Below are 233027 nucleotides of genomic sequence, written 5' to 3' on the forward strand. Positions count from 1 at the left end.
TGGGGTGGGGAAGGAGTTAAAGTTTTTGGCTTAAAGTGAGGGATTGGGGATTAACTGTACACCTCAGTTTCTATGTTCCCCCTGGCTCCTCTGACCATGGATAATCTATAATGGGTAGTAAAGCAAGAAAAGCAGTTAGGACTTGGAGCTGCTGGTGGCAGGATGAGAAGGGATTGTACCTGGTATTGAAACCTACCTAAACTATGTCTGGGATTAGGTGACTGACTTGCTGGATCCACAGCAAAGTCCGTGGTGCTGCTGGAGACCTTTAATCAAAAGAGAGCAGTGGAGTACTTAGGGGTGGCTGTTTTACGTTCTGGATCTTAGTGCAGGCTTACGTGTTCCTCTATTTATACATGCACCCTCGATGGCTGGGATGATTGACATTCCATTGAGGGAAGGTAAAATAAAACCCTTCCTTGTAGCACCCCCACAGAACACACCACACATTCCTGGAAGCAAGATAGGAGGCAAAGTCTGACCTCTCTCCACTTAAGGAAAGGGAATTCTGTGAAGTAAACCACAGAACAGCCTACCAAACAACACAGAGAAATCCAATCTCAGAACACAGAAAGCCTAGGGAAGCTGGTCCTTTGAACTTGGGTTTAAGTTCTGGCCTTGATACATAATGGCTGTGTGGCCCTGGGCAAATGATTTAACTTTTCCATTCTCCAGGCAACCCCCTATGACTATAAATGATAGAAGAGTGCCTACCTGCTTTAGTAGAGCTTGTTCGTGACTGGAAGTTTTATATTGCAACGAAATCACATCAGGTAAAAATAATATTAGTAATAATAAAAGGTTAGTACTTCAGAATGATAGTTCTCTGTGTACACTAGGTGTTCAATTAATGTTGTTGACTATTTAGGGCTAAAAAGGACTGACTGTCAAGAAGAGACTTATTCTTCACCATAAAAGTAGGGGAACAATGAACAACCAACCTCAGTCATGTTATGTAGAGGCAGTTAGGGTCCTGAAGAAAATGTGGTTCGTTAGCAAGTATTAAAATGCCATGCAGATCCAACTGAAATAAGTTGTCAACACATAAGAAAAGAAGTCTAAACATGTCTTTCATTTCCAGTTCCACAACTAGCAGTTTCAGGGAATGGGGCAGGTCATTGAATTATAAATGTTCAAACAAGAAAGGATCTTAAGAGATCATCTGGTCCAGCTCCTAGCTTTCATGCAAATACATTTATTATTCCCATTTTAAAAATAAGATAGCCTAGGTCCACTCCTCTAACCTAAGGTTCATAGAATCATTAGTTTAGAGCTTGAAGGGACCTTAGAAGCCATGTAGTGCAACCCCATTATTTTACTGTTGAGGAAACTGAAGCCTAGAAATACTGTTATTTACCCAAGGTCACAGAAGTAAGAAGCAGCAAGTCAGTGATCTTCTTACTGTTAGCGCACTACCATACAATTCATGGGAGGATAGGCACCAGCACCATGTTCCTTGTCTCCTGGCATCGTGTTCTTTCTATTCCATTCCCATTTCTTTTCAGTCTATGGCATTTGTGTTCATGTGACCACTTCCAATGGAGTTTGCAGGGGAGCCCTAATCACTATCATTGTCTCCTGGTGAGTTCCATCTTATCTTCATAATGCAAGGTCTACTTTAATCTCCAAAAATGGGTTGTAGTCCCTCCAACCCAAAGCCAACTACCAGTAAGACAGAACTTTCCTAAGCACATGAACAAAAACTCCCTCCAGGGTCAGGAATAATTCCCTGTAGATTGGAGGGGAAACCCAGAATTGTCACAGGAAATAGCCCAGGTGTGGGGAGTGTGCTGCCCTGAGAAGAATCAATCAATTGCAGATCCCCAAACACTCCTATCTCCCCTAGGGCTGTCACCAGGATAGATAAGGGAGTCCATGAACTCCCAGAATTTCCCAGAATAGGTTTGGCTCCCTGGCAGTCAGGAAACTGCCATGGAAAGTGCCATGTCTCTCCAAGGAACTGTACCACCCTCTTAGGTCCCTGAAAAGGAGGAGGAAGCAGGACCCCACCACAACCCAAGCAGCTTCCAGGCATGGATGGGATGCTGTGTTTGTGAATGGTCCCAATCCACAAGCCGCCCTGACCCCAGATAAACAGAATTACTGATACAACAGGAAGAGCTAAACCCACTCTGGGGAAATCACTGACAAATGTTTTCACAGTTTGATTTGTGAGAACAGCAGCTCCTGATAAAGGCTCTGAAAAAAGCCAGAAACTATTAGCACTTCTCAGTCTGTCTGTGGGAGGGGGGTCAGAGGCAGAGGAGGAGGATGTGTCTGTGTATGTGTGTGAAAAGGCACAGTTTGCCAGTTCTTCAAACTGAATGTAGGTGCAAGAAGCAATTCTAGACAGTTATGCGCAGGGTACGGATAGAGTATTGACCTATGAATCTGGACATGAATTTTGCTGCCCAAAAAGAGGCCAAATTGTTTTGGTTGCCTCAATTGCCTTTTCTGTAAAACAGGAGTGATCTTTTATATGGTTCTTGCATTTGTAGCAAATGGTTGCTCCTCTGCTCCTTTAGTAGAGATACCTGGGCTGAGCACCCCTGCTCTTCCACCCTGAGCTCCTTCTCCCTCTTTTCTCCCAGTACTTTCTCACTGCATTTCTTGGCAAATTTGCAATGGCCCAGTGAACAATACCATGCATTACACTAAGCACTGAGATTGCAAAGAAAAAAAAATAATGATGCATTTATATGGTGTTTTTAAAAGGTTTAAGGGGCAGCTAGATGGATCAGTGGATAGAGCACCAGCCCTGGATTCAGGAGGACCTGAGTTCAAATGTGGCCTTGGACACTTGACACTAGCTGTGTGAACCTAGGCAAGTCACTTAACCTCAATTGCCTTACCAACATAATAATAATAATAATAATAATGATGATGATGATGATAAAAGGTTTATAATGTACTTTACTCACAACCCTCCTATTAGTATTATTGTCCCCACTTTATTTATGAATAAACTGAGGCTCATAGATATCAGGTGATTTGTCAATGAGTCACTTAGTTATAAAGCATGTCATGGGGTTAGGGTTCCAGGTTCTAAGTTCAGTCCTCTTTCATCTAGGCCCACCTCTGCCCTTGAAAACCCTACAGTCTAGTGAGGGTAAATAAGACATGTAAACAAGTAACAGTAATACCAGTTAGACTTTAATTAGGGAATTTTTCAAAAGGTCTAAATGGCATAGGAGTTTCAAGGTGGGAGAACACCTAGCCCAGTGCTTTGCCAACTAACTGTAAGTGCTCGATAATTCTGGAATTGAATTGTTGAGGGAAAATGCTGAAACCTCATTCTCTTGGGATTGTAGGACTCAAATCCTTTCACTCTAAGTGGATTTTTTTCTTTCAGGATGGGAAGGAAATTATATTGAGATAGAACTCCATTTCTCAAACTCCAGTTTTCTTAGAAAAGCTGGCATTAAGGGGCTTCGGGACAACTGAAAGCTGTTGGATGTGAGCATGACAAGCTTGGCTGGTATACTGACTGTGCAGCTGAAATGTTTATTCACAATTAATGGGCAAGCATTACACAATTGTCTCTTTCAAATACAGCATGGTGGTGTATAATACACAATCAGAGGGCATTGTATGTTGGAATATAACTCATTAGCCACTTCCAACTCTTTACCTCCTAGAAACAAGAAAGTCTGTGGACTATTAAAGCTTTAACTTCGGTCTCTTAAAATCCTAGCTCAAGACCAGGTGGGAAATTTCAGATTTAGAAAAATGGAAAAGGAAATGAGAATGGGCTTCTGCTGAAATTAATTACAGTAGGAGAAACCAAAGACTTGATAGGATAGGGGAAGATGGGAGTAGGGTAGAAGAAAGCTTGTAGGTTGACCTCCTATGCCTCAAGCCAAAAGTCTCATTCAGGGACCTTAGGCAAATCTGGCAACAGCTGACCCTGTTGAGGGACAGCCCAGAATGGACTTGTCCCTATGTGACTGCACAGTGAATACCAAATGTCTTGTGTCATGCTTCTCAGACCTAGAGGATTTGGCTACCAAGGCACATGCTCTGGGGATGAACTCATTCACTTTGGGCCCCAAACAGCTGCCAAAGTCTGAGTAGATTAGCAAGCAAGGGATAGGGAAGACCCCGGGCAGGAGATCTGAAAAATCAAAGGGAAAGGAATTGGATTACTGTCAAACCTGAGAGCATGGGAGGCGCTGAGACAGATTGATAGGCTATTCTAATGGGTTTGGCAGTCAGGAGAGACCTGTCGTTGTTCACTTCTTTAAGCCAGCTGCCTCACATACATGTAGAGTGAAAGTAAATGGCCAGGAAGAGATCTTATATTGTAAAACCCAGTAGTAGATCTGTCCACCACCCAAATACACCAGAAAACAAAGCTCTCCTCATGTAGCCTAATCCCTGCAAATACCTAAAAGATGAAACCATAATGTCATCTTGTACCTTGCTTCACAGTCAGCATCCTTCTAGTCGTTTAAAAAGACCCTCAAATCTTCCTCCTGACACTCTTAGGTTGACCAGAGAAGAGCTAACAATTTTCTCTCACCCAGTTCATTCTGAAGATGGAATTCCCAAGGCAATTCTATCTGAACTTCACCCAATGGTGAATTTATCCTTTCTTCAACTAAAATGTGCTTATCAATGTGCAACCAGTAAATGTTGCAAATATCTTCTCTCAATCAACAAGCTTTTATTAAACACCTGGTATGTGCCAGGCACAGTACTAAGTGCTGAGAATATAAATACAAGCAGAAAAAAAGATCCTGTCTTAAGGGAGCTTACATTCTAACAAGGGAAGACAGACACATAAAAGGAGCTGAAAAGGAGGCTGAGGAGACATGAAGGTGCATGGCATGAGGCGTGATAGAGAAAGACTACTGAGTTAGAAATATAGCCTGGAGACACAGCTGGCCTGCACTTCTTCCTTAAAATGGAGGTTCTGGGAGGAATCAGCCAATCAGAGGGAAAGGCCCCAGACGCCTTTCAGGAGTAGAGTGATCTTCCAAGGTAAAGAGTTTTCTGTGGCATAGTAGAGAAAGTCTGAAGTCAGGAGTAAAGTTTGGAGATCTAGGTGGAGACTACACATAGATTTATTTTTTTGGTTGTCTTATTGTCTATTTTGTTTCATTTGTTTGGATTAAAGCAAGATGCTTTTTTAAAAATGGAATGGGTCACAGATTCAATGAACAGACCTAACTGGCTTCCTGGAGGAGGTGGGGGGAGGGGAGATTTTTTTTTTTTAACCTTCTAAGGTTACAGGCTTTACCACCTAATCCCAGGGAAGGGAGAAAGGGAAAAAATATTTCTACAGCAACTACTATGTGCCAGGTGCTAAGTTAAGTGTTTTATAAATATTATCTCATTTAATCCTTATAACAATCCCAGGCACTTGTATAGCAAGAATCAAAAGAATCAATGCTCTGGGTCAGGGGAGAAAGGAATAAGTGGTGGTAGAGTGCTACCTTGTAATGGAGTTACACGAACATATACACGAATTCTTCCCTAATCCCCACAGACACTAATGTCTTTCCTCCCAAAAGTAACTTTGTACTTATTTTGTACATAGTAATACATGGACATTTGGTCTCTCCTAACAGAATGTAAGTCTCTGAGGGCAGGGACTATTTCATTTTTGTCTTTGTATCCTTAGCACTTAGCACAATGCTGGGCATGTAGTAGGCATTAAAAGAATAGTTCTTGGTTGATATAAATCTACCTCTACTACCAGCAGGAAAAAAGGCCAGAGACCTGGAGTCAGGACACCTGGATTCATATTTGATACTTCCTGCTTATGTGACCTTGGGCAAGTCCCCAAACCTCAGTCTCCCCTCCAAAATGATGCGAATAACTCCACTATCCTCTCATGGGCTTACTGTTAGGAAAGCACTTTATAAATCTTAAAATGCTATAGAAAAGTCACAAATTATTGTCATCACCAAGAAGAAAAACCAGCCTATTAGGGTCCTATTGGTGGTAGCAATCTTACAAATAAAAGGCAATTTTAAAGAGCTATCTTTGCCTTACATTTTGTAATCTTCAGAGCGGGGATTGATTATATTTGTCTAGTTCTCTTTGTTACCCACTGAGCCAAATGCAATTAGGCACTTTCTGATGATGCTGATGATGTTTTCTTGCTGCTACTCACAATGATGCCAACTATGACAATGATATTGATGCATGCTCCCCACTGGTTGCTCATTTTGTTGTACCCATCATTCTAGGTCCCATTTAATTAACAGTAGCTCTTCAGCTCGGAGAACAGCATCACAGGGAAGGCTCTTTGCTACAGGCTGAGAAGAAAGCTCATGACTAAGGTTCAGGACTGCTAGGGATCTGCCTAGCAATGAAGAATTTAAATTAGATCTGCCCCATGACTGTGCACTAGCCTTTCCCTTGACTCCAAAATGGAAAATCTCTCTCTGTCACTGCTTCTTCCATAAGCTCAAAGCCTCAGTCTTAGTCTCAGCTTTTCTGACTAGGGCAGGAAGTTACAGAAGATGACCATTCCATGAAGAAACAGCTCCCACTTCTAGGATCTATCCTCTATTGGGGGAACTGCCTCAAAGTCTCAAGTTTTGTTTTTCCCCCACTGGAAGCAAAAGCCTCTTTTACAGCCCCTTTGCCTGCATCTTGGATATCTCCCTTTGTCATTATCTGGATAACAGCTACAGACAGAAGACATTCTGACTTTGAATAGCATCCTACATTGCTAGTGAAACAAAGTTTCTGAAGCAGGAGATAAGTAGGGCACTGCTAACTGATAGACAGCTCTTTGCTTAGCATTCAAGGCCCTCTAGGACCAGGCGTCACCCCCTTTACAGCTTCATTTCATGTCATTCACTCCCCTCCCCTCTGTTCCCAGAACATACCACTATTTCCCACTTCCATACCTTTGCCTGACACATACTAAGTGCTTAATAAGTGCCAGTTGACTGACTGAATGATTGACACTATGCCTAGACTTTCCCACTCTTTTCCTGTTGAATACTTATCCATCCTTTAAAGCCCAACTCAATTACCACTTCTTCCAGGAAGCATTCCCTGCTTACCACCATGCCTGTGTTTGGTTCCAACTTTTGCCCTTGAATCCCATGTAATGCTTTGTTTTGTATTTCTAATGAACTCATCATGTAATGTGAATTATCATTACCAATGTTATTGTTCAGTCATTTTCAATCACATCCAACTCTTCATTACCCCATTTGGGATTTTCTTGGCAAAGATACTAGAATGGTTTGCCATTTCCTTCTCCAGCTTATTTTATGGATGAGGAAACTGAGGCAAACAAGGTTAAGTGACTTGCCTAGGGTCACAGAGCTAGTAAGTGTTTGAGGCCAGATTTGAACTCAGGAAGATGACTCTTCCTGACTCCTTTCCACTGTACCACCTACCCGCTCATAGTTACCAGTGATACTATCAGCACTTTACTGGACTTTACTGGACTGCAGACGCCAAGAAGACAGCAAAATGTCTCCACCAACACCTAGCAGACTGCTACGCAGTAGGCACTGTATTAAATGTTTACTAAATGAGAATAACTCAAATTTACCAAGTCCATAAAGTTCTTTCCTTAAAACAATGCTGTGACATAAATCATACAAATAGTATCCTTACTTTACAGATGAGAAAATTGAGGCACTAAGAAGTTGTGTAATTTCCCCATGGTCACATTGCTAGTAAATGTCTGAGGCAGAATTCAAAGCCAGTACTCTTGACTTCAGATTCCGTAGGCCACCCAGGACTTTGTATTATGATATGGGCATGAATGAATGAACGAACAAATGAATGAAACTGGTCTGGGAAACTGTTATACTTATGTAGCACATCTAACATTTAGGGCTTGCCTTGGGTAGCTTGTCTTCAGCCCCTACCATTTTCCCTTTCAGATGGCCCCTCCTTTTTTGCTAGCTAACCCCCAAGTACACAGTGTCTTCATATTGCCACTCTGATTACATAGGGCATCCTACAGTGATCCTCACCCTCAGCTAAGACTTAGGGAACAACAAAACAGACAATGGCCAGAACGCATAAAAAGCAGGCACAGTACATACTTAAAATACCTTTTATATTTGCACATAATTTTGAAAGCCAGAAAAATCCTCTCTCTGTGGCAAATAGCTATATCCTCCATGGTAAATCAAGTTCTATTTGTTACAGTGAAGGTGCAAAGCCTCTAATGAAGAGTAACAATCAGCAAGTACAATTTTCAATCCTTCGCTCTAGTGTACAAATGTCTTATCCCAATTCTGGTCACCCTAGCACCATGTCACTTAGCCATCTTCAGCAACAAGTATCTCATGTTCAGGACTTACCCTTTCCCTGTTCTCACTATGAGAAAGAATAATGACTCTTAATGGTCAGAATTTCATAGAGCTTAATCATGGAACATTAGAGCTGGAAGTAAACAGAGACATTCTCTTCTTTTTTTTAACTTTTTTTTTTTGGCTAGGCAATGGGGTTAAGTGACTTGCCCAGGGTCACACAGCTAGTAAGTGTTATGTGTCTGAAGCCAGATTTGAACTCAGGTCCTCCTGAATCCAGTGCAGGTGTTCTATCCACTGCGCCACCTAGCTGCCTCAAAACAGAGACATTCTCATGTTTACAACTGGTTCCACTTTGCTTTACAGAGAAGAAAACTTCCTCACAAGAGGAAGCAACTTGCTCATGGTGACACATCTATTTAATGGCAAAGCTGAGTACACTGACTGTCAGTCCAGGACTCTTCAACTGTAGATGGCCTTTGGCACTTCTGTGGGCCCATGGTGGGGTACTTTTGTTTGATGGGAGTAAGGCCTTCCAGCACCTTTCAAACCATAAGGCAAGTTTCAGGGCAGGAACTATTTTTTGTTATTTAGTTGTGTCCAATTCTTTGTGACTCCATTGGGGTTTTCTTGGCAAAGATACTGGAATAGTTTGCCATTTCCTTCTCCGGCTCATGTTACAAATGAGGTAACTGAGGTAAGCAGGGTTAAGCGACTTGCCCAGAGTCACAGAGCTAGTAAGTGTCTGAGGCCTGATTTGAACTCAGGTCTTCCTAAGATAGAGCTCAACGCTCTATTCACTGCACCATCTAGCAGCCACCATAATTAGGTTTTAACATTCCATCTCAGCTTGCATTAGCATTCATCTCCAGTGAGTTTTAGGAATGTTAGGCAGTAACAGGATCTGCCCAGGAAGGATGCCTATCGTCTTGGTCAGAGACACTGCCTGGATTTGTTAGACAGCAGAAATCCATACCTATGTCTTCATGTATATTTCTAAGCAAAGGCTCTGACATGGAATTATAACTAAGGCTCTGCCTAAAATGTAGACAGTGAGGTTCCCTGCACGGGAGGAGCAGCTGGTTTGTATCACAGAGAACAGCAACGTGAGCCATGAATTTTAAGTGGGAGACAAGGAGCCAGGCAGCAGACTTGCTGTTGGAAGTCTCTCTCCCAGCTTGGTGCCTCTTGCAACATATCCTCTGAAGCAGGCTCCACCCAAAGCCTGCCATGTACGAGCAATCACCCACATCCCAGGGTACAGTATTTAGAACTAGAAAAGAGCCTTAGAGAGAGAAAGCATCTAACCCAACCCCCTCATTTTACTCAAAAAGTAAATGAGGCCCAAACAGGCTAAATAACTCTCTTAAAGTCACATGGGGAGTCAACAGCAGAACCAGGCTTGGAACCTGGGTCCTCTGCCTTCTTATCCACTGCTCTTTCTACTGTACAGCGCTGCCCCCCTCCCCTCCTATCTTAGCTCATCAAAGACTGAGTTCCTCTAGAAACAGCCTTGGCCCTGTTTTAATCGCCCTCCTTAGGAATGAAAATCCCAATATCACCAGGGTCTTGCTTCCTACTTTAACTCCTATTTCCTTCCCAACCCTGAAAAAAGGTTGAGAATCCCTAGTGCACTACAATAGTCACGTCAACCTCTTGTTCAAAAACCTTCAATGGCTTCCCATTGCCTCAGTCTGGTACTCAAGGTCCTTTGCAGTCTGGCTCTACCCTACCTTTCTAGGCTTAATTCTCACTACTCTTAAAGACATGTTCCTACATTCCAACCACAACTACTTATGTTCTGAAAACATACTTTTTGGGGGTCTCCTTTGTTCAGACCACTACTACACTTGGATGTCCCCCCACTTTTGCCCTTCTCCTCTACTCAGTGCCACAAGGCCGGTGTCTTATGCACTAACCCCTTTTGTAAACTCCATGAATATTTAACTTGGCACTCCCCTCAGGCCTAGCACAGTTCCATTTTTGATAAATGGTTCCATTTTATAAATACTATTGAATTGACCCCTAAACAGCTATTAAGTATAGTCAGTGAATGATTTAGGATTGACTTGTTTTGAAGGTTAAAAACAGTCAAGCCTGTCTTTACTCTGAAAGGTAAATCAATCTCCCTTGAGCTTTTAGGGATTCTGCTGGTCACCTTTTCTGTCCCATCCTGAGAGATCTAAGAATTTGCTGATAGAAAAGAATGGAGTGAGGACCTAACAGAGTCAGGACTTCTAAGCACCAGCCCTAGTAACAGAAAAAAAGTCAGGAACTAAGAAAGATCAGGTATAACTACATTCATATGCCTAAGAAAAGCAAAGCTAATCATCTAGAAGCAAATTGACCTCATGGATAAAGTACAGGACCACAAAGTCCAAAGACCTGGGTTTGAATCCTGCATTAGATACTTAGTATTACCATGGATAAGTCATTTAACCTCTCACTGCATCAGTTTTCTCATCTGTAAAAGGGGAATAATGATAGTAATAATGATGATATTTGTACCATGTCCCTTATAGGACTGTTGTGTGGAAGAAATGTGAGTAATTATCATTTCATCTGGCGCATAACAAACTGGTCATTACCAGATAGTACTTGCCAAAAGTTAAAGATCTTTCAATTTTGAAGTTTAAATATGTCTTAGCAAGTTCAGGACAAAAGTAATAAGTCAGGAAGCTTAGGATTACCTATATTAAAACAATTTTACAAAGTAATAATTATCAGAAATGTCTGAAGATGAGACAGGCCTCTCATCTCAAATGAGAGAAGTAGTAGAACATAGATGCACAATGATGGTACACATCATCATACAAGGCCAATGTTTTGCTTAACTGTCCTGGGGTGTGTAGGAGTGAGCTAGGGGTTCTCAACCTTTTCTCAGGGTTGGGAAGGAAATAGGGGTTAAGGCAGGAAACAAGACCCAGACCCTGGTGATAGTGATATTTTTATTCCTAAAGAGGGCAATTAAAACAGCGCTAAGGTATTTATAGGGGAACTCAGTCTTTGATGAACTAAGATGGTGGGGTGGGGCAGCACTGTATAGGAGAAACTGAGCAGTGAATGAGAAGGTAGAAGCCCCAGGTTCCAAGCTGGTTCTGCTGAAGTGGGGGCAGGGCCACACTTACTCTGGGGTGGGGGAAGTGACAGCTATTTTTAAAATAATATCAATAAATATTTAAATAATATCAATAAAACATTGTTTATATAAATTGTTTGCTCCTAGATTTAAAAAAAAACACACAAAAGCATATCAGAGGAATCCAGCACTTCTTAAACTGTGGGTCATGACCCCATCATGACCCACAGTTTAAGAAGCCCTGGACTAGATAAGCAAGGACTAGAAATAAATAAATAAGCATAGTAGTCTGATGTTTGATAAATCTAAGAACACAAACTCCTGGAGAAGAGACTCGGGTGATAAGAATTGCTAAAGAAATTGGAAAGCAAATTGTCCAAAAATTCATTAGACCTACATCTTATACCACATATCACCAAAAAAACTCCAAACAAGTAAATAATGATCTAAATATAAAAAGTCACATCATTGAAAAAAAACTAGGAGAATATAAGGTTATATCTTTTACTACTGTAGACAAAGGAAAAAATCATAACTAGATAAAGATAGAAGAAATTACATAAAAGAATAGATGATTTCTATTGTGTAAAATTGAAAAGGTGCTGTACAAATAAAAATTCAGCCAGAAGGGGGGGGGCAGATATGAATGGGGGGGGGATCAGCATTAAGTATCTTAGCTGAAAGTCTGGCATCCAAAATATATAGGGGGGCAGCTAGGTGGCACAGTAGATAGAGTACCAGCCCTGGAGTCAGGAGTACCTGAGTTCAAATTCAGTCTCAGACACATAATATGTCCCAGCTGTGTGACTCTGAGCAAGTCACTTAACCCCAATTGCTTCACAAAAAAAAAATACATATATACATATATATATATAATATATGTATATATATATATATATATACACATATATATATGAAATTCACACAAATCTTACAAAATTAAAGGACATTCCCCCAAATGATTAATGAATATGAACAGTTTTCAAAAAAAAGAAATAGAAGCTATCAATAGCTAACTGAAAAAAATGTTCAAAATCACTAATAATCAGAGAAATGCAAATTAAAACAATATTCAGGTATTACCTCATACCAAAAGATGGGAAAAGCTGGCAAAGATGGGGGAAAAAATTAGACAATTAATTGTTAGATGGGATGTGGGAAAACAAGCATTCATTCCTGTTGAACCTATGAGTGAGTGGTTCAACTATTCTGGAAAGCAATTTGGAATTACGCAAGAAAAATTACTAAATTGCTCATACTCTTTGACACAGATATTCTACTACAGGGAATATACCCCAAGTAGGTTAAAACTACCAAAAAAAGATCAACTTGTAAAAATAATATCCATAACTACCACATTATTTATAATAACAGAAATGATGGGGAGCAGGGAGAAAGGAGAGAGAGAGATGACTAAACTGTGCATATTCTTTGAGTCCCAGGGGTGGAGAACCTGCGGCCTTGAGGCCCTCACTTCGTTTGGATTCAGTCAAAGAGCCTCACTTGAGGACCTAGAGGGCCACATGTGGCCCCAAGTCCACAGGTGCCCAGCCCTGGACACTTTAGTAAATTTGGAGGCATAGTTCCAAGTTGGCTAAGATTACTGTGCTATAAGACATCATGAAAGGGACAGTTTTAGAGAAACATAGGAAGACTTGTATGAACTGATACTGAGTGAAGTAAGCAAAACTAGGATGACAATTTACACAATACCACCAGTATAAAGACAAACAACTTTGAAAGACATAGGAATTCTGTTCAATGCAATGACCAACCATGATTCCAGAAGACTGATGAATAAACATGTTACCCACTTCCCAAAAGAGACATGATGGATTCAAGATGCAGAATGAGACGTATTTTGGAACATAGACAATTCAGGAATTTATTTTGCTTGACTATGCTTATTTGTTACAAAGATTTTCTTTTTTCTTTTCTGTTTCTTTTCTGTTACAAGGGGTGGAGTGACAAGGAGAAAAATAAATGCTTGGAAATTGAAAAAGATAAAATTATTTTTAAAAAAGAAAGAGAAGAAAAGGAAAATGTATACCAAAAACCTGGGAATAGCTGAATAATACGAATCAAAAAATGACATAATAAGGAACGACAAATATGAACAACTTGAAAAATTTAAGAAGACTTGTATGGAGTAATGCAGAGTGAGGAAAGCAGAATCAAAAGAACATACCCAATAATTACAACAAGGTAAGTAAAGTTCATATTGAGAGATACTGGGCCAATTAGGTGGCTCAATGGATAGAGGACTGGGCCTGGAGTGAGGAAGACTGAAGTTCAGATCCCTCATCTGAAACTATCAAAGCTGAAAGATAAGCCTTTTCTGTTACTGGTTTGGGGGAGAGGGATATACTTTCTGGAGTTGGGTTTATTTAGATATTTCCTAGGAAGGGCTCGTGTTTTTTAAATATATTTTAAGAAATTTTAACTAATAAAAAAGTTAAGTTCAGAATACTTTTTCTCCATTTGTCTTTTTATAAAATGAATCTCTCACCTCTCCCCCTGCCACTAATTCCTTTCAGTTGTGTCACAGTGAAAGTTTGAAGTTTAGGGAGATTCTATGGTGGCACAGTGGGCCTGGAGTCAGGAAGATATTTACTAGCTGTGTGACCCTGGGCAAGTCACTTAACCCTGTTTGCCTCCATTTCCTCATCTGTAAAATGATCTGGAGAAGGAAATGGCCCCTATGGGGAGAGGGGGTGCTGGTGGGGGAGTGGGAGGTAGTAGCTTCAGGTGCAATTGAGGGGCATTGAATAAAAATAAGGGAATGGTTGAAGGATAAGGAAAGAAGATAAGAAAATTTTGAAAAACTCTTCATACATGTTTCATCTGTTGTATAACACAATTAAAGTTGTAAAAATTACATTTTTTTCCAAATAAACACACAAAATGCAAGTTATAATTGATCACTGGTCAAGTCTTCCCACAGGTCTTAACAAGCAAGTATTGGCAAGCCAGTGTGTGCACATTGTCAGGAAGTTCAGCATGCATTGGAAGGAGTATATGCATTTAATGATTTGTTTACAATATGATGTTATGTGGATTATGATGCAATATCACATCATCAAAATTTCAATGCTGGAAAAAACCCACAAGTTTATAATAAATTATTAAATTTAAGATGTGTCATTTTAAAAAAATACTTTATACATTTTTGAAATAATGCAAGTTTCAAAAAAAAAAACCATTAAAGGGTTAAAGAAAGTAGATATCCAGAGGGCACTGAGTAATTTTTTTTTAAAAGGGGGCAATAGGCCTTGGGAACCTCTGTTCTAGTCCATGGCTTCTGACTTACTCCAGTTCCTTTCCAGTCCCCTATGGTTCTTCTCTAGTTGAGTATAAGGAGCAAGGTAAAGAACAAGATCACTGGGGGATATTGCAGCTGTTTTAGGTATAACAGGTAGAGGTATGAAATGGATTGGGGAGCCTCTTTGGATATTATTAGAGACTTGGAGAATTCTGGTACCACTGAGCCCAAGCTTCTCACTGATATACTCTTCTACCTGGCTATTTTGACTTTGTTCAAGACCCTGACAACAGGTGGAAATTATTCCCAATTAAATAACAAAAACAAGCCCCTTCCAGCTTCTAAGTACAGCTATCCCATGATGTCAGGGACAGCTACTGATATAATTTACTACCTGGACTCAACCTCATTTCATAACTTCATCGGTCTACTGTAATCCAGCAGCTTCAGGGATTTCTGAGTTCCTCAATAATAAAATGTTATTCTTTCCAACAAAGTTAATATAAAATGGGGCCAATCTCGTAGCAATTTCTAGGTGCTTTATAGTGGGAAGTTATTTCTTTCCTGTGATTCTCCATCAGTGGACAAATGTCACTATTTAGTGCACATGCTAAGTTCTACAAACCCTTGTCTCCAGTGCCAAGCCTAAGCCAAACTGCAAACTAGATGAAATTTGTCTTAAGTGCCCTTCATTTCTCTCTCTCAATGTTCATCTCTCACTTGCTTGTACCACACTACCCAGCTGCGGTTCAGTAACCTCATACTGACCGCCTAGCTGCCCAGAGCCCTTCACTATGGCACTAAAACCATTCTTTGCGATCTATCACCAACTCTTTACTTCATCCCATCAGAGCCTGCCCAAAGCTAACCACGGTTAGAAAAGACCAATAAAAGAGTTCACTATAAAACATTTATGTGTTACTTATCCCTACTGGAGGGCTTGCACTGACTCAAAAGAATGTTTCCAGTTCTAAATCCATAGTCCTGTGATTACCATAGAATTTCAGGCTTCAGAAGCGACCTGTGAAAGAAGCATTTTAGGGCAAGGCAGTCTTTCCTAATGCCCCACAAATCACACCACTCATGTGCCTACCTAAAAGTAATAATTTGTGCATACAGTACTTCATGGTTACGAAGTTTGTGACACATTTGATGCTCATGGCACTGTAAGCAGTCCAAAGCAGCTGCTTCCCCTAAAACTAAAAAAAGACAATACATAATTGTATTAATTTCTAAGAAGGGCATACGTTATCTGAGTTACTCACCAGCCGGTACTCAACTTGAGCCACCAGCCCAGTAGTAAGCAGTGTCATCAGAGAGTGTGGGATATATGTATGTGGTGGCATTCCGGAAAAAAAAAAAAAATATATATATATATATGTAATATCCCCACTGGCCACCAGAGGACACTCAGCCTAAAGATGCCTAGACTGCTCACCCAGCCACCATGTCTTATACTTACCATTATTTATTTAACATTATGCTAAGGAAGAAAATGGATTATTCAGAATGTAAAAATATGTAATCTGTGGTCAAGAGACAGTTCCAGAGACCTCAAAGTCTCTTCTCTCTGGTCATGATTGCCCTCACATCTACTGAACTCAGATACCAGGCTGATTGGCTGGTTATTGTCCTTTATTCTCCAAGAGGACCAAAAATGACATCACCGTGCTAGAGTCAAGTTTCAGTGTGTCCCCCTGTGGCTGATCGACCAATACAAGTTCAGAATGTTCTACCACAGGTTGGGCACAAATAGTCCATGTTCACATTTTGGATAGACTCTCTAAATTTGCACGTTTTGCATTTCTTTTGAGCTTCAATTCTGCTTTGCTCATACAGCACCTTCTCTGATGTGGGCACGCCATGCTGAGCAGTCCTATGCCAGTGTCTCCCATGTCACACAATCAATTTCAAAGTTCTTAAGAGAGTCCTTGAGAATGGCCTTGTATCCCTTCTTCTGACCACCAGGTGAATACTTGCCCTGTGTGAGTTCTCCATAAAATAGTCTTTTTGGCAAGCATACATTTTGCATTTGAACAACATGGCCATCCCATCAGAGTTGCACTCTCTGAAGTAAACTTTGAATGGTTGGCAGCTTAGTTCGAGAAAGGACCTCAGTGTCTGGTATCTTATCCTGCCAGGTGATCTTCAGAATCTTCATAAAACAATTCAAATAGAAACAATTCAGTTTCCTGGCATGGCTCTGGTATACTGTCCAGGTTTCACAGACATACAACGATGAGGTCAGCACAACAACTCTCATATAGCATATTGAGCATAACAAAAATAGAAAGAAAATAGGTTAAATGCTCCTATATGGAATCATCTTCCTATAACCATCTCATAAACCTCCTCCCACTTGCCCTCCTAGATCTCAGATGGCAGGATAAAATTCCCAAATCTTGTGCCCACAGTTTATGGAAAGGAATAAGAGAGAACTTTGTGCACATCCAGATCCCATGTCTAGATAACAGACAGTGGCAATGAAAATCAGGAGGGGAAGAGCATTGGAAATCAGTCTACTTAGAATCACAATAGCCAGCAGTCTTGGCAATTAGGATCCCCTCCCTGGCTTACACTTCCATACTAGCTCTAGGCTCAGAAGGAACTCCTCATTGGCCCTGGTCTCCATCAGTCACAATCACCACATGATAGGCTGCAACAGTCAGTCTCTGTTATCCATTCTTTGTCATGAAATATAGGAGTCCCAATCCAACCGCAGCTGCTGCTAGCCTACAGATACCCTCAGGGTTGTCAGAGAGTCCGACTAGCAGAAGAAAGGAAAGCAGCCAACCCTAAAGGCCAGGGCACAGATTTCATGCTCCCCCTTTACCCTGTCTTATGGCTCCTTGCCTGTCACAAGCTAGAAAGCAGATCCAAAAATAAGGGGGTGGTGGTGCAGGTTAGACTAACATCTCATACCATATATCACAATAAATTTCAAGTAATATTCTTATAAGAAAGTCACATCACAAAAAAAATATCAAGAAAATGGAAGGCTATATTAGCACTTCCTGATACTCCTGGTGACAGAAGAAGGGCGATCAGTTTCTTTTACATGACAAGATTATTAGAAATTGCTTTGTCAATCTCTCCCCAAATCACCATCTCCCCAGTTGCAGAGGAAAATAATAATTTAGGCAGATAAAGTGACAAGGTTTGAGCATAAGTTATAAGCACTTTTCATGTACATGTCCATCCAATGACACATTTAGTCAGTCAATAAACAGTAATTAAACACCTACTATGTACCAGGCACTGTGCTAAGCACTGGGGATACAAAGAATGGCAAAAAGATAGTCCCTGCCCTCAAGGAACTTAAAATCTAATTGGAGAAGACAACACATAAAAAGAAACTAAAAAAAAAAGAGGGAAAGGGAGGGTACCCGACAGGGGCATGATGAAGTCCTACAGGCTAATGGAAAGATGCCCATTTACCACCCTATCCAATCAGCAGGAGGGGGGGCACTAGGGGCAGAGGATACCAAGGTGTGAGTTTCAGAGTTGATGTGATCTTGCAGGATGGGTTTCTGGAGACCATGACAAGTCCAGAAGAGCATCCAGTTGTGAAATGATGAGACAACTGTCCTCAGTGCCCTTCTTAATTGGAGGATCTCATTTATTAAAAGGCATTGCCACCACTCCAGTACAGACCTTCATCACCTCATACCTTGATTCCTGCAATAGCCTGGCACACATACAGACCCACTAATAGTGGGTCTGCCCACCTCAAGTCTCCCCATGTTAATCCATCTTCCATTCTGCTGCCACAATGATTTTCCTAAAATGCAGGTCTGACCATGTCACCCCGCTATTCAATAATCTCCAGTGGCTTCCTATTGCCTCCAAGGGCAAATACAAAATGCCCTGTTTGGCATTCAAAGACCTTCATAAATAGCCTAGCCCCCTCCTATCTGTCCAGTCCTCTAACACCTTACTCCCCAACACATACTCCTCTACCCAGTGATACTAGCCTCCTGGCTACAAATAAGACATCCCATCTCTTTGCTCCTGGCATCCTTTCTGGCTTCCCCCCATATACCTGAAACACTCTTCCTGCTCCACTTGGACTACTGATCTCCTCGGCTTCTTTTAAGTCCTAAGCAAAATCCCACTTTCTACAGGAAGCCTTCTCTAACCCTTCTTAATGCCAGTGCTTTCCCCCCTTTTAATTATTTCTTATTTGTCCTGTACATTAGCTTGCTTTGTATATATTTGTTGGTATGCTACCTCCCCCATTGGATTGTAAGCTCCACAAGGGCAGTGACTGTCTTTTGCTTTTTTGTGTGTCTCCAAAACTTATCACAGTGCCTGGCACATAGTAGGCACTTAATAAATGTTTATTGAATTGAATTTTCAAATGAGGAAAGAAAGGTTAAGAGACTTGACCAAGATCACACAGATAGTGATATCAAATTCAGAGATCAAATTCAGATCTGACTCAAAGTCCATTGTTCTTTCTCAAGCATCATGCTCCTCTCTACCTACACATAAACTTAGCCCTGTTAGCTCCATGGACTTGTTGTGGTTCAACATGGCCACCATGAAAAGAATAGGCTTTCCTAATTGGTTTCATTTTATAGCAGAGAAATGAATTATTGTGTCTAGAGCTATTTTTCTCAGCTCTTTTTAGAAATTATTTCACCCTCTTCAACCCTTTATTTTTGCCTTTTATGAAGTATAATCTTGTATTTTTGTTTCAGGTATAGTGGAACATGTACTGTACTTGAAGCTAGAAGTTGCTGCTGTTCCATTGTTTCAGTCATGTCCAACTCTTAGTGACCCTTTTTAGGGTTTTCTTGGCAATGATATTATAATGGTTTGCCATTTTCTTCTCCAGTTCATTTGACAGATGAGAAAATTGAGGTAAACAGGGTCAAACAGGTGCCCACAGCTAGTAAGTGTCTGAGGCTGGATTTGAATTCAGGTCTTTCTGACTCCAGACCTGGTGCTGTATCTACTTTTCCATCTAGCTGCCCTTGAAGGTAGAAGACATGGCTATAAATTGAAACTTCTATTTATTTTGCAATCTTGGGAAAATCACTTGCCTTCTATGCCTTTGTTTCCTCAACTGTAAAATAAGAATGATAATACTTGTAGTACCTACTTTGAATAGCTGCTGTCAAGATCAAATAAGTTAATTGATTTTGTTTTATTATACTCATTTATTATAGGGAGGGCTTTTATTTGGGCAAGGAAGTAGTAATAACGTCATTTTTACAAAGGAGAAAAGTGTGAATTAAATATTTTTGAAATACAAAAAAAAAATTGAAAAGCAGTTCAGAAGGGGAAACAAACATGTAAGGCCATGTTACAACTATGTTATTGAACTGAATATATACTTTAAAAAAAAAAGCTGTCCACATTAGAGATTCATAATTTAATTTACAATCTACTGTGAGCAAGGCACATTGCTAGGAACCAAAGAGGCAAATGCAAGGAAGGACACGATCCCTATAAAACATTCTTCTTGGTTGTTGTTTGTTAAGTTCATAATTTAAAAAAAAAGGAAAAATTTTTAAAAGATCAAATAAAATTATATGTGTGAAAGTGCTTTAAATTATAACATGCAATATAAAGGTCAGCTTTTGTTAGCTATCTACTTATGTACATGTGTTATCTAACTGCTAGACTATAGGCACCTCAACGGCAGGACTGCATCTTGTTTACCCTGGTCATTCCTTCAGTGGCTCTCATGCTGCGTATATGTTTTGATATTTGGATGAATCCTCAATCTCACTGGCATGTATGCTCCCTTCAGCAATGCAGATCATAATCCTTCCACACTTTATCTTCCTGTACAGTCCTTGTTCATGTCTTTGTTCATGTCATGTTCATGTCACCCAATTCCCAATCAATGGTCAGGTTCAGCAAATTTCTTTTAAATGGCAGGTGCTTGAAAATTATTTGATGAATCAATAAATTAATGTTAATTATTGCCTAATGCTCATTGTCCTTCCTATTGCTAAACAAATTCATTAATCTGGTCTACTTTTACTCCTTATTTTTTCTTATTCTTGGATTAATGATTTCTTCTTACAATATAAAGTAGACTTTCCTCTCTTCTACCACTAATGACATGGATTCATTATTCTGGAAAGTTTGGCTCCATCTAGAGAGTCCCTAAGGTACTGGGTCAGATCATCTGAAGAAAAGGGAAAGTTAAGGGTCTAGTTGACTTATGGTATTCCCTCTCAGAACCTCGATAAAAGATGCTCAGTTGGCAATTTACTCCCACAACTAACCTCATATCCAGACTCTAGATCTTCTGATATCTTATTTGAAATGGATGTAAATATGGCTTCATTTCAGTAATCTAAATGAATAGAAATTCCTGGAAAGCAGGAACTGGTTTTCTGGGTTTTCGGTTTTGTTTTTTGGGGTTTTTTTTTTTGGTCTTTATAGCCTCAGTGCCCAGCACAGTGCTTACCACATAATAGGTGCTTAATAAATACTTGTTGCTTGCTTCATTAAATTAATTGATTCACGTTCTCAGATGATATGCATTTAAGGGCCTACTGTGAATAATGCATTATGCTGAGCACTAGAGGGTTTTCAAAAATGAGTAAATCACAGGTTATATATTCCCTCAAGGAACCTATAATCTAGTAGAAGTGGTAACATATACAATAAATATAATACTGCTTCTCATAATACAAAATAGAGTATGATAACTAAATGAGAGGTGTAAATAAACAATGCAAGAGGAAAAAAGGAATGATGGATGGAGTAAGTTTCTAGAAAAGAAAAATCAAACCAAGGGCGAAAGTGGAAAGCAGTGGACATCTTCCCCTATCATAGGAGGAAAGGAGGATAAGTGAAGGGATGAAGAGAGAGACATTTTGGGGTGAGGAAGAGGGAAACTGAGAGAGCTTACAGCTTCTCAGTAAAATTTCTGCCTTAATGTCTAGGCAAAAAAAATCTTGTTATTTCTTTCTAGATACACAAGTATCCTACTTCCTTTTTCAGGAAGTTTTCCTTGAACTAACCCAACTCAACAAATCTTTATTAATGGCACCTACCTCATAGGGTTGTTGTGAGGATCAAATGAAGTAATATCTATAGGGTGCTCAGCACAGTGCCTGGCACATTGTAGGCACTCTTTAAATGCTTATTCCCATCTCTTCCCTTCAAAGAACTTACATCTACTAAAGAAATACAGCATGTATACAGTAAGGATATATACTGTGAGTTGAGGAGGTCAGAAGCACTAAAAGAATCAGCAAAGGAGTCTCTTAGGCAGCTGTCCATAGGCAGAATATCAGAAATTGTCCTTGGAACTTTGTGTCACTGATTGTTAACAATCAGATCCTTCTTTTTCTCTTTTCTGCTGGGTATTAGCTGATAATGATGAATGGTCCAGCCAAATTGGACTAGTTAGGTCTACCTAAACTGGTCTTATTATTCCTCACATGTGACCCTCCTCTCCTACCTCTCTAGCTTCTCACAAGTTATCCCCAACCCTGGTATGCATTCCCTTTTCACCTCTACTTCTCAGAATACCTAGTTTCCTTCAAGATTCAGCTCAAAAAACACTTTCTTCAGGAAGACTTTAGATATTATCACAGTTGCTGTATCTTCCTCAAAAATTTTTTTTAAACCCCTTCTATCCATTTTATATACTTATATATGAACATGTTGTCTCACATATGAACATATTGGACACCAAAACAATACAAGGTTCTTGAAGGTAGGGTGGGTCATTTATGTCTTTGTATCCCCAATGCCTAGCCTACTGCCTGGCACACATAATGAACACTTGCTAATTGATTGACTGCAGGTCTCCTGCTTCCTAGGTGCATTTGTATTTCACTGGGGACTCATGCACTGGAAAAGCTTTCCAAAATTAAAGAATGAGTTTCTGATGGAGGAATTTCAGACAATGAATGAATGCTAATGAGTGGGGGAGATATATCAATGCAAGGTAAGTTTCTAGGCATTCCTCAGTAGCATAGTGGAAAGAGGACTGAATTTGGAATAAAAGAACCTGAGTTCAAATTCAGACTCTGTTATAGCCTTATTACCTGTGTAAGGCACTTAATAATAATTGATTGATATTATATGACTTGATTGAGTACAATTAATAATGATAATCATCAATAAACACTTATTAAGCACCCACTATGTGCCAAGCATTGTGCTGGGGATGCAAAAGGGGAGGGGAGAGAGGGAATCCAAAAAGAGTGAAGCCAGAGAAGCCAAGGAAGTCCAAAATGAATGCAGCCAGGTGAAAATGACATGTGGTCTTGCTCCCTTCCTTAAATGGAGGTACAGGAGTTTATAGCTCCACCTTCCAATCAGAGGGTCAGAGAGCACTGATAAGGACCTGCAAGATGATCAGATTTCCCACTGGGGAGCACCATTTGATTTCTTTGAATTTCAGTCTCCTTTGTCTATAAAATTCGGGAGTTAGACCAGATGAGTAGGGCAGCTAGGTGGCACAGTAGCTAGAGTACAGGGCCTGGAGTCAGGAAGACTCATCTTCCTGAGTTCAAATAGCTGTGTGATCTTGGGCAAGTCACTTAACTCTGTTTGCTTCAACTCCTCACCTATAAAAATGAGCTGGAGAAGGAAATGGCAAACCACTCCAGTATCTTTGCCAAGACATGACTGAAAAACAACGAAAAAAATAGGAGAAAGTATGCCAGACCTGAAAATTAAGCTAGACTTGAATGGAAATGTACCTCTGACACTAGCTGTGTGGCCCTGGGTAAGTCACACTTCTCTGATCCTCAGTTTCCTCATTTATAAAACAGGTATATTTCAACTACTCACACTTCACAAGGCTATTTCGAGGGAAGTACTAAAGAAATAGGAGCTTTACTATTAGTGTTGTCCCTAATCATAATGTGGGGTTTTTTTTCCTATAGCGCCTTGCCTTTTCTGCTTAAATTTTGTCTCCCAAACAATTTTATGTTGTTCCTGTTCTAACACTGAAACAAAACTTCCTGCCTACAATCTGAATTACCCTTGGAATCAGCCCCACTGAGTTAATAATTAAAGTTTCCATCATAAAGTCGCTATAGGAACATTTGCTTATTTTACCTATGTATTGGATTATAGTGACACAAAAGCGTTTGGTTAGAGATAGTTAAGTGCCTGGCAAAGAAAGGCATATGTATGGTAATGGCTCAAAGACAGGTCACAACAAGCCTGTGGAGTAAGAGTTGAGGCAGGAGAAATGAAAGAAACTTACTTACCCTGCCCCATGCCAAGTACAAACAAGACAAGCTCAAGGCTCACATTTTGTCGTTACATCCCCCGGGCTATGGTGCTTTGCACATATTATGGGCCCAACAAATATTGGTTGATTGCCTGACTAAGTTAGAAGTAGAGAATAGGAAGACAGAACTAAAGGGTAAGGGAGATAAATAGGAGATATGTACTTTAAAATTGCTATGGGAAGAAAAGAAAGAATGTAGTAAAAGGATAATTAAGAAAGAAAAGGCAGGGAAGGGAGGAAGAAAACTATTCATTTTACCTTTATTTTTATTCTGGATCACGGTTATCAGTCTTGAATTGTAAAATCTCTGGGGGTAAAGAAATTTTGTCTACATTTCAATTAGCACAGTGCAATGCACATAAATAATAAGTAGCATTTGTATAGTGCTTTACTGCATATTAAAAGTGAAGAAATCAAAGTGGAAAGAGGTTAAGTGACCTGCCAGGATTACACAACTAATAAGTGTCTTGGGAAGGATTTGAACTCATGTCTTCCTGACTTCAATACTATCACTCTACCCACTGCCACCTAGCTGCCCCTACAATTGATGGACGATTCAATTAAATTCACTTCGACAAATATTTACTGAGAGCATAATGATGAGGATGGGATCTAGACTCCAAACAGTTTTGAAAAACCCTGGACTTTCCCATGTGGTCAAATCTCTGGCTGTGAGCCTGAGGCTATAATCCCATCAACTGGCCTTTTGTTATTGCCTACATCCAACCTCCCAATTCTCCCTTACCCTTAACCTAGCCTAGCCCTCCATCATTTTACCTCCCTGTGGCCCCAGGCCACTTCCCACCCTTAATCCCACTGCTCAGATTCTTAAAATCTAGCTAATAGCTCACTAATGTTTAGACTCCTTAAGAGTCTGCCCAATATGACAGATGTTCTAATAGACCTTGTCTTTGGCTGAAAGAAGGCTTGGGTCAAATTCTTTAAGGCAAGATCCATGTGTTGTGATTTTGGGGTACCAGCACCCCTAAACCTCTAAAGCTCAACAATACCATGTACATTCTGCTAGACTGAAGCAGATTAAAAATGAACATATTAGTTACAAATTCTTGCCTTCAAGGAGTTGATAATCTTGACAGGGAAGATAGTGGAATAACTATTATATTTAGAGATAGAGATCTAAGGTGTGCCAAGCCTTTACATATGTTATCTCATTTGATCCTCACAACAACCTCCTGAGACAGGTTCTATTATTATCCACATTCTAAAACTGAGGAAAACAAGACACAAAGCAAGTGTCTGAGTCAGTATTTGAACTAAAGTTGTTCGTCCTAACTCCAAGATATGTGTTCTCTCTATTGTACCACCTAGTTGTCCCCAAAAGACTTCACTACTTCTAAGTATCCATGCACTTACCAATATAGATATTCCCACCATTGATATAGATTATAACTCATCCTATGCAAGTTTCATCCTAACTTTCCAGAGGGCCTCCTCTGGATTTCTTTATGTTTCATGGGTGGGAGTACAATATATAGGGTGCCCATCAGTTATCCCTCACTCTAGATAACATTAATGAGACATTTCCTCGATCCAACTAAATCCAACAAGGTATGGCCCTAAGTGCTGGGGTGCCAAAGCCAAAAAAGCTGTCCTCAACCTCCTGGAACTAAAGTTCTACTGGAGAGAAGTGGTCTGGATACAGTAAATATAGTCAGCAACTAGGAATCAGTGAAAGGGAGCTTCCTGCTTTCAAGTTATCCTTGGTAACAGGCAATAGGCTATTTACACTCATCAGGGTCTTACAAAGATGCAAATGACAGTTGCCTTCTGCAAGCAGCCTCTTAGGTGAGAAGACCTTAGGCCACTTGGGAGGGCTTTGTGTCTTCCATCTCTGGCTAGGTACAGTGATTCTGTGCCCTGAGGGAAGGCTTGCAAGAGGCCAGGTGGACTGTCTTCACTTCCTGTTGTTGCCTCAAAGCCAGTCTCTTCGGATGAGATGACCTCAGATGGCAGGGCAGGAGAGGGTCCTGTGCCTTTCACCTTCTACTGGACTCTCAGCGTGTCTCCTGAGAGAAGACTATAATCTCCTCTTTCATGACTTTCACAGAATGGAGGGAAATATACAGTTGAAGATCATAATTGTAAATGTGAATGGGATGAACTCACTCATAAAAATAAGAGGATAGCATAAGGGATTAGAAAGCAGAATTTCACAATATCATAAGAAACAAATTTGAAATATAAAGATTTACGTAGGGTTAAAAATGAAGGGCTAAAGAAGAATCCATTATGTTTCAAGTGAACTCAAAAAATCAGGGGCAGCAAATTATGATTTTAGGCAAGGCTACAGTAAAGGAAGTCATGATAAAAAACTGATAAGCGAGGGAAACTGTTGAGGTTCAGGGGTGCTGGGACCCTAAAATCACAACACGCAGGTCCTGTCCAAAAGAATTCGACCTAAGCCTTCTTTCAGCCAAAGACAAGGTCTTTCATTCTTAACATTAGTGAGCTATTGGTTAGATTTTAAGAATCTAAGCAGTGGCTAGATTATAAGAATCTGAGCATTTTAATGGAAACAAGATGGACCTTATGTACAGAAAGACTATGGGAGGGATCTAGAAGTGGCCAAGTAGTCTATGGGGTAATAGAACTCCAAGGGTGGCCAAGGGAGAATGGAGCCTAGACAGGATTAAGGGTAGAAAGTGGCTGGGGGACATAGGGAGGTCTAGGTAGGTTAGAGAATTGGGAGATTGGGTGTAGCCACAAGGAAAGGACAGTTGATGGGATTATAGCCTCAGGGAAACTCCAGAGATTTGGCCATGTGGGAAAGTCCAGGGTTTTTCCTTTTTGGGGTCTAGATCCCATCCTCATCAAAACCCCATTATGTTTCAAGGCATCATAGATCTGTGGTGTCAAACTCAAGTAGAAACTGAGGACACTAATCTGTGCTTGAAGATCCCTGTAGGCTACATATTGATTTAGTTTTTAAATGCAATTATTATCTACGTTTTAATGTATTTTCATTTTTATTTATTTTGTTAAATATTTCTCAATTACATTTTAATCTGGTTTGGGCTATACTTAGGAGTATTGTAGACCCCATGCAGCCTGAGGGCCATATGTTTGACATCTTTGCCATAGATAATAAGTCAACATCAATACTTTATATGTATGTACTAAAAAGCATAGCATCTAAATACTTAAAAGAAAAATTGATCAGATTTCAAGAAGAAATAGTCAGTTAAACTATAACAGTAGAAGACTTCTAGGCATATCTTTTAGACTTACACATATCTAACAACAAAGGAGGTAGTGAACCAAATAGAACTTTTTTTAAATTAGAGATGATAAATCTCTAGGGATCACCGAATAGAATGAAGTTTACATATTTCTCAGCCATGCATGACATCTTTGCAAAAACTCCCATTTATATATTTGTGAGGTAAACCTCACAATGCAGAAAAGTATAAATATTAAACATATCTTATACTGACCACAATGCAATAAAAAATATCCTTAATAATGGGCCTTTGAAAAATGAATTGAAATTTAATTAAGGAGTAAATAGCTTAATCCTAAAGAATTACTAAATCAAAGAATAAATTATAGGAACACTAAAAAATTTCATCAAAGAAAATGACTACAATGAGACAACATACCAACATAAAAATAGCAATACTACTTAAATTAATTTACTTATACAGTGTCATACCAATCAAACTAGCAAAGATCCATTTTACAGAGGAAGTAAAAATAATAATGAAATTCACTTGGAGGAACAAAAGGTAAAGAATATCAAGGGAAATAATAGGAAAAAAAAAGTGGGAAAGAAGACCTACTGGTACCAGATCTCAAATTATATTACAAAGCAGTAATCTTCGTAATTATTTTGTATTGGCTACAAAATAGAGCTTGATCAATGGAACAGCTTAGGCATACAACATACCAAAGCAAATAAAACTGGCAGCATAATATACAAAAAATCCAAAGGCCCCTGCTACTTAGGCTAGAATCCACGATTTGACAAAAATTGCTGAGAAAACTGGAAAACATTCTGGCGGAAAAGAGGTATAGACCATCATCTCACACAATGTAGCAAGATTAGCTCTAAATGGATATGTGACTTTGTCACAAAGGAACAATTAAAAAAAATTCAAGGAGTAAGGAAGAAATTATCTTTCAGACTGTTGGATATGGGAAGAATTTGTGACTAAATAAGGGGTAGAAAGAATCAAAAAGGACAAAATAGATAATTTTGGTCACACAAAATTTAAATTTTTTGCACAAACAAAACCAAAGTAGTCCAAATTAGAAGAAAAACAAGTAACTGGCAGAGCAAAAAATGTTTCTCGTTTCTGTGATTTATACAAAACTGATTCAAATTTATAAGAATAAAAGCCATCCCTCAATTGATAAATTAGCAAAAGAAATGGACAGGTAGTTTTCTAAGAAAAAAATCAAAGCTATCAGTAACCATATGAAAAAAATTTCCAAATCATTAAGAATTAGAAAAATAAAAATTAAAGCAGCTCTTTAGAATCTATCTCACAATTATCAGATTTGCAAAGTGGACAAAATAGAAAATGACAAATGTTGGAAGAGTGTTAAGGAAAACAGGCACATTAATACATTGTTGGAATTGTGAATTGGTCCAACCATTCTGCAAAGTAATTTGAAGCTATACCCCAAAATTTACTAAAATGTGCATACCCTTTGACCTAGCAATATAGTACTAGACCTATATCTCAAATAAGTCAAAGAAAGAGGAAAAAAAAACACCTATGTGCATAAAAAATATTTGTAGCAGTTCTTTTTATGGTTGTAAAGAACTAGAAATTAAGGAGGTAGCCATCAATTGGGGAATGACTGAAAATATCATAGTATGTAAATGTAATGGGATACTCCTATGCTGTAAAACATGATGAAAGGGATGATTTTAGATTTCAAACATGAGAAGACTTATATGAATTGACATAAAATGATGTGAACAGAACCAGGAGAACAATTTATAGAATAACAATATTGTACAGGCATACCTCAGAGATATTGCAGGTTAGGTTCTAGACCACCACAATAAAGCAAATACCTCAATAAAGCAAGTCTTATGAATTTTTTGGTTTCCCAGTGCATATGAAAGTTATATTTATACTACACAGTAGTCTATTGTGTGCAACAATAGTATTATATCTTTAAAAGTATATACTTTCATTAAAAAATACTTTATTCCTAATAAATGCTAATCATCATTTGAGCCTTCATCAAGTCATAAGCTTTTTGCTGGTGGAAGGTCTTGCCTCAATGGCTGCTGAGAAAAAAAAGAAAAGAAAGAAAGGAGAGTTATTCAGGTATCTCTTTTTAGAATGCAGAGAAGAGAACAGAAATAAGGTCAGAAAGAAGCACAGACAAGCAGGACAACTTTGAAAGCTACAGGGTGGATTTATTATATCTTATCAGGCTGAAATTAATGTGGAGACAATCCTTTAAAATAATAGAGTTTAGGGGAACTAGGTGGCACAGTGGATAAAATACCGGCCCTGCACTCAGGAGGACCTGAGTTCAAATCTCTCCTCAGACACAAAACACTTAACTACCTGTGAGACTAGGGGCAAGTCATTTAACCCCAATTACCTCACCAAAAATAATAATAATAAAATAAAATAATGGAGTTTATAGAAAAAGAAGAAAATAGGAACTTCCAGAATGCATATATACACATATAGGCAATCTGTTTAAGACTACAAAGGAGACACAGTATAACAGATTTTACATAGTCAGGACTATTCAGTTACCTTATACCATTCTAAAAATAAAGCTTGTAGAATCAGAGGAATTTATTGGCAATACCATTCATAACACATAGAATAATAAGAATTTGTCCATAATACCACCCAAAGCATGCAGAATAGTGGAAACTTGTACATCACCTGCAGAATAATAGGAATTTATATACAATGTCCTTCCAAAAATGTACTTCATTCCCCCAAAATGTTTTCAGTATGTCTCCAAAAGCATTATAAATATTGTTAACCTTTTATCATGTTTCTCTCACAACTTAAAATTTAAAGCAAATTGCACATAATAGAGATCTGCAGTTTCCTCTTTTTCTGTTCTACTATGTATATGGAAATACCCAGTTTATTTGGCATTTCTTTCCAATAAAAATAAAATTTTTAAAAATAAGCATCAATTAAGTGCTTACTATTGTGCTGTGGACTCAGAGGCAAAAATAGTTGAACAGAGTATGATGTCTTTAAGTACAAGGAATACATTTTGCATTTTGTTATTAATGAGCTCTCTCACAGCCTAATGTCTACAAAGTCAACCAATTTAAATTCAACATTTTACTAGGTATCCTTTTTATCATCTAATGTTCCTTTCCATCTACTTTATAATATGTGTCTGATTTGTACATATTTATTCACACACTGCCTCCTCAATTAAAATGTAAGCTTCTGGAGGGAGGGAAGGGACTGTTCTTTGCCTTTCTTTATATTCCAACACTTAGCACAGTACCTGGCACATATTAAATGCTTAATAAATACTTATAAATTGATATTCTTCTGGCAATGTGGTGCTGCGGATCATTGAAACTATACTTTTCAAAGAATCACATTGAGACTCAATTTGGAGGGGGTCTTAAGCAGTCAGTAACACATCACAAAACAGGAATTACTCAGATCAAAGAGCATAGAGAATGTGCTTAGAGAAATATATGATGGAGAAAAAAAGAAAGGTTGGTCACACAGCTCATCTTTTATTTTGTACATGCTGAGTCTCAGATACTGGCATGAAGATCTGATGCAAAGATTTAGGAGTCATCTGCCAATCTCTCTATTCACAGAGTTGGTCATTGAATTGATGAGATTACCAAGAGTAGAGTGATAAAAGAAAGCACTCAATATCACACAGTCACAAATCCTAGAGTTAAAAGGGACCTTGGTCTCCATCTAATCTAATCTAAATGAAAGGAATCCCCATTGTAACATACCCAACAAGGAGCAGTCTTACATCTTCTTGAAGACCTCCAAGAACACAAAATCCACCACCTTTTGGACAGCTCTAGACATCCATCTTTCACTGATCAGCTTTGCAATTCCACCCCAGTGCTCCTTGGTAAAGCCCCCTGAGACCAAACAGAATACATTTAATGCTTCCTTCACAGAGTAAGTTCTTCAAAAACAGGAAGTAACTATCCTGTGTACCCTAGATCTTCTCCAGGCTAAACATCCCTTTTCCTTATGTGATGTGAACTCAAGGCCCTTTACTACCCTGGTGCTCCCTCCTGTTTATTCACTTACGTCCTTATTTAATTGTGGCACCCAGGAACATAATACTCCAGATGAGGTCTGAAAAGGATAGAATACAGAGGAACTATCATCTCCTTATTCCCAGGAATTATGTTTCCCTTAATGCCACCCAAGATTATATTAACTATTTTGATTGCTGCACCACACTGGTGACTAGTACTTTGAGCTTCAATGCACTAAAACCCTTAGGTTTGTTTTTTTGGGGTGTTTTTTTTTTTTAGAATTTCTATCTTACCATCTTATACTTGTGAAGTTTTTTTTTTTCGTCCAAGTGCATGGCTTTATATTTGTGCCTACAGAATTTGATCTTATTAGATTCAGCCCAATGATATAGAATCAAGATCATTCTGGATCCTGACTGTCATTCCTTGTGTTAGCTATCTCTTCTAGCTTTGTGTCAGGCACTGGAGATACAAAAAGAGGCAAAAGGCATTTCCTGCCCTCAAGGAGTTTACAATTTAATAGTGTCATGTACAGATTTGAAGTGCATACCATCTAAGTCTTTTAGTTACTGACAAAAATATTAAACAGTACAGAGGTAAGCATAGATCCCCAGGATATTCCACTGGAGACCTCTGACCCAGGTGACTGAACTACTACTAACTACTCTTAGTCCTGGCCATCCAATACGTTCTGAATTCATAAGATTGTATATTTTTCTTCTTCTCCACAAGAACAGTATAAGATACTTCATGAAAAGTTTTCCTAAAATCTAGGTAAATTATATCACAGCACCTTCTACTTTAGTCATTCTGTGGGAAAAAGAAGTAAATATTAAGAACTGGTAAAAGTAGGCGGCATTGCTGAGGCATACTTCCTCTTCCAAAGGAGAAGGATTATTGAGAAGATAACAGATGGATAGGCTGAGTGATATTAAAAGAACCAGAGGAAGTATCTCAGGCTTCTGGGTATATATCTTCTTTGGAGAATTTATGGGAAAGAATTGCCCAGGATAATAGTGATGTGGTTTGGGGTTGCTGGGAACCCTGAAAATGTCAGGGTACAGGGCAGCATTCGCCTGGAATGCATACACACACTCAAACCTTCTTCCAGTCAAGGGGTAGTTTATTGTAAATACCAATAGAAGTAAATGCTTAGTGAACCTGTAACTTAAGGGATTAGACTGATGTTTATATACAAAAAGGACCATGAAAGGATCTGGATGGGATTCCGGAGTGGCAAGTAGTCTGGGGTGGGCCAGATGCTGCAACAGTGAAAGGACATCAAGTAGGCTAATTAAATGATCAAGATGGAAATAAGGAGTGGTCCATATTTGTTTGTAGTCTGGGGCAAGACAAGAACAACAATGAAAGAAATGTCGAGTAAGCTAATTAGGTGATGTAAGTGGGCTGGGGTGGGCCAGTTGCCTGGGAGGGAGGCACCAGTGATCTGGGTTGCTGAAATGTATAAGAAAATTCAGAGACTGGGTTGCTTTCAAAGACATGGTATTTTTCTTTTAGGGGTCCAGGTCCCATCACCCCATCAATAGAGGCTGGAAAGCTGCTTGCAGAGTGAAGAAATCAGGGATCCACCAGACTGCCCAGGTAAATTTGCAAAGTGCCTAGAGCAGTTAAGATCAGAAGACTTGTGAGAGAATCAACCCAAATATTTTCAAGATAAAGACACCAATTCATAGACACAAAGCCCTTTTGAGAAGCCAAATTCAGAGTAGGATGTAGATAGTACAGAAGAGCAGCTGGGCCTCTTCCTAAACAATAGCAGCCAAAGATTTGTAGTTTATGGAAGGAACACCAACCCCACCCCACTCTAAAATTAAGGTGTCCTTTCCAGTATCAGTTCAGGGGAAAGTTAAAACATGTTTAAAACAAATTTTTACTGTCATCTGATCTAACTCAGGGAAAACTGGTTATCTTCATTTCAAGGGAGCTATTAAAGTAACAATATTCAATTCAGTTTAAGAAGCATTTATTAACAACATTTATTGAGAGAGAAAAGAAAAGGAAGGTAGGAAGTCCCTACCCTCAATGAGCTTACAGAATAGTTTGTTTTTGTTTTTAATTCAAAGGCAGGCTCAGGAAATAAATTTATAGGAGAATTCATGTGACCCTGGGTCTGGAGGAGTGCAATTAACAGCTAATTAACAGCAATGTCAAGCAAGAAAAAACGAAAGCTATGTTCGAGGAACCCAGGGAGCCCAGCATCGTATACGTCTGCAGGACACCCCAGCAAAGTGCTAAGGGAAATTGTGGCTTCCGGGCGTACTCCAGTGCAACTACCCTACTTCGAGGCGCATTTGATATGTGAATAAGTGGGTAGGGTCTTCAGACCACCAGAATCGTCCAGGGGCGAGGAAGACTACCGCGCTTGGCAGCTCCGGAGACCGGTAAGAAATCTCTCTGCAGAAAATAGCTTCTTTTCGCTTGTAATGGAAAGTCAAGCTTGCATTTGGCCGCGGGAAATCCCTCCTTAGAACATCACAAAGTAAAAACTGGGTCTCCCTCCTGGTTGTGGGGCCAGGTTAGCGCATTCTGCGGGGTGCACATCAGTAAATACCTGAAAGCACACACACGTTCATCTACATAGAGCAATTTTAAGCGTGCTTCCCAGACGACTACGCTGCGAGGTTTATTTCACGTGTTTGTCCCTACTTTACGAGTGAGGAGGCAGAGTCACGGAGAAGTTAACAAGCTTGCACAAGGTCATGCTAAAGTTAGCAAGCGTCAGAACCAGGCACGTCTAGTCTAACTCCGGGCTCACGAGCCCAGTACTCGGCCGCAGAGAGAGGGCGGGTAGGTCCACACTCAAGCCCACTGTTGACCAGCTTTCAGTCCCGGAGAGCGAGCGGACCCAGGAGTACGCCTGCGCGCTCCCTCCGCTCCGCCCCCCCAGCAGGCTCCTCCCAACCCCTCCACTTCTACCACTCTTCCCCGGCCCAGTCTCCTGCGCAAGGCATTGTGGGACACAAACAAAGTGCCCCCCAAACAGGCTGGAGTGAGCGGAGCAGCGACAGCGGCGGCGGCGCCCGGGCCCCGCACGCGCCGCGACCGCCTCCCCCCTTCCCCAACCTCCCCCTTCCCCTTCCCTCGTTCCTCCCCCCTTCCCCCTCCCCACCCCGCCGGGAGAACGCGAGCTGCCTCCACGTTCCCCCAACGGCCAACCGCCCCCCAACGGCCGCCCGCGCGAGCGCGCCGCCGCGGCTCCCCCGCTCCCTCTCCCACCGCCCCCCGCTGCCGCCGCCGTCGTGAGGGGGTGGCTCGTTCGCCTCCTTTCCGCCCACCTCCGAGACAGCTCGGCCGTCGCCGCCATGCCCGAGCCGCAGGCTCTCCACGGGCCTAGGCGCGGCGGCCCGAGATAGGGTCCCCTCCGCCTCCGCCCGGGGGAGGAGAGAGGGAGAGCGAGCCAACCGTGCGCTCCGCCCCCTCCCCCTGGGGCTGTCGCTGCCGCCGACGCCGCCGCCTCCGTCGGGCGGGGAGGAGGAGGAGGAGGAGGAGGAGGAGGAGGACCAGGCCGCCGGGCCCCAGCACTGTCGTCGTCACCGTCCCCCACAGGTAACGGGGAGGGAGGGGGGAGGGTTGCCATGGCCCGAGCGGTGTAGGAGGGAGAGCGCGAGGACCCCACTACAGTCTCTCCGTCCCCCTCGAGGGACCAGACAGCACCCCACCCCCTCGCCGGGCGCAAGAGGAAAGGAAACCCCATGCCCTCCCATCCCCGTCTGCGGGGCAACGCGGGCAGTCGCTGGGATTCCCACCCCCACGACATCTAATCACGCATCGAGGTGAAGTCACGAGCCCCTTCCGTCCTGCAAAAATTCTCCCAATTTTTTTTTTTGGAGGTGGGGAGCATCCCATTGGTTTCCCTTTATAGCCAACATCTTTTTGGCGTTGAGAGAGAAGGCGTCCCGTCTTACCTGGATCTGGGAGGACATGGACTGAAGGAGCCCCCTCCCTTTCCCCTCTTCCTTCCTCTTTTTCTTGGTGGTTCCTCAGCAGAGCAGAGGAACAGGATGGCACTTGTTAAAAACAAAAACAAAATGCCGAAAAACCTTCTGCTCTCCCCTCTACTGAATGATCACAGGGTATCTGTTTTAATTTTGGTGCCGGGCCAGCTATCTAGAAGAAGCTACCTGAAAAAGTGAACAGCAGGTAGTTAGAACTGATGTAAGAAAATTGAATCTGTGTGGAGGTTCCTCATACTAGAGATAGATTTTAAGAAGTTGGATATTTTGTATTTCGTTGGTTGGTGTGGCAATTAAAACGAATAAACGATTTTATGCCCCTTTAGTCCTAAGTTGCTGTTAGAGTCAGGGAATAATTCTGTTCCACCTCCCCATCGTTTCTTTCAGTTTGTCATTCAGATGTTGGCTAACCATAGTCTAGCCACCCAACTTGATTTACACAGAAAGTAAGTCTTATTAGTTTCTTTGCAGACTTACTGCACTTATCCCAGAGTGTAGAATGTAAGAAAGAGGTGTTTTCCGGAGGATAGTTCTTGTTTATTAAAGGTGGTTGTAAACTTTACAAATGAGGAAGCCATTAAGAGCACCAGCCTGAAGTCCTTTAGAGTTGAGACGGAGTAGAGATATATATCTACCTTTTTTTTTAGATGAAATATTCTGTACCTTTACAGCTTTCTATGCCTTCATTCATTCCTGTGATATTTTTCACACATCTCAATTGCAGAAAGATTTTTTCAGTGAATGGGGATAGCTGCATTTATAGAGTAATAGGGAATTGACTTTAAAACTCTGCAATGGGCAGAGAGTGATCTCCCAAGGAGGTGAGGAAGAATATAGATTTTACTAACTTCTGAAAATCAGAGGAGTTTGTATTTTTTTAAACTTTATTAGGTACAGAAAACTAGACATGCAAATTTAACTTAAAAATCAGTCTTCCAAGAAGTATTTGTCACTAGTAGTAAAGATTTTGTGGATTTGTCTACTTATACCATAAAATATAAAACTGACAAATGTTTGTTCAGTACAAAAGAGTTGAGTTGCATGCTTGGTAAACACAGTACAGATGTTTTGATTGTTCAGAACTGAGAAGGAATTCATAAATATGTGGTTCCAAGTATTGCCTTGGATTTGGGTTTAAGAGGGAAATAAGCATTTGTTGAGCACCTACTATGTGCCAAGCAATTTGCAAATATTACCTCATTTGATCTTCTCAACCTTATGAGGTAGGTGCTTTAAGTCAAGGGAACAGAATTTGACCAAAGCGAGCAAAGCCAGCTTTGGCAGTTCATTGGCCTTTAATTAGCTAGGTGCCAAGAGGCTAAAGGTGTGCCTATATTCTCCCACCGCTGCTTTAGTTCCTTATATGATAGATGAGGTGCCACAACCTTTTTTGTTTCAAATCCAAAAGTTGCAGAGATAGGGTTGGAGAGAAGAAGCCTGTGAATTAAATACTTATAGTTAATGGTAGGAAAGCTATAGCAATGGTGGAGGTTATTGTCTACTAAGCTGTAGCTCAAACCCTATCATACCAGACTGTTGTGGTGCCTTTCTTATCTACTAGCCTGGAACTACATTTGTGATCATTATTAAGCAAAAGAACTACATTACCACTATCTGCCCATTATAGAATATTCTAATATGAAATATGAGGAGGTACATTTTGCAAACCATAATTCAGATTTATCTTTGACTTTCTTTGTCACCTAAGTTGTTTGGGAATTGAATGTTTATTTTAGAAGCTGAAGTTAGATACACAGGTATACCAGTGCTTACCAAGCCAGGGCAGCTAGATGGCACAGAGGATAGAGTACTGGGCCTAGAGTCAGGAAGACTCATCTTTCTGAGTTCAAATCTGGTCTCAGACACTGGCTGTGTAATTGGCACCACTGAACAACAAAAAACAACAAACCAAGGCTATAGAGTCAAGACTAAAACGTTATAAACATTCTTGTTACCAGCATTATTTGTTTTTTCCTTAAAAACATACATGTATTTTGAAAGGAAAAAAATTTGGAAATTTTGAAAATTCTGAACCATATTTTAAATTACCTTTGTTGTTGTTGAATCCTTTTTTAGTCATGTCCGACTCTTTGTAGACCCCATTTGGGGTTTTCTTGGCAAAGATACTGGAGTAGTTTGCCATTTCCTTCTCCAACTCATTTTAGAGATGAGGAAACTGAGGCAGACGTTGAGTGACTTGCCTGGGTCACATAGCTGATAGGTGTGTGAGGACAGATTTGAACTCAGGAAGATGAGTCTTCTTCCAGGCCCAGCACTCTATCAAGACACTGTTCTTTAAGTTACCTTGGCAACCAGCAGAGGGGGGAGTGGGAGGTGATGGCAGTGCTTCTTAGATAATTCTCAGTGGTTACCTAGAATGGGAAAATCAAACAAAATTTCAGACTTATGACCTGTTGTCACATCTGATTACTGAACTGGTTGAGAGCTAGCTGATTTGCATGGAAATGTAGTGGAAATTGGGGACATTTTGTAACAAGGTCACAGAAAGAAGAATGCACATTTGAATTTTTTTGAGATTTAATTTCTCTTATCTTTTATTTGGTTTCTGCCTTGTTATTAGGTAAAGGTGTTAACTGCCAAATGTGTGACATGGCAAGTTTACTTGTATTTCATTCTTATTGAAAGCTAAGTCATGGGGCAGCTAGGTGTCTAAGTAGACACAATACCAACCCTGGAGTCAGGAGGACGCAATTCAAATCCAGCCTCAAACATTTACTAACTGTGTAATCCTAGACAAGTCACTTAACCCTGATTACTTCCAAAAGAAAAGAAACTAAGTCTTACAGATTTATTTTACTAGTTGGAAAATAATAAAAATTATTTTTCCATCATTTAGCACAGGAGTGGGGAACCTTTCGGCCTTGAGCCCACATGTATCCCACTAGGTCCTAAAGTGTGACAGAATTATGAAGTTTGAATGCAATCAGAGGGCTGAACTTGAGGACCTAAGAGGACCACATATGGCTTCAAGGCCACAGGTTCCCCACCCCTGACTTAGCATATTAAAACTGAAAAGGCTCTTAGGTTAGTCTATTTTGCAGATGAAATTGAGGTCAAGAGAAGTTGAGTGATTTGCCCAAGGTCACACAGCAACAGTATAACTCTGAACTCACATCATCTAACTAAATGCTGGGTGGTCCCAAAAGTATCAGTTAATACTTGATTGTTAGATGTTCAGTGGTTAATGAGGTAGGAGTTTTAGGTGGAAGCTTGGTAAGATAGAGGGCCTGGGATCAGATAGATGTTAGCTCAGCTTCTTAATACTTGCCTAACCTTGGACATGTCACTTAACCTTTCTGGGTTTCATTTCTTTATGTGTAAAATAAGGGGAGTGGATTAGATGATCTTGAGTGTACCTTCCAACTCTCCTAAAATGTGATCCTGATCCTGAGTTGCAGAGTCAGATTTTGACTCAAGATAAGAAGAAACTTCCTAACAGAATTATGGAAATGAAATGGGCTGCCTCTGGAAGTATCCTGGGATCTGTCTCATTAGAGTTCTTCACACAAAGACTGGATGAGGAGTTGTCAGGGATTGTTTTTTAGAGAGAATTCTTGTTAAAGGTATGGGGATGAGGGTGGGAAAGGGAGTCAGATTCATTGTCCTCTGAGGTTCTTTCCCATTCAGATTCTGTGATTGTAGTTAAGGAAACTTGTGATTTGGAAACCTTATGTTCTTTTAAAAATTTCTCAAAGCTGTGGAAAAGTGGTGTAGATTGTTTTATGAAATACTGCCATAAAATTGGCTGTGATCAAGCAAAACATGAATGATAATAAATGTTAAATTGAATGCTTACCTGTCAGGAACATTGATAGAAGATACTCCTGTATTACGTGTGTAAAGCAATGCTCTTCCCAGATGAGGAATAGCTATTTTGTTTTGAAAGGTTTTATTAATGCTTTTTCTCTTTTTTACTTCATGTCACTTCCTACTTGCCCCTCTCATTCAATAGAACCTTCTTGTGTAACAATAATTGCAAATCATGCCCAAAAAAATCTATACATTGGTTCTATTAGTAACCTCATTGCCACACTTCTAATCTACCACCTTTCTGTTGAAGCATGAGACATATTTCACTGTGAATCCTCTAAAATCGTTGGATCCCAAACTTAAGATGGAAAGGTCCGTAGAGGTCATTCTAGTACAAAACTTTCACTTCATTGATGTGATTGATCCAAAGAGTTGCCTAGATCACACAGATATTAAGTAGCAGAGGTGGGATTTGAAATAGGTGTCCAAATCCAGTTATCTTTCTACTACGTGAAGCCACAAGCCACTGTGGTTTTTTGTTACTGTTTTGTTTTGTTTTTTGCTGTTTTGTTACTGTGTAAATTGTTTTCATGGTCTTGTTTACTTTGATCTGCATCAGTTTCTCTAAATTCTTCATATTTGTCATTTGTGGTGCAGTAATATTAAGGAACAACTTATGCTGCTCATCCTGAAAGCCCTTAACTCAGAAAAACTTTGTGAAAGACCCATCCAAAAGCCAAGTGAGCTGCTTTGAAAGATAATAGTATATTCTTTTTTAATGGTATCTTCAGACAAATTGGATGACCACTTGCCATTAGTAAATGGAATTTCATTTTTAGACATAAAATTGCATTAAATGACCTCATCACTCATAAGTTTTTTGTTTGTTTGCTTTTTGGTGAGATCTTTGGGGTTAAGTGACTTGCCCAGGGTCACACAGCTAAGTAAGTGTCATGTGTCTGAGGCCGGATTTGAACTCAGTTCCTCCTGACTCCAAGGTTGTAGCTCTATCTACTGTCCCACCTAGGTACCCCCTCTTTTTTTTTTTAAATTACCTCCCAAGAAGGACCCTTTTTCATGGGGTCAAGTGTAGCTTTATTTATCTTAGTTCATAGAACAGATTTTAGAACCTTTTCTTTCATCTTTGTCTCTGTGAAAGAATCTTTTGCTACCTTGGTTGAAAAAGTCTCTCACAGTTGAGTGTTTCATTACAGAAATGTCTGACCAATATATTCAAGTCTTAGTTCTCATTTATCTTTCCTCTTTTCTGTTTGGTTTTAGTCTCAAGGGCCAAGCATTCAATGCACTCATATGCATGAGTTTTGACAAATTTGCCTGTATCTATTGCTAACAGTTGATGGATACCCTGGTGGGGAAGGGAAGGAAGAGAGAAGCTGCTTATTAAAATACTGACAGATACAAAAATAAAAGAAATAAAGTTGCTACAACAAATAAAACATTGGGACTACCAATAGATCTTTCTTGTTGGGAATTATTAATAACATTTTATAGCTTAATAAGAGACTACATTCATTTGTGTGACGCTGAAACTTGGGGGAGCACTCCTTCCTTGTATGTGATTATGATTGAACTGTCATATGATCTACACTTTAACTACTTTATTTTTGCTAACCAAGTCCTATACATCAAATTAAGTGCCCTTTCCCTTATCCTCTCACCCCAGTGATTTTCTATTACTGTCAACCATTTTTAAAGTTCCCACTATGTGCCAAGCACTGTGCTGAGCTCAGGGGGCACAAAGACAAAAGTCAGTGTCCTTGCCTTTACAGAGTTTACATTCTATCAAGGAGAGATGTAAATCTATAAACATGTATAGAATATATGCAAAATTAACACAAGGTAGTTTTGGGAGGAAAGGGACGAGGAGTTTTGGGGATCTGGTAAGACTTCATGTGGAAGATGGTACTTGAACTCAGTTTTGACTGAGAAAGGACTGAGAAAGAGCAGTGAAACAGGAAGAGTATCAAAAGAGTATAGTGTTTTGAAAATGTAGAGATGGGAGAGTTTCTAGGGTGAGAAGATGTTCAAAAAGCTTCAAATGCTTCTGGAGGTTCAAGGATGAGGATTGAGAAAAGGCCTTTGGAGAGAACAGTTTCAGTTAAGTGATAACTTTGGAAGCCAATTTATAGAAGCAAGTAAGGGGGGGGACGACAAATTCAGAACTGAAAATTAAATTGAATTTTAAAAAGTCAGGCAGTCCTCCATTGAGCAGTTTCTATTCTGTGTTCCCCATTTAGAACTCAGAGAGAATCATAGTTCTCAAATATACTTCTAGTCAGCTTCTATCCCTTTGTGGCTTCTAGTTAGTCATGTCTGGAAAAATTGGCTTCTAATTCATCTGGTATTCTCTGACCAATCCAAAACTTGTCTCTTCTTTCTCTGTGGTAGTAGATTTTCTGGGGAATGTGTTTACTCTTTTTTTTTTATTCCACCTTACCATCTCCCTTCTTTTCCATTGTGTTTCTTTACTGGTTTACTAGGAACTTTCTCCACTGTGGACTTTTATCTAACATAAGTTTATTCCATTCCCCTACTCCTTTGCATGTTCCTTGCCCTTAACCCTGGGCCCTCCACTGGTTGAAGTGTTCTGTCTTATCACCTGGTTCAGGTCAGTGCTTTTTTTGTATTTTTGGCATCTGTAAAGGTTGCCTTGCTGGTCTCTCCATTCTCCATTCCTTCTATTTGCAGAAGATGCAACTGTCTTGTGAATCCCATTATCAATACTTTGACAGTTATACCTTTGACAGGTCCCCACCATTTAGGACCTCACAGATTTGCTACTATTTAATTAAATACTTGATGTTGGTTTGGTTTTTTTTTTAATACCTTCATTCCTTATTCTCCGTGCCTAATTGTCTGATTCTCTCTTGATATAACTGTGATTCCCACAAAACCTGGAGATAAATTTGACTATACTTTTACTCTTCAGAACTTCTCTTTGATGTGATCTTTCTCATGTCAAGCTTAGGACCTGTCATTCTTTTCTGGTTTAATACTTGACTATCCCTATTGTTTCCCCAAGTACTCCTTCTGTCCTCAGCATACTTCCAGGACAGTACGTTCAAATTATACCTTAGGGTTAAATTAGTCTTTGGTACCGAAACTTGGGGGCATCTAGGTGGTGCAGTGTATATAGAGAGCTGAGCCTAGAGCCAGGAAGACTTATCTTCCTTAATTGAAATGTGACCTCAAATACTTAGTAGCTGTATGACCCTGGGCAAATCACTTACACCTGTTTGCCTCATTTGTAAAATGGAGAAGGAAATGGCAATCCACTTCATTATCTCTGCCAAGAAAACTCTAAGTGGGGTCACAGAGTCAGACATGACTGAAAAAATGACTGAACAACCTAAATTTTGAGAATTCTTCCTATTTTTTTATTCGTAGGTTTGTGCTGCTGTCCAGTGGTTTTATGCACAGGAGAGTTGCCCCTTTTAGTTTTGTAGAATCTCAATACTTTAAACATACAGTAACAGTACAGAAGCATTTGATTGCAAGGTGGACAATTGAATTAGATAGATGCACTCTAAAGTCCATTTTGACTTGTTAGAAGTGTTGGGGTTTGTTTTTTCTGCTCATATCTTGGCATTCTGTAGACTTTTGAGTGTATGTTTTTCATAATTTGATAAGTTGTTATTCAGGACCAAGCATATTAAACGAGACTATTGCCAGCTCTATGAAATGCCACTTGACATTAAAAACAGCAGTGGCCTGCTCAGGTAACCTGCCATGATATGGACTACCATTAATCAGTAGTTCTGAATTTTGTAGACCTGACATGGACCTGAGAAAATGCATCAAAAGCCAGAGAACTCTATTTCCTTATCTGCCCTGTGGACTGCTTGTGTTTCCTCCATTTCTGTCACAGTACCTCCGCACCAAAAGAGCATCTCACTGAGAACTGTCCGACTTAACAGTTTTTAAGTGAACACGGTCACATTAAAATTTCCAGATTTTTAAATTGACTGTCATGATACATCACCAATTTTTTTTCCTTCATGTCAGGGTCTTTCCTTGAACTCTTTGCCTTTGGCCTTCTAATGAGTTTTGTTTGATCTAAGCTAGAGAACTTAGGATGCCTCAACTTTTACTAAATGTAGAGCCTGTATATCTAGTCAGAGTATTTTCTTGTCATCTTTGGTTTCTTTTTTTTGGTTTATTGATACTGTTTTTTAAACACCACTGTCATTTCCCATTGATTCTCGATTCTTTACCCTGCTATAGCCCTCTCCTATAACAAAGAAGTACAATCAAGTGAAACAAATTTGCACATTTAGCCACACTTAAAAATGTACACCTCCACATCTATTGCCCACCACTTTTTTTTTCTTTTTGGTGAGGCAGTTGGGGTTAAGTGTCTTTACTTAGGATCACACAGCTAGTATCAAGTGTCTGAGCCCACCACTTCTTTACCAGTAGGAATACTTCATGATCAAGTCTTTTTGAATTGATTTAAGCTCTGAAATTTTTCAATACTTTTTCCTTTACATTATTAATGTAAATTGCTCTTTGTTTCTGCTTATTTTTTTCTGCATAAGTTGATGTAAATCTTCCTAAGTTTCTCTGAATTCTTCCTATTCATCACTTCTTGGCTAGTTCTTGGCTATTATTAAAAAAGGCTATTAAATTTTATATCGGGTGTTTGAGCTCTCTGACCTCCCGAGATGATAACACCTAAGTATTGGTCTTTTGTCATTTTTGCCCTAGATATAGATATAGATATAGATATGTGTGTGTACATAGATATAGATATGTGTATGTATGTGTATATATCTATATCTATCTATCTATATCTATCTATCTATCTATATCTATCTATATCTATATCTATCTATCTATCTATCTATATATATATATATAAAATAAGGTAAAATTAATTTGTACTTCAGGTTTTTTAAGTGATTTGGAGCATTTCTTTATATGATTGTTGAGAACCTGAATTTCCTCTTTTGAAAACTGAGTGTTCATTAGTCTTTGACCAAACTTATCCACTAGGAATTGCTTCTGTTCTTATATATTTGTGTCAATTGATTTTTGGAGATTAGAGCTTTATTAAAGAAATTTGCTACAAAGATATTTTCCCAGTGAAACTGGTTTTCTATCTGCATTGATTTTGCTCATGCACAGACTTTAATTTTATGTAATTAAAAGTGTCTGTTTTATCTTTTATATTCATCTATAGTTGTTTAGTAAGTTATTTCCTTTGATTTTTTTTTTTGTTGGGTAATTTTAAAAATATTTTGCTCATACAGTGTATCTGTTTGGAGTTTATTGTGGTATGTGGAATATGATTGATATAAACCTAATTTTATCAAACTACTTTATAGTTTTTGTTGAATTAGGGAGTCATTTATTCAAGTTTCATAACTGCAAATAAATTTTTCTTTGTTATTTATTGTTATTCACTTGACTTCTTTTTCTTATCTTGATGATATAACTTTGTTTCATGAGTGACCATGTGGCAGAAATGAAGGATGACACTGCGACAGCCAGAGTGCCCTACTGTGATGCTTGTGATGTTAGGAGAAAACAAGGAAAGTCTCATGTTGGGTAGACCCCAGACCCCCTTTGTGAAACTTTTGGAAGAAACATGTACAAGAGGAAAGGGAATGAAGAAGGGTTAAATAAGCATTTATATAGTACCCATTATGTTCCAGATACTGTGCTGAATTTTAGCTTTATAAATATTATCCATTTGATCCTCACAACAGTCCTGGGAGATCTCCATTTTACAGTTGAGGAAACTGAGGCAAATAGAGGTCAAGTGACTTGTCCAAAGTCACATAGCTAGTGACTGAGTTCAAATTTTAACTCAGGTCTTCCTAACTCCAGGTCCAGTGCTGTCTTTACTGCACCACCTAGCTGCCTCTATATAACCCTATGCACAGCTTGCACAGGATGGACAGGTATGGGTGGGTTACAGATTGTACCATTGGAGAGAACTTCTAAATCAGTAATGCATCTGATGATGCATCTGAATATTGCTATAGAAGTTTTTCGGATAATCACAGTGACAGTGGACATCCTTGCTTTAACTCACATCTTTTTCATTACAAATAATTTTAGGTCTTGATTTAAGATAGACAATGATTGTCTTATTAAGGAAAGGTCCGTTTATTCATATGCTTTTCAGTGTTTTTTTAAAATGTGATTGGGTACTGTATTTTTATCAAAAGTTTTCTTGTTTCTGTTGATATAGTCATTTGACTTAGCATTTTTTGTTATTAATATGCTGTCAGGTTTATAATTTTTCTGATGTAGAGCCTGTCCTGCATTCCTGGTATAAATCCATCCTGGTCATAACTAATAATTCTCTCTTTCTCTCTCTCTCTTTTTTTTGGCTAGGCATTGGGGTTAAGTGACATGCCCAGGATCACACAGCTAATAAGTGTTATGTGTCTGAGGCCAGATTTGAGCTCAGGTCCTCCTGAATCCAGCGCTGGTGCTGTATCCACTGCCCCACCTAGCTGCCCCACTTAGTTTACTTTTAAGGTCCAGCTCCAAATCTTTCATTGTATAATCCTGTCATTTGAAAATTTCTCAAATTCACATTTTTCTTACTGACAGGAACATGTCAACTCATTGTAGATAGAATAAATGAAGAATGATGTATCTTTAAAGTTGCTTATTCTTTAGATCTACTAGAAAAGTAGATCTAAAGTGTCTTTTTTTATAGTCTTCAGTAGGAGATTAAACTTAATTGGGCTCTACCTTGAAAGGGCACTGTTGTTATTAAATCAGTTTTATTTAATCACAGATTTATAGTGCAGGAAAACAGCCCACAGGTGGTTGATAATAGTTTTTTAACTTCCAGGTGTGGTCAGGAGGCTAGCTCATCTTTATATAAAGTGACCCTTTAATAAAGTACTGAGTTGTGTTATGACAGAAGTGTCATGTTTCACATTGGCTAACCTTGTGTGGCTATAGTGGAAATTGACAGACACTGGGTTTCTATTTTCCTGTGAAAGCTGTATTGTATCTTCCTTGCACTGACATTAAAATCTTCAGTTTTGTCCTTTTTAATTGTTTTCTAACATAGCTGTACTTTTTTAACTTTTTTGGGGGGGAGGAGGGGCCAGGCAATGGGATTAAGTGACTTGCCCAGGGTCACACAGCTAGTAAGTGTTACGTATCTGAGGCCGGATTTGAACTTGGGTCCTCCTGAATCAGGGGCAGATGCTCTATCCACTGTTCCACCTAGCTGCCCCTTAAACTTTTCTTCAGTAACTTTTTGACCCTATTTCCATAAAATAGGACTGTGAATGCCAATTCTTCTGAAGTTTTAGGTATATATTTTATATATAGATTGATAGAAACAAGATTTTGTCTATAGCTATATGCTTTCCTTTCTGAAAGTATTTTTTGTTTTTAAGAAAAAGTACTCTAAAATTGGTTAGGGACATGTTATGAGATCATTTGAGATAACCATAGGATGTCATAAAAACCAGATTGCAGGTCACAAAATGTCAGAATTGGAATGGGCATCATTGGCCATAGAGTTCAACTCATCCTGAAGAAGATCCCTTCCATAACATACTGAACAAATATTCAGTATTTGCTTGAAGACTTCCAGTGAGAAAGCTCTTTATATTTTTGGATAGCTCTAATTGTCATTATGTCTTTTTTTTTAATATAAATTTATTTATTTTTAGTTTTCAGCATTCACTTCCACAAGTTTTTGAGTTACAAATTTCTCACCCCTCCCCCCACCCCAAGATAGCATGCATTCTGAATACCCTTTCCCCTAGTCTGACTTCTTTTCTATCTCTCCCCCCCTTCTCTTATCCCCTTCCCCTTCTATTTTCCTGTAGAGCAGGACAGACTTCTGTACCCCATTTCCTGTATTTCTTATTTCCCAGTTGCATGTGAAAACATTTTTTTAAAAACATATGTTTTTAAAACTTTGAGTTCCAAATTTTCTCCCTTCCTCCCTCCCCACCCACCTTCATTGAAAAGGCAAGCAACTCAATATAGGTTGTACATGTGCAGTTATGCAAAACACTTCCATAGTAGACATGTTGTGAAAAACTAACTCTATTTCCCTTAATCCTATCGTGCCCTCCCATTTATTCTGTTCTTTCTTTTGACCCTGTCCCTCCTCAGAAGTATTTACTTCTGATTACCCTCTTTCCCAATCTGCCCTCCTCTCTATGATCCCCCTGCTCTCTTGTCCCCTTCTCCCCCTATTTTCCTATAGGGTAAGACACATTTCCATACCCAATTGAATGTGTATGTTATTCTCTCCTTAAGCCAAATCCTATGAGAATAAGATTCCCTCATTCCCTCTCACCTTCCCCTGTTTCCCCTCCACTGTGAGAGACTTTTCTTTTTTCTGTTTTTTGTGAGATAATACCCCATTCTACCTCTCCCTTTCTTCTCTCTGAGTATAATCCTCTCTCATCCCTTAATTTTATTCTCCAGATATGACCCTTAATCTTCAACTTACCCTGTGCCCTATCTATCTATCTATCTATCTATCTATATACAATTTTTTTTTCCTTCAACTACCCTAATACTGACAAAGTTCTCATGAGTTACAAATATCATCTTTCCATGCAGGAATGTAAACAGTTCAATCTTAATAAGTCTCTTATGATTTCTCTTTCCTGTTTACCTCTTCATGTTCCACTGGAGTCCTGTATTTGAAAGTCAAATTTTCTATTCAGCTCTGGTCTTTTCATCAGGAATGCTTGAAAGTCCTCTATTTCACTGAATGACCATTTTTTCCCCTGAAGGATTATACTCAGTTTTGCTGGGTAGGTGATTCTTGGTTGTAATCCTATCTCCTTTGCCCTCCGGAATATTATATTCCATGCCCTGCAGTCCTTTAATGTAGAAGCTGCTAAATCTTGTGTTATCCTGATTGTGTTTCCACAGTACTTGAATTGTTTCCTTCTGGCAGCTTGTAATATTTTCTCCTTGACCTGGGAACTCTGGAATTTGGCTACAATATTCCTAGGAGTTTTCCTTTGGGGATCTCTTTCAGGAGGAGATCTGTGGATTCTTTCAATTTCTATTTTGCCCTCTGGTTCTACTATATCAGGGCAGTTTTCCTTGATAATTTCTTGAAAGATGATGTCTAGGCTCTTTTTTTGATCATGGCTTTCAGATAGTCCAATAATTTTTAAATTCTCTCTCCTGGATCTATTTTCCAGGTCAGTTGTTTTTCCAATGAGATATTTCACATTGTTTTCTAATTTTTCATTCTTTTGGATTTGTTTTACAGTGTCTTGATTTCTCATAAAGTCACTAGCTTCCAATTGCTCTATTCTAATTTTTAAGGAAGTATTTTCTTCAGTAATCTTTTGGACTTCCTTTTCCATTTGGCCAATTTTTCTTTTTAGGGCATTTTTCCTCATTGGCTTTTTGGACCTCTTTTGCCATTTGGGTTAGGCTATTTTTTAAGGTGTTATTTTCTTCAGTATTTTTTTGGGTGTCCTTTAGCAAGCTGTTGGCTTGTTTTTCATGATTTTCTTGCATCACTCTCATTTCTCTTCCCAGTTTTTCCTCTCCTTCCCTTACTTGCTTCTCAAAATCCCTTTTGAGCTCTTCCAAGGCCTGGGACTGATTTCATGTTTTTCTTGGAGGCTTTGGATGTAGGAGCTTTGACTTTGTTGTCTTCTTCTGGTTGTATATTTTGATCTTTTTCACCATAGTAAGATGATATAGTCTGACTCTTTTTGCGCTGCTTGCTCGTGATCCTGGCGAATTACTTGAGTTTTAAACTCTTTGTTAAGAGTCTGCTTCCAGTGTGGAGAGTGTACTGTCCCAAGCTTCAGGGGTTTGTATAGCTGTTTTCAGAGATACTTGTAGGGACCTGTAAATTTTCAGTTCTTCCAAGGTGGTATGATAAGGGGCGAGGTGTCTACTCCTTTCCTGGCCTGTGACCACAAGTATTCCTTTCTGTCCTGTAACTATGAGGAGGGGTTCCTCTGCACAGCCACTACAAGCTCCACCACGCCAGTATTCCTCCTCACCCCAGCACCGCTGCCCAGAACTGTGACCCAGATCCACAAAGCAAGAGATTCCTGCCTGCGCACTGGCAAAGAGATCCCTGCAATCCCTCTCTGATCAGCCACTGGATTCCCCCTCAGTCTGTGGGCTGGAAGCTCGGGAAGCAGCTACCCCCCCCCATGCTCTTGGGGAATGGAGCTGAAACCCCGCCTTCCTCTCTGAACCCCGACAGAAACAGACTTTTCCCACTGACCTTCTAAATTGTCTTTGGCATTCGTGGATTGAGGAGTCTGGAAACCTCCACAGCTGCCCATGATTGAGTCTTCTGAGGCCTGCTCCAGGTTTGCTGTGCTGCGCTCCCAGCCTGGCACAATACAACTTTCTGATCAATCATCCAGGTTGTCTTGGGCTGGAAATTTGTTTCACTCTGTCTTTTTGTGGGTTCTGCTGCTTCAGAATTTGTTTAGAGCCACTTTTTATGAGTATTTGGAGGAGAGCTCAAGCAAGTCATTGCTTTCACTCTGCCATCTTGACTCCACCCTCCCATTATGTCTTTTTAAAAATAAAATTTGTTTGCCTCCTGGCAACTCACACCCCTCGGTCCTAGTTTTACCTTCTGCCAAGAACAAATTTAATCCTTCCATTTGAAAGCCCTTTCAAGTACCTTGAAGACAGCTCTCTTGTCTCCTCTTATATTTCTCTTCTTTGGATAGGTCTCCAGTTCCTTTACAGAACCTCATTTGACCTAGAACTAGAAGCCCTTCACTATTCTGTTTACCTTCCTCTGGACACACTCCAGGTCTTCCTAAAATACGGTGCTGAGAGTGCCAGGTGTAGTCTGACTAGGACAGAATGTAAATCCGTATACATGTCTTACTCTTGAGCTTACAGTATATTGAAACCTCAGTTCCTTTTTACATAAACGATCATCCACCCATGTTTTTCATCTTGTACTTGTGATGTTGTTACTCAATTTTGCTCAGTGGTCTAGCCAATCCAGATTTTTTTTTAGTCCTTTTGTCCAAGATATTACCCAATTTGTGTCATCTATAAATTTTATAACTATGTCATCTATACATTTATCTAATCATTCATTTAAAATGTTAAAACAACACAACTTTGGGGCACTTCATTGGAGATTTCCTTCCAAGTCAACATCAAACCATTAATGACTATTATCTGAATCTCTCCTCCCCCACCATGAGGAGGAAAGAAGTGCTTTTCCTCATCCCATCTCCAAAATCAAGATTAGTCATTAGCGACTGTTATGATTACTCACCATGCTGCCTTTTTACATTGGGGGTGGAGGTGGGTCACTAGATGAAACCGTTCAGATCCATGTTGTTGACTCTCCCTGAGTGTGTGACCTTGGCTAAACCATTTAACCTCTCTGGACCTGTTTACTCACCTGAAAAAATGAGAGGTTGGACTAGATGGCTTCTGAGATCTCTTCCAGTTTTAAGTCTATGATATTATACTCCTATATTATGATTGTTTTTCTCATTCCCTTTCTAGCCCAACAGTCATGTTAACTTCAGGTAGTTCATTGGACTTCTTCTTCTTCTTCGTGAGGCAGATGGGGTTAAGTGACTTGCACACAGTCACACAGCTAGTAAGTGTAAATTGTCTGAGGCCACATTTCAACTTGTGTCCTCCTGACTCCAAGGCTAGAGTTCTATCCACTGCACCACCTATCTGCCCCCTGACTTGTTCTTAATGAACACTTATTCTTTTGATATGGAATTTTGTCAGGAACTGAAGTCAGACCCATTTACCTCTCCTGTGGCTTCTAAATAAGGTACTGAGCCATATTCCAATTATGAGTCTTATTTCCATGAAGCTTCATGAAGTCAAATTTGACTCTTTGAATTATACTGTAGTTCATCTTGATAGCATTTTTTTCCAGTTGGCCATATTTTGTTCATTTGTTTACTGAAAGCTGAAGCCATGGGTTTTTTGGCTGGCTCCTTCCTTGAATATTGACCTTTTATTACTCCTCCACCTGATTGTCAAAACTGCCCACAGCAGCTGTTTCAAAATTTTGTTCTCAAGCCTTCCATACTATTCCCTTATATTCTCCTCTTCCTGAGCTTCCTTTTCTTCATATCCTGCTTCTCAAAACCTGTTAACTTTTTTTTTCACCCCATTTTCACTTTTACTTCAGTGTCTGGTGAAGAGACACTCCTTCTCAAATCTAACCCTCCTACGTGTACCTTTGATCCCATCCCTTTTTCCCATGAATTTCCTCCACAATTGATCCCCTTTCTCTAATCCTTCCCTGTTGGTCCTTTTCCTGATGCCTACAGACATTCAAGTCTCCTGTATTCTTAAAAGTCCCTTATTAGATAGATCTACCATCCTTCAAGCTGTCATCCTATATCCTTTTTACAGTTAAACTCCTTTAAAAAAGCTGCTGGTATTTATTGCCATCACTTCTCTCAGTTACTTGATTCTTTCCTTGTTTGGCTTCCATTCATAATGCCAACCTGAAAATGTTATCTCCCAAGTTGCTAATAATTTCTTTTTTTTTTCCCAAAAATCCATTGATGGAGTGAGGTTGGGGGGGGGGGCGACAAATATGCATAGTCAAGCAAGACAGATTTCTGCTTTGGGCATTTCCTCTGTGTGTGTGTGTGTGTGTGTGTGTGAGAGAGAGAGAGAGAGAGAGAGAGAGAGAGAGAGAGAGAGACTGTCACAAGTACAAAATGGGGAATTAGTAGTTCATGAGAAAAAGAACTGAGGGTCTTAATACACTGCAAACTCAAGAGTAAGACATGAATAAGGAATTTCTCTTTCTTAGTCAGACTGCATTTGGAGCATTGTGTTTGATTATGAATGCACCCCAAAGTCCATCACCTCTCAAGATGTAGTTAACATGCTTCATCGTGGTTGGTCATTGTATTGACCAAAATTCTTAAGGCTTTCAAAGTTTTTTTTTTTAATCAGTGACTCCTTAAAGTGCATTGCTTTGTTGAGTAAATGCTCAATACTTGTTTACTGACCAGTGAACTTTTCTCAACTTCATCTTTCTTGACCTCTTATTTGTATTTAACACTGTTGACTACCCTCTCCTCCTAGGTTTGTATTTTCTTCTTGCTTGCAGTCTCCTTTGCTGAATCATCCATGTATCCTGTCCCCTTAACAATGGGTATGCTTCAAGGCTTTGCTTTGTTCTAGGACTTCTTTCTACACTGTCTTTCAAGACTTCTCATCTCCAGTAGTTTAATTGTTATCTGCGTAGGTGCAGATCTATACATTTAACCCTAGTCCTCCATTGATCTCCAGTCTCACATAGCCATTTGCCTGCTGAACATTTTCTGCTAGATTTCCTGTAGGAATTACAAACTCAATATCTCTGCCAAAAAAAAAACCCACCCCAATTCTTTTTTCCTTCCCCCAAAATTCATCCCTCTTCTCAATTTCTTTTAAATGTCCAGGATATGACTACCCTTCCATTCACTCAGGTGAATCAGGACACTCTCACTCCACCTATCCAGTCAGTTGCCAAGAAATATAATTTTACAAAACAGATGTACTTAGTATTTGCTAGGCACTGTGCTAAGCATGGGCATAAAGAAAACCAAAACCATGGTCTCTGCCCTCTAAGAGCTCACATTCTAGTAAGGGAGATAACTGTGGACAAACAACCATGTTCATACAAGATAAATACAGTGCAAATGGAAGATGATCTCAAAGAGAAGACACAGTATGTGTTTGGAGGGACCAGAACCAGAAAAGGGTACCTGCAGAAGGTAGAATTCAGTTTTGAAGGAAAGTCAGGAAGCAGAGCTGAGGTAAGAGAGCATCCAAGGTACATGGGACAGCTGCTGCTGTCAGTTCTAACTGCAACAACATATTTCACATCCAGCATCCAACAACTTCACTCACATAGCTGTCACTCTAGTTCAACCCTTCATGATCTCTCACCTAATATGAAAGCCTCCTGTTTGGTCTTCCAACCTCAAGTCTCTACTTTCTCTATTATCAAAAATGATATTCTATAGCATAAGTCTGAATATGTCAGTCTCTCACTCAGTAAACTCCGGTGGTTCCCCATGTCCTCTGGGATCAAATACAAATCCTCTGTTTGTTTTTTTAGAAGTTCATTTCATCTTTATTTTTCTAAAAATTAAATTTATTTATTTGTTTTTAGTTTTCAACATTCACTTTTATAAGATTTTTAGTTTTAAATTTTCCCCCTTCCTCTTCTCCCCCCTCCCCAAGACAGCATGCAATGTGATATAGGCTATATATGTAAAATCATGTTAAACATATTTCCATGTTGGTCATGTTGTGAAAGAAGAATCAGAACAAAATGGAAAAACCAAAAAATAGTATGCTTCAGTCTGCATTCAGACACTATAGTTCTTTCTCTGGATGTGGGTAGCATTTTCCACTATGAGTTGTCTTAGATCATTGCATTGCTGAGAAGAGTTAGTCTATCAGAGCTGTCGCTGTTACTGTGTACAGTGTTTCCTGGTTCTGCTCACTTCACTCACATCAGTTCATGCAGGTCTTTTCAAGTTTTTCTGAAATCTGCCTGCTCATCATTTCTTATGGAACAATAGTATTCTGTTACATTCATATACCACAACTTGTTCGGGCATTCCCTCAATTTCCAATTCTTTTCCACCACAAAAAGAGCTGCTATAAATATTTTTGGACATATGGGTCCTTTTCCCTTTTTGATGATCTTTGTAGGATACTGACCTAGTAATGGTATTTCTGGATCAAAAGGTATGCATGGTTTGATTGCCCTTTGGGCATAATTCCAAATTGCTCTCCCGGAATGGTTAGATCACTTCACAACTCCACCAGCAATACATTAGCATTCCAATTTTCCCACATCTTCTCCAGCATTTATCATTTTCCTGTTTTGTCATGTTAGCCAGTCTGATAGGTGTGAGGTGGTACCTCGGAGTTCTCTGTTTTACATATATACATAATACATACAGACAGACATTACTGTGTATGCTGCTAAGCTGTTAGCAGCATACTTGCCAACTAGTCAGTGGAACAACTGTTAATAGATTCTCATCTGTTACAATCCACAAAAGGCTCCAACAGCACAAAGATTACTCTGGACACATGCTTGCCAGCCCCTATCTCACTGAAGAAGGTTTTGAAGGAGTCATCGCCACTCCCCCAAGGTCCTGTTGCTGGACATGATACCATTCGGTTGGATCCTGTGCTCTAAGTAATATAATTCCCAGTAGGCATTGCGCATCTGCATTATAGCCTGGTGGACATGGATAGAGATAACATATACATATGTGTTGTGTACATATACATTCTGATGTGTAAAGATTGGAAGGGTGCTGTTGACTTCAGACAGGTTACAAGTCTGCCAACACAGCAAATCAAGTTTTCTTTTTATACATACTTATGTTCATATGCTTTATAACATATAAAAGCAAATTGCTTTACAGTCTGAATCCAACCTACCTCAGCTTTTTTTTCCCCTCATTTAATTTTAAAAATTCTTACAGTGAGATGATTGGTCCTGTCATAACATTTATATACAGAAATTTGTTTAGCTATTCCCTACTCCCCAATAGGTATTCTCCTCCTTAGTTTCCAGTTTGGGGCCACTACACAAAGCTACACAAATGTTTGTATACAGTGTATCTGGTTCAAAGGATAAGCACAAAGAACCAGGAGAACATTGTACACAGTAATAGCAACATTGTGCAATGACTTAGCTCTTTTCAGCAATACAGTGATCCAAGACAACTCCAAAAGACTCATGATGGAAAATGCTGTCCATATACAGAGAAAGAACTATGGAGTCTGCATGCAGATTGACGCATGCTGTTTTCACTTGAAATAGAGGTGAAAGTCTATACATATATCTTGATGAGCTTTCTGAAGAGAGGTACTTGATGAGGCAGTGAGTTGAAGATTAAGTCAGAAGGCATGTGATGTTATCTTCATTTTGTGAGTAGTTTAGAACGAACTGATGCTGGCAAAGAAAGCAAAGAACAAAAGCGGTGGTTTATTTTTCTTAGGTTTTTTGGGGTAAAGAGAAGAGTCAAAGAAGGACTAATGACTTAGAGTAGCGCAGTTCTTATTTTACTTGTCTTTTCTCCTCTTAGGAGAATAATCTTTGGATTGGAAAGGATAATTCAAAAAATGGCTTATGGGGAATTGACACCTAAGATAAATAAGGACATATAGTAAGAAAGCACCTATTTGCAATGAGCTCAAGTCAGTTAAAAAGAGTTAACTCTTCCAGGGTATGGTCACTGAGACTGGCAAGAAGATGTCTGCATTTTAAGGTAGTGAATTTTATGGATAGATTTACATATATTAGAAGTTTATGCTCAAAAACTTTTACTGAAAGGGGTTAGCTATGGGGGGAAAAATTTGGAGGCCATTGGTGTATGTAGTTTGAATTCTTGTGCATCAGTTGACTAGTCAACAATAGTATTTGTAGTATTAACTGGGTTATTGCAAGGCTTACATGAGATGGTATTCTTTTTTTAATTTAATTTTATTTATTTTGTTATATTTTAAGTTCTGAACTGTCTCCCTCCCTCACCACCCCACACTAGAGAAGACCACAGTGTTGTGTATGTGTATACATAACATACCTGTAAAACCATAATATGCATACTTTTTATCAGTTCTTTCTCTAGCGGTAGATAGCATCTTCCTTCATAGGTTCTTTGTAGTTGATTTGAATATTTATAATACTCAAAATAGCTTAGACCTTCACAGTTACTCTTCAGACAGTATTGCTGTTACTTTATACAACATTCTCTTGATTCTGCTTATTTCACTCTTCATTATTTTATGTAAGCTTTCCCATGTTTTTTTTCTAAAATCAACCTGCTATTATTCTTAATGTGACCAAGGCCAAGCCAGTGTCTTCTTGGGTTCTTTGATGATATGATCTAACTTTAAGAGCTGTAACTCCAAACTTTGCGTCATCTCCATGTTCAACCAGTGTTCCATCTTTGTCTTCATCCAACTAATTAATGAAAATGTCGACCAAGAGAGGACCATCCATATCACTTCATTTTAACCACAGATAACACCCTGAAACTGCTTTGCCAAAATCTCAGAAATGCTGATGATTTTAGTCTGGTATATAACCTATTTTTTTTATGAGTTCATGATTTAATGATCACTGCTGCTTTTTCTAAATGCTTACAAATCATGCCTTTAATGTGTTCTAGAATTTAGCCAGGAATTGAGGTGTGGCCACCAATGTAGGGTTAGCAGATCAGTCAATCAACAAGCATTTATTAAGGGCCTACTCAGTTATAAGACACTTTGTTGTGTTCTGTTACTTCTTTTGGGTAGAGCAGAGAGAAACAGGACCAAAGTTAGGGAGTGAAAATGTTTTGTTTGTTTTTGGTAAACAAGTAGATGAGACCTTTGAGATCATCTGGTCCAACCACTTCATTTTATAGTTGAGATTAAGTGATTTCAGCCCGTGATCACACACATCCAACATTCTAAACCACACTACTTCACTGAAAGCTGCCAAAGAAGAGGCAAGCCATCCTAGGTCAGAAATGGAGGTCAAAGCTCCTGTGCTTATCAGAGTTGGCCTGTGGGATCTGATCCATCAGTAGCCTCTATACGTCAGGCCTAGGCAGGAAAGGCCTTTTTCTTAATAGCTCCTTTCCTTTGAGATTATTTCCAGTATATCGTGTATACAGGGATGTGCTGGTAAATGTTTAACATCTCACTGGGGGATGGGGGGGATGAGAGTGTAATGATACACTTTTAAGTTTAATCTGCATTATTAACATTTTCTCCATCACTTTCTTAAATATAGCCAGTCAACAAAACCATAAATCTAGCCCTGAGTTGTAGTTTATTATTTCTGAGGTATAAAGACATAAAATGGGCTAAGAACTAAGTTAAGTAAGCTCCAGCATACCCTACCTGCATTTATTTTGTTCATACGTAGTTGTTTTCGTGTCATCATTCCCTTAGACTTGTGAGGTCCCAGAGAGCAGGGACTGGTGTTTTGTTTTGCCTTTCTTTGTAACCTCAACACAGTACAGTGCCTGGAACATAGTAGCCACTTAATAACTTAATAAATTGCTTATTGACTGAACTACCTAATCTTTAAAATAAAAAAATGAAATGTCTGGGAATGATGTGGAACTTACATTTCTGTTATTTATCAGTTTGGTCAAACAAATAAAGATCACATGTATTAATAGTAAGTTAGCACCAACATTATGCTTTGTGTTAGCCATTCATTTTCACTGCTTTTTGATGTTACCTTTCTTTGCATAGTTGTAAACGAAGTGCATGCAGATAGTTCTTACTTTACTTAGTCGGACTGATCTGCAGACTTCTACAAATCTCTACATAAAGAGGTTTTATGTAATTTGAATTTGCCCCTACCCACCCACTTCATGTAGCATATAACAAAGGCATATATAAAATAATACCTTTACACAAGTTGCAAGTCGTAAAATATACAAACACATAAAATATTTGTTGTTCTTCAGTCACCTCCAGCTCTTCTTAACACCATTTGGGGTTTTCTTGGAGTGGTTTGCTATTTTCTTCTCCAGCTCATTTTACAGATGAGGAACTGAGGCAGACAGGATTAAGTGACTTGCCCAGGACCTGTTTGAACTCAGGAATATGAGTCTTTCTGACTTCAGACCCGACATTCTATCCACTGTGCCACCTAGATGCTTACACATAAGATATATGCAATCTTGTTTAGTTTCTCCTCTTTGCCTTTTATATAAGTAGTTTCATTGTACTTAGTATAACAATGATATGAAAAATGTTTAGAGATATTTGATTAAAATTGAAATCTATAGTTCTAAAGCAAGAAGTGAAAAAGGAGAAAGGACATGCATATGTTTTAATGAGCTTTAAAATGTGGGCATATTAAATGCTATATCATGATAATAAACAGAATTATGAATGGTAAAGTTAATGTTAAAGTATACACAGTACTGTACAATAAAGTTAACGTAAGTGTGCAGTGTGTTTCCCCCTTCTCTACCCATTGCATCTAACCTTTATCATTGGTGGTTGGCTACATGACTTTTTATAAAGCTGTTGAAAGATGTGGGGCCTGGGGCTCTCATTCCTCATATACCTAACTATATATATAGTAAGCAATGTTATCCTCTACTAGTCTTTGAAATTTTAAAAATCTTGAAGTATTTGGAGCTATCTTTTCAATACAAGAAAAATCCACTCAAATGATGAAATGCTTCTACCAACTGTTTCATTGTGAACCTCTTTGGTTTGACCTCAGGTACCAAAGCTTTCCTTTTTTCTGCAATCTTTTCACCTAGCAGCTCAATCAAATCCTCTTTGACAATTCTTCACCATGAGACTCAATCAACTCTTTCATTCTCATCCACTTCAAGCTCCAGGTCTTGTGTTTATTTTACAGTTTTGTCCCTCACATCTTCAAATGTTTCATCTTTGTCATGGGGTATGAACTACGGACATTTTTTTTTTTTTGGCTAGGCAATGGGCTTAAGGGGCCAGGGCCACATAGCTAGTGTCAAGTGTATGAGACTGGATTTGAACTCAGGTCCTCCTTACTCCAAGGTGGCAGCTCTATCCACTGCGCCACCTAGCTTCCCCTAATAATTAGTTAATGTTAAAGGAGACCACTTTTACATTTTCATTAAAATCTTTATGGGGAAGGTGACGCTGTGGGGCATTATGCAAAATAAATAGAATTTTGAAAGGAGTGCAGTTATCATTACAAAACTTCTCAGGAACAAAGCCCAGTATAAACCATTGTTCAAAGATAAGAGGTTATCCATGCCTTAAGATTAGTGAAATAATACAAGGAGAGTGATGCCTTGCAGATTCCTTTCTGTGCTGTGGAATGACTGAGTGATGCACAGATTTTAATTTGCAAGTTCCAGATGCATCTACTCCAAGCGGAAGAGTAACTTTTTTTTTCAGGTTATACATGTGTAGTCATGCGAAATACTTCCATAGTAGTCATGTGAAAAACTAAGTATATTTCCCTTCAAGCTATCCCGCCCCCCATTTATTCTATTCTCTCTTTTGACCCTGTCCCTCCTCAGAAGTGTTTGCTTCTTATTACCCCCTCCCCCAATCTTCACTCCCCTCTATCATCCCCCTGCTCTCTTGTCCCCTTCCCCCCTATTTTCCTGTAGGATAAGATAGATTTCCATACCCAATTGAGTGTGTATGTTATTCCCTCCTTAAACCAAATCCAATGAGAATAAGATTCACTTATTCCCTCTCACCTTCCCCCCATTTCCCTTCTGCTGTAAAAGCCTTTTCTTGTCTGTTTTATGTGAGATAATTTACCCCATTCTACCTCTCCCTTTCTCCTTCTCCCAGTATAATCCTCTCTCACCCCTTAATTTTATTTTTCAGATGTCACCCCTTCATCTTCAACTCACTCTGTGCCCTCTATCTATCTACATACATATAATTTTTACCCTCCAACTACCCTAATACTGACAAAGGTCTCGCCTCATGAGTTACAAATATCATCTTTCCATGCAGGAATGTAAACAGTTCAACCTTAATAAGTCTCTTATGATTTCTCTTTCCTGTTTACCTCTTCCATGTTTCACTTGAGTCTTGTATTTGAAAGTCAGATTTTATATTCAGCTCTGGTCTTTTCTTCAGGAGTGCTTGAAAGTCCCCTATTTCACTGAATGATCATTTTTTTCCCCTGAAGGATTGTACTCAGTTTTGCTAGGTGATTCTTGGCTGTAATCCTATCTCCTTTGCCCTCTGGAATATTGTATTCCAAGTCCTGCTATCCCTTAATGTGGAAGCTGCTAAATCTTGTGTTATGCTGATTATGTTTCCACAATACTTGAATTGTTTCTTTCTGGCTGCTTGCAATGTTTTCTCCTTGACCTGGTAACTCTGGAATTTGGCTACAATATTTCTAGGAGTTTTCCTTTGGGAATCTCTTTCAGGAGGTGATCAATGGATTCTTTCAATTTCTATTTTGCCGTCTGGTTCTAAAATAACAGGGCAGTTTTCCTTAATAATTTCTTGAAAGATTATGTCTAGACTCTTTTTTTTGATCATGGCTTTCAGATAGTCCAGTACTTTTAAAATTCTCTCTCCTGGATCTATTTTCCAGGTCAGTTCTTCCAGTGAGATATTTCACATTGTTTTCTAATTTTTCATTCTTTTGGATTTGTTTTACAGTGTCTAGATTTCTTATAAAATCACTAGCTTCTAATTGCTCCGTTGTAATTTTTAAAGAAGTATTCTCTTCAGTAAGCTTTTGGACTTCCTTTTCCATTTGGCCAGTTTTGCTTTTTAGGGCATTCTTCCCCTCTTGGCCTTTTTGGACCTCTTTTGCCAGAGTAACTATTTTTTTAAGGTTTATGCCCCTGAATAGATTTTTCCTACACCAAGGTGTATGTTCAAAATGGCATTTTTTTGATAAAATAGGCTGGGTTTGTCTATGTTAAAGATTTGCTCCAGCAAGTAGGGACCTTCATCTGTGTTTTTGGTTTTTGTTTTGTTTTGTTTTGTTTTGTTTTGTTTTTTCCCCAGAAACTCTGGGAATTTCTTTGCTGCTTCAGATCTGCACTAGCAGTCCCTCCTGACACTTGGACATCATGAAATGCTGCACAATTTTTAAATTGTGCAAACTTACTATTGCTTGCTGTAAATACCTGTATTCCTTCAGGGTACTTTACATTTAAATCTTCAAAGAGGCATGAACATTGGCTTAAAATGTCAAGGAATATTCTGAGTCTGATCTGCTAGCCACAGAGTTAATAGTTTCTCCATCTGTAGAATAGTACCTTTTCTTTGTTTCAACAGTTAAGTCAACTTCATGCAAGACTGCCTTTTGCATGCTACTTTATCAAGGCAGCATCCTTCACTATCGTGTTCACAGGCGATACCACAAGACTAAGTTTTCATGTTATCAGTGACAATTTTTGTCATCTTTCATATTTTCTAATTATTTTCGTTTTCATTTACTCTTATGAGATGGTTCACTTTTCCCCTCAAGAGCACATTTGCCACCAGCCATGGTGAAAATGTAAGAATCACTATTAAACACAGGGAGAGGGGCAAAGTATCATTCACTATCTGCAGACACAAGGAAACTGACTTAGAGATGCTTCTCAGCTTCCCACTATTGATTTTTAATAATTTTTTTGGAATGCAGGTTTCTTTCAGAATTCTGTACATAAAGTTGAATTTCCATAAAACAAATTTATGTAAAGCAAGAATGTATAACTGTTTTGATATTTTCCCTCACTCTTTTCATGTAGTGGGTATTTCAGGAGTAGTTTGGTACAACTGAAAAAACATTTGTAGTTAGAGGACTTGGGATTGAATGCCACTTACTGGGAGTGTGATACTGGGCAAGTCACTTAACCTGTCTGGACTTGTTTTATCATCTCCAAAATGAGGGTATTAGACTAGATGACATTGGAAATTCATTCCAGCCTTAAATCTAGATTCCCAAGCTTACAGCCATATTTTTAAGAAGATTATATGCAGCGGTTTGCATAAAATGGTTTTGAGGGTAGGATACACAAGAGATAAGGAGACTTGAGACTTTTGTGATTGTCCAGGTATGAGGTGCTGAACTAGTGCAGTGACAGGGAATGAAATGGAAAGGGTATGAGAAACTTGGAAGAGGGAAAAGTAGAAGAAAGGTCTAGTATGAGAAATCTCTAGCTATAAAAACTTCCATTGTTGCCACTGAGAAGTTAAATGATTTGCTTATGGTCTTCTATTCAGTTCTGAGCTTCTCACAATGAAGATGTCTTCATTCTCTCGTATGGTTGGTTGTGTATGCTCGCATGGGATGTGCTTGTCAAAGGTGTTTGCCACTGTCACAGAGATGGTCCAATGCATGGTTCAAATTGGAGGTAGGGGCAGGAATTCCTAACAGATGATAGTTTTCTCCAGATATTCCTATTTGTGAATGACATTGTGTTGTTTTCATCAATTCCCAAAACACTGCTGAGCCTCCTGAGACGCATAGTCTGTCAAAAGAACTCGGCCTAACAGTGTATACAGAAAATAGATGAAGAATGCCTGTTCAAAAATATGAAGTTATATGCTCTCTCACTCTCTCTCTCTCTCTCTTTCTCTCATTATGAAGTCCTCTGGAGGTTTTTATCTTTTAAGAAATTTCTCCTTTTATTTGAATTTTGCATTGGATTATCTCTATGATTGAGTTTTGCTCCACCAACTCGGATGCTATTATAATCAATAAACAATGCACACAGTGGGATCTTGTAGTCTTTGCACCTTTTAGTCTGCACTGCTATAAAAATGTTTTCTTTCAGTGAAAAAACATTGTTAAAAGTCTACCTTTTTTCTCTCATGCCTTCATCAAAGTATGGTTTTTCATATTTGTGTAAATTATCTTAGGAAAGTTTTTTGAAGAGATTAGAAAATGAGCGTAACACTGTGAGGTTGGTCATTCAAGTATTATTTTGCTCATTTTATAGATTCATAAATTGTGGCCTGTACTTGCCTAAGCATAACTGGGGACAGGGAGGTGGGGCCTTGAATTCAGAATTCCTGACTCCAAACTAAATGTTCAAGCTACAAGTGTTGAGTTATGGAGGGTGTGGGCTTAATTCGTTACTGTTGACTTCTAGTTTTAAAGTGTGATTTTCTGTTTTTGTGATCATATGATACATGATTTTCTCCCCAAAAAATAAAAAAGGGGGGGAGAAACCATTTACTAAGCAGTAGAGCACTTTACTTGGTACTGCTATTAAGGAAGATAAAAAGTTTAGATGAGATGCCTTACCTACCCTCATAGAGATCTCTTTGGCAAATATTTATTAAACATGTGTTGCGTACTTGCCACACGAACAAATTAGAAGGTTTAGATGAGAAACTTACCGGTACTTCCTACTCTAGTACAGGTATAAGACATACACTAAGTACCCATGGTATCTAGAACTCTCTGCTAAATGCTGAAAGATAGACAAAGTCTAAATAGCCCCAGATTATTTTTTCAGGGAATCTTATAAACCTTATTGTCTAATATAAAGCAGATTCCTTTCTTGGTATAGACGTCCCTTTTTTGTTCTGTATGTGTGGTTTTTGTTTTTTAAGATGTGTTTTCTAAACATTAACAAGATTTCTGGGTTTTGTTTTCTTATCCACTCTTTCAAAAATTTTGCTGGATCATGTTTATAGTTATTGGTTATGATTGTTAGGACTCCATTTATTTCTTAGGCACTGATTTTTTAAAATTAAATTTTTATTGATATTTTTTGTTTTTATATCACTGTTATTTTCCAAATACATTCTACCTTACTTCTCTAAAAAACAGCAACAACTAACATTTATATAGTGTTTACTATGTGCCAAGCACTGTGCTAAGCTCTTTACAATCATTATCTCATTTGATCTTCACAACAACCCTGTGAACTATTATTGTCCTCATTTTACATATGAGGAAACTGAGGCAAATAGAAGTTAAATGACTTGCCCATAGTTATTTTGCCCAAGGTCAAATTTGAACTCAGGTCTTCTGACTCCAAGTCTTGATGCTGCATCCATTGGGCCACCTAGCTGTCAAGAAAAGCTCTACCCAGGAAGGTTTTACCCTTTAACAGTATTTTTAAAATGGAAAGAGAAAAACCTAGTTCAACAATGATATTAGTCTTCTGACAGCATATGAAATATTCCATATTTCTCTCCCCCTACCTCAATAGTTCCTCACTTACCCAAAGAACAGAAGGAAGAGCAAAATATGGGTAGCATTTAGAGGGGTTTTTTGGTGGTGGTTCTTTCCATTTCTGTTGTCATTGTGTGTATTATTTTTCTACTTTTTCATGCTCTACTCTGCATTATTAGTTCATATAAGTCTTCGTGTGCTTCTGAATTTTTCATGTTCATCATTACTTATGGCACAATAATACTTAAATACATTCATGCACCACAGTTTTGTTTTGTTTTTAGCCATTCATCAGTTGATTGGTATTTATTGTTTATACTTGTTTCCTACCACAAAAAATTGCTGCTATGACTATACGGGTACTTTAATGTCTGGTGTGTATATGCCTAGCTGCGTCTGTCTGTTTTTAAGGAGAAAATCAAGTATTTGCAGGTTGAAGCGGTTTCTAGACTCTTCCTTTTTGTTGTAGTAACAGTCAGTTAAACTTCTCTAAGAAACATAGTCAAAGATGTCTTTATTTTTGCTTATTTCACATTTTTGGAGAAAACAACTTGTATAAACAGATTTTGAACTTCTATAAATCACATTCAGTGTCTTCTCTTTATCATTCTTATTCCATATTGATTTTGGCCTTTGCTTCAGACTTGAGAAATCATAATCTGCTTGCTACACGAACAGGAATTCTTTCTGTAATATATGTGACAATTGGTCATCCAACCTCCATTCAAGGAGAACTAATTCCAGAGACAGCCCATTACTGCATGCACTAAGCTAGTTAATAGTTTGAAAACACAGAGAGAGATAGCTTATTTTACTGTTGTCAGACAATTTTCACTTTTTGTAATGTGTGGTGCTCCTCATATCTGGCACCTTCTGTCACCTTGAAGAAAATGTATATAGGCATGGTGTCTTTGAGTAGTTTACAGTCATATGTCATTTCATTTATCATTCTCAAATCATGTTTTTCAGCTTAACGTTCATTTTCCTTCTTGTTCTCCCCTTTGCGCTGAAGTCACCAAATAATAATGTACATGTCAACTTAGTTTGGAAGATCTTGTCAAGTTCTTAGAATTTCTCTACTTCTTCATCATCTGCAGCTAATGTTGGAGTATATGTTATGAGTATCCTCATAGTGATCCCTTTATTTACAATCATCATGAGCACTATAAAATGAAATGACCAAATGTTCTCTGAAATGTTTCTTGTTACTTTGGTTATATTATGAAACGAACTCTGCCAATTCCTTTATTTGCCTGTATCTCTAAGGACCTGTGATCTGACCTTCCATTCAGCTACAACTTACTTATGTTTTCTGGTTTCATTAAAGGCACAAATCTCTATGAATATGATTCAGTTTCACCTTCATTGTTTGGTTTTTAGACAAAGAATATATGTATATACATACATACATACATGCATACATATACTAGAATGTTTATAAAAAGTGCCAAGAATTGTTATTCTTAGTGTTTATTCCTGCTTTTCTGCCACCATCACTACAGAGAAGGCCTTTATAAAATTGAGAGCTTTTTAAAATATTTGTAGTTCTCTTTGATTAGTTGGTTTTAAAAAAAAAATGCATCATCTAGGAACCAGCTTTCTGATGCAGTTGAGCATCTTTGTATCAAGTAGATTGGTCCTCAGCAGGCTCTTACTGGAAGCCTTTCCATCTTGGAATATAATCTAATTCAGCAAGGCCATGGAAGTGTGATTTTTATGGATATTGTAAGCTTTTTGATAATATAGAAAATGCTACAACTTTACATTTATACATACTTATCTCATAGGTTTCTGTTATCTCAGACAGATGAGGAAACTGAGGCTTAGAGGTGAATAGACTTTCTCAGGGTCAAACAACTGGTAAGTGTCTAGAGGCACATTTCAACTCTGGTCTTTTCTGATTCCCAGTTCCAGCATGCTTTCCTCCTTTGCTACACTTCTTTTGGTAGTAGTGGGGTTTAATAAAAGGCTCTGGTAATGGTATTTTGTGTGTTTCATTTTTTTCCAAGACAGTAATATCAAATTATCCCTAGGTGTAACAAACAACAAAGCAGGGCTAAAAGCTAGCAGCATGTCCAAGATGTGGAAGTCTGGATCAGCACTGTCAATAAAGCAAAACAGGCAGGGGTAGGCTTAAGAATCTAATTCAAGTATCTAAGCAGTTTGGATGGCCAAACTCATCCTCTTTCCCCATTCCTTACCCTAACACACATATACATCACCTTTAATTTTCTCAATGTCCGTTGCTATGCAAAGCTTCCCATTGTTGTTAGAATTTTCCACATGCCTTTCCACAGTTGAACTCTCAAGGGCAGAAGCTACATAACAATGTGTCTGTAGCTAAGTTGAAACCATGATAATTAAGAATTGAAATAGAATTTAAATATAAGATGGTTCAATAGTAGGTACCATTAGAAGGGCCTGTAGTAGCAGATCTGTAAGGAACATTTAGATTAATAGGATTTTTAGGTATATTTCATATATTTTTTATTTACCAGAGTTTGAGAAGTTGTGGGGATATCACTTCACGTATGTCAGAATCATCAGGTTTTTAATAGATTGGTATTTTTCATTGTCGGACTAGTTGTGCAGTTAATACTACTAAGACTTGGCTTTTAAAAATCTTAAGTTTCACAGCTATTTTGACTATTTTACATCATTTTCTTGCAGGACTTGCCTGACTTTTCATCATTTTGACAACTTAGAATGGTATTTACTATAACAAGTCATAACTTTTTTTCATAGCAATCTGTTTCTTTACTTATATAAGAGGGGGTTGTCACTTGTAGTTTACTAATTTGAACAGATTGCATATGAAGGCTAGAAATATTGAAATTAGAAAAAATATTAGGAAAATTAGCATGACTGGAAATTTAATTATTTCTGCAGTATTATCAAATCTAGTTTTTAAAAATGCCAATTTGGGGATCAGAAAGATTAGGTCATGGTCCTGAACACCCAAATTCATCCGATTTTGTACATATCACATAGAGGCGTCATAGTATGGTGGAAAGAACAGTAAGTAGATTTAAGTAGGATCCTCGTCCAAGATCTGCAACAGCTAATTTGGGTACATCACTTATTAATCTTTAAAATGAGGTAGCTGAATTTAGTTAATTTCCTCCAGCTCAACAGTTTACTGTGCCTCAGTTTTTCAGTTAATGCTGAGGAGGTACTTCCCTAATTGGCAACAGCATACAAGATAACAAGTAAAAGACACCTTTGTCATTTCTGTTAATAATATGTAGAATAGTAGGATATCAGAGAGGGATGGGCCTTCAGAGGTTATTAACATAATTCATACCCTACCTGGAACCTCATACACAATTAGACATTTAAATCATCCACCCTCTTCTTGAATATCTTCATTCACAGAATTGGTGGCACTTTATATTTTTATGATTCTTTAAAGTTGAAAAAGTCCTTTCATTTTTATTTTATCACTTAATCTTCAGAATACTTCTGTAAGTATTGAGGAAAGGTATTATTTTCCCTATTTTACACAGGAAGAAACCAAGTTTCAGCAGATTAAGCCCAAAGACATTTTGTTATTCTGCAACCTCTGAGTACTTAGGTCCCATGCCTACCTTAGGGTGGGCCATGTTGGTATAATATTCTCAAGTATATAGTATCCATTGACTTTGGTTCCCTACTTCTTAAGAACAAAGGTTCATAGATTTCAAGCTAGTAGTGACCTTAAAAGATCATCCTCCTTCGTTTTATAGATGAAGTATTTGATATCAACAGGGGGAAAGCGCCTTAACCAAGGCAGAACTAAGATTTGGATCCTGTACTGAATCCAGATCCAGCGTTCTGTCCTCTGCATCACGTTGCCTTACCTTCACAGTCTGTCTTCCAGGAGTACATAAAAGAGAAGGTTGGTATCACAACTCTTCCTGATAATTCCTAAAGTGAGGGCATTCATAAAAGGTTCCCACCCTGGACCTCACTTTCTCTTATTACCCAACACAGCATAATATTCAGAATATCAACCCCCACCCCACAAATGCACTTATTCTGATCCCACTGTTTCCTTTAAATGTCCTACAAATTTAGTGGAAGCGCCCAGTACCCTTTGTGGAACAGTGGAGCCACTCAGAGAAGTAATTTGTGCAAACCTGACCTGTGCTCTTTTATCTCTAGTTCCATTATGTACCTCCCCCGCTTCCCCTCTCTCTTCTCCCCACTTTCACATAGGTTATAAAGTAATAAAACAAAAACTTGAACCCAGGACTTCTGACTTAAATTGAGTACCATGGTGCTGATTAAACTCATTATTAGCATATTTCATAAAATAACACGGTAGGAAAGCAGTTATACAATAAATGTCTGTATATATTTGGCAATCAAAAACAGATTGATACTTGGAAATTGATATTGCAAAAGTTTAAGCACTAATATCTTTTATTGCTAATCATATCAGACCTTCACATGGTATATTATTTTCCACATTTTACAGACACAGAAACTGAGACTCAGAGAGGTTAAATGACTAGCTCAAGGGTCACAGTTTACAAATGGTCAAGTTGGGACTTGAAGCCAGTTTTGTTTTGTTTTGTTTTGTTTACCCTAAGCCTAATATTCATTTTACTATTCTACACTTCCATAGTAAACAGTAATTAGTGCCTGTACTGGTTCCTGGGCTGCTCTACAAAGCTCAGTCCTTCACTGCCTTCAGTCCAGAGATCCTTAGAAAAACTCCTTACCCAAGTTAGCATCTAAGAAGCCTTCTAGACTAAACCTGATTCTCATAAGAGCTTCAAGTAAGATTAGATCTATCTCAGTTCAGATCTGGGTTTGAGTCCCAGGATTATCTTATACTTTGGAGTAGTTAAAGATTGAGCACATTTGGAAATCTAAAGTGTGGCTTATGGTATACTATATCTAATTATGGTCTGATGGTGAAGGTACCATGAAAATCCTTAGTATCATGTCTAATACGTAGTGTACAGTCTCAAGATTTTGAAGACTGTGTGATGGCTTCCCAATGCTTAGCACATGAAATGCTCATTCTCAGCTTAATGCCTTTCTTCATGTATCCCTTGCCCGGACTATATTCCTTTCTCTTTTAAGACCCTTCATAAGGTCTGCTGTCCCAAGACTTAACCATCAGGATCTCACTCTTGAACTGCTTATGGCACTGATTGTCTATACCTTATGGCCTTTGACCGTGGTATGTTATGTTTTCTAATAATTTCATTACTGTATGCTTCCTGATGATAACTATAAATTGCTGAGGGTACAGACAGTGTCTTATGATATTCCTTAAAGTCTAGTACATCAGCACAGTTTTTAGTTTGTATTAGGTGCTCAATTAATACTAGTTGAACTGAATTTAGTTGTGACTACCAAAACTTAAAACTTAAATCCTAATTTCTTACTATTTTATTGGCCACATGTTAATTAGAGGTATGCATTTGAAAGGGATTTATGCCCTATGCATTTTTAGGTAATTATTTTTCTTTGATTTGAATTGCAGTTTAGTTTTAATTCAATTATAGAATTTTATACTCATAAGCAAGATCTGTCTTTAAATTTTGTAATTTTAATCTTGCTGTGATCTTGTGAATTTTAGTAGGAATTATTGTGACTAGGTTTGACAGATGGAAATGTTGTACATGTGGTTTCATTGATATAGAGTATTCCCCTTGAAAAATAACTGTTAATGAAGATGTGTACCTACTCTGCACTTTAACGTCTTAGACAGTTGCCTAAGTCACTTAAAGTTAAGGTTAAGTTGCCTGAGGTCACACAACCAGTATGTGTCAGAAGGGAGACTTGAACACCAGGTCTTCCTGAATTCAAGGTCAACTAACTGTTTACTGTGCCAGAGATGAAACTATATATTTAATCATGAAAATTGACTCAATACAGTTTACATTTCATCTCTTCAGAAGTTTCAAGTTTGTATCCTGATACCCTTATCCTGGTTTACCAAGTTAAACAACAAAAAGATGTAAAAGGCAAATAAGAATAAAATATCATGGGCTAGGGACTAGATCTGTGATTTTATTGAAGTTCAGAGTACTCAGTGAGGAACTTTTCTACCAATAAAGAGTGGCACCTTTTCTGCACTTTTTATAAACTCAGTGCCTACAGCACTGAGAGGTTAAGTTATTTGCTCAAGGTCACGTAGTGAGTATGTCAGAGGTAGGGCTTGAATAAAGGTCTAAAGCCAGCTCTCTATTCACTGTGCCATGATGCCTCCAAAACAGCACCTTTCCCTTCTTAACAAGCCCTTTGATTGTTTTTTCATCTGTTTGTGAATCTATATACATCATCTTTATTGATAATAGAGCCCAGTGCAAAAGGTATATCTTGAAAGATCACTCTACAGTAAAAACTTCTTCATTTAGTAGAAGGGTTAGTTATAGTTAATTCTTGTGTCACAACTGACACACAAGTGCAAGGTTGTTGGGTTTTTAAAATGATTAAATCATTTTTTCTTTTTAAAATTATGAAAATTGCTAAATTGACAAGATTAATTGTGTATGTTAATATATGGAGCAACTAGGTGATACAGTGCATAAAGCACTAGGCTTGGAATCAGGAAGACTCATCTTCATGAGTTCAAATCCAGCTTAAGGCACTAAGCTATGACACCCTGGGCAAGTCACTTAACCTTGTTTGCCTCAGTTTACTCATCTGTAAAATGAGCTGGCAAAAGAAGTGGCAATTCACTCCAGTATTTTTGCTATGAAAACCCCAAATGAGATCACAAAGAAGTCAGACACAACTGAAACATCTGAACAGTCACAGCATGTTGGGATATATACTTGCAGTAGTGCATTGGTAATTTTGGAGGGAAAAAGACAGGAAGGAAGTATTTTTAATTAATAAAAACGTTGTTGAAATTGTATATTGCATGGTTATATTTCAAATGCTGCATTATTAAAATGTATACGAGTACTTTAAGGTGAGTTAACTAGGTAGGTTATTTATAAAAGATTTGCATTATATTATATATCACAGATAAAGGATGTAGAATAAGTATCACATGAATTACTACAGAGTATGAATTAGTAGGGCCATAGATTTTGAGTTGGAAAGGACCTTAGCATCTATTTTGTCCATCCTCTTGAATTTACAGATGAATTAAGCGAGGTTCAGAAACGTTAAATGACTCAAATTAATGAGTTGCTATTATATACACAAACGAATTTAACAGGATGATCCTTAGAAAGGTATGTAAGTTACAGCTTCTGGGCTCATTAAAGGCCCTTTCAACTCTAGAGCTGTGATCCTATGGGTTTTTGTTTGTTTTTTTTTTAATCCATAATTTTTGTACAGCTTTGTGTTTAACATGCTAATTAAGCATGTTAGAAAGCAGCTAGTTGGCTTAGTGGAAAGAATATTGTACCTGGATGACTTGAGTTAAATCCTGCCTCAAATATTTGTTGTGTTATTGCTGAGCAAGTCACTTAACCTTATTTTCCTCACCTGCAAAATGAGAATAGCACCCTGTCTCATTGTTGTGAAGATCAAATGAGGATAACATGTAAAATGCATTGCAAACCTTAAAGCACTATATAAATGTTAGATTTATTGTCTTGTGATTCCTCACTTTTGGCATATTGAAATATTTCAATGGACACACTTCTCAGTATAGATGGGCCACTTTTTCTTTCTCAAAAATCCTTCCATACTTTCTCATGCTATGTGAGTCTTTTCAGTGTTCTTCCATAGCATATATCCACCCAATGTGTCAGAAGCCTGATTCTTATAGGTCATTTTTACATTTTATGGGTCCATGGAGCTCTCTTGACTGTTATCTCTCATTCTATATGGCCTTATAATTTTAAAACTGTTTAAGTGAGTAATACTCTCATGAAATCTTATTTATTGCTTTTGACTTTAAGGAATTTTCAGTTTACTTTTTTATTTTTAAACCATGTTTAAAGTAGTAACTTGTGATTTCCTCCTACCATCACAGTTTCTCTAAAGTCTAAACGGTCATTTTTTTCCCCCTATTAGAAACCACTTGTAATATCAGTGGAGGGGGGCAGCTAGATGGTACTGTGGATAGAGTACCGGACCTGGAGTCAGGAGGACCTGAGTTCAAATCTGGCCTGGGACACATAACACTCACTAGCTGTGTGACTCTGGGCAAGTCACTTAACACCAATTGCCTCACCAGAAAAAAAGAGTGTGTGTGTGTGTGTGTGTGTGTGTGTGTGTGTGTGTGTGTGTGTGTCTGTGTAGAAAGTCAGACACAAGGTAAAAATCAGGATTAAAATAATACAGCTTAATTTTAATAGAAAAAATATGATTCTGGAAATCTCTATTGTAATTGTTTTCCTAACCTAGTATATTTTCATTATCAGGGTTAACATTAAGCATCATTAGTTTTCTATGTGACACTTTGCATTCTCTTTTCCCATCCAGCCTATATACTCCTGTCAGCATACTGGACTCTTATTTACCATGAAACTTCTGCTTAAAAGCCTACAGACTTTTGTTAATTTTGAAATGCTGGATACTTAATAGGCACTTAGTAAAACTTGATACTTGAGCAATCATTCTGTACAACCCTCTGCAATATAAGTTGATACTGGAGCTTGGTTCAAAAAAACTGAACAGCAGGCAGCACAGGTAAAAAAGTTGGCCACAAAAATTGCTGCTAAAAGAGCTAACAGAATTTAGGTCTGTTAGCATTCAGATTATAGAAAAATTATAGTACCAATCTGTGCTCCTAAAAAATCGTATGTAGTTAGAATACTGTGCCACAGTTTAAGAGGAACATTTACAGGCTATAGTGGTGACCAGAGAAAATGAGGGATCAGGAAAGTTGATTATGCATGAGATTGTAGCTAGAAAAGAAAAGATCACATTAGAAACTTTTGCGGATAGTGGAAGGACTATCATATGTCTGGCACATGGTAGGTACTTAATAAATATGAATCGATTGACAGTTGTTGCTCCAAAAGGCCTATGGACAAAAAATTATAGGGAATCAGATTTTGGCTTACTATTAGAACCTTCTAAAAGCCAGAATTGTATAGTAATGGAAGTGGTTGCTTCATGAACTAATGATTTCTGTATTCTTAGAAGTATTAAAGTAGAAAAGGAATGGCTATTTATATGGGAATGATATAGAAAGAATTTTTCTTTGTGTCCATGAGGAGCTCCCTTCTACAGAATTCTGCAGTTCCGTACAAGAAAATTTTTCTTTGCAGTTTCCATACAAGACCTGACCTTTCTAGAGACTGAGGCTGTTAAGAGAGCTAAACTTGAGCCTGAAGGATAAAAGTAAGGTGAACTAGTAAGAAATTATAGTGAAAACATGGAAAGAAACCTGGAAAAGACTGTTTATCTTTAAATTACTGTTAAGCGAGTTGAATAACTTAACCTGGAGATTTATTCATACTGTCATTATAATTTAGCTATACCACTTTGATTATATATTTTTATTTGACATAGTCTTACTGCCAGTTCCCAAATTCAGTGACTTCAGTACTGGATCAAAGTCTTTTCTCTCTACCCTAGTATCTGCCTGCATGCCATCATCCTCAGTCTTCATAATTTTAATCCCTTGAACATACTGTCCACATCATTCCCCAGCCTCTTCTGTTCTAACTTCTTCCCCTTTACCACTTCAACTACACAGCAACATGGTATCTTTTATTTTATATTGTAGGCCAGGCCTACAGGACAGCTAGGTGGTCCAGTGGATAGAGTGTTGAGCCTGGAGTCAGGAAGACTCATCTTCCTGAGTTCAAATTTGGGCTCAGACACTTACTAGGTCTGTGACCCTGGGCAAGTCACTCGACCCTGTTTGCCTCAGTTTCCTAAATGGCAAATCACTCCAGTATCATTGCTCACAAAATCCCAAATTTGATCTAATGGTTCTGGTTCAGAATTGTACTGAAATAAGTTACTCATAGCTCATCTTAACACTTAACAAAAGGAACTTTACTTAGCTGTAGCATAGGAAGGTAATTCAGCAGAGATACAGTATTGATTCAGTTGAGCGCAATTTCTCTGCCTTTGTATTTGTCCTTGTGGTATGCAGGAATCAAGGGAGGAGCTTCTGACTTCTCAAGTACTGCCTTTTGTACTTAGGCTACTAGGAAACTACACCAGTGGCTTAGTCCCCTAGGCCAATCAAGTCTCAGGGATGGTTCTTTTACATACCTTTTAAGGAAAATCTTACCTAGCCTGGGTGGAGTAGACCCTTCACAAAATAAAGCGCAGCCTCTGTAGCAGGATCCTTAGTAGGTATTGCTCCAACCATACTTATTTTATGAAATTTACTGAGATTATTTCCAGCATCTTTGAACTTTGAAATTCTCTGACCCCAAACTTCTCTTCCTTCACAGCCTCCTGCCCTTTTCCCTCCCTTTTCTCCCTTACAAAGTTGTTCCTTTGCCACATTCTGATAGCCATTCTTTTTATACCTCTCAATTTATATTAGTGGACAGAATTTTCTCACCTAGGAGCTCCCTATACCAATAATCTCTGTCCTTTTTATGCCCTACTGTGGCTTCACTCCTTTTTCTTCATAGGCCTGATCTTCTGGTTTGTCACTTTTAATAATTAAATGGCTTCTACTCAACAATGTGTCACACAGGAACTTTCACATCCCTGACTTTCTAATTCTTCATCCTGGATAGTCAGCCACTAGTAACCGGATTACTCTAGTACTGTGCCTAGGCTGCTGGGCATCAGCAGAATTAGTAATGTAAATGGAGCTGATTCCCCCTACTGTATATTTAGTTATAAACCTCAGCTAACTGCTGCTCAGCAGTTCTCTTAATATACCCCTATTGAATCCCCATGTTGAGGAACTGTTGTGAAAAGATCTATATAGATATTCTTTCCTTAGCCCATCAACGATACTCTTACTTTTCACTCCTTCCTACAGTATCCTGGAATACCCCAGTTATTTCTAAAATGCTATTCTACTTTCAAACAGATGTGTAATTATTAGGAATTCTTCCGTTATATCTAGCCCAAAACTGTAGCTCTTAGATCTGTCCTTTCAAGCCAAGGGCGCATTCTTCATGAGTTGCATGTCTTAGGGCTAAGTTTTGTATGCCCTGCCAACATCATACAGTAGGTACTATTTTTAATAACATTAGTGTTAGTAATCTAGTAATTTCGTTAATGTGAATTCTCCCAAAAATTAGGTCTAGACCATTTATGCATACCGTATACCACAGTAAACTCAAAATGGATATGAGACCAAAATATTAAGAATCATGCTATAAAAATGAGAGAATTCAGATTAGGTACTTTTCACAGTTATGGCTAGGGAGTGAATTCTTAGCCAAATAAGAGAGGACGGTTACGAAAATAAAATAATTTTCACTACATTGAATTTAAAATTTTTGCATTTACAAAATTAGTGCAACTTTGGCAAGAAGGGATATGATCAACTGGGGGAAATCTATCTAATGTTTCTGGAGGGTCTGATATTCAAGGCATGTAAACATTTAATCTGTATAGAACCAAAAGCCATTTCCTAAGTGATAAACGGTCAGAGGATATGAACAATTCTCAAAAGAAAAATTGCAAATCATTGGCAACCATATGAAAAAAATGCTCCAAAGCACTAATAAGAAGAGGAATATGAACCAAAACAACTTCTAAGGTTTCACCTCATTCTCAGCAAACTGGCAGTGAGAAGAGAGGTGAATAGTCAGTGTTGGAGAGGTTATAGAAAGGTGGGTGTGTTAATGCATTGTTAGTGGAACACTGAATTAGTTCTGCCATTCTGGAAAAGTTTGGAATTATGGGAAGAAAGCATCAAAAATGCTAACATGCATATACTCTAAGAAGGTCAGTGACAGAAAGAGAGACCTCATATATACCAAAATACCTGTAGCAGCACTTTTTGTAGTAGCAGGGTACTGGAAGCAAAGTAGATGACCATTGATGTTTGGGAATGGCTAAACAAGTTGTGGTATATGAATGACACATACAATAACATTGTAAGAAACAATGAAATTGGGAAAACTTATATGAACTAAAACAAAGTGAAGTAAATAGAATCAGAAAAACAATGACTATAAACAATGTAAGTGGAAAGAACAACAAAACAATTCAAACAATACTGAGAAGTTATAATGGCCAATCTTCTCTAAAACAAAGACATGAAGATAAACTCCCATGCTTTTCCTCTCTTTTTATTCTTCATCATAAGAGACAACCATCCAGGAAAAGAGAATGAAGGAAGTACACATTGGGCAATGTAGGAGATGTAAAAACAAAAGATTTTAAATAATTATTTTGGGTTCGTCAGTGCAGCCCTTAATTTGTTCTCAGTAAACGATTGATCCATTTTCTGAATAATGTAATATACTCGATCCCTTCAGTGAAAGTATTCATTGGTAATAAATTGTAGCCTTTTTTTTTTTGACCAGCATTGATCTCTCTATTGCCCTTGGAGTCACCACAATTTTGAGTCTTTAGAGATTATATTTAAATTCAACATCATCAGCTTGGCTAAAAAAATGTGTTGTAGGTTTAGTGTCTGGTGCCAAAAAAAATTGCGTAGTAGCAAACAAACAACTTGTTCATACTAGTGATCTTTTTTTTATCTTTAGAAAATAAAATTTTATTTCACACCTCTGTGTACTCATTTGAGTTAATATAGTGATTTATATAAATCATTAAAAAAAAAAACCTTATGCTAAATTGGGAAAATGTAATGTAGAAGCACAAGAATTTGAATTCTTTTTTTTTTAATTTTTTTAATTTTTAGGAAATAAAAGTTTTGTAGTTAACTTAATTAGCATGTGAAATTTCTTATCTAAAGTCAATTAAGTTAGCTACTACCTATCTGTATTGTCACATACTCCTTTCCAAATATCACTTATTTTGCTAATCTATATCCTGAGGATAGCCACTCAGTAAGAGTATTCTTGACCTTCTATGTAGCTGATTAAGAATGTATAGATTATGGAGCCATTTTTTGTGCCTCAGAAATTCCCAGAAGTTTCTTTCCTATCTGAATTGGTTCAAAAATAAAAAACACCCAGTCCTGTCTAGTCGGAATATCTTGAAAAAGCTCTGATAATGCTCATGTCATCTTTGCTAGTAGCATAGACATCACATGAAAATGATCCAAATCACTTTGAATCTCACTTTTATAAGTAACACAGTTTAAACTAGCAATTAATATTTTATTTGTATATCTTTTAGGACATTTCTGATTCATTTGCATCACTGAAGAGCATCTGTAGAAGAGGAAGGAAAAGATGGGTGTGAAAACATTTACTCATAGTTCCCCTTCCCACAGCCAGGAGATGCTTGGAAAGCTAAATATGCTTCGAAATGATGGACATTTCTGTGATATCACTATTCGTGTCCAGGACAAAATCTTTCGAGCACACAAGGTGGTACTGGCAGCTTGCAGTGATTTCTTTCGCACCAAACTTGTTGGCCAAGCAGAGGATGACAGCAAGAATGTATTGGATTTGCATCATGTGACAGTCACTGGATTTATACCCCTTTTGGAGTATGCTTATACAGCAACTCTGTCAATTAACACAGAAAATATTATTGATGTCCTGGCTGCAGCCAGCTATATGCAAATGTTTAGTGTTGCCAGCACCTGCTCAGAGTTCATGAAATCAAGCATTTTATGGAATACACCCAACAACCAACAAGAAAAGGGACTAGATGCTGGGCAAGAAAACAATTCTAACGGCAATTTTACCTCTCGAGATGGTAGTCTTTCTCCAGTGTCTTCAGAATGCAGTGTGGTAGAAAGGACCATTCCTGTCTGCCGAGAGTCCCGGAGAAAGCGTAAAAGCTACATAGTTATGTCTCCTGAAAGTCCACTTAAGTGTAGCACACAGACAAGTTCTCCCCAAGTGCTAAATTCTTCAGCTTCCTATTCAGAGCCTAGAAACCAGCCAGTTGACTCTTCCTTAGCTTTTCCTTGGACTTTTCCGTTTGGAATTGATCGAAGGCTTCAGTCAGAGAAGGTTAAACAGGTAGAAAATCCCAGGACTTTAGAACTACCGGGCCCATCTGAGGCAGCTAGAAGAATGACTGATTATGTGACATGTGAGAGTACAAAGGCTAATTTGCCTCTGGTTACTGAAGAGGATGTACGGGTCAAGGTGGAAAGGTTAAGTGATGAGGAAGTTCATGAGGAAGTGTCCCAGCCTGTCAGTGCATCTCAGAGTTCCCTGAGTGATCAGCAGACAGTGCCAGGAAGTGAGCAAGTTCAGGAGGATCTTCTAATTAGTCCCCAGTCTTCTTCTATAGGTATAATGTCTTTTGTATTTTTACATGTTGTAGTACTATAGTTGTTGATAATGGCCATTATTGTCATGTATTATTGGGAATATGTGGGATTTTTTCTTTTGTTGTTGACCAGGTTGCTACAAGTTGTATTTGTTACTAATTTGTTATTTTAGAAGACAGTGCAAATGAGTGGATTTTTATGGAACAGAAGCAGAGAATAGAAAGGAAATAACAGTAAGGTTTCAAGCATGACTGAATACCATAATCATAGAGTGAAAAAAAATCCACTAAGTCTTTAATGGGACATTCCTTCCTTCCTTCCTTCCTCCCTTCCTTCCTTCCTCCTCCTTCCTCCTCCCTTCCCTCCCTCCCTCCCTTGTTCAGTCACTTGCCCAGAGTCACACAGCTAGTAAGTGTTAAGTGTTTGGTCTGAGGCCGAATTTGAACTCAGGTCCTCCTGACGCCAGGGCGGGTGCTCTATCCACTGCGCCACCTAGCTGCCCCTGGGAACGTTTCTCTTAAAAAAAATATCCTTATGGATCATAGATTTAGACTTAATGCAGTACTTTTCTGCTTATTTTGACTAGTTACTTCATTTTTCGTATGAAGACGTGTCAAGTAAATTTGCCCAAGGTCGTAAAATTGGTAAATTACATAAACGAGAGTTTTAACACAAACCTGTGTGCCAGCATTCTGTTCACATTACCTTCGTCCCTGGTATTTCAAATCGGTAATTGTTGAGTGACTATGTGCCAAGCACTTATCTAGAAGTTGTAGAGAATACAAAGTAACATAAGAAGTAGTTCCTGCACTCAGGGAGTTTACAGTCTTTTGGAGGATGCAAGTCATAGATATGTGAAAGACTGAATTTAACAGTACCGGCATTAAATACAAAGTACAGGAAATGTCAGAAAACTATATGCTTACCAAGTAAATGAAATGTGGATAATGAGTGGAACAGATTGGCCAGAGTATAGTTTTTTGTGGGGAGTAGTATGAGATAAGGCTTAAAAGATAAGTTGGTGCTGTATTACAGAGGGCCTTATTACCAGACTCAGGAATTTGGTCTTTTTTCTAAAACAGTAGAGAGCCTAATTGTTTCTCTCCTCTCCCCCCCCTTTTTTTTGCCCTTTGAAGCAAAAGAATGACACGTGAAAATAATCTGACATCATAGTTTAGAAACAGGAAGACAACCGTCCAGCTGTAAGACGGTAAAAGACCTGAACTAGAGGGGGAACGATATAATTGAAGAGGAAAAGATGGATATATAACATTATAAAATAAGATTTCCTAGAACTTGTTGATTGGATATGCATAATAATGATAGTTCACTGAAGAAAGAGTAGAGGCAAAGAATTGAACTTTAGGGAGCATTCATATTTGAGGAGTGACAGAAAACTAAATCAGCAAAGGAAACGAAAAAAGGAGTGAACCAGAAAAATTGGAGAATAAAATAATGTAGTGTGATGGATGCCAAGGGTGATAAGTTCGAAAGAAAGTTGTTGGTCAACAGTCTTAAAAATTACAAGAGAGCCCAAGGAAAATGAGGACTAAGATGTCATCATTAATTTTAGTTTCTGGTATTTTCATTATCAGTCATCTTTTAACATCCTGCTTGGGAATTTGGCTCAAGATATCTGCTTAAGATGGCATAGTGGAAAGAGTGCTAGGCTTGGAGAAAGGAAGACCTGGCTTCAGATACCACCTCTCACATTCAGCAAGCTAGGTAACACCGGTTGGGCAAGTCATAAAACCTCTGTGGGCCTCAGGCAACTTCCAAAGATTAATCAGCTCTTTGTTAACTGGCTGAAGTGTTTATTTGGGGAGGGTGTTCCCAAAATTGGGAATTTCATATGCTGAAATCACAGCTTATTTATGTATTTACCCAAGAATTTCTGATCTTTTTTTTTTTTAACTCCTCTGCCCAGGGCCTCACTTTTTCATTACCGGTATTACTTTTGTCCCTACCACTACTAAAACATAACCAGAGACCTCTTTATGTCCACTTCAGTCTGACGACCTTTTCTTGTGCTCATTTGACCTCTCTACCTTTAAATTCTATTGACAATTATTGACAATCACATTGTCCATTGTGGTGTTCAAGATACACTTCTTACTTTTGTAATTATACTTCTTTCTTCTTTCCTAGTTCTTCTTCCTGGAGAACACAAGAAAGACTCCCAAAGTTCTGTTCTTGGCCCTCTATTCGCACTTTCCCATGACGTCTCCATTATTTCCATATATTCTGTTGTCATATAGTTAACTCAGTTTAATTCAGTACACATTAGTTGTCCACCCCCTTGGCAATACACTACATTAGATTCCTATAACTGTATCTCTAGTCCAGATATTTCCCTTGATATCCAGACCAAGTTTCCTTGACTTTTAGTGAACTAACCTTAGTCCTTTACTGGTCAGCATTTTTTTTTAAATTGGTGACTTGAATAAAGACAGAGGGCATTTTTGTCAGATTTGCTGATGATACAAAACTGCGGGGAATAGCTAGCATGGTGGTTGGCATTCAGGATTCACAAAGATCTCCAAAAACTAGCTTAAGAGACTGAATCTAATTAGATAAATGTAATATGTTCAATACTTGGTTTTCAAAAGTTCATTTCACTGGTATAGAAAATGCCACTGAACTTTGAAAAAGATCTAGGGATTTTAGTGGACTACAAGTTACAAATCACTGATATGAAATGATAGTTAAAAAAATCTAATGCTCTAGTATTAATAGAGATGTAGTATATAGAATGAAAGAGATGATAATTTCTTCATGTAGTCTACCCTGATTTTACCACATCAATAATAGTCTTTAGTTCTGGGTGCCAGTTTTAAGAACAACTAGACTATATCTGAAAAAGGAAACAGGATGATAGGAGGCCTAAATACAAAAATAGTACAGAAATCAGTTGAAAGAAATGGGGAAATTTTAACCTAAAGAAAAGAAAACCTGAGAATTGTCTTCAAATATTTGAAGGGCTAATATATGGAGGAGAAATTAAGCTTGCTTTTTGCCCCAGAGAGCAAAACTAGGAATAATGGGTCGAAGTTGCAAAGAGGCAAATTTAAGCAGGTATAAGTGAAAGATTCTGTATTCAAGCTATCCACAAGTGGAATGGGCTTTGATAGGAAGTTGTATTTCACCCTTCAAGCAAAGAGTAGGTAATTGCTTATTTGGCATGTTGCACCACATATTCTTGTTTAGTTGTTGTTTGGATAAAAGGACTTTGGGCCTCCTCATCTCTCCCCTTCCTGAAGGAAGTATGTCAGAGGTACCACTATTTTCATTGTTCCAGTTTTTTAATGTTTGGCTTTTTATACCATAGATATTTTACTATATATTACAAAGCACCAGCATTTCCCCTTTCTGTACCTCCCCCCCCCAACCCTGCTGCATGCATGCACACAAGCATACATACACACACATACACACCCCACACACACACACTTTTTAACTTCTCTTCCCCACAGACTCCCTCTTTGGCACAAATCTGTTCTCTGAAATCAGTATCGGTTGTTGCCTTTAATCAAAGTTCAGCTGCCTTTGGACTTGGAGTCAGGAAGACCTGAGTTCAAATCCTGTCTCAGACACTAACAGTGTGACTCCTGGCAAGTCATTTACGCTCTTTCAGCCTCTCAGTTTCCTTATCTCTAAAATCAGAATAAAGGGCAGCTAGGTGGTTCGTGAATAGAGCACTGGGGCTGGAGTTAGGAAGACTCATCTTCCTGAGTTCAAATGTGGCCTCAGATAACTCATTAGCTGTGTGACCCTGGGCAAGTCACTTAACCCTGTTTGCCTCAGTTTTTTCATCTGTCAAATGAACTGGAGAAGGAAATGGCAAACCACTCCAGAATCTTTGCCACTGGAGTCACAAGGAGTCAGACACAACTGAACAACAATTAGCATCTACTTTTCAGGGTTGTTGTGAGGATAAAATGAGGTATTTTTAAAAATGCTTTGCAGATTGTGAAAGTGCTATGTAAATGTTATCATCATCATCAATTTGAATTATTTTTGTCATTGTATATATTCTTCTAATTGTTCTTTCTTCACTCCAGACCACTTAAGCATAAAAGATTTCTCATGCTTCCCTGAATCCCTTATAATGATTATTTCTTGGTAGTATTCCATTCTCTTCATTTATATGCCACATTTTATTCAACCATTCCATAAATGATGGGTAACCACTTTCTTTCCAGTGTAGTAGCTTCTGATGCTCTTTCTGCAACCCCTTTGGAGTAGGTAGCGCTATCATTTTTTCCGTTGATTTTGTTCAAAATCTTGGTATTGTTTTTTACTCCTCTTTCTCCTTCACCTCCCAAGTCACACTGATTTGGTCTCACGTTTCTCCTGCATCTTTCATATCTTCTGTTCCCCCTACCACTACTCTAATATGAGCCCTCATTCTCATTCACCTAAATTGTAAGTTCCTTTAGGACAGGTACAGTTTGTTCATTTTTGTTGTTATCCTCAGGACCTAGCACATTACCTTGTAACACATAATTGAGACTTAATAAGTGTTTGTTGCATTTGTCCTTTTTTAAAATGCCTTTTATTTTGATACAGTAGACAAGCAACCTCCCTTACAAATTACATTCTCCCCAGTTAGTATGTGATTGTTAATACAAGGAAAAGATGTGTCCTCTAGCTGTAATGGTATGATACTAATATTGACCATTGTATTTGACCATGATATTTTTTTTGCTTGTCATTGTCGACTTGCTTACTTCATTATAAGTCTTCCTATATTTTCCAAAGTTCTTCATATTTCGTTATGCCTTAAAGTATAATAATTTTCTGTTGTATTCATAGTTCATTGAACAATTCAACCGTTCCGTGATTGTTGGACTCACTTTTGTCTCCAGCTTTTTGTTATAGATAATGCTACTGTGAATATTTTTGCATATATGAATTTTTCTTGCTGTCATTAATCTCCTCTGGGGTATTGTCCCAGTAGTGTGGAATCTCTGGGTCAAAGGGTATGAACAATTTAATGTCTGTTCTTATATAATTTCAAGTTACTTTCCAGAGTAGTTGAACCAAGCTACAGTTCCATGATCGGTGAACTCATGATTTTCTTCACATAAACCTTCTAATAATGGCTTTTCCTGTCTTTTTTACAGGAAGCTAGGTGGCACAGTGGATACAGTGCTGGGCCTGGAGTCAGGAAGACCTGAGTTCAAATCCAGGCTCAGACACTTAATAGTTTAAACCTGAACAAGGTTTGCCTTTAACTTCAGTTTGCCTCAGTTTCTTCACCTATAAAATGGGAGTGATAATAACAGCATCTACCTGGCTGGATGTTGAAATAATAATTATAAAAATGCTTAGCACAGTACCTGGCACATAGAAGGCACTGTATAAATGTTTATTGTCTCTTGTCCTCTTTGCTCTTTGCTCATTTGATTGTGAGGTGATTTGGGATTCTTAACTCAGTCATCTACTCTGTGCTTGTTCCAGTTTGTCCTCCACAATGCTGCTAGATTTTCCATATATAAGGACCTAATAATGTTACTCCCATTCAGAAGTCATTTAATGCTTTCCTGTTGCCTACCAAATAAAGTTCAAAATTCAGCCTGGTGTTCAGTGTACTTACCATTTGAATCATTTTTTTGCATTTCCCTTAGCACATGGTAGAGCAAGCTGCCATGTACACGCTTAATAAATGTTTTTTGAAGTGCAGTAGCCTCAAACACAAAGTATTTATTTACCTAGGATATTTAAGAGGTTAGAATCCTGTCGTTTTTGTTTGTTTGGTTGGTTGGTTTTTTGTTTTGTTTTGGTTTTTGGCTAGGCAGTGGGGTTAAGTGACTTGCCCAGGGTCACACAGCTAGTAAGTGTCAGATGTCTGAGGCCAGATTTGAACTCAGGTCCTCCTGACTCCAGGGCCCGGAACTCTATCCACTTCAACACCTAGCTGCCCTCTGTCTTTTTTTTTTTTGAAGAGTAGAAAGCAGGGAAAAGGAAAGGGTATGTTAAAAACTTTTAAATTCTTGAATGAAAAGATTCTTTTGACCTGAACATACCTTTGGGACCTCCAGAAGAAAGCTACATCATGCATAATTATTTCATTACTTTTAAGGATCTATAGTTTTGAAACCACTGAATGTTAGTATTCCTTCCATTGTGGATACAACTTAATAGATAATAAATTATCACCCTGTAGCCACCCTGTTGATGAATGTTTAAACCTAGATATGCTTGTCCTTATATGAGAGACATACAGTCCATAACAGAACCAGACCCAAAGCCTTTTCAGCTTATTTTTCAGAGTCTCCATTTTGGTGGTATAGCCGTCATAAAACCCTAGATAAGTCATGCCAATGAAAACTCATTAGACCATGACTAATATAAGAAATTCTGTTAATTAGGTTTGATCATTTTAGTACTGGTGTAAAAATTCTTAACAGCATATAGAAGTTGAATATCTTTCTAAATAATGGTGTGAAATGTCATTTTTTTCTAACATTTCACTAAAACTCAGAACAAATGTTTTAAGTTTTTGTTGAAATAATTAAGCAGAGTTGATATAACTAAATATAGGTGATACCCCTTTATAGTAAATACCATTAAAAGGCTGTATTCTAATTAAAATAATTTGCCCTACCCCATCTCATAGTTACATTATTGTTTTATGTTAATGAGACAAGGAAATCTTTAGAGCAAATAATAAAGTGTATAAGAAAAGCTTTTTCTGCTTCCATTTCCTCTTCTTACCCCATTCACACCACTTGCCAAACCACCATCAACAACAAAAAAAAACCCTGCCTTAACTACCTTAACAGTATACAGACCTAAATACCTTAACAGTATACAAAGATTTCCAGGAGCTTAGAAGAGGAAAGAAGTTGGAATCTTCTGTGTGTGTGTGACACTTTATTTTTATTTATGTTCAGAGTAATTCATTTCAACCAAATAGTGTTGTATGCCAGGCCCTAGGGATACAAAGACTAGGAAAACAGTATGTACATATATAAGCATATACTGAATAAATGAAAAATGATTTGGGAGCAGCAGGGGGGCACTAATAATTGGAGGGTCAGGAAGGAAGGCCTTCTTTAGGAAGTGGCACTTGAGCTATTATTTAAAGAAAACTACAAATTCTACAGGAAGAGAGCATTCCAACGTTAGTGACAACCAATGCAAAGACAAAGAGGCAGGAGATGGAATGTCATATATAGAGGAAATTTTGGGTTGTAGAGTGTGTTTAGGGAGTAATATGAGATCAGCATGGAAAAATAAGATTGTATCCAGATTTTGAAGGTTTTAGAAGCTATTGGGAGACGTTAAAGCTTCTTGAGCAGTCATATTTTAGAAATATCAGTTCCCATGGCTGTGTAGAGTATGGATTGGAAAAGTCAGGGAAGACATGAGACCAAGAACCTAATTGGAAAGTTTTTTTGGTGGTTCAGTTGAAAGGTGATAAGGTCCTGAACATAGGGTATGTCTGTGCGAGTGGACAAAACAGGGTACGTGTCTTGGATATAGAATCAACATGATTTACCAATTCATTGGATATGAAAGATAAAGGAGAAGATAGTGTGTAAGGTAATAAAATTAAGCAACCAATTGATGGTATCATTGGTAGAAATACAGAATTCAGAAGAGGATGGAGGTAGAGTTTTGGGGACGCAAAGGTAGTGAGCTCTTTTTTTTTGTTGAATTTGAGATGATGGGATAACCGTATAATGACACTACACAGGTAGGTGGTTGGTGATGTAGGGTTGCAGCTTTGAAGAGAGGTGGAAGCTGATGTGTAGATTTGGGAGTCATTTATGTAGAGATGACAGTTGAACACATGGGAGCTAATGAGTTCAAGAATGGAAAGACCAGAGAAAGAAGACCTAAGGCAGAGCCCTGGGAATACTTTGAAAAGGGGATAGACAAGGAAAAGGATCCAACAAAGTATACTGAAAAGCCATGTTTAAGTATAGAGGAAGAGAGCCAGAAAAATGTACTGTTAAGAAAACTCAGAGAGGAGGTTGTATCAAAAAAGGAGGACTGAGCAGAGATCATTACATTTAGCCTTAAAACTCCTTAGAGAAAATATTGCTGGGAATCATCTTTTGTATCCAGTTCCTTGGTGACTGAATACAAGGAGAATGCTGAATATGCAGAGAGAAGTCAAGGAGGGCTCTTAGAGATACTGAGCTCAAGGGATTAGAATTGTGGTACTGTAAAAGTAATTTCTAACAAAGTATTCATTATCTGAAATTCCACTATAATGCAACAGTTTGATTATCTGTGGAATTCATTATGATGATATCTTAACTTCTGTGTTAAACCATGATACTTTTTATTCCCCTTTGCCTCCTGTAAGGATGCCTTTAAAGCCAGACTATCTCCTGGCCTAGGATAGGAAAAGAAGAATTAAATTTGACATGTTTTGAACTCGCAGACCATTAGATTTAGCATGTACAGATATTCAGTCTGAAGATAAGTAGGAGAGGACATTGGAGTTAAGAAGACCTGTGTTCAGATCCCGCTTCTGACATTTAATAAATGTATATGACCGTGGGCAAATCCCTTCATGTCGTTAAGCCTTAGTTTCCTCAGTTGTAAAATACCTACAGTCCTTCACAGGCCTGTTGGGAGGGTTGAATAAGATAATATATGTAAAGCATTTGCAAATTATGAAATGCTAACTGCTATTATTGAGTATAAATCACTTTTGTATAATAAGTAGTGGTTAAGAAAAAAGGCAGAGGTAATAATGTGAAGATGGGATTAACCTACAGAAAACCATTTTACATTTCATTAGCATCAGCTATGAGTCAGATTGGTGAGGGTAAGTAACAAGGTTGTGGTAAAAAGCTGGAGCCTCCCTAGGGCACAATCTAGAGATATTTCTAGTACTACCTTCTGTCAAATTAAGAAAGGTATATGAGAAACCAAATCATAAAACCAGGAAGTGAAGATTAGCCTACCCAAATTACCTGACCACACACGTTTTTTGAGCTAGGAGATTCCAGCCTACTTCCCTTGTAAAGCAAGTTTTTCTCCTTGACCCAGCCTTCTTGTTTCACAAGAAGAAAGACAGACAATTGTCAAAATTCCACTCCCAGTTTCTAGCAGCAGACTCCTTTGAGTAATCAAGAAAATTTTTGTTTTGATATTTTATCAAAATGCTATTTCATTAAAGTATCTCCTGATCTAATAAAGTTCTGTTGAATTAAAATTGAGTTATAAGCCTGACTAATGTGGTCCTTTTTTTTTTTTAATCATCTGTTTGCTCTGTGATGAGAGTATGTATAACATCTGTTATGTGGTTAGGGTTTGACAGATGCCCTGATTTTATGTCAGGTTTTCTTGTTCTAAACTAAATTGGTTCAGAATGGTTTTTCTTTCTGGCTTCTGGTATATTTAATATAGATGTCCCTGTAAAAACAGAATGCATCTACTTTCTGACCACTCACAATCTCTTAGCTATATAGGAAATATATAAGGGCCAAAAATTGGACAAGAAAGAATATATAGTAAGGGGAATAGTTCAAAATGATGCAATATTTGACGTCTCTTTTCAGTAAAATCAGACATGCTGATTCTGATGGCTAATTCATTTCTAAAAACGTTGATAAGCTAATTCATATCTAAAAGAACTTGCTAAAATGTATTTGGTTCTTCTTTCTTACAAGCATCATAATAAGCCTATCCTGGTTCTCTGCCCAGTAACAGAAGCAGTTTTAGCAGTGCCTAAGAAATTTGTGATGGCCCTGTATTCAGGAGGGCCTGATTCAAATCCGGCCTCAGGCATGTAACAGTTACTAGCTGGGTGACCCCTGGGCAAGTCACTTAACCCCATTGCCTAGCCAAAATAAAAAAGAAAGAAATTTGTGAGCTAAAACTTTACATAGTTTTGCCTGTTTGCACTTCATTTATGCAGGGATTACTTAACTGATGATCCCAACTAATTGGAACACAGCCAAAAACCAGGAAGTATGGAACTATCTGAGAAACCAACTTAGATGTCATTTTCTACACTGAAGTTCACGAACTCTTTGTGTAGGAGAGCTTTTCAGGCCCTCAAGTCAAAGCCTGTTTGCACATGTTTTAAACACAGCTTTGGTAATCTTGGTTGTCTGTTTTCTCAGTCCATAGCAAATTAGAAGCCAAATGGGGAATTGCTATAGAGGAACACACTGGCAGCAGCAAGAAATGCTAGCTTAGTGAGGGAAAAGGTAAAACAACTTCTAAAAACAGACAACTCATGAACATAGCAGTCTGCCATTGTATTTTAACTGCAAGCATTTTACTTTTACTGAGTCCATCACTGTATGAAAGCATCATAAGAATGTCCATTGTTACTAACTCGCGCCTTGCACTTACTAGACATATTAATAAATGTTTTATTTCATTGATTTATGGCCACAGGTACCAGCCTATTACAGACCAAGAGAAATTGCTTACAAGTAACCCAGTGAATTTTTCTTACTTTAAATATCTGAGTGCATATCTGATGAGCATTATCTTTTCTTCTTTACAGGCTCAGTAGATGAAGGAGTCACTGAAGGACTACCTACACTTCAAAGCACCTCCAGCACTAATACTCATGCAGATGATGAAGATCGGTAAGGACAGAATTATTAGGATGCCATGGTCTCTTCCACTTCTACTCAATTGGAGTTGCTACTAATCTCTGCCCATCCATACTTTCTGATCCTGTGCAGTTCTTGTTCATATAACATCCTTTTAGGTACTTGGGTATACATGCATCCATAAATTATAAGTTCTGCTCCATAACAAAAAGTACTAACAAACGGTTTCACTGTATTTGTTTGCAAATTTAGTATTAGCCTGGTGTAGGGTATTAATTATACTTTCTAGTACAAAATGTAATGCTAATTGGAAATGGTGAGCATAAAATAGTGGGGTTGTAGAGAAAGGTGTCAAGTAGCAGTCTTCAGGGCAGGAAATGTAAGTACTCAAGTAGGAAGACTTGTTATAGGTACTCTTGAACAATTTTTCTGCTTGAGCCCAAGGATTTGTTTAAAGGGCACTATCTCTTTTCATAATGTTCTTTATCAAACACGGTTGTGGTTCCTGAAACTATATAATATTAAAAATTTTTTTGTTGGTGTTTATAAATTGGATCTTATTAGTTCACATAGAAATCAATAGTGTTCCATTTTATTGGAAAAACATAAACTAGATAAGAAAAGTGTTAATTTCTGTAAAATACTTAATCTTTTCAAAATTACACATTGAGTTATCTTTTTTGAAATTGTACTGTTTATGTGTCTGAGGGAAGAACAGAAACTGAGCAGATAAAATACTCATTCATCAATTTAGCAAGCATTTATTAAGTGCTACTCTTTGCCAGGCATTGTGTTAAGCAACAGGAATACAGAGGGAAAAAACAAATACTTCTTGCCCTCAAGAAACTTAGATCCTAATGAAGGAAACAAAATGTAAATCCATAAACATTGAGGAATTTAGCTGAATTATATATCATGGCATTTGGGAGTTAGCAGGTATAAAACTTTAGTAAGATAAATACTAATATTCATCTGAGAAACATCTGGTTCAAGGAGAAACTTATTAAAATTAAAGGAATGAAAGGGTCAAACCATTTATACATACATATATATATATATATATATATATATACACACACACACATATACATATACACACACATATATATATATATATGTCCCTGTTATTTCAGATCCAAGTTTAACCAATGATTCTGAACATTCTTTATTCTTAATTTAGAGGAGTTTTTTATGTTTTTCATAATGCTTCAGATACTGGCTTTCTAATCCATCAGTCATGAAAATAAGTTTGGAAAAGTCATTTAAAATTTATTTGGCTTGCCTAAAATACTTCAGTTATATATTTGCCCGGCCTTAAAATGAAAATATGGATGCCTTTTGTGGTTCTTGGTTTTTTTTGTTTGTTTTTTAGATTGGAAAATGTTCAGTATCCCTACCAACTCTACATTGCTCCTTCTACCAGCAGCACAGAACGACCAAGTCCAAATGGTCCAGATAGGCCTTTTCAGTGTCCAACTTGTGGGGTCCGATTCACCCGCATTCAGAACCTTAAGCAGCACATGCTTATCCACTCAGGTAATGTTAGCTTCTCTATAGTGGTTTAAATTATGATGATTCTTAAAATTTGGGTACAGATTTGATTATATGGAAGCTAGGTGTTTCTAGGCTTGACATAAAGCTTTCTAGGGAGACAAAATCCCAGAACTGGAAGGGATGCAGAGATAATCCAGACCAGTTCATACCTGAAGCATTATGCCATAGATAGCATCCCTAACAATTTCTACTTGAAGACCTCCATTTGATGGGAAATGCATTACTTCCTAAGGCAGCTCACTCCCTTTTTTTTTTTAGTGACTTTGATCATTTGGGTTTTTTCCTTATTTGTAGACAGAATTTTCCTTTTCTGAAGCTTCTCCCCAAAACTATTTGTAGCTTTCCCTTTGAGGGTCAAGCAAAATAGATAATAATCCCTCTTCTACAAGAGTCACTATTGCCACCAGACTACCATCTAACCCATGGACTTTCCAAAACTTTATTCTTCTCCAAGCTAAGCATTCACAGTTCTTTTGATCAGATCTTGTATAGCATATTTTAAAGTCTCATCATCACCCTGGGCCTTTCCCTTAGGATTTACATCAACTTTTCTTTCTAAAATGTAGCAGCAGAACTGAATGCAGTACAGGGACAAAAGTTTGACAGGATTATCACTTCCCTTGTTTTGTGGACACTATTTATGAAGGGGTTTGAGTTTTTTTGTTGTTGTTTTTTATTTTTGTAAAAAAAACAGTATAGGTGCAGCTAGGTGGCACAGTGGATAGAGCTCCAACCTTGAAGTCAGGAGGACCTGAATTCAAATATGGCCTCAGACACTTGACACTTACTAGCTGTGTGACCTTGGATAAGTCACTTAACCCCTATTGCTTCACCAAAAAAAAAAAGAAAAGAAAAAGAAAACAGTATAATCTTAGAGATCTTAAGTGTGAGTCATTTATTATTGTTGCTATTAACCGTCAGGTTTTTTTGTTTTACATGAACTATTATGTAGCTTCTCTGTTGCCCAGTGCTTGTGTAATTGAGACTTTTAAATCAAATTGGGAACTTTACATTTATCCTCGTTCATCTCATAGATTTGACTCAATAGTATGTTGGAAAGATGTTTTTGGATTTTGTTTCTATCATCCATCATTAGTTATCTCTACCAGCTCTGTATTATCTGCAAATTTAATAAGTTTGCCATATATCCCTTTAAGTCATTAATTAAAAATTTGAACATGACCATATGATTTACCATATCCCCTCATTGAAGCAATAATCATTTGGTTTTACCATGACCAGTAATAGTGGCACACATCACTATTCTGTCTCCTGTTTCTGAAGCATTCTAGAGAATGTTTTTTGCTAATAATTTTGGGTTTTAAAGTTGCATATGGCAACAAAATTGCATTTTAAAAATCTGTTTCAATAAAATTAAAATCTGTTTGATTTAGGCCTTCCAAATTGTCTCTTTCATAGAAACAATATTCTTTCTTCCCCACAGGCATTAAACCATTTCAGTGTGATCGCTGTGGGAAAAAGTTCACCCGGGCTTACTCGCTAAAGATGCATCGCCTAAAGCATGAAGGTAAACGCTGTTTCCGGTGCCAGATATGTAGTGCCACTTTCACTTCCTTCGGGGAATATAAACACCACATGCGGGTTTCCCGGCACATTATCCGCAAGCCTCGGATTTACGAGTGCAAAACTTGTGGCGCCATGTTCACCAACTCTGGAAATTTAATCGTTCACCTGAGGAGTCTGAATCATGAAGCGTCAGAGCTAGCAAACTACTTCCAGAGCAGGTGAGGTGCACAACAAAAATCTAACCAGGGAAACTGCTTTTCTAAACTCTCTCTTCCTACTTTCAGGGCAGCCTGCTGTGCTTTTTATCAGGTTTGCCAGCTAACTGCAGTCACATTCACTTTTAACTCCCACTCCACTATCCATAATCTGATCACTTCTTAGTTGTATACATTTTATATGCTCACTATTAAGATTTTTTACAGTAATCAGAGCACTTTTAAATGTTATTTTTAAAATAATAGTAAGCTAACAAAATCATTCTATAAAATTAATGTTATTTGCATAGTGGACTACAATTAGCCATATCAAATAATATTTGGCTCTAATGAATTATTTCAGACACTTTTGGGTAAGAATAGATGTTTGATCATTTCTTTTTTCTTTTAAGCCCTATGAGAATATTTTTATCAAATGGAATATTTTTATAGAGGAGCTTTGGAGTATACTATGATAGATAAATTGCATTTATTTCCTTTTTACCATTTTGAACAAGATCAGTAAAATAATCCCTTCTTTCTTTTGTCTTTCTCCTTAGGTAGACTGCTATCAATAATAATTTTCAGAAGAGTTACATTTCTATTTTCCCCCAATTTTTTTAGTACTTATTGAAAACTGCCTGTGTCCTGAGCTCATAAACACTATAACATTCTTAACTTTCAAGTTAACATTTATAAAAGGATTTTGGTTTTTGGCAGTGTTCTATTTGTTACCAACGTTCTTTTTTTCCTGAAAGCAAAACATTCTTATTTTAGGGGCAAAATTTGCTTAGTATATTTAGTTCCTGCTTCCCAAATATTGGTCTCCCTTTGGTTGCTTGGCACAGTGGCCAAGTTTTAACTATCCTTTCATTGGTAAACTGAATTTTTTATATCTTTATGATTCTCATACTATAGAACTTTAATTTTATGTGTACAGTTTTCTCTAAGTTGGAAGATTATAATTGATTATGTGAACCAAGTAAACTTATTTAGGCATTATACTTTGAACAGCAAATGAATGTGGTTCTTTTGTTTTATATGTCTAGTCTCCTTTCTAACATCATCTTAAGATTTTGTCAAAATTTGTACATTGGATAAATGTTTGGGCCCGTGCAAATTTTCATTGTACTTTCTTTGATTACTGCTAAATGGTCTGATGGTAAAATGTCCAGTCATGAAAAAAGTTATGCCCTAACAGTGAAATTTTCTTAACTCAGACATGATGAAAGACTTAGTTAATCAAAATTGATGAAATATTTAAAGCAATTAGAGATATTGAAGCAATAATTTTTTAGAGGTCAAAGTATATCCCTTGTGTAGTGAAATTTGCATACAAACAGCTACATGGTGCTTTGGATAGAGCATTGGACCTGAGTTCAAATTCTGCTTATATACTTAGTAACTGCAACTCTGGTCAAGTCTCTTAACTTTTGTTTGACTCAATTTCTTCTTCTGTAAAATAGCACCTTCCTCCCAAGGTTGGTTTTTGTGAGGAATAAAGTGGGGTAATAGTTGTAAAGTTAAAGTGCCTTTGTAAACCTTAAAGCACTGTTCAAATGCTAGCTGCTGTTAACTACTGTTATTACTGCCACTGCTAATTACTGCTTAAAATTGCTATTGGAATTTGAATGAAAATCTTTTTTGGAGAATTAATTCATAAGTATTTCTTCTATCTTCACCCCAGTGTCTGAGAATGACTTGATTTTTTATTTTTCTGCTAGGTAAAATATTCCTAAATCCAAGTATGCACAAGGATTTAGCTCCCTAAATTTATTGTCTAGTACGCAGGTGCAGAACCTGCAGCCTCAAGATTACATGTGGCCGTCTAGGTCCTCAAGTGCAGCCCTTTGACTGAATCTGAACTTCACAGAACAAATCCCCTCAATAAAAGGATTTGTTCAGTAAAACTTGGACTTAATCAAAAAGCTGCATCCGAGGACCTAGCGGGCAGTTCCCCACCCCTGGTCTAGTATCTTTTTGAGGTTGGATTTGTATATAGTTTACCCAGCAGGGTAAGAAACTGAGATAAATACTGACATTTCATTCAAAAGATATGCTTGTTTTAATGGATATAGTGATAAGATCAGTTTTGTATTTTCATAAAAGGTAGGATATAGACTGTCTCTCTTTTGGCAAAATATTTTTAAAATACTCCCATAAATGCAGTGTTTTTATGTTGCTAGATATATCTGTAAAATTGGAAAATAACACTTTCCTTTAAAATAATTTGCTGTTCATATTTAAAAGCACCATTGTTTTTGTTAGTGTGAGCATGTATTTTACTGACTCCTGTTAGTATTTAGAAGCAATTTTCATATTCTTAAGCATTAGGACAAGTGCCTTTTATGTTTCTGACACTTTTTAATAAAATCACTAAGATGTAGTATTCTTTTTTTACAGATTCCTTAATTCTCTGTTTGAGTATTACTAACAGAAGAAATGTTTTTTGTTTTTGTGTTTTTTAACATTCTTTGCTAGGTAAAAATGTCCAAAATCCCTGCTCGCCACAAATAGTTTTAAAAATCAACGTGTAGAGTAGTTGATACTTCTTCTTGTGTTTATGCAGTTAGGCATTCTTCCCTTAATTTGCCCATCAAGCAGATATTTTTCTGTCAATGGATTGTTGACAGTGTTTTTCAGATGCAGATATTGAGCTAAGGATGACAGGCCCATTCCATTCTTAAGCACTTTTAGATAGCATATTGGCATTTTCAGCTTTTTAGGTACTTTGATGATTAGATACACCCTGTTTACGTATACCCTCTAATAGCTGTGCAGATAGTTTTCTTTTTTCTTTAGAGAAGAATTTAAGTGTTTTGATATTTAATATATTAATGTAGTGTTCTTGGGTTTTACCAGTTAAACAGGGAGGCACATCTAAAATAAAAGGTTGTGGTAATTGCTCCAAATACCAGTTATGTAGACTTTATTTTTCCAGTATGTGGACATAGTTTTGAAAGCATTCTTCAGCCCCTTTACACACTTTAACATATTTATAAGCATAGTTATGTCCCTCATAGAACATCTCCTCTCCCTTCCCCCCCAAATTCAGTAATATTTTCACTATCTCTACACACTGTAGTCTTGAAATATATGTATGCCTACTAGCATTTCATTTTTATTTCTGATTAATGTAGGAATTCGTATTCCCAGTTTAACATTTTCATAACTTTTGAGTGTAGAAATACCCTAAAGATCATTTTCTTAGCCGAAAAGAAATATGATGTGATTATGGTAAGAAACTTTAGAGAGGACAATAAACTAGAATGTAAAGCTGTTGTAGAATTACAAGCAATACAAAATACCACAGGTTTGGTCTCCTTTAATTTTACTTAGGAGCAGTGCTATAAGAAATACCTATGTTGCAAATCAAATTTTCTTTTCCTTTAAGTTTTAGTAATAATTTGGTTGGGCAAGGACTTTACTGCAGTTAATGCTTCTTGGAAAAATAACTTTGTGTTTTGTCCTTTGCCCCTCATTTAGTGATTTCCTAGTACCGGACTACTTAAACCAGGAACAAGAAGAGACCCTTGTTCAGTACGAGCTTGGAGAACACAGTTTTGAAAGCAGTTCCTCTGTCCAAATGCCTGTCATTTCACAGGTCTCATCAACTCAGAATTGCGAAAGCACTTTTCCCTTGGGGTCTCTTGGTGGTCTGACAGAAAAGGAGGAAGAAATGCCAGAGCAGCCAAAGACCAGTGCCAGTACTGAGACAATTAGAGATGACCCCCCAAAATTGGAGCTATCTTCTATTACTATTGAATAATTTCATGGTTTGGCGTTGTTTTTGTTTTGTTATGTTTTGTTTTATTTTAGAAAGTGCCTGTGCTTGGTTCTGTACATTTTTAGTTTAATTTTTTAAAGAAGAAAGGGTGTAGTGGGGGGAAATCCTTTTTATTTTGTAGCTATGCTTTAAACAGAAAATTGCAACAGGTGTCATATTTTTCATGACAAAGAGATCACTCTAAGACTGAATGGAACAGTAAGATCATGTCAAATCAAAATAGAAGCTGTGATACACTTAAGGAAAACTGACTGACTCAAAACACTTAGTAATTTCTTCTTCCACCATTACTGTAGGTTGCCTCTTGTCTGCAAGCCATTGGGGAAAGAAGAAAGCAGAAGACTTTTAATCTGACTAAAATGCAAATATATGCCAGAAATATATTACCATACAGACCAATATACTAAGTAGATACTTATCCCTCTACTTAGACCTTGAACAATATTTTGTAGAGCCTACTGTTTTCTTAAACTGTTTACAGTAAAGTTTTTGTTCTCAAATTGTTATGGTAAATATTTCTGAAACTTAACGAAATTGCCTTTTTGAAGCTTTGTTATTCTTTTTTTATGGTACTCTATCCTTTAATGTTTCACACTTCTCCAAATGCATATTTCTTGCTTATGTGGAGATCTGCAAGAAACTATGATTTTTCTTTTAAGTCCAGCTGTGCATTTAGAAATTGAGAGATAAGGAGAATAATATACATTCTGTCCTAAAACAAACTAGTCTACACATCTTCATGCCATAATTTTTGGCTGAAAGCTTGGTTTACCTGACCTATGACTGTTGACGTTTGGTTTATTAAGTGGTTTATTGTCCAGTACATTTTCTTCTTGCCCCATCTTCAGTTGTATTTTATTTTTCAAATACTGGCCCAGCAGCAAATTTATTGAAGGAAAAATATTGGAGTCTTTTATGTTTATACATATGTATATATACTGTTGGTGATTTTTATTATTCTGTTTGGGATAAAACAAGGAGTTCTCGGTAGAGGCCAAGTTCTTAACCCAACAAGGGGCTGTTTACAAAAAGTCTGATAAATTATTCTTTTTCCAAAATATTTTAAACTATTGCCAGGTTTATTAAAGGCAGCAGTTACTAGAGCTTGTATAGACACTTAAAGCAATAAAGTAAGAAGTTTGTGGTTCCATTTTTTTTCTAGCTTTAAAAAAGACTCAATTGGAACTATTGGTCTTATATTCATGAAGGCATCTGCAAAGATCTGACAAGTACAGTTAGGGTAACAGTAACATTAGAGCATTGGATTAGTGGGTATTCCTCATGCTGCTGTGGTATTCAACTCCCTGAGTCAGAATTGAAGCTTCTGTGATGCTAGTGATTATGTTCTGTAGCACACCTAGTGCCATTAAAGCATCACTGATCTTGAGCCTCCAAAGAAAATATATGTTGATTCCACGGATTATAAAATTTGAAGTAATCCTTTGTTTCTGCATATAGTTACCCAAAGTAAATTATAAAAGCACTTGTGTAGAATATGAAAAGGAAATGGCAAAAACAATTCCCTGATTAAAACATAAACTATCTGCATTGTTGTCAGGTGCTGGGCAGTAATTGTAGAATTATTTTTAATAGAAATATGCTAATTTCATTGGACTAGTTTCCATTTCAAAAATTGACTAATTCATTGTCTAAATTTAATCAAATTTTGAGTTGTTTCTCTTTCATGGCTTTATGAAGGTAGAAATGCTGTAAGATTATAAATTATATTCCTTTATAACAGAATTTACATAATTTCTTCTGAAAGATTTTAACATTAAATATTTTCTAATTTTTACAGACACAAAGATAGGCAAAAGTTAACTCATGCAGATTTTTCTTAGAATAAAAAGGTACTTGCTCAACCTCCTTCAAAATGTACTTACCTCATCTTCCAATCTTGCTTCCATCTCCCTACCCTGCTTCCATGAAACTGTTGTTGCCAATTTTGTACCCAGTTATAGGGCTTACCTGTGAACTTTTTAGGAAGATAAGTTAAATAGTATACCACCAGTTACACTTTTTTGCTGACTGGGTTGAGTTACTTTTTGCAACAGTTCGTCATCTTTTTGAAACAGTGCTGCATCCATACTAAAGAATATAGGCTTTTAAATTAATTTTAATGTATTGTCCTATCTTTTTCTGTTACATAATAAATGAAACTTAGTTTCTTTTTAAATCAAAAGCAAGAAGTGAACCTCCTCCCCCTTCTTCCCCACCAAAAAATCAAGGAGTTAATAGTGTTCCCATTTTTTTTGAATGGGGAAAAGTGATAAAGTGTCCATAGTGAATATGAAGCATTCATTTCTCCCTTCTTTTTGACATTTTAGTATCTCTTCCCTTTTTATTTAATGTCGATGCACAGCTACAGAAGGAAAAGGCAGTGTTCAGGGTAGAAGGAAGAAGTAGGTAGAATTAAATAATTCCATCTGAGCTTCCTATCCTGTCCTGAGAACTGAGCAATAAGGTAAGAGAGCTCTATATACGGTAGTTGCTCTCAAGAAGCCTGGCTATATTCTCAATGTGAAATAAGCAACACTGGATACTCTCTACAAATGGAAATTTCAAATGTCCAGATTTCCAGGTTTGTGTAAATTTTAACAGCCTCTTAAACTTCACTAATTCCTTACTACTTCCATTTCCCTCTCTTCCCCACCTCCCCCCCCAAAAAAACAACTTATACTAGGTATTTAGCAGATATTTCCTATGAGAACATTTAAATGAAATCCTTGGTTTGTTTTTGAGGGGAAAGGTAGATAGTTTCACTAAAATACATTTGGTACAAGGATATTTGGCTTTTAGAAAATTATGCTATAGAATTATTGCAGATATTATGTTTATTTCTACTTTTCTTAATTTCTCTAAAAGGGCCTGAAAGCAATTTTTATTATTAATTTGTGGGAGAGTATACAAAGGGGTGAAAATACCAGTGCTTGTTTTATTTTCCCACAGAAATTACCACCACAGTACCTAAGCATCAGAATGTTTTCATTTAGATTATTTAATATAGCTATTTTTTTATGTCCCCCAAAACGTAGTGCTATGTTTTAATGGGCTTAAAGTTTTAGGATGTATCACAAACTGTCTTTTTTAAACTAAGGGTTTTATGTAAGAAAAGCTTTTATTTTTAATCTGCTAAATAAGTCTAGTGTACGTTAGAAATGAGCAAAGGTGCTCATAACTAACCCCTTGATGCCAGGTGTCACAGCTACATTAGCTCATTCTGTCTTAATTCTGTTCTTTCCATTAGCAATGGTGAAAGTTCACTGTATGCCATTATGCATAATAATATGTATTGGTCAGCCCTTTAGCCCTAGGCCACAGAAAGCATTACAGGCATTTTAGCATCACCAGTGTTGTTCTTCTCAGTATTTAAGTTGTAAATCTACTTAGGAAAGGGGGATGTATCCAGTCTTGGGGCTAGGAGGCAGGGAAGAATTGGTATTCTGTTATGTAGTATTAGGTTTAATTTTTCTGTAAGAGGTTATAAATGGGGAGTCTTGATGTTATTATTATGATGACACAGTTTCAAAAAAATTTAATGAGTTGTTGGACTACTCTTAATTTGAATTTTAAATAATACACATTTAATCAATCCAATTATTAAAGTTTTCAAGTGCAAAGTTGACTTAAGGGGGTAAAAATATTTGGGTAGTTAACCACAGTTTAGTCTTACACTTCATTATGCAAAATTATTTCAAATTCAGTTCTGGATCACAGTAAATATAGCTCCATATGTGTCCTTTAGTTCTTTAAAACAAACAAGAGTCTGCTATCTTGCTAAAATATTTTTCAGTAGGTTAAATCTGATAGAATGTTTAGCAAACTTAATTTACTGTTAATTGCTCAATTAAATTATGCCTCCTGAGCCAAATTCTTCTAGTACATACATTCTTGACTAAGAGGAACTCCTTAGAAACTGATTTAGCTTTTTCAGTCTGCTAGGGTTAAACTATTATTGATCTTATTGGTCCAAGAGTTAGTGCAGTAACCAAAGCTATATAGAAGGAACTTGTTTACTGGTTCTCATTGTGAAGATTGTTTTGTAATGCTTTGGTCTTTGTGATTTATTGTAACCAGCCCCTCCCCCAAAGTATTTACCATTTACAGCATAATTCAGTAGCCATTCTGCAGTTGTGGTAGTATATAAAGAAGTTTATCTTTAACTGAAGTGTTTTATGGTTTAACTGAGGGATTTGGATTGTGGTTACAAATCAGTTTATTGACATCTCTGTCTTGCTTTAAAAGACTGTCTCATGTGGGTGTAGTTAAATAATTTTTCAAATAATTACATGGATTTAAAAGTATTACCATTCTGAAGTAAATAACTGAAAGAAATTATCAAAATGACATCTCCTTTCCATTTATGATTGACTTAAAATACTCAAATACTAACCTAAGTTTCCTTTCCTTAAGCAATAAAACAAAATTACAAAGATGTGAAAAAAAATGATATTTTGGAATATATACTTTGAGGGGTTTATAAAGCTATGAATAGTCCCATAGGCTTCTTAAGTAAGTTATCAAATTTAAAACATTAAATTGGGCCTCTATTAGTCCATACCTGATTCCCCCTTTTGGTTTCAAAGTTGTTTGACAATGTGGCTATTTATTTGTATTTTCTTAGGAATCCCCCAGTTAGCCTCACCATGTTTAGTGGGCAATAGTGATTCAAGGTAAAACACATTATTCTGAATTAACTGTTCACTGGACCAGTGTCAGATTCAATGAAGAGAACCATCTCTGACAGTTGAAAGTATCGTTTTACATTCAATACAACTAAGGCCCTAAGTTATTTGAGGCTACAGCAGTTTGTGGGAGAATTGTTAATAGAAGTCTTATTTTCTTTTTCAGAAGAAAACTTTGTACCTTCAACCTTTCGATTACTTTTTACACTCAAACTAGTCACTGCATTTTTCTGTTTTGTAATAAACTGATGCTCTTAGACACATTTATTATGTCATAATGAATATAGTTTTTGGGGTAGAAAAAAAGTACAAAAGGATTGAGTTTGTGAAAGTGAGATTCTTAAAACAGAAAAACTTTTACCTAACTTGCACACTAAATTCTCCTGAGATAATATTTCCATGTTTATATAAGTAGTAATATATTCATAGCCTTCATCCATATAATGCTGCTGAGGTATATAATTTGAGATTGTCATAACAAAGTTCATTTCATGCCTCAGTAACTAAGCTCCTGTCTGTAGGTTCCAAGTGGGATCTACCTTATACCAAATTTCACTCTATAGCAAATACTATTATATTGAATTTCTAGTGTACATAATAACAGTTTGCAGAGAGCTTAGGAATGCAGCTAACTGTATTCATACTTTTGAAAAATAATTTTTTGGTCATTTAATTTTGAAGTGCCTGATTTAAAAATTCTTCAGTTGCCAGCTCTGTCTTTTCAATTGATTGCATTTATTGGTTAGGCTTCTAGTCTAGATTTTAACTATGATCTTTTGACATACTATCACTTTGTTCATTCAGATTTTAGTTTTGTGATTCTTAAAATTCCTGGTTTTACACACACACACACACACACACACACACACACACACAGAGTTTATAACCGTAGCTGAATTTCATGATGCAGTTTAAGGAAACCCTCTCCTTTCATGCTGGACAAGTTAAAAGTCTCATTGATGAATGCTCACATACCAAAGTACATCTGATGAGGGAGAAATGTTTCTTCCCTGCTTTGAGGGAACACTAATCATTTCCCTCTTGATGTACATTAAGTTACTGTTACCATTAGTAGAAACTGTTCATTTTAGGAGAAGTCTGTCTCTAGGCCCATAGGAGCAGATACTTAGAGCAAAAATCTTTGTTGTAAAATTATAAATATTGTTTCCTTAGGTGGCTTATTCTAATTATCAGTTTAATTCTCGTGTTGACATTAAAGTCTCTCATACTGAGAGAATAGCAAAGTTTTGAAAATTGCACTGCTTTTCAACTTTCAGGTGCCTGATATGAATGATTCGCATCAGGTATTTGGAAGGAATAAGACCATGAACTTTGTTCATTTTTTTTCCTAACAAGTAATGGCTTCCAATGCTTATTATTACAAGAGATTTTAAAACATTGTTTTAACTTAAAAAAAAAACCTGTGATCCCCCAAAACTTGGTTTTGGTCTAAGTTTCCAAGACCATATAATTTCTCTGGTTTCTGGTGCCTCGTGGTGCATCAGATATTGCCTGCCTCTTTTTGGGCATCTTTGTGGCACCTTATATCCAACTTGGAGGATAGTATATGTCTCAATTGTACATATACCATCTTTTCAAAAGCCATTTTATAAAAGTCCTAGTATTTTAATATTTAAATATATATATATTTGTGAAAGATACTTTTAGAATGGACCCCTTTTTTTTAAAATTTAAAATTCTCATTTTTTTAGAATAAAATGAATTTTCCAAGACTCTAATTGTCTTTCTCTATAGCAACATAAAAAGATAGTCAAATTGAGATCAAAGGCCATAATCTGACTATCATAGAAGAAATTGGTGGTGATTAATACAAAACATTATGAAAAGCAATGACCCCTAAAGAGACACATGAAAACAATTCATGATTTTAATGCAAGAGAACTAGATTTTTATATAAAAGTGTACTTTTTTTTTAATGGTTTCATATTAGCTGCCATAGTAGCTCAGTGTTTTACAGAGCTAACAGATCTGGCCCCACCAAAAAAAATAAAAACTAGATGAAAACTATATCCCACTGTCTTCCAGATGGGTGACTGTTTTGTTTAACTGATGCATGCTTTAATATTTTGCCTATATCCCTGGCAACAAGGAAATTTGGGGGTGGTTTTCTTAACCCTGCCATTTTATGACTTTCTGGGCACTGGCAGTTTGTGAAACCCTTGAGATAGGATATTGCTGGAGGAAAAATGTGAATTAAATTATGTAGGTGGGTGGTGGTGTGTATTCTCCCACTTCTTCCCTCCCCTCCCCCCCAGCTCCTAGCAACAGTAAAACTTTTAACTGTGCCAGTCCCCAATCACCAGCTCTATGTCCAGTTGTCATCTCATTCAAATATAGCTTCTTTTGGTGACAGTGGCCACAACTAAGTTACTTGGCATGTTTGACTTTCAACAATAGAAATGGTTTGGGTTTTTTTGCTTTTGTTTAATGTGTACAATGTTTAAAAATTCACATTTTATATACTAGTATCTGGCTATTAGTATTTTTCAGGAACCATAGTTCTTGGTGGCTATATATGTGTATATACATATATATATATATATATTTTTGTGACTTTTTTTGTAAACTAAGTGCCGTTTGAACGTTACAATCATTTTTAGAGTTGTTGTAATCAATGTGAATATCATGTTTTTTTAAATCTGTTCTGAGCCTGTAGTGTTTGCTTTGTGATCCTACATGTACTGTATATATTCTGTATAGTAACGTTGTACCGAAATACTAGCTTGTTTGATATAAGGAGAGTTATGTATTGAGTACTTTTTTTTGCTAGCCTGGTTGTTTAATCTTCAAAAAAAAAAGTTTTGAAATACAAAAAGAAAAAAATTTCTCCAAACTGGTCCTTATTGAGGTCCAAAATTGAGGTACAGTTGGGCAAAAAGGGCAGGGAAACTCTAGTTTTGAGTGTCTTTGGATAGAAACATGAGGCTAAGATTTTTTCATTAAAATATATTATTAATGTTTTATGCAGTAAACCTTTTCTATTTGTTGTTATTTAATCATATATTTCTCACCTCTAGCTAAAGTGGTGAATGGTATCTGAGGGCAGAGGAAATGATTGTTCCTAACTTGTCTCTCTGAAAAGGAAGAGGACTTTGCTTGAGGAGAATTTGTTGAGCACCTACTGCATAAAAGCACTGTGCTAGATGCTGTGCCTCAGTGTCTTGGATAAATGTGCAGAGAATTGAACAATTCTCTATAGTGTCTTACACACCCCCAGTAATAGAAAAGACCCTATGAGGGGGGGCTGACTCTGGAACTATCAAATTTTCCTTTGCCTGAAGTCAGTTCTTTAACTCTGATTATACTTGATTTAAGTACACGCCCATTTTACAGATAGTTCTTTCCCTTACAGCATGGATTCCTATCTGTATTGGGAGCGCCTGCTGTATAACTTTGGAAAAGTCACTTATCCTCTTGGCCTCATTTTCCTCATGGAAAATAAGGGGATTGAGCCTAAACACAATTTGAGAATCAGAGGATGAGCAAAGTGACTCCATTCAAAAGCTAGAACTGGCATTAAAAGTTTTTGGTTCCTGTTAGAGTAATACTTTGATATATGTATCTCTGAGTCACCCCTGACACCCTGCTGCTACTATTTAAATCTTATTTCCTGCTACTTAATTGAGTTAACATCTACAAACAGTTTAACATTAATGATTGTCTTTGGCTAGAGTTAAGTAACTTGCTTTAATTTCAAAAGGACCAAAAAAACAAGTTAGCCCCAGACAGGTTCAGATCCTAAATAAAAATGCCTCTTAAAGGGAAGGGTAAAGACCTCAGAAAAGCTACAGTGGGTTATCTTAGGACTTAAAGATCAAACCAAATAAAAATATTTTGAAGCCAAACTTGAGAGAAAAACAGATGTTAACTCTGAAAGGCCACTTTGATAGTTGGCTTGTAAGAAGCTACAAAAGATAGTTACATTTGGATGACAGAATCAGGATCTAATCAGTAAGCATTAAGCATCACTGTGTCCCAGGTACTGTGCTAAGCATACAATTCCCAGAGGTGAGAAATGGAACAGCTTGTTTGTGGAACACCCGAGAGGCTAGTGTCACTGGATCAAAGCATATGTGGTGGGGGTGGGGTACAAAAAGACCAGAAAGAGAAGGGGACTAGCTTATGAAGAGCTTTGAATGCTAAACAGAACATTTTGTATCAGTTCCCGAATGCAATAGGGAACTACTGGAGTTTATTTCAGACCATTGAGACATTGACCAAATTGAGTATGTTCAGATTAGGATAAATTCGACACCAGCTTTATAAGTATAAGATGAAGGAGAGAGATGTAACTGAAAGAGATTATGGGAGTTTGGGTGAGTATGAGTCAACACTGCCACATAATTAGGAAGGACACTGATGAGCTAGAGAGCATTCAGAAGGCAACCAGGACAGTGAAGGAATTCAAAAATCATAACATGAGGATTAGCTAAGGGAACTAGGAATCATTTAGCCTATTGGGGGGAGGAGGAAATGAAGGTTGAGAGAATGGGCATGATAGCTGGCTTTGAATATTTGACGGACTATCATGGAAGAGAAGAATTAAGATTAATTGTTCCCTTTGGGGCCAAGTATGAGAGCAATGGATAGAAGTTGTAAATTTAAGTTTGAAAAGTAAGAAAGAAAAAACTTACTGAGAGCTACACAAAAACAGGACAGGATATATTGGAATAGTGGGTTTCTTCTCCCTGGAGATCTTCATTGTTATGCTGTAGAGGTGATTATTGTTCAGCCTGTCTGAGATTTTCTACTTAGTTCATTTGCTTTGGAACAAAATTCACTCCCAGCCACAAGTTTCTGCTGATAAGATTGAATTGCTGTAAGGTGCACATAAATGGTGAGCTTCTTTTTCTTAAGGCAATTGGGGTTAAGTGACTTGTCCAGGTTCACACAGCTAGTAAGTGTCAAGTGTTTGGTCTAAGGTTGGATTTGAACTCAGGCCTCCTGACTTCAGGCCGGTGCTCTATCCACTGTGCTACCTAGCTGCTCCTGAACTTTTTCTACAGTGTAATTACCCAAATAGACAAAAAAAAAAAATGGGGCAGAAGAAGTAGAGGAAGAATATACTGATAAAACTCTAGTGATTTGTTTTGCCAGAGCTCTGGTGATATGAATCTTAATAATAAAGCAAAAAACCAGGAGATTTAGAATGAGCAACATTTGCTTAGCTGCTCCAACTCTGGTACAAAGACAGCATAGTTGGAGAGAAGGAATAGGCCTGCATCCATTATCTTATTTTCAGGACTCTCTTAGGAGAAACCATGTAAAAATCAGAGTTGAGCGGGCAGAGGGGTGTTTCAGATTTGGAATATTTTATTTCTAAAAGCTCTGCCTTTGAACTTCTTGAGCTGTATTGGGGAAGGTGGGGGATTAAGTTTTTAATTCTTTAGTCATATCTAGCCAGTAATATCATTATCAGTAGGTTTTCTTCTCCATCCCTATTTTATGTTTCACTCTGTTCATAGAAAATCCTACCTCTGAGACAATTCAGTATGACCAAGAAATGGGTCATAAATCTGCATATCAGAATTTTTGCAGCAACTCACTAGGGGAGGCAAGAGCAGAAGGATTTTCACCATCACCATAGTTTGCTCTCAACACATCACATTTCACATAATATATAACATATACAATGAGGAATTAGTAAAAAAGATGAGGCCTTCTGCAGTGTTGAAAAAATCAACCTATAAGCAAATAATAACTGAAAACCAATAAAGCAAATGCAACTGGGTTACCATCCAGAGAATATATCTCATTCCATTCTTCCACCACCCCCAGAAGTGTCTACCTAAGGCTGAGGTAGGGTCAGAGATTGGACTAAGTTCTAAAGAATTCTGGGAGCAGATCTAAAGGAACAAATTTGAAAGATGTCTGGTAAAGCAAGACTCTTAGAATCAGCCTGGAGTCTAGGAACACCAAGTCCCAAGAAAAGGAAATAAATTGGAAATTAATAAAATGTGAACAAGAAAACACACAAAAAAGTCAGTGTCAAGTTTTAAATGGAAGATTTTGTTTGCGTGTCCAGAATGGCAAAAAACAATTATATCCAAATTGCTGCAGTCAAAGATTAGAGGGCAGGAAGAGGATAGGATTCCTAGGCCTTTCTATTAAATGTCATCCTACAGAAAAAGTCCCATTTGCCTAAAATCTAATCTACAAATACTCGACTACAGAAAGGAAAATCTGATCAAGTCCTAACAGACAGTGCCCCATTATCATCTTTATGGGGGAAGACAGTGGTAGGTATGGAATCAAGGCCAGAAAGAGGAAACTGGAAACTGAAAGGACATTTCCCTCACTTTCCCTTGAAGACAAAGGATGCAGAAGAGAAAAATTGATTTGGGAAGTGAACAACTAAAAAGATAGTATCTGGAGGGAAAAAAAGGAGGGGTTTTAGACAACAACTTAAAATACAGGGATTACAAAACACTTGGCCAGGGATGGAATATATCTAACAAAGGTCAGTAAGAATGCATTTGCCCAGTGTCTTAAAAATCTAAACAAAAGAGCTTTAAAATGAAAAGCATGAGTGAAGAATGACTTTATCCACCAATAGAAGGTAGCTACAGTGAAAGGATCGTAGTCAAGATACTCTGAAGTACCCAGGAGACAGTGCAACAAAAAGAGCCAATGCTAAAATCCATGGCCTTATTTGTATACATAAATGCCAAAGGCTAAACCAACAAGGCAGAAGAATTAGAGCTCCTAATGCAAGGCAAGAAGGAGTGATGTGAAATTCCAGGATGAAGAGACAATATGGCTTGCTAGAGTCAGGAATTAATTGAGCCTGGAGAGGAAGCAGATTTGACTTTGCATAGGATAGATAAAAAGATTGACAACAGAAAATAGAATCAAGATAGGGGAAGAGATTGTAAGATAGCACCTAGTTGCCCTTGATGAATTCGAGTTGCCTGGCCTAGGTAGAATGTATACTGAAAGAACTATTAGATATTACTGCTCCACCACCAATGATATTTGAAAAATAGTGGAAAACAATTACCCTAGCACTAGAGAAGGCGAATGTCCCAGTTTTCAAAAGGAAAAAATTGAGCCCATGGAATTGTAGATAAGTGAGTTTGACTTTGATTCCTGTGAAAATTCTAAAATGCATCATTCGAGTGATGATTGGTGAACATATGAAAGGTAAGCGGTAATTTTTTAAAAAAGCATGGTCCACTAAGAAAAGGTCATGCCAGATCAGCCATATTTTTGACAGTGTTCCTAAACTGATCATTAGAATGCCATATAGTTTACCCAGTTCCCTAAAAAGCAAAGCGTTTGACAGTATCTGATGATAGGTGGAAAGATATGGGGTAGATATATGAAATCAGCTGGTTGAATGGCTAGATTAGCCATTAGTGATTTGATATCAGCTTGGCATGAGGTCTTCCCTCATGTAGTTTTCCAAAGAACCATGCTTAGCCCTATGCTGTTTAACAGTGTCATAGATGACATTAAATTTGTAGATGGCACAAAGTTGGTAAGAATAACTAGCACACTGGATCACAAGTTGGCATCCAAAAATAATTTAACAGATAACATTAGACCAAACATAACAAAATGAAATTAATTAGAACTGAAGAATAGCTTAAAATTTGCACAGTGCTTTAAGTATTCTCATCTGATAAATGTAAACTTTAGAAAGTGTAAAAGATCACTTTCACAAGTACAAGATGGTAGACATATTAGCAGTTTGAAAACGAAGTGAAGATTTTATTGGACTGCAATCTCAATGAAGCCAAAAGCATAATGTGACAGCTGAAAAATCCAATGTGACCTTCGGCTGCATTGAGAAGCACAGCTTCCAGGAATAAAAAGATAGTGGTCGTGTTCTGTACTCTGGTCAGACCGCATTTGAAATAACATTTCTGGGCCATTGGCCCAGAAGAGGGCAGCCACAATGGTGAAGGGCCTTCAATTAATATCATAAGTGTGAAATGAATGGATGTACTTAACCTGGAAAAGAGAAGACAGAGTGGGTGGGGAGAGGCATGATTCAAAGGGCTGTTGTGGGGAAAACTTTAAGTTTACCCTGTTTGGCCCCACACAGAAGCAGCTGAAAGTTGTTAAGGCAAAATTTATGCTTGAGGTCAGGAACAACTTAATAGAACTCTCCAAAAGTGGAATGAGCTACCTAGGTAGAGTAGTGACTTCTCTCTCATTGGAGGTCTTCAAGCAAAGGCTTATTGCGTATGCTATGGTGGATAGGTTGGATCAAGTAACCACTGAGGTCCCTTCCACTTCTAAAATTCTGTGAATCCGTCTCCCATCCCCCATCCCCTGCCCCCCACCTGCTCACCAAAAATATTCAGAACTGTTCTTCCACAGACTGGCTCTACCTGTTTTCAATTGTAAACTGTTTGACAAAACTGAAGATCTCACTTGGGTCTCTACTCTTGACAAGTTGACACTTGGGGTCTAGTTATCAGGGTACAGCTACAACAGAATGAGGTGAATGTGTTGCTGTAGATGATGTTAAAGGTTTGGTTTTGGAGATCTAGCCCAGAGGTCAGTGGAGTAGAGGCTAAGGTATAACAGACCTTGACCAAAAAAAAATTTTTTTTTAAATAAATACCTAACAATAAAGAAATCCAACACCAAAATGTTTCCAGGTCTAATAAGAGTTCACTGCTGGATAAGTATGTAGGAAGCATAATTCCCTGGCACAAGCCAAACAGCCTGACAAACCGTCTTCACTGAGGGCCTTTAGAAAGTCTCAGGCCAAATGCTGGCAGCAGCTATGGGTTTTTATTTTTAAAAAAGGGGAAAAAAAAGCTTGGCAAACATGGTTCATTCTCTGCAACCAAAGTTTTACCTTTTATAGACTTTGAGTAATTTAATCATTAAATTTGTTTCTTGTGCCTCTAATCCGTGAGCATAACCTATACACACACACACACACACACACACACACACACACACACACCCCTCATTCAGGGACTTCACATAGATTTCTGCTTTCTATAGTTATTAACACTACCCCAAAAAAGAATTTATCTGTACTTGTATACAATGCATGTACATATTCAATAAATATCTAAGGATCTACTGTTACTAGATGGTATTTTTCAGTGTACTGTGTATCACTGTCAGCATGCACTTAGCACCTACTCTATGCCAGGTACTGTATTAAGGGCTGCAGATACAAAAAAGTAAAAGACAATATGATGTATACAGGATAAATTGAAGATAATCAACAGCGGGAAGGCACTAGCAGTAAAAGGGGTCTAAAAAAGCTTTTTGCAGGCAAGACTGGCTGTAGATTGAAGGAAACCAGGGTAGCCAAGAGGAGTTGAGCAGAGAGAGAGTTCAAAGCATGTGGGAATGCTTGGTGAAAGTGAGAGATGGGAAGTCTTGTTTGAGGAACAAGGCGGCCAGTGTCACTGGATCACAGGCTATGTGAAAGGAAAGTCAAGTGTAAGAAGACTGGAGAAGTTAGAGGGGGGCCGGAGGTTTGAATACCAAACAGCAGGGGCACTGAAGTTGATTGAATAGGGAAGTCACATTTGACAGTTGAGTGGAGGATGAAGTGGAGTGGGGAGAGATTTAAGACAAGGGGAACCAAACAGGAGTTTCTTACAGTGGTCCAGGCATGAGATAATGAGAGCCTGAAACATATGGTGGCAGTATGACAGGGCATATGTAAAAGATTAAGAAGGTAGAGTCAATCCACAGACTTTGACAGTAGATTGGCTGTATAAGATGAATGAGAACTCAAGAATAATACCTTGCTTAGAGAAGTTCAAGACATAATCCCCGCCCTCAAAGAGCTTAACAAGCTATGTACACAGGTAGTGTACTAGAGATTCTATGTTAAGTGCTACGTAAGTGATGGATAAATGCTATCTCATTTGGGAGACTACCTCAGGCTGGTTTTGTCCAGGAAGGTCTTACTGAGATACAATTGAGCTGAATTTTAGAATTTCAATAAAATAAAAAGAGATGAATCACAGATTTTTAGAGCTAAAGAGATCTTAAGAAATCATCTTAATCTAATCCCCTCATATAAGGAAACAGACCAGGAAAGGAAAAATAATTTGCCTGAAGTCCTCTACAGAGACAATAACAATTAGAACTAGTTCAATAAATCCTTTACCCTTTCCACTACACCACACTGTCTCTTGTGACAGATGTTCCCATGCCGTATAAGCATACTAACCCAAATGCTTATAGACAATGTCTAGGCTTTATACTAGTCACATGTAGACATAGCCTGCATGGGTTATACAAACAGGTATGTTCCAAGTCACACCCCCACAGATATCTGCACAGGTACAGACCTTTAGCCAGCACAAGACAGGTTTCTTATACAAGGAAGATGAGCCAACATAGTTTGGTCACTTATTGAGGAATCTTAAAGAAGATCAACAAGATACCTGAGAAATTGTCAGCACTTACATGCTTATTGATTGGCGTGTAAGTATATTTTTATTCAAATACAAAAGTGTTGAAAAGTACTAAACCATCATTTGGATTTGGTCTTTGCTTCGTACTAACAAGGAAGAGTAACAATGAGACAGAAATAGGCTTTATACTAGATTAATCACCTCAAGACAACAAATAAGTTGAATTGGGGAATCCAATTTGCATTCCTGTTCTAGTAGTGACTAGGAGAAGAGGCTTCCCTGTTGGGGATGCTGTAGAGAGGATTCTTGGTAGGGTAAGAGTTGGATGGCCCCTGAGGGCCCTTTCAATGAGTTTCTCTGACTTCTCCCAAATGCCTACCCCTTGATACACCCATCTTTGGAATTAAGTGGACTTTAGTGAGTCCCACACCTTTTTATTTAATTTTTTTTTTTTTGGCTCAGGCAATGGGGCTAAGTGACTTGCCCAAGGTCACACAGCTAGTGTCAAGTGTCTGAGGTCGGGCTCGATCTCGGGTCCTCCTGACTGCAGCCTGTGCTCTATACGCTGTGCCATCTAGTTGCCCCAGTGCCACACTCTTCTAATGGGCTGTTGTTGTCATTCATGATCTCCAAGTCTTAGAACTGCTGTCAGACCACTGTAGGACTGAGGCTCCCACAGAGGCCCCAACTTTTCTCCTTGTTGTCCCTTCATCAAATCAAAGAACGTAATGTCCTCACCCTCCTCTTTTATCCCCTGGAAACTCAACAGGCACCCAGCTGGGGTGAATATACCCTCCTTACAGGCTTTCTTGCCCATGCCCCTTTTCCTCATTAGTCACTGAGCCTAAGTGTCCCCACTTCCACCCCTTCCCCCCAAAAAAGTATTATTTTCTTTGTGCTCCACTGGCTATTTGGAAAGTTGCTTCTGCTAGCCAAGGCCAGCACAGATCTAGGTCCAGAATTGGGAAGTGAGGAGATCCTGTTGCCACTTTCTCAGCTCTCTTTCCCTTTTCCACCTGGAGCCTTTCTCCCCACACACACTCTGGTTTATTCCAGCTCCTGTATGAGTCAGTGGATTTTCCAGTTCTCTCCCACTGTAAAGTGTATGTTGGGGGTGGGGGAGGTGGAGGGGCTGCAGCAGAGCCAAGAGCAGAGGAAAAAGTGACTCCTAGCTCGGTTCAGCCCGGCAACCCCCCAACTCCAATGGGAACCAGATGCCTCATCTGGGTCTTTGTTTCCTGGCCAGCACAGCACAATTCTGAGCACCAATGTGGCCAAAACCTTAGAGCAGGAGGTCCCCATTCCCATTCTCCAAGGTCACCCCTAGGTATATGGAAGATGGGTCACAGCCTATGCAATATGTTGTCATTTGAAGGTAACATTTTGTTCTTGCACCCCAATGGTTATCCTATCCTGTCTACAAATAATCTTAGAGATACAAAATTAGGAATGATTCACCAAGTCCAAGGGCAACTAAAAATAACTAGGGAGGGTCATAATGGACCACAAGTTAAACGTAAGTTCAAGTATAGTGCTACTGTTAAGGTGATACTAATTGTAGTAGCCAGAAACTTACTTTTGAGCTGTTCATCCTGTGGCAAAGCACTTATTAAAAAGCTACATTTAATTCTAATTTCCCTATTTTGGAAAGAATACAAGCAAAATCCCATTACAACAAATACTAGTATGATGGAAAATATAAAACGCCATATCCTGTAAGATGTGGAAAAGTATGTGGGTGTATACAGCTAAGTATATGTGTGATTTGTGGAGGGGAGAGTAAGCATTAACAGCTAAGGATATCAGAAGATTCCCTTCTATTTAGAGGTGACAACATGAGTTGAGATTTGAGGAGTGTGATGCAGGGCAGGCATGAAAGATGTGCCATGATAGCAGAAGATGAAGTACTGAGTTCAGAGAAGAGCAAGGAGGCTCATTTTCTGGGAATACAGAGTATGTGAAGGGGAAGAGAAAGCTGCTCAGGAGCTTGGAGGAAATGGGGTGAGGGGGAAAAGTGTGCCCATAATACCTGCCTCTCGCCCTCTTGTCAGTACATTTATATATTTCAAGTTCTCTGTGGAAAAAGAGGCTGGGCTTTTTTATCTCTAGCTTCTGCAGACTGAAAATGTAATTGCTACCAGGGTGCCACAATGAAATTTCCCTACAAAGAAAAAATTAGATGCCCCTTGAATCATTGAAATTTGTGCTAGTAGAATCTGATCAGCCCTTTGTAGAGAATGGAAGAGGCTCAAAGGAGGAAAATTAAAATTATGTGGACAGTGTCATTTAATTTAAATGAAATCTATAAATGAAACCAGTATGCTGTGAATGGAGGAAAAAATAGTTTGAAACTTTGAAAATTACTTATTTTAAACTACCTTAGGACGTGAGGAAGAAAGGATCAATTTATTCTCATGGTCCTTCCCTGTGAAATGGTTAACAAAATTTCAAATATGCCATGTAACATCACATTACTAAATGTATTCTCATGAATTGGCTAATTTGCAGTTACTCCTTGCTGAAAGTAAAAGTGTTAGTGGGCAGAGAACAGGTCAATAGAGACATTTTGTAATAAGGTCCAGGAAAGGAAAAATAAGATCTGAAACCCAAATGTGTATTCCTCTGATACTAAGTTTTAGCTTAATAACTCCTGGGGACTTCTTTGCCAATAGTCATACAGATTTTTTTAAAAGGCACTATATTTAAAGAAAAAAAGCTAAAAGAAGACATAAACTTTCTTAAAGTATCTGAGAGAGGATTTTCCTGGTAGCTCTCTTCAAGAATAGAAGAAAATGAGTAATTCCAGGGATGGATTGTGCCATTCAGAAGGGGGAGGGCTCTGAGCCCTGATTTTGCAGCCATAACCCTGAATCCTGTTAGACCTACTAAGAACTTGCCAAGGACTCAGGAAATTACCCTTCTCCCATAACACACCCTCTGGGCCCCATAAAGGTTCAGAGTTGAAGTTCCAAGGCCAGGAATTGAAGTTGGCCATCAAGTTCAGAAATAAAAGTAAATACTTCTTGAAATGAAAATGGCATCCAGTTTCTCCAAGCCGTGGTGAGTAGATCATTTCTGGACTGAGAACAGTTGCCTATTTGCCAGATAACATGGTGGGGGGCGGGTAGGGTTGGGAGGGAATATGCCCTTTGGAGAGTAATGGGCACAGCAGTGGCTCGAGCCCTCCTTTTTCATGGAGGTCATCCAAACTTACCTTTAACCCTGTAGCAAACACACTGGCCTTTTGCATTTGAACCACATCTGGAAAATTGTATTGTGTTCTCAGAACCTAGGTTTTTGTAGTGGCTTTTGCAGAAAGACATGAAATGTTGTGTGTGCTGCCACATGCTCATCATCATTGTGCCCCAGATCCCATGTATATGTGTTGGCAGGAAGAGGGCAAGGACAGTCTGTTTGAACTTTTCGCTTCCATATCCCCTCTTTTCTCTGGGAGGTGTTTAAAGATAGTGCATTAGCGCCCTCTACTGTTCTTACCAAATAAGAGGTCTTGGGGAGGGAAAAAAAGGGCAAACCTCAAGGAATCACATTTGTTTGCTAAGTCCCACACCAAAGACAAATCATTTTTAACAGATTCAAAGGACTTTCAAGGACACATGCACACAAATGCACACATTCACTCTCCTAAGCCAGTTCAAACTGGTACCCACACTTGTATGTTTTACAAAGTTTTTGAACAGCAAGAAAATCAAACTGATACGGTTCATTTAATTGAAAACCTAACTCACATCACTTTTGGCCCTAGCCCCCAGATTACCAGTAACTAGGTTCTTGTCTAAATGTATTTCACTTTCATCCCTGCAACATGTCTAGGTCGACCTATTCAGTATGAAGGATTGTGTTGGCATCATGGGTTCCAGTGGAAACTTGATTCCGTTCAAGTCCCTGGCAGAGGCCCTTGTATCCTAGCAGCTAAGACAAGAGTCTGGAAGACCCTTTCCTGCTTTGGGCTAGCAAACCACAGCCCAGGGGACTATTCTGAATTATTCCATGGCTCCAAACCAGAGCTTCCCCCGCAACTCCTCTCCTCCCACACATTGCTCCGGGTGGAGGTTTTCCCCATCGAATTTGGCCTCTGCACTCCCCTCTCTGGCTCCTTTCTCCAAGGCAAAGTAGCATGTGGAGAGGTGAGCCTTCTGGGAAGCAGGATGAAGGGGGCAGAGACTGGTCCTTCTGAATCAGTGGAGGGAACATGTTGTCCTGCTGGCCTAGACTGCAGCAGCAAGGAAACCTTTGTCTCCTTCCACTCAGCACTGGCCCAGGCAGAAAAATAAAAGGAAGCAGATGTCCTGGCCACCCTGTGAGGGAAACATGCAGAGGACTGCTAGGGGTGGTGGAGGAATTATCAAGTCCCAATGAGGGGAAGAGAATAACCCCAGGCCATTGGGAAAGAAGTGTCAGGAATAATTTCTTTTTAAAGAAAGCATTTCAGTGCCCAGCTGACCCCTTAAACCCAAGTCTGAATCAATGAGTAGCCTACCTGGCATGAGAGTTGCAGGTGGGAAGACCCTCACTCAGGGCCATGAGTGTGCTTGTATTCCTGAGACCTCTCCCAGCGCATTCTCCCCTTCCCTTCTCTTATATGTGCCCTCTTAAATGCTTTTCTTTTGAGCTCACAAGGGGGAGGAAAATCTCTGCACACATTTTTCAAAAGTCCAGGCCCAGAGCTAGCCCTTGGGTAAGTCACTAACCTTCTCTAGGCTTCTGTTTCCTCAAGAGATATGGGCCATATGAAAAGCAAGATTCTTTCTAACCAGTAGGAACATCCTCTGACGTTGTTCTGTATTCCGGTAAGTGACTCTGGTCAGATGGCCCCACCACCACTTGGGAATCAAGACACCTGAGTTCCATTCTCAAATGGCAATGGGCGTCCTTTATGACTCATTTTTAAAAAGCAAGTTCTTGCTTCTTGGCACTAATCCCACTTTTTAAAATATACTATATGCAAAACATTTTGTAACTACAAAGAGTTACTTAAATTTGAATTGTTATTTAAATTTGAGCAGCCCTCAAGTTTGGATCAGCTGGTCTTTTTTTTTCCCCCCTTTAGGCAATTGGGGTTAAGTGACTTGCCCAGGATCCCACAGCTAGTGAGTGTCAAGTGTTTGGTCTGAGGCCGGATTTGAACTGAGGTCCTCCTGACTTCAGGGCCAGTGCTCTATCCACTTCGTCACCTAGCTGCCTGTCAACTGGTCTTTTACCCCTTATCCCTAATCTCCCTGTTCCCTTTCCCCTCAACCAGACACTCATTGAAATGAGCACTTAGCACAGAGCAGATCACTTAATCTCCCCGTTTTCTGGGTGACTTGACTATAAATTGCAGATCAACACCCTCTACCACTGAAATCACAGATTCAATCCCTATCTGTGGTGCTCTGTCACAGTCTATCTCTTATCTATGATCTTCAATGCCTTGGGCCTTCCTTGATCCCTTCTCCCTTGGGTTATGAACTTTAAAGTAATGCCCAGTAAAGGGTCTGATGCAAGAGCTTATTCATTAAGCAGACTTTTGATGGTGAGCCAGCCTTGATTGGATACTTAGACTGTGCCTGTCCCCATAGTCTGTACTAGTTTGTAAAATTAGTGATAATGCCACATCCTACCTCCCCCTCAGGTGTTCTAAAAATGTCTGTAGAAGATCATCTATGACAACCCCCTCATCTTACAAATAAGAACACGGAGGCCCAGAGAAGTGACTTGCCCAAGGTCACACAGGTGGTAGAAACACAGGACTCAGAATCCAGCATCAGTTGCACAACACTGGATCAAGAAACCACCCTCTAGGTAGGGTCCAACTGACAGTTTCTTTAAGTATAGAGAAGAGCGTGGGTCTGGCCCACCAATGAGACAGTTTCAATCTCAGGGGTGTGAGCAAGGAAAAAGCTTCTAACTGGAGGCAAAAGAACCATAGTGGAAGAAAAGTTCAGCCAGCCAAGGGGAAAGGGAAAGTTAGGTTTGCATCCCAGGAAAACCCAAGCATAGATCACCCCTGCTGGAAGATTCTGAGACAATGGAATGGACAGACAATGGAATCATTTCCACTAGCCCCTGGAAAGAACTTGACAATGACTTTAAGGAACAAACTGGGGGAGGCATGATGGTTGGAGTTAGACCTATGGAATTCCATGCTTCTAGTCCAGGACTGAGGGAAGAGTGCTTTGACATTCAAAGATTGTGTTTCACATCCTTTGGGCTATGGCCAGGCCATCATCCCCAAGGTCTCCTACCCAAGCTCCCAAGGACCTGAGCTCTGAGACAAAGTAACTTCAAACTATTTCACCCATTAAGATAAATGCTTAATAAATGTGTGTTGCCTGTCTGTCCTACCATTCCCAACCCCTCACTTCCACTCCCAAACAAAGCTTTCCAATTTTTATGGTGCTGAAGTTGATGTCAGAGATCCTTGGGTTCAAATCTCAGATTTACCACTTGGTAGCCATTACACTGGGCAAGTCATTTCACCTCTCTGGACCTCAGTTTCTCCATCTGTAAAATGAAAGGCTTGGACTAGGTAACCTCCGAGGTCCCTGTTTGCTATGAGCCTATAATCCTGTCAGGTGGAATTCCTTGCTTCCTCTGCCTAGGCCCAAAGAAGTTGGAGAGAGGATAGAAACACAGTTTGCATCTCCAGAATCAAGTAAATTTAAGGACACAAGTGAGCAACTGGCTTGATGCAGGGAATCGTAACAAATATAGCCTAATATAACCATAGCTCCCTAGACTTACTGCTGTAATAAAACTCCTCTTCTCCCATTGAGGAGGAAAGTGACAAATTCTTAGAGAATTTATTCTCAGCATTTCCCTCTCCCCCTCCCCCACCTCAAAGCTTCATAAAAATGGAAATTAATTGTCCTAAGAAATAGTCACACTTATATAGCATTTTAAGGCTTACAAACTGTCTTCTGAATAACAGCCTAGTGAGGTGTATAGTTTATTATCATGTCCATTTTACAGATGAAGAAAACTGAGAGGTTAGGTTCCTTAAAATCTTTAGAAACTAATAATACTTATAATCACATGACTAACTTTGATGGACTTAGCTCTTCTCAACATTGCAGGGATCTAAGACATCTCCAAAAGTCTCATGATGGAAAATGCTATCCACATCCAGAGAAAGAACTATGGAGTTTGAACGCAGATCGAAGCATGCTATTTGCTCTTTTTTTTCCTTCTGTTTTATTTTGTTTCTTCTTTCTTGGGTTCCTCCTGTTGGCCTTAATTCTTCTTTACAACATGACTAATATAAAAATATGTATAACAGGAATATATACATAGAGCCTATATCAGATTGCACACCTTCTTGGGGAGGGAGGTGTGGAAGGAGGGGGAGAAAATTTAAAACTCAAAAGCTTATGGAAGTGAATGTTGAAAACTAAAAGTAAATTAATATTAAAAAATACTTATAATCACACAATCTAGGATCAATTTAGATTTGGAACACACTCTGTGACTGCTTTGTACCTATCTTATATTTACTTACATATGTGCATTTTGTTTTTGTCCAACTCCATAGAATGAATGTAAGCTTTCAGAGGGCAGATGCTATTTTCATTTCTGTCTGTACATCTAGCCCCATCTGGCATGAGGTAGACACTTAATAAATGTTTATTGAATTGACCTCAAGAGTCCAACCCACTCAACCTTAAGAATGTAAAGTGACTTGCTCAAGGTCACAGAGGTAGTAACAGAGCTAGGATATTAACTCAGGCTTTCTGGTGCCAAATCCCCCCACTCTTTTCCCTCCACCAGGTTGTGTCCTCTATTCAGTGTCTAATCCAAGATTCAAAGCCAGGTTTCCTGACCACTACACACTGACTCAAGAAGACTGGAGCTGTTTAGCTTACCTTCCAGCTAATAATGCCTATGAACCAAGGTGGAATAAGCCATGCATAGCTGTCCAAGTAAGCATTTTTTATAATAGAGGCCATAGATCCCAAGATTCTTTCTTCCCTGGGGAAATACAGAAATGGCAAGTGACCATAAAAGATCTGAAAAAATTCCTGCTGTTCTTAAGGGCTCAACTCTGCCTGCCAAGGGGTCAGCATTTAGTTGGAGAAATTCTTCATCTTTGAGTCTTCCTTACATTTGCACTTTTATCCCCTATGCTCACATGTCCAAATCCTCTGACGTTAGACAAGTGATATAATCTCCCTGGGCCTCAGTTTCCTCATTTGTAAAAAATAAGCTATAATTTCAGTTAGTTGGCCCCTGAGGTCACTTCCAGCTCTAGATCTGTAAACCCATGATAATGAGCATCTCTGTCTCTCCTAGAAAGAGAAGGGTGTCTGAATTGTGTAAGTTCGATTGGGTAGACTGTTGGCTATGAAAATAGTAAAACCTCTCACTTGGGGTTAGGGGCTAGAGGTGGAATAGAGAGAGGAACTCTGATGGTTAAACCTTTGGCTCAAATGAGAAACAACTCTGCTATAACTACTGCTTACTCCTAATCTCCTTCACACTAGGCAACTTTCAAACCCAGCTATCCTCTCCAAGAACAACCTTCCAGGGTCAACCTAGACTGAAGAAGAATTTTAAGGAAGGGGCAGGTGAACTGCCTGGGAAAGAAAGGGGCCATGACACTCCCTAAAAAGGAAAAGTGTTAGCCTGAAATGTTATTAGGGAGTCACAGAGCCAAGCCAGACATCTTAAAGCCTCCAGGGGGGGCCAGCTCCTGAAACCCCATTTAGTCCAGAAAGTCTATCCAGACTTATTAAACCTCCACCGAGCTACTTAACTCAGCTCACACATGTAAATGCCGTGTTCATTAGCACATTTTTCCTGTGTTCACTTTAGCCCAATTCAACAAATATTTATTTAAAGTCATATGCACAATGTACTGTGCTAGACTAACTGGTAAGCTCTTTATGGAAAAAGACCATGTCTTATATTGCTCTCCGTCCCCCATACTTGATATTGGTCCTTGACACATAGTAGGTATGCAATAGTTTATTTTCCAGATCAGTGTCTCTTAGTTTGCAAGGTTCCAGATTTTGCCTGTATGGACTGCATAGAATATTATTAAGTAGGCCCTTAAAGTTTCTAGGCTGGTTGGTAGACATTCCTGGGATCCACAGCAGGCCTGAAAGATCGGTCCCTTTGAAGATTCCAGGGCCATCAGAAGTAATCCAGACATCAGGGAAATATCTCTGCTTATATTTTCCAGTTTTTCTTCTGGGGGATGGGCCACCCATTGAACACCATCATCCATCTGTGGAATTCATGCATGATAGATTCTGGTAACTGACTGTACGGATGAGCCCCTTGCGAACAAGGGGCAATAACCCCCAAAAAGTCCCCTCCCAGGCCTCTGTCCACATCTTCCAAATTTACTTCTGCAATTGCCACCAGCAGGTATGCTCTTCTAGCCTACGCTTCTACTGCCTTTCCTTCCCAAACCCCTCTGCTCTTGGCTCAATCCTGCATGCTTATCCACAGTGCATTCCATCAATCCCACTTAATAGGGGATGGACCCATAGCGGGCTGGCCCTTGCCAGTAGGGAATTATGGAGTGACCAGATGGAGGGGTAGAGGCTGGCCATCCTATTGCCCGAGGGGAGGGCATGGTAGGGAGGAAAACCTCAAAGATTAATTAGATTTAAAATACATAATTCATTTCATGCCCTGAACACTGCATTTGGCTACAACTGAAGAAGACTGCAATAATTAAATTGTGTTTTACTTTATATGCTTGGGGTGAAGTTTCTGGATTCAAAATGCAAACTTATGCCAAACAGGCAAACATCAAATTGTATGTGTGTGTGAAACTGAAAATAAATTTTTTTTCTATCAGCCCTTCTTTGATATGAAGTAGAGAGCAAAGGAAAAGCAGGCAAACTGTAGCTTCTGAACCTATGCAGCCTCCCCCACCCATCTGTCCCTCTCTCTCCAGCACTGCCCCCCCCATATAATTAGTTCATGTGTCATAGGGAGAATAATTAGCAAATTTGTTAACTAGGGTGCAAGTGGAAATAATGTTTGCTCAAACCAGTGTGCAGGATTCTTTAGGAGCATTGGCATCTTAGAAAGCTACTGATAACATGCAATGATATTTTCTATTGTTCGCCTCAAGTCACAGGGAACTCTAGATTAGTCTTAAAACAGTGGGCACTAGGTTCTGATAGGTCTTACACTCATTTTTCTGAAACTAACCAAAACTTAGCTCTTATCTAAGAAACATCAACCAGATATATTGGTATACACGTGTGTATATTCCCATTCTTTTGAGTACGTATATACCAGTACATGTCTTCTTTCTTCTACACAACAGATTCCCAGGCAACTTAATACCCAAAAGTAGCTCATGTGATTGAGTCAAAGGGATAGCCTTCCTTGGCAAAAGTATAAAATAAGGGGGTTGGGTGGGGACGGGGTGAAATGCATGCATACACATGTACCCCTGACCACTTTCTGCCCCACCCACCCCTTACCTCCTCAAAAACCACCAACCTACTCACCCTTTAGCACTAGAAACATGGACCTGTTCTGTCCCTTACGACCTTTCCACCTGCCAAGTTGACCCAGGCCTTTTAACCTGGCTTATTCTTCTCTGGTGGCATAATACCCTGGCCACCCAGGAATTGCTTGGTACTATCCTCCCATGATCAGAGACTTCTCTCCTGAGTTTCATTCTTTCAAACCAGGCTTTGTCTTCTAATTTGGGAGAAAGCTGGGGAGCCCCCATGATCTTGGGAAATGCATGCATTGTAATAAATTTGTAAGCAAGGCCTGCTTTGTTCAATCTAGGGGAGTAATAATAGAAGGGAAACATAGGACCATGGCAAGCTAGTGAAGGAAGAAAGCTGTGGGCAGGCAGGTTCTGTGTCAATTCTTCCCCCTCTTCCCTCATCCTACTGTTGTGGAACTCTGCCTAGGAATGGAGTGCATTCACCCTGGCTGCTGAGTTTGCTGCTGAATACTTAGCAACTACACCAAGGACTGGAATCTTGTAAAACTTTCCCCTTTAATGTACATTTGGTCCCCGATATCTTCCCTGGGGCTCTGGCATCTTAAATACATTTGACTGAGAAAGCCCAGAATAGGGCCCTTAACAAGAACAGAGCAACAATTACAACAATAAAATGTACATATAAGTCACTTCTTTGGAAATCATTTTCTGATTCTTCCTATTATCACCCTTCTCTCCCCCCCCGCCCCCTCCCCCTCCACTGCAGATCACAGTTCCCTCCTTCACCCTGGGCCCCAGATGGGGGATCCATTCACACACTTGTCTATCAACCCCAGTGCTTTATGGGGTCCAGTGTGGACAGAACCATGGCCATCTTCCCTTTTCCCCAGACACAGCAGAACAAGTACAAGGGGTCAGACTGAAATGAGAAAATCAACAAGAGGCCATTTCCAGGCCCTCGGACAAGGAGCACCCAGTCTCTCCCAGACTTCTAAGCCTCAGGAGGTCAGAGATTGTTTTATTGAAACGCTGTACCTCTCCTAGTACCAAGCACCATGTGCTCCACACAAGATCCCCTTTAAAAGTGTCTGCTGATTTGAATTAAATTGAACTCTTCTCTAGCTCTGAGGAGTATCAGCCAACACTGACCCTCAGTGGGCCATCCCAAGCACAAAAACCAAGAAAGTTTAAAATTAAAAAAAAAAGTTAAATTTTCTTCTCCTGTGCCTGAGGCAAAGAGAACACAGAGTGTGGAACAAGGAGAGGTTCCAACAAGAAGATACTGTCCCTCCGTGGTTCAGGAACATCACTTAGACTAAGAATGGAACTAGCAGCCCATCTATGTGTAGGACACTAGCCAGCACACACGTGTACCAGGGGAGACTTTCCCTCCTAAAGCAAAAGCTTCAGGAGGCAAATAGCCTGGTGCTTCCTAGAGAAAACTCTGTGTGTGTGTGTGTGTGTGTGTGTGTGTGTGACCAAATTCTAGGCAGGTGCTGCCCCCTCCCCTCGAATCAACTCCTTTTACCTCTGAAGCCCCCAGAATTTCTGAGCCTCTAAGGTATCACAAGAGAGACCACAGGGCTTGCTTGTCTAGAGAATAAAGCAAGACTGCCATGGCACTTCATTACACAATCGGGCACTCCTGTGCACACCACCCCCCCAGCCCCAATCCCTGAGAGTACATAGATCTAATAAAGGCATTTCTGAACTGGAATGGAGGAGGGAAATCAACTGTGGTGTAAAATTATTAATTTAAAAAGTATTAAAAACTACACACACACACACACACACACACACACACACACAAACAACAACAACTGGAAGTCAGGAAAAACAGTTCAGCTGCCTGGTCCTCATTTTCTTCAGGGTCAGGCATGAGCTGAGCTCCAGAGGCTCTGGCCACAGGTACTGACCACATAGGATGCCCTAGTCTAAGCAAAGTGGGGGGACACATTTAGAGCTTCTCTTCAGGGAGAAAACACAGAAGGCTTAGCAAAGTCTCTCAGATCCAAACTCAGGGATGGGATTGGGGGAAAATCTGTGTCCCTACACTTCAGATACTAAGTTGAGACACAGGCTCTGCCCAGCGTTCCTCCATACCCATTTCCTAAGAGTTTGTTTGAGGCTGGGGCTGGGCCTGAGCTAAGTTTGAGGCTCCCAGGTAGATTCATGGTCCCCAGAGACAAAAGGATGTAGTTCATATCCTGGAGGGTCCTCAGAAGAGGGACGAGTCCATTGGCCCATCCTCAATCTTCATATGCATGTGTGTGAGGAGAGGACAGCACATGTAGGGCAACCCCTACACTCCCGTCTTCTCTTTAATCCAGTTCCGAAGCACAGAGACTCTGGTGTAGACACCTGGCTTGTTCCGTCGAGCACAGCCTTCACCCCAGCTCACCACCCCAGCCAGGAACATCCGCCCATCATCTTCCACACTGGAGAGAGGGCCCCCTGAATCACCCTAAGAGAAAAGAAATCCCACATCACACGAGAACCCTACATAAGTGCTCCATCTCCTAGACCCCCTCTATCACTGGCCTCTAACCCTACGCCAACTCTCACTTCCCAAACATCCTCAATGCCTCCTCACCTGTTCACCCCCCCCATCACACCATCTTACACACACACACATTCATTCTCTCTTTCTCTCTCTCTGCCTCTGTCTCTCCTCTGTCGGTCTCCCTCTCCTGTCTCTGTCTGTCTCTGTCTCTCTCTCTTCTCTCTTTGTCTCTCTCTCCTGTCTCTGTTTCTCTCTGTCTCTGTCTCTCCTCTGTCGGTCTCCCTCTCCTGTCTCTGTCTGTCTATTTCTCTGTCTCTGTCTCTGTCTCTCCTCTGTCTCTCTCTCCTGTCTCTGTCTCTCCTCTGTCGGTCTCCCTCTCCTGTCTGTCTCTGTCTCTCTCCCTCTCTCTGTGTGTGTGTGTGTGTGTGTGTGTGTGTGTGTGTGTGTGTGTGTCTCTCTCTCCTCTTCCCCCAGCCCCGTCACGACATCAGCCCCTCTTGTAGGAACCTTCCCTCTCCACTCCAAAATTGGCAGCAGCCTACCTGGCAGGCATCAATACCTCCATTGAGGAAGCCCACGCACATCATACGGGGGGTCAACTGGTTGGGTAGCAAAGACTCGCAAGTGGTCTGATTGATCACTCGGATCTCCCCCTTCTGTAGGATCAATGCCCCAGTGCCTGGCAGTTGGGAAGAAGGAGCAGAAGAACATCAGCTTGGCTCCTCTGTCGTCTCAGCTTCCCACAGCAGAATGACATCCCCTCTGCCCACATCCAGATAGCTCCCTCCCCCACTCCACCCAGCCCTGCCTTTTCCTAAGAAGGAAGCCATCAGAGTCAACATTCACCCTGGGGGCAGAGGAGTTACCTGTCCAAGGAAGTGAGCCCACAATGGGGAATGAAAGAAGGGGAATCAGGAGAGGGTGGTGAGGTAGAAAGGAAAGTCTTTCCAGGGACCCTCTGAGCCCATGAGCCAGGCTCTCACCTCCTTCCTTAGTGTGCCCCCAGCCTGTCACCCAGATGGCCTTGCCCGCAGGGAAGGTGTGGGATGAATCAGGAAGGCAGATGGGCCGAATTAAAGGGCTGAACTCGACAGGTTTGTCCAGCTCCATAACAGCAATATCGTAGTCAAAGGTGAAGTCGTTAAAGGCAGCGTGGGAGATGATCTGTTTGAATCCCCTCTCTTCCACCCCTTCGGCATTGGGCTTGCTCTGGTCATGCAGCCCCAGGTAGGCTTTCCATAAAGAGGGCTCAGAGTACCTGGGAAACAGGAGAGACAATGTCACGTTAGACAGCACGGTCCTTGTGGGAACAAGGAAAGAAGGCTGGGACGGAAAAAAGAGGGCTCTGGATGCAGGACTTAATTCTTTTATTGGTTTATTCAGTAACACTGGGCACACACCATGACCTCTCTGTGCTTCAAAACAGGAACACTGATATTCATTGTTTCAACGAATATCGATTAAGTTCCTGCTATGGAAGGGAAGTGTGGTGTTGTAGGAAGAATGCTGGGCTTGGAGGGAGGAGACCCCTGAGCATAAATACTGCCTCTGATGCTTAATAGCTGCCTAAGCATGAGCAAGTCAGAGGGAGTGGGACAACGTTTGTTATCTCACCCCCAATCCAGGTCCAAGGGCCCCTACACTGAACGAACATTCATGAGAAGCCTGAAGCCAGATTCCTCAACCCCCTGTCCCCCATTCCTCAAATCTTCTCAGCTTCACTATTTCCTCTCCCTTTCTCTCTCATCACAGAAAGGGAAATATCCGTCATGTTCACTAAAGTTAATCCCTCTAACTATCTTCGGCCCCACTGCCTCCGCCATACCCAGACCAGCAGTCATACATATCAATCTCTGCCTCTTCACTCCAGGGAAGAGAGAGAGACTGAGGCTGATGACTTTGCACAGCCCTGCCTCACTTAAATCTAATTCATTTGCAAGTCAAGACACCACCCTCCAGATGCCATTCTCTTCCAGAATAAAGAATCAACAGCAACTTTTCTCCACCAGCCTACAAATATCTTCATGTCTTCCCGATGATAAAAAGGCTTTCATTTGACCCAGCTAGCTGCTGTCTCATATTTCCCCCCTCTTTGCTTTTTTGGGGGGATTCATTTTATGTTACTTTGCTATCACATAAAGCATTCTCACAAGGCTTTTTTGGAACTACAATCAACAATTATCAACAAACAATGGTGGTTCAAACTTTCCAAGAAACAGTCATTGGACAAATGTGACACCCTCTCACGGGTAAACAAATCTGCAGTTTATTAAGAAATGACAGGAAGGGGCAGCTAGATGGCGCAGTGGATAAAGCTCCGGACTTGGAGTCAGGAGGACCTGAGTTCAAATCCAGCCTCAGACATTTGACACTTACTAGCTGTGTGACCTTGGGCAAATTACTTAACCCCAATTGCCTCACCAAAAAAAAAAAAAGACATGCACTTTAATTTGCCAAAAAGCAACATTTGTATCCTGGTAGTTACATGCTATTTCTATTATATAGCAAAGTGGATAACAGAACTACAAAGGCAGGATAAGGGCACTTTTATTGAAGGAGGGAAATTGTCCAATGAAACAGCAGCAACAGAAGAGTATGAAAACCTTTTGTAGTCACAGATAAACTATGGACTCCAGGACTTATTTTACAGTAGGCATATTTCTTTTACTTTTTGGAGGCAATGAGGATTAAGTGACTTGCCCAAGGTCATACAGCTAATAAGTGTCTGAGGCCAAATTTGAATTCAGGTCCTCCTGACTCCTGGGCTGTTGCCCTATCCACTGTGCCATCTGGCTGCCCCAAGCAAATGTGTTTCAGATCATGATCCCTAACCCTAAAATGCCAAACTTGCTTCCATTTGACCCAATGCTTCCAGATTCTTCCTTAAAAGAAATACGTAAGAAGAGCATGTGAAAGTTGTTTGCCGAAAGAAAAACCCTGAAAAATAAGGTAGGAATATGGGGGATAGGGGAAGCTACCTAAAACACTCGAGTTTCATTTAACTACATTTTCATATCTTCACTGTAATAGACAAAACACAGTCAATTGCAAAACTGGTTCAGATTTTTTTAAAAAAGAAAGTGAAAAATAGTATGCTTTAATCTGCATTCAGACTCCATCAGTTCTTTCTCTGGAGGTGGATAGCATTTTTCAGCATAAGTCCTTCAGAATTGTCTTGGATCACTGAACTGGTGAGAACAAACAGCTAAGTCATTCACAGCTGATCATCATACAATATTGCTGTTACTGTGTATAATGTTCTAGTTCTGCTCACTTCACTGTGCATCAGTTCATTTACGTCTTTCCGGAATTTGTTTTTGGTTCAGATTTTCAAATACTAGGCTTTTTTGTCCTCTATGTAAATGTTTGCAAGTTACTTATATTTAAATGAAATGAAGTTATTAATATTTTTTCTCCAACAGCAGCTGCACACCAGAAAGGCCAAGACAGACACAAAGCAGGGAATGAAGTGTTCCCAAAGCTGCAGTGTGAAAAGACTATAAATGATTGATTTCATACACATGGATGGTTCTCTGCTATAGGAAATCCAAGTGGAGCTATAAGGAATGAAGGCGTGTAAAAAGGTTTTCTGGGAGAAAGGAAGGTGACATGGGGTCATCTTCCTGCATGAATTTTAATTTTCTACATCTTCTGCAGCACCAACATTCTTCTTCTGCACTGTCTGATGTCCCTACTGTTAGGTTGTCTCTAAGCAACTGCATGTTCATTCAGTGTATCAAGCTCAGCAACAGCCTCATCAAAAGCCGTTTTAGCCAATGTGTATCTGGGTTATAAAGGAGCTCATCGTAAAATACAGTAAAGTTAGAGCCAGCCCCAGGAGAACTGGTCACATCTCCTCCTTGCTGCTGTCAAATGCTTCTTGGGAATTATCTACTGTTTGTCTTCAGTCATGACCACAGGCTACTTCATCAAAGTACAGAATAGATGTTATTTCAGTAATCCAGGCAAGACATGACAGAGGCTTAGGGCTGCAAAGGCCTTAAGAAATCATGACAGAAGACCCTGCTCTCTGAATTAGTCTCATTGGCTATTGAAAACGTATCCAACAATAATTCCAGGATGGTGGTGCAGATGGACTCCACTTTCTCCTCGTAGTCCCTGACCAACTGTACCTCCTTGTCAGTTTTCTGCTCTGTGCTGGAAACTGCCCTCCCAGCTGACCTGCATACGGCACCCCCGCAACCCAACTACATTCTTGTAGACCACCACAAGCAGACCACACTCCTCGTTGGACAGCTCGGGCCCCCTGCTCAGTCACAACCCTCATGGAGGTGGCCATCGTCATATCACTCAGCCAGCTTGACCTGGATCATCTCAGTCTTCTCCATAGTGGACAGGTGGGAGTGGGGCAGAGGCAATGGCATAGTAGCAGCCGGACTGGGGAGAGGAAGAAGCAGCACGAAGGGTGGTGGCAGGAAAGAATCAACCCATATCAGGAAGAGTCCTTGAAAGCCATCCCGTCGGCCTCAGCCACTCCTCCCCCTTCACTTTTAAACATAAACAGCAATCATTTCTGTTTTGGCCAGAACCTCTGAGGGGTCTTTCCCTCTCAGATTGATTTTTTTTTAAACTAGGTTAAGAGGCCATTCTCTGCCTCATTTCTTACCTAGCCTTAATCACTGAATGGATGTTGCCTCAGTCATACTGAGACCTGTTAAAGACCTTAGCTTAAAAGGGCCAAGGTCTCCCACTGCATCCAGGGCCATCTCCAGTTGTCCTGATCAGTATCTGGCCACTAGACCCAGATGGAGGAGAAGAGAGGCTGGTGACTTTGCACAGCCCTCCCTCACTTAAATCCAATTCACTTGTATGTCATGGCATCACCTCCCTGATGTCATGGTCCTCTTGGAGAACGAAGGACATAGAACAACAAACTTCCTAAAAAAGCTGTGACTATTCAATAGCTCTAGATTCTCATTACTCCCCTTTCCTCATGTTCTAAGGCTGTGAATGACCTCCCATTTACCAAATTCGGTGGCTTCCTACTGTCTACGGTCTTCTTCCTAAGTCTGAAAGATGTCATCCTCTCCTAGTTCACATAGCTGTCTACTTACTCCGCCACTGGGAATTCATCTTCTTTCCCTCTTCCCCACCCCATAATGTGGATTATTATTCAAGAGTCCCTTCTTGGTCCTCTTCTTTTTTCTCTCCATATCCTCTTTCTTGGTCATCTTCATCAACTCCCTTGTGTTCAATTATGACTTCTGCACAGATGACTTTCCAACCTATACCTCTACTTCCCCCCATACTCCTTCCTGAACTACAGTCCTACATCACCAGCTGCCTGCTATACATCTCCACCTTCATATCAATAGACATCACAAACTCAACAAGTCTAAAACAGAATTTATCATTTTCAACCTTCACCCCCCAACCCAAAAAAACTGCACTCCTGCTTTCCTATTGCTGTTGTAGGCACTACCAAGCCTCGTGACTCAGAATCATCTATAACTCTTCCCTCTCTCACCATGCCCTCCCCCATTGTTGTTGTTCAGTCATTTTCAGTCATGTCCGACTCTTCATGACCCCATTTGGGGTGTTCTTGGCAAAGATACTAGAGTGGTTTGACATTTCCTTCTCCAGTTCATTTTAAAGATGAGGAAACTGAGGCAGACACAGCTAAGTGACTTGCCCAGGGTTACACAACTTCTAAGTGTCTGAGGCCAGATTTGAACTCAGGAAGACAAGTCTCCCTGACTCCAAGCCCAACATTCTGTCCACTGTGCCACTAGCTGCCATTCCTTCCCCCCAGCCATATCTAAACGGTTGTCAGTTTAATCTCCACAATATCTCTTGCATCTATCTCCTTATCTCCATTCAAAATTCCACCAACCTTGGTTCAGTGTTCCAATTCTAGTTCTCCTACTTACTAACTATGCAACCTTAGACAAATAACTTGGCTCTCAGGTTCCCTGTCTCTAAAATGATTTCTTAAGGCCTTTGCAGCTAAGTCTATGATGCTGTGATAAAGCCGTTATCACTTCTTGCCTAGATAACTGAAATAACATCCTCCTTCCATCTATCCCTTTCCAATCCATCCCTGCCAAAATAATCTTCCTAAGTCACAGGTCTGACCTGACCACATAATTTCCTGACTCGGTGGGTGTTCAGTCCTAAATCATCATTGCTTGCAAGTGATCATGGACATTAAATCAGCAAGGTGACCTGTGGTCTCCATTATATTATAGTATCTGCCTACCCAGACTCTCCACTACGGCTCTTTCTAAAAAGCCCTGCCCTGCCCATGAGTTGGCATGACTCATGAAAAGACCAACATGCTCTGTAAAGTATTTCATAAAACACAAAGCAGGGATACCTGTTCAATACTGCAAGGAGATGAAGGAAGCCCACAGAAGATACAAAGAAGCTTCCCTTCTCCCTGTCCCCCCATCCCCACCCTATGTGTTCCAATCCCAGGTAGAGCCTCTAAGAATATAGCCACCTACCTGATTCCTAACTCATCCATGAAGCAATGGGCTGCAGAGACAAGCCAGGTGGAGGAGATTAGTGATGCCCCACAGAGGTGACCCTGGCCCTCTGCATGGAGGCTCACCTGCCATGGCCACTCTCCTTCATCTGAGTTCTGGCCTCCAACAATCCTTGACTTTTTACTGAATGACCGGAGTCCACAATCTATTGAGTGATGGGAGAGAATCCAGGTAGGGTGTGTGAGCTGGGAGGAGGAAGCCCCCCATTGCCCAAAGGCCCATTCTGCCGGCCCCAGAGAATTAAAATGGAGACTTTTCTCTAGGAGCCACCTCAGATATGGACTAATGTTATAATAAAGCTATAACCATCGAGGGCCCTGACATGCTCCTTTGAAGCACATTCTCAAATGCCTGGTCAGGTCAAATTTTCCCAAGGAATTTTAACTCCTACCCCCCCGAGTCTACCCCAGGAGATCCTTTGGAAGCTTAAGTTACCTGTTTTAGCTCCCTTTCCCCCTGGCTGGTGTGAATTTAGGAGAGTTCTGATTTTTAGTTACATTTTAGTTTCAAAGGTTTTAAACCATTCCTCCTTTGCATATATTTACATACAACATTTCAAGAGGCTCTAAAAGAAAGGTAAATTCACTTAACTGCTACAGCTGTATTCAAATTCAGGGCTTGAAACACCTGAAAGGCAGCCCAGATTCCCAACCACAGAGCTGATAAGAAGGAGTTGGGGAAATGGCCAAGGAAAGCCATGTTCTGGTTTTCTCCCTTCCTGATGGCTACAGAGGCTAACATAGTAGGAGGCTGGCTCCCCTCAGCTGCTTCCTACAAATCAGGGGCAAAGAGAAACCCAAAGTAAAGGGACCACATCTGGGCCTGCCCTGGATGTCCATACCACAGTTCTGCTCGTCCGAGCCATCACTACAGTCATTCTTCCCATCACACTCAGGGTTCCCTTTGCTCAGACACACTCCATTGAGGCACTTGTACGTGTAAGTGGTGCAGGGGACAGTCCGAACTGACAACAAAAGGGGAAAAAAGGTCAAAGCTGAGGATGGGGAATAAGACTCCATTCTCTCCTGTAGTGCACGTTGTCAGGCTCAGGAAGTCAGCACCAAGGTGAAACATCCTGGCCACACCAGACATAAATTACTCCAACCCACAAACTGTTTGTCTTGTTTTATTTTTTGAGACTGGGCCTCCCTCTCTCACCGAGGTTGGACTTGCAGCAGCCACTCAAAGGCCCAATCCCACTACTGATTAGCAGGGAAGTTTGGACATGTGGCTTTTCTGACCTAAGCCTGGTCGCCCTGGGCAATTTGGTGGCCCCTGCTCCTGAGGTTTACCATGTTAAAGCAGACACCCATTCTGCTTTAACTCCACTACAGCTGCGAACTCCCAAACCCAAGCTATCCATCAGATTCAACTTCTGCGACAGCAGGAATTATAGTAGGTACCTCCATGCCCAGCCCATTAACTTCTAATACAGTTTGCAGCTCACCCTGCCCTGGGACCACCAACCCATATCCCAACCATGCCTCAAAACACTTCTCAAGATTCACCACCTTCTAGAAGTTTTCCCTCACTTCCCATTCCTTTCCCACTCTGCTCCCACCAAATAGTATGCAGTGTTGTCTGCATTTATTGAATAATATTTGTAGATACATTGCTTTGTATGCATCCTAATACCTTTGAATGGGTGCTATATCCCACTTAGACTGCATGTCTCCCTGAAGGTCAGAGAGCCTGGTTTATTTCTCACTTGTGCACCAGTTACGAGGTGTATACTCAATTCAGCATCCTCAATGACTGAAGCAAGGGAAAAGCAGATGGAGTGAAACACTCCTAATACCCCAGAGGAAGTGGGTCTGTTCTAGAGGCAATCTCTGATATCTTGAACCCCAAATTCCCAAGAGAGGTCCCCAACCTCTGCAACAAGCCCAGAGCCAAGCCCTGTGCTAGGGCAGCTCTTTTTTCAGCCCTTACCACTATCACATTCAGCTTCATCACTCCCGTCTCCACAGTTATCCTGCTTATCACATTTCTGGCTCTCCGAGATGCATTTTCCATTGCCACACTTGAAGGTCTGAGCTGGGCAGCCTGAAAAAGCACACAGCCTCAACAAACAGCTAATTGTTTCTCTCTATCCCATGACATCCCACTATCCCAAGACAAGCCACCACTGTCCCTGAGAACAGTGGTGTCAAACTCAAATAGAAACGGCTCTCAGTGGGCCACATATTGACTTGGAAAACCACAAATTAACATCATCTAGTAATTTTATCAATTTAATTAAATATCTCTCAGTTACATTTTAATATGGTTTGGGCCACACAGAGTTTTGCCAATCACTTGTGGCCCAGCTGCAAGTTTGAAGCCTCCCCCATGAGATACTGAAAAAGGGTCAATGGGACAGGCATCAACTTTGCCTCTGAGGAAAGAACTCAGGCCCCTTCCCGAGGAGCCCAAAATGCCCAGGGAACCCTGAAAGGAATTACTCACTGCATTGCAGCTCATCACTGTTATCCCCACAGTCATTCAGGCCATCGCAGACCCAAAAGATGGGCTTACAAAATTTGTTCTTGCAGGTGAACTGGTAGGTTGAGTTACACACTGTTGGAAGGATGAGATCAGAAGAGGCGTGAGCAGCAGAGTGATGGAGGAATGAGGGCATTTTCACAAACAAGGGATTTAGGGGGCATGAATCTCAGGTAGCACATCTGGTGATTCTCTAGGAAAGCTTAGCCAAGTATCAATATTCCATAAGTAGAAGGGGAAAAAAAAAGCAATACCTAGAGTGTTCAGGGCTACAGGGCAAATGCTGCAGAAATGCTTCATCTCCAATTCAGGCAAAAGATTACAGAGATTCACAAACCAGACCGGGGCGGGGGGGGGGGAACTGAAGAGAACCTCTACTATACAGTTATCCCTTCCACATGGCAGGGGTTAGGTGCATGGCAACCCCACAACTTGAAATCTGAGTAATATTTTTTGACCTTCCTTTCACACCAATGAAGAAGTCTGAATAATTATGGTATTAAAAGATAAAATATGTTGCTATCACACAATACCATACATACATTTTGTGCATTTCTGAGTTTCTAAACTTTTTCTGTGTCATCTGCTGGCTTTAGCATGTCATCTCACAAAACTCCCCCAAAATTCCCATTTAATTTCTTGTGCCAACCTGTGATATATCGAAACCATGATGGGGAAAGTCACAACGTGGAAGGGATAACTGTATTTCCATGTGAGGAAGGGTCTCCCAGTGAGCTCCAGGTTCATCCTATGACAGGCACAGGACAGCCACTTTCTGGGGTGGGGGAAGGAATGGGGAGGGTCCAGCAGTATCCATAGGATTAAGGAGTCATGGGGTATTATGTTCCCACACGGGCAAGGCAAGAGGCTGGGTGAGTGGGCAGCTGAGCTAGGGAGGAGTCACAAGGCCAGGGCCACTATCTTGGAAACCAAGTCTATCCCATAGCAGACTCCCTGACTTACCACACTCAAGCTCATCACTGAAGTCTGCGCAGTCAGCCCAGCCATCGCAGCGCAGGTTCTTGTCGATACAGCGTCCCGTTTTGCAGGTGAACATGCCAGGGCAGGCTGTGGGGAAGGGGGTAGACGAAGAAAAGTGGGAGGGACAGGCTAGGCCTGCAGTTCTCATGCCAACTCTACTAACGCTCCACTAGCAGACTGTTACACCTCTCTATTACAATCAAGGCATCTTTCTAGTCACACAATGAATAAAGAATGGAAAACACCTTCCATTTCATTCTGAGGCCAGCAGGGCTGGAAGGGCTCAGGGCAAGGACCACCTGCTTCAAATATAAAACTCCTGGTCCCATCAATTGAGTGGATTTCTGAAAAACCCTTACTCAGCATCTAAGGGCAAGGACTATAACAAGAGATAGCCCTGGACACCAGTGGATGCAGATCAGAGAATTCTAGTGAAATCTCTTTGGAAGTTTTGGACTTCCAGAGAGACCATGATAAATTAGAAAGGGCACAAGACTGAGCATCAATAGATCCTAGTTCTAATCCTGATTATGTCACTTGCTACCTGTGCACTCTTAGGTAAATCACTTGACCTTTCTGGGCCTCAGTCTTTGTCATCTGTAAAATGGGGTTCAACATGCCTGCCTTCTTTGCCTCACCAGATCTTTGTGAGGATAAAATAAGATAATGGCTATAAAATGTTTTACAAATATGAAAAAAAAGTAGAAAGCTCATCTTGGTCCAATTTCCAAACAAGTTAACTTTCCAAAGCCAACCCTTTCTTTACTCACGGTCATCGGAGTCATAGGAGAGGTACTCGGCCAAGAAACCTGTTTCAGTATAGGACTCATCTGAGTGGAAACGGACAGTGACCTTGTTACTGTTGCTGGAAACAACAAACTGTGCCTTCTCTCCACAGAACCTGGAGGGGAGAGGAGAGGAACACTGCTGTGCACACTGCCGTGACCATTACTGAACCCCCAGCCAATGGGGGGAAGGGGTTACGGGACCAGGAAGTAGGGTGGGAAAGCATCCACAAAGCAGGTGGGAAAACCCCCACTGGAGAGCCAGAATTTAAAGAGACCCCTGAGGGGGGGACAAAGCTGGGACCTGAGGGGAGGTTGAGGATCTAGCCACACAGGTGACAGCAAGGCTTCCCCCTCTCCCCCACCACAGAGGATTCTAGGTAGACAGCCTCTCTGAGAATTCTCAGGAATTCCTATTTCCCCAGAACACTTACTTTTCCCCATTGATTTCCACATAGTCCTTGGTGCAGGTACCCAGGGTTTCGTGAGGTTCCACCAGATAGAAGAGTTTGAAACGAATTTTGACATTTTTGTCACTGGGGACCTGCAAAGGGAGGTAAAACTTAGCAACTGTTTCCCCTCATCTATCCCAACATCCTGTAAAGGAAAGTCCCTCTCTCATCACCCCTGCTCCTAAAAAAAGGATCTAAATTTTCTTATTTACTTCATCAAATTCTTCATTACCTATCATTTCCTTCCCCTGACGTGACCCCCAATATTGGCAGCACCAAAGACATTGAAAATATGGATAATAACAACTCATGTTCAGATCTGGTGGCCCAAAGATTTCATCGCAATCTAAGCTTTAATATCTTAAGCAGCTCAGAGCTGCACTAAGATTTGGGGCCATCCTATACAGTGCTTTCAAGTTCACAAAGTCCTTTCTTCACAATGACTCTGACAGGTAGTACAAGTATGATTATCCCCGTTTCACATACGGGGAACCTGAGGGTTAAAGAGATGACATGATTTGCCCATGGTTATAGACCTAGGAAGTGGCATTGACTTGCAAGTCCAGATCTTTTGATTCTGACCAAATCTAACATCATTTGGCTTAAATTGTGGCAGAAAGGTCATAGGTTAGATCAGGGGTGGGGAACCTGTGGCTTTGAGGTGACATGTGGCACTCTAGGTGCTCAAGTGCAGCCCTTTGACTGAATCCAAACTTCACAGAATAAATTCTGCCAAAAGGCCACACTTGAGGACCTACAGGGCCACCTGTGGCCTCGAGGCTGCAGGTTCCCCACCCACGAAGAGATGTTTGGCAGAATTTTCCAACTGCAAGGGTGAGACACCAGAAATTGTTGCTAAAGGAAGTTTGTATTTCCAGCACTGGAGGGTTGTTAGAGAAGAAAGAGACTGGAATGACCTGGAGATCAGTCCTGCCTAGAAGACTATCACTCTCTCCTGTAGCCCTCTTCAAGGTGCCTAAGAACATGTAGCCTTTTCCCACCCCTTCTTCCTTCTCTCCTTCCTTATTCTACTAACTCCATAATTAGACACACCCAGCTCCTACCTCAATGTCCCATGTGCAGTCCGTATTGGGGGGGTAGTGGCCTGGGTAGTAGGGGGTATTGAATGTCCCCTCAACTCCAGTTAGGCGACCTCCACATTCTGAAAGTCAAAACACGAGAAGTGTCAGGGATCCAGAGTCAAAGAGTTTGAGTGGGAGGCATAAGAAGAGATGTATCAAATGGATTCTTTTCAATGAGAGCTTCTAGGTGAAAAGCCAAAGACACTGTCCTTTTTTGTTTTTCCCCTAATTTCTGGTGTGGGAAGAACAGCAATGATGTGAGGACCTGAAAATTCTGTGTGGTGGCTGGACATACCAAAGTCTTCACTAGCTTCCTTTAAGGTGGTCCTTTAAATCCAAGCTGCTGATTCAACCTTATAGTCAGCAGATAAAGAACAATATCCGAAGGCTGGAGTTCTTAACCTGATTTGTGCTATGGACCCTCTGACAGTCTGGTAAAGCCCATGTCGGAATAATGTTCTTGGAATGCATGAAAGACATATGATTACAAATACAAGTATATTAAAATACAGTTATCAAAATATCTTCTTAAAAAAATTTGCAGACCCCAGGTTAAGGACCCTTGCCCTTGAGACTCCAGTATTACATATTTCAAATCATCCCTTAGCTGCCCCTTAGCTGGCCCTCCAGCCTCCACTTTCCCAAGCATCCTTGCTACCAAAGGTTTCAACTGAATTTGGTAAGCATTTTTTTTCAGTAAGCATTTATTAAGAGCCTACTATACGCTGGTCACTATGTTAGGAGTTGGGTTATAAAGACAAAAAATAGTCTCTGCCCTCTAGGGGCTTACATTCTACTGGGAGAAAAGAAGTGGGGAAGAGGGAAAAAAGAACATACATACAAATAAATCAAAATAAAATCTACAAAGTAAACTGAAAGTCATTTGGAGGGAGGGAAGCAAAAACAACTGGGAATATCAGGAAAGGCCTTACATGGGAGATGGAAACTGAGCTGAGCCTTGAGGAAGGGAGCTTGAGATTCTAAGAGGCAGCGGTGAGGAGGAAGTATGTTCTAGGCATGTGGGACAGCTCATGCAAAGGTACAGAGAAAAGGGCTAGGGGGCTGTCTGAGGAACAGGAAGCACTCTGATCTAAGCTGGACCAGAGAGTGCATGAGGGGAAGTCATGTGAAATTAGTCCAATCCCATAGTCAGGGATGATAATTTTTTGTCACAAACTGGGAAGCCAGATTGCAAAAGGCTTTAAATGCTACACAAAACAATTTGTGCTTTATCCAAGCTACAATAGGGAATCACTGCAGCTTCTTAAGCAGGGGAGGAATGTGGGGAGGAACTTTTTTTAAGAATATCAATCTGGCAGCCATATAGAAGCCATGTAGGATGAGAGAGTGGAGAGGCTCAAACAGAAATCATCTGTGCTCTGTTGTTAAGCATGCCCTATGTGGGTGACAGCGGCATCTTCTAGGGAAGGGGTTCTTAATCTGAGGCCCCTGAGCTTATTTTTTAATATTTTATATGAATACAAATATAATATATTTTAATATAGTTGGTTTCCTTTTTAATCCTATGTATTTTGTTTTATGAATTTAAAAACATTATTATGAGGAGGGGGCCAGAGACTTCACCAGTCAACAGGTTCCATGACACACAAAATGTTAGGAATCCCTGCTCTAGGGTTTCCATACAACCCCCACCTCAATTCTCTTGCTGTTGTTTAATTGTTTTCAGTTGTGTCTGACTCTTCATGGCCCCTTCTGGGATTTTCTTGGCAGAGATACTGGAGTGGTTTGCCATTTGCTTTTCCAGCTCATTTTACTGATGAGGAAATTGAGGCAAACAGGGTTAAATGACTCACCCAGAGTCACACAGTTAGTAAGTGTCTACAGTCGGATTAGAACTCAAGTCTTCCTGACTCCAGGCCTGGCACTCGATGCACTGTGCCACCCAGCTGCCTACCCCATTCCCCTCACACCACCAGTATCACCACTACCCCAAACCCTTTCCTTACCAGTCATCTTGGGCAACTGGAAAAACACAGCCTTAAAACCAGGGTGGCGCCGCACAGTATTGGTGATGAGTGTGACAAGCATGACATTCTGAGAGGAGAGGAAGGTCAGGTTGTAGGAGGGAGGGTAAGTGCCACATAGCCTGCAAGAGGGGAAGGAGGGAGAGCTTGAGGGAAGAAGATGCAGGTGAACCACCCCATGCATCCTTCCCCACCTCCAACTGGATCTTAACCTTGACTCCAATCGCCAACATTTCAGGAATCAGATTTAGTGACCACTGAGCCATGCCCCCTGTCCACAGTCAGTGTTCCACTCCTGGGTCTGACAACTGAGCTGGGATGATAGCTTGGTCTGGGGAGTCCACTGATGAAATCGCTTCTGAAATGTTCCATGTTTGAATCCTCAGAACATTATTCTGTAACTCACTCCACACACTGTGCCTGTTCCTTGCTTTAGACCAGGGGTTCTTAACTTTTTAAGGTATCTTAGACCCCTTTGGCATTAGAACCTTCTCAAAACAATGTTTTTAAACACAAAATACAGAGGATTGCAAAGGAAACCAATTATATTGAAAAAGAGTTATCAATACAATAAAAAGAAAAGTTCATGAACCCCAGGCTAAAAGACCCTGCTTAGGAGTAGCTAAGTGGCATAGTGGATAGAGCACCAGCCCTGGAGTCAGGAGGATCTGAGTTCAAATCTGCCTCAGACACTCACTAGCTGTGTGACCCTGGGAAAGTCACTTAACCTTGATTGCCTTAAAAAAAAAGCCCCTGCATTAGAAGTTATAGGATGGCCTTTAGCTAAAAGCAATACTATACTTCTACACTATAAGACCAATGCCTTAAGCTTACCCTGCAGATATTATCTCAAGGCAGCACATAAGGTGACATGCATAAAGTTCTTTGTAGCCCTTAAAGCGACAGAAACACTTGCTAGTATGATCATTACATCTCATCATCTCCCTATCTATTCTCCTTATGCTACCCTGGTCTCCTTGCAGAATCAACCTGTTTGTTACCTTTCCCTCAAAGTATGGCAAGAGGCTCCAGTCCTGGCATACTCACTGCACCACGGCTCGAGGTTCTACAGGGCTCAGGGAGTCATATACCATGACCACATCACTCCCAACATCATCACAGGCTGCGACATCAAAACTTTCAAAGGTAAGGCTCAGCACCAGGTCAGCATCTCCACGCAGGGCCCACTGGCAGCGGGCACGTGCTGGGTAGGGGCTGTCTGGGAATCCTGGGGTGGTGAAGCGGGTCACCTCGCCAGACCGGGCATGTAGGGAAAAACTGCAGCTGTCTGCACAGAAGAGAATTGAAAATAAGAGAATTTGAGGGAGGGAACAATAAAGAAACAGAGAGACATAGATATAAAGAAAATACATATAATATGTACAAAATAAATATAGGATAATGGAGAGAGGACACTAGCAATGGGCAGGTGTGATGCAAATCAGGAAAAGCTTAATGGGAAAGGAATACGATGTTGAAAGAAACAAGATTCTAAGAGGCAATGGTGAGGAGAAAGGGCATTGTGTGCTTGGGAGATGGGAGATAGAAGAGCTCACATGAGGAACAGCAAGAAGGTAAGTCTAGTAGGAAAGTGGGTAATGTATAATAAGATTGTTGGAAAGGTATATTGGCACAATAATGATGTGAGGGAAAACAACTTTAAAAGACTTCAGAACTCTGATCAAAGGAACAACCAAGTAATCGTAACTTCAAAAGATTGATGATGAACTATACCCCCCACCTCCTGGCCAAAAGCTTATAAATTAGAGTTACAAAAGGAGACTTACAGTCTTAGACACGGACAATGTGCTGGTAATCTTGCTTGACTATATAAATTTGTTATAAGAGAGGGCTTCTATTTGGGGAAGAGGGTGAATTAGCGGATGCTGACATATATGGGGAAAAAAAGAAAGAGCATCAATTAAACATTTTCAAATGTCCAAAGAAGACAAAAAGTGTAAAAGGGGACATAAACTGAACGATTTTGTTACTATCCTGTTAAATTTATATATTTTACAAAAAAGAGGTTTGATTTCCAAACATAATTCTCTTTCTTGTTCTTTATACAGTGAAATATTTGTGTTTTCTTTGAAAGACTTAAGAACTCTGATCAATGCAATGCGGTGACCAACCACCATTCCAAAGGACTAATGAGGCATCCTACCTACCTCCTGACAGAGAGATAAGCTCAAGATACAGAAAGAGATAGGTGTTTTCAGACTTGGCCAATGCAAAAATTTGCTTTACTTAATTCTTCATATCTGTTACAAGGAGTTTGCTTTTTTTTTTAATGGAGGGAAATGAAAGAGAAAATACATTTTTGTTTATTAAAAAAAAGGTTTAATTTTAGAAAAAGAATTCTAATCAGTGTAGTGACCAACCACCATTCCAGAGGACCAAGGATGAACCATGCTGTCCCTTACTCCTGACAGAGAGGAGATAGATTCAAGGCGCAGATGAGACATATGGTTTTGGACCTGGTCAATGTGGTAATTTGTTTTGCTTGACTATACATATTTGTTATAAGGTTTTTGTTTTTTGTTTTGTTTTACTTAGTGTGGAGGTGAGAGAGAAAATAAATCCTTGTTAACTGACTAATATAAAAGTTCAAGAAATGCTTGGGTTTTTTTATTTTCATAATAAAAAAATAAAATTTTAAAAAGTCATGAACAATGTATAAAACTATTTATAGCAGCTCTTTTTGTGGTGGCAAAGAACTGGAAATTGAGAAGATGCCCATAAATTTAGGAATGGGTAAACAGATTATGATATATGAACATGATGGAATACTATTGTGCTGTAAGAAGTAAAGAAGGGTTCAGAAAAACCTGGGAGACTTGTATGAACTGATACAAAATGAAATGAAAATAACCAGGAGAACAATGTACACAGTAACAGCAATATTGTAACAATAATCACCTATGAGGGCAGCTAGAGCACCGGCCCTGAAGTCAGGAGGACCCGAGTTCAAATCCGGCCTCAGACCAAACACTTGACACTTACTAGCTATGTGACCCTGGGCAAGTCACTTAACCCCAACTGCCTAAACAAAAAAAATCAACTGTGAAAGAATTAGCAACTCTGACTGATACAATGATCCATGACAATTTCAAAGGACTCAAGATGAAAAATGCTATCCACCTCCAAATAGGGAACTGATGAATTCTGGGTACAGACTGAAGCATGTTTTTCTCTTTATTTTTCTTGCTTTTTTCCCCCACAACATGGCTAGTGTGAAAATATGCTTTGTACAACTCCATATGTATAATGGGTATCATATTTCTTACCGAGAGAGAGACACAGACAGACAGAGACAGAGAGAGAGAAAATTTGGAAATGAAAACAATTTTTAAAACAACAATATAAAATACAAAACAAAAAAAGTCACAAAAGAAAAAAATTAAGGTAAACTAGAGTCAGATGGTGAAAGAATTTAAAAGCCAAAGAAAGTTTATCTTTGATTCTAGAAGTCAATAGAAAGCTATTGGTATTCACTGAGAAAGACACAGTAAGACCTGTGCTACATGAAAATCACCTTTAATAGCTTTGTGGAGAATGGATTAAAGCATGGAGACACTTGAGTCAGGGAAAGAAATTAAGAGCTCAATGTAATAGCTCAGGAGATATCTATTATGGGTAAGCCAGGATGCTGACTATATGAGTAGAGAAAAGGAGATAGAGGTAAAAACTGTTTGTAGGTAGAAATGACAAAATTTGGCAACTCCATTGAGAAACAAAGTATAGCAGTCTCAAAGAAATTAATGTGTATGCACAGGGAACTCAATGGCCAACTTAGTTAAAAAAAAAAACCCACGCACAGAGAACAGCATTCCAAATGCACCAAAATATTCATAGCAGTACTTTCTAAAGAAACAAGGAACCAAAAACAAAGTAGATGCACACTGACTGGGAAATGGTTAAACAAACTGTGGTACATGAATGTGAAGGAACACTACCACATTATAATAAATAATGAATATGAAGGATTCAGAGAAACATAGGAAGACATGCACTGAATGAAATAAGCAGAACCAGGAAAACATAAATAATGAACACAATAATGAACATGGAAAAAAACAGAAAACATACTGGCTGCTATATAAATTATAATAAACGAGTCTGGCCCCAGTTGGAAAAATGTCCCCACTATCCTTCCCTTGCAGAGGTGGGATACAATGGGTATGGAATATACAGCATAAATTGTCAGGCACAAGTGATATGTTGACTGGTTTTACTAATCTGCCTTTTTCCCTCTTTCCTTTTTTTCTTACAAAAGTTAACTCTCTGGGTGGGGAAAGGGATATATTAATTAAAAAAAAGGTAATTAAAATATTTAAAAATTAAATGTAAAAATTAATATTAAAATGAGAGAGAGGGAGAGGGAGTGTAGAGTGATACAATGAAAAGAATACTGGATTTGGAGTCAGAGTCCATGTGTTCAAATTGCTTAACTTCTCCAGGTCCCAAGTCTTCATCAGTAAAATGAGGCAGCTAGGCTAACTGAGCTTGAAGGTCCCTTCCAGCTTTAAATATGCAATCCTATGCTGCAATCATAATTAGCCATGGATGACTATATAAGAGGAACATGTGCTGTAAGAATAGAGCAAGGAGTATTAACACCCAGGATGAGTTAAAGTTGTCAATGAGTAAATTTTTTTTTTACTTTTTAGGCAATTGGGGTTAAGTGACTTGCCCAAGGTCACACAGGTCAATGAATAAATATTAAAAACCGTAAGAAGGGCTGCTTTTTAGAAAAGCTACACTGGGGATGCGAGAAAGACCAAACAAGCCACTAAGACTACATCTCTTTAGCTAGGTCGCTGATTATGGACTATGACGACAGCAGAATTACTTGACATTTACTTTGTTTCTAGTTTCTTCCCCCACTCCTCACCAAGGAATAGGATTAGGAAGGATAGGATAGAAACAGCTTAGAGGGCTGAAATCAAAGATGAGTGAGGAGATGCTAAGAGAGCAACTAACTATCTTAATGAGCTCATCACCAGGTGAGCTACATCTGAGGGCACTGAAAGAACCAGCAAACATAAATGCTGAGCCTCTATCAATGATCTCTGGGAAAACTGAAAAGAACAGTATTGCACGTCTGGAGAAAGTAAATTTCCCCTAACACCCCCAACACAATTTTCAAAACAAAAAACAAAAAAAGCATAAGAAAGTACTCTTTAAACTAGATGCTAGAGAGCTTGACTTTAATTACTTCCACAATTCTAGAAAATATTGTTAAAGGGATGGGGTATGAGCACTAAGAAAGAGACACAGTGACCACTAAGGACCAACATAACTACATCAAGAACAGACTGTGCCAAACTAAATTAATTTCCTTTCTTGATGAAGTTTCTAAATTAATCAATTCCTTTCTTGATGAAGTTTCTAAATTAATCAATCAGTAGAAAGCCTTAAACATAATACACTGATATTTTAGAACATCATTTAACAGAGTCTCTCTTGATGATCTTGTGGACAAGAAGGATAGATGTGTGGTAGTTGTTAGTACAGTTACATAAATTTGGAACTGGTTAAATGAATATGCCCACAGATTAGTGATTAATGGATCTATGCCATTGGGAAAGGAGAGGAGGGAATATGTCCTACAAAATCCTACAAGGAGCTGTCCTGCGAGTTGTCTTGTTTAAGATTTTTATCAGTACCTTGGATAAAAGCATAGTTAATACTTATCAAATAGACAGATGTCACAAAACTAGGAAGAACCATTACATGCTAAACAAGAGAACTGGGACCCAAATTGATATCTAAGAATAGCCAAATCCAATGTGATAAAATTTAATGATCACCAATGCGAAGGACTACACTTGAGTTCAATCAGCTGTACAAGTACAAGATGGGGAAGTACAACTGGACAACAGTTTACATAAAAAGTTTTAGTGAATTTCAAGCTCACCATGAATCACAAAGCAGCCCAAATAAAGCTGATGCAATCTTATGTTGCACGCATAGAAACGTGCTACCCAGAATGAGGGAAAATCCCAGCTATTCTCTGCACCCTGGTCAGACCACATCTAAAGGTTATGGGTCTGCTTCTTGGCACCGCATTTCAGGAAGTATATGGGCAACAAGAGCCAGTCTAGACAAGTGTGACCAGGGTGGAGCAAGAACTAAATGACTAGAAATTAGAAATGTTCAGTCTGGAAGAGAAGAGGTAAGGTGTATTCGGTAGCTATCTTCTTTTTTTCTTTCCTTTTTTTTTTATTTTAAAGGCAATTGGGGTTAAGTGACTTGCCCAGGGTCACACAGCTAATAAGTGTCAAGTGTTTGGTCTGAGGCCAGATTTGAACTCAGTTCCTCCTGGCTCCAGGGCCAGTGCTCTATCCACTGCACCACCTCGATGCCCCTGTGGCAGCTATCTCGAAGTATGAAAGAAGAATTTAACTAAGAACAACAGGTACAAGACACAGATAGGTAGATTTCAGTAAACCTGATAGAAGTAAAGATTTCCAAGCAGTAAAAGCGATCCAGAAGTTCAGTGGGTTTCCTTGAGAGGAAGATAGTTGACTTATCACTGGATGTCTTCAAGCAGACGCTGGGCAATCCCTTTGCGGGGGGAGAGGGATCATAAAGGGGATCCCTGTGCAGAGATAGCCTACATTACACGACATCTATGGTCCCTTCTGGAGATCCTGAGATCCTCTGATTCTGTGAGGACAAATGATTAAAGGACTAAGGAGAAATCCCTAAGTATTTATTGTCTGGGGGCTTGTGCCCCTGGAAGCTACTTTGTGCAGCATCATCACAAAGACTGTGCCTTGAGGACAGCACCATCCTAGACACAGGAACCTGAAATGAGCTTCCACCCCTGAGAACTGAAGAGGTGACAGGGAGCTGCTAACAGCCACCACTAGGCTTTGAACACATCTCTGCCATTTTCCCCAGCAAAAGAAGTCAACATCTAATCAACAAACATTCATTAAGCGCCTACTATGTGCTAGGCACTATACTAAATTCTGGGGATACAAAGAAAGGCAAAATCAATGCCTGCCCTCAAGGGGCTCACACTCTAACAAAGGAGACAACAAGAAAACAACTATGTACAAACAAGCTAAATACAGAATAAATTGGAGATAGTCAATATAGGGAAGGCACTAGCATTAAGGAGGATTGAGGAAAGACTTCCTGTAGAAGGTGATATTTTAGCTAAGACCTGAAGGTGCCAGCCAAGCCAGGAGGCAGGGAGGAAGAGGGAGAGCATTCCAGGCAGTATTACTTACTGTCCCGTGTTGTCTGTGCTGTTCTGGCATCAGTGGCTAAGAAAAGAAGAGAAAGAGTAGACTATTTATGGGGTCTGTGTATTTCCTTATCTCTTGCTTCCTTATTACCCTAAAGGGAGGAGCTCTGTCAATAAGCCAAGAAATCAGATCCCCCGTGCAAGACTGCTGGATCTGTCTATTCTATTAAAAAAAAAAGGGGTGGGGGGGGTTTCTATAGATTGACCCTTGAAGGACAGATCTGAACCTGCCAGGCTCTGACTCAGCCCTTGTCTTTTCCCCATCCCTCTTCCTTCTTTATTCCTTGTTCCTATTCCCTCCGGTTTATCCATTCACCTCTAAGCCCAGAACTCACGGAAAGCCACAATTGAAGCCATGTTGAAGGACTGCAAGGACCGGGACCTGGGAGGTAGTGACACGACATATTCTTTTGATATGGCTCGCTCAGCCTCCTCTACCATATATTGGGGGACACTGAATTCCGACCAGTAGTAGGCAATGACACTGCCCTCACTGAAAAGAGAGAAGGATGTGAAATAGTTAGGTTTGTCAATCAGTCGATTAAGCACTCACTGTGTGCTAGGCACTGGGCTAAGCATTGGGGATACAAAGAAACACAAAAGATAGTTCCTGCTCTCAAGGAGCTCAGTCTAATGGGGGAGATATTGCACAAACAATGTGTATACAGGATAAATTGGGAGTAATCAATGGAGAGAAAACACTAGAACTAAGGTCTGTGTCTGCAGGGAGTAGAGGAAGGGTCCTGACTCACATAGATGGGCTCTGGAACCACCCAAACTAGGATCATAAATACACCCTCAGTTCATGCCCTGATTTAGAACCTCCAGTCTTTTCTCCCCAGCTCTCTAGACAAGAAAGGTGTCTATCTCCCCAAAAAGTGTGGCAATGGACAGAGCCTCGGACATGGACTCAGGAAGTCCTGGGTTTGAATTGTGCCTCAAACATTTACTAGCTGGATGACCATGGGCATGTTACTTAACCTTTCTCAATAAATTGGGGATAATAACAGTAATGCCTACTTCATAGGATTGTTGGGAAGATCAATTAAGACAATTAAAGCACTTTGCAACCCTTATGGGGCTCGGTAAATGTCAGCTCTTATTATTACTGTTGATATTCTAGCTTCTCTTTAATTAGACTTTATTAAGTAATAACAGCCACTTGCATTTATATAGACCTTTAAAGTTTACAAAGTGCTTTCTTTTCCACAATCTTCACAACGGACTCTCATAAAGGGGAGGTGACTTTGCCCACAGTGACATGGCTGAAAAAGGTCAGAGATCAAATTTGAACTCAGGTCTTCTGAATCCAAGTCTAGGACTCTTTCCACTACACCTTCTGTTCCCATGTAAAAGATTGTTTCCTTGTTCCTCTAGGGCTCTAGCCATCTGGTATTGACTCATTTTGCCTTACCAGAACCCAACCAAGGGCTAATTCAGGTTCCGAATGACCCACTTGTTTCTCCAAATGAGAATAACGGTAAGGGCTCCCCTACAGCTCATATAACCCATACTGCCAATATTCCTCAGGTCACCTAAATGGAAATTCCGGATGACTCCCACCACCCTAATACATTTGCAAAAGGGGCAGGTCACTCCCAAGTAAAGATGCTTTGCTTTTTCCTTTTTGATCCTCTTGCCCCATCTCCCATCTACCCTCTACTCCCAGGACCTTACCTGAAGGCTGTTATTCCAGATTCCTTGTAGAAGGGCCCAAGGGCTGAGATTCCATTGTATAAAACCTTTAGCTGCCAAGGAGCACAAGGTGGACACAGAAAATAGAAGAAGAAGAAGAAGGAAAGGTCACAGCAGACCCCACTGACTGGCTTGCACATGCCCTGCATTTCCTACCTACCACACCCAGGAACCCTATGTCTATTCTCAGACACTTTCCCACCCAGTGCTCTTGACAGACCAATACTCAACCCCGGGGTCATTAATGGGAGTGGAAAGATATAGAGGCAAGGCAGCTATGCCTCCTCGCCTGGACAGCTTCATCCTGGAAGAGGCAGCTTACCGCTTCCTTAACCTTGCTGGCCAGCTTTGCAAATTCTGTGGAGTTGGAATTCTCATAGGCATCTATAAAGTTCTCATTTGTAATCCTCAGGTAACCATTGAAGATTTTCTGCACCCGTGCATTCTGAGCTATAAGAAACCAAGGAAAGTAAAACAAATGAGAAGATTGGGACTGTGCCTTCCACCAGTCCACTATTTTAGACTCTCCCTCCAACAATGTCCCACCATCATTATAAAATAAGGCGGCTGAGCCAGATGGACTCTAAAGTCCTTTCCAGTTTTAGCTCTAAGACCTTAGGTCCTAGGACATTTGCCCCATGTCAGCAATGCCAGGAGATGGGGCAAAGCAATGAGCCTATGTCTCTCCCCGCCCCATCCCTTATCCTATCACACCAACACTCTGGGGTCTCCTAGCTTAGATTCCAGAGTCCAGAGGAATCCAAGAAGAAGGACACCTAGTCTGGTCTGGACACCTAGACCACAGGTGTCAAACATGTGACGCCAAGTGAAGCTCAAATCAGATTAAAATGTAAGTGGGAAATATTTAATAAAATAAATAAAAATACAATTAAACATAGATAATATTAATGTGTGGTTTTCTACATCAATATGTGGCCCACAGGGATCCTTATGTCTACGTTAGTGGCCTCCATGTCTATTCAATTTGAGATCACTGTCTTAGACTACATGTAATTATAACCTGTCCATCCCCAACCATTATTTTTCCATCAGACCATCACTCAGGCTTTCCATTGCCCCCACTCACCGACCACTCCCTCTACCTATTGGTATATTAACGGCACCTTTTCCTGTACTCACAGTTAAAATGCCACACCAAGATTCCAACCACAAGGGACAACAGGATGAAGAAGATCACCAATGCCAGCAGCACAATCCAGCGCTTTGGTCCACGTTTTTCCACCTTCCTTGAATTGTTAGCTGGCAAGAATTCCACTCCTTCCTCAAAGCCATTTATATTCTAGAATGGAGGAGAGAGAAACATAGAATCATTTGTTTAAATCTGGGAGAGCGTCAAGGTCATCTAAATCAAGCCACTCAAATTAATAAGTGAAAAAAACTGAGACCCAGAGGAGTAAAGTGGGTTAGTCTGAGAAACAAGTGGCAGTGCCAGGATCTGAATCCATTTGACTCTAGGGCAGTTAGGTGGCACAACGGAAAGAGCATCTGCTCTGGAGTCAGGAGAACCTGACTTCAAATGCAGTCTCAGACACTTCCTAGCTGTGTGACCCTGGGCAAGTCATTTAACCCTGTTTGCCTTAGTTTCCTCACCTGTAAAATAAGCTGGAGAAGGAAATGGCAAACCACTTCAGTCTCTTTGCCAAAAAAACAAAAACAAAAACCAAAACCCAAATGGGGTCATGAAGAGTTAGACATGACTGAAAATGACAATATGCTCCAGGCACTGTGCTAATTATTGAGAATACAAAGAAAGGCAAAAGACAGCCCTTTCTTTCAAGGACTTTACAGTCAGGCAAGGACAGAGCCTCGGGGCACACCCATAGTTAGAGGGCATGACCTGGACCTAGCAACAGGAATAAAGAGCAGTTCAGACAGGTAGGAAGAAAAGCAGCAGAAATCAGCTTACAAAAACCTAGAGAGGAGAAAGAGTCAAGGAGAAGAGGGTGATCAGAAGTGTCCAAAGCTGCAGAGAGGTCAAGAAGGATGAAGGGTGAGAAAAGGCCACTCGATGTGACAATTAAGGTGCTATTGAATACCAATAGAAATTGCTCTCTCAAAGATCAGCAGCAATCTCTTGATTGCTAAAGCAATTTTCCCCCTCAGTCTTCATCAGTCATGACCCTTCTGACCCCTAGCTTTTTCCTCCCTTGATCTTGGGGACATTAGTCACTCTTGGCTCTCCTCCTGCCTTCTGAGGCTCCTTTGTAGGATTCATCATTCATGTCTCATCCCCTGAGTGTCCTCTGGACTCTGTTCCGAGTCTCTGTTTTCTATCTATCTCTGCTCTCTCAGTGATCTCATCACTTCCCATGGATTCAACTGCCATCTCTAAACAGATTACTCCCAAATAGCTATAACCAACCCTGATCTCTCATCTGAAATCTCATCCCTCACTTTCAATCAATATTTATTTAGCACTTCTCTGCCAGGGGCAGTGCTAGGTGTTGGAGAAGTAAATACAAAGAATGAAACAATCCCTACTCACAAAGGACTTACGTTCTAATGGAAGAGACAACTGCATAGAAGAATATTTATAGTAAAAATATGAAACTTAAAAAATGTATACAAAGTAGTTAAATATGAGCTGGGGAGAGAAGGCATTAGAGGTTGGTGGGAATGGAGAGAGTCAGAAGATGGTGTTTTACTGCATCTTAAAGGAAGAGAGAGGGGCAGCTAGGTGGTACAGTGGATAGAGCACCAGCCTTGGAGTCAGGAGGACCTGAGTTCAAATCTGGTCTCAGACCAAACACTTGACACTTAGTAGCTGTGTGACCCTGGGCAAGTCACTTAACCCCAACTGCCTCACAAAAAAAAAAAAAGGAAGAGAGGTATTCTGTGAGGCATAGGATAAGAATGAAATGCTAGTTATGGGGAATAGTCCTTTGCAAAGGCACAGAGATAGGAGTGTCATGTGTGACGAACAGAAAGGAAGCCTAGTTTGCCTGGTTCACAAAGTGCAGCCAGTGAGGATGGAAAGATGGGCTGCAGCCAGGCTGTTAAGGGCCTTAAAGGCTAAACAGAAAACCAATGGAGTTTGGATAAGTAAAGGAGGCAGACAATCAGATCTGTGTTTAAGGAAAATTACTTTGGCAGCAGTGTATGGGATAGACTTGAGTGGCAAGAGACAAGACAGAGAGACCAACTGGTAAGGAGGCTGCTGCAATATTCTAGGCTCGAGGTGATGAGGTCCTGAACTAAGGCAGAACCTGTTTTGAGTGGAAAGGAGTCAACATCTGAGAGATATATATGAAGGTCTAAACAGCCACGATTTGGCAACTGATTGCATATGCAAGGTGAGGGAAAGCAAGGAGTCTAGGATAATGCCAGGATTATGAACTTGAGAGAATAGAAGGATTGTTGTGTCTTAGACAGAAATAATAAAAATAATGTTTAGTTGTTTTTCAGTCATGTCTGACTCTTTGTGACCTCTTTTGAGTTTTTCTTGGCAAAGATACTGGAGAGATTTGCTATTTTCTTCTCCGGCTCATTTTACAAATAAGGAAACTGAGGCAAAAAGGATTGATTTGCTCAGCTAGCAAGCATCTGATGCCAGATTTTAACTTAGATCTATTCCTGATTCTAGATCCAGTGCTCTATCCACTATATCACCTAGCTGTCAGTAGGGTATTTTGGTAGAGAGAAGGGTTTAGGGTGAAAGGTCCACTGTAAACATGTTGCAGGCTGAGAGGTTGAGAGGTTGTGACCCCTCAAGGACCGGAATACAGGATGGGTCGTCTGGAATGAATTCACAGACTCAAGCATTCTTTCAGCCAAGGTGGCAAAATTTATTGTTATGCTTTTCAGTGGGCAAGGATTCTTAAAGGATCCTGCAACCTTAGAGAGGTACAGTTAAAGTTTATATAGGATAAAATACAATAAAACATGTGCCAGATATGCTAACTAGGGAATTCAGGGTGGGATTAGGAAGTAGTTAAGGAGTGGTCAGTTCTTAAAAGAACATGCACTTCTTGTACCTACTGCGCAGGCATTTTACCCAGAGTTCATTAGGAAAAGCCCACAAGGGGGGCCACATGGAGGTGTGGTTTTAGGCCTGCTACATCACTAAATCAACTAGAGTTCAGGGTAACTGAGAGTTGTCCAGTCTGCCACCAATCAATGTCTTGTTAGACAAGATAGATGTAGGGAGTATACATATGTCTTAAGTCTAGAACACAGTTAATGAGGAGCCCAGGATGTAATGTGGTAGGGCGGTAGGATAGTATAGTAGTGGGTAAGAATGTCTTTATGACCCAGTGCAAAGCCAGTTTAAACTAATAAATCCTTCAGGTGCTGTTTGGAACTGCACCAGGGAGAGAGATAAGGGTCTTGCTGGGGCCCACTCATGAGTAATTGCTAAGCACAGGGTCCTTGGGCTTGGGAGAAACTGTCAGGGACAATGTTTCTGAGGCTAGAGAGAAACTGGGGTCCAAGTACAAGCACCCAAGCATAAGCATCCAAGCACCCCGTCAAACACATTGATTTTAAAACGTCTCTGGGACATCCAGTTCGAAACGTATAGACAAATAGCAATTTGTGATTGAAACTCAAAGGAAAGACTGGGGAAGTAAATACAGATCTGGGAGTCATCTGCAGAGAGATGATGTGCAGATGACTGGATAGAAGCATCTATGGGAAGCAAAGAGGTTACCAAGAAAGAGTATAAAAGAAGAAGAGGGCCTACGGCAGAACTCTGGCAAACACCTACAGTTAGGGAGGGGTGTGATGAGGATGATGAGCCAGCAGAAGAGACTGATGGATGGGACGAGGACCAGGAAAGAGAGCTGTCATAAAAACCCAGAGAGAGGAGGTATTCCTGGAAGAAGGTGATCAGCAATTTGAAAAGCAACTGATGGGTTGAGAAGAATTAGGCCTGAGAAAAGATTATCAGATATAGCAATTGAGAAATCACTGGTCACTTTGGAGAGAGCAATTTCAGCTGGAAGCCAGGATTCAAAAGTGTTCAGGAGTAAGAGGAGGAGGAGGAGGAGGAGGAGGAGGAGAAGAAGAAGAAGAAGAAGAAGAAGAAGAAGAAGAAGAAGAAGAAGAAGAAAAGAAGAAGAAGAAGAGGAGGAGGAGGAGGAGGAGGAGGAGGAGGAGGAGGAGGAGGAGGAGGAAGAAGAAGAAGAAGAAGAGGAGGAGGAGGAGGAAGAGGAAGAAGAGGAAGAAGAAGAAGAAGATCTTCACCTGGATGCACTGTAAGCATCTCAAACTCAACATGTCCAAAGTAGAACTCATTATATTTTCCTCCAAACTCTCTCTAAACTTCTCAATTTCTGCCGAGGCTACCCCTACCCTTTCTGTCACCCAGGTTCCCACTCTTAGAGTCATCCTTGACTTTTCCTCCCTCCCGACTATCCTATCAGTTGCTAATTTTTACTGACTCTAGTTCTACCACATCTCTGACACCTATCAGCTTCTCTGCACTCACTTAGGCTCTACCTTACTTCAGACTTTCCTGAATTCTCACATCACCATCTGCCTTTTGGACATCTACAACTCAATGTCAAGTAGATATCTCAAACTCAGTATGTCCAAAACAGAACTCATCTTTCCCCTCAACTTTCCCTATTACTTTCAAGGGTGTCGAAATCCTCCCAGTCACCTAGGCTCACCACATGACGTCATCCTCAACTCCTCATTCAAAGTCACCCCACGCACCCCATCTGTGGACAAGCTCTGTTATTTCTACCTTCATAACATGCGCAGTATATGCCACTTTCTCTCCACTTACATAGCCCTCCTCCTCCTCTAGACTACTGGAATAGCCATATGATTGATTTCCCCACCTCAAGGTTCTCCCACACTCTACTCAGTTGCCAAAGTGAAGATTCTGACCATGTTACCCCTCACTACTCAGTAAACTCCATTGGCTTGCTATTGCCTCCATGACCTGGTCCCTCCTTCTACCTCTCCAGTCTCCTTACACTTGGTTCTCTTCCAGGTTCAGTAATACTGGCCTTCTTACTGTTCCTTGCACACAACACGGTCTCTCTGACCAAGTCTTTTCGCTGGCTCTCTTCCATGCCTAGAATATTCGCCCCCGCTTCCACCTCCTGGCTTCCTTTACGACTCAGCTCCAATGCTACCTTCTGAAGGATTCCTTTCTCATTGTCTACACCTTCCTCTGATGTCATTCTCCACCCTCTTCTAATGTCATCCTCTGAGATTGCCTCCTTTTATTTATTACAGATTACACTGTACATATGTGTATATAAATAATTACTTGCATCTTGCCTCCCTCATTAGAAGTTCCCTGAAGTTATCCACCATGGTTTTGCCCCTTTTTTGAATCTCTGAACTTAGTTCAGGGCCATGGCACATAGTAGGTGCTTAATAAGTGACTGTTGGCTTACTGACTGACTACGGTTTCCCGATTAATCTTCTTGATTCCATCTCTACCCTCTCCAATGCATCCTCCATACAGGTTCAAATTGGTGTTCTCTCAGGAAGCAACCTTGGGTGATGACCAACTAATATAGACTTAGTTCTTTTCTCAGCGATACAATGATACAAGGCAAGTCCAAAAGACTCATGACGGGGGCAGCTAGGTGGCACATTGATTAGAGCACCGGACCTGAAGTCAGGAGGACCTGAGTTCAAATCCGGCCTCAGACCAAACACCTGACACTTACTAGCTGTGTGACCCTAGGCAAGTCACTTAACCCCAATTGCCTAAAAAAAAAAATAACAAAAGACTCATGATGGAAAATGCTATTCACATCCACAGAAAGAACTGATGGAGTCTGAATGCAGATCAAAGTATACTATTTTCACTTTCTTTATTTTTTTCATGGTTTTTTCCCTTTTATTCTGTTTCTTCTTTCACAACATGACTAATATGGATATATGCTTTACATGACTGTACATATATAACCTATGTCAAATTGCTTGCCATCTTAGAGAAGTGGGAGGACAGGGAGAAAATTTGGAACTCAAAATTTTATATAAAAATGAATGTTAAAAATTATCTTTACATGTAATCGGAAAAAAATAAAATACTGTCTACTGGGGGAAGGACAAATTGGTGTTCTCTAAACAAAGATTTGACCATGTCAGTCCCTAACTCAAAACTCTCCAATGCATTCCTGCTGTCTCTAGGACAGAATACAAAATCTCAGCCTGACATTTAAGAACTTCCACAATCTGGCTCCCATCTATCTCTGCAATTTAATTTAATTTCCATTTATACACCCTCCTTTACAGCCAAAACCACCTATTTGCTAAGTTCCACACAAGAAATTCCATATCCTGCCTTTGCCAATTCCCAGTGTCTAGAACACACTAGTACCTTTTCTTGAGCTCTGAATTCACAACTTCCATCAAAGCACAGCTCAGGTGACATCTCCTATTCTGGGCTTTTCCTGATTCCTCCATGTATTAATATTACTTCAGAATTACTTCAGATAACACTGTAACTACTCATCTGTGTATATAGTGTATCAGATCCTCATAGGGGCTCCCCTCCTACTCAAGAAGAATGTAAGCTCTTTAAGGTGAAGAGTGGTTTCATTTTTGTATTTGTGCCAGCACCTAGCACAATGCCTGATGCATAAATATTTATTAAAATGAATTTGAAGACTAGTTTGGGCAAAAAAACAAGAATGTGGGCAAGGGGCACAGAAAAGTAGAGGACAGATTTGTCCCTTAAGTTATTGAACAATTTTCTCTACGGATCTTAAAGCTCTTTCAGAGACCTCTGCCCTCATTTGCTGAGAAGAAAAAGAACAAAGTGTATCATCCTCAGAAACAAATTTTCTCACTCTCAGAAATTCAAGCTCTCAGCTCCAGCTGGAAAGGGGCACACATTTACATCGCAGGTGAACCTTGTAGGGAGAGGTGGACCCCAGCCAACATTTAACAAGCCAAGAGGAAAAAGGCTTTATGGCAACAAACTGGCTGTTCTGATTATCCTGTTTAGGAACAAACTGTGTTGATTTTAATTTCCATTGTTCCAACAGAATTCAGCTTGAGAAGTAAAGCACAGAACCCTGTCTCAAGGCATTCATGCCCACAGGTTCCCATGTTGAGTTGAATGCTGAGATGCAGTAAAATGTGAAGATGTAAAAGACACTGATTGTGGGCACCTACCCTGGACCCTCGGCAAAGGCAAAATCAAACAGAATTGGGAGGCAAGGGCAGATGCAGACTGACGCATAAAGCCAAGGTCAGGAAGCATCATGTGTGGTACAAGGAAAGTCAACGGAAAGAATTATGGATTGGGGAGAAGGGAAGGAAGCATTTGTTAAGTGCTTACTATGTGCCAGGCACTGTGCTAAGCACATTGTAATATTATCTCATTTGTTCCTCATGACAGAAGACCTGTGTTTGAATCCTGGTTCTGTCACTTACTATCATGGGCAAGCCACCTTACTTAGGGCCTCAGTTTCTTCCTCTATCAAAGAGAGGATTTGATGAGCTTGACAACCCCTTCCAGGTCTAAATCCATGGTCCTGTGCCCTAGAGAACAGGCTCTTTCCTGCCTCCCCTACCCCCAAGAAACCTCTGAAGACTTTCATGCCCTTAGTTTGAAGCATAACCATGGCTGTGCACCTTGTGTGCAGACCTGGCATACCTCTCCAGGTTGTATAGACAACTATACCGAAGCAGTCCAGGTAAATCCCCAGGATGGGGATCCAAGACATTGGACCAAATTTCTAGTGGCACTGGATATTGCAATACCCTTAGATCCACGGAAAGATGCAAAAATAATGTCATCTCATTGAACACTAGACAAATATTCAGTTACTCAATAGGACAGTATAATCTGGATAGGGGAATAGAACAGTGGAAATAATATTGCCACTACAACAATAATTACCACCACTACTGCTGCTGCTGCTACAAAGACTTAATACGCATAGAGCACTCTTCCATCCATTATATCTCATTTGATATTCACCACAATCCTGTGTGTTTGGCAGGCCATCTAAGCTTCTAGAAGACTAACTGGGTTTGGTTTTTGTAGGCCCCCAATGCCTTGCACAGGCAAGCCCTTAACAAATGTTTGACAATTTATCATCATTTTTACAGATGTGAAAAACAAGGCTTAGAGAATAATGTGTCCAGTAAATTCGCCAGTAATTTACCTTGCTCAGGAAGCAGAATTGTATGGATAGTATTAAAATACAGGTCTTCATCCAGTGTTCTTTGTAGTATAACACACAGCAGGAGGGGAGGGGGAAGATATTCTCCCAAAAGGCTCAAAAAGAAAGGATGGGATGCGAGGAGGCAAAGCTGTGTTTCAGGAATCCTCACCATAGCAGAACTCTGCAAATTCCTCAGTTTTGGGATACAGCTTCTCTGCTCTGAAGCCTAAGCTGGAGAGTTCAAGGTGGGTGAACCTGAATTCTGCATCTACACTGGACTGTAAAGATCTGTTTAATTAATAACTAAATTTCTCCCTCTACATCATAGGCTGCTTTTAAATTTTATATTAAAAGAGCTGGAGGGCCCTTTACAGATTCTACCTCCTCATTTTATTGATAGGAAAGCAGACTCAGCTCTTTCTAGCATATATCAATCTCTCCACAGCCCCCTGGAGGAAGGGGTAGGTTGGGTAGTTCTCACCCAATTCTGCTCAATAGCACATATGGAACAACTCCACCCACTTCCAAAAGCTAAGAGGAATGATATTGCAGTCATGTGCACATGCCCACACATGCATACACAGGGAGGACCCACCTGCCATAGAGATACAAAAATAAAGCCCAGAAAGAAAACTGGGGGCCTAGTGACACTCTAAGACGACTCTTACAAGGCTGGCTGAGAAGCAGATAAGCAGAGAAGTCAGTACATTGCCATTCCTATCCAACTTCCAAATTTGATGAGAAAAGAACAACTATAGTTGAAGGAAATGATCAGAAAGATCAGAAAGGGGAAGAGGAATGCAGAGCAACTAGGGGCAGCTAGGTGGGGAGTGGATAGGGTACCCACCAGGCCTGTAGTCAGGAAGACTCATCTTCCTGAGTTCAAATCCAACCTTGGACACTTACTAGCTATGTGACCCTGAGCAAGTCACTCAACCTTCTTTGCCTCAGTTTCCTCACATATAAAATGAGCTGGTGAAGGAAATAGCAAACCACTCCAATATCTTTGCCAAGAAAACCCCAAATGGGGTCATAAGCAGGACTGAACAACAACAACAATGCAGAGCAATCAATCAGTCAATCAATCAATCAACTAGTACTTTAGTGTCTAGGAGATGCGAATGAAACAGTCACAATGAGCTTACATACTATACAAACTGTCACTTGTCATTCAGGGAGTGGCAAGCATATATGAATATATACAGAACACAAAGGCATTAAATACATATAAATACATATGTGTGTACACACACACACACACACACACACACACACACACACACACACACAGATAGTACCTTAATACAAGATCGTTTGAGAGAGAGGCCCCTGTCAGGTGGGAGAGAATCAGAAAAGGTTTCATAAAGTTGGTGATAATGGCGCTTGAGCTGCATTTCACTGTATGTACGTGTTTATTAACTTTATATTTATACTGTATATATTTTTGTATGGACTTCTTGTTTCCCTGATTAGAACGTAATCTCCTTAAGGGAAGGATTGTCTTTTGCCTCTTTTTATATCCTCAGTGCCTGACACATAACAGGTGCTTAGTAAATGTTTATGATTTTACTGTATGGTTTAAGTAGGGGTCATTTCGTTCTTTGCACTTTTATTTCCAGCCCTAAAATAGTGCCTGTCATTTAAAAATACTTGTTGATTAGACTGACAGACCCATAACTTTCATTTCCTCCAGTTATTTATTGCTCTTCTGCCCACCTTCCAAGAAGCTGGATAAACATGACAACATCATGACCTCTCTGCCCATCTGCATCTCCTTTACCTCTTACCTACCCACTTATACCAGTAAGTGCTTTGCTCAAGATCATACAACTAGGGACAGAGTCAGAAATCCAACCCAAGACTCCTCACTACTAATCCAGTGTTCTTTTATCTCTCTCAGCCTCAGTTTTTTATCAAACATAACACGGTTTGAAGGCAGAAATAGTGAGAAATAGTGTCTACTACGCATGGTAGACAGCCAGTGTTAAGGAACAGAGTCAGGAGGTAGTGTTCAAGTAACAGCAAAGACAGTTTTGCTGGATTATGGAGTACCTGGAAGGAAGTAAAGTATAAGGAGATTGGAAAGGTAGGAAAAGATTAAGTTTATATTTGATCCTAGAAGTAATAGGAAGCCACTGGTGTTTATTGCAGTGGGGGAGGTGACATGATCAAACAGATACTTGTAAAGCACTTAGGACAGTGCCTAGCACTAGTAGGTGCTTAATAAATATTCGTTCCTCCCTACCCCTTCCTTTTAAGAAGATAATGACTTTGAGTGTTTTAAGTTTGAGATATCTACAGCACAATCAGTTCAAGATGTCCAACAGACAGGTGGTGATGTAAATCAGAGACCAAGAATGAGGTTAGAAGAAATGCAGGAAACAGGGTATAGAAATCTATCCTGCCCTAAAGGAAAATAGAAGGGGAAGGCAGGTTAGGGGAAGGAATATACAGAATACATGTCATCTTGGGGGGGGGATGAGGTGGGGAGAAAATTTGGAACTCAAAATCTTGTAGAAGTGAATGTTGAAAACTAAAAATAAATAAAAAATAAAGAATGAGGTTAGGACTAGATAAATAGATTTTATAATAATCCACATAAAAATGAGAACTAAATCTATAGGAGCTGATAAGAAGAGAAAGCCAAAATAGGATACAGGAAAAAGAAAAGGGGGCCCAGGATGGAGCTTTGGGAGACACCCACCATTAATGGGCACAATCTAGATGATGATCCAGAAAGGATACCAAGGAAAGGTCTGACAGGAGAACAAGATACGAGCAGTGTCACAAAAATAAAGAAAGGACAGATATCCAGAAGAGAGCGGCTGACTGTGTCAAAGGCTGCAGAGATGTTAAGAAAGATGAGGAATGAGAAGAGGCCATATAATTTGGCAAGTAAGAAATCACTGATAACTTTAGAGAAAGCAGTTTCAGTTGAGTGATGATTGGAAGTCGGACTGCAGAGGGTTTAGAACTGAGTCAGGAGAGAAGTGGAGGCACCAATTGCAGATAGTTTTCTTAAGGAATTTAGCCACGAAAGGGGAGAGAGATTTAGGATGATAGCTAGTGGAGATGATAGGATCAAGTGAGGGTTTTTTAAGGACAAGGGGGATTTTGGTGTATTTCTAGGAAGCAAAGAAGATTATTGGGGGAGAGACAGAAAGAGAAAGTGAAGGGGAGAGAGAGAGAGGGAGAGGGAGAGAAGGAGAATGAGCGATCTGCTGGAGAAGATGAGATGGAATATCAGTGGTCCATGTTAAGGGGTTTGCCCTGACAAGAAGGGCATTTCTTTGTGTGAGACATGAGCGAAGCAGGAGATAGTGGGGGGAAACATCTGAGTGTTATAAGGGGAAAAGAAGGAGCTCTTGGTGAATGGCTTCATTTTTTCTTTCAGTGAAGCATGAGGCAAGGTCCTCAACTGAGAAGTAAAATAAACGGTATCATAGAAGGCATTAGGAAACATGAAAACATTTTGAACAGCTGATGTGGTAAGTTTGTGAATTGATTAGGGAAATTTAAAATGACTGCTTTGCTTCAGTAGGGGCCCAGTTGAGATTATGCAACATAAATCGGTTGTGGACCTCGTCTACCTGGTTTGTTTTCTCCAGCTTTGTTCAATACGTGAATAAGGATGAAGGCAGTAGATGGGGCCAACATCCAAGGCTGGGATTTGGCAAGGCATGACTGTCAATAAGTTAGGGGCGAAATGGATTCAAGTGGAAAAGACAGCTTAAAGTTGAACAGATTCATCAAGGACTTAAGGAAGAGAGGAGAGTGTAACCAGTGCATAGGGTGATAGTCGGAGAAATAACTGAGATATGGAGTGATAGTTAATTAATTAATCAAACAAGAAGTGTTATCACCTGTGCACCAGGTACAGTGTTAGAGGCTGGGGATACAAAGAAGGAAATAAAGCAGCCCCTCTTTTAGGACCTTAAACATACACAAAATACATTAGAAATATAAAGTCATTGGGTGGGGGAGGATGGTTTTAGCCACTAGGGAAAATCAGGAAAGGCTTTATGTAGAAGGAGAGAGTTGATCAAAATGTTAAAGGAAAAAAATTCTAAGAGGTCAACATAACATGGGAGTGAATTCTAAACAGAGAGGACAACCAGTGCAGAGGCACAGAAACAGCAGAATAATAATAATATTAATAACTAGCATTTATATAGTGCCTACTATGTACCATGTACTATACTAAGTGTTTTACAAATACCATCTCATTCAATCTTCACATCAACCCTTTGAGGTAGATGTTACCATTATCCCCATTAAGGAAACTGAGGCAAACAGAAGTTAAGTGATTTGCCCAAGGTCACACAGCTAGTAAGTGTCTGAGGCCATATCTGAACTAAAGTCTTCCTGACTCCAGGCCCTATCTCTACATAGGAGATGAAGTGTCATGTGTGAGGAATAGAAAGATCAGTACAGAAAGATAGACTGTGGTAGTTAAAGGTTTTAAAAGCCAAGCAGAGGATCTTATATTTAATCCTGGAGGCAACAGAGGGTGACATGGTTATACCTGTGCTTTTTAAAAAATTTTGGCACCTGTGAATGGGGATGGGAGAAACTATAAAATAACTACAAATTGCCCAAAATATCTGGGCATTCACCAACCAAGACACATACAGGACATACAGAAACTTCCATTTTGACGGAGGGTAATACCAGCTATCCTTCATTCTCCCTGCTTTGCCACCATGTTTTAGCTATCTGCTCCCTCCAACTCTACAGTCCCCTTCTCCCATTATTGAGTTCCTCTTGGAACCTCCATTTTGAGGAGAGGCCCAGACCATCTATTTTCACTATCCAGACCTGGCCACCATGCCTTCACAGTACCTCTTCCCCTCCTTCACTGTTTTACAGCTCCCTTTTATGTGCTATCTTCCCTAATTAGAATGTAAGCTCTTTGAGGGCTAGCTTTCTTTTTGTTTGTATTTGTATCCCCAATGCTTGGCACAGTGCCTGACAAATAGAAAGTGTTTAATAATAAATACTTGTTGATGTACAATTATTACAGGAAACACTCTCTACAGAAATAAAGGAAGGCAATTAATTAGAGGTATATTCAATCCCCATGGTTGGTCTATGCCAATTAAATATAAATGGTGATATTACCTAAATTAATGTACAGATTTAGTACTACACCAATCTACTAATGTGATACTTTATAGAATTAAACAAAATGATAACAAAATTTATTTGGAGGAACAGTAGGTCTAAAATCACAAGGGAAATAAACGGGAAAAAAGTAGGAATGAAGAAAGCACAGCATTACCAGACCTCAAAGTATATCATAAAGCAGTAATCATAAAAACTGATCAGTACTATTTTTTACTTTGGTTAAAAAATAGGAAAGCACTTCAGTAGAACAGACTAGCTAATAAGCAAGAATCAGAAGAAATTAAAAACAGTGGATCAATGTTTAATGAAGCCAGAATATAGCAATGGCTATACAACCTGAATTTTAAAAAGGTCATTTAATTTTTTAAAAAATCATTTAATTTTTAAAAAAATAGAGAACAGGAGGAGGAACCTTTCATAACTATGACTAGGTCAAGTGTTCTGAACCAAATAAGGGCTAGAGATGATCATAAAAGACAAAATAGACCATTTCAATTACATAAAATTTTAAAGTGTTTGCATAAACAAAATCAATGCAGATGGAATAAAAAGAAAAACCTTCAAAATGGGAAAAAAAACCTAGTAGGTGTCTGAGGCCATATCTGAACTAAAGTCTTCCTGACTCCAGGCCCAGTGCTCTATCCATTGCACCACCTAGCTATCTCTACGTAGGAGATGAATTATACATCTAGTATCATTGATAAAAATTATGATATCAGGGATAAATAGGGAATTTATATAAATTACAGAGCAGTAATAATAACAATGGCTGGTTTTTACATAGTTTTTTAAAATTTGTAAAGGATTTTAGATAAGTTATATCATTTGATCCTCTCAACAACCTTGTGAGATAGGTGGTTTATTAGCTCTGTTTTACAGATAAAGAAACTGAGGCAAAGAGAAGCCAAGTGACTTGCTGCTCACAGTCACACAGCTAAGTATCAAAGATAGGATTCATACTCAGGTCTCCTTGCCTCTAGATTCAGCTCTATAAATACTGTGACAACCAATCCCCAGTGAGTGTTCAAAGGATATGAATAAACACTAGTCATAGAAAAACATGCTCCAAACAAATCACTATTAACAAGAAAAATGCAAATTAAAACAACTATGAGCTTTCACCACAGGTGCAAATTGGCAAAACACACACAAAAAAGTCAATGTTGGAAGGGCTTTGAGTAGACTCACTCCCTAATACACTGTTACTGGAGCTGTGACTTTGTACAAGTATTCTGAAAAGCAATTGGAACTGTGACAAGAAAAGTGACTAAACTATTCATAGTGCTATAGATCTAGAGCTGAAAGAGGTTTTAGACATTGCTGAGTCTAATCTCTCTTTTTGAAGACAAGAAAGCTCATCATCATCGCGAAGTTAAGTGACCAGTGCATGGTCACACAACTGGTAAGTGTCTGAAGCAAGTTTTGAACTCAGGTCCTCTTGACTTCAAGTCTAATGCCTTTCATTATCTTTCATACCCCCCAATATCCTAATACTAGGTATATAACCCCCCTAAAGTTAAAAAAGTAGAAAGAAATGGAAGAGAAGAGAGAGAGTTGGGGGGGAGGGAGGGAAGGAGAGAGGGAGGAGAGGAGGAAGAGGAGGAAGAGGAGAAACAGGAGGAGGACAGATCCAAACATCTCTGTACTTAGGTCTGGTTATTAGGCTGCAGGGCTGGATGGGTTAGGTATTAACTCAGATAATCTATAAAAGTGGCCCAGGAAAGATAATTAAAGACTATCATGTGCTAATTGATATCCTACTACAGCTGGTGCTTTAGACAGAGGTTGAGAAGCAGAATGATCTCATTTGCTCTAGAGACTGGCTGTCTTACTCAGACCTGGGACTTTGGACAAGGGTGTCTCAACTCAACCTCCATTGCTAACACAATCTTTCCCCTACCAAGCAAGGCTTCTATATATTCCTCCTTTAGATGACTGGGTTTATGCACCTACAAAATGGGGTACATACAGAGGACGCTAAATACATGAGATATCATCACCTTCAGCAGTCACCAAGAGCCCTACTGCTCCAGGGTCTGCTGGGCTTTTCAAGGAGTAAGAGAGAGGATTCCCTGGACAGGCCAGCACAGGCTGGATTGTACATAGAGCAATGAGGAAGTCTCTGGCATTTCTGGGACACCAAAACTACTATCCTCCTCCAGAAAAGAGGAGATAAAGTTGATTGCAGGGGCCAGTGGAACATCTTTCTGTTTACTTCTGCTAGCAAAATCCTGACTAGGGTTCTGAGCTTGGGACCTGTTCTTCAGTTCCCAGAAACATAATGGAGCATGAGGCCACAAAAGACAGCCAGAGACATGAGGACAACAGGAAATGACTTTAAAACCTTGACCCTGTATTCACCAGATCGCTAAAGAAGTTTACACCTGGGAGCCCAGGCCAAAAATTCAGAAAGGCCCAACTTTTTTTTTTCAAATTATTTTTTCAAATTATCAAGGATTTATTCTTTTCTCCTTACTCTCCAAAAAAAAAAAAAGAAATTCTTGTAATAAATATGATATGCATAGTCAAGGAAACTAAATTCTCATACTGACCATGTCCCAAAATGTGTGCTACATTCTGCATATTAGTCCATCATCTCTCTGTCAAGGAGTAGGTTGCTTTCTTTGTCAGCAGTACTCTGGAATCATGGTGGATGACTGCATCAATCAGTTAAGTAGTTCAAAATTGTTCATTTAGCAATGTTGATTTTATAAATTTTTCTCCTGGTTCTGCTCACTTCAGTCTGCATCAGTACATATAAATCTTCCCAATTTTCTCTGTAACTGTCTTTCTACACTTTTTATGGTACAATGGTATTCCATTACTTCCATATATCATAATTTGTTCAGCCATTCTCCAATTGATGGGTACCCCCTTAGTTTCAATTCTTTGAATTCCAATTTGATTTTTGCTAATTCTACACACAAAAAAAGCCTCTATCAGAGAGGCGCTCCTGCCTTTCAGGGCCTCCTTTGTGCTTCAGGGCCCACTTGGGCAATATAATTTCTATGATCAGATACCATCAGCAGACCTGCACGATGGCTGTGATTACATGGATATAACAGGAAGTTCACTGAGAAATTAAGGTTCCCTTAGGATGGTATCACTGGGTGTGTGTGCCAAAGGAATGGTGCCCTGTCTGACCCACCTCTTCTCATCTGTGGAAAGAACTGGTTATGTAAGAGATTCCATCACCTTATTTAAGACAGTCATGCTCAATGGCGAAATAAGGGCCTGGAAAATGATGTCAGACTTGCTTTCAGTACTCTGTGAAACTACCAATTCAGTAGGCTATAAAGCACCCTTAGGAGGCCTTAGGAGGCCGAGATAGCCATTTCAGAGCTTCTTCAGGCTCACTGTTTCTGTGGAAACATACATTCATTCAGCCATCTATTCAACAAACATTTACTAAGCGCCTATATTTTCCAGCCATCTCTACATCATGTTGCCTGAAATCCCAACCATCATCATCATTAACCAAACTCCTCCAATCTTGAACTCTATCCCTCCAAACCTGAGCTCTGTTAGATGATCTTTCACCTTATCTTGCCCAAAATCAGGTCTCTAAAAGACTTCTTAGCTATCTTGACACTACATCCCCTCTTCCTCAAACCCTGTGCTGCTCCCCTTTATCTGTGATCTTCCCTCATTAGAATGTAAGTACTCAATAAATGCCCTCGCTCTTGCTGCGCTCTCGCTCTCTCTCTCTCTCTCTCTCTCTCTCTCTCTCTCTCTCTCTCTCTCTCTCTCTCTCTCTCTCTAAATACCCCACACACTTCCCTGAGATTACCACTCACAAAACTCTTCCCCTATGTGTCACTTCCTTATCCAATTCATAGACTAACACAGGGCTTTCCCACCTCCTACTGACAGCCAGGCCTTTGTTTTTGTGGATGCTCCTTAGCACCAAAGGATGAGTTAGGAGGCACAGAGATGAAAGGAAAGTCTTTTTTTTTTTACTCTATTGTATCAGGTTTATTCAAAAGCTTGGCCTGGAAAGAAGATACAACTACAGATCTTACCTCTTTATTATTTGTGGATTCCAATGAGCCAAGTTCTTATTGGCCTGTCCAACTAAAAGTGGATTGTAGCTCACAGTTAACGAAACAAATAAACAAAGCAAACAAACAAAAAGAAAACCTATAGGCATTTTCACATATGCATCTGGCTGACCACCACCCATTCTAAAGCCAAAAGGAAGGTCCCTAGGAGGCCTGATTCAGCAAACCCAGAGTACTTTGTTTTTAGTCAGCACACAGAAACCAAGCCAGGGATACTTACACTCCAATCCTGCTGCTGGTTTCAGGAAACAATAGCTTTTTACAGCTTGAGTTACCTTCCCCCTCCCTTCTCTACCCAGAGATTGCCCTACCCATCTACACTGCCAGGGACACTTACACAGTCATACTGCCAGTCATAAAACCAGGGTCCCACTCACAGCTGAGCACTACTGGGGAGGAAGAGAACGGAAGTACAATAACAGGAAAAATTTTTAAAAAGATAAAGAACAATGTGAAAAGTATGATGCTGAATATCCATTTTCTTCATCCCCTTAATTAGAAGATAATGGATCTAATAAGGGAGAGGGAAGAGAGGGGAACTCAGCTATGTTTCTATGTTTCTCAGCTCCCTAGTATCTCAGGGATCCCATCTGTAAAATGAGTTTAATGATTTCTCACATCCTGCCTTGCAGAGATGCCACAAACATTTATTATGTAATTGCTCTGTAAAGGAAAGTTGCTTATTACTGTCAATAGTGATGGTACTCTGCTGCCTCTCCCAACCTGGAAGTAGACACAGTCTTCTTCTTCTTCTTCTTCTTCTTCTTCTTCTTCTTTTTGGGGGGAAGGGGTAGAGGAGACACAGACACAGCCAGAAGTCAGGAATGCTAGTTTAAAAGCAAAAGTTTAAAAAGAGAGAGAGACAGCAAAAGCTAACCTTGTGACACTATCCAGAGAAATATTCAATTATCTGTGATACACACTGTAACATGCTCCTGAGTGGAACATAAGCTCCCTGAGAGCAAGACTGCTTTATTTTTGGTCTTTGTATCTCCAGCACCTAAAGAGATATTTATTGAAGTCACTTGAACCCAAGATAGCCCAAATCTATTAGGCTCAGAAGTGAATAATGACTCTCCTATCCAGCCTGGTGTGGATGCAGTAAGCACGAGCCATCTTCCTGAGCCATATGTAGGAAAGATAACCCTCCCTCAAAAGACACAATAAGTAATATATGAAAAGGCCTCATCACCCTACTCATCAAGGCTCATGTAAATCATAATTCATCTATATGGAAGAAAATAAGTGTCTATCCTTGGTGAAAGAAGGTTCAAGATGGACCATATACACCAATAGGAAGAAAAAGGGAAAATTCTGTTTAGTTCCTCCTCACCCTGCCCAGACAGCCCTTAAAAGCCAATGTACTGAATACATAGTCAAACTGGAGATTAGAGTAAATAACCTAGAATCCCAGGGGTCAACTGTTCTAAACTCTTGCAATTTGTGATCACAGAAAGTCAATGAGAGTTTCTTCTGAGCCCCATGAGCAGAGAGAGTGTCTCGCCTCAGTCCTAAGCACTAAAGCCTCTTGCTAACCTTTCTTCTAATCACAAACTCATTTGCCTACAATTAATGTATGGGTATTACTATGTCAACACAACACCTGGAATTCAACCACTTAGCCAATCTGCCCTGAGATACTGTCTCACCATCTCTCCTTCTAGATCCACCTAGAAGTCCCAAATACGAAAGTAACTGGTAGATGAAACCTATTCTAGATTATGGAATGCATGCCCCCTCCACTCCGCCTACCTTAATCAACCCGTCCTCTACATCCCGTATCAAATCCCACTCCCTGGAAAAGCTCTCACTAACCAATTCCATTCAACAAATGTTTACTACGCAGCTATTATGAAAAAGGCAGAGGACTAAGTGTTGCAGAAATGAAAATTTAAAAGTGACAGGCACTGACCTCAAGGAGTTTCCATCCTACTGGGGGAGTTTTAACAGTGACATACCTGAGTAAAATCAGAGGCGGAGCGTGATAAGGGCCAGGGAGAAATCCAGACAAAGTGACCTGGAAAGACTTGAGAATGGAAGGATAGCTTTCAGCTTGACTCCACAGAAAAAAGTGGTAGTACTTGAGCTGAGTCTTGAAGAAAGGAGGATTCTGAAAAGTGGAGATGCACAAGAAGGGCATTCTAGAAATGCGGTGCAGTCTATACAAATGCCAGAAGCCAGAGAAAGCATATTAAGGTTGGGAAACAGCTACTAGTCTAATTTGGCTAAATGTGGTGTTTGTGAAGAGAAGTAATTTGAAATAATTGAAAAGAAAAGTAGGTTGGAGCTGAACTGCAGAAGCCCTGAAAACGCCCTTAATGAGCTTGTTTGTTTGTTTTTTAATTCTATAGGCAATGAAAAGCTGTGAAAGCTTGTGAGTTTTCTTGTTTGCTTGTTTGCAGGAAAGCAACATGACCAATCGTGCATTCGGAAGATGACTTTCGAAGTTGTTAAAAGGATGGGTTAGAAAGGGAGAAAACTGTTGATAGGAAGAGCAGTTAGGGAACTATTATAATACTCCAAGGGAAAAGCAATAAGGGCCAGACATATCTGATAGACATGAGTCGAGAAAGAGGGAGAAATGCAATAGATGTTCGAGTTAAAATCAACTGAAGCTAGCCATTCACCAGATGTTGAGGCGGGGGTAGTGGGGAGTAAAGCTGAAAAACATGTCAAAAATATGAATGAGTTTTGAGCAACTTAGCACAATGCCTGGCACACTGTATGTCCTTAATGGATGTTTTTTGACTGGCTGGCTGAAATAAAGAAGTTGGAAGGATGGACTTGAGGGTGGATACAGGATACAGGAAGAGATGAAGAGTTAAGTTTTAGACATGTTGCATCTGAGGTCATGCCTGAACATCTGGGTGGAGATGCCTAGAAGGTAGTTGGAAATGCCTTCCTGAAGTTCAAGCAAAAGATTAGAACTTGATATATAGATCTGGCAGTCATCCCCATAGAAGTATAATTAAATTCACGGGAGTGGATGAAATCATCAAGTGATAGAGAACAGAGAAGAAGGCCCTTGAGAAACACCCACTCTTAGGAGGGTAGGAAGATGAGGAATCAGTGTAAGAAACAAAGAAATAATGATCAAACAGATAAGAAGAGAATCCTGGAAGTCCAGGAAAGAGAAGAATATCAAGCAAGAATGAATGATCAATCACGTCAAGTGATATAGAAAAATCAAGGCTAACTGAAAAAAAAAGGCCACTGAATTGATTATTAGAAATAAGATTTCATTGCTAGTTAAGAAATGCAAGAGAAAAATTTTATTGGATTGGTGGAGTTATAAGGTGGACGGCAATGGGTTGAAGAGGAAGTGGGTAGTAAGGAAGCAAAGGCAGTAAATGTCGACTATAGCTTCTAAGAGTTTGGCAGTGACAAGGAGAAACAATAAAGAACAACAGATTGACGGGATGGCAGAGTTATAGGGAAAACTTTTAAAAGACAGTGCAGATACAATCATGGATACAGGCAGCAGGAAAGACTCAGAGACAGGGAGAGACTGAATGTGTTGGAGACCAAAGGAATGACAGATGAAATGTAGTAGAAATCACATATACTAAGGTCCCTCCACTGTAGGCTATGCTAATTCTCCCCCCTAAAAAGTAGTGAAACAGTCCTTGAGACATTTTTGGCCCAGAGGACTTAATGCTTGAGATGTTGGTGTAGTTTTATGGGTGACCTAAACACAAAACCAAGTGCAGGAAAAATCACTGGCTCCAGCCTTGGGTTGGACACACACTGGCACCCAGTGGAACTAACGCCATGTCCTTGCTGGCCATCTTTTCCATGCTATGGCTAAATAAGCCTTTCTGTTCATTGTTAGATGGTCTGCTTCATTGCAGTACCAAATATGAACCATCAGACTGGCCTAGCCCACATGAGGGGGCAGGATCAAAAGCATGTGTAAGAAAATCCATCCATATTCTCTAAGCCTAGAGCAAAGGAGGGTTAGATGGATGAAGACATAGAGAGATTTTTGAAGGGTAGAGAAGATCAACTCATCTCAATAAAATAGGAGGTGAGGGCCTCTACTGAGAGACAGTAGAGCAGGAGTGGAGCTGGGAGCTCGTAAGCTCCAGGAGATAAGTACGGAAAAGCCCAGCTCACAATTATATTTTCCAATATCTCCTTCCTCTCATCATTTATACTGCTACTTGTCTATATCATTCATTTAGTATTTCATAAGATCATAAGATCCCCTAAGAATGTAAGTTCCTTGAGGGCAGGGAATATTTCAACTTTTTCTCCGCATCTCCAGTGCCTAGTAAGATGCCTGGAACATTGATTGTTGATTGATAACAGATAACAGAACCTTAAAGTTCATCTAGCTCAACACCCCACCTATCTTCTCTCCCATTTTACAAATGTGCATTACTTAAGAGTCGGAGAGATTAAGTAATTTACCCAGTCACATGGATAGTAAGAGGCAGAGTTTACACTTTCATTGTTGTACAGAATGTAAACACCTAGAAGGTAGGGCCAAAATCTAATACATCTGTACATTACTCACTCTGCCTAGCACACTGAGAGGCACTCAATATATATTTGCTAACCAACAAACAGCTTTAGGTGTTCTTTCTAAAGCTAGCAAATTCACTTATTGCAAGGTCACTGGGCAGTTTCCAGCAACACAGCTTAAAGATGCGCCTTTTTCCAGCCTTCTCTTGGAAGACAATGACAAAATGTTCAGGTCACCCTCCAGATACCTGCTGCCCAGCACCTTCATTCTGGGGTCACTGCACTCAGGTAGACATAGCCCAGTCCAATCTTGGCTGCCTGGAGGGTAAATCTGAGGGCCACCTGTCCTGTAGCAATAACCCACTTTAAGTTTGCTCTTTAGAGGTAGGGTAGAAGTTTCCTTTAGGCTCTGATCTCTAGAATTATTTTTCTACACCTTCCTCTCCCATTCTAGTCCCTCCACTCAGCTGCTCTCCCAGTCTGATTTTCCAGACTAACCTTTTCCTCAGAATCCCATGGGACTCAGCCTATTCTTCTGATGACTGCCTAAGAATTTGGTTTCTAGCTCTAGGGAGGTCCACCAGCCCGGTTTCCAGGGGCAAAGGAACATTCCAGTACATATAGTCTGGCCCTGCCCCTCTTCCTGAAGCCCCCCTCCATCTCAGTCATTCCTACTTCCTGCTTTCCCATGGCCAGGCCCAGAGCAGAAGCCTGCACCAGAAGAAACCATACTGGGATCTTACTCCAGTGGGTTCCCATGGAAACAAAACATAGAGAGAGAAAGAAGAGGCAGAAACATGACTAATTTGCACCATTTTCCTTTCCTGTATCTACTTGCATATAGATAGTTAGTGGCCATAGGGTTCATGATTATGTTCTGGAAACAAGAAGTAGTCCAGTTGACTAAGACATATAATATTTGAAAGGGAATAGGTGTTAGCTAAGCCTGGAAAGTCAGATAGTGAAGGGGCCCTGAATGCAAAGCTAAGGAACAGATACTTTAGAATATTGATTCTGATCTCCAATGTATTTGTCTGTTAAATGCCTTGTCTTTCACCTTCCTTTGTATGTCCATTGCTTAGAGAAGTACTTGACACATAGTAGGCCTTTAATAAAAGCTTGCTGAATGACTAATATGGAGATAATGTCTTGCATTACTACACATGTATAACATATACCAGATTGCTTGCCTTTTCAATGATGGAGGTGGGAGGGAGAAAATTTGGACCTCAAAATTTTAAAAACAAATGTTAAAAATTGTTTTTGCATTTAATTGGGGGAAAATAAAATACTAAAGAATTTTTAAAAATAAAAGTCTATTGATTTGACTTAAATATTAGCTAAGTGTAGTACACTGGAAAGAACAGTGGTTATGAAGTCAGAAGACCCAAGTTCAAATCCCTAAACCTTTGACAACTTACTACCTGTGTGAATTTGGACAAGTCATCTAACCTCCTTCCACCTCAGTCTCCTCCCCGTAAAAAAGAGGGAGCTAAACTAGATGGCCTCTCAAGGCCTTTCCAGTTCTAAATCAATAAACCTATAAACTATCCCTCTCGGTTTTGTATCCTCAGCAAATTTAATAAGCATATTATCTATAACTTCTCTGAAATTGTGAAAAAAAATGTTGGAACAGGAAGAGCCAGGTACAAAGCCCTGTGACCCACTACTAAAGCCCTTCCTTTAAGATGACATCGTTATTCTATAAATACCATTCATTTATTCATTCAAAAAGCATTTGTTGAGGCCTACCTACTATGTGCAGAGTACTATGGAGGTTAATATTATAGGAGACACAAAGTTTACATGAGGAAGAGTTGCTGTCTCCATGGAGCTCATAGTCCATTAGGGGGATGAGGCATTAATACAGATGGCTATAATATACAATAATCAGTGCATTATGGAGATGGAAAATAACTGACTTCTGAGGGGAAAGGTTGGCACATTTAAGCGGAACTTTAAAGAATTGGTAGGAATTCAACAGGTGAGAGGAGAGAGGGAAGGAAATAAACACTTATTAAGTATCTACTGTGTGTCAAGCACTTTACAAATATTCTGGGGGGGGGGGAGGCAGAGAGCACTCCAGTTGGCTGCAGCAGATTACAGAGTGGGAGTGATAATGACTAAAGGCTAAAAAACAGAACAGCACCACATAATGATCCTTTGCGACGAACCTTAGAGGTGCCAGGGCTCATGTTCTAACAACTGACCATACAATTCCTCAGACTGAATGCCAGTGGCTTCCTCAACCTTTAGCCACCACACCAGCACAGACACATTTTGGGATTCACTTTTTTGGCCAGGATTTTTTTTTTCTGGGGGTTTCTTTTTTTTGGTCTGGATCTAAGATTGATGTGGAGTTCTGGCTAAGGAAGACTTTTCTACCAATATACAGCGGCAACTATTTAGAAGCTTGTCTTAGAAAGTTGCCTAGAGGCACTGAGAGGTTGATTTATCCAAAGTCACACAGCCAACTTAGGCACATGTGTGTACCTCTGCCTGTCTGTCTCAGAGTCCAGACTTGAATCTTGATTCTAAAGCCAACCCTCCTCTGTCTACTACCTCTCTAACTCACATTTCCACCACTTCCAATATCCAAAATTTTGAAATTATACTTGCCATCTACAATTTCCTATCCTTAGACCTCTCCCATTCTCTAACACTAAAAGTATTCTTTGCCCTGATTATAGACTATGGCTCCTGGACCCTCAAGCCAATTATGTTTTCTCAACATTCTCCCAATGTCTCCAACTATCTAGCTTCACTTGTCTTCTTAACCGACCTTGCCCTCCTCCCTCTAGGTCTGAAACGTTAACATTCTATATGAGGTACTAGTCTAGAATCCCTGCTCCCCTGAACTTCTGCCACTGCTGATCAGTGAATCTTTATCCCTAAGTAACCTCCATCATGATTTCTCTGCTCTTTTTCCAGGGTTGTAGAATACTCCAAGATAAAGTCACAGAACTGAGCTGACTTCACCCACTGCATATTCATGCTACATAACTTTAGCTGGGTTCTTGCTGTTTCTTGACAATCCTTCTGCTCTACCCTTTCCAACTACCTATCTTATTCCCCAGAGCTATCTCTCCATTCCTTTTCTTCTCTCAAGTAATTCTACCCCAAGAGTCATAGCAAATGACCTAGTCTCCTACTTCCCTCAGAAGACTGAGGGCTTCTGGTGTAAGATTTCTTAGTTCTCTATCCAGAGCTATAACTAGCATGGGGCTAGTAGGGCTCTGTCCCAGGGTACTGATATCTGGTGTATACGTTGGGGGGGAGGGGAGTGATTCCTGCATTTTCTCCCTAGGAAGAGCTGTTCTGGTGGGCCTTTCCTGAGTCTTAGTTCATGTCCTCTTCTGATCTCAGGCAGTATAGCTGCATTTATCTACCAGATTTCCATTGCCATGACTCCTCTCTTAGGGCCTCCTTTTCCTTAAAATGTGAGGATCTGACCATCCTCTCTTCAGGAGGGACAGAACCCAGAGTCCTCATGCCTCTGCTGCCAATCCTCCTACACCGACCTCTGCCTCTCCCCCCCCCCCCGGCCAGGTTTCTTGCTTCTAGGCTCTTATGATCCTTTAAACATCCCTTGCCTTATTTCTCCATTAAAATCTGGTGGTTTCTTTTCTTTTTTTTTTTTTGGTCTGGATCTAAGATTGATGTGGAGTTCTGGCTAAGGAAGACTTTTCTACCAATATACAGTGGCAACTGTTTAGAAGCTTGTCTTAGAAAATTGCAATATGGTATGGAAGTAACAACATGAAGCACACACTTTGAGGAAGTTGAGAGAGTGACTACAAGATTGATAGATGACAGGAGCAAAGATAAGGATACCCTGTGTGGACCTCAAGATGGATAGTTGCAGAAAGATGGTCTACAACAGAGGTGGGGAACCTGGGGCCTCGAGGCCACATGTAGCCCTCTAGGTCCTCAAGTGCAGTCCTTTGACTGAATCCAAACTTCACAGAACAAATCCCCTTCATAAAAGGATTTGTTCTGTAAAACTCGGACTCAGTCAAAAGGCTACACCCGAGGACCCAGAAGACCACATGAGGCCAAAGGTTCCCTAACCCTGGTAGAAGTTACAGTGGGGAACAAGGAGTGTACCTACCACCTTCCCCCCTGGCCCTCGTGTGTGTGTGTGTGTGTGTGTGTGTGTGTGTGTGTGTGTGTGTGTGTGTGTGTGTGGCGGGGGAGTGGCTTCCAGTGGAGAAGGCTACAATTCAGGGGAGAGGGTCACAAAGGATGTAATTCCTCGAAAGGGTCATGTTTCAGGTCAAACAAGGGTATGGTAGGACAGGAGGACATGAGGAACTTTGTGAGACTACAGCAGGCATTATAAAGAGCACATGGAATGGGCTAGAAGATGAGTAACCATTTTAAGAGTTGTCTTAGGGCAGCTAGGTGGCGCAGTGGATACAGCAACAGCCCTGAAGTCAGGAGGACCTGAGTTCAAATCTTGCCTTAGACCAAACACTGGACACTAGCTGTGTGACCCTGAGCAAGTCACTTAATCCCAATTGCCTTTAAAAAAAAAAGAGTCATCTTGGGGGGAAACAAGGTACAATGAAAATAGGAAGGAGGCAAAACAGTTGAAAATAAGTGTTGTGAAATTATGAAGAACAAGTATGGTCCCAAGAAAAGATATGAGAAGACACTCTCTCTTTGCAGGGGTAGGGGGTCGATGAATGTGGAACACTGCATACAGTTTCAAATTTTTTCAATATATTGATCAGTTATGCTGATTTTTTTCTCTTTGTTCTCTTTTTCTTTAAAAAAAATTTTGTTATAAGGTATGGATCACTGAGAGAAAGATGGGAAGGGAAATGCGGGTATTTAGTTGATGCAACAAAAAATATCGATAAAAATTTATTAAAAAAAAAAGAATGAGTGCTTGGGAAACATGTATATGTATCAGAAAGCACTGAGACTAGAACATCAAGATTGGGAAATCGGCACACTCTGTGGGTAAAACTAAGATGAAAAGTAGCAGAGTTAATCCACTCCAGGGTTCAAAATAGAATTCAGAATGCTAGTATTTCCAAATGAACATGCATAAAGTCTCAGCAGCACTGTGCTTCAGTCCCTTAGTAAGAGGGCTACTGAATCAACCAAGAATTCACCAAATTATACAGTTATCCCATCCACATCATAACTTTCCCTATCAAAGTTTCAATATATCACACGTTGGTATAAGAAATTAAATGGGGGGGGCAGCTAGGTGGCGCAGCAGATAGAGCTCTAGCCTTGGAGTCAGGAGGAGCCAAGTTCAAATCTGGCCTCAGACACATGACACTTACTGCATTACCCTGGGCAAGTCACTTAACCCAGATTGCTTCACCAAAAAGGCAAAAAAAAAACAATAAAAGAAAGAAATTAAATGGGAATCTGGGGGGACTTCTGTGGAAGTTATAGACAAACGTGAAGACCAGCAGATGACACAGAAAAAGTTATTTTTCATACAGTATTTTTACTTAACATTGACCTACATATAGCCTGTGACCAAACACTTGACCCATATTTTACAATACAGTACTGTAAACATCCCATAAAAGAAAAAGAAAAAATTCAGACTTCTCTAGTACAAAGGGTGGGCCAAAAAATTTTATGAGGATTTTCCAGGGACTCCGTATCCCTAACTTCCACAATGTGGAAGGGATAACTGTACTATCACCTAGCCTCCACTTCTTCATTTTGCCCACACAAAGAATATCATAAAAGCCCTTGCTAACTATCTTGCTAAAAGCAAGATGCACCATCTCTATGGCATTCTACCATATAATAACACTTACAGAGAAGGAAATGATGTCAGTCTAGCATGGTTTCTGGCTCTTAGAGATTCATGTTTAAGTTTTCATAATTCATCGGCTTAATAATGTATCCTAGGATTTTTCCAATGATCAAGTTTAAGCCTGGTTCTGCCTTAGACTTGACTGTCACTTTGGTCAAGCCTAGCCTACATCTTCAACTCATCCATCACGTGTAGTTTTACAAAGTGCCCCTTAAGGAGAGGTAGAATGGGGTAATTATCTCACATAAAAAAAGGCAAAAAAGAGGTTTTACAGTGCAGGGGAAGATGGGGGAGGTGGCAGGGAATGCTTGAATCCTACTCTCATTGGAATTGGCTCAAAGACGGAATAACATACACACTAAACTGGGTATAGAAATCTGTATTACCACACAGGAAAGCAGGTGGGAAGGGGATAAGAGAAGGGGGCATTGCTCATAGAACAGAGGGTGAATTGGGGGAGGCAGTAGTCAGAAGCAAAACACTTGAGGAGGGACAGGGTGAAAGGACAGAGAGAATAGAATAAATGGGGGAAATAGGATGGAGGGATATACAGTTAGAAATCATAACTGTAAAAAAATTTTGAAGTTTCTCTGCTAAAGGCTTCATCTCTCAAATACATTAAAAAAATGAGTCAAATTCATAAAAATAAGAGCCATTCCCCCAACTGACAAATGATCAGAAAATATGAACAGTTTTCAGATGAAGTAACCAAAGCTATCTATAGCCATATGAAAAGGTGCTCTAAATCGCTATTGATTTGATTGTTGTTTGTCCTTTGCTCTTGAAAAGGACCGTGACATCAAGAAGGTGATGCCATGACTTGCAAGTGAATTGGATTTAAGTGAGGCAAGCCTCTGCAAAGTCACCAGCCTCACTTTCTCCCCCAGAGCCATCTGGGTTCAGTAGCAAGATACAGATCAGGACGACTGGCGATGGCCCCCTTTATTGATTGAGAGACGCCAATTAAAACAGTTCTGAGTTACTAATTCACATCTATTAGATTAGCTAATAAGACAGAAAAGAAAGGTAACAAATGTTGGAGGAGATGTGGGAAAATTGTGACACTAATGCACTCTTGGGAATTTGTGAACGGATTCAACTATTGTATAGAGTAATTTGGAATTATGCCCAAATATTTACAGCAGTTCTTTTCTGGTGACAAGGAATTGGAAATTGAGGAGATGCCCATCAATTGCCAAATGGCTGAACAATTTGTGGTGTATGATTGCGATGGAATGCTTTTGTGCTATAAGAAATGATGAGCTAGATGTTCTCAGAAAACCTGGAAAGACTCACATGAACTGATGCAAAGTGAAATGAGTAGAACCAGGAGAATACTGTACACAGCAACAGCAACACTGTGTGACAATCTTCTGTGAATGACTCAGCAATACAATGATCCAAGACAACTCTGAAGGACTTATGATGAAAAATGCTATCCATCCCCAGAGAAAGAACTGATGGAATCTGAATACAGGTGGAAGTATACATTTTTTACTTTATTTTTCTTGGGTTTTTATTTTGGTCTGTGTTCTCTTTTACAACATGACTAATATGGAAACATGTTTTGTATGACTACACACATGTAACCTATATTAAATTGCTTGTCTTCTCAATGAGGGGGTTAAGGAGGGAGGGAGAGAATTTGGAACCAATTTTTAAAATGAATTTTGGAAATTGTTTTTACATGTAGTTGGAAGAAAATAAAATACTAAATTTTTAAAAGAGAGGGAAAAAAAAGAAAAATGCATAAAGAAAGAAAAAAAACCCAGAAATAAAGTACCCTTTAAGAACTTAGGCAGAGACAAAGGAGCCAATGTTGGACAACAGATCAGAAACTCTCCACTTAGCCAACTGCCATAATTTCATGCCACTAGACAATCATTAAGTGTGCCAGATCACTCCAAAGCTCCTACCCAACACTCTTAGGAAAGTATGAAATGAGCAGCTTATCCTGTAGCCTACTGGGACAACTACCATTTGGCCTAGAGGGTAGTTTGCCTGCATATTGGTGCTACCTGGGAAATGCTGAGAACAGGGGAACACATATTATCACCAAAGAGCACCATGTTTCACTTAGTCTTTCACTTCACAGGAACATAATGATAAAATAAATACAGTGCTCTGGAATCCCCTCAAAATCCAACCAGTCTCTCAGCCTTAGTAATATATTCCTCCCTACTTGCAGGTTGATGATTTAAGTCAACTGTGAGAGATGGTTGGTTGGAAGCCTGGGAAGGGGAAGGGAAAACAAAGGATTTGAATCCTGGCTCTGCCACCAACCACCTACATGGCTTTTGGCAACTCACTTCAATTCCCTAGGCTTCATTTTTCTTAACTATAAAATAAAGGTCATCAATAAAACAACCGACCTGGAAAATCGACTCAGGAGAGACAATTTAAAAATTATTGGACTACCTGAAAATCATGATGAAAAAAAGAGCCTGGACAGTATCTTTCAGGAAATCATAAAGGAAAACTGCCCGGAAGTCCTAGAACCAGAAGGGAAAATAACCATAGAAAGAATCCACCGATCACCACCTGAAAGAGATCCCAAATTGACAACACCAAGAAATATAATAGCAAAATTCCAAAATTACCAGATGAAACAGAAGGTGCTGCAAGCAGCCAGAAAGAAAGAATTTAAATATCATGGAACCACAGTCAGGATTACACAGGACCTTGCAGCTTCTACATTAAAAGACCGCAGGGCATGGAACATGATATTCCATAAGGCAAAGGAGCTTGGAATGCAGCCAAGGATCAATTACCCAGCAAAAATGAGCATCATTTTTCAAGGAAGGAGGTGGATATTCAACGAAATAGGAGACTTCCAAATTTTCCTGATAAAAAGACCAGAGCTCAACAAAAAATTTGATCTTCAAGTACAGGACTCAAGAAGGACTTAAAAAGGTAAATGGGACAGAAGGATACAATATGTTGTTAATAAGGGGGGGGCTGTTTAAACCCTTACAAGGGAATATGCGACTTGCAACCCTTGAGAACTGTATTGCTATTACACCTTGTTAAAGGAGTATACATAAAGAGGGTGGATATTAGTTGACTTTGATGTAATGATAAAAAAAATCTAATCAAGTGGGTTAAATGGATCCAAATAAGTAGATCAATCTGATCTTAGAAAATGTACTGAGAAAGGAGGAGGCAGACAAGGGTAAATTACATTACAGGAAAAGACACAAAATCCTATTATAGCAGAGGGAAAGAAGGGGGGGCATTGTTTGAACCTTACTCTCATCAGATTTGGCTCAAGAAGGGCATAATCTAATCAGTTAGATATAGAAATCTAACTTGCCCTATAGGCAGTAGGAGGGAAAAGGGGAAAGAAAAGGGAGGGAGGAAAGAAAGGAGGGAAGCAGCAGTAAGACTAAAGGGGAAGAAAAGGGAAAGGGATAATAAAAGGGGGAAGGGACTGAAGGAGGCAGTGGTCAAAAACTATAAAATAAAGGGGTTGGATTGACTTCTACAATCCCTTATAGTTCTAAATCTATGAATCTGTGAACTCTTTAGTTGATACTCTAGATGTTACTGATACTTCAGATGTTAGCTTGTACAGAACACCTGGAAGCCAAGGAAAGCCAAAGGCCCCAAGTTCTATGGCATGTAAGAAGTGGACACGCCTTACTCTTCTTCCTCTTCCACGTATACTAACATAATGTTTCCCTAGGAGAGAGGTGAGCCAACGTTTGGGCTGAACCGCAAGCCACAGACAGACAAACCCAATGGGGAACTTGAAGACCACAACATCCTGAATGACAGACATCCACAGGTAGGATACCCACAACAGAAATCGTGATCACTGATAATTGAACCCATGGCTGAAGAAGAACAACATACCTTAGACTGCATTTGGCAGAATTTAGGGTTCCTTGGTTATCTGTGTCAGAGGCAGCTGTAGTCTCTGGGGTAGTGGGATGGGAATCAAGATTCATGGGTTCCTTCTCTTCTTAGTGCCTCAGTTTTTCCATCTGCTAAATGGATATGATAATCCTTTCTCTCCTTACTCCTAGTCAGCAAGTATAGTAAATAGAGTGCTGGACCTAGAGTCAGGAAGACCTGAGTTCAAATCCAGCCTCAAACCTGGGTGAAGTCACTTAAACTCTGTCTGTCTCTGTTTCCTCATCTTAAAATGGGGATACTAATAGCACCTACCACCCAGGACTGTTATGAGGATCAAATTAGATAATACTTGTAAAGTTTTGTAAAGCTTAAGTGCTATCTAAATCTTAGCTACTATAGTTATTGTTATTCCGCTATGAAACCCAAAGAAAAAAGTCTAAAAGGCTTCCAGAAAAAGCAAACACCCAATCCAAACCCAATATGTGCTGAATAGCAGGCCTGACTGTTTGTCCCAGTCACAAAAAGGAATATTCACATCTCCTCCAACCCAACGGTCAACCAGTTCCCAAGCCTCACTCTTTCCAAGAAGAAAGAGGTGACAATTCTGCTATCAGGGTGATTGCCTCTGTTTGATCACATTTGGACTATTGTGTTCTGTCTTGGGTGTCATTTTTAAGAAGGTCATTCAGTGATAAGCTAGAGAGCTGAAGAGTCTTGAGCTCATGCCATTTAAAGATGAGAAAGTATCATAGCTACCTTCAAGTTCTTCAAGAATTATTCAGGTAGAAATGGAATTAAATTTATTCTGCGTGGTCCCAAGAAAGGAAAACAAAAAACAGTAGGCAGAAGTTACAAAGAGATAGATTTAGTTTTGATGTAAGGAAAAATGTCCTAATAGCGGTATTCAGAAGTGGAATGGATTGTCTTGAGAGGTAGTAGGTTTCCCTTCAAAGAGAAGTCTTCAAGCAAGGTTTCTAGGGGAGCTAGGGTAGTCCAATAATTTTTATAATTAAGATGTGAGCCCAGTGTTGGCCACCCCCAGCCTAGTCCATCACGACCCTCCCTCTAGTTTATTCCAAAGCAGTCAATATAGCTGGTCTTCAATTTCTCTACAGATACAAGGTGACCTCATCCATCTCTGAGCTACAAGGCTATACAGCTTATATGTTTCATTTTCAGAGTTAGTTGCTTCTCCTTTCACCCCTAGATTCAAAACTCTGATAACTGATACCATGATTCCACGTCTGGGAATATTTCATCTGAGCTTTGAACCTAGGATTGCAGTGAGTTTTCGTGGAGAAAGATTAGCTCTGGCCTTTGCCAAGTACAATCCAGGTCTCTGGTTTGGGAAGGAATCAAGGGATGTGGAAAGAAAAGTTTGTCTCTACCATTAAATGACCTGAAGGGACCAGGCTGTTTTGTAAGGCAAGTTCTATAGGTTTCCTTAACAAGCACACTAATTGACATGTATATACCTGCTAAGCAACACTCGATGTGAGTCAGGCCCCAGGGCAGTCAAGTCTTTTAGTATCTGTATGAAGTTGGGAAGAGAGAGTAAGTCCAGGATCTGACAACCCAAGTGTGAGGCACCACCTCAGGAAGGAAGCAAAGACATATTAAAAAAAGCTGGGGTGGGGGGAGTCTAACAACCTGAGTTCTAGTCTCTGAAAATATATAAATATAATAATATATAATATAAATATAAAACATATAAATAATATAAATTTTATAAAGTACCTAAAGGTTTAGAAAGTCATTAAGTTCTCACATTTGAGGCTCATGACAACTTTGTGAAAAACAGCAGGCATTATTATCCTCATTTTACAGATAAGAAAACTGAGGCTTAATGAGGTGATGTATCTACGTGCAGATTAAAATGAGGGGTCTGGACTATATAATAACAGCTCTCATTTATATAGGTTTTACCAAATGCTTTTCAGAAAGATTGATCCAATTCACAATTTCAACCAAAGCAATCTTATACTTAAGAAAGTGAATAAAATGTCCTCATCTTCTAGCCAGAGATCCCAATGTTAGAGATATACCTGAAGAAAATCAAAGACAGGGGCAGTTAGGTGGCGCAGTAGATAGAGCACTGGCCCTGGACTCAGGAGGACCTGAGTTCAAATCTGGCCTCAGACACATAACAGTTACTAGCTGTGTGACCCTGGGCAAGTCACTTAACCCCATTGCCTAGCAAAAACAAAACAAAAAAAACCAACCAAACAAAAAGAAAATCAAAGACAGAAGAGTCCCATGTGCAGCAGAATATTCACAGCAGCACCTTTTAAAACAAAGAACTGGAAACAAAGTATTTTCCATAGACTGCAGAAAGAATACACAAACTGTGGTACAGAAATGTAATAGAAGGGACGGCTAGGTGGCATAATAGATAGAGCACTGACCCTGGAGTCAGGAGGACCTGAGTTCAAATTTGTCTTCAGACACTTGACACTTATTAGCTGTGTGACCCTGGGCAAATCACTTAACCCTGACTGCCTCACAAAAAAAAAAAAAAGAAAAGAAATGTAATAGAATATTACTGTACCATAAGAAAACAATGAATCTGAAGACTACACAGAAATCTGGGTAGACTTATGCAAAATCAAAGCAGAACCAAGAAAGAAAAGTACACAATGACTACAAAAGCATAAGTGGCAGGGAGGGAAGGAGGGAAAGGAAAAGAGGAGAGAAAGAAAAAAGAAGGAAAGAAAGAAGGAAGGAGGGAAGGAGGAGGGAGGGAAGGAAGGAAGGAAGGAAAGAAGGAAGGAAGGAAGGAAACACTGTCTAATTATAGCCAAGCTTGTCCTTAAAGAACAAATAAAAAAATACAACTCCCTCCCTTCACTGGAGGTAGGGGATCATGGATGTGGAGCACTGCATATACTCATTCTGATGTATTGTTGTTGCTTTTTTCTTTTTCCTTTTTCTTTTTCATTCTTTGAAAATTCTTTGTTATGAGGCTCTCTGGGTGGTTAGGGGAGAGATATATTTGGACATTAAGGTGATATAAAAACTGAAGAAATCAATAAAAATAATATTTTAAACAAACTAAAAAAAACACACAGGTGCTTTCTTCACTACCTACCCCTGAGAGCTAAGTAGTGCACATCTCATTATTCCTGTTTTACAAATGAGAAAACTGAGGCACAGAGGTCAAGGTAACTCACCTGAGTCCACATAGGTAGGAACTGGCAATGCCAAAACCCAAACCCCAAGTCCTGTCCTCTTGCCACTCTGTGCAGTCACTTAGTTTCCTTTTAACTCTAAAAGGCTACAAGGCTAAGACTTGTGAACAAGGATTTCTTAACTGCTAGTTAGAGGTTGGGGAAAAGAAAGACTGTGAATAAGAGCAATAAGGTTACCTTCAAAGGGTAAATGGCTGACTAAGAGATTGGACAAGTGAATAGGGACCAACACCCCAAAGGAGGCCAAAGGCAGAAGACAAGGAGGTTAAGGCAGTTTGGTTCAAGGACCTTCAACAGAAATCTACATAAGCACATGACAGAAGGATGGCACCATATTTAATTTAGAAAACACCTCAGGTTGTTCTGAGTACATGTGTGGGTCCTTCTGGGAACTTTAGAATCACTATCATCCATCCCATTTATGGATCAGTTATAGGATATGGGAATCTTTTTTAAATCCTTTATTAATTTCTTATTTTTATTATGTCACCCAGATTTCTCCCAGTATCCCTTCTCCTTTCCCTTCCCCTTCCTAGTGAGCCATTTTAGTCACTTTCTTAAGGATAATGCTTTGATTGAAATTGTGATTTGGTCCAACCTTTCTGAAAAGTATTAGGTAAAACCTATACAATTGGTAGCAAATAATTTTTTCAAAGAGAAAAAGAAAAAGAGGAAGTGGAGAAAAAATGATTAATACACTGATTAATACACTGAAAAAATCTAATTAATACCCATGGACTCCCCCACCTCTGCAAAGGGATAAGGGAAGGTGTTTTCTCATATCTCAACTTTGAGGACATGCTTGTTCTTTGCCATCTTGCAGAAATCATTTTGGACTGTTTTGTGGGTGGTTCTGTCCATTTATGACATATGTTGCTGTCTTGGCTCTGCTTACTTCACTATGCATCAGTTCCACGCTTCTCTGTATTCATCCTATTCATTGTTTTTTTACAACAAAGTAATATTTTATTACATTTATGTACCACAATTTGTTTAGACATTCATCTAGGTTGCAAAGAGGTATACTTGGGCTTGGATCAGAAAAGAGCCTCCTAACCCTAAGAGCTGCCCCAAGGTGGAATGGGCTCCCTCAGAGTATGGTGAAGTTCCCTCCCCTTACTGGAAGTTTTCAGGTAAATCCTGGACAATCACTTGTCAACTATGCTGCAGTGAGGGATTCTTCTTCATACTGAGTTAATCTAGATCGCTCCTGAGGTCCCTTCCAGCTCTAAAATTCTGTGGTTTTAGGTCATATGCTCCTGGAGAGCTAGAACTCCTCTGTTTAACTGGGCAAAGCAGAATCTCAAAGTCATATTTTCTCTTCAGCTCTGGTCTTTTCCTCTGATTATTTTGATGGTAGATATGTGCCCCCAAAAAGCAAGCCTGTAGTAAGTAGGATGTTCTCAGAGAGTGTGTCTTCAGCCCCAAATGTCTTGTCTGCTGAGTGTGGCTAAGCAGAATCTCAAGAGTTCTCTAGCAAGTGGATCGGATCCAGTGACAGTCTTATAAAAGTTTGCAGACAGTACTAAACGCAAAAAAACCACACCTAAGATACAAGAGCAGCTGAGTACATAAAGTCCACATTATACATAAACATTAGTTGTGTGTGTGACTTTTTTTTGTTATAGAAACAGAAAAGTGAGACTAATGAAACAATTTTCAAGAAGAAAAGTATGAGTGGAGGTGTCTTCAAATCACTCTCCAGAAAAGCAGGATTTGAAGATATATTTTTGATAAGAACTTTTATGATCTCCCACTATACTTATTATAGAGGTATAAGATATGGGTTCAAGTGTTGCCTATCCTATACCATAGGCAAGACATTGAACCTTTAAGACAAATTGAAGATGCCAATTTTCATCTAAGAAGGGGGTTTGGTTTCCACAATCAGAGTTCACTATGCCTAACAAAATCAAAGGTTCACTCTCCCCACTAGCACCTTGTTTTAAGTGCCTAATTGTTCCTTTATCAAGTAGTTTACAAGCTTTAAGTTTTCTGACTATGTGTGATCTTGTGAAAATTATTAGGAACAGTCCTCTGGATTTCAGTTTATTCAATTTATTATGGGTTAGACAAAATGATCAGTATGGTGCAAAAGAAAGAATGATATACTAGGAATCAAATGATGTGGGTCCAAATTCCAGTTCTGTTATTTAGTACCTGCATAATGCCGGGAAGTTCCTTAACCTTTCTGGACTTACTTCCTCATCTGTAAAATGTGTTCGCTGAGATGACCTGAAGTCTCTTTTCACTTGAACATTATCCAAGTCTATAATAATTCTTTGGTTGCCATTCCCTCCCCACTGCCCAGGAAAATGGTATTCACATCTATTTAACAAATATTTTCAAGTGCCATACTATGCACAAGGCACTGTGGGAGATGCAAAAGGGGAGAGAGAAAGAAGTAAAACTGGGCTCTACGCCTATCTCCCCTTAGAAGGTAGCAGGGGAAGATAGGACAAGTACGAAAAAAGTAGGAGTTAGAATGTGCTGTCATAAAAGAGGTATGTCATAAGAGTCCAGATGAGATACAGTTCACAACAGTTTGTGCCTCAGTTTCCTCATTTGTAAAGTGGGAATCATAATACACTAACATCAAGTCAATAAATATTTATTAAGTGCCTACCATGTGCCGGGCACTATGCTAAGCACTAGAGAAAAAAAGAAAGGCAAAAGAAAGTTCCTGCTCTTAAGATGCTCATAGTCTAATGCAAATAACTACGTACAATCAAGTTATACAGGAAAACTGGAGAAAATCTACAAAGGAAAGACACTACCATTAAGGGAGATCAGGAAAGCTTTCCAATAGAAGGCGAGATTTGAGCTAGGACTTGAAAAAAACCAAGGAGGCTAGGCAGTGGAGATGGAAAAGCTATTAGGAAATCAGGAACGGCTTCACAAAGATGGTACCTTATGAGCTAGACTTTAAGTGGATAAGGTAACAGGTGAGTAGGGAAGAGAATTCCAAAGGACTTATAATCAGATCAAGTCTCAACGAATGAAAAAGTTCAATAGTTTCCACGCTCAAAGCTTTTTCACTTCTATACTTTTGTTCATGTTATTCCTTCTACCTGAAATCTCTCACTCTCCAGCTCCACCTGTCTAACTTTTATCCATTCTTCAAGGCCTACCCAGCTCAAGTGCTATCTCCCCTCACTGAAGCATAACCTGATTGATGATGCCTTGATGGAAGTGATCCTCTCGGTACTCTGTACCTACGTAATTGTACTTTTAGACTCTCCTGTGCATTAGAATTATCTCCCCTGCACCAGTAACAAGGACTCACATTTATAAAATGCTTTACGATTTCAAAACATTTTATTCATAAACAACCCTATAAATTGGTTAGTGTATTATTATTCCCACTTTACAAATGAGGAAACTGAGGCATAAAAATGACTTGCCACAGCTAGTAAGTACCCTTTCAACTATATCACACTCCTAGATAACAAGACCTGGGAGAGCCAAGACTCCTTCTCCTCCTTCTTCTTTTAAATTTTATTTATTTTATTCTGAACTTAAGAAATGAAACAAGCATTTCCATAACACAGTAGAATAGGAAATAAAGATGATTACACATGAAACTACAAATCTATTATGTACAACACAGACTCCTTTATATTTCTCACAATATCTTTGCACATAGTAGGTGCTCAACCAACAGTGTTGGTTGAATAACGGCACGAATGGACTTGCTTCAGTGGAATGGAGAAGATGAACCAAGGTGCACCAGTAGTTAAGAAAGGCTAGGGATAATTAAGGAGGTTTGGTAGTCTAGGGCGGCTTAATGATGACCACGGATGGCAAGTATGAGCTTCCATTCTAATCTACTGTGTGGAGAAAGGAAACTAGGGGGAAAGTTTGTGACTGAGAAAAGCATCATTCCACCCTTCATACAAGTGGCAGACGAGTCTTTGTTATCCACAAATCTGATAATGATGATGATGATCAGTGACACAGATGTGGAAGTGACACCCAACTTTCTCATTTTTCAGAATTCCTGATCTGACCATTTCCTAGTTGTGTAACCATAGGTAAGTCACTTGACCTTGCAAGCTCATTTCCTCAGTCTTCTCAGGGTTGTAAGAAACAAATAAGCACAAAGCACTTTTGTACAACTTGAAAGGCTACAGAAACGTCAGCTATTATTATAATTATTAGTTGACAAGCTATATTCATTCTGCATCCTCAATATCTCTTGGATCTGTTCCTTCATAAATCATAGCCTTTGGGGATACACACATATGTATACGTATATATACATGAGAGTATGTGTGTATGTGTGTAAAGATCATCTAGTCCAATGGCCTGATTTTCACCAGTGAAAAAGCAGACTCAAAGAAACTCAAGCACACACAGGCATCCACAACTCGCGGAGCTTGGATTTCAAGCCAAGTCTTTTAGCTCCAAATGCAGTATTCCCACTGCTCCCCCACGATGCCTGCTTCCTTTCTGCTCTCACTGCCACCACCCTAGTTCAGGCCTTCATTACTTCCCACTTGGACTATTACAATATCATCCAAACCAGTTTCCATTCCACTCCAATCCACCCTTCATACAAACGACAGATTAGTCTTTGTTATGCACAAACCTGATGATGAAGATAACAATAATAATCACTGACATTTATATATATCACTTCAAGGTTTACAAAAAGCCTTACACACATTATTTCATTTGATCTTCACAACAACCAGATACTACATGTATCATTATCCCCATTTTACAGATGAAGAAACTAAGGCTCAGAAAGGGCAAATGACTTAATAATAATGGCTAGTATTTACATAACACTTTAAGACTTGCCAAGTGCTTTAAAAATATTACCTCATTTATCCTTACAACAGACCTGGGGGGCACATGCTATCATTATTCCCATTATACAGATGAGGAAATAGAGGTTAAATGACTTGCCCAGAGTACTGCTTCTCATGTCATTCCTTTTCTCAAAATTTTTCAGCAACTTCCTGTTGCCTAACATTTAGCCTTACATTCAAGGCCATATACAATCTGGTGCCACCATACTTTTCCACCCTTATTTCACGCTTTCCTACATGCATGCTATATGCCCGTCAAATAAGCCTTTGCACAGTTATCCTTACACTTGAAATATCATTTTCTTCCCCAGCACAGCTGTCTCCACCTATTGAAATCCTACCCTGCAATGACTAAAACAGTTGCGGTAACGAATATTATCAGTGTGCTGTGAAATAAACCAAAAAACCCGCTATGATGATTATGATAATTAGAGAAGTGAAAGATTTATATGAAACGCTGCAAACCAGGAAAACAATATACACGGTGACTACAACAATGTAAACAGAAAGAACAAAGCAATTGAAACTGAATGCTGTTAAATTATAACCAAATTTGGTCCCAAAGAAGATACTTGAAAAGGTCCCTCCCATCTTTTTTGGTATGACTGAGTGGTCAGTGTGGGAGGGGGCACTATGGGCATGGAACAATGCATATGCCAGATCATTTTTGGATCTATTACTTAGTTTTGTTGAACAATATTTTTTTCCTTTGATTTTTTTGTATCACAACTTTCTAGGAGTGCTTTACATCCATTATCTTATTTGTTCCCCACAATAACACGGCGTAAAGTATGTACTATAAGGATATACTGACAAAGGCAGATGATATAAAAACAGAAAGTGTCCTTTAGATGTATTTTTAAAACCTTCAATTATAAATTCCCCCCAGAGAATTCCTACTTCTTCAAGTCCCATTTCAAATATCACCTCCTCCATAAATTCTTCTGGGATCTTCTTTGCCCCTACCACAAGTAGATAATGCTATTTTCTCTCTCCTATACCGTCTCTCTCTTACATATTTAGTTTTCTTTTGTTATTATATTTTATTTGTTGTACGTTTCACTTGATTACACAGGACTCTGCATCGCCCCCCCCAGCACCTAGCACAGCGCTCTGAAAAAAGTAAATACATAAGTGTGCATTGAACTGAACTGAGAGGTTATAAGTGAGACCAAGGTTTCGATTGTCAGCAGCAGGCTGTCGCCAAAAGAAAGAAAGATGGGAAGAACAGGTGACTTGTAGGCACAGGAGAAAAACAAACTTAAAACAACAAATAACCGGCCCTCTGCTGAGAAGGCAGGAGGCTAAGACCCAAGTAGGCAATTATCAGGAAATCATAAACACCACAATTACTATACGGAAAACAAAAAGATTAGTGAGTAGATGTGTAGCACTGCAAGGGTGGTATCAGACAGAGGCTAAAGTCTTTCTGGGGACCTGCTCTGATCACACTTCCTTTTCAATGAATGAGAAACAAAAGAAAACCACAGGGCTCAAATTTCAGTTGTCCCTCAAGATTTGTGTAGCTAAAGTTGCCTAAAAAACTATTTTATGGAGAACTCACACAGGGCAAGTGCTCACATGGTGGTCAGAAGAAGCGATATAAGGACACTCTCAAGGTCTCTGTTAAGAACTTTGGAATTGATTATGTGACATGAGAGACACTGGCACAGGACCATCCAGCATGGCATGCCCTCCATCAGAGAAAGTGCTGTGCTTTATAAGCAAAGCAGAATTGAAGTAGCTCAAAAGAAATGCAACCTATGCAAATCTGGAGAATCCACCCCAAATGTTCGCATGGACTATTTGTGCCCGACCCATGGTGAAAGCATTCCGAGCTTGTATTGGTCTGGTCAGCCACAGTCAGATGCACTGTAACTTGACTCTAACATAGTGATGTCATTTCAGTCCTCGAGAATGAAAGACAACAACCAGCTAAGGTAGCCCTAGAATCTACCCTTCCATAAGCTCAATACCTCAGGATGTGATATGGGGAGGGAGGTAACAAGATCAGAAATGCTTCAGAAATCTGCCACTGGAGCCTGGGGCCCAGAACAGCAGCTGTGGTCTCTACCACAGAAGAGGAAGCACATATCCAGAAAAAAGAGAGTATGGCAATATGACCCTTACACTGTAGCAAAGGCTCTTAACCTAACCCTAAGTACTTGAAAATATGTCTCTCTCAGAGTTCTCACCCAGAGACCCAGGGAAACACAGAAATGTTAGCTTTGGTTACCTGGATATCACTTGGGACTGGAAGTGAGAGTGCTGTGTCTACACTGAGAATGGACAGTTCTACATTGATTTTTTCTTTCTTTTTTTTTGTTTTTGGCTAGGCAATGATGTTAAGTGACTTGCCCAGGGTCACACAGCTAATAAGTGTATGGGTTTTTTCTTTCTATAGCATAAGAAAGGTATCATGGAAGAGTGGGTAAAGAGCTGACAGGATCAGGAAGATCTGCTGGCTGTGCGACCACAGACAAGTCACTTTCTCTTTTGGTGTCCCAAGCAGCAAAGACCATAAACTGCAGAGTAAGTGCCTACCTGTATTTCCAGAGAACTTTTCCCCACCAAGCGATCTCTATACTGAAGGACTCACAACTCAGTGCAAAGTAGGGGAAAAAAGAAGAATAGAAACCGCTACATGTCCCCCATCAAGACAACAAAAAGAGTTTATATGAGGATTGGCTGAAGGAACTGGGCATGTTTAGCTTGTAGAATGGGGAGGGAAGAGAGAGAAAGAGAGAGAGAGATACCCGGATGTATATAATATCAGGTATTTGAAAGGTTGTCATGTAGAACTATTGACCCCAGAGGGTACAACCAGGAGCAATGGGTAGAGGCTGTAATCTAGGTTTGGTGTCAGGAAAATTTCCTTAACCATTAGGCCTGCCCAAACCCAAAATGGGTTGCCTTGTAACAGCTGCATTCCCCCTCATTGGTGGCCTTCCAGCAGAGCTGGATACGCTGGATGAGATGGTGGCTGAGATCTCTTCCAACTCTGAAATTCTATGATTCAGTTTAGATATCTCTGGAGAAGGAGTTATGCATCTTTTCACGATCAATCGGCTTGAGCTTTCTGCCTTGTATCTTTATTTTGCCTTCATGATGTAATAGGTAGAGATTCAGCCTTAGGGGTAGTTCTTCCTTTGACACATATTACCTGTGTGAATATGGGCAAGTCTCCTAACCCCTCAGTGCCCCCAAACGACTCTCTAAGGCTCTGAGTTACAGGGAAGTTGCAGATCTGCATCAATTTTCACACAGGAAGTTCCCTACAACTATAGGCTTGTAGGTTCCAGGATGGGTGGTTGGGGGTGGGAATTTATATTTAAGAAGTTGCCTTAAAACAACCTGGCTAGAAAACCCAATAATACTTCCCATTCCCTACTTGGGGATCATCTGCACCCAGAGAAGTCCTACAAAGGCCCATGCCTAGGCCTCCATGCTGAACTAAACAATTGCAGTCCCTCTAAACTGCAACAAAGCAGAGCTCCCAAGCTTCTCTGTGGGAGAGAAGAAAAATTCTCAACTAGGGGAAAATTCTCAAAGGGGAGATAATACCCAAAATTCAAGGATCGAATTTTAAAATCCAGAAGAAAAGTGTTCTCTCTTCCTTTCTTCTTCCTCATCCAAACCCAATCTGGATTTAAACACCAGCGCTTCCTTTATCCACATGCTAAAGCATGGTTCAATGATGCTAATGAGACTTCAGGCAGCAGAGCTGAGTAAAGCTGGAGAGGCAAAGATAGTAGGGTATATGCAAAGCTGAAAAGTTGGTACAGACCTAAAGGTCCTTTCCACATGCAGGCCCCGGAGATTTTTTTTTAAACTATTTCTCATTTATTCTCAGCCTTATAGCTATAAAGGCCCCCGCTTTCTTTCAGTTGGCCTCCGAAGGCTGGGGTTTGCTCCTCAAAGATCTGGCGTGCATCCACAATCCCACAGCCTCAGTCCTTCCTCCCTGTCCTCCCTCACCAGGCAGAGGCCAGGCACCTGCCAAACAGGAAATTCCACCTGTCCAGCAAGGGCCCGCCACAAACAAAAGGGGGAAGAGCCAGTGGGTTCCCTTTCCAAAGACCAGCGCACTGGGCTGGAGAGGCCCGGAACTGGGGGAAGATGAGGTGGCCTCTGCCCAGGCCAGGAAAGGAAATGGGGAAGGTAGCAAGAAACTCCTACAATTCCTCCCGCCTCCGCTTCGATGGCCGAAAATCCTGGAAGGAGGGGAATGGAGGGGACGGGGGAACGGGGAGCAATTTCTGACCTCAAAGGGGAGGCTATGAAATCAGTGCAGGGTTCCCTTTGCCTCCGGTCCGGGGAGCCAGGAAGGGAAGTCTGCGCAGGGTGAGAAGTCTGCGCAGGGTGAGAGGCCGAAGGGAGCCGAGAAGGCGGGGCGGCGTCTGCCTGGGGGAGGGGAGGTATTGTTAGCCTGACGGGCTAGAAGGGGCTTCTCAACCTAAGCAGGAAGCAGCTCCAGACATCGGAAAACAGCCGCCTCGCCACCAACGTAAGTCCCCCCCACCCCACCCCGCTCACCGCCCCGAGGGGCGGGGCAGGGCCCCTCGGGATCCTGAGGAGCGCCTCCGACGGCTCGGAGCTGCCCCGGGACTGGACACCGAGCCGCCCTCTCACCTGGGATTGGTGGCTGTACTTAAGCTCGGTGCTGAGGTCCTTCTTGCCGCCTCTGCCCTTCTGGGCTCGGTTGCTCTTCATGGTCCCTGATGGAAAAGTGTGAGGAAGGGGCTGCCCCACCGACGGAACCAGGACGGGGGTCTCAGTGACGCGCTCCCGGCTGCCAGCCGGCTCCCATAGCAGCCGGGGCTGCGGCTCTGCAGAAACCACGCGAGCCGAGCCGGAGGCGGAGAAAAGGGAACGAAGGAGCCGCTCCAAGGATTCCTGCTTCGCTTCGTGGGTTCCCGGCCTCACTCCGCTCGGCTCTCCTGCCCGGCCGCCGGCACTGTGCTGCGCGGGGTCCGCTCCAAATCCCAAGTCCAGCCAGGAGTCCTCTCTTACTCTCGCTCTCACTCTTACTCTTCCTCCCGGACTCAGGTAGTTTCAGGGTGTGGCCTCCTCCTTGGCCCCGGCTTGGCCCGGCCCCGCCTCCTGCCCCGCCCCCTCGAGACAACACACGGGCAAACTTTGCCCAGCTGAGCCGCGCCCCCATCCCAGCCTCCCCTCGGAAGTCCCGCAGGACTAGAGCAAGACCTGAAGATAGGACTGGATCCCGAGTCTAGGACTAAGTTGTGATCCGGTGGAAAGAACTTGGACTTGGGATGCAAAAGACTTGAACCAGCAGCTCCGCTGCTACCTAACCAGCAGTGCGACTTGAGCGGAAAGTCCTTTCACTTGTCTCAGTCTCAGAGATTTCTTCAGCTGAATCACCCAACCAACAAGACGGTTATGAATATCAATGTTATAAACGATGTATTTTGTAAGCAGGAAATGATGGTGATTTGTGACCCAACTGGCAGTAGTACTAATAATAACCAACATTTGTATAGAGATTTAAGCTTCATAAAGTACTTTACATTCCATAGTCTAATTTATTTTTCACAACAACCTTCTAAGTGCTACAGGTCAGCTAACAAGTCAACAAGCATTTGTTAAGCGTTCACTACGTGCCACTGTGCTACTGTGCTAAGTGCCGAGGAGACAAAGAAAGGCAAAAACATAGTCCGGGGCCTCAAGAAAGGGGAGACAATATGCAAAGTTCCTATGGTAAAAACAACACAAGATATGCAATATTAACTCAGAAAGAAGGCGGTAGCAGTGAGAAGGACCTGGAAATGCCACCTTCAGAAGGTAGGATTTGAGCTGAATCTTGAAGGAAGCCGGGAGAGTCAGGAGGCAGAAATGAAGAGGGAGATAATTCCTGTAGTGAAGGCTGACCTAGTCAGAGCTGAGCTTAAGGAAAATCGATTTAGTAGCTGAGTCGAAAATGGATTGGAAATTGAAAAACTTGAAGGGAACCAATTAGAAGGCTGAAATGACAAGATTTGACAACAGATTGGATAAGTGGATAATAATATACAAGTGTTATTATTCTTCCCATTTTAGAGATGAGGAAACTGGGCCCCAGAGTGGCCAAGTGATTTGTCCTGGGCATAGGGCTAAAAAGTACGGGAGATAAGAGTTCAAACCCAGAATTTCCTGATTAAGAAGCTCAGTAGCCAAACATTAAACTAGGACACCTGCCAATCAGTTATTTGATTCAGTTTTATCCTATGAAGTCATACTGCATTATTTTATATAATTAATACACTCTAATTCTGAGAAGACCCCCTTTCAGTAATAACAAAACAAAAATTAAACTAGTCTTCTAGTCTTGCTGTAGCAACTGGAGCAGACTACAAACCTACTTTTTTTTTTTAATTAACAGACTTTTATTTCTCTTCCTCCCATTTCCTGCCCCTTTAGGGGAAAAAAAAAGAAAACCCTTGTAACAAATACCTGTAGTCAAGCAAAACAAATTCCCACATTGGCCATGTAAGGAATTGTGTCTCATTCTGTATCACCTCTCTGTCAGGAGGTAGGTAGCATTCTTCATCACTAATCCTCTGAAATAATGCTTGATCCCTGCATTGATCAGAGTTCTTAAGTCTTTCAAAATTGTTCACTTTGACTATGTTACTTCTTCTTCTTCTTCTTGTTCAGTCACATCCAACTCTTTGTGATTCCTTTTGGGGTTTTCTTGGCAAATATAGTGGAATGGTTTTCAATTTCCTTCCCCAGTTGAAAAGGCAAACAGAGTTTATATGATTTGCCCAGGGTCGTGTAGCTAGTGAGTGCCTGAGGCTGGATTTGAACTCAGGTCTTCCTGACTCTATGTCCAATGCGCTATTCATCTACCCACCATAATGTGTTTGGCCATTCCTCAATTGGTAAGTAACACTTTAATTTCCAGGTCTTTGTCATCACAAATATAAGGTGACCCAGGTAATAAGTTACAGAGCTAGGACTGAAACCCAGTGCTCTACTTCCCATATCCCAGGCCTCTTTCCAACATATATAATGTCACCTCTTATGTAAGCTATCCAATTTAATACTAGTCAGGGTAATAATATCTGACATTCAGCCTTAAGGTTTACAAAATACTTTCCACATATATTATCTTATTTGAGCACTATACTACAAACCCAAGATACTACAATCTCCATTTTACAAATGAAGAAGGCTCAACATGGTGAGAGTAAGAAGCAGGTTTTGAATCCAAATTTTCTAGATTCCAGGTCCAGCATTTCTTTGCTCTATGCATCCCCAGAAAAAAGAGGCACATGTTGAGATGACAGTGTGCAATGAAGGTTCAGTCTTTTCCTGGAATCAAAAACCATAGGATCAAAGATTTAGTGCTGGAGGGCCTCTCAGAGACCACTAAGTCCAGCATGAGGAAAATGAGGCCAAGGACAGTTAAAGTGACTTAACTAAGGTCACAAAGGTAAGCACCAGGGGTGGGATTGGAATCCAGATCTGACTCATCAGTGTCTTTTCATCACATATTATATTGCTTCCCCTTTTTTGGGCACCTATTCTTTCTGAATATGCTAGACTTTTAATGAATGCTGATCCACAGAGAACAAATTTAATCCCTTTATAAGGGTAGGTGGGTAAAGACTGCTTTGCTTCAAGTCACACAGGAGCAGGAGAATTCGAAGCCAAGATTTGTGACACTGACCTTCAGCAATGATGTATCATAAACTAATCTGTTCCCCACCCACCTGTTCCCTTTGGACTTCAAAACCTTTGACCTCTGGCCTCTTGAATAGAAGTAGTACTAGGTTGTGCTTGGATAAACCAGGTGCCAGGTTATTTTCTTTAAAATCAAGGAGAACTGGGAAAGATCCTTTGTAGTTCCATTCTACTGTAAACTCAAAAGCTACAACTGTCTTCCTGGGACACAGTGAGCATGCCCCCATCATTCACCACATCAATCACTCAAGGCTTCTGAGAGTGTCCAGAGACATTCAGGTGGTGTGATAATACCATCTAAACTTGCCACAGTGTAGGTATTATTGGCTTGAAAGTGGTATTATCAATAAGTCAGTCAACTATTATTGTCACTGTATTAAATGCTGAAGATAAAAAAAGCAAAAAAAAAAAAGGCTGCCTTCAAGGTGCTTACATTTTAATGGGAATAAAATTAGAGGACAGGACTAGATGATCTTTTAAGGTCCCTTCATGTTCTAAATCTGTAATCTTGAATTTCATCAAAGAAGATGTATACTCATAATACTCAAATGAATCTATGAGATCTTATTGTTTGTCCTTCCTCTTTTTTTTTTAATTTGTTTTGACTTGCCCAGGGCCACACAACTAGTAAGTGTCAAATGTCTGAGGCTGGATTTGAACTCAGGTCCTCCTGACTCCAGGGCCAGTGCTCTATCCACTTCCTCTCGTAGCTGCCCCATTTGTCCTTCCTCTTAAAGAAGACCAGGGTGGTGGAGCCAGGGTGGCAGAGTGAAAGTAGTGACTTGCTTGAGCTCTCCCCCAACCCCCTCCAAAAACCTGTAAAAAAATGGCTCTAAACAAATTCTAAAGCAGCAGAACCCCACAAAAAGACAGAGTGAAACAAATTTCCAGCCCAAGACAACCTGGATGATTGATCAGAAAGGTATATTGTGCCAGGCAGAGAGTGGAGGACAACTTGGGGTGGGTGCACAGGCCGCATCGAACCTATAGCAGGCCTCAGGGGACTGAATCACAGGCAGTTGTGGTGGTTTCCAGGCTTCTCAACCCACAACCGCCAAAGACACCTTAGAAGGTCAGTGGGACAACTCTTAAAGAAGACCAATGACATCATTCTTGCTCATGATTTGGATTTAAGTGAGGCAGAATTGCACAAAATCATCAGCTTCACTCTCTCTTCCAGACTCATTGAAGTCCAGAAGCAAAACAAAAGTCAGGATGACTGTTGATGTCTCCAGACCTTGGTGTCTTTGATGTCTGACCAAGCTCTAAGCATTCCACAATGCCTGCTTCAGTCACTTTCATGGCTTTCACTGGAACAAATTGTTCTTATCCACCCATTCTGCCTGGGGAAGTCTTCACATGCTTGGGGTAGAAATCCCCCTAACCCACCTTTGGGTTTGAGGCCTGTCAGTTACCCTCAACCTGGTTTAGTCTACTTTTTATGGAGTCTGAATACAGATGGAAGTATACTATCTTCTCTTTTTTTGTTGTTTTCTGTTCTTTCTTTCTCGTGGTTTTTCCATTTTGTTCTGATCCTTCTCTCACAACATGATTAACATAGAAATATGTTTAATATGATTGTACACATATGGCCTACATGAGATTGCATGCCATCTTGGAGAGGGGGTAGAAGAGGGAGGAGGGAAATTTTGGAACTCAAAATCTTATAAAAGTGAATGTTGAAAATTAAAAATGATTTTTTTTAAAAAAGGAAATAAAGTAGCAGCAGCTGTAGAGGTGGAGGGCTAGATGGGAAAGCCAGCTTTGTAGAGAAGGTAAGAGGCAGGAGCTAAGAAATGCATTTCTGTCACAGGCTGGAATACCCAGCCTAGAATAAAAAGTATAATGGGGATAAAGGTGCATTGTTTTTTGGGAGGTAACTGTGATATGTGTAAATTAAATCTACCAGTTTATTAAAAAGAAAAAAAAAGAATATCTAGACTGCTGAAGGAGATGAGGAAGATACTGAAAACATGCCTAGTTACAGAGTCCTGTGGAGTAAAATTCCTAGGTGACAGACAATTTCCAGTGTTGAAGAGGAGAGAGACAGAGGGAAGGGGAGGGTGGGGAGAAGAGAAAGGAAGAGAATTACACAGTCAAGGTAGGGTGAGGTTAGGAACAAACCAAAGACAGGCCATGTATGGATTTGTCTTTCAGAAATATAACTGTGTGACTCTAGGCAAGTTGCTTCACTTTTCTAAGCCTGTTTCCTCATATATAAAACTAGAAGTTTAGACCAGATGATTTCTAAAGTTCTCTACGGTTCTATAGTCTATAATCCTAACCTCAATTGAATCATCTTGTTTTCTGCACCCAGCCCAGTGTGTATGGACAGTGTGACCTTGGCTTAGAACTGGAGAGGAGGAGGAGGAGGAAAGCAAGCTGGATTGCCTTTGGGATGTTGTGCAGTGTTTTTCAATGCTCCAAATTTCTCCCTGAAACCAAGTTCCATCTTTTTAGCATCGGTATTCTTTTAATTATGATATATTACGCTAAGTCATAGAATGTGACTTTTTTTCTAATTTTAATATATTTTATTTTTTTTCAAAATTACACGTCAAGACAATTTTTAGCATTCATTTTTATAAGATTTTGAATTCTAAATCTTTCTTCCTCCCTCCCCTCCCCTCTTCCTAAAATGGTAGACATTTTGATATAAGTTATATATGTGCTATCATATAAAACATATTTCCATACTAGTCACAGTTGTGAAAGAAGAAACAGATCAAAAGAAAAAACACAAGAAAGAATAAAGTAAATGAAAAAAGGATGCTTCAATCTGCAGTCAGAGTCTATCAGTTTTTTATTTGGATGTGGATATATTTTCTATCAGGAGTCCTTTGGAATTCTCTTGGATCATTAAGTTGCTGAGAAGAACTCAGTCATTCATAGTTGATCATCACACAATGTTGCTGATACTGTGTGCAGTGTTTTTTTCCTGGTTCTGCTCATTTCACTTTGCATCAGTTCATACAACTCTTTCCAGGTTTTTTTGAAATCTGCCTGTTCATCATTCCTTACTGTACAATAGCATTCCATTACATTCATACACCACAGCTTGTTCAGTCATTCCTTAATTGATGGACATCCCTTCAGTTTCCAATATTTTACTACCACAAAAAAAAAAAGGCTACTGTAACTATTTTTGCACATGTAGGTCCTTTTCCCTTTTTTATAATCTCTTAGGGTTACAGACCTAGTAGTGGTACTGCTAGATCAAAGGGTATGCACAGTTTGGTTGCCCTTTGGGCATAGTTCCAAATTGCTCTCCAGAATGGTTGGATAAGTTCACAACTCCCCCAACAATGCATTAGTGTTCCAATTTTCTCACATCCCCTCCAACATTTACCATTTTCCTTTTTTGTAATATTAGCTAATCTGCTAGGTGTGAGGTGGTACCTCAGATTTGTTTTAAGATGCATTTCTTAAATCAAAGTGATTTAGAGGGGGCAGCTAGGTGGCACAGTGGATAGAGTACCAGCCCTGAAGTCAGGACGACCTGAGTTAAAATCCGGTCTCAGACCAAACACTTGACACACTTACTAGCTGTGTGTCCCTGGGCAAGTCACTTAACCCCAATTGCCTTAAAAAAAATTAATTTAGAGCACTTCTTCATGTCTATAGATAGCTTTGATTTCTTCATCTGAAAACTACCTATTTATATCCTTTGACCATTTATCAATTGGAGAATGACTTGTATTCTTATAAACTTGACTCAATTCTCTATATATTTGAGAAATGAGGCCTTTATCAGAGACACTTGATGTAAAGATTGTTTCCCAACTTTCTGCTTTCCTTCTAATCTTGGTTGTGTAGGTTTTGTTTATGCAAAAGCTTTTTAATTTAATATAATCAAAATTATCTATTTTACATTTCATAATGCTCTGTATCTCTTGTTTGGTCATGAACCTATAATTCACTTAACTTCTTTAAGAATCTGGATACTATACTATTTGCTCTTTTTTTTCTTCTATTTTGTTTTGTTTCTTCTTTATCGTGGTTCTTCCTATTGGTTCTAATTCTTCTTTACAACATGACTAATGTGAAAATATGTTTAATAGGAATGTATATCAGATTGCACATTATCTTGGGGAGGGAGGTGGGAAGGGAGGGGGAGAAAATTTAAAACTCGAAAGCCGATGTAAGTGAATGTTGAAAACTAAAAATAAATTAATTTAAACAATAAATTAAAAAAAAAGAATTTGGATTCTATACCACTTGGTGCATCTATGTTTAGTACTGATATTACTTCATTGTCTATGATAGCTTTTAGCAAGATGTAGTTTCCTTCTTTATCTCTTTTAATTGGGTCTATTTTTGCTTTTGCTTTCTCTGAGATCAGGATTGCTGCCCTGCTGTTTTGTTGGGGGGTTTTTTTATGTCAGCTGAAGCATAGTAGATTCTGCTCCACCCCCTTGTCTTTACTCTGTATGTATCTCTCTGCTTTGGGTGTGTTTCTTATAAACAATATATGGTGGGATTCTGGGATTTGCTCCCCTCTGCTATCTGCTTCTATTTTATGGGAGAGTTCATCCCATTCACATTCACAATTATGATTACTAAATATGTATATTCCTCCATCCTAATTTTTCTCGTATTTGTCCTTTCTCTCCTTTCACCCTTTCCCTCTTTGACATTGTGTTTTTTTTAAGTTTTTAAATTTATTTTAAACCTAAGTACAAAATAAGAAAAGAAAAAAATTGCCATGTACAAAGCAGAACACAAGAGAGGATTCAATAAAAGCAATAAATTTCCATTTCAAGAAAACCTATATAATAAATACTACACATTATTTTCAGAGCTATCCATCTTTGCTTCCTTGTAGGTTTTCTTTGTTCTCTCACACTTTTTATTTTATTTTTTCCCCTCCTTCTCCCTCCTAAAGAAGGCTTCAATTAAGTGTGGATATATACATATACATACATATCTATATCTATATCTATACACATACATATTACATATACACAGATATCTATAAATATACACATATCTACACATATATATGCATACACATATATGTAAGACCATACTGTGCTTATTTCTACTTGTCATCTGTTTCTCTGAAGGCAGACAGCATTTTCTTTCAGAAGTCCAAGTCTTTCCATGTTTTTTTAAATCAACCAGCTCATCATCTCCTATACCACAGCAATATTCCAACCCAATCCCATTCTGTCTGAGAGATTGTCTAGGAAAGTTTTTTCCCCCCCTTATTTTCTGCATTCTTCTATTCTTGGCTACATAGGTTTTATTTATACAAGAAAATTTTAGTTTAGAATAATCAAAATTATCCATTTTACATTTCAACAATGTTCTCACCTTATAATATGGTTTAAGGTCTGATACTATTGGATCTGCTCCCTTTACATCTTTTTTTTCCCCCTGGTTTCTTTGAAGTTCCTGACCTTTTGTTCTTCTAAATGAATTTTGTTATTTTTTCTAACTCAGTAAGATAATTTTTAGTAATTTAATTGGGATGGGATTATATAGATTAATTAGGTTAAATTGTCTTTTTTTAAATTATATTGGCTTTATCTACCATGAACAATAAATATTATTTCAATTATTTAGATCTAATTTTATTTGTATAAAAAGTGTTTTATATTTATATTCATACAGTTCCTATGTCTGTTTTGCTAGGTATACTTTCAGGTGTTTTATATTGTCTAGTTATTTTAAATGGTCTAAAACAATATTGAATAATATGGCTGACACATGGTGTAGTTTCCCTATTTTGCTCTTTTGATTAAATCTATTTTAATTTTAACTTTGTCTGAAATCATGATTACTAGCCCTGCTTGTTTTATATAATAAATTCTACTCCTGACCTTTATTTTTTGTTTGTATCTCTTATTTTTATAGCATTTCCTGAAAGCAACATATTGTTGAATTCAAATTTTTAATCTGCCATCAGTTTCCATTTTATGGGTAAATTTATCTCATTCACATTCTAAGCTATAATTACTTGTATATTTTCCTCCATCCTATTTTTCGTCACTATCCTTTTTACCCTATTCCTATCTCTCCTCACTCCTCTGCTTTACTTCTACTCACTACCTTGCCCTCCTATTCCTTAACCTATTCACCCCTCCAAAAATCCCTCCCTTATCCTCTCCTCAATCCTATCCCCTCCCTTTCCCTCTTATTTCTTTCTGAATATAAAAGGCTTGTATACCCTTCTAGATATATATGCTGTTCCCTCTTTAACCTAACGACAGTAAGGTTTTAGCACTATCCACCCTCTCTCCTACTAGTTTCTTCTGTATCAATTGTTCCTTTCTTGCCTCATTTGTATGAGATAATTGCTCTTTCTTATGTCTCTCTACACAATTTTTTTCTTAGAATTTTTTTATTAATTTATTTTTAGTTTTCAAGAAACATTCACTTCCACAAGATTTTGAGTTTCAAATTTTCTGTCCATCTCTCCCCTACCCCCACCCCAAGACAGCATATATTCTGAATATGGCTTTTCCCAATCTGCCCTCCCTTCTGTCACTCCCCCCTTCTCTTGTCCTCTAGAGTGATTTTCGGCTTGCTTGGATGCTTCCTGTCCTGGATTGTGTTCCCCTTTTAACCCAATGAGACAGACCCTTCTTGCCAATCTTCCTAAGATTGTTTTGCCCCATCTTTTTGCTAGTTCTGCTGTTCCAGGATTTGTTCTGGGCACTATTTTAGAGTTATCTGGAGGTGAATATGGGAGAGTTACAGCAATTTATTGCTTACTCTACCATCTTGGCTCTCAGAAGTCCAATTCAGAATGCTACATTCTTGAAAGAATGAAAAGTTGTACCTCAGGTACAATGGAGAAGTGCAAGGTGGGCAAAACTGTAGGCTGAGGCATAATGCCAATTATAAGTTGCACAGGAGAAGCAGAGTAAAAAGTATCATCAGATATGACCAGAAAAAACAGTAAGTTGGTCATGAAGTGAGAGAAGAAGGAAGGAAGGAAATAAGCATTTATTGAGCACTTAGAACATGTCAGGCACTGTGCTAACTGCTTTACAATATCTCATTTGATCCTCACAACAACCCTGGGAGGTAAGCGTTATTATTAAACCAATTTTACAGTTGAGGAAACTGAGGTAGACAGCAGTTAAATGACTTGCTCAGGGTCACACAACTAGTGAGGGTCTGAGGAAATTTTTCTGGGGGGGCTTTTTGGTGAGGTGATCAAGGTTAAGTGACTTGCCCATGGTCACACAGCTAGTAAGTGTTATGTGTCTGAGGCCGGATTTGAACTCAGGTTCTCCTGACTCCAAGGCCGGAGCTTTATCCACTGCTCCATCTAGCTGCCCGTGAGGAAATATTTTGACTTAGATCTTCCTGACTCATGACACAGTACTTTTATACACTGTGCCACCTAGCTGCCTTGAAGGCTCACTGATGGCCAGTTTGAAAGATATCCATTGATAACCACATAAAGTAAAGATATCTGAAGGAAGGCCTCTTACCACTCCTTCCTCCACCCTCCCCTCTCACCCCCCCCAAAACAACTTTGGGCAGACCTGCTGTGGATAATTTATGGGAGAATTTGGCTTCATGTCTTTTCATAATTTTTCTTGCATTGCTCTCCTTTCGTTTCCCAATCTTTCCTCTACCACTCTTACTTGATTTTTAAATTCATTTTTTAGCTCCTTCAGGAATTCTTGCTTGGCTTGTGTCTAATTCAAATTTTTTATTTGAGGCTTTGCTTGTAGCTGTTTTGAAATTACTGTCTTTGTTAAACTCTAACAATAAATGACCAAAGAGTCACAGAGTTTATGCAAACACTGTTAACTCTGAAAACTACTGAAAAGCTCAGAAAACTACACAAAAGCTCACTGATGACTCTGAAAAATAAAATAAAACTAAACAAAAGAGCTAACAGTAGATATAAGCAAAAAGCATTCTTCATTCTGTTTGAGGAGAGAAACTAGACACACATGCCAAGATCTGCTCTTATACCAAGGAGACCCACTGTAGCGAGGCCAAGCCTTGAGATATACACACAAACACACACAACATACACACACACACACACACACACACACACAATATACATACATATGCACATACATGCTAGTGGCTAGACAAAGAAATACGCAGCAAGCTATAGCTGTGGTATTGAGGGGGTAACAGCAACAATGAGGCAAGTTTGATTTCTAGCAGGACTTTATGATTAGAACCTGGTTCCTGCAAGTGCTTGTCTGAGTTCAGGGACCGTCTGGGGCTGGTGTTAACCAGTTCTGTGATTTAACTGCAGCAGAGTTCACCCAGAGGGTGAGTGCAAAGGATTGTTGTGATGCCTAGCTCAGGGCACAGCTTTCTTGCTGAGCCTTAGCTCTGGAAAACAGGGTGTCTCCTAAGAGTAAAACGAGAGGTGTGAAAAGAGAGGGGTGGTCTTGGCATGGGCGTCGTGACATCTTCTGAGTTTGTGTCCTGGTCTTCCCTGTCACCATAGAAGCTTTTTATGATCAGGTTCTTTTTTGTTGTTGTTTGTTCATTTTCCCAGCTTATTTCTCGACTTTGAACTTTATGTTAAAGTTAGACTCTATTCCCAAGATGGGGAGTGGGGAGAGACGCTGTCTATGAGAATATTTGGAAAAGACTTACAAAAGGTGAGACAGCATAGGTGGGAAGGGGTATCTATAATCTATATTGTTGGAAGAAGTGCCTAAAAGAAGTAATCACAGTGACATAGCTTCTTCACTGATTAACTAATCAATTTGATATATCTTCTAAAACCTTACCACATCTGTAAATTCTATAAGTAAATGCATGTGTATTAAAAACCCACTCAGAATCCAGTACTATTCAGGAGTCTTGAGGAGACACAAGATATAGAAGATAATGGTCTACGCTCTGGGAATTTATAACCTGAGAGGATCAAAAAGATACATTGAAAAAAAACTAAAGAATGCCACAAGGTATTGCATAATCAAAAGCTAGATTGTGTGGCACCAACTATCATTGCTGCCTTCTCCTGCTAGAGATGCCTCTGCCCCTGCAGCTTCTTCCACCTATTGGTAAGTTCTTTGTTGGAACCTCCATTTGAGAAAGTACCCATGCTAGCCAAGCTCACCTCTAAGTTGGCTTAGCTCCTCATTCTCTGGACGACTTTTCTACCTAAGAAGACAGCAATGTGGTACAGCAGATAGAGCACCAGGCTTGGAATCAGGAAGACTCATCTTCATGGAGTTAAAATCTGGCCTGAGACATTTACTAGCTATATGACCCTGGGCAAGTTTCTTAACTCTGTTTGCCTCAGCTTCCTCATTTATAAAAACAAGTTAGAGAAAGAAATGGCAAGCCATTATAGTATCTTTGCCAAGAAAACCCCAAATGGGGTCATGAAGAGTTAGACATGACTAAACATGACATGACATGATTTTCTACTTTGCCTGTGGGCAGGTATCCCCTTTTCATCTCCTTTTTATGTGTCAACGGTTACCCTCAACCTAGTTTAGCCCATCTGCCAAGACAGTTTTACTGGGGTGTGGCTGCTGCCTATGCTACACCTTCTTGGAGCCATGGGTGAGAGCTGGGTGACAGGCTATAAGCCAAAACTAAAGTGGGGAAAAATTGGTACTTGACACTTTGTTTTCAGATGATTGTCTACTCAGTGTATTCTCTGAGGCTGAAATGCAACAGAGTTTGGATCAGCCCTCTGCTACTTGTACTAATTTTGGCCTGACAACACCAAAACAGAAGTTCTCCACCAAGCAGCACCGTGCTATTTGTATGTGGAACCATCAGTCACAGGAAATGGAGAAATTATGAATGCTGTGGAGAAGTTACTTACTTGGCAGTATACTTTCCAGGGATGTACACATAGATGATGAAGTTGACCCACACATTGCCAGAGCTAGCTCAGTGTTTGGGAAGCTCTGAAAGAAAGTGTGGGAGAGAAGTATTATGCTGCCTGCCAAACTGAAGGTCCACAGAGCTGTTGTGCTGACTTCATTGCTGTATGTCTGTGAAACCTGGGCAGTTTACCAGCACCATGCCAGAAAACTGAACTGCTTCTATTTGAATTGACTTAGGAAGATTTCCTACAGATCACCTGGCAAGATAAGATACTGAACAGTGAGGTCCTTTCTTGAGCTGAACTGCCAAGCATTCAAACTCCACTGTAGAGAGCACAATTACAAAGGACTGGCCACGTAACCTAAATGCCAAATGCATGTTTACCTAAAAGAGTATTTTACAGAGAACTCACAGAAGGCAAGTGCTCATACAGAGGTCAGAAGAAGCAATACAAGATCTCTCTGAAGAACTTTAGTATTGATTGTGAGACATGCGAGACACTGGTACAGGATCATCCAAACATGGTGTGCCTTCATCAAAGAAGGTGCTATGCTCTATGATCGAAGCAGAAGTGCAGTAGTACAAAGGAACTGTGAGCTGTGCAAATGCAGAGATAGCTCCATCTCAAATGTTCTAAAGGACTACTTGTGCCTGACTTGTGGTAGAATCTTCTGAGCTTGTACTGGACTCATCAGCCGTAGTCAAACACATTGTACCTTGACCCCAACATTGTGATGTCATTGGTCCTCTTCAAAATAAAGGACAAACAACATATTTTGTCTTCCCTCATTAGAATGTAAAAGGCAAGGACTGACTCTCTCTCTCTCTCTCTCTGTCTCTCTCTCTCTCTCTCTCTCTCTCTCTCTCTCTCTCTCTCTCTCTCTCTGTCTCTCTGTCTCTCTGTCTCTCTCTCTCTCTCTGTCTCTGTCTCTCTGTCTCTCTCTGTCTCTCTCTCTCTCTCTCTCTCTCTCTCTCTCTCTGTCTCTCTCTCTCTCTCTGTGTCTCTCTCTCTCTCCCCCCCCTTTTGTTTGTATTCCCAGTGCTTAGCATATAGTGCCTGGCATGGTTAAGGGCTTAATAAATGCTTTATCTAAGCTTATAATCTAATCTACAGGAATTCAGGAGGGGGAGATATAATTTTCTTTCTTGTGAGTTGGAAACAGATGAGACTCAAGATAGGTCATAAAGTATTTGGACAAGCAGCATGGTACAGAGAAAAGATCTCAATTTTGATTCAGAGGACCTAGCTTAAAATCCTGCTTCCATCACTTCCTTCCTAGGTGATATCTCTGAGCCTCAGTTTCCTCATCTGTAAAATGAGGGGGTTGGACTAGATGGTGTTAAATTTATGATGCTATGATAGACAGAGAGGAGAAGGAGAGGGGAGAGAACTCTAGACAGAACAGCTTGAGCAAAGATGCAGAAAGAGGCATGAGCATGGGGTGTGTGTGTGTGTGTGTGTGTGTGTGTGTGTGTGTGTGTGTGTGTGCTTGTATTTGGCAGGGGAACAGGATAGAAACCCTCTAATGGAAAAAAGTATGGCATACCCAGGGATAACAACAGAATGTAGAAAGCAGCTTCAGTTGTTGGACAACTTTGCATGTCAGACTGATTATTACTGGTCTTGGACCTTTACAGCTCTCAATCCTATGATTCTTTGACAAAAACCAACAGACAACAAGAGGTTATATTAAGTTGTAACACTAATGGAAATAAACACTTAAGCAGTATCTTAGGAGGATTAATATGGCAGAAATGTATAATACAGATTTGGGAGTAGGGATAAGGAAAGAACTAAAAGCCAGTCTGAAGCCTTTTTACAGTAATCTAGGCAAGATGCACTAGGGACGGAAGTTAGGGATCTAGAAATATAGATTTGGCCCAACTTCTGGGATAAGAACTCACTATTTGATAAAAACTGGGGAAACTGAAACTAGGCATAGACCAAAATCTTACAACATATACCAAAATAAAGTCAAAATGGGTAGACAATGTACATATAAAGGCTGATATTATAAGCAAACTGGGAGAGCAAGGAATAGTTTAGCTGTCAGATTTATGGAGAGCAGAAGAATTTATGACCAAACAAGAGATAGAGAACATTATGAAATGCAAAATGGATAATTTTGGCTACCTTAAATTGAAAAGTTTTTTACACAAACAAAGCCAATGAAACCAAGATTAAGAGGGGCAGAAAACTGGGAATTTTTACAACCAGTGTCTCTGGTAAGAGCCTCATTTCTAAAATATAAAGAGAACTTAGTCACATTTATAAGAGTACAAGTCATTCCCCAATTGACAAGTGGTCAAAGGATATGAACAGGCAGTTTTCAGATGAAGAAATTAAAGCTATCTATAGTCATATGAAAAAATGCTCTAAATTACTATTGATTAGAGAAATGCAAATTAAAATGACTCTGAGGTACCACATCACACCTATCAGATTGGCTAACATGACAAAATGGGAAAATGATAAATATTGGAGAAGATATGGGAAAATTGTAACACTAATGCATTGTTGGTGGACTTGTGAACATTCATCCAACCATTTTGTGTTGTTTTTGGTTTGGTTTTTTTTTGGTGGGCAGTTGGGGTTAAGTGACTTGCCCAGAGTAACACAGCTAGTGAGTGTTATGTGTCTGAGGCCAGATTTCAACTCAGGTCCTCCTGACTCCAGGGCCAGTGCTCTATCCACTGTGCCACCTAGCTGGCCCTCATCCAACCATTTTGGAGAACAATTTGGAAATATGCCCAAAGGGCTATCAAAATGTGCATACCCTTTGACCCAGCAATATAGCACTTCTAGGGCTGTATCCCAAAGAGATCATACAAATGGGAAAAGGACCCACATGTACAAAAATATTTATAGCAGCTCTTTCTGTGGTGGCCAAGAATTGGAAATTGAGGGGATGCCCATCAATTGGAGAATGGCTAAAGAAGTTGTGGTATATGAATGTAATGAAATACTATTGTGCTATAAGAAATGATGAACAGGCTGACTTCAGAAAACCCTGGAAAGACTTATATGGACTGATGCTGAGTGAGATGTGCAGAACCTGGAGAACCTCGTATACAGCCACATTGTATGATGAAAAGCTTTGATAGACTTAGCTCTTCTCAGCAATGCAAAGATCTAAGACATCTCCAAAAGTCTGATGATGGAAAATACTATCCACATCCAGAGAAAGAACTGTGGAGTTTGAATGCAGATCGAAGTATACTATTTGCTCTTTTTTTTCTTCTGTTTTGTTTTGTTTCTTCTTTTTTGTGTTTCCTCCTATTGGTTCTAATTCTTCTTTACAACATGACTAATATGAAAATATGTTTAATAGGATTGTATATGTAGAGCCTATATCAAATTGGATGCCCGTTTTGGGGAGGGAGGTGGGGAAGGATGGGGAGAAAATTTAAAACTCACAAGTTTATGGAAGTGATTGTTGAAAACTAAAAATAAATTAATCAAAAAAAAAAGAATCAGTCTTGAGAAATAAAAAGAAAGAAATGTACATTTGGGAACCAATAGCAAATGGGTAAGCGTAGAAATGAGTGGATAAGTCTTCTGAAGGAATGAATATAGCAGGAGAAAGCAGAGGTATGAGCATCGTACTGGATGTCCACAAAGGGAATAGGAGAAAAAAAAAGACCAGAGGAAATAATGACCAGTCAGAGAAATAAGAACTTATAAAGCATCTTTCAAAAATTCAAGAAGTAGGAAAATGATCAGCAGTGTCAGACTTAGCAGAGATTAGAGACCATTATAACCCTCATGTGGAGTATTTAATTAATAAATAAGCATTGTATTAACAAAACACTGCAGGGCAATTGCTCTGAGAACTGGGGGTACAAAAACAGACCCCACCCCCAAGAAGCTCACATTCTAATAGATAAGACGTGTATGGAAGGGAATGGGGATATGATTCTCCCTCAGGACAGTTAATGTAATCACAAAATATAAACACACATGCGAAGTTTTAAATGTATATACAAGATGGTTTAAGTCTGGTGAACCTCTTTGATTAGGTCAAGAAAAGAACAACTGATTAGCCAACCAACCAATCTAACCACATTTCTGAAGACTAAAAAGCTGGAGATATTTCCACAGTTGAGCAGTGCAGCAATGAAGAATTTCCCTTTGGGAGCTGGGGATAGGCCGTAAGAGGGAATTGCTCTTATAAGGGAGAGGCTCTCATTTCCCTTCCTCCTTACCCTTTCCTACTCCTCCCTTACCCCATCTTCTTTCTTCCCCACTCCTCACATTTTTAAAAATTCAATTTTATTTTCAATTTCAAATTCTCTCCTTCACCCTCCCTGAAAATAATTACATATGTGTATAGTCATTAAAAACAGATTATCACATTAACCACGTCCAAAAGAAACAATATGCTTCAGTCTCTATTCTGATTCAATCGGTTCTTTATTTTGAGGTGGATAGTATCTCTCAACATCACTTATTTATTTATTTAAACATTTATTTATTTATTTTCAACATCACTTTTTTGGAATTGTGTTTGGTCATCATGTTGATCAGTTACTTAGTCTTTTTTTTTTTTTTGGTTTTAGGCAATGGGGTTAAGTGACTTGCCCAGGGTCACACAGCTAGTGAGCATTATGTATCTGAGGGCAGATTTGAACTCAGGTCCTCCTGAATCCAGGGCCAGTACTCTAGCCACTGCACCATCTAGCTGCCCCCAGTTACTTGGTCTTTTGAAATTGATTATCTTTACAATATTGCTACTATTCTAGTTTTACTCATTTCACTTTGTATCAATTCAAACAAGTCTTCCTAGATTTTTCTGAAACCATCCCCTACATCATTTACAGAGCAATAGTATTCCATTGCACTCATATGCCATAACTTATATAGCCATTCCCCAATTGATGGGCATCCCCTCAGTTTCTCATTCTTTGCCACCACAAAAAGAGCTTCTATAAATATTTTTGTCCATATGGGTCCATTTCCTCTTTCTTTGATCTCTTTGGGGGTAAAGACCTAGTAGCAGTATTGTTGGGTCCAAGAGTATGAACAGTTTAATCACTTTTTTGAACAGGGTTCCAAATTGTTTCCTAGACTGGTTGAACTAGTTCACAGCTTCATAGCAGTGCATTAGTGTACCTATTCTCCCACATTCCCTCCAGCATTTGTTATTTTACTTTCCTGTCACCATAGCCAATCTGATGAATTTGAAGTGTACCTCAGAGTTATTTTAATTTTCACTTTCTAATTATTAGTGATTTAAAACATTTTTATATGGCTATTACTAGCTTGGATCTCTCCCTCTGAAAACTGTCTATTCATATCCTTTGACTATTTGTCAATTAGAGAATGGCTCTTATTCTTCTAAATTTGACTCAATTCCCTATATATTTTGAGAAATGAGACTTTTATCAGAGAAACTTACAGCAAAGATATTTCCTAGTTTTCTTCTAATTTTAGCTGTATTTGGTTTTATTTATACAAAACCTTTTTAGTTTTATGTAACCAAAATTATCCATTTTTGCCTCCTGTGAACTTTTCCATTTTGTTAGGTCATAAAATCTTCCCCCACAGATCTGACAGGTAATTTCTTCCATGCACCACTGAATCTGCTTATAATGTCATTCTTTATGTTTAAATTATGTACTCATTTTGAAGTTATATTGGTATATGGTATGAGATTTTGGTCTATACATAGTTTCAGCTAGACTATTTTCCAGTTTTTCTGACAGTTTTTGTTGAATAGTGAGTTCTTGTCCCAATAGCTGGGATTTTTGGATTTATCAATTAGTGTGCTCATTTGCTTTTATACATTATATACCTAATCTATTTGATTGATCAACCACTCTATTTATTATCCAGTACCCAAATTGTTTTGATAATTACAGCTTAGAAGTATAGTTTGAGATTTGCAACTGCTGAGCCCCCTTTCTTTCTATTTTTTTCCATTGATTCCCTCGATATTCTTGACCTTTTGTTCCTCCTGATGAATTTCTAAAAAATTACTTTTTCTAGCTTTATGAAGCAATTCTTTGGTAATTTGGTATGGCACTGAATGAGTAAATTAACATGGGTAGCATAGTCACTTTTGTGATACTGGCTCGATCTGTCCATGAGAAATTAATATTTGTCAAATTTTATGAATTTATCTTTATGTGAAAAATGCTTTGTAACTGTGTTCATACAGTTCCTGTGTATGGCTTGGCAGGTAGACTGACTCCCAAGTATTTTATTCTGTTCATAGTTATTTTAAATGTAATTTATCTATCTCTTCCTGGTGGATTTGTTGGTAATGTATAGAAATGCGGGTGATTTGTGTGGATTTATTTTATATTCTGAAACTTTGTTGAAGTTGTTAATTAAAAGATTTAGGTTTTCAGTTGATTCTTTGGGGTTCTCTAAGTAAACCATCATATCATCTGCAAAAAGTGATAGTTTTGTTTCCTCTTTATCTGTGCTTATTCCTTATATTTTGCATGATTGTTCATATATAACCTACATCAAATTGCTTACCACCAAAGGGAGGGAAGATATGAGGAAGGGAGAAAATTTGGAATGTAGAATTTTTTAAAAATGAATGTTAAAAATTGTTTTTACATGTAACTGGGAAAAATAAAATAAAATATTTTTGTATCTCTGCTTATTCCTTCAATTTCTTTTTCTTGTCCTATGGCTATAGCTAGCATTTCTAGTTCAACACTGAATAGGAGATAAAGGACATCCTTGCTTCACCTCTGATCTTATTGGAAAGGCTTCTAAGTTTATCCTCATTACAGATAATGCTTGCTCTTGGTTTTAAAGAGACACTACTTACCACTTTAATGAAAGCTCCATGCTTTATAGTGTTTTGTTTTGTTTTGTTTTTTAACAGAAATGGTTTTGTGTTTTGTCAAACTCTTTTTCTGCATCTATTGAAATAATCAGATGATACATTCTTGGTGTAAATCCAGCCTGGTTGTAGTATGATCTTTGTTATATATTGCTATAGTTGCATTGCTTTTGCATCAATACTTATTGGGAAATTGAGCTACAGTTTTCCTTCTCTTGTTTTGGTTCTCTGTGGTTTAGGTATCAAAACCGTATTTGTGTCTTAGAAGGAATTTGATAGGATCTTCTCATTAGCTTTTTTTTTTTTAACAATTTACATAGTATTGGAATTTAAATGTCTGGCAGAATTCAAGTGTGAAAATCTAGTCCTGAGGTTTTTTTTCCCCCTTTGGCAGTTTATTTATTGTTTGTTCAATTTTTTTTCTACAGTAAGGTTGTTTAAAGACTCTATTTCCTGTTCTGTTAATCTGGGCAATTAATATTTTTATAGATATTCAATCATTTTATTTAGATTGTCAGTTTTGTTGTTATATAGTTGGGTGAAATAGATTCTAGCTACTCAACCAGAGAATGCAAATTGGGGAAGTAGCCCCCAGTAGGTTGTTACATACATAAAAAAGTATATATAAGATACATACAAAATAGACAACATAATCATAGAGAACACTCTGGCAACTGGGGAAATCTGGAAAGGCCTCCTGCAGAATATTGCATTTAAAGGGAGACGTGAAGGAAATCAGAGAAAGGTAGAAGGAGAGAGAACATTTCAAACATGAGGACAAACATATGGAGACAGGAGACGGAGGGTCATGTGTGAGGAATAGATTAGGCCAGAATGGCTGAACAATGGAGTAGATAAAGGAGAATAATGTTTAAGAAGACTGGAAAGGTAGGAAGGAGCCAGGGTATTTAAAAAAACCCTCAAAACTTTGAATGCCAAACAAAGGGGTTTATATTTGATCCTGGAGATAATATTGAGCCTTCTGGAGTTTACTGAGTTGATCATGTCTGTGACATGATCAAACTTATGCTTTAGAAAAATCCCTGTGGCAGCTCCATGGAGAATGAATTGTTGTGAGGAGAAAGTTGAGGCAGGAAGATTAATTAGAAGCCTATTGTTATAGTCCAGGTGAGAGGTGATAAGAACCTGAACTAGGGTGATAGTTTTGTGACTGGAGTTGGGGGGTGGGTGGACTAGAGTAGATTACAGAAATGGCCTAGAGGTAGAATTGAAGTGATTTGACCACAGATTAATTGTAGGTGTAAGAGGAAGTGAAGAGTTGAAGATACCTTCCGTCTTGGGAACCTGGGGGACTAGATAGATGGTGATACCCAAAGTCGTAGCGTGGAAGTGTAGAAGAGGAGCAGATTTAGGGGAAAAGAGCAATGAGTTCTGTTTTGGTCTTGTTCTGTTTGAGATACCTACCTACAAGCCATCCAGTTGACTATGTCCAGTAAATAGTAATGCACAAATGGAGCTCAGGAAGAGAAACTAGGCTGTATATTTAGATCTGGGAAATATCTGCATAGAATTAGTAATTGTGTAATTGAGTCCAGGGGAACTGATGAGGTCACCAAGTAAAAGAATGTAGAGAGAAAAGAAAAGAGGGCCCAAGAGGAACCTCACATAAGTGGGAGAGGAAGGAAGGAACAAGCATTTATTAAACACCTACTATGTACTAGGCACTGTGGTAAGCACTTTACAAATATGTCATTTGATCTTCACAACAACACTATGAGGTAGGTCCTCTTACAAGTCTCATTTTACAGCTAAAAAAAATGACGCAAACAGAGGTGAAGTGATTTGCTCAGGGTCATATAGCTAGTAAATGTCTGAGGCTAGATTTCCTGACTCCAGGTCTAGCACTGTATCCACTAGTTGCCTTTAGTGGACGTGATACAGATGAAGAGTTGGCAAAGGAATGGCAGAACAGGGAGGAGGAGAACCTATCATAAAACCCCAGAGAGAAGAAAGTATCCAGAAGGGGAAGGTGATCGATAGCTTCAAAAGCTGCAGAGAATCAACAAGGGTGGTCATTGATGACTTGGGAGAAGAGTTTTGCACTTGGATGATGGGGTGAGAAGCCAGGGAGAACAAAGTGAAAGAGGAAGAGGTGAAGGCACTGAGTATAAATGACTTTTTTCAAGGAATCTAGCAGAAAAGAGGAAAGATACGATAGTCGGCAGAGATGTATGATACAGTGATATAATCCTTTTTTTAAGGATTGGGGACCCTTTGACATATCTATAGACAATAGCAAAGCAGTTAATAGGTATGAGGTGGGGGAGGGGTGTGTGTGTGTGTGTGTGTGTGTGTGTGTGTGTGTGTGTGAGAGAGAGAGAGAGAGAGAGAGAGAGAGAGAGAGAGGAGGGAGGAGAGAGAGAGAGAGAGAGAGAGAGAGAGAGAGAGAGAGAGAGAGAGAGAGAGAGAGAGAGAGAAGAGAGGAAGAGGAGAGACACAGAAGACAAAGAGGGAGGGGAAGGGAAAAAGAGTAAGAGAGGGAGGGAGAGAGAAAGGGAAAGAGAGAGAATCAAGGAAACTACATTTTGCTAAAACGTACTATAGATAATGAATATCAAAACACTTTACAGCAAGGCTCTGATGAAGGCCTCACTTCTCAAGTATCTAAGGAATTTAGTCAAATTTATAAAAATTAAATCCACTCTGTATCCCAAAGAGATCATAAAAAAGGGAGAAGAACCTACATGTACAAAAATATTTATAACAACTCTTTTTGTGGTGGCGAAGAATTGGAAGCTGAGGGGATGCCCATGAACTGGAGAATGGCTGAACAAGTTGTGGTATATGAATGTAATGGAACACTATTGTTCTATAAGAGATGATGAGCAGGCAGATTTCAGCAAAACCTGGAAAGACTTGTGTGAACTGATGCTGAGTGAAGTGAGCAGAACCAGGAGAACACTGTACACAGTGACAGCCACACCGTGCGATGATTAAGTACGACAGACTTAGCTCTTCTCAGCAATACAATGATCCAAGACAATTCCATGAGACTCATGATGGAAAATGCTATCCATATCCAGAGAAAAAAACTATGAAGTCTGAATACAGATCAAAACATGCTATTTTTTAAAAACATTTTTACTTTATAATTAATTTATTTTTAGTTTTCAACATTCATTTCCATAGAATTTTGAGTTTTAAATTTTCTCCCCATCCTTCTCTTCCCCCCTCACCAAGACAGCATGCAATCTGATATAGGCTCTACTTATACATTCATATGAAACATATTTTCATATTAGTCATGATGTAAAGAATTAGAATTAATGGGAAGAACTACAAGAAAGAAGAAACAAAACAACAAAAGACAAGGGGAGCAAATAGTAGAAGCATACTATTTTCACTTTTTTTAAATTCTCATGGTTTTTCCCTTTTGTTCTGATTTTTCTGTCACAATATGACTAATGTGGAAATATGTTTAATATTATTGTACATGTATACCCTATATCAGATTGCTTGCTGTCTTGGGAAGGGGAGAGGAAGGGGAAGGAGGGAGAAAAATTTAGAACTCAAAATCTTACAAAAACAAATGTTGAAAAGTATCTTTACATGTAATTGGAAAAATAAAATACTATTAAGTGGAAAAAATAACCTTAATATCTAATATAAAACACATAAATAATAAAGGATTTCATAAGAATAAAAATAATATGAGATGCCATAGAGCTATACATGATTAATTCCCAAATAACTACTATAGATAATGAGTGCTGTGAGTTCAGAGGAGGAAGTGATCACAATGAGTTGGAAACGTTTGAGAAGATTTCGTAGAGAAGGGATTCTTTTTTTTTTAATTAATTTATTCTGATTTATCAACAATCACTTCCATATGCTTTTGAGTTTAAAATTTTTCTCCCCCTTCCTCCCCACTACCCTCCCCAAGATGGTGCATAATCTGATATAGGCTATACATATATATTCCTGTTAAACATATTTTCCCATTAGTGATGTTGTAAGTAAGAATTAGAACCAATAGGAGGAACCACCAGAAAGAGGAAACAAAATGGAGAAGGGATTCTTAAGCTGGGCCTTGAAGGCAAGATGTTAATGGGTTGGAAAGGAGAGTATCATAGGGAAGGCAATAGCTTGAGCAAAGTCAGAGGGGAGGCTTAGCAATCAAAGCAGTTGGTTAAAGAGTGGAATTACACCAAGAACACGTAGAAGATAAAGCTGGAAATAAAAGTTGGGGATAGACTATGAGGAATCTTAAGCACCCAGGCTAAGGCATTTAGGCTTTGCCTCGTGTTACCATTACACTGTATTTCATAGAATTGTAGAACATGAGGTAGAAGGGACCTTAGAGGTAACCTAATCCTACCTCACCTCTGCCTGTGGGACCTTTCTTTCCACTTATCCACATCCTACTCATTTGTAATAGGAGTAATAGTAGTGGTATACTAGCCAAGCTCATATCAGCTTTCAAGAGTTGATTGTTAAATTTTCACTGGGAGCGCTCACATCTTAGAAACTGGCAAATAACAAATAAAGCCAATGCACCCAAGATTAGAAGGGAAGCGAAAAGCTGGAGAACAATTTTTACATCCAGGGTCTCTGAGAAGGGCCTCATTTCTAAAATATAAAGAGAATTGAGTCAAATTTATAAGAATACAAGTCATTCCCCAGTTGGTAAATGGTCAGAGGATATGAACAGGCAATTTTCAGGTGAAGAAATTAAAGCTATCTATAGTCATATGAAAAAAAATGCCCTAAATCACTATTGATTAGAGAAATGCAAATTAAAACAACTCATACCTATCCAATTGGCTAACATGACAAAACAGGAAAATGATAAATGTAGGAGAATATGTAGGAAAACTGGAACACTAATGCATTGTTGGTAGAGTTGTGAACTGATCTAACCATTCTGGAGAACAATTAGGAACTATCCTCAAAGGGCTATAAAACTGTGCATACCCTTTGATCTGGCAATACCATTATTATGTCTGTATCCCAAAGGGATCATAAAAAAGGAAAGAGGACCCACATGTAAAAAAATATCTATAGCAGCTCTTTTTGTGGTGGTAAAGTATTGGAAATTGAAGGGATGATCATCCAGTGGGGATTGAACAAGTTGTGGTATATGAATGTAATGGAATACTATTGTTCCACAAGAAATGAGGAGCAGGCAGATTTCAGAAAAACTTGAAAAGACCTGCATGAACTGATGCTGCGTGAAGTAAGCAAAACCAGGAGATCCTTGTACACAGTAACAGCCCCATTGTGTGATGAGTAACTTTGATAGACTTAGCTCGTCTCAGCAATGCAGGGATCAAAGCCAATTCCAAAACACTCATGATGGAAAATGCTGTCCACATCCAGAGAAAGAACTATGGAGTCTGAATGCAGATGGAAGCATACTATTTTCTCTTTCTGTTGTTTTTTGTTTTTTCTTTCTCATGGTTTTTCCCTTTTGTTCTGATTCTTCTTTCACAACATGGCTAATGTGGAAGTATGTCTAATATGATTGTACATGTATAGCCTATATCAGATTGCATGCCATCTTGGGGAGGGGAGGGGGGAGGGGGAAAACATTTAGCATTCCAAATCTTATAAAAGTAAATGTTGAATACTAAAAATTAATTAATTAAAAAAAAGAAACTGGCAAATACTACAAATCAGAGCCTGATTTATTGTGTTGTTGATCTCTCAGACTTAAGAAATTGAGGAGAAAATGCTAATAATGCAAATCAAACTTTAAAATGTGCCAACATATTTTTTTTCCTCAGAGAGCCTGTTGTTAAACATTTACCAGCCTACCACTAAGCAATATCCTAACTCCAGTCCCATGCAAATTCGGCTAGTTTTTCTTTAAAAAAGTATTGAGACCATCCTAGAAACTTGACTGGCTCAGAAGACTAAAGGCTCAGCTGTCAACATAACTTCCTGGTCACCTGAATATTAAAGCAGTCAAAAAAGCTCCAGTTGCTCAGCTAGTTAGTGTAAAGTGATGGGCAATTCATAGACTAGGGAGATAATGCTCAGCCAAATCAAAGAGCAATGTCTGTGATGCTTGTCCTTGTTAAGTATCCATCTCCAATTATGGTTAAGTAAATCCCCTTTTCTTAACTGGTGAACAATCTATGAGCGTCTCATTTTGTTCCAATACCTAAACTACCCAGGAACCGGTCTGAGTCAGCGCGAACTAAACAGCTGTAACTAAAATCTACTTCCTTATAACTTGTACTCATTGCTCCTACCTCTGCCCTTGGGGCCAAGCAGAATAAATCTAATTCTCCTCCCCTCCCATCCCCCCCCCCCCCACACACACACTCACTCACTCACTCACTCTTCCTTAACTATTTGAAGATAACAGATCATATCCTGGCAGGCTGCCTCAGTTTCAAAGGTTTCCATGGGATTGGTAGCTTCCTTATACCTGCTACCCCGCCTGTTTCTCTGATTCTTCTCCTGCCCACTGGTCCCTGTGAATTTCCTGGTTTCTGACAACTCATATGATTTCGAATTTTTATTGTTTGGGGGTTTTTTTGGCTTTGTCCTCTGATACCTATGCCTCAACACTCCTGAGTTCTTCCTGGTTTCACTAAGTTCTTTATTTACTAGATGGTAAGCTCCCTTCTCTAAAAGAAGGAGTATATCTTAATCATACCTTTCTCCCAGGACCTAGTACAATGCCTTGCTTAATAAAGGTATCAATCAATCATAAAACACGTATTAAGCACTTACTATATGCCAGGCACTATGCTAAGTGCTAGGTATACAAAAAGAGGCAAAAGACAGCCCTTGTCCTCAAGAAGCTTACATTTCTAAACATGAAAACAAATATGTACAAAGCAAACTATACATACAATAAATAGAAAATAATTTGAAAAGAGAAATCACTGTAATCAAGAGGGGTTAGGGAAGACTTCCTGTAGAATGTGTGACTTTAATTGGGACTTAAAGGAAGCCAAGGAGGTCACTAGAGGAGAAAGAGTGTTCCAGGCATGGGGGACAGCTTAAGATAGTGCAAGGAGCTAAGAAATGAAGCCAGGAGGCCAGTATTGTTGGATCAAAGAGTATGTGTTAAGGAGTAAGGTGTAAGAAGACTGAAAAGGTAGAAGGGAGTTAGGTTATGAAGGAATTTAAATGACAAAAGAACATTCTGTTTTCGTTCTTGGAGGCAATAGGGAGCCACCGGAGTTTATTGAGTTGGGGGGTGGTGGTGACATGGTTGAACCTGTGCTTTAAGAAGACTACGTGGGTGGCTTAATAGGGGGTGGATTGGAGCAGGAAAAGCCTTGAGGCAGGCCGACCCACCATTAGGTTATTGTAATAGTACAGGCATGAGGAGATGAGGATGAGCACCAGAGCAGTGGCAGGATCAGAGCAGAGAGTGATCAAATTTGAGACATGTTGCAAAGATGAAATGGGCAAGTCTTGGCAACAGAGTGGATGGGGGAAGTGGGCAGTGAGAGATAGTGAGGAGTCCAGGATGACTCCTAGACTGGGAACCTGAGGGGTCGGGAGGATGGCAGAGGCCTCTATAATAATAATAGAGAAGGTAGGAGGGGGCAGGATTTAGGGGAAAAGGAAAAGAGTTCCGTTTTGGACATGTTGAGTTTAAGATTTATTATCATTATTATTTTTTTTTTGCCATAGTCATTTCCCAATATACCCCACTGCATAGAACCTTCTCTTATAACAAAGAAAAACAACCAATTAAGCAAAACCAACTAACATAGCAACTGTCTCTTTCACATAATGCAATTTTCTATATCTAGATTCCCTAACTTTCTACTGAGTGGAGGGACAAGTATTACATCATCTCTCCTCCAAGACTCAAGTTTGATCAATTCAATTAATCTACAATGAGCTGCATTTTATTCTTTCCATTAGTATTATTGTATTATATTGTTATTCTACTCTATTATTGCAGCTAGGTGGCACCACAGTGCATCGAGCACTGGGTCTGGAGTCAGGAAGACCCAAGTTTAAATCTAGCTTCAGATACATTAGCTGTGTGACCCTAGGCAAGTCACTTAACCATTATTTGCCTTGGCTTCATCACTGGTAAAATGGGGATAATAACAGCACCTATAACCTGGGGCTATTGTGAGGATCCAATGAGAATTAATAATTGTAAAGGCTCAGCAGAGTACACATAACACATAATGTTATATAAATGTTAGCTATTATTATATTGTTGCTCTGATTCTATTTTTTTTGTTGTTTCACATCAGTTCATATCAATTTTTCCATTATCACCTGAATTCCTCTATTTGTTATTTCTTAGGATACAGTAATATTCCACATTCACACAATTTTTCTTAGCCTTTCTCCAATCAATGGGCACCCATTTTATTTCCAAGTACTTGCTATGACAAAAAAGCCATATTAAATTGAATGTGCCTCCAAGTTTTCTGGCATCCTCATTGTATCATATTGTATTCCTTCTGTGAACTTCTTCTGAATGCATTTTAACCATTTCTTGGAGTGGACTTGCCAACTCTAGATGAGGAAACTCTCTACTAACACTAGGCAGCTGGGGGGCCCAGTGGATAGCAAGCACACTGCACCTGAAGAAGACCTGAGAAGAAAACCCGAGTTCAAATCCTGCCTCGGACACTTACCAGCTGGGTGACTTAATCTGTCTGCCTTAGTTTCCTCATGTGTAAAATGAGGATCTACTATAGTAGTCCCTATCTCTCAGGGTTGTTGGGAGGATAAAGTGAGATAATATTTGTAAAGCATTTTGCAGACTTTAAAGTGTTATGTAAGTGCTATCTATTATTATTGCAGTCTGGCAAACATACTTAAGAGTTGCCCAAGACATTGAGGAGTTGTGACTTGCTCAGGATCACCTTGGGAACAAAGGCTTTCCTGACTCTGAGGCCAGCTCTTTATCCATTCTGTAATACTGCCAGTTCCACCTTGTCTCTCTTAAAATGTGGGACACAGAACTGAACACTGTAATACTGCAAGTGTGGCCTGACCAGGGCTAGGGTAGAAACCAGCTGAATTATCACCCTTTCAATTTCTGTAGGTTAAAAAAAAAAGATCCAAGGGAGGTGCAGCCAAGATGGCAGAGTGAAAGCAGCGACTTCCTTGAGCTCTCCCCCAAACCGCTGAAAATACCTGTAAAAAATGGCTCTAAACAAATTCTGAAGCAGCAGAACCCACACAAAGACAGAGTGAAGCAAATGTCCAGCCCAAGACAATCTGGATGATTGATGGCAAAGGTACATCGCTCTGGGGGGGGAGAGAAGCGCAGTGTGGCGTGGGCGTGCAGGCCCCAGCGAACCTGGAGCAGGCCTCAGAGGACTGAATCGAAGGCAGGTGGCGGTTTCCAATGACAACTAAGAAGGTCAATAGGAAAAGTCTGCTTCTGCGGTGACAGAGGAGCTAGGTCTCACAGCCAGTTTCAGAGCGCAGAGCGAGGAACTGCATCCTGAGCTTCTGGCCCACAGACTGAGGGGGAATCTGGTGGCTGATCAGAGAGGGACTGCAGGGATCTCTTTGTCAGTGCTGAGGCAGGAATCTCTTGCTTTACCCGTGCTTGGATCTGGGTCACAGTTCTGGACGGCAGTCCTGGGGTGAGAAGGAGCCCTGGCGTGGTGGAGCTTGGAGTGGCTGTGGACAGGAAACCCTCCCCACAGTTCCAGGACAGAAACGAGTGCTTGTGGTCACTCATGGACCAGAGCACAGGCCAGGAAAAGAGTAAACAACTTGCCTCTGATCATACACACCTTGCAAGAACTGAAAATTTACAGGTCCCTACAAGTATCTCTGAAAACAGCTGTACAAACCCCCGAAGCTTGGGACAGTACATTCTCCACACTGGAAGCAGACTCTTACCTTAACAAAGAGTTTAAAACCCAAGTAATTGGCTGAGATCATGAGCAAGCAGCGCAAAAAGAGTCAGACTATATTATCTCACTTTGGTGACAAAGAAGATCAAAACATACAACCAGAAGAAGACAACAAAGGCAAAGCTCCTACATCCAAAACCTCCAAGAAAAATATGAATCTGTCCCAGGCCTTGGAAGAGCTCAAAAGGGATTTTGAGAAGCAAGTAAGAGAAAACTGGGAAAGAGTATGGCAGAAACTAGGCATAGACCCAAACCTCACACCATATACCAAAATAAAGTCAAAATGGGTTCATGACTTAGATATAAAGGCTGATACCATAAGTAAACTGGGAGAACAAGGAATAGTTTACCTATCAGATCTATGGAGAAAGAAGAATTCATGACCAAACAGGAGACAGAGAACATTATGAAAAGCAAAATGGATAATTTTGATTATATTAAATTGAAAAGTTTTTGCACAAACAAAGCCAATGCAACTAAGATTAGAAGGAAGGCAGAAAATTGGGAAAGAATTTTTACAACCAGTCTCTCTGATAAAGGCCTCATTTCTAAAATATATAGAGAATTAAGACAAATTTATAAGAACATAAGCCATTCCCCAATTGATAAATGGTCAAAGGATATGAACAGACAGTTCTCAGATCAAGAAATTAAAGCCATCTATAGTCATATGAAAAAATGCTCTAAATCGTTATTGATTAGAGAAATGCAAATCAAAACAACTCTGAGGTACCATATCACACCTATCAGATTGGCCAACATGACAAAACAGGAAAATGATAAATGTTGGAGAGGATGTGGGAAAATTGGAACGCTAATACATTGTTGGTGGAGTTGTGAAATGATCCAACCATTTTGGAGAACAATTTGGAACTATGCCCAAAGGGCTACAAAAATGTGCATACCCTTTGATCCAGCAATAGCACTTCTAGGGCTATATCCCAAAGAGATCAAACAAATGGGAAAAGGACACACATGTACAAAAATATTCATAGCAGCTCTTTTTGTGGTGGCAAAGAATTGGAAATTGAGAAGGATGCCCATCCATTGGGGAATGGCTGAGCAAGTTGTGGTATATGAATGTAATGGAATACTATTGTGCTATAAGAAATGATGAACAGGCTGACTTCAGAAAAACCTGGAAAGACTTATATGGTCTGATGCTGAGTGAAGTGAGCAGAACCAACAGGACTTTGTACACAATAACAGCCACGTTATGCAATGACTAAGATTGTTAAACTGAACCCTTCTCAGCATTACCAGGATCTAAGACATCTCCAGAGGCCTCAGGATGGAATATGCTGTCCACATCCAAAGAAAGAACTATGGAAGTCGAATTGCTATCACTTATTTTTACCTTCTGTTGAGTTTTGTTTCATCTTTCTGATGGTTCCTCATATTGGTTTTAATTTTTACTTACAACTTCACTAATGTGAAAATATGTTTAATGGGTATGTAAAAGCCTATATCAGATTGTGTGCCGTCTTGGGGAGGGTGGGGGGAGGAAGGGGGAGAAAAATTTTCAACTCAAAAGCATATGGAAGTGATTGTTGATAAATCAAAATAATAAAAAAAAGAAGCAAGTAAGAGAAGTAGAGGAAAAACTGGGAAGAGAAATGAGAGTGATGCAAGAAAATCATGAAAAACAAGTCAACAGCTTGCTAAAGGAAACCCAAAAAATTACTGAAGAAAATAACACCTTAAAAAATAGTCTAACCAAAATAGCAAAAAAGGTCCAAAAAGCCAATGAGGAGAAGAATGCCCTAAAAAGAAAAACTGGCCAAATGGAAAAGGAAGTCCAAAAGATTACTGAAGAAAATATTTCCTCAGTTTATATAGGTCTACAAATAGAGCTAAAGATTGCACGAGCCTCTCTAACATCTCTTGCTACAGTATTGACTTATGTTGAGCTTGTGAGTACACTCTGACCCCCAGGTCATTTTCATATGTCTAGGCATATTTCCCCATTCAGTACTTAGAAGTTGATTTTTTTATTTAAAAAATTTTTTTATTTCCCTTCATCCTGTACCCCCCCATTTATGCTATTCTCTTTTGACCCTTGTCTCTCCTCAGAAGTGTTTGCTTTTGATTACCCCCTCCCCCAAACTGCTCTCCCCTTTATCTTTCTCCCCCTTATCCCCTTCCCCCCTGTTTTTCTATAGGGTAAGATAGCTTTCCATACCCAATTGAGTGTATATGTTATTCCCTCCTTAAGTCAAATCCAATGAGAATAAAATTCACTCATTCCCTCTCACCTTCCCCCACTTCCCATCCACTGTAAAAGCCTTTTCTTATCTGTTTTATGTGAGATAATTTACCCCATTCTACCTCTCCCTTTCTCCTTCTCCCAGTATAATTCTCTCTCAACCCTTAATTTTATTCTCCAGATATCACCTCTTCATCTAGAAGTTGATTTTTTGAACCTCAGTGCAGGACTTTACCACTGAACTCACTTCCATCTATCCCTTATTCTCTACTAACATGGCTACCCCATCACCTCTCACCTGGATTATTTTATTTTATTTTTTGTCTTCTCTAAGTGTTTTTTTTTAATTTTATTAATTTATTTTGATTTATCAATAATCATTTCCATATGCTTTTGAGTTGAACATTTTTCTCCCCCTTCCTCCCCCCACCCTCCCCAAGACGGCTCACAATCTGATATAAGTTTTACATTTATATACCCATTAAACATATTTTCACATTAGTGAAGTTGTAAGTAAAAATTAAAACCAATACGAGGAACCATCAGAAAGATGAAACAAAACTCAACAGAAGGTAAAAATAAGTGATAGCGATTCGACTACCATAGTTCTTTCTTTGGATGTGGACAGCATATTCCATCCTGAGGCCTCTGGAGATGTCTTAGATCCTGGTAATGCTGAGAAGGGTTCAGTTTAACAATCTTAGTCATTGCATAACGTGGCTGTTATTGTGTACAAAGTCCTGTTGGTTCTGCTCACTTCACTCAGCATCAGACCATATAAGTCTTTCCAGGTTTTTCTGAAGTCAGCCTGTTCATCATTTCTTTCTTTTTTTTTTTTGCAGTCAATAAACATTTATTAATTGCCTACTGGGTGCCAGGCACAGTGCTAAGCAGTGGGGATACAAATATGAAAAAGAAAAAGTCCTCAAGGAATTTACAATCTAATAGGGGAAGACAATACATTAAAAGGAAGCTTACAAAGGAAGACCTCTCCTCTCCACTCTCCAGTCAGAGGGGTAGAGGGTGCTAATGAGGTGTAAAGTACCAAGACAGATGTGATCTTGCAGAATGATGAAATTTCTGTTCATCATTTCTTATAGCACAATAGTATTCCATTACATTCATATACCACAACTTCTTTAGCCATTCCCCAATTGATGGGCATCCTCTCAATTTCCAATTCTTTGCCACTACAAAAAGAGCTGCTATGAATATTTTTGTACATGTGGGTCCTTTTCCCATTTGTTTGGTCTCTTTGGGATCACCTGGATTATTTTAACAGCTTTTTAATTGTTCTTTTCTTTTAAGTCTCTCCTTTCTCCAATTCATCTTTTACACCCCTGTGAAGACAATCTTCTTAAAGCACAGATCTGGCCTATCTATCTATCTGGCCTATCTGGTGTATACTGTCACCACTAGGATAAAACAAACTCCTTAAATTTTGCACATAAAGCCCTTCACAATCTGGCTTCAGCTGACCTTTCTGGATATCTCATTTGACCCTCCTTCATGTACTCTATTTTACAACTAAACTGGCCTATGCTACTTTGTGAAGTTGAAATTCCCTCTTGTGGGGCAGTTAGGTGGCAGGCACAGTGGATAGAGCACTGGGCCTGGAGTCAGGAGGACCCGAGTTCAAATATGACCTCAGATACTTACCAGCTGTGTGACCCTAGGTAAGCCACTTAACTCCAACTGCTTCAAGGGAAAAAAATAGAGAAATTCCATCTTCTTCCTCTGCCTTTGCACAAGCTATCTTATATGCCTAGAAAGCCCTCTCTTCCCATAATCCTTAGATTCCTCCAAGACTCAACTCAGATACCACCTCCCATGCTTTGCCTGCCTTTGTCATCTACCTAGTTGTTAGTACTTTTTCCTCAAAATATCTCATATTTACATATCTGTGTACCTGTCCCATTCCCCAGTAGAATGTAAGCTCCTTAAGGGCAGGGACTGCTTCTGATGCTCCCTACATGTGAGAATTCAGCAAAGTCACTTAAATTCTTTGGGTCTCCGATTCCTCATTGGCAAAACAAGAGGGGTCTGACTAGCTGTTCTCCACATTCCCTTCTAACTCTACAGTTAAATCCCTCATTTTACCAGCTTATTCACGAGGATGTTGTGAGAATTTGTCAAATATTTGCAGGCCCTCTTCACTATCTCCTCAGTTATGTTGATGCTATCCTTTTTAGTCTTGGGATGGGGGATAGCGCACAGCATTTGGTAATTTTTGAAGCACACTCATAAACAGGAATCTAAGGGGACTTAAAAAAAAAGATACACCAGCAACACAGTTCAGAGCAGAGGGAATGGAAACAGTAAGAAAAGGCAGGCAACTAATGCCATATTCCAATTATAGCTAAAATAGGGCAGAGCAGCCTAGAAAGGATTCAGGATTTCAAAGCAAAAGTGGACGTAGCGATGAGCATGAGAACTGAAAGTGGAAGGGAGCGCAGGGAGAAGGCGAAGATTTTTTATTCCTATCTTTGTTTCCTGTCCATAACCAAAACTTCTCTGAAACGAGGGCAATCCAATTTCTCAAAATAAAAATAAATGAGGCTTTGTAATTTTTATCACTATGCCTATTTGCCCCCTAAAACAACAAACTGATGAATCAGGCATGATTTTCCCTATTTGTGTTAAGTGATTCATTCTTCCATGATGAGTCCAACCCATTTTGGTCCATGAAACCAAAAGAATTCCAATTCCCTAAACTTCTGCTGGAGCCCTTCTTATGGATAAAATTAACATTGGCCCAACAGTTGTTTGCTGCTACCAGATATTCCCTGGGATGCACATATAGTATTTAATAGGATATATGTTATCCAAATATACTCACCAGTGGCAACATAACTGGTTTCCCTAAGGACTTTTCCTGACTTGCTACCATTTTTGTTTTCCACACATCCCTACCATCTTCTACCTCTTCCTCCTAAGAAACCAACCGTCTATCTAGGATACTCAGAGACAATAGTGAAAATGTCCCTGCTTAGTGCACTAAGCAGTGGGGGGGGGGGTGACGAAGACAATCTTCTGAGCAGCATTAAACTAAACTGACACATTGGCTCACTCCAAGCCCTGAAAATTGGGGAGAGGAGAAAGATGATCCTTCCCAGTTCTAGAACTTGGAATTAAGTAGGAAAAAGTGTTGTTTTTCAGAGTGATTATTCTAACCATATCTTACGCAAGTTTAAATAAAATGTGGACCAGAAAATTGAATCTTTAAAATTAGGCAGTTGAATGATATCCTAAATTCCTTCTAGGTCTAAAATTATAAGAATTTCTTATCTCCTTATTACCTGGCCCTTTCAATTAACCACTAATTTAATACAGTTTGAAATAGGGACCATTGCTATGAAAGAGAACCCTCAAGCCTGGTCCACTCATTTATCTTCTCTTAATGTTTCAATCCAAACTAAAGTGAAAGTTTCCTGTCATGGTAACTGAAATCTAAGCACTTGGCTTGTACCAGAAGTCCTGATGATCCACGTGGTCTGACTTGAACACCTGCTAAAACTCTGGCTTGTTAACAATTACAGACAGGAAAACTCAGCTGAGAAATCTGTAGGCACCTGAGAATGACAGCAAGGTGGCAGGACCACATTCTTGTGAGGTCAGGGCATGAGTCATAGAAACAGAAACTACCAGTAGATGAATAAACTTCTCTCAATACCAGATTGGGGGGGGAGGCAAGGTAGTTGTGCTATTGGCTCATCAGGATAGCAATTGGCTTAAGGAAAAGCAATCAGATTTTCCTGGAGGATGCATATTCACTAAATGTGCTACATGCATTTGTATAGTGATTGGCTAGTTAAATATAAAAAGCCATAATCTGAGTATGTGGATAGAGTTTTTCAGCAGGATTGGCCCACATGTAGGGGAAGGGAGGCTTATTTAGGAAAGTATGCTACCTGGGACAAGACTCTATGGTTTTACTACTGATTGGATAACACTTGAATGAGAAAATTTCTTAGTCCATTTAGGAACCCCCCCCCCCATTTTAACAATAAAGAAGCTGAGGTCTAGGAAGTTCCCATTGTTTACTCAAGGCTATTAGGCTGACTAATGTGAGAATTTAGAACTCAGGTCTGTGGGGTCAAAGTCAATGCTCTTTTCACCACACTGACCTATGAGTTGTCCTTTACCCTACCACACCCCATATTAGAGGAAAAAAATCCAGGTACACATAAACACAAATAGCAATGCAATTTGGTCGACATCTATTCTCTAGATGGCAATCACTCACTGAGCTGAAAATGGAACTCTGAAATCCCAGGACCCCATTGGATAGGAATTATAAACCTAATCAGATCCCAAAATCTATCCCAGTTTATGACAGAATTGGAGAGATATAGGCCCCTAATAACTTCCTAGATGTCTTTGATATCAAATAGCCAATAAGTCCTAAGCATTCTCTCAAGGTCAGCTGACACCATCCATCAAAATTCTCTGGATGAGAGGTCAGCCCTTCCTAGGAATGTCCCTATTATTAGTTGGGAAAGCTTTTATTTTTTTTTTCCTTTATGACATTCATGGCCGGCCTTAGAAGTGGCCAGAGGAAAAGGGAGGGACTGATGTGAAAACACTAACACAGCCTGTTAGACTGGTTCACAGTCTTCCTGGCTGAAGTCTTAAACTGCATACTCCCTATTTTAGGGGAGACGTCTCAGTCCTCATTATCTAAATGCATCTACCATAAAGGTTGCGATAAACAAAAGTGGACTCTGAACTCTCAATTGTAACTGGTGCAAGGATGTGAATGTGTAATTCAGTGGAAGAAATTTAAGCTATCAAAAGTCATATAAGACCCCATGCAAGATGTCAAAGTACAGGCACAGCTGAACTCTCCCAACACTCTCTCTCAAACAATTTAAAAATAATGCCTGAAATAAAACTTTGGAGCAGCAGAGCCGATTGAAAGTCAGGGTGAGACATTTTTCCAGCCTAAGGCAACTTAGAAGGCCAGCAGGAGGGTCTGTGACACTGGTGTGGGCACCAGCCTGGAGCACAGTGAAGGCCTTGGAGATGGCTGTGGCAGCAGCAGGAGCAGCTTGAGGAGCCCTCAGCCCAGAGATAGTAAGGGGGTTGGACAACTGGTCAGAAAAAGATGACAGGGGACCTTTTACTGGCACCGGATGCAACTGGTGCTAATTGGTAATGCTCTCTTCCATAAGCAGTTCTGGGTCACAGTTATAGGGTGAAGAGGAGTGCCTGTGATCAGTTACAAGAAAGCAGAAGACCTGGTCAAAGTTTCAGGGACAGCAGGAGAATAGGGGACCTGGTCACAATTCCAGAGCCTAGAGGAGTGTTAGCATTTGTGATTGCTGGGGATCAGAAGCCCTCCCTGGGGAAAGACTATTCCTCTCCCTGCGTTATACCACCTTGGAAGGAAGCACTGAAAACTTGCAGACCCCCAGAACTAGCTCTGAAAACAGCATTGTGAAAAAAGCCTGAAGTTGGGACAGTGGGTCCCCATCCCCACTGAGCAGATATCAACATTAACATAAAGTACTAAGTCAAGAAATAGGCTGGAAAAAGGAGCAAACAGCGAGGAAAAAAAACAAGGAACTTGACCATAAAAAGCTATTGTGGTGGCAGGGAAGACCAAGACACAAACTCAGGAAAAAAATTGTGAAAGCATCTACAAGCAATGTCTCAAAGAAAAATGCTAATTGGACCCAAGGGCAACAGAATTCCTGAAAGAGTCAAAGAGATAAGAATGGTAGAGGAAGTTAGGAAAAGAAATGAGAGTGATACAATAAATTATAAACAGAGAACCAAAAGTTTGGTAAAAGAAGCACAAAATTATACTGAAGATAACATCTTTAAAAAACAGAACTGGCCTAATGGAAAAGGTCTGAGCACCACATTGCAGTGATATTATCTAAAGGACACTGAGAAATCACAAGGGACTTAAAATGTTTAAAACTATAAATGCCTATATGGAAAGATGATACTAACAAATTGAAAAACTTTATCATTATTAGAACAGTTAGGAATCTACATAGACAGAGGGCATGGGTGTGAGTCTCTTATATTGGGATTATCACATACATTGGGACTATCACATACCCTCCACCAAAAAAAAAAAGAGTGAAAGAGGGATGCACTGGGAGAAGAAGTAGAATAGGTAAATTTTTCTTACATAAAAGACACACAAGGAAGAGCTTTTATAGTGGAGGGGAAATTGAGGGTTGCTGGTGGTGGGCAATGCTTGAACTTTACTTATCATTGGAATTGGTTCAAAGAGGAAAGAATACATACATACACACACACACACACACACACACACACACACTCACTAATTCAGGTATAGAAATCTCAGAGACTCAGTAGGGAATTAAGTGGGAAAGGGGATAAGATAAAGGGAGGGATGAATATTCAGATGAAAAGGAGGCAGTGGTAATAGGCAAAATTGAGAAGAAACAGAAGAAAATGGAATGGAGGGAAATACACACTAATCATAACTGTGAATGTGAACAGGAGGAGCTTACCCACAGAAAGGAAGCAGATACATGAGACACACTTGAAACAAAAAGACATACAAAGTTAAAATAAAGGGCTAGAGCAGAATCGAAAGTACTTCAGCAGAACTTTTAATGAAAAGACTTTTAAAGTTATGATCTCAAAGTAAAAGCAAAAATGGATCTAATTAAAAAGGATAAATCAGGAAAACTAAATTTTGCTAAGATGTACCATAAACAATGAACATCAAACAATTTTACAGCAAGTGTCTCTTATAAAGGCCTCATTTCTCAAGTATCTAAGGAACTGAGTCAAATTTACAAAAATAAAAACCACTCTCTGTGTGCCAAAGAGGTCATTAAAAAAGGGAGGGGGGGACCAACATGTAGAAAAAATATTTATAGCAGCTCTTTCTGTGGCGGCAAAGAATTGGAAACTGAGGTGATGCCCATCAATTGGGGAATGGTTGAACAAGTTGTGGTATATGAATGTATTGGAATATTATTGTTTCATAAGAAAAGATAAGCAGGCAGATTTCAGAAAAACCTGGACTTACATGAACTGATGCAGAGTGAAATGAGCTGAACCAGAACACTGTACACAGTAATGATCAATGATGCTTGACTTAGCTCTTCTGAGCAATACAATGATCCAAAACAATTCCAAGATTCATGATGGGAAATGCTATCCACATCCAGAGAAAGAAAGAACTGATGGAGTCTCAATGCAGATCAAAGCACATTATTTTTACTTTCTTTCATTTTTTTCATGTTTCTTTTCTTTTCTGTTTCTTCTTTGAGAAAATGATTAATGTGGAAATGTTTTATTTTATTGCACATAAATAACCTTTATCAGATTGCTTGCTGTCTTGGGAAAAGGGGAGGGAGAAAAATTTTCAACTCAAAAAATCTTTCAAAAACTGAATGTGGAAAATTGTCTTCACATGTAATTGGGAAAACTATCAAATAAAAACAAAAAAAATTAAAAATAAAAGCCATTCCCCAATCAGTAAACGGTCAATGGATATGGACAGGCAGCTTTCAGGAGAAAAAAAAATCAAAGTTATTTATAGTCATATAAATAAGTGTTCTAATCAAAAGATATTAAGTTTTCAAATGAAGTAATCAAAGGTATCTATAGGCATATGAAAAAAGATTCTAATTCACTGCTGACTGCAGAAATGAAAATTAAAACAATCCTAAGGTACTACTAATACCTATTATATTGGCTAATAGGACAGAAAAAGAAAATGATGCATGGTGGGAGGGACATGGGAAAATGAGACATTAGTGCACTGTTGGTAGGGTTGTGAACAGATTCAAGCATGCTGTAGAGCAATTTGGAACTATGCCCAAAGGGCTAAAAACCATGCATACTCTTCCACCTAGCAATACTACTAGGTCTCTATCCCAAAAGAGATAAAGAAAAAAAAAACACAAAGGAAAAGGACCTACATGCACAAAAATATTTATAGCATTTCTTTTCTGGTGGAAAAGAATTAGAAAGTGAGAGGATGCCCATCCATTGGAGAATGGCTGAACAAGTTGTGGTATGTGATTATGATAGAATACTATTGGGCAGGATACTATAATAGAATATTAGAAGCAGAATGTTCTCAGAAAAACCTGGAAAGACTTGCATGGGCTGATGCAAAGTGAAATGTACTGTGTACAAAGTAACAGCAATATTATAAGATGATCAGCTGTGAGTGACTTAGCTATTCTCAGCAATACAAATGATTCAAGACAACACTGAAGGCCTTATGATGAAAAATGTTATCCATCCCCAGAGAAAGAACTGATGATATCTGAATACAGTTTGAAGCACACTTTTTTACTTTATTTCTCTTGAGGGTTTCTTTGCATCTGTCTTCTTTCACAACATTACTAAAATGGAAATGTTTTGCATGATTACCTATGCATAACCTATATAGAATTGCTTGCCTTCTTAATGAGGGGGGAGGAAGAGAATTTTGAACTCTTAAAGTTTTAAAAATGAATGTTAAAATTTGTCTTTTACATGTAACTGGGTGAAAATAAAATACTAAATTAAGAAAAGAAAAAGTGCTCTAAATCATTACTGATTAGAGCAATGCAAATTAAAACAATGCCAGGGTACCACCTCACACTTGTCAGAAATGACTTAAATGCCGGAGGGATTAATGGAAAATAATACACTAATATACTGTTGGTGGAATTGTGAATTACTCTAATCATTCTGGAAAACAGTTGTGAACTATTCTAAAAAGGCTATGAAACTGTGCATGCCCTTTGATTACTAGATCTAGCAATACCACTACTAGGTCTGTACTACAAAGAGATTAAAGGAAAAGAACCTATATGTGCAAAAATATTTGTAGCAGCTATTTTTGTGGTGGTAAAGGGTTGGAAATTGAAGGGATGCTTGTTAATCGGGGAATGGCTGAAGAAGTTGTGGTATATGATTGTGAAAGGGAGATTTCTGAGAAATCTGGTTAAGATTTGCATGAACTGATAAAGGAACATGAGCAACAATAAAAACAGTAACAAAATGTTGTAAAAACAAACAACTTTGAAAGACATAACAACTCCGACTGAGCAATGATCAACCACCATTCCAGGAGACTCATGATAAGCATGCTACTCACCTCTTGACAGACAATAGACACAGAATGCAAATTGAAATATTTATTTTTGGGATTTGGCCAATGTGGGAATTTGTATTGTAACAAGGGCTTTGTTTTTCTTTCTATTTCAAGTGGGGGTAGGAGGGAGAAAGGGCAGATTTTTGTTTAATGAAAAAAGTAAAATTTAATCCCTTCTGCCAAAAAAAGTGGAACTTGCTAGATCAGTGTCTGAAATCTCCTTTGGACCTCAGGCTTATAAGTAGAACCAGAAAAGAGATGTTAATTAAAAACAATCAACTTGGCACTCACATAAGAAAGCATAGTATACTGGAAAGGGTAATTGACTTGAAGTCTTGGGAGGTATTTGGGAAGCCTGGATTTGAGTCCTGGTTCCTCTATTTGTGAACTCTGTGCCTAAGGACCAGTTATGCTAAGTTTTTAGTATCTCAGTTTTCTTTAGACTAGTTGATTTTTAAGACCTCCTATCACCTGGAAATCTGCAACATCTGTGTATGTACAGAACATGTGGAAGGTCAAATAAGCAAATGCTACCATCTTCCTTATGGCCTTGAATAAGAGGCTGTGGCCCTCTAGTGGCAGAAAGCTACAGAAAAAATTCACCATTTCTGCCATTGCAGAAATCCAAATAGGCCTTGTTTATTCTTTGAGGAATAGTGCCTCAGAAGTCCAAGGAAATATTTCAATATGAATATTCATGAAGCTGATTTCCAGTTTTTATTTTTAAAACTGTTAAGAGGCAGGTTTTTTTGGGGGGGGGGTGTGTTTTAAATTAGTGGGCAGTGTTCAGCAGAAAATAAAATCCTACCTCTAACACTCGATAGCTATGTGAACCTGGGCAAGTCACTGAAT

General features: G+C 39.5%; 3 protein-coding genes across 8 annotated transcripts; 1 reads left to right on the plus strand and 2 right to left on the minus strand.

Moving 5' to 3' along the window:
- Nucleotides 1–32978: 32978 nt before the first annotated feature.
- On the minus strand, nt 32979–34789 carry LOC144454372 (uncharacterized). Its single transcript, XM_078146179.1, has 2 exons — nt 34308–34789; nt 32979–33583 (listed from the first exon to the last, which is right to left on the minus strand). The coding sequence occupies exons 1-2, from the start codon at nt 34787–34789 to the stop codon at nt 33505–33507; spliced, it is 561 nt and encodes a 186-aa protein (XP_078002305.1). The 3' UTR covers nt 32979–33504.
- Nucleotides 34490–102829, plus strand: ZBTB44 (zinc finger and BTB domain containing 44). Of its 6 annotated transcripts, none has more exons than XM_020963773.2 (6): nt 34490–34578; nt 76498–77571; nt 88038–88122; nt 89462–89625; nt 91088–91388; nt 94851–102829. In XM_020963773.2, exons 2-6 carry the CDS (start codon nt 76554–76556, stop codon nt 95131–95133), a joined length of 1851 nt encoding a protein of 616 aa, XP_020819432.1. In that variant the 5' UTR covers nt 34490–34578; nt 76498–76553; the 3' UTR covers nt 95134–102829. The 6 variants fall into 6 exon arrangements, with proteins under 6 accessions (XP_020819432.1, XP_020819433.1, XP_020819434.1 ...); XM_020963774.2 differs by having other exon boundaries at nt 89513–89625; XM_020963775.2 differs by having other exon boundaries at nt 89516–89625.
- An 18333-nt stretch (nt 102830–121162) lies between these two features.
- Nucleotides 121163–191850, minus strand: ST14 (ST14 transmembrane serine protease matriptase). Its single transcript, XM_020963812.2, has 19 exons — nt 191412–191850; nt 147504–147663; nt 146686–146813; nt 146346–146416; nt 145004–145161; nt 144652–144687; nt 138455–138695; nt 137390–137529; nt 135405–135502; nt 134323–134432; nt 133874–134004; nt 133086–133190; nt 132087–132197; nt 131571–131684; nt 130480–130602; nt 129597–129783; nt 124113–124387; nt 123672–123808; nt 121163–123090 (listed from the first exon to the last, which is right to left on the minus strand). Exons 1-19 carry the CDS (start codon nt 191490–191492, stop codon nt 122929–122931), a joined length of 2568 nt encoding a protein of 855 aa, XP_020819471.1. The 5' UTR covers nt 191493–191850; the 3' UTR covers nt 121163–122928.
- Nucleotides 191851–233027: the final 41177 nt, after the last annotated feature.

This window comes from Phascolarctos cinereus, unplaced genomic scaffold, assembly GCF_003287225.1.
Source record: "Phascolarctos cinereus isolate Bilbo 61053 unplaced genomic scaffold, phaCin_HiC Scaffold_726;HRSCAF=1367, whole genome shotgun sequence".
Lineage (NCBI taxonomy): Eukaryota > Metazoa > Chordata > Mammalia > Diprotodontia > Phascolarctidae > Phascolarctos > Phascolarctos cinereus.

What these genes read in the sequence shown, in the direction of transcription:
- LOC144454372 (XM_078146179.1), bottom strand. Translation starts at nt 34,789, where the DNA reads ATGTCGTGGGGGTGGGAATCCCAGCGACTGCCCGCGTTGCCCCGCAGA. An exon ending in ACGGCCGAGCTGTCTCGGAG is followed by an intron (nt 33,584 to 34,307) that starts GTGGGCGGAAAG and finishes GTGTGCTTTCAG; the next exon opens with GTATTTACTGATGTGCACCC.
- ZBTB44 (XM_020963773.2), top strand. Translation starts at nt 76,554, where the DNA reads ATGGGTGTGAAAACATTTACTCATAGTTCCCCTTCCCACAGCCAGGAG. An exon ending in GCACATGCTTATCCACTCAG is followed by an intron (nt 89,626 to 91,087) that starts GTAATGTTAGCT and finishes TCTTCCCCACAG; the next exon opens with GCATTAAACCATTTCAGTGT. An exon ending in GCAAACTACTTCCAGAGCAG is followed by an intron (nt 91,389 to 94,850) that starts GTGAGGTGCACA and finishes CCCCTCATTTAG; the next exon opens with TGATTTCCTAGTACCGGACT.
- ST14 (XM_020963812.2), bottom strand. Translation starts at nt 191,492, where the DNA reads ATGAAGAGCAACCGAGCCCAGAAGGGCAGAGGCGGCAAGAAGGACCTC. An exon ending in GTGGAAATCAATGGGGAAAA is followed by an intron (nt 134,005 to 134,322) that starts GTAAGTGTTCTG and finishes TCTCCCCTCCAG; the next exon opens with GTTCTGTGGAGAGAAGGCAC. An exon ending in CAGTGATGAGCTGCAATGCA is followed by an intron (nt 131,685 to 132,086) that starts GTGAGTAATTCC and finishes GTGCTTTTTCAG; the next exon opens with GCTGCCCAGCTCAGACCTTC.